This window comes from Mesoplodon bidens (assembly GCF_964165515.1).
Source record: "Mesoplodon bidens genome assembly, chromosome: 6".
Lineage (NCBI taxonomy): Eukaryota > Metazoa > Chordata > Mammalia > Artiodactyla > Ziphiidae > Mesoplodon > Mesoplodon bidens.
The window spans coordinates 3,854,997-4,091,581 of NC_138162.1; the positions used below are offsets into that span (position 1 = coordinate 3,854,997).

Here is a 236,585-nt window from a genome sequence, read left to right on the forward strand (position 1 = left end):
TGCTGTACATCTTTGCATCTCGTAGATGTGGACACCGGTTTTTAACTTACTTTTCTTTCATAAAATACTTTGTTTTCCTAAAAAAATATTTGTGTATACCTGAAACTAACACAATATTGTAAATCAACTATGCTTCAATAAAAGAGAGAGAGAGAAAGAGAGAGTAGATCTTAAAAGTTCTCATCACAGGGCTTCCCTGGTGGCGCAGTGGTTGAGAGCCCGCCTGCCGGTGCAGGGGACGCGGGTTCGTGCCTCGGTCCGGGAAGATCCCACATGCCGCGTAACGGCTGGGCCCGTGAGCCATGGCCGCTGAGCCTGCGCGTCCGGAGCCTGTGCTCCGCAACGGGAGAGGCCACAGCAGTGAGAGGCCCGTGTACCCAAAAAAAAAAAAAAAAAAAAAATCCACCGTGATGCTGACCCCCAAGGTAGCCCTGCGGACCTGGGGACCTGCCCCTCCCTCTGACGGCCATCGCCGAGGGCGGGGGCCTGGGGGCATGGCTCGGGGCGGGGGACCAGCACCACGTCTGGAGCGGCTGCCCCTGCAGAGCACAGGCTCTCTGTGCGGGAGCTCTAGACCCAGGGGGCGGGTGCAGGGTCCCAGGCCTCAGCCCCTCGCCCCTCCTCCTTCTGTTGTCCCGCTCGTGACCTCCCGGGTCCCCATCCTCCTGGTCCTCGTCTACACGCACTCTGAGACTCAGTTTCCTCATTCGTCAGGCAGGGATGACCATGACCTGCCTCCCTGAGGGGTTGGTCCCTAAGGTGAACGGAGACTGACTTTCACCCCGAGACCACAGGGGCTGCGAGAGGAAAGGCTGGAGTGGGAAAGAACGGTGGAGAGGTGCCCTCCTGTGTCCTTTGCCTTCTGGGGCATGGAACTTTCCAGAAAAGGGGACCTTTTCTTTAAGCCTTGCTGAAGAGCAGGGCAGCATCAGGCCCGTTCTGCGGCCTGGAAGGCTGTGCCCAGGGAGAAATGGAGGCTCCCAACCGCGCCTCTGTGATTCCCAGCTGCATCTGCCCGTGTGGCTGGGATGCAGGCCCGCCAGGAACCTCAGAGGCCTCTTTTCCCTGGCTCTTGTCATTTGGGCGAAGTGGTTGGAAGGCTCCCTCCCTCTTTTTCTCTCTCATTCTCTCTCTCTCTGCTTCTCCCTTTCTCCCGCTCTCTGGGCCACCAGGCCCCTGATAACACTTGTAAGGCAGTATCGGCCCGGGAGCATCCTCCTGCCGAAGCCCGCTGGCCTGCTCCGTGCTGACGGTTGGCAGGCGGCACCGTCTGATAAACTTATCAGGCCAAACCTGAGCACGGGCCGCTCAGCACAAGCCTCTGTCTCAGATTTCCCTCCTCCTGCCTTCCTGCAGCCCCCCGGCACCCCGTCATTGGAGCCCCAGGCCCTGCCCAATCCCAGCTGGACCCCAGGGAGGTGGGAGGGTACAGTCCTCCACCAAGACCAGGAGGAAGAGCTGGGTGTCCAGTGTCTGGCCCGCTGCTCCCAAGCCAGGGGCTCCACCTTAGGGGTCCCACCCCACCTGCCACGAAGGAGCCAGGGGCCCTGATGGGCTTGCACATCCTTCTCAGAATTACTGGGGACCTCCTAGGTGCTGGGTCCTAAGCTGAGTGTTAGGACTGGACGCAGTGTCTGCCGGGAGATGGCTCTTGGGTTTGGGGGTTGGGTTCAGAGAGCCAGCACTGATGAAGGAGAAAGGACACTGACCCAAGGAGCTGTGGAGGGCCAGCAGCTTGGAGGGAGGAGTGGCGAGGCAAACCTCAAAGCAGGGAAATAATATTTGAGCTGAAGGAGTCTTTTTGTAATTTGTAATGCCGGTGATAATGTTATCATGCATGCCCATGACAGAAAAATACAGCATACACGCTGAAAAGGAAGGAGAAGAAAACGCACAGCCCCCTTTGTGCAGCCCTTGTTGATATGCTTCTCTTTATCCTGCAACCTTCCTTCTGTGTGTGTAACTAACAAAATGGAATCATATGGTGTATACTGATTTTAAACCACTTTTCCACTTAAGATATCATGAACAGCTTCCTATGTTGATGCATTTATTCTGCAAAATCTATTTTCTGTTCAATTTTTTTTTAGTAAAAAATACACACACACACACAAATCCAAGTCTCTTTTATAGATAGCATTGAGGGTGAAGTCAACCCTCTTTCCCAGCCCCCAGAAGCAACTGCTATCAATGGTTTGATGGACCTTCTTTGGATTTGTTTCTCTACGCATCTACAAATGTACGTTGTGCTGTTTTTATAGAACCAGCGCGCAATCGTGAAGCAAGCGTTTCTCACTCCACACCAGCACCCTGGCCCCTTCTGGGTCAGTCCTTATAAAGCACACTGGCTCCAGGGACTTTCCTGGTGGCACAGTGGTTAAGAATCCGCCTGCCAATGCAGGGGACACGGGTTCGAGCCCCGGTCTGGGAAGATCCCACAGGCCGCGGAGCAACTAAGCCCGTGCGCCACAACTACTGAGCCCACGTGCTGTGAAGCCCGCACGCCTAGAGCCCGTGCTCTGCAACAAGAGAAGCCACCGCAGTGAGAAGCCCACGCACCTCAGCAAAGAGTAGCCCCTGCTCACTGCAACTGGAGAAAGCCTGAGCACAGCAAAGAAGACCCAATGCAGCCAAAAAAAAAAGTAAAGCACACTGGCTCCTTTCAATGGCTGCTTGGATGACCATTGTCTGGGTGCACCATCGGTCACTTAGCCAATCTCCTCTCCTGGGAGGTTAGGACGGTTGCAATTTGTTTTTTCCATTTTCAACAGGCTTCAGAAGATGATCTTGTAGCTAATCTGTGGCCCATTCGTGACTACTTTTCTTTCACACAAATTCCTAGGAGTGGAATGGAAGGTCAGGGGGTGAGCACGTGTTGAAAAATCTATGCACTTGTGGGACTTCCCTGGTGGTCCAGGGGTTAAGACTCCTTGCTGCCAATGCAGGGGGCGTGGGTTCAATCCCTGGCTGGGGAACTAAGATTGCGCATGCTTCGCGGCCAAGAAAAAAGAAAAGAAAAATCTATGCAGTCGAGGTGCCTTTCAAGGGTTCAGGGGAGGGGAGAGGGGATTTTAGAGGAGGGAAAACCGTGGGCAAAGGGTGGGAAATGGCATCGGGAATTCTCTAAAGGCTTTTGGGGGAATAACAGGAAAGACTTGGCTTCCTGTCCAGAATCCCAGGGAAGTGGGATGTGCGGCCGCGACGGTCTCCTGTGCGTCCTCCTGCCATCCTGGGGGGCTCCCCTCTCTGACCAGCCTCAGCAGGGAGCCAGGAGGAGCTCAGGGCAGCTGGTGCTGCGATCATCCCCAATATACTGACTCAGAACCTGACTTGGAACCGCCTCCAGTCCCCAGTGCTCCCGCTGGGCTCCCCAGACCACACCACGTGTCCACCATGGATTGTCTTTCTGAAGCTCAGCTCCCTTGTCTCTTGGGCTCCTCCCTTGGTCCAAAACAATCAATGGCTCAGGGGCCTTGGGAAGATTCTTCTGGGTCCTGGGAAGATTCTTCTGGGTCTTGGGTCTCTCCTGCTGCCCCTGGCCTGTGCCAGGCTCTGCCCCAAGCTGTGTGGCCCTCCCAGCTTTGGACGCTTCTGGCCGGCCCAGCTTCTGCATCATTCTCTGGTCGTGTCTCTTCTATCCCCTGTCCTCCACCCTCACCCTTTTACTTGTCCTGCTCCTTCCCTCTGGAGTAGCCTGTGCCAGCCTGAGGGGGAGCCCATCCAGGGCTGGGAAGGTTAGGTCATGGCCAGGGGCTGGACTTGATTCTGCAGGTGATGGACGGAGGCACACTTGGTGAACTTTCAGAACAGGTCCTGTTCTTCTAGATCATCCTTCCACTGCCCGCACTGCGCCAGCGCCCAGGCTCTGCCACCTCCATTCCCACATCCATCCACGCCTTCCAGGCCAGGGCAGTCAGCTCTGGGCGGTCATGCTTGGGGACAGGTTGGGGTCAGCTCAGCCACCCGTGTGAATGCGTGGGCTGACCCTGGGAAGCGCATTTCCATCCTTACCAGTGATGTCCTTGCAGGGCCGCTGGGCATCTCCCAGAATGTCCCTCAGGGGCTGACAGGGGCCTGGAGATGTTGCCTGAAGCTGACACCAGTGGTGGAACATTTCACTGGAAAATGAATTCCGGTGTTGGTTTCTGCACCTTAAGGTGACGGCTTTGTTTTAATATTAAAATTCTGGTTTTGTTACTTACCGTGGAGAATAGCGATCCTACGGGTTGAGTTTCCGGCGCCATCCTGAAGCCTCACTTGCTTCACCCACGCCCTCCCAGCCCTCGGGAGCTGGGTCGGCGCCGCAGGCCGGCAGCCCCTCACCTCCCCGTGCAGCCTCAGAGGCCGCCACCGGCTCTGCGTTCTGTGTAAGCAGAGTTGCCTGGAGTTGTGCAGTCAGCCCCACAGTTCTGGTGGAGAGGTCCCTAGGCTGGACGGTCAGGAAACCTGGATTCTGTGTGATGTCACTGCCGACGGCCCGTGTGACTGGGGCCACCGCTGCCCCCTCCCTGGGCCCGTGCCCTCGTGCAGTAAAGGGAAGCCATGGGCAGTCTTCCCGGGGCTGGACGGGGCCTCCCAGTTCACACGCTGTGACTCCGATGCTGGGAATCTCAGACAGGGCGTGGGGAGTGGAAGCGGAGCGAAGGCTGAGGACGGTGGACTGCACGCCCTCCACTCAGACAGCAGCTGGGGGCCCCGCCGCACCCACCGAAGGGGCCCCCGACCCCGGCGTGATGAGCGCAGCCCTCGCATCCCGCAGGAGACGGGACTTTGACGGGACCTCTGCTCCCGCTGGCGGGAACGTAGCCGGTGGCTTGTGGCTGGCGCCAACCTGCAGGCCTTCTCCAGGGCCGCAGCTCTGCGTGCGCAGGGCAGCCCATCCTTCCTGTGACCGCCCTGCGGTTCCCGCAGCTGGCTGAGGGGTGGGTGTGCGGAGCCTGGCTCTCCCCGTCCACGCGGTGCCGACTCTCCCCGGGGAAGCAGGTTTCGCCGCCCCCCGCCATACCTGCCCACCCACTGGCCCCCTTTCTCTGCAATATGTGTACAAATGGGGGTCCAGCTCCCCTGCTCTGAGGCTACAGGGCCCCCCCACCACTGTGGGCACTCAGTGGAGGTGTCGACACACTAAATCCCGAGCTCCTGACCTCAGCGGATGAAGAAAGACACATTGTCTGGCTGCTCTTCCTTGACCCGCCCTGCTGCAGAAGTGGCTGAAATCCTGATATTGGTGTGGTTTTGTTTAGCAAACAAGGAGCATGCAAAGTAGCTCATCCGTGCATGTGTGTGTGTGTGTGTGTGTGTCCGTCCGTCCTCTGGGAAGTTCAGGCTCACTCCGGGTTCAGAAGCCCGGGTGAGCCGGGCCCTGCTGTGTGGCTTTGGGCAAGTCCCTTCCCCTCTCTGGGCTACACGGTCCTCATGGGCAAGAGGAGGAGGGGAGAGCAGGTGTTCTCCAAGGCTCTGGTGGCTCTGGTGGGTTGGCTGCCAGAGGCTGTCTTCCTTTGACCTCAAGAGTGAGGCCTGCAGGACAGGATCTGAAAGCCTGCTGAGGAGACCAGACCACCCTCGTATGCAAATCCCGAACCTCCACCCCACCCTCTGCACACCTGACAGGTCTGTGTAGGGGAATTCTTGCTAAAGTAAACAGGAAGAGCCTTTGCAATGAACTATACCATGGGGTCCTGCCCAGCCAAACCCAGAGCCTGGGAGTCAAGGGATTTACCATTCCTTAAGGAGCCTCAGAATCCTCTAGATTCACAGTGGAAGAGAGGAAACATCTACAAGTGTTATTGGGAGGAAGGGTAGACAGAGACTCAAAGAAGAAGACTTGGATCAGATATCCTGATCCCAGCTCTGCACTTGCTTGCTGGGTGACCTTGGGCAAGATGGCCAACCTCCCTGAGCCTCAGTTGCCTGCTCTGTAAAATGGGGTAATGACAGCTCCTTTGCAGAGGGCTACGTGGGTTAAAGACGATGTATGGAAACCCTGAGCCCAGCTTGTTACCCGGAAGGGACTCATTCAGAAGTGTTCATTGTGGTGGGCCAGGGACGGGCTTAGTGCTGAAGGCTAGAGCCCAGATGGAATTCCTTCTAGCAGAGCAGAAACTTACCCACAGATAACTGCCAGTCCAGGTTCAGTGGGTCCCGAGCTGTAAGCAAAGAGCCCGGAGAGCTCAGTTTAGAAGCAGGAGAAGACCTCTGGCTGGAATGACCAAGGGAGGCTTCCTGGAGGAGGCGGCATTTGAGCAGGCCTGTAGCATGGGCAGGATTTCAAGAGGGCACATTCATGGCCTACCAACACTTAACCTGTGTTAGGCCCTCCTCACTGCCGTATACTCATGGTCTCAGGGGATCCTCCCAGCAACCCACAGGAAAGGATTGCTACATTTACCATTTTACAGAGGAGGGGGTTCAGCCTGGAGTCACCCCGCTAATGAGGGGCAGCACCGGGCTTAACTTAATCACACCTGCAAAGTCCCTTCTGCCTTATAACATTCACAGGTTCCAGGGATTAGGACGTGGATGTCATCTTTGGGGGGCCATTATTCTGCCTACCATGGTGATTCCATTAAGGACCTTGAGATGGGAAGGTTACCCTGGATGACCCAGGTGGGCCTGATGTGATCACCAGGGTCCTTGCAAGAGGGGGGCAAGAAGGTCAAAAGCAGAGGAAGGAGGTGGGCTGATGGGAGGTCCAAGTGACGCACTTTGAAGATGGAGGAAGAGGCCACAAGCTGAGGGATGCAGGTGGCCTCTAAAAGCTGGAAAAGATGAGGAAACAGAACCGCCCCTGGGGCCTCCAGAGGGAATCAGCCTTGCCGTACCTTGACTTTTAGCCCCGTGAGACTCATTTTGGATTTCTGACCTCCACAACTGTAGGAGAATACCTTTGTGTGTGTGTGTGTGTGTGTGTGTTTAATGTTCTGGCTGTGCCCCTTGGCATGTGGGATCTTAGTTCCCCGACCAGGGATCAAACCCACGCCCCTTGCGTTGGAAGCACGGAGTCTTAATAAGTGGACCACAGGGAAGTCCCCCTTTGTGTTGTTTGAAGCCACCGAGTTTGCGGTGATCTGTTAGAGCAGCCACAGGAAACTGATACAGCCCCAGCTGCATCCACCTTGCCCTCGCCTGGGGTCTTGTCACACGGGTCTCTCATGCCTCTGTTTCGGCGCTTTATCAGTTTGGCCTCCCAATGTGTCTGTGAGTGACTACGGAGCTTTCTATACTTTTCAGGCCTCCCCACCATCCCTCCCCAAAGCCTCAGGCACTAGCTTGCACCCAGTACGCATCTAAAAAATGGTGGCAAAATGTACGTAAATCTGTGTCTTTTATTTACAGCTGTTGAGAGGAACAGGCTTTTGACAGCAGTAACTGCTGGTTTCCCCATGGTCTGACCACAGAACTGGAACCCCTGTGGCCTGAGTGCCCATCAGGAGTGGGGAGCAGCCAGTACAGTTGGCTGAAGCAGAGGGGTGCTAGGTCTCCCACTGGGGCAGGAGACAGATCTGACCATCCGTGGCAGCCAGAAAGGGGCCTGCTGAAAACCAAGCTGACCAGATCCCAGTGAGCAGCAGGCAGGGGGAGGGTTTCTCTGTGGGTCCCAGCTCTGGTCTGTTCTTGGCATCGCTGTGCACCTGGGGCTACTCTGGCCTCCTGGGCTCTGCCCCGGGGGGAAGGCACCGAGCTCTTAGACCTGTAGACAACATCAGCTCAGAAAAGATCCAGCTGCCACACTTTGCAGCAGGAGAATTGTTGGTCCAGAGAGGGAAGGTGACTTGCCCGAGGTCACCCAGCAATTTCGTGAGTCTCAAAACAAGCTTGACTAGTCCCGTCCAGTGCTGCCTCCAGGAGACTGGGGATCTGGGTGTGTGAGGCTGGCCTCCCTCCAGGTGACACGATCTTGGGGCAGGCCGGTCAGGAGCTGGGAGCGGGGACAGCCTCACTTGAGGTTGTGCTGGCTTTCGCGGTGCCGCCGCAGGTCCACTTTACGCTGGAAGCCTTTGGTGCACAGCTCACAGCTGAAGGGCTTGAAGCCCGTGTGCTTCCGGCTGTGAGTGATGAGGTTGGAGCTCTGGCTGAAAGCCTTCCCACACACCTGGCACTTGTGTGGCTTCTCACCTGCAGGGCGGCAAGGACAGGGTCAGGGCCGTTTGGACCAGACCTGCCGCCCCAATGCCCTGCAGTTGTTCCCTGGAACTTTATTATGTTTTATCGCACGTTCACTTTAGAAAATAATTAGAAAAGGGAGACAAGAAAAATACAGCTCTGACCACCCAACCCCTCGGCCAATTGTACCCCGGTTTTAAGGCAGGGACTGGGTCCACCTTGTTTATCAATGAAGCCCAGCACCTGGTACAGGGCCCTGCAGAAAACAGGCACTGGCTAACAGCTGAGGAATGAATGAATGGGGAATGAATGAATGGAGGGATGAAGGAATGGATGACTGAATGAGGATGAATGAATGGCTGGAGAGATGATGAATGAGTGACCAAACGGGGGAATGGGTGAATGAGTGGGGGACGAACAGGGTGAGTAGCAGCATGAATGAATGAATGACCAAATGGGAAATGAATGAATGCGGGAATGAAGGAAGGAATGGCTGGAGGAATGAGTGAATGAAGGAATGATGAACGAAGGAGAAATTAAGCTTCTGGTCCCACTTCTACACACAGATTATCAGGGTCGACATTTTGCTATTTCCTTCCAGTACTTTTTCTACGCATTACGTAGCACAGCGTGCCCCGCCCTCCTGTTGGAGGGGGGTGGCCTCCCCTGTGTAACCTGACACCCCCATCCCTCCCCACCCGGGTCCTAAAGCCCGCACCTTTTAACAGTGAAAGGTGGGGTGCCCGCAGGCTCTGCCTGGGCCCTGGGGTGGGGGGCTTGGTGGGGGCGGGGTGGGGGGAGGAGCTCTGCGGGGTCAGAGCGCGGGCCGCGGCCTCACCGGTGTGGATGTAGGTGTGCTTCTTCATGTCCGACTTCTGGTGGAAGCGCTTGCCGCAGAACTGGCAGGGGTAGGGCCGCGTGTCCGAGTGGATGAGCAGGTGGGTGGACAGGGTGGACGAGCGCTTGAAGGCCTTGCCGCACATCCGGCACTCGAAGCTGCGCCCCTGCCGGAGGAAACGAGGCCCCGGGGGGTCAGGCGCAGGTGGGGCCTCGCGACCCGGGACTGCCAGGCTGGGCGCGGGACTGGACCCGGCCGGGATCCCCTGAGGAACAGGACACTCCATTGGGGTGGCCTCGAGGATGGGGCCTGGAGGAGCAGGGGCCAGGGACCCCCATCCCTGCCTCCCAGGAGGGGCCGAGGCCTGGGCCCTGAGTAGCCTCCTATTAGGGGATTTTCCCTTGTGGTTTGTTTAAGCGGCTGAATTATTGGGGCCCAATTCTGGCTTCTGCCTCTTACTCGCCACCGTGACCTTTGGCAAGTCATTTAACCTCCCTGGGACTCAGTTTCCTCATCTGTACATTGGATCGTTATGGGTAGTGACCTCAAAGGATCGTTGGGAGGATTGGAGGTCGGGAACTGAGCTGGCAACCGGCACGTGGTACATTCTAACCATCTTTTCCTGCGTTTCCCACCTGAGCTTTTATGTCTACCCAGGTGTTAGCAACTCAGGTCAGTGTCAGGTGCTTTCCCTGGAATGGGATTCTGAGGAAGGGATTTCGGCATCAGGTAGGGCTAAGTGGGATGAGATGAACATTTAAGCCTGACTTCAAGATTCTAAGAGTCAAGGGTCTCAGAGGTGAGAAACCTGTCCTGACCACCCAGGAGATGGGGTCATTCCTCAGCATCACAGATATCTTGCTGCCCCCGAAATCCCACCTGAGCTCCTAGCCTCTTCCAACTGTACACGAAGCCAGCTTGGTCCATCAGGGACTCAAATGTGTTAAGGGTGGGTGATGGAGACCCAGATCAGGGTGGCAGGTAATGAGGGCCCCCCGATCTGTCACCCTCAGGGGCACAGAGAGAGACCCACCAAAGCCCCCTAGGCTTCCTGGGGGGAGCATAGAGCAGGAGTGGGAAGTGAGGGTGCTGTGCTCAGCCAGCTGCCCACCTGGGAGTGGACGTGCGTGTGCTGCTCCAGGCTCACTGCATGGCCGAAGGTTTTGCCGCAGACGTTGCAGGCGAAGGGCCGGGTCCCACTGTGGGAGCGGCGGACGTGCACCTCGAGCCCATGTGGGGTGGAGAACACCTGCAGGAGGGGCAGAGCATGAGGCCCCAGGGGTGCAGAGAGGGAGAGGGGCCGGGGTCCCACCTCTGCACCCAGCTCAGCCATAGGTGGGTGTACAGGAGAAGGAACACGGGATTGCCGATTCTGCTGCCATGTGCTGTGTGTCCTGGGAAGGTCCCTTTCCCTCTCTGTGGCTGGCTTTCCTGTCTATAGAATGGAGTCTGAGAGGGGGGATCTGGAAGGCCCCTCCTGGCCCTATCTGGAGGCTGAATGGCGGTTAAAAAGTGGGAGGTGGGCAGAGCCAGGTTGGAATGCTGGTTGTGGTATCTACTTGCTGCGTGCTATTGGGCAAGTGACTCAACGTCTCTGAACCTTCGCCTTTCGTCTACCTCCCAGGGCTCATGCATGTCAAGTGCTTAGCACAGGGCTGAGCACATGGTCAGGGCTCAATGAATGGTGATGAGGAAGAACGTTGTGAGTCCTTGATCCCACCAGAGGAGCCAAGAGTCACTTCACAGGGGGCACCCAGCTCTGAACACTCGCAGCTGCCAGGGTGCTGGAGAGGGGATGCAAGCAGGACCCGAGAGCCCATCTGCACCCCGGCCACCCACCTTGCTGCACTTGATGCAGTGGTATGCGTCCAAGCCCGGGGAGTAGTGGAGGCTAAAGTCCAAGGGCGGCTCGGTGCTGGGCACCAGAGGGCTGCCATACAGGCTGACGGAGCGCTCCAGGAAGGCAGACTGCATGGTGGAGGGGGCCTGCTGGTAGCTGTGCCCATAGGATGAAGCCAGGGCATCCCAGGAGAATCTGGGCTTGTAGAACGGGGGTGAGTCGGAGGATGGTGAGCCCCCATCCTGGGGTCGGGACGTCACAGCAGGCCCCTCTGTGGAGAGTGGGACATATACCTAGTGGTGACATTAAAAGCAGGGCACCCACTCCCCACCACCCTCCACTGTGACCTCATGCTGAAGCTTTGGTGTGTAGCCCCAATTATTTACTGGGGGGTGGTCTGGGTCTTCACTGTGGCTCCTTGGCTTTTCAGTCCAGAAATGTGCCCCAGCCCCTGCAGAGTGCCCACCTCACCCACTACGTGGGCCTGTCCAGCTTCCTCTGCCCCACCACACAGAAGCTCTCATGTGGGAATGAACTCCCCGTCCTGGAGGGATTCAAGCAGAAGCCTGAGAGCCCGGACTGCCGATCCTCCCTGACTCCACAACTCCAAGGGGCCCCGCTTCCACAGGCCCATCCATCCTCCATTCCCCTTGCACCCGCTGGGGAGTGGCGGGGGTCCCCTGCTGGGTACCTGGGGCTGAGGCCATCCCGGTCATCAAGCTCTGGTCCAGCTCCAGCTCCGGCTCCCGTTTGAGGTCAGTCCAGTCCAGGCACTGGTTTGGGAACAGGGTGCTGAGGACAGGGTTGGTGCTCAGGACCTGGTCCCTGGCCACTGTGGGGAGACAACACTGTCAGACTTCAGCTCTGGGAAGTCCGGAGGGACTGGGGGAAGGAGGGGCACCAGAGAGAGACCACTGCTGCCGCCCCTGGCTATTGACGCTCAGAGGTTCTGCCCAGGATGGTGGGAGCAGTGTGGAGGCCAGGAGGAGACCCCTGCCCTCCCCTCCCTCTCCCTCTCCCCCTCCCCTCCCCTCCCCCTCTCCCCCCACCGAGGAGAGCTCTCGGACCAGTCTCTATTTTTCAGAGCACCCACCCTCAGCCCTAGATCAGCCCTCTGATTACAAGTCACACGTCAGCTGCTGAGGACAGCTCCAATCAGGATGCTCTCATCACCCCCATGGGGTGAGAAGAGATAGGTGCGTTTATTCATTCATTCAACCCACATTTACTGAACTCCTCCTGTTTCCAGACTTGGAAGAGAGGCTACTTCCGGTGGGAAGCTGCTGCATCCCCATCACATGGGCAGGGAGTCCTGGTGGGCACAGCAGAAGGCCAGCCCGGGCTATGACTCACCAGGACCAAGGGCAGGAGGCCAGAGGAGCTCATCCTCCCGGGCACGAGGCTGGTGGTAGGTGTGAGCCTTCTTGCTCTTAACCAGGAAGGAGCGTGGCATTGTCAGTGGGTGCCCCGCACCTACAGGGGGAGGAGATGAGAAAGTTTAGGAAGGACAAGAGGACGATACTCCTCTATAGTTTAGGACCTCCTCCTAAAATCAAAATCCACCGTCCTGGTTTGAATACTGTCCCCCAAAGTTCACGTCCACCCAGAGTCTGTGAATGTGACCTTATTTGAAAATAGGGTCTTTGCAGATGTAATCAAGTTAAGGTGACATCACAGTAGGTGTGGAGAAACCCTAAATCCAATGTGACAAGTGTCTTTATAAGAAGAAGGAAACTTGGACACACAGACACAGACACGCGCAGGACGAAGGGCCACGTGGAGATGGGGGCAGAGATTTGGAGGAATGCGGCTTCAAGACAAGGATTGCTGGCAAACAGGAAGCTAGGAGACGAGCCTGAAACAGACGGTCCCTCAGAAACTCCAGAGGAGCTGACTTTGCTGACACCTTGATTTTGGATTTCTAGACTCCAGAACCCTGAATGAATACATTCCTGTTGTGTTAAGCCACACAGTTTATGGTATTTTGTTACAGCAGCTACAAAGCCTAGTGTCCCTCACTCCTCTCTTGCTGGAAAACCAATACACCCACTTCTAGAAAACCCCAGGTCAGCCTGCCCCTGCTGTGTGCCCTGAGTTACACTGGGAGCAGAGACGGAAGGGCAGGGGACCTCCATTTGTGAAACACTCTGGACCCTGCACCCAGAAAACTGCACCTGCATCCCGGTGGGGTCTGCATTCAGAGGCCGTGAAAAGCTGTGGTCTGAGCACAGGTTTTGGAGTCAGATGCTCATGGGTTAGAATCCCAGCTCACCCGCTGTGCAATTTGGGGCAGACGCTTAACCTCTCTGGGCCTATTACCTTTTCTGTAAGATGGTAATCCAGGTTGATGGTGCTGGTGAGTGCCTAGTACGTGCTCAGCGCCTATCAGAGAGGAGCCTGGCAGGTGGGTTGCAACGAGGGGGTCCCCTCCATCGCAAATCCACGTTATTGTGCAAGTTGGGTGCTGATGTAGCCAGAGCGGGGCTGCACCTTGTCCACAGCTCCAGCCCAGAATCTGGCCCACAGAGAGGGAGGGGCTTTTCCTCTCTCCTCGTGGGTGGAGGGGATGGTTGATGTTCTATGTGGAGCTCGAGGCCTGAGAGGACCCCACTGGAGGCCTGAGGTCATTTTGTGCACAGGGAGGAAGAGGCCAATGTCCACTAACTCTAGGGACTGAGCACAGGGCAGCCCAGCCCAGGCCCATCACTGAACCCACGGGTCAGCGGGTCGGGGAGTGCGGAGCTGGACCAGCCTGACTACCCGGTACGCTTGGCTTCTGGTGCAGAGCCCTCTGGGGCAGAGAGCATCTCCTGCCCGCCGCCCCGCCCCCCCAAAATGTTTCACATCCCTGCGCCCAGCCGTGAGGCTCTCCTGAGGGCTCCCAGGAGACAGAGCATCTCCTGGTGGTCCTCTGTCCTCCCCACCCCCAGGCCACATCCAGGCAGAAGCTCAGAGGAAATACTCAGCCGATGCCGGTGCTGACGGCAGCTCTGCTGGGCCCATTCCCCAGGCCTCAGAGGAGGAGTCCCCCACTCCTGGGCCAGCCCAGGCACCAGGCAAGGCTGCAGGCGTGATAGGGCCAAGCGCGGGGGAAAAAGATGGCGGGAAAAAGCTGTGAACAGCAGCGAGGGCCTGGTTGATAAGGCCGTGGCCAAGGAGCCGGCTGGGAGCAGGCAGATTAGAGCGGGAGCTTGGAGCTCTGCCTTGGGAGCGGCCCAGGGAGCCACCCCTTCCCCAGGGGGATGACCCACAGCAGGCAGAAGAGGTACCCACACCCGTGCCCAGACCTGCCCACCCCTCTGGGGGCAGCAGGAGTTTGGGCCAGGCCGCTCTGCCAGGGGCCATCCCAGGCCCAGCCTTCCTGGATGGAGGCCTCAGTGTCCGGATCTGCTAAATGGCGATCTCAAACCAACCTCCTGGGACTGCTGGGGAGAGAAAGGAACTTTATTTATTACAGACAATTGTGTCAAGGGCCCAGTGTGGTGCCTGGGCTGCTGGGGGGATGCAGGTACTCAGGCCACAGAGGAGAGGCTTTGGGAGCGCAGACACTGCTTGGGTCCTGTCTGATCTGGTGGCATCCCCAGTGCCTGACCCAAAGCCGGCATGCTCTATGGGTGGGGTCAAGCCCTGACCAGGAGCCGGGACACGCTCCAGGCCCCTCCCCCTGGGCCCTGAAATGAGGGCGTGGGACCTGATGGCCTCTGGGGTCCGGTCCAGCTGTTAGATTTTGACCTCATGAGGCTCGGCCGGCCTGCTGTCCTCCCCAGGCTTGTGGGGCAGCTCTTATCTCCCAGGGACAGTCTTCTTCCCCATGCCTCCTCCCCTCCCCCCCACCCAGGGCTGCCCACACTGCCCCTTCCTGCCCCCTTCTAACTCTTGGCTTCAGGAGCCCCCTGAAGAGGCCAGAGCGTGGGCAGAGAGAGAGGAAACCCTCACGTTCTGGGGGAGGACCGGGGGGCTGGGTACCCCTCGCCGTTTGTTCTGGGGGGACCTCCGTAGCCATGATTTTTTAAAAACATAGTATTTTATTAGTCAATCAACTAGAACCAAAAGTAGGTATTAAAGCCGCTGAGCTAGAACGCCAGGAAATACTTCTTGCAGCCTGGATCTGCAGAGCCTCAGCTCTGATAATCCTGGCTTGTGAGCTGAGTGGCTATTACCCCATTTTACAGAGGAGGAACTGAGGCTCGCAATCCCAGGGCAGAGTGAGGCGGAGCTGGACTTGGTCGTCTGCCTCCCAGGCCTCCGTGCTCTTGGCCGTCAGACCACGGGGTGGGCTCTCGTTCAGGGCGGTGGCGACTGAGCTGACAAGCTAAGGAGGAACCCAGGACAGCGCGTGAAGCTCCCCAGCGTGCACTGTGCCACCGAATCCGACGCCCACCGGGGCAAGGGAAACAGTGATTGTCTTCCCGGGTCACGGGGGGAAACTGAGGCTGGGAGAGGCAAGTGGCTTGTCCAGGGCCTCACAGCAGAGCCAGACCCAGAGCCCCTGCCTGCTAGGACTTGACTCCTGGCCCCAAGCTCTGCCCACCTGCACCTGTGGTCCTTTCAACACCGGATGAAGATAGCCTGCCTGGAGCAGGGAGGAGAAGTCTCATTGGTGGGGCAAGATGGAGGACAAATCAAATTCCCCTGATCTTTGGACTCTTCCAGGATCCAGCAGGCCCCATCTAGGCTCGTGAGGAGTTTGGGGTGGAGAGGCAGGCGAGAGCACAGGCTACTTTTAGGAAGCTTCGGTGATCCCTTGGGCCCAGAACCCAAAGAGACCCTAGAGGTCAGCTGATCGGAACCTGGGATGACAACACAGGGGCTCTCTGGGGTTCAGAAGCACGTACACAGGGGAGCAAGGGGGTCCCAGGAAGGTGATTCTCAGGTCCCACTCTAGTGATCCCCTCGGGGCCCCCAATCTCTTCCCCTTCCCTCCCTAGAACATTCTCTCCGCTAAGCCTAGCAAAGTGACAGTGGCGAAGGCAACCCTACAGCCGAGCCATCAAGCTCACTGTGGAGGCCAAATGCACCGAGAGAACTTCCTTTTGACCCCTGTGAGCTGAGTTAAAAAAAAAAAAAAAGGAACCAATCACCTATACTGTAGTTAATTAACAACCACACGGTTTGATTCACACTAACCTGTCCTGAGAAAGAGCTAAGAGCAGAGATTGTGAAAGAAGCCCAAGATTTCTTCATAGAACAGAGGCCTTGATGGTATCGGGCCTCCGGAAAGAGACTCACTGTTAATATCTCTTCAAAAACCCCCAATCCCAGTAGAGGGTTCCCCGCCCCTGAGTCAGAATCTCGGCCAGTACTTCTGAAGAGGGGCAGCCCTGCACCCCGACTTCCAGATGGAGCCAGAGCAGCAGGCCTGTGATTTCCGTGCAACGAGGCGCCTCCCGTGGGGCTGAATCGGATTCTGTGACCTTGAGCCTAACCACGTCAGCCGCCAACCTGGGGCTTGGTTTTCCTATCTCTCAGAAGGGACGGTTGAACTAAGAGATTTCTAAACTTCCCTTTTGCTCTAAAATCCCATGCTGGGGTTCGTTGACTTTTAGCATGGGACCGACCTACCTTGACGAAGAAACTCATCACTCGGGTTCCCTTTTTGGGAGGGTTGAGTAAGACTCCGTTGTTTCTCAGAGTCTGCTACAGAGGACCCTTTGGACTTCCTTTACGTTTCAAGACATGACTCAAGGGGAAACACAAACAAACAAACAAACAAACAAAAAATCACCCTTTCCATGTAGGAGTCAGGGGATGTGAGCCCAGGTCCTTTTTGGGGCCCCAGCAGAGGGTAGTCATTACTTCTATTCGAAATTTGGAAGGAGTTCTCAAATGTCTCTTCCTAAGTTCAGAGGATGCAATGTCAAAAAGAGGTGAATCCACCTCTGGGTATATAAAAGTATCGAAAGCAGGGACTTGAACAGATATTTGTACACCCAGGTTCATAGCACTGTCATTCACAATAGCCAAAAGGTAGAAACAACCGATGTGTCCATTAATGGATGAGTGGGTAAACAAAATATAGTATAGACATAACAATGGAATATTATTCAGTCTTCAAAAGGAAAGTGATCCTGACACGTGCTACAACATGGATGAACAATGAGGTCATTATGCCACTTGAAGTTAAGCCAGACACCAAAGGATGAATACTGTATGATTCTACCTACATGAGTTACCTAGAGTAGTCCAATTCAGAGACAGAAAGTAGGATGGTGGGGACCAGGGGCTGGGGGGGATGGGAGGAATGGGGAGTTACTGTTTACTGGGGACAGAGTTTCAGTTTTTTGCAAGATGAGAGAAGTTCTATAAATGGACGGTGGCGACGGTAGCACAGCAATGTCAATGTGCTTAATGCCACTGAACTGGCCACTTAAAAAATGATTAAAATGGTCCATTTCATGTTATGTGTATTTTACCTCAATAAAAACAAAAAGGAGTGTAGAGCAACTATACTCCAATAAAAATTAATTTAAAAAACAAAAAGGAGTCAGCAAAACATTTCCTGAGCATCTCTGAATTAGAGGCTAAAGCAGTTCCCATTGGTTTGAATTCCTGGAAACAAAGGAACAAAAACCACCCTCTAGACTGAGGAAGGGTAAAGTTTTCTGTTGTTTCTGAAAAGGGTTGAGAGGTTGTGTCACAGTGAAGCATCACATGTGATCAGGTTAGTTTTCCCGGGTGGGGGGCGATCTGGCCCCAAAGGCTTCGGGAGCCCTTGTACTCTCCAGTGGGACACCACCCAGTCTCCTGAAAGCCTTGAGAAAATGCTCTGCACTGGTTTTGAGTGACTCCATCAATCAAACCTAACCCAAGTATAACTCCCTGGTGGTCCCCAAGAACTTTGTGCTGGGAAACTGCCATACCAACCCACAAATCTTTTTTTTTTTGGCTGAGTGGCTTGCAGGATCTTAGCTCCCCGACCAGGGATCGAACCCTTGCCCCCTGCAATGGAAGCACATAGCCCTAACCACTGGACCACCAGGGAATTCCCTCCGATCCCCAAATCTTGAGTTGGAAGAAACCTCACACATCTTCTTATCCAAAGAATCCTTTCTGCACCACCTCTGAGGACAAGAAACTTGCCCCTTCTCTAAGACTGAAGCATTCTACCTGTTGCCCACTAAGAAATGTGCAGAGGAGTGAGCCCGTGTGGGCAGGTGCAGCTCAGCTGGCTCCCACCAGATCCACGTCCAGAGACCGAAAATTACTTTGCACCTCCTACCACAGTATCTCATGAGAGCTGCGGACTTTCTTCCCAGCAAAATGTACACAGGCACATACCCACAGTGATTCAGTGGACTGCCCCCGTTAACAAGCCCTACGTTACAGCAAGCACCTCTCCCCAGACGCCCAGACTCTAACTTGGCTTTTTCTTCAAAATTAGGTAGAAGAGGCTGAGGCACCACCTCCCCATCTCTTGTTCCTGGAGGCTGGTTGGGAGGGTGCAGTGGAGATGTCAGCCCCCTGCTCCCCTTAGGAGGCTCTGAATGTGAAGCGCCTCCCTCTCAAAGTGTCCCAAGAACTTTGGGGAAGGTCGCCTGGGACTGTGGGTGCTGAAGCTAAGACTTCCTTCAGAGTCCTCAATCCCACTCTCTTATTTCACAGCCAAAGAAAGGCTCAGAGTGCCCTGGGGACAGGGCCAGTCTGTCCCCGAAGATGGACACCAACTCGGGCACCTCCACGTGTGTCCTGCCTCGCCTGCCCAGGTCCCTGGGAGAGCTGGGGTGTGGGTATGACATCATGCAGGTAGGTGATCTCCGTCAGCCTAAAATCAAAACTTCAAAGGGCGTTCATGGGACCTCCCTGGCGGTCCAGTGGTTAAGACTCCGCGCTTCCACTGCAGCGGGCACGGGTTCCATCCCTGGTCAGGGAACTAAGGTCCCGCATGCCATACGGCCAAAACACAAAAACAAAAACAACAACAACAACGGGTATACACGCACAGTTGGCGGAAGGTAATTCCTCCACGGGTACACGGGGGTGAGGGCTCGCAGCATCTCAGAGGAGACTGTCTCCTTGCCACCTCTTCTCTGGGTTCAAGGACTGAAAGCCACCTCTCATAAAAGAGATTTTTCCAGCCCCCCTTAGTCTTCCTAGGACTGCCAAAGGGACTAGGTAAACTGCTTGGAAGCGATCTGAGTCAGATATGCAAATTTCAAAAGAAGAGGCAGGGGTGTGCGACTCACTCACCTGTCCAGAGCTCCTCGTCCGTCCTCGGTGGGAAGCTCGCTGCTCCCTCTGGGGACGGTGCCACCCGGTCAATTTGTGACTCTCTGCTCAAGTAGATACTTCTCCTTTTCCCCCCCCTTCTGTGTGTGTGTGTGTGTGTGTGTGCGTGTGTGTTTCCTCTTCTGTTTCCCTACCTGATTTTCAATCTGATTATTTGTGTCAAAATCTGGCGGTGAAGGAACAGCCAATAGAGAGCGCGCCAGAGCGCTGGGCTGTATTTGCTTATCAAAGCTTTCCAGGAGCCAAGACTCGCCATTCTCTTCTCTAACCCTCCGTTCCTGGAGCAGCACTCACTCTCCGGAAATTTTTAATAACATGTGGATTTAAAAAGTAATGGCTAAATTATTAAATTTTAAAAATTGAAGTTAAAATAAAACATTTGCTTATAAACCTGATTTTTGTGTAGAGAACTCATAAGTCTCTTCCTTCCTTTCCTTCTTTTTCTTTCTTCCTTTCTTTCTTTTCTTCCTTTCTTTCTCTCTCTCTTTCCCTCTTTCCTCTCTCCCTCCCTCCTTCCTTTCTCCCTTTCCTCCTTCTCCTTCCTTCCCTCCCTCACTCCCTGAGCTCAGCACTCAGCATCCCCAGCCTGGAGCACTCGCCTACAAAGCCCTTGGCTTGTGCTGCTGCAAACTGCTTTTAGAGTGGCCCCTCTTGTCCTTGCAGAGGTCGCCGTTGAGAAAAAAGTCAAATTCACGCTTCCCCAGACTTGACCCTAGACCGAGTGAGGCGCAGCAGGTGTGATATTGAACGTGGGTGATTTCCGCGTGTGAGGGACCCTCAGCCGCTCAGGCCCACGGGCAGGCTGCTCTCGGGTCCCAAGGCCCGCGTGTGCTGCCATCTGGTGGCCGCTGTGGAGAACAGGGAGGTCCGGGTGTTGGGGGCTGCCTCCAGGTGTCCGTCACCAGCGGGAAGGCTGGGATGGCCAGTCTCGGACATTTCAGCCCACTGGGCACAGAGGGCACCTACTTCTTCCTCCTCTGCCTCTCAAGCCTCCCCCAGCTTACGGGATGGCTGATTTATTTCAGGAGGTTTTGCATATGAGAACTCACAAAATAGAGCACTGTTAGGCTGATTTGCATGCTCTGCCAGCCCAGAGCTGGAGAGATTAGGTTTCCCTCCTAAAGAAAACAAGTTTGGCGACAGGAAGCCTCGACATAACTGAAGTCCAAGGTCCGACATGGAGAGAGAGGCGGGGTTTCGGGCAGGGTCTCACTGCTGCTGGGCCAGGCCATCGAGGGAGCGCCAGCCTGGGGGTCACCCTGGTCTGTGCGGTGCTGGTGCTCTCTGGACCACAGGCCAAACACAGGAGACGACTGGTCTCTCTTCTTGGTGGAGAGAGACCAGTGGAAACTCCTGGAATATTCTTTGGATGCTGCAGTTTGCCCATAATCAACTGGAACTCTGTCATTATGCAAAGAATTCAAGAACGTTCAGAAAAATAAAGAATAATTAGAAAAATGATTACAGTAGAAATAAAAATAAAAATTAATTCAAGGACTTGTCCCTTAATTCGCTTTGGTATACACACATGTCCACATTTTGCTATTGTCAACCAGCAGGTCTTTTTTTCTTTTCACTGAATGTTATTTTGTTTCAGGACCTCCTAAATTCTCTTGTGGCTTTCATTAACATGTTTAATGATTTCACGGTTTTTCATGGCTTACCTTACCAATCACCTTCTCCATTCAGGGCATTTAGCTTGTAGGGTATTTTCTAGTGTAAAGCTGCTGTATCGGGCATGTACAGTTCAGCTGTTGTTCTAAGATGCAGTCCCACTTAGGGTCCTTCTCTTCCCCCTTGAGTAACCAGCTCAGGGACTCTTTTCCTAGACCAGGATCCCAGCCTGCAAGTAAAGGCAGGCCTTCCCTGGAGCCACCTGGGAGCCCCTCTAGGGGAGAGCACTGTCCAGGCCCCAAGAGCACATCAACTGAAGCCAGGAGGCCCCAGGCAGCCTCTCACAGGCTCTTGCAGACTGAGACCTGCCAGCCTCTGGATCCCCTCCAGGGCTGCCTGCAGAGCCAACACCACTCCTCTTGGTAGGCAGCCCTGGAAATGAAATGCCTTCATTTAGATGCTTCCAAGGGCTATAGTTCACATCAGCAGCCTTGTGCCCATTCATTCGAGTTCTGTTGGTACCTTTCAGGTGCCAGGTCCCTCCTTCTTCCCCCTTCCCTCCTCCCAGCTCGGGCTGCCAGAACAAGACACCACATACTGGGTGACTTAAACAGCATTTATTTCTCACAGAGCCTGGGAAGTCCAAGGTCAAGTTGCCAGCAGATTGAGTCTCTGGTGAGGACAAGCTTCCAGGCTTGTAGACAGCCACCATCTTGCTGAGGCCTCACATGGCAGAGAGAGGACAAGCTCCGGTCTCTCTTCCTCTTCTTAAGAGGACACTAATCCCATCATGGGGGTCCCAACCTCATGACCTCATCTAAACCTATCTCCCATCCAGAGGCCCCACCTCCAAATACCATCACATTCATTCATCAACATATGAATTTTGGGGAGACACAGACATTTGGTCCATTACATTCCCTTAGCTAATACATGTTTACTGAGTACCTACTAGGTACCAGATGCTCGGGTTTCAAACAAGAACCAGACAGGAGCCCTAGTGAGCTTCTTCTTTGTCTAGCAGGTGGGACAGAATACCCAGGCATTTACAAGTTGGGCTAATAAGCGCTGTGATGTGAACGTGGTTTGCATGTAAACAAGGAGCTTGGGGCATGGGGAAATGGACCCAGACTTGGAGAGTTGGTGAAGGAAGTGGCATCTAAGTTGACGCCAGGCTGAGTTAGTTGGGAGAAGGGAAGCAGGGAAGGATGTGCAAAGGGCCGGAGGCCAGGACCTTCAGGGAAGTGACAGGGGACAAGTTCAGTCTGAGCGGGGGGGGGGGGGTGGCAACTGACGGAAGGGGAGGGAAGGACAGGGCATTCGAGAGAGATGAGCCGAGAGAGGAAGGAAGGAGCAAGATCAGCAAGATTCCTCCCTAGCTTAAACACCTTTAATGAGTTCCCTTTGCCCACAGGACAAAATTCTCAGCTTCAGAGATTAGCGCTCAGTGTTTTCATGGGGTCAGAACTCTTTCAAATGATGGAATGTTTCAGATGCAAGCTGCAGAGACCCGATTTAAACTTGTTTAAGAACAACAAGGGACTTCCCTGGTGGTCCAGTGGTTAAGAATCCGCCTTCCGGTGCAGGGGACGATCCCTGGTCAGGGAATTAAGATCCCACATGCCACGGGGCAATTAAGCCCCCGTGCCGCAACTACGGAGCCTGCGTGCTCTGGAGCCTGTGGGCCACAACTAGAGAGAAGCCCGCGTGCCACAGTGAAGAGCCCGCACACCTCGATGAAAGATCCCGCATGCCACAACTAAGACCCAACGCAGCCAAAAAATGAATAATAAATAAATAAATATTTAAAAAGAAAATGGTTCCCTGTGGTCAGGGGCCACACAGTTGTCAAAAAAAAAAAAAAAAGAACAAACAACAAAACAATTACTTCATGTCACTGAAAAGTGTCTACTTCAGGTATGGCTGGATCCAGATGCTCACATGATATTGCCTGGATCTCATTCATTCCACCCTCAGGACATTTGCATTTGTTGTCCCCTCTGCTGGATGGCCCAACCCCAGATCTTTGCATGGCTGACCCCTTGTCATCCAGGTCTCAGCTGAAATGTCACCGCTGTAGGGAGACCTCCTTTGTCATCAACTAAAGCCTGACTTTCCCACCCCAGACACTTTCTGTTTCATCAGTCTTGCTCTTCTTAGCATTCATAATTAACTGAAAATATCTTGTGGATTTATTTCCTTTTTATTTATTTATTTTGGGGGCCTCACTGCCCACAGAGAATGTGGGCACTACAAGAGCAGGGGTCTCGTTTCCCTGGCTCACAGCTGAATCTCAGTGTATGGTGGATACTGGTGATGTAGTTACAGAATGAATGGATCCATCAATCAATGCATGAATATCTCACTTTCCATCTCTCAGCTTTGCTTTATCCTGCAGCTGAGATCCTCAGCATTACCAGTTTTGAGTCTATAAGCTTAGAAACTCCAGTGGAAAGAAAGCTGCTCTCTCAATAGTTTCAGTTAGAGGCCAGGGAGCGACTCTGATTGGCTCATCTCTGCACCATTCACTGTAGCGGGGAGAGGGATATGGGCCTCTCATTGGCCGGGCTGGCCGACCTGCTAAAACCACGGGAGAGTGGAAAAAGGGTTTGGGCAAGGACACAGGATAAAGCCAGAGAAGTGTTTGGGGTTGTAGCTGTCACCTTCTAACCATCTTCTCATTGTCACCTGAATATGCTGTGTCCTTCCTGCTGGAGACTGTCGATTAAAAGAAGAAAAGCACAACCTGAAAGCTGAGAATTATATTTTATGTGGGGCATTACTGAGGACTTGAGCCCAGGAGACAGCCTCTCAGGTAACTCTGAGGGACTCTTCTAAAGAGGTAAGGGAGGAGCCAGGATATATAGGAGTTTTTGCAAAAATAAAACAAAACAAAACAAAACAAAACAAAACAGCAGGTAGTCGAACAACAAAAGATTATTGCTAATTAAAGAAAAACCGGGGAACTTCCCTGGCGATCCAGTGGTTAAGACTCCGCGCTTCCACTGCAGAAGGCGCAGCTTTGACCCCTGGTCGCGGAAATAAGATTCCATGTGCTACACAGCTGCAGCCAAAAAACAAACAAACAAACAAAAAACCCAGGCATCTCAAGTTAATGAATTTAGGGCTTTTCTATGAATGGGAAAATGCAAGAGTCTGGGCTTAATGAAATTATTCCTTTGATATGCTTCTTAACTATCTAGGGTCAGTATCCTGTTTTTCTCCATCCTGAATCCCCTGGGGTGCACCCTTGGGGGTGGCTGCAGTGGCTGAGGGCTTGGTGGCCACAACATCCTTTGTTTACTGACATGGCAGGTGAGTTCTTTATCCACCAGACCGAATTCCAACTCCTGCCTTTGCCCTTCCTGTTCCCCCTGCCTGGAATGTCCTTTTTCTTCAGTCTACTCCTCCAGGAAGCCTTCCAGACTTCCCACAATCTCTGGGTCACCTGTAGTATAAAGGATTTGGCCCGCCACGACAACCCTTGGATTCTTGTCTCTGTCCATTGTCATGGGCAGTCAGCTGCTTCTTAATAAGACCAGCAGCTATCTGAGGGGAAGGACCCTGTGGAATCCTGTCTCAGCAGACGACAGGCACAGACTGACCCCGGTAAGGCTGGCCTGTGCTGTGCTGCGTGTGCTGCAGGGTTCAGCCTCTGGTCCCAGCATCAGCTGGCATCAGCTCTGTGACCTTGGGTACATTTATGGCCTTGGCTTAGAATGGCCACAGAATGCAGCAAGCGGGAGCTGAGCTGAGCCTACCCGTCCTGGGGACGAGAGGATGGATCAGGTGGTCTTTGCCCTGGGGGCGAGGGCTCCCACATGCTGCCCAACGGTGACCCTCCTACCACCACCACCAATCCTCCTCTGTCTCCTGGCGCCGGAAGGGCACCCATCGCGGTCCTGCTGCGACTCAGTCATTCAGGGAGACTGGGGAGCTCTGTCCAAGCCCAGGAGCTGTAGGCAGCTGAGGTGGAGGGAGCCCCGCCCTGCCTGCCCTTCGCGGACGGCACTCCGTGCGGGCCGACCCCACCTCCCAGACGTCCGGGCTCCGCGGGAGGCAGCAATTCGCCACACGGTGGCGCTCCTGCCTACTTTTCCTCTAGCAAAAACCAGCCCGAAAACTCCATCTATCTATCTATCTATCCATCCATCCATCCATCCATCCATCTATCTAATTACTGCTTAAATTACAAGAATGAAATATGATCAGAGTAGAAAGAAGAAAATAAAATATGCACCTCCATCCTGACGTGTATCCTTTTAATTTCCCTCTCTCCTCTTCCCTCCCTCTCTCCCTGCCTCTTCCCCACTCCCTTTCCTTCCTCTCCCCTTCTCTCCAGTCTCCCTCTCCCCACACATACATATGTGTGTATAACGTTTTCGATTCAAACAAATCTTTATTGGCCCTTTGGGTACCAGACAGGCATTACCTTCCTCGGTCAGTGAGCTCAACCCTCCCATCCTCCCGCCTCCATGAATCTCGAGATGGAGATGGGCAGCTTCCTGGTGGAAGACCACGGCGTGAGGTTCTGGGGTGCCTCCACGTCACAAGATGGTTGGTTTGCCTAGAGGAGCACGACAGGAAAGAGGGGCTTGGAGAAATCAGGCAGGGAAGCAGGGGGTACAAGAGAGGAGCCTTCAAGGGCCAGCGTTCCTGCTTGATGCCTCCCAGCATCCCCGGCAGGGGCATCAAACAGAGTGCTGGGACCCTGTTTCTAGGTTTAGGAAATAACCAGACGATCAAGTAGCTCATCTGATCTTTCTACCCCACAGCGATTTCATGAAACCCTCTGGCAGGAGGCTCGTGAGGACTGGAGAGGCTAACTCTTCTTGACAGCTCTTCATAATGGAGACTGGTGTTTTATTGCCTCCCATCTAGATCATTCATATGTTTTTGTTTTTTGTTTTTTTTGTTTTTTTGCGGTACGCGGGCCTCTCACTGTTGTGGCCTCTCCCGCTGCGGGGCACGGGCTCCGGATGCGCAGGCTCAGCGGCCATGGCTCACGGGCCCAGCCGCTCCGTGGCATGTGGGATCTTCCCGGACCGGGGCACGAACCCGTGTCCCCTGCATCGGCAGGCGCACTCTCAACCACTGCGCCACCAGGGAATCCCTCATACATGTTTTATAAAACATAAATCCCCGGTGGCAATTAACAGAGCGGATAATGTCGGATTCTCCAGAGTCACTTGGGGGCAATGGGTGCATCGTGCCTGTACTCAGACCTGCGCTTGCTCCTGGCCTTGACACACACCCGCTGCAGACCACAGGCAGGCATTAGCCTCCCCGAGCCTCAGACTTGCCATTTCTAAAACAGGGCTAAGATAAAGCTTCCCTTGGAGCTGTAGGTAGCAAATGAGATCATACATGCAAAACGTTTTTATGCTAAAATGCTTTAAATGTGTAAGTTATCACATCTCATCAGAAATATTCAGCTGTGGAACTCTGCCCTCTCTTTCATGGGATAGTCCAGAAGCTTTAGCTGCTGAGGGCAAACAAGCAAACAAGGTGCGTCAGCCTGATTCCTACCAGGTGGGTTGTGCTAATTTACATGGCAGGCTGGTTATGAATGAAACACACGGCATCTGGTTCCTGCTCCATAAACTCCCGGTGGCTTCCGCGCTTGTGTTCTCTGGATACTCACAGGAAGCCCTCGCGAAGCTGCAGGCACAGAGGAAGGAATGGGAGTCTCGTGAACATTCACCCACACCAGGGAGGGGGCGGGGCCTTCACAAGCCTCGCCTCTTTTAGTCCCAGGTAGCATTTTGTCACTTGGAAGTATTGACCAAATGACGGGAAACCAAGCACCAACCCCCAGGTGCAGCTGGCACCACAGCCAAGTCCACACAGTGATAAGTGGGGGCATCTGCCTGATCCACCAGGGCAAGGACCCCACCTCCTATTCCCCAGGGTTTCTCCAGCACCATGCATCCCAGGATCAGTAAGCTTGTGATGCATGGATGCAAGTTTGTATTCTTCCCAACAAGCACTATGCGTGTGTGGGTGTGTGTGTGGGGGGTCATTAGCCAGCCTGAGGAGGGTGAAAATCTCCCAGTGGGTCCTCACCTCCCCGGTCAAGCCCCATCAAGTAGCCCCAGGGAGTGGTAGCCTTGGTGCCTGCGTAGTTTCAGCCATCAGAGGAGTTTTCTGTGGCTGTTGAGCGGGGAGAGGCCCTGTCTCCCCCGACATCCTACGTGGGTCAGGGGGCTTCGGGCCTGAGGCATGGCTTCAGCCTCCAGACCGAGGAAGCAAAGCCTCAAAGGAACCCATAAAGAAGTGAGAGCCGAGGAAAGACATTCAGGATGACATACACGTCTCTGCAGAGAACTCGAAATACAAACCCATCTATCTCAGCAGTCTATCTCAAGGCTGATCAGCACTAGGAGTGACCTGCAGGGGGCGCTGCCTTCCAGCTTCTAGGATTTGCACTCAATTTACATTTATTTTGCCTGTACCTTCAGACGTTCTCAAATTACCATTTTATCATTGTCCCCTGAAGGGTGAGCATTTTTCTCTTCCAGTTGTTTCTTATTTACCCAAGAGCATGTAGGGAGGTCTCCTTCTCTGAAGAAAAGAATGTAGAAGCTGGGGAGAGGGTGAGGACATAGCAGTCTTGTGACTACAGTTGGTGCATCCTTGAAAGGTGGTCTGTCCACGCATTTCTGCAAGATGAGTGGTTTGCAGTTTAAAAGGGCACCCGTAATAAGCTCATTTGGAAAGCAGGAAAGAATCCTTTACAAATCACCCCACCCAGATCCAGCCATTCCTCTCCTGGGTAGGCACCTGAAGCATCAAAGGGGGGACTCAAAGAGATACCTGTATGCCCGTCTTCCCAGCAGCGGTATTCACGACAGCCAAGCAGGGGAGGCTACCCAGTGTCTATTGACAAATGAATAAGTAAACAAAATAGAGTGTATCTGTGCAACGGAATATTATTCAGCCTTAAAAAGGAAGCGAATTCTGACACGTGCTACAACACAGATGAACCTTGAAGACATTCTGTTAAGTACAATAAGCCAATCACAGAAAGATAATACTTCATTCCACTTACACGAGGTATCTGGAGAAGTCAAAATCACAGAGACAGAAAGTAGAATAGTGGTTGCTAGAAGCTGTGGGTGAGGGATGAGTTATTTAATAGGCATGGCGTTTCTGTTTTGCAAGATGAGAAAGTCCTGGAGGTGGATGGGGGTGATGGCTACAAAGCAATGTGAACGTGCTTAATGCCCCTGAGCTGTACACTTAAAAATGGTTAAGATAGGGGCTTCCCTGGTGGCGCAGTGGTTGAGAGTCCGCCTGCCAATGCAGGGGACACAGGTTCGTACCCCGGTCCGGGAAGATCCCACATGCCATGGAGCGGCTGGGCCTGTGAGCCATGGCCGCTGAGCCTGTGTGTCCGGAGCCTGTGCTCCGCAACGGGAGAGGCCACAACAGTGAGAGGCCCGCGAACAGCAAAAAAAAAAAAAAAAAATGGTTAAGATGGCAAATTTTGTGTGATGCGTAGTTTACCAAAGTTAAAAACAAACCATCTGCCCGATCCTTCATTTCCACAGACACAGAGAGTGAGAGTGAAGCCTGGAGAATCTCACCATCTCGTGATGAGGATCTCAGATTTCCCTTCGCTGCGCAGTCCAATTATTATTTTCTGATCTTCATGTATTTTTGCAAGTTTTTATTATGAAAAATTTCCAAAAAGAAAGCAAGTGAAACATGTCTAATGAACACCTATATATCCCTCACTGTTATTCAACAATAGTTATCATTTGCCAACTGTGCTTTATGTCTCTATATGCATATATATGTACATATAAATGTGTTTCGTTTTGATAAAACATTTTGAAGATGTATTGCAGACATCATGACACTTCACCCATAAATACTTGAGCATGTATCTCCTAAAAACAGATATTCTTACATCATGTAACTGTCATTATCACACCTAAGAAAACTGTCAATAATTTCCTAGTATCATTGCATATTCAGTTCAGACTCCCTTTTTTTTTTTTCTTTTTTTGCCATCTCCCCCCATTTTCTCGTAGAGTGGCTCTTTTAGAATCAGGATCATGCCAAGTTTCAAGCATTGCGTTTGCCTGTTTCTTTAGCCTCCTTTATGACATAAGAGTGCCCCCTCCCCCTTTCTTTTGACATTGATCCCTCCCCCCCCAACCCCCACCCCCTCAAAAGAGCTCAGGCCAGTCTGGTAGAAGGGTCTGCTTTCCGGATTTGTCTGATTGTTTCCTTGAGGTGCCGTCTAACCTGTTCCTCCATCCCATGTATACTGGACGTTAGGGCCAAGGCTTGATGCAGTTCAGCTGAAATGTCCTAGGCAAGGAGATTTCTCAGGTGATGCTGTGTGCTCCACAGCACTGGCGGTACCTAATGTCAGGGTGTCCCACCTTAGTGGTGCTAAGTTTGGTCACTGGGTTAAAGAGGTGGCAGCCAGCTCTCTCTGTCATAAAGGTGAGGTGAGAAGCAATCTGTAGAGTAGGACTTTGTTCTCAATGCACGCATCCCGTTCCCCACAGCTTCTCCTAATGGGTTCAGCCCCCACTGCTGAATCAACTGTTTCACTGATGGTTGCAAAATGGTGATCCTTCTAATTCTCTCACTCCTTCCACATTTATTAACTGGTATATTTTTTTTTTCCTGTAAAGAAGAGCTTTCCCTCATTAACTGTGGATGAGCCAGAGTTCTTCCAAATATCAGGGTGTAAATGATTCATCTTTTCTTTTTAATTGCTGATTTCCATAGTAAGGTGTGGGCATAATTGGATTTTTAAAGTTTTCTCTCTCCTTTTTCCCCCTTAATTTTGAGTATCACTATGAACTCATGGATTTGGATTTTTTCAATGATTTACATTACATTCCAAAAATTCCTTTTTATGGTCAGTGTGTTAGCTTCTGAGGGCTGCTTTAGCAAACGACTACAACTGGGTGGCTGAAGCAGCAGAAGTGTATTCTCTCTCAGTTCTGGAGGCCGGAAGTCTGAAATCAATTACATCTCTTTTTCTGTGAACTTTCTGTTCATGTCTTTTGCCCTCTTTTTCTATGAAATAAGTGAGTTAGAAAAAGACTTTAAGGAATTCTCTGTATATTAGGAGGCTTATTTGTGAAATAAGTTGCAAATATTTTGTCTCAGCTTATTTGTTTTGTCTTTGCTTGTTTTCTTTTTGCCTTACAAAAGGAGTTTTGTTTTTTACTTTGTTTTGGAGGTCATCTGATTCATCAGCCATTTCTTCTTTTGCTTCTGACTTTTCAGCCATTTTCAGAAAGGTTTTCTTCACTCTCTTTTTTTTTTAACGTTTCTATTGGAGTATAATTGCTTTACAATGGTGTGTTAGTTTCTGCTTTATAACAAAGTGAATCAGTTATACATATACATATATCCCCATAACTCTTCCCTCTTGCGTCTCCCTCCCTCCCACTCTCCCTATCCCACCCTTTCACTCTTGATTACAGAAAATTCACCTGTGTTGTTTTCTTCTAGCACTTTTATGGTTCCACTTTTGACACCTAAGAGCTCTGATCCCTTTGGAGTTTTTTTCTGATTACAGGGTGTGAAGTAGGGATCCAGATTTATCTTTTCCAAATAGTCCCTGCATATTCTTCAAGGGAGGCCTAGCTAAAATAAAACCTCTGGTTGTGAATGCTTCTGCTTTGGGGAAGGGGACGGTCTCGTGATGGCCAGGAAACTCTTAAGCATGGAGAACACTGTGTACTGTGGTCCTACACATCATACTGCAAGGGGTGTACAGAGATGTGCTCGGGGATTTGGGTGAGGAAGCGGCCTGCCGAGGAGACAGAGAGCCCAGGATTTCAAAGCTACATTGGTAAGCATGAAAGTCAAGATTGGGCCTTTGTCAATATTCAACCGACAACTTCCGCCTCTTCTCTCCTCAACTCTCAGACCTTCAGAGGATCCTCCGTGCCTCCAGATACAGCTCAGGCTTATTTCTTTCTTTATTTTACATCTTTATTGGAGTATAATTGCTTTACAATGGTGTGTTAGTTTCTGCTGTGTAACAAAGTGAATCAGCTATACGTATACATATATCCCCATATCTCCTCCCTCTCACGCCTCTCTCCCACCCTCCCTATCCCACCCCTCTAGGTGTTCACAGGGCACAAAGCTGATCTCCCTGTGCTATGCAGCTGCTTCCCACTAGCTGTCTGTTTTACCTTTGGTAGTGTATAGATGTTCATCAGTCTTCATTATATTTTTTAGCTCAGGACCCTCCATGCCTTGCCTCTCTTATCTCCTGTTTCATGTATATCTTAAATCTGACAAGTTATCAGCCAATGAGCCTTACGTGGTCTTACGTCCATGCCTTTGTTCAAGCTGGGTCTTCCTCCTGAAAAGCCCACCTGCCTCAACACCATTTATCAGAGTTCTGATTAAAGTGGAAGCCAAGTTCAAACCTCATCCCCACCAGTAAGTTGCCCTCATCGTTCCAAGGGCAACCACTTGGCAAGGTGGCTCTGGGCTGGACCTGACTCTGAGTCACACTGCGGTGGGTTCCCCTTCCATCTCATCTGCTGGACTCCATGCACCTTAAAGCAGGTGTAGGGGATTGACTCGTGTTCCCCCCACCCCCAATTCACACCCACTGAGAACCTCAGAATGTGACCTTGTTTGGAAATAGGGTCTTTGCAGATGTAATTCAGTTCAGATGAAGTCTTACTGAATTGATGTGGGCCCTAAACCCGATGACTGGCGTTTTTCTTTCTTTGCTGCGCCACGTGGCTTGCGGGATCTTAGTTCCCTGACCAGGGACTGACCCTGGGGCCGTGACAATGAAAGCGCCAAGTCCTAACCACTGAGCCACCAGGGACTTCCCCATGACTGGTGTTCTTATAAAAGGAGAGGACACACAGTGACACGTACAGAGAAGTGTGTCGCCTCTTTGCTGTCACCTTTTTAACCCAGTGACCAAATTTAGGCCATGTGAAAACACACAGGGAGAGAGACGGCCACGCGCAGAGGGAAGCGGAGAGTGGAGGAATGCAGTTGCAAGCCAAGAACATCAAAGATGGCTGGCAACCCCCAGAAGGTAGGAGAGGGCGTGGAACATTCCCCATCACAGACTCCAGAAGGGACCCGCCCGGCTGACCCTTTGATTTCAGATTTTTGGCCTCCAGAACTTAGAGAGAATACACTTCTGTTGTTTAAAGCCACTCTGTTTGTGGTACTTTGTCACAGCAGCCTGAGGACACTCATGCATCAGGGAACAGTAATGACGATATTCATGGGTGCCCACACTTTGGCACGCGCTCTGATAAGCATTTACATGAGTCTCTCACTGGACTGTCCTAGTGACCCTCTGAGTTGGGTATTTAAGGTATTGGTGGCATCCCCACGTGCAGGTATAGAAACTGAAGCTTGGTTACTCACCCAGGGCACACTGCCAAGTTGCAGAGCCAGGATCCCAACTCAGCCGTGCTCTCTCTTTCCTCCCCAGATGGCCTGGTTCGTGCACTGCACACCTGTGGCCGCCATGCCAACTGCCCTTCATGAGTAAGGGCTGGAAAAGGCATTCTTGAACAAAACCACAGAAACCCAAATTATAAGTCAAAAAAGGAGAAGGAGTTGATTACATCAAAATTAATGTCTCTTTTCCAGCAAAGTACAATATAGTTAATAGGAAGATAACAGATGGGGGAAGACGCTTGAAATATCTATAGTCAACGAAGCACACATTTCTGTGTGTTGCAATCCTGCAAAGCAACAAGGAGACAATAGTAACTCTCCTGAGAGAAAAATGGTCAAAAGGTAAGAACTGACCATTTATGGAGGATGAAAACCACAAGACTGACAAGAATATTAAAAAATGCTCCATCTCATTTACAGAGAGAGGTACGTTAAAACAAGAATGGGTGACTATAGCCCTATTATACTTTACAATTAAGAGTGTTGGCAGGGATGTGGGCATTTTTTTAGACTTCTAGTGAGGCTGTAGCCTGGGGCAGCTGTCCTGGAGAACAGTTGGGTGGTGTTTCTTAAAAGTAAGTCTGGGGCCTCCCTGGTGGCGCAGTGGTTGGGAGTCCGCCTGCCGATGCAGGGGATACGGGTTCGTGCCCCGGTCCGGGAGGATCCCATATGCCGCGGAGTGGCTGGTCCTGTGAGCCATGGCCGCTGAGCCTGCGCGTCCGGAGCCTGTGCTCCGCGGCGGGAGAGGCCACAACAGTGAGAGGCCCGCGTACCGCAGAAAAAAAAAAAAAAAAAAAAAAAAAAAAAGTAAGTCTGTGTAAAAATTTTGGAGGTGATGGATATGTTTAGTACCTTGGCTGTGGTGATGGTACCACAGGTGCGTGCCATGTCCAAAGTCATCAAGATATAACATTAATCTTTTGTGTATCAATTATACCCCTGTAAAGCTAATTTTTTTTTCTCTAAAAACAACAGAGTAAGTCCATGCATACTCTATGATCCACAGTTTTAGTCCTAGTTACGTATCCCAAAGAAATTCTCAGCTGGACGCATACGGGAACAAGTAGTGAAGTTTATCACAGTGTTGTTTCTGGTGGCACTATGGGTGTCGTTCCCTGGGAGAGTGGAGAGTAGATCAGGGTAGATCCACATCATTGAATAATCGTCAGCGGTTAGAAGCTACTGGCTGCACGTATACAGGGAAAGGTACATGAAGCTTCAAAACATAAAGTTGAGTGGGGAAGACAGTAAGAAGCAGATTGCCATTTATGACATAGTCCATTCAACTAAGTTAAAAATATATGCATATATTTATATACATATGTGTCCATTCGGACACAGTGCTAGACAGCAAGGGGACAATGACAGGACTGGAGAGGCCAGGGCTGCTGAGAGTCTCAGGGGATACTGCCAGGAGCTTGGAGTCCACCCTCCAGTAAATGTGTGACCCCTGAAAGCAGGGGGCTGCCACACAGAAAGCTGAAGCAAGAGAACCACTCAAATGGATGAACTTATGACACTGAAAAGGACATATTTTTGACTAGTGGTGTCCTTGCAAAGGCCTTCAAATCTCATTGCATCTGGAAGGTCTTTTGTTTGTGAGGGACAGAAACCCAACTGAAACTAACATCAGTGGAAATAGTTTTTGCCTCATGGAACTCGGAGGACCAGGGTGAAGCTGGCTGGCATCAGGGACTCCAGAGTTTGAGGGGGTAGCAACCTACATTTCTCTTTCCATCTCTGTCTCTCTTTGTCTCTGTTTCTCTGTGTCTTTTCCATCTTTTGGCTGGACTCCTCACAGCACTTGGTGTAGGGGAGGGAGAGGGGGAGGGTCACAGCTTTCTCATCCCAGTTTAGTGACCCCAGAGGAAAGACAACATCTCTTTCAGCATCCACGTATAAAGACTCAGGGAAGCACCCTGATTGGCCAATGGGTCACATGTCCAACTGTACCAACCCCTTTGGCTGGATGCCCAGGATCTTGGATTGGCTAGACCTGGTCCAGGTGCCTGTGGCCTGAGGGTGATGCTGTGGTTGTCCCCAGGAAGGGGAGGGGGAGATGCTGCACAGATGAATGCCTCACACACATCAAGTGGGTGCCACCTGCCTCCAAGGGCTCACCCCTTCCGTTTTCTGTCACACTCAGACAGGCTGGACATGACAGTTGGAGAAAGCCCGGTCAGGAAGCCCCTGCCGTGGGGAGGCTCCAGGGTGGTACGTGGAAGGTAGTGGTCTGATTAACGTCTATTTAGCCAATGACAAAAATCAACCCCAGAAAAGCAGAAAATAGCAAGGCAGCCCCTGGGGAGGGGACGGAGTCAGTGGCAGGGCTGCCTCTGCCTTTCCTCCCAGCTTCTTCTCACAGCCCCTGGTGGTCCATACTGAGAGAACAATTACCATTCTTCTTCCAGACACTGTATAAACAGTAACAGCGCGGTTATGGCTCCCTTGAGGTCCAGGAGCTGATGAGACTCCTGTATCATTGCTCCCTTCCATGGAGGAGAGCATTCCAGCAGGATGAGATCACGGAGCCCAGGAAGATTGTGGGTAGGGAAGGGCGGGTCCTGGGCTGGAGCTCTGGAGCAGTGCCCCTCCCCCGACTTCATCCGTTAACCCAACTCTCCCAATCACTGGTGGTCTCAGAATGTGCCTGAGTTCCTGCCATGGTGCTAATGCGAAGGCAGGAATCTGTTCCTGAACCCAGACCGCCCCGTCCCTAACTAACTACACAGAAGTCAGCAGCGGGTGGACTGACTCCAGGCGGTGACTGGATGCTGACTGTGAGCGCAGTTAACCAATTACCAAAACTAACATTTATCGAACTAGGTTCTATGCTGGTTACATCTTAACGTCTCATTGAATCCACCCCAAATCCCCATTAGGTAGGCTTTTTTTTTTTTTTTGCGGTACACGGGCCTCTCACTGTTGTGGCTTCTCCCGCTGCGGAGCACAGGCTCCGGACGCGCAGGCTCAGCGGCCATGGCTCACGGGCCCAGCCACTCCACGGCATGTGGGATCTTCCTGGACCGGGGCACGAACCCGCGTCCCCTGCATCGGCAGGCGGATTCTCAACCACTGCACCACCAGGGAAGCCCGAGGTAGGCATTATTATTAGCCGTATGTTGCAGATGAGGAAACTAAGGCTCACCCAGTCAACACGATGGCAGAAACCTGCCTTCACACTCTCGTCTGTTTGAATCACGACCTCTTGGCTTCCCTCAGCTGCCTCCATGGTGTGTTAGGCGGGTGGGATTTCCAGGTCAATGCTCACCTCCCCCATAAGCCGGTATGATTATACAGGATGTGCACGGCTCAAGGGTCCCCAGGAGGAGTGTGGGTGCAGGTAGGTGGGTAGACGCCAAAATACAGCCCGGGCTCTGCTCACGTGGGCTATGGGCCCAGAAGGAGTGCTTTTTTGTAATTCTCACAAAGGCAACCCACGGGCTGACCCCCCTGGGCCTCTTGGAATTCTGACAGCACCCCACAGCAGGCCCCTTAAGCCATATGCTGCCTTGCCTTGTGACCCAACTAGTTCCCATGACAAAACTTGTTATTTCCATAACTGCGCCAGCGCTGACTGCCTGCAGGCGCTTGCTTCTTTTAGTTCTTTTCTTCCCAACCGCCTCTCCCATTCCTATTTCATGAAACCTACCTTTCTTTTAAAACCCGGCGGGATGCTCACTCTTTCAGAAAGCCTTTCAGACACCACAGCTGAACCGCGGCCTCTCTCAGGCTGTTTGGTATCAGTCACAGCGTCTACTATACCCTGCCTCTGATAAGGACCATCATCCTTCAAGCATTCACTCGGCGCGGGTCGCTGCGCTAAACACTCTCCATACTTTTTCTCCCTGAATCCTCACTTCACTCCTGTTATTATGCCCATTTCACAGAGGAAGAAACTGAGGCTCAAGGGACTTCAAGACTTGCCCAGGTTTACACTGCTAGGAAGCAGCGGAGCAGGAACTCAACTGAGGGCTTCTGCTTTTAAAGCTGCCTGCTCTGATCAGGGTGGTTTTCCATAGACGTCGCGACCAGGTCTGAAACGCCAGCAACCTGAGGGTAGAAGCCACTGTGGGTCTCCGCAGGCCCAGAGGTGGGCTTCTGTAAACACTCCGCGAAGGAAAGAAGGCTGCCCTGGTGCAGCTTTTCTCTTTCCCCAGATGAGCTGCCACTCCTCCAAGGCTCCACAGCAGACCCTTCGCCCACAGGGGCCCTACGGGCTCTTCGGGAAACATGAACGCAGCTCTGCGGCCGGGCACACGGAGACCCTGGAAGGGGCACCCGGGTCTGCGAGCGGAGAAGGAACCTCCGGAATGCGTGAGGCACTCCAGCCACACCCAGCCGGGCCAACTTGTTTACGCCTCTTGCCCGGCCCGGCCCGGCCCGGCCCGGCCCGGCCCGACCCGCCTCCCCGCCCCTCGCTCTCATCGCGTAGCTCCTCCCGCCGCGCCGGCCCTTCTTTTTGCCTCCTTCGCAGTCACAAGATCTCTCAGCGGCTCCCTTTCGGAATCCTTCCGCCCGTCCCCGCCCCCCTACCTTACAAACTCTCCTTGGTTCTTTCTCGACTGGTTAGCATCATCAGTAATGAGCAGAACTGCCCCTTCCTTCCAAAGGTGCTGCCGACCTCGGACATCTGTCGTCGGGTTCGACGGGGTGGGAGGCGAGATCCCGCTGGGACTCTTTTTCGTGGCGGAGGCTGCAGCGGCCTCGTACATTTCACGACGGGGGGAGGTGCTGTACGTCCAAGATGGCGGCGCCCTGTAGGCTGGAGGAGCTGTGAGGTAAACAGCTGAGGGGGAGGAGACGGTGTGTGAGTATGAGGGTGTCGCCCCCTCCCTTTCATGGGGGCTTCTCAGGGAAGTCCTGGCACCATGGCCTCAGTCTGGGAGGCCCTGTGGGGCTGGGGCAAGGGGCTCTCTTGCCGGAGAAGGGACACCGGGAAGGGGGGTTCGGAGAGCTTTCCCCTCCCTCTAATTACGCGTTATCTCCGGCGGGGCCCGGCCGGGCTGGCGGGTCCCTGGGGAGGAGAGGCGGCCCCGGCCGGCACGTCGCCCCTCTTCGGCGACGGAGGGGACGGCTGCAGCCCCGCACCGCGGAGCCGAGTGCAGGGGTGAGGTGGGCCCGGTCGCCAGCCCCTCGCTGGGTGGGGTGACGGGTTCCCGCGGGGTGTGGAGAGCGGGGGCGAGACCCTCGGCTGGAGGGCGGGGCCGGGCGGTGGGGCTGGTCCCCGGGCTTGTTGAGAGGGGTCAGGGGTTGGGGGGGCGGGGGATGAATGGAGGCTGCCTGTGGGCATCAGGGACCCGCCTGGACTCGGTGTCTCCGCTGAAATTTGCATGACCGAGCGCGTCGCTCCGGGTGTGCTGGTGGGTATTGAATCGACGGTGAAAGACAGTTGCTTTCGAGTCAGCAGAGGTGATTCTTAAGAGGCAGCTATTTGCAGAGCCACTCCTAGACGCTCATTCATTCATTTGAGGAACTGGAGGGTGGAGAGCCCGCAGTCAGAGAGCCCTTTGAGAATGAAAGCTGTTTCTTTGTGTTTTCTGTTCCAGAGTTTTGCTTCGTGTGCTTTGGATTTGGGGGTGTGGGGGAGGCTTTGGAGGGGGCGCGGTCCTCCTGACAACAGCAGCTTGTTTATGGGGCACTCGCTGTGCAAGTGCCTTCAAGTCATCCTCTCCTGTAGCCTCGAGACAAAGGGGAGAGGCAGCCACTCTTAACGCCTCCATTTTGCAGATGAAGAAACTGAGGCCCCGAGAGAGGAGGGTCCCTTGCCCAAGGTCACCCCTCTGGGATTATGTGAGCCAGGACTGGAACTGGGGTCTGACTGCCTCCCAGACGGTGCTCCTGTCTCTATTTGTACACCCAAGACTCTCTCATTTATCTCTTAGTTGATCAAAGCTGGCCCGTCATTCTTTCTAAGGAGGTGATTAGAATTAATCAGTTGGCCGAGGTCTGTGCATAAGTGCCTGTGTGTGTGTGTGTGTGTGTGTGTGTGTGTGTCTTTAATTTTGGGGAGGGGCACCCTTGCTTATATACCTGAGCTTTTGTTGGGGGTGGCAGTGTTGTGCCTGTAAACATGTTAGTCTAAATTACGCCGGAAAGTATTTGATGTTTTCATAAAACTCACGCGTTTACTGCAGAAAGAAGTCGTGCTAAAATCCTTGCTGGATTTTTTTATAGAAAGCATAGAAATAGCCCTTCACTTTACATAGCGTAAGCTGTAAAAGTACTAAAATAGAATAATACTCTTCTGAGATTCATACGTTTATAATTTGGGGATCAACTTGGAGTCGTCTGAATTCACACATGCTGGCAAAGTGGAGCTGTAAATTTCGAGAAGCGTCAGAAAACCAAACCTTGTGGGAGCCCTTGATTTACAGAGCAACCACCTGTGATTCTTAAGTTGACCATTCCTGAGTAAACCTGGAGCATGCACGTGTGAAAACTGATGTAGGGTCGTGTGCGGAAATGCACCTTTAACAGTCACGTATCAGGCCAATGAGGTGCCTCAGAAACACTGACAGATTCTTTGCTATTTCTCTGGGGAGTCACAGGTTCTCCCTCTAACCACCTGGTGTAAACTTAAGGGGTATTTATAGAGGGTGTCAATGGAAACTATCCTCTTACCAAACCGCATATCTTACCCAGACGCTCTTACATCACGTGCACGGAAGGGCGAACGATGTAAGCTTTCTTTGCTTCACGCATTTCCTGGTGTCATGAAGACTTTGGGATGTTCCTAATGGCCTAGCTAGACAGATTCCTAGGCAGCTACACGCATTCTTACTTGTTTTCATTAAATTGGAGTGTCTCAAATCCTGTGACTCAGTTGTACTCTTCCTCACTGGTTTCTTAAGAGCAAAGACGTCCCATGCTGCTGCTGTCCGGGTGTGATAAGATGCCTTCTGTGCATACCTGTTTTCACGTGTGAGGCGAAACTGAACAGTCTTACTAGGACAAATCAAATACATGCCTGTCTATGGGATGTTTATAGAGTAATGAAATTACCGGAAACGAGAGATCTCTAACAGTAGCGTCCATCAGAACCTTCATGCACAGGTTATCTGGCCCCATAGTAGGCAGATTTGCATATTCGGTCTTTAAGGACACCCTGGATGTGTATTTTGGAAGAAGTCATAGGTGATTCTGATGTGCACCAGGGGTTGTGGACCAGTGGCTAAAGTAGCCACTTTGGCTATTTTGCTTTTAATTTATAATTTATTGCAGAGGCATTTCTTAAAATAGCTTCTAACCTCTGGTGTATATAGTGGTGGGTAAGTTTGGGGCTCTGAATTACAGCTGACTTGATCTTACAGATCTGTCTTCTTTCAGAGTTTGTTAAGGTACAGGTATGGTTCTTTTCCGGGTTCTAGGGCCATGGTAGACTAAAGTTAACTTTTTCTGGAATTAACTGGATATTCTTGGCTGCAGATGAGCCAAATACAGCAATACATCAACCATTTCAAGCTTTTCTAAAAGTCAAATAGCTTTCGACTTCTAACAAGCCACTAAGTTCTCTGAGCTTCAGTTTATTCATTTGTGAAATAAGAGAGTTGGATTGTAAATGAGTATTTCAAAGTCTAAATTTCTGAGATTTCAAGTCCTTCTGGGGCTTCAGTTAAAGATTCTACATTGATTGAATCAAAGTGTTAATGGCTTTATAATAACTGAGCAAATGGATGACTTTTAGTGCGACCTGTTTTTTCCTTTCCTTTATATCACACTTTTAAGAAGGTATTCCTTAAAAGTTCCTCATATTATAAATCTCTCTTTGAGAGACTAGTTTTATTTGTATTAGTTTTGTTTGTCATTTAAGTAGCTGCAAGCATGAAAGAAAAGTATACTCGATAGCATTTAAATCTCGAGCTTTTTGCTTTAAAAACACATATGTATTTATAATTAGCATATACTCAAAAACTGAATTTTCCCCCCTCAGTGTTTAGTTTGCATGAAATACTGATTTTTTCCATTGGTCTGAAAAAGGTTTTAGACCAATTAAATTGGTCTAAAATTACCATCAGCAATTTTAGATTATTCTTTTTCTGATTTACTTGTTAAGCATGTAGTTCCTAGACATTAGTAATTTAATGTCTAGTGTCTATTTTTGGGAGGGGGAGAATTTAAAAAAATATGTATATATAAAACGTATATAATCCCAGGACCTTGCTAATTTCTTCTTGTCCATTCTGTTGTGCAGTACTAACTTTTGTTCTATACAGGGAAGTAGCAAAAGGTTATAGAACACTTTTTAAGGTTGAGTGAATTCAGATTGTCATCTAATGAGTAAAGTGCCCTAAAAACCTAGCTTTGATACAGAGCAAGACATGGTAGTTACTGGCCTAGAATTCACAGGTCACTTTCTAAAGTAAAGATAATGGCAATAGAAGCCAAGAAGTATTTGAGTAACAAGGGACAACTTTACCCTTCGGTCGGTGATGGAGGACACAATGGGCCGTGTTAAGAAAAAACAGATGCGGTGACTGAAATGTCTGCAGTTGTTAAGACCTGTGCTGCTCTGAGTAGTTCCACAGAGCGCACGAGTACAGCAACAAACGTGAAATGTATCCATTTTAAGCTACAGAACGACTGTATCAATGTTTCAAGTATAAGTGATTAAATGTAGACTTCTAAGGCTTATGTACCCATTTTGTTTAGTAGTAATATTGTTATAATAAAGTTTATATTTATTGGCACAGTGCCAAACAGTGTGCTATGTTTTTTACATGCGTGATCCTGTTAGCTCTTCCCACAGCCTTAAGGGGCGGGAGAGAGAGATGAGCACGCTGAGGCTTAAGGTCACTTATTCAGTGGCTGAGCTGGGATTTGAGCCCTGTTGGTTGACTCCAGAACACACACATTTAATCTTTCACTGTGATAAATTGTCTGAACTGCTGATCTCATAAACTAACTCAAAGGTCAATGGTTCTTAAGTTTTGGGGGGGCCTCCGTTACCCTCTGAGAATTTGTGGGAAGCTGTGGACCAAATATCCTTTTCTGTCCCATCAGCACCAAGAACAAAATTCATACAGATATGAAATTTTGGATATGGCTTCAGGAACTTTACAGACCCAGCCTGAAGCCCAGCTGATCATTCTAGATAGATTACTGCTCTTAAAAATGGACTTGAGCTTTAAAAAAGAAACAAACAAACAAAACAGTAGAAAGGAAAGGCCCACGTCTTTTAAAGATGGACTATGTACTGTTTGTATTATAAGTCATTTTCTTAAACTTTTATATTGAAAGGTTCTTTAACACTTCACTGGGAGATCAACCTTAGGTGCCACATTAAAAAAAAAATTGTAAGTGGAGAACTCAGGTGTGTAACTTGCTAAATGCTTGTCAAGCTTGGCATTCAGTCTGTGTGTACCTTTAGCACCTGGCAGAATTCCATTGGGCTTTTTTCCCCAAGGTTTATGCACTATTTTTTTTCCTTTAGAACCTCAAAAGTATATATAAAATATATATTAAATATATATGTTTAATATTTCTTGCCTTCATCCTTCTTCCTAGACTAGTGGTTCTCAACCTTTTGTGGGCATCAGAATCGCCAGGAAGACCCCACTCCCAGATTCAGAGGTCTCTGACCACCAAGGCTCAAGGCCCAAGAATTTGCATTTCTAACAAATCCCCAGGTGATGCTGATGTTCCTGGTGTGAGGACCACATTTGAGAACCACGTGTGTTAGTCCTAGACTATCAAACCCTGTGCCTTTATTCCCTAGGATATTTCTGTTTTAGTCTTGTGAACTTGAAACCTAAAGAAATCTTAACAGTTTTCCTCAGATTTCTTTTAAGGGAAGCTCTGTTTTTTGAAACATACATGATATTTGGTTTATTTTCTTGATAAATAATTTTGTTCATGCTAATAGAAAGTTAACACATAAGAAACATTATTTATAGATGAGCTACACCTTACCAAAATCAAGCTCTGTCCCTGCAGGCAGGTTACTAGAGGATTTACCTCTGAAATAGGGTAGGTATACGCTTCAGCAAATTGTCCTTCCAGGTCCCTCACGGCAAAAGTTCTGAATGGAGAATCTGGAGCTCTCCTGCCCCTGTTTATACGACCTAGAGAGGGACCACAACTGCTGAGACCATGTAAATCACACGTGACTACACATTTTGGCAGGTTTTGCTACCAGCTGTTTTACTTTCACACACTGAGTGGTATTTCCTACCCCTTTCTTTCCTTCTGTGCATTGGTAGGAAGAGTGAATTGGAGCTTGTATCTTACCTTTTTTGGAATGCTTTTGTGCTGAAGGCAATTTTATTCACTAGATAGATTACTACTCTAAGAAATCACCTGAGCGTTACTGAGCCAGAGTCAAACATCATTGTGTAGTAGTACATTATTAATTTTAATAAATTTATTTATTTATTTTTGGCTGCGTTGGGTCTTCGTTGCTGTGCGCGGGCTTTCTCTAGTTGCTGCGAATGGGGGCTACTCTTCGTTGTGGTGCGTGGGCTTCTCATTGCGGTGGCTTCTCTTGTTGCAGAGCACGGACTCTAGGCGTGTAGGCGTGTGGCACGTCGGCTCAGCAGTTGTGGCGCACGGGCTTAGTTGCTCCATGGCATGTGGGATCTTCCCGGACCAGGGTTCGGACCCGTGTCCCCTGCATTGGAAGGCGGATTCTTAACCACTGTGCCACCAGGGAAGCCCAGTAGTGTGTTATTGACATATTATTATTATCTGTATTATCTGTGTAATGTTTCTGTTCTACTTATACTGTACTTGATAATGAAATAGTCTATCTATGCCTGAACCTGTATCTGAATTGTCTTTGAACTTTTTTAGATAAAAACCTCAGTACAGAAAACAAGCTACAGTAAAGAGACATCTGCTTTCGTCTATACCTGTAGTTGCGTTTTTACATCGTAGAAAAGTTGCACAAAATTATCTAGGCGATGTGATATGCAGTTACATACTTTATGTGATTTGGGGTTGTGAGGAGTCCTAGGGGATGGAAGGCCACACACACACAGCACTGATTTTCCAGAAGTCTGAATATTCAGCTGATATTTTCAGATAAAATACTTCGTGAAGGCATTTAGGTACCTGCCAATAGTATTTCATAAAGGTATATTACAGCTCTCAGGTCTCCCATGGCTCGTAATGCATCTTGCCTAGGGCAGAGATGTGTGAAAAAATGTGTACAGGTCCTGCTAATGACATCTCTACATGGCTGTTGAGCTGGAGTTTGTGTGTACCCCACATATACACACCATCTCTCTGTAAACACCTACAGAATGAAATGAAGGTGAAATGTGAAAACAAGTTGACCTATGTTCCTTCTGCTTAATCTCAAAACACTAAAGCACAGAGCTGTCATCTTCCTCAAACCTACCCTTTATTTCTATTCAAAAAGACTTGTAGAAGTGCAATTACAGTGTTGCTTTCTGGTGAGAATACAACTTTTGGGTCCAAGAGGAAGAGTCCAGATCTGAGGGCATGTTTCTTTTTTAATTTGGCTTTCGAAGATAAGAACATGGATTGGCCCTGTTATGCTCTGACAGGTGTTTCCATCCATACCCCTCAAGGGTACACATTTTTTGAGGAGGGTCTTCTCCATTCCTCACTTCTGATCAGGAAGTTCACAGGTCGCATGATTTTACCTAGTAGTACCTCCATAGGGCAGGATTTAAATATAAATGAATAAGTAAACACTTAAAAATATAAATAACGCCAGGTAGCCCCTGACTGGCCAACATTTATCACCATTACCATTTTTTAGCATAGCAATAAAGAAGGTAAGAAGTCTTAATGTCGAGCATTGGACAAAAAACATTCTGATTTCCTATGCCAGTTCCTTTATCTAGGACAGTGATCCTGGCTAGGCAGGCTATAAGATCTCATCTTGTATACATCCTAATTTTACCCTTGCCTTAGATACTCCTTTTCAGGTAAAAGATCCAACTGGGATTAATTGCAAGAGGAAGTCTACATGACTCAGTGGAGTAGCAGCTGAAGCTAAGATTCTGAAGATGAGAGGCTCCAGTGTTTTAATTCTAGCTCTTTTGGCTGAGTGACTGTGGCTGGGCAAGCACCCCCTGTGTGAATGGTTTCGTTGGCCTTTTTGGAAAGCCAGCCTGCCTTCCAGCTCTGCACGCACACTTGCAGTATGCCACTGAGGACCACAGTTAACGGCGTTAATGCCTGGAATGTGTTCTACAGGGAAATGTAATTACCGCGTCATCTGGAGCAAGAGGTTTTAATTGTTAGAGAGCTGCTCAACACACTAGTTCAACTTTGACCAGGATCGTATGTGGAACGGCTCGTTTCCCAGCTCTTCCCTGTTCAGGGTAATTAGACATATGTCGTGTATGAGGTTCAGCTTTTCATATCTGTATTCACCCCTGGAGTGGCTACCAAAGAAGCTGATGCAATCTTTGTTGACTTGAACAGGGTATATTTCCCCCTTGTGTGCCAGATGCTGCAATAGGCCCTGGGTCCCCGTCCCCATGGAGCTTACAATCTAGTGATCAGGCTGTACCTAAACCTAGTTTGAAGGGCCCACGTTTTAAAAGCAAACTGGAATGTATTTACATATACTCATATTTAACAAGGATATTTAATATGAGGTAATTTAGGTAGAAAGCAGGGCAAAAAGGGAAAGAAAATAGGGAGAAATGATAGCTGTTCTCAAATATTTTATGCTTGTCATGTAGAAGATTAGATTAAGGTTGTGTGGTTTCAAAGGCAGAATTCAACTTTGTACATTTATTTAAGAAATATTTTAACTCCTAATCATTCAGTGAACAAGTCCCAGGCACTGCGGCAGCTGCAAGAGGCACAGTACTGGAGAAGCCCCTGTCTCTCCCTGGCTGGAACTGCTGTTCTGGTGAGGGGGACATATTCAGTAACTAATTACACTTGCTTAGTTGGTTGTGGTCCATGAGACCAAGAAATACAGGCTGCTGAGAGTATGTGATGGGGCCTGACCTGGTCTGGTCCTGAGTGGAGGGAAGTGAAGGCTTCTCTGATGAAGCGCATGTTTAAGCTGAGGTTTTTCAGGGTGAAGACTGAGCTTGGGAGGGGGGCAGAGGTGGAGTCTCTCGGGCATAGGGACAACACGTACCTGGTCCTGAAGTGGGGACGTGTGTGGCTTGGCTGAGAATCTGTGCGGCTAGTGGGGCAGGGCCGTGGGGAGGGAGGAGGCGTGGTGGGTTTGAAGTGATGCGGACCCACCAAGCGCTTCGTGCCTGGCGCTGCTCTTCCTCTCGGGCTCCTCGGGTGGTTTCTCTGTGCCACGCACCGTGCCGAGGGCTATGGGTGTTCCTCTCCTGCAGGCCTCACGCAGCCTTAGGAGGTAGATGCCACCGTTCTTCTCACTGTACAGGTGACGTAATTTAAGGTTGGACATTAGAGACTTAGGATAAATCACCCAAAGTTACACAGCTACTCAGTGGCAGAGGTTGGATTTCAACTCGGAGCTCTTAATTCTGGAGCCCATCCTGCCCATGCATTTCCTGCCCATTCGTTTATAGCTCTAATAAAGACAGTTAACAAAAGGCAGAGTTTACAAGTTCAGCACAATATAAAGAATTTTCCAGCAGCCAACTGTTCAGAAATGTAGACGGGGAGAGGCATGTGCACCCGGTGATTATAAGTGTTCATTCCAGCGGAAACCAGATGGCCACCTGTCAGGGATGTGCAGTAGGAAAGAGGTGGAAGCCAGTGAATCCTGAACTTCCTCTGATTGCGTCTGGGATCTCACTTCACTGTGAGATTGATATTGACAGATGCGTGTTTCTTCTCTTCAGTGACCATGAAAGACACCAGGTTGACAGCACTGGAAACTGAAGTACCAATTGTCCCCAGAACAGGTAAGGTACAAACTCAGTCCAGTGGTTGGGGGAAGGTGGAAGAGAATCATTTATCCTGTCTGTGGCTGTACTAGGGCAAAGATGTTTCTTTGCATTCAGGATTAACGTTGATGGTTTTAGCTACTTGCCGGGAACTAGACCTTCTGTGTCGTGAAGTAATTAGTCAAATTACCGGTAATTTTTTAACGGCTTATTCCGTGCCAGGCATGGTGTTAAGTGCATTCTATGGTTATTTATTTTGTTCTTCACAGCCACACTTTTGGTGTATCTCCGTTTTACAGATGAGGAATTGGGCTCTGAAATGTTACATAATTTTCCTAAGGTTGTATAGTTAGTACCTGGTGTACCTGCTACTCAAATCAGTTCATTCTAGAAGCAGTCTAAGCGTTGGTTCTAACGCCTAGATAAAATTGAAGCCTGTGTGTCTGAGCAAGTCATTTAACTAGCACAGAGGTTCTCATCCCTGGCTGTGCCTTAACAATCCACACAGGCATATAAAACAAGCCAGATGTCCTGTCTGGACCCCACCCCTTAACCTGCTCAGGATTGTGTGGACTCTCCAGGTGATTCTGATTCTAATGTACGTCCTGGACTGAGGACCCCTGAGCTAAGGAATTAGTATTTACATTGTAACGTGGCTTTATTTATTAATTGTCTTAATTAGTTTTTTTTGGATGAGTTGCATGCTATCGTGGTTTCTAGGAATTGGAGGAGTCCTGGAATATATCCTTCCTAAATATTGAGGCTTTGGCATTTCTAATGCCAGTGGATATTAGTGGATATTAGTGGATACTAATGTAGTCTGAGTGACCTGACTGATCCCTGAGCTCTAATTTTGAGTTTACTGGCAGGAGTGTGCAGTGCAACAGCTTTCTGTGTCTGCAGGAAGGGTGTAGGGGAGATAGGGAAGTGTTTGGTCCGCTGTCTTTATACACAGATGGCTAATGGGATTCATTTAATGCCTCACTGGTTGCTATTTGCTGTATTCTGTCACTGTCTTCCTCACCTTACCTCCTAGGAATTGTGAAATAAGGTGGAGATTTTTGCCTTAAAGGTGGTGTCTGTTCACAGACAGGGACTTAATACAGATTGTAGACTGTCTAACAAGAAGGTGGAAGTATTGCTCCCTCACGAGTAGGGGAAGCTTTCTAAGTTTGACTTTTTACTTTCAAATATTTTATGTGTACTTCACCCTGTCCTTTGTCGGAAATCCACTGCATATGAATTTGAACCCAAAGTCAGATGGTCATGATCTAATCATTGAGACCCAAGCTGAACATCACACATCACAAGTCTCAGATTTTTTTTTCTCATTTATTTATTTATTTTTTGGCTGCATTAGGTCTTCGTTGCTGCACACAGGCTTTCTCTAGTTGCGGTGAGCGGGGGCTACTTCATTGTGGTGTGCAGGCTTCTCACTGCGGTGGCTTCTCTTGTTGCAGAGCATGGGCTCTAGGCGCACAGGCTTCAGTAGTTGTGGAGCACGGGCTTAGTTGCTCCACGGCATGTGGGATCGTCCCGGACCAGGGATTGAACCTGTGTCCCTTGCATTGGCAGGCGGATTCTTAACCACTGCACCACCAGGGAAGTCCCACAAATCTCAGATTTTATTAAACATTTTTCAATATTGCATTTGTATTCCGTTTTAGTAGTCAGATTGTTAAAATTTGAAATTTTAACAAATTGGTCAGCTGTGTCAGCTGCTAGATTGCTCCTGGGTTAACACGTGTGTGATACCCGAAGGACATTTGTCTTCAGCTGCCGCGTTTGGTCCCATCACTAACCTTTTTAGACAAAGCAGAATGTAATTCGGGAAAGTTTCTGGTACACTGTTTTCTGGAAGGAACGTGTACTTGGGATTCATAGCTTGGGCAAGCCTCAAGGATCCTTCATTTTCAGCTACTAAAAATTGTTGACAATCTATACCAATCATTTTGAAAAGCTTTTTGATTAAATTTTTAGCCTCCGTATGCACACAACTACAAGAAATTGTCTTCTTAAAACAGTTTTGTAAAGTCTGTTTTGAAATTTGATTAGTGAGTACAAAATGTGTTTGAGTTATTTCATTTCTTCTTAACATTGTTTTCTTTTCTTCATGCTCTATATCTTCTTTATGTTTGGCTTGAAGATGATTTATCATGGATATTGTTGACTGTGATTTTGGGTTTTTTTCATGTCATAAAATTGAGGTGACAGGTTGGCATTTTATTTTTAATTCACACTCACAAGATGTGAGATATTCCCAAATACGACTTTTTCATATTTGGTTTGGTTTTTTCAAAGGTGGTGACTAAGAACCCCCGTTGCTTTAGATTGGGTGATGGGGGAGGCCTCTCAGAGATGGTGTGACATTTTGAGCAGAGACTTGAAACAAACAGCCACACGAGGATCTGGGAGAAGAGCAACAGCAAGTGCAGAGGCCTGAGCAAGAAGCTGTTTTCCTGAGTTTTAGGAGCCTGAGACTAGAGCAGAGAGACGAGGGGGTGGAGTGCTGTGAAACGAAGGCAGAGGGAGTGGGGACTTCACAACTGGCCCAATCTGGTGGAGCCTTGCAGGCCCCTTGGGAGCTGGCGCTTATTAGCTCCGTGGGAAGCCACTGGATGATTTTAAACAGGGGAGTGAAAGATTCTGATTTCCCTATTTCAGAGTCTTTTGTGGTTGCTTGGTGGCAGATAAGTTGTAGGGCGAGGGTAGTGAGGGAGCCTGCTGCTCCCTTGTCTCCAAGGGGGGATGATGGGGGCTTGGGCTGGGGTGACAACAAAAGGGATAAGTCAGTGGGTTTGCCAGCGGATTAGATGGGAGGGTACGAGTGGTGGAAGAGCACGGATGTCACTTAGACGTTTGCTAGAGACTGATGATCATGCCTTTTACTGAGGTCCAGGAGACTATCAGAGTGACAGGTTTTGGGGTGGGGAGTGGGTGTTGAAAGTCATGGTTCCCTAATGTAAATTTGTAGGATACAGAAATGTATTAACTAAATATTGACTTTTGGCTTCTCCTGTCTCCTATTTTCTATACTTGGTTACTTCCAAGATGGAAGAGAGACTTTCATGGCTGAAGTGGATGCTTCATGTGCCTGTGGCGCTAACCTCTCAGGGACTTTCCCCTTATCTTCTCTAGGCTGTAAAGTGTGTTTAACATGTGTGCAACTCACCCATTCCCACCACATCCAGGTGGAGCTGGTCCCTTCCCTCCTTTGTGTACTCACTAAATCATGTCCATTTCCTGCTCGTGTACATATAGTTCTTCACTGCACTTGCTAAGTCTGTCTTCCCTACTTAGCATCCTGCACTCAGTCCCTCAAGAAATATTTGAATAAGTTTAAAAGGGGAGATATTCCAGTCATGGAACTAATTCTAAAAGCTTATGATTGAACTCCCGTGAGGGCTTTTTAGAATGTCAAAAATCCTTGAACTTGAGGCACTTAAATGAAGAATCCCACACAAAGCCCATGATTTATATTTTTTCTGAGGTTTAAAAAATGTGGTTAAAAGGTAGAATTTTAGAACTGGAGAGAAGAGCAACAAAAGCTTGTTGCCAAAAATAGATACTAATGTACGTTAGAATAAAACCTTATTTTTGCTTTCTGTAAAGCATTTGGAAAGAGTAGGCTCCAGAAATCAGACTTTTATACCTAAATTACATTTACAATCTGAAAAACAAGCTAGGTGACCCATGACGGTCAGCCCTGAGTATCGCCAAGGTGACTGGATGGGCGCCATCTTTGTTTAGATTTGAGCTCATGTCACTCTGCTCTGGGCTGCCTGCATTTGGAAGAACAGCTCTGACATTACTGTCTTCTGAATATACAAAAGACAAGCGCGGAGTCTCACTAGCCTGAGACTGGGTAAGTAGCAGTTTTATTGGAACAAAACAAAACTTAGGGACAAATTGCTTTTAAGCCTGAGAATCATTTGTGATTTACCTGAAGTAGAAATGAATGTGGAGGCTAGCTAGATAAATGTGCTCTTCCAGTCATCTTGAAAGTGGTGGCCCAAAGATTTTTACCAGTGTTCTTTCTGATAATATGTGAGTACTACTCAGCGAGTGTTTATCTGTGCCGGGTGCTGTGCTAACTGTGTGATACGCGTTATGTCATTTAATCCTCTTGGTGAACAGTAAACACTGACAGGTTGGTATTATCTTCACTTGTAAATTTAAATTAATCCAACTCACAATAAGGTGAAATTTTATTGTTTTCAGCTTTGAACTTTTACAATAAAATCTTACCAGTTATGGTCTCACATTTTGAGTCCTTTGAAATTGACTTCCTTTATGATTTACCTGTAGGATTTATATTTATGTAAATATGAATTTGTATTATATTCCTACATCATACTTTCTATATCAGGATTTTCTATCAAAAATGCATTTATACATTTTAATTGATTTTTCTGGCTAGTGAATTTCTGATTCACCAAGAGCAAAATCAGTGAATATCACCAGGTCGTAATTAAACCAGAGCATAGATGATAGTAAGTTACTACTCACCAGTTTCAGGGGTCATTGCTACTCTAAATTTGGCATCCTTGGAGGAGCTTAACTCTTTAGCGGAGTTTTTCCTTAGCGTGGTGTTTCTCAAATGCGGCTTATTTATCACCCATATAAGAATTATTCTGGGGTGCTTATTAAAATGCATATTCCTAAGCCCAGAATTCAGTTCTGGAATGGGCCCAGGAAGTTAGATCCGAGGTGGTTTTGATACACACTGAAGCCTGAGAACTGCTACTTTAGCTTACCCAAAGACAAGCAAATAGAAAATAAGAATATGTTTTAATGTGACTGCAAGTGACGTATACAATTTTGGCCTGGGAGCTGAGGCTATCTAAGTTCTGCTTTACTGTGTGACCTTGGCAAAATTATTTATCCTTTTTGAGTATCCATATTCTCATTTGTAAAATAAGGATAATATCTGCTTACCTCACAGTTGCTGTGAGGATCAAAACCACAAGTTAGTTTCACATTTATGGGCTTAGTGCTTTGAGTGAAGCAGATTTCGGCTCAAATTTCAGTTCTCCCTGGTTTTGCCTCCTGCTAGCTTTTTGACCGTAAGCAAATGGGGTTGATCTTTGTTCCTCTCCCTGTAAAATGGGGACAAAAGAGCCAGTCATACTGTAGTTATATAAGGAGTGTATTTGATGATGTTTGTGAAAGGTGTGCAGTGCCTGTCTAATAAATGGTAGCTGTCTTTACTTGGTTTTGAAAATATAGCTTTAGGGACCATAGTGGGGAGAAATGAATAATTGTCGACGTGTATCGTGACACTGGAGAATGAGCTGCTTTTTCTCTATGAAGATAAGGTGACTGCTCCACTGCCATACAGGACTGGGTTTTTGAAGGTGCAGGGTTCCCCCGTTCATGCCTACTTCCCTGTAACTAGCAGCATTTGAGTGTGTGGTAGATATCTGGGATGAGCAGCGTACACTAAACATAGAGGAACCATCCCTGGTTTGAATGAGGTTTATGCACTTGTGACCTAACTGGCCATACTAACTTCCAGACTCTGATGGGGTTGTCAAGAAGAAGACAGCATGCCTTCAGTTCTCTTTCTGAAAATAGTTCGCCTACTCTTTAGATCACTGATTTGAAACATAAACGTAGTCTTAGCCAAAACCCAAGGTAGAATCCGAGTAGGAATAAAACTTAGATGTAGTCCCATTATTAAGGTGCTGTGATGATTCCAACTGGTATTGTTCTTTTCTTTTAGGCTTCTCTCTGTTGCATTCCCTAGAACTCCTCTTCATAAATTTGTCAAGGACAGAATTATTTACACGCCCCAGCTTCTTTTATCAGCAAAGTTCTGGACAAACTTTTCACTGCTTCGAATATATGCTCCGTTTGTCTGGCAGGTAGTTTTTTGTGGGGAAAAATGGGGCCATTTTGTTACACCATCCCTCTTCTTTTTTTCAGTCTGGTGGTGGCACCAATGAAGAGCCTTCAAAGTCTTTAACACACATCCTGGACCCAGCACAGTGCATTTGTGTAAGATAATGGCCCAACAAGCAAATATTGGGGAGCTCCTCTCCATGTTGGATTCCCCCATGCTGAGTGTGCGTGATGATGTAACAGCTGTCTTTAAAGAGAACCTCAATTCTGGTAAGCAGAATCGTACCCTGGTTAGCTTATCTGCTAATCAGACGAGACTGACCTAGAGGTGACTAGAATCCTACTGATAAATTTTGGTTTTCATCTTCTAAAGAGCGTCTTTAAAACCACCAAGGAAAAGCATACATCGGTGGATTCATTCTACATGTGTTGCAAGCTTTTAGTTAGGGAAATACTCAAATATACACGCAAACATAGAAGTAAGAGTCACATAATGAACCCCATATACCCAGCCTTTCCTGTTGCATCTTACCTCCCTGACTTCCCCCCACCCAGGTGTTTTAAAGCACATCCCAGGTATATCGTTTCATCTGTAAATCACATGTGATTTTTCATATGAAACATGCTTAGCCGCTCTTTTTATCAGAGAACTATAAATTTACACAGTGCCCTTTCCTGCTTACCAGGTTGGCTGAAATCCAATCTTGGTCATGGAAATGGGCACTGTTGGCCGGCGAGTACATGCGTGCTCTGCCCTTCTGGAGTCTCTGTCATCCACTGAAAAGCTTGTGCCATTTGGCTGACAGACGTACAAGAACCTGTATTTCAGTATAGCCTTGAATGAAATGTAGTGGAGACTTGGGAAAACCTAAGTATCCTTCAGCAGGTGGATGGTTAAATTAATTATGTAGAGCCATGCCGTGGAGAACAAGGAGCTCAGTAAAGAGAATGAAGCAGGTCATAGATGCTGTCATGGAAAGGTGTCTACAACACCTTGCTGAGTGGAAAAAAACACACATACACAGACCATGGGTATATGGACATGGGGCCTAGATGTGTGTGACTGTACAAGTGTGAAAAGTTTTGAAAGGACATGAACCAAACCCAAGGGTGTTTGTCTCTGGAGAGTGGGCTGGGAGGCAGGTGGTGAGGAAGATGTTCACTTGCATGTTATGTACTTTCACATAACTTGAATTGTTAACAATAGACATGAATTATTTTTGTAATTAAAAAAGCAATAAAAAAAGAAGATAGGGGACTTCCCTGGTGGTCCAGTGGTTAAGAATCCACCTTCCAGTGCAGGGGACGCGGGTTCGATCCCTGGTTGGGGAACTAAGATCCCACATGCCTTGGGGCAACTAAGCCCGTGCTCCGCAACTACTGAGCCTGCGCGCCACAACTAGAGAGCCTGTGCGCCACAATGAAAGGTCCCACATGCCGCAACTAAGACCCGATGCAGCCAAATACATAAATAAATTAATATTAAAAAAAAAACAAGAAGATAGTATTTCATGTGCTCTTACGGCTATTTAGGCAAATAAACTTGGTATTATCCTATTGTTAAACCTAAGTTCATTTAAGGAAGCAGAAATACAACACTTCATATAACTTTGGGTAGCATACAAAGAAACGTTTTCTGGATTTTGTGACAGGCAACTATTTGAGGTAAGTTTAGAGTGTTAAAGGAAATTATTATAAACTGCCCTTTTCTTTCTGTAGACCGTGGTCCGATGCTTGTGAACACCTTGGTGGATTATTACCTGGAAACCAATTCTCAGCCTGTATTGCACATCCTGACTACCTTGCAAGAGCCACATGATAAGGTAACTGCTGGAACTAGTGGGAGAGGTTTGATACATTTTCTGTGAAGTGTGGTGTCACAGTGTCCGTGCAGCCCCAGGGCACAGTCTGTCCAGAGCTCACTCCTTCAACTTATGCGTGTGCCATTGATGATACTGCCCCCAGAGTATAACTACAAATGAAAGCAATTGTCAGGACCTATGTTTCCCGAAAAGTTTTCAAAATACAACATATTCAAGAGACTTTTAAGGCTCTTTCTGCTTAAAGAAATCCTGTAATCCTAAACTATAATTGTATAGTGACAGTTTGATCCATCAGGTACCCATCTTTAAACCCATGCTCTGAGTAGGATTTTCAGACTTTTAATCAATATGGCACAATCTGTTAAGTGTGGGCAACTAATGGGACTAATTGATTAGTGCTGTTTCACAGCACCAGGCACTTGGAAGACTCCTTCATGTTTTGCTTTTGCTTTTATTTTTGTTGATGGTAAATAGCTAACATAGCATTGCAATTGCAGATTTTGGTACATCTTGAGTTTGTATGTGCTAGTGATTTACTTGACTGGGATTTGAAGGCCTTGCCATTGTCTGCCTTTTGCAGTACATCTTGGGTTTTTTTTTTTTACTCTGGGCTGAATTTTTTTTTTTTTTTTTTTTTTTTTTGCGGTAAGCGGGCCTCCCACTGCTGTGGCCTCTCCTGTTGTGGAGCACAGGCTCTGGACGCACAGGCTCAGCGGCCATGGCTCACGGGCCCAGCCGCTCCGCGGCATGTGGGATCCTTCTGAACCGGGGCATGAACCTGCGTCCCCTGCATCGGCAGGCGGACTCTCAACCACTGCGCCACCTGGGAAGCCCTGGGCTGAATTTTAACTTCTGCTACTACCTGATTTATATCTGGGGCCAAATCCATGTAGGCTGGGCTATGGGAGCAATAAGTAACTGCTTCCAGCAGGATCCCATGAAGCTTCAACAACCTACCACAGGCTTATTATAACATTGGTTATTATAAGAAGTGGCCTATATGTATTACAGAAAGAGGGCCTATGAAGGAGTCTCTCCCCGGCTTATAGACCTGTATTGTGGCATCTTCTTTCAGAAGGTGCAAACTGGCTTCCCTCTCTCAGGCCAAAGGCAACAGTGTGTTGTTTGCTAGCATGGTTTTAAAAAATCTTGAATTTGATCTCTACCTGCATGAGCCTTTCTTTACATCAAAGGGAAGACTTGAGAGACTGGGCTATATCTCTGCTGCCTCTCCTTGTGTGAACTTCATACATTCATGTGTGCATTTCCCTTGGTTCCCTTGGTTTTTCCCAGCTTTATTGAGATATATTTCTCTTGTTCTTGTGCATTTTCAGCACCTCTTGGACAAAATGAATGAATACGTGGGCAAAGCCGCCTCTCGGTTATCCACCCTCTCGTTACTGGGCCACGTTGTGAGACTGCAGCCGTCTTGGAAGCATAAGCTCTCTCAAGCACCTCTTTTGCCTTCTTTACTAAAATGTCTCAAGGTACGGTGTTTGTAAGGATTTGAATGAAATAGCTTTGTGAATATAATTTCTGAAATCCTGAGTACGTTAAAGCAAGCAAGCTAGATTTTAACTTTGAGAGTTTGAAAACTTCTGGGCATTTGGTTTTTCTCGAATGTAACTTGGTCCAGAATAGGTACATAGTAAGCTCTCAGTGCATCACTGCGACTATCGCAATATGTTTGGTCCAAGCAAATGTGGTAACATTTCGGTCAGGTTGGTTGACATTATGCTGTTCCAGCCCTCTTTGATTTCATCGTTGTCTAGCCTTTCCTCCGTTGAAAACATACTGGTTTGTCTTGGGGGAACCCCCATTTCTAAGTTCTCTTTTGGCTAATAGAAAAATGGCTGAAAGGCTCTTTCAACTATTTAGGAGCATGTTCTGGTTGCAGCTGAGTTGCAGTCTACGTTTTTGCACTAACCGTAGTGCGTTTTTCTACAGAGGGAGTCAAAACCAAAGTAGAACTTTTAGTTTCTAAAAGTTCTAAAAAGTTTCTAAAAGTAGTGCTTTTAGTTTTGACCGTGGCTTGCTGAAATACTCAGCGTTATTTGCTTAGTCTGTTTTAGTTCCTGGACTGGTTTCCTATCTATAAAATAAGGAAATGTGGTTAATCTGAACTACCTGTACCTCACAGAGATATGACATGAAAATATCCAGTAGTGTTTGTTCCAGAATGGCAGTGCCTTTGGAGTCATCCGACACAGCACCATGCAAATTGAGTTTTGTCTCTGCCAACAAGGGTAACTGTTTTAATCTCCCTAGAGGTGGATCTCAAGGAGTCATATTGGTAGGGTATCATAAAAATGTGCATTTAATGTTAAGGAAAAGCAGGAACAATTTTAACGATTTTTTTAAGTGAATGGATTGATGAGAATATAATCCGATTTTGAGGCACACTGTTTAGTTCAGATTGCAAAATACTTATCTTTTCCAAAAAGATAAGCCTTGAAAATTACTTACGGACTGTTATTCAAACCTTCAGTAAGAATGTTTTGTTAACCAAAATTAAGGTTAGTCCTTTTTACCCAAACTCATTATAGATTCTTGATTCTCCTACCAGTATTGTATGTTCTTCCTACTAAATATCCGCCATAACAAATGGCTTGGTGCTTGATGTAAAAGCTAAATATATTTAAAACTTTATTTCCAGACTCGTAGATTCCTTTTTTAGTAGGAATAATGAATGTCTTAGCCTGCATGGTAGTCTTTTGATTAATATCTTGTTTCTTCAATCTGAATTCCAGTTACTTGGCAAACATTCATAATTTAATTATGGATCATGTGAGCTGCTGTAGCTAGTCTGAGTTGATTCATTATTCATTGGTTATTAAGTGTCTTCAATTAGTCTAAATTTATATGACTTGATATTTAAACTGTAGACATCGTCAGAGGTCACCATATCTTCTTTTATTTGCTGGTCTCTAAATATTGCTGTGAAGGTGAGCCATTAAGTAGACTTGTTAGTGCTATACTAATTTCTTATTAAATTATACTTCTGTTGTAATCCTTTGAAAATAGTGAATGACTTGTCAATGTATAAGGTTCTTTTTAATTGACTTTTAAAAAGTAAGTATTTTATGATTTGGTTGAATGAACAAGAATAGCAGCATTCTTTTGTTCTGTTAAAAAGCAGCTTCTTGTGCTTCCCTCCAAGGGCTATAAATAGCACATCCTAAGTCTCTGGGTTTGGGTGTCCCCAAGCCCCGTTCAAGCCCCTACCCCAGATGAGTTTGGTGCATCAGCGTGGTCCCTGCAGACTCAGCATGGTCGGGCTGGCCCCCAGTGGCTTTTGGTTGCATCTGTTTCAGTGTTGTGCCCCCACCCTTAGGGGTAGTAGGATAAGTCTGTGCTGGGCGTCTAACCTGTGACCCCTTGGTGTTAGAACCTCCAAGTGTGTGGATTCTAATGCTGCACCTGACAGGTGTTTCTTCTTTCTTGACCATCCCTCCTGCAGATGGACACCGATGTCATTGTCCTCACAACAGGGGTCTTAGTGTTGATAACCATGCTACCAATGATTCCACAGTCGGGGAAACAGCACCTTCATGATTTCTTTGATATTTTTGGCCGTCTTTCGTCATGGTGCCTGAAGAAACCAGGTAAAGATCTCCTTCTATACCTGTCATGCCCCACCAAGTGAGTGCTTTCATGATTGATTGACAGGTCATGTGCTGGAAGGGAAGGACATGTAGAATTCTAAAGCTGAAATGGCTGGTTGTCACCAGCCAGATGAGGAAATACCTCAGGTACGTCCACCAGAGGCACAAATAAGAAGCATGACTGTTGGGACTTCACTGGTGGTCCAGTGGTTAAGACTCCATGCTTCCAGTGCAAGGGGTGCAGGTTCGATCCCTGGTCAGGGAACAAAGATCCCACATGCCGTGTGGCACGGCCAACAGATTTAAAAAAAAAAGAAGCAGCACAACTGTTGAGATACCTCCCTTATTTTGTTGGCTTAAAAGGATTAGTTGTCCGAGAAACTGAGTGGTAGGTACAACGTGCTGATTTTCAATAAACTGAAAAACAACTTCAATCTGTGTCCTAGCAGTACAGGACTAAGCTTGTGGTACATCTTTGTCTTCCTCTGCTGGTCTATAGTGACAGAACACAAGCTTCTGGTTCAGAGAACTTGTCCATCGTAAATGTGGAAGGAGCAGAGAGAGTGCAGCATGTCCTAATCAGTGTTCTAGTTTCCGATACAGTGGGGTTTTGTTTCCATATCGACAGGTAGTACAGCTCTATCAAAATGATTCAGAAGCTATATAAACACGCGAAATTTGGAATCCTTTGGTCATCCCAGCATGAGATATTCGTGTTGAAAGAATGAAATGTGTCAGCCCTGGGAAATGGAATACTCTGGCTTCCTGTGCAGAATTAAGTGACAAGCCTGAGGCGCATATGATGCCGGCTTGTCTCGTAGGCTTTTCCTGGGGAGAAAGAAATGGCCTGTCCATTAATTTAGAGGAGCTTTATGTATACTGTGGACTTGGGGTTTTCCATAGGGTCTAGGTAATGCTAGATGAATTAAATTTTCTATTTCTCCCACTCTTAGCTCTTTAAGCTTATTTCTGGGTGGTAGTTTTTCACTCTGTAGTTACAGATCTGCATAGCTAAGACTACAAACTGATTTTAAAACATTCTCACACATTCGTTCCACAAATCTATGAACGCCTCTTACGCATCAAGCCCAGTGCGAGGCACTAAGGGTACAGAGGTGAGTGAGTCGGTGCTGTTCTCAAGAGACGTGTACTGAGTAGGGCCGTGGAGAAGTATGACTGCAGATTTCAGGGAGTACTGTTGTAAAGGTGGTTCAGTGTTATGAGAATGTCTGGGGTTCTATTTTGGGGGTGACTGGAGAGGAGGGCAGAGATTAGATCAGTGTGAGCCTTTATGGGTCACTCTAAGTAGATGGGAGTTTATCCAGAGGCCATGGGGAGCCACTGATGGATTTCAAACAGGGGTGTCCGGTGTGTTCAGATTTGGATTTTAGAAAACCGCTCTTACTTACTTACTGTCTTTGGAGCAAGGTGGGAGCACACGTACGCAGGGAGTCATGCTGGCAGCCCTGTGCTCGTGTCTGTTTCACACACATCAGTCTTGTGTTCAGCTCGGTGACTCCTTTCAATGGTTTTCTTTTTTAGGCCACGTAACGGAAATCTATCTCGTCCACCTCCACGCCAGCGTTTACGCTCTCTTCCATCGCCTGTATGGGATGTACCCTTGCAACTTTGTCTCCTTCCTACGTTCTCATTACAGTATGAAGGAGAACCTGGAGACTTTTGAAGAGGTGGTCAAGGTAAGTAACAAAAACTCATTGATTTGCTACATAGCATACTGTGTAAGTAGGCTGCATTTATAACTTTTGTATTAAATGATAGACAAGGAAATTTTGAAAAGAAATTCAGCCTTCTCCCTGTGCTGCCCACTGCCCCCAGCCCTGGTAACCACTGATCTATTTTTTGCCTTTATAGGACTTGCCTGTCCTGAACATTTCATTTATATGGAATCATATAATATGTGGTCTTTTGTTAATGGCTTCTTTCACTTAACATAATGTTTTGGGATTCATCCACGTTGTGGCATGTATCAGTACTTCATTCCTTTTTATTGTCAAATAATATTTCATTGTGTAGAAATACCACAGAAGTTAAGCCTTTTATAACTTGTCAACCCAAACTCTTCTAGCCAATGATGGAGCATGTGCGAATTCACCCAGAATTAGTGACTGGATCCAAGGACCATGAACTGGACCCTCGAAGGTATAGAAACTGAACTAGTGACACAGAATTTTATAGGCTCACTTAAGAAATTGAAAATGTGACCTCGGAGGTGTCCCTTTTGAGGTGTTGTTGGGGAAGCATGTTCTTCTATTTATGGAATCATTCCATTTTAAAGGACTTTTACAGTAAAAAAAACTTGGTATGCGCGAGTCTAAAGCATATTCCTCACAGACAGGATGGAGGAGGTGGCAGTGCAGGCACCCGCACCGCGGAACCCCAGAAAGGCCCGCAGCTCAGTGTGATTGTGCAAGGCGGGCGCTGAGGTGTGTGGTTGGAACCAAGTGCACTGTGGAGAGTCCGGACGTCGAGTGGCCGGGCTCCCCAGGTCCCTTTCTCTGTCCTGCTTAGCTAGGCGACTGCCATCCTCCACGGGGCTTTGCAGAAGTGGCCAGGTTCCTCTCTGGGGAAGTGGAGCCTTCAAGGCTCCTGATTTGAGGACGCCAAGTATGACGGGGGGTGGAGCTGAGTCATGACTGGAAAGGGGGGACCAGGGTGAAATCCTACACACTGAGCTGTGAGAGGCTCAGCCCCTCCCCGCCGCTTCTCTCTGGCTGGCTGCCAGCCTCATGCTCCCCAGGCTGGGGATTGAAGCCTTCTGGGGGACAAGGGGTCCGCGGCTATTGACATTGGAGGATCTCCCACTGGGAAGGGTGGCTCACTGCCTGATCCCCCTTCAGCAAATTTCACTTCTCTACGAGCCCTCCTTCTGCCACACGAACCTCAGGTTAAAGCAACTTGCTGTGAGATACATGTAGAGAAACATAGCAAATGTGTAAGAAAAGTTTAGTAATAACACGTGGATACTTGTGTAGCTACCACTTGGCTGAAAAAAATGGGACATTAACCTCGTCAATTGCAGCCATCTTTCTCCCTGTTCCATGTCTCACCTCAGAGGCACCTACTATTCTTGCTTTTATTTTAATCATTCTTTTTCTTTTCTTTATAGTTTGACCGTATGTATTGTTTCATTTTGAAAAGCTAATTAGGAAGCAAAGTCTGGCCTTGGAAAAGGCGGTCTTGTCATCATGAGGTGAAGGTTCCCAGGAGGCGAGAGGAGGAACTGAGTGTCTGAGTCTTGGTTGGGTGTCCCCTTCCTTGAGAGTTTACAGGAGTCCCTTCTGGGGAAGTCGGTGGGCAAGGTCATGAACAAGTCCTGGGAAATGTAAGGCTTCCCCTAGTCAGGGCATCTGGCGAGGCCAGATAGTGAGGGCCCAGGGCTGGATGTGCTGCCGAAATATGGCAGAGGGAGGGGACTGCTCTGTTTGTGCTCCTGAACTCACTGTGGCTGCTTCCAGGAATAGGTCAGAGCAGAATCATTCTGTGGGATGAAATGAATGTCCTTAGCTGATCCTGGCAGAGAAGGGAGAGTAGGAACTTCATTAGTGCATAACAAGACAAGCTCAGTACCAACAAGTTATCGTCACCTAGACACTCTGTCCCTCAGTTAGAAAGAGGGTATGGTGGCAGCAGAAACCTTAGAGATGGCCTGCAACATGCTTGTCTCTTGGCACGTCTGTTCTGATCTGACCAGGTTGTCTTCTGTGCCTCGTACACAGCTATCATCTTGTTGTCCTGGGGCTTCTCTGTGCCTCTCTCCTGTGCAGGTTCTCCCATTTCCTGTATCTCATGCCTTCTTTTCTGGGTCACTCTTATTTTCATGGAATATATCTTCTAGTAGCTTTTGGAGAAAGGATGTCATTTTCTGTGTGGGTATAGATTTCTAGATTGGGAGTCATTCTCATTCAGCAATTTGAAGGCATTATTCCATCGCTGCCTTGCCTCCAATGCTGCTATTGAAATCAAAAGACATTTTGATTTTTTTTTTTTTTTGCGGTACGCGGGCCTCTCACTGCTGTGGCCTCTCCCGTTGTGGAGCACAGGCTCCGGACGCGCAGGCTCGGCGGCCAAGGCTCACGGGCCCAGCCGCTCTGCGGCATGTGGGATCTTCCCGGACCGGGGCACGAACCCGTGTCCCCTGCATCGGCAGGCGGACTCTCAACAATTGCGCCACCAGGGAAGCCCTGAAGCCTGCACGCCTAGAGCCCATGCTCCGCAACAAGAGAAGCCACCACAACGAGCAGCCCTCGCACCGCAACGAAGAGTAACCCCAGCTCGCCGCAACTAGAGAAAGCCTGTGCGCAGCAAGGAAGACCCAACACAGCCAAAAAATAAATAAATTAATTAATTAAAAAGAATAGTTGATGTCTAAAAATTCAGACATCAGGAAATTTGAAGCATAGAAATATGGAGGTAGGGTAACAATTCAGCTGAAGCAGCTAAAATTGGAAGCTGCCCAGAAAGTTCCTTCATGCCCTCTGAGAGGCGTTCAGTCTCCTCTCTCACTCCTGGCAACCATTGATCTGCTGAAAGCATGCTTTGTCATGGTGGTGTAATAATTTTTCTTCTGTAGAATCTACCTCTTTGGTTGGACCTTTCTTCTTTCTATTACAAGCTGTGCTGAGTGGTGGTGTCCATCTTGATGTATGTGTATTTCCACAGGCTAAATTCTTAGAAGTGGAACTCTGGATCACATAACAGGACTCTTTAGACAATTCTTCCAATATCCTCATGGGCTTTCTCTCAGTTTGAGACTTGCTGTGCTGTATTTCTGGTCTAGGGATGGATTAGAATCCTGAGGCTTTGATAGGAGACCTTAAGTCAGCCTCAGCTACCTGGCAGTTTCCAGGTCTCCCTCTTGTTTGATTACCTTTGTGCCGAAGGAGAGTTTCCCCTGGTGACTGCTCTGCATAGTTTGTGTTCTGTTCTGAGGCTATGCCTGGTCTTTTGTTGGTGGAATTTTTGTTTCGGATTAGTTTCTGATAACTTGATATAACCATTTTAAATAGGGAGGGTATAGGTTTGTAAAATGAATGGCTAATTCTTTATATCATAGTGCTGATTACTACTTGGGCTGGCGTGGTTCTGCCTGTTCTTTGCTAGTCATAGTTCAGTGGCTGGAATTGAGTTAGCACTCTTCAGTATTTGATGGTTTGAGTAAATGGATTATAACGTGCACTTCTTGACTTTCGTTGCCTTTTACAGGTGGAAGAGATTAGAAACACATGATGTTGTCATAGAATGTGCCAAAATCTCTCTGGACCCTACAGAAGCCTCATATGAAGATGGCTATTCTGTGTCTCACCAAATCTCAGCCCGTTTTCCTCATCGTTCAGCCGATGTCACCGCCAGCTCTTATGTTGACACACAGAATAGCTATGGTAAAAAGTGACTTTGGTACTTATCTGCTTTACAACTTTGTCTCTAGAAAGCATTGTTTATTTTTGTTGACTTTTTCCCCCTTTCCTAGAACAAGACTTAGGTCAGCTCCTAGGAACTGTTTCCCAAATATTTAACATTTGAATTTGCCGCCATTTTCCCCTAAGTTTAACTTACAGTCCCATGTCCTTGACCTCCTTCTTGATAGTATGTCAGCAGACTTGGGATGTGTCTGGATGAAAGGATTTGGCTTCTAGGCTCCAGCTCATAAAGGAATCTTAGAGTTTTTCAGACACTTTTAGTGAGGCCCTCTGGGCTGTCACATTGACACAGTTTTGAATGAACCTGGACAATTCAGAATTGGATTCATGTAAAAGTCTAGGCTTGTCTATAGGTAGCACCCAGCGAAGTTGTCATACAGGTTGTGCTTTTTCAAGTTATCCTAAAGGTTAACTAGACATCAAACCTTACTAAACTTTATTTCCAAAGGGTATTTAAAGAGGCTTTTAAATTATCAAATGGTCTCGAGGACCGTAATTCTTTATCAGAATAATCTGAAGCCACACACTGACCCCCCCCCCCCCCGTGTTCTTTCCCTTCCGTTGTAGGGAGTGCTACTTCTACCCCTCTCTCCACTTCTCGGCTGATGTTGTTACACACGCCAGGGCAGCTACCTCAGACTCTGAGTTCCCTGTCGACACGGCTGTTAACTGAGCCGCCACAAGTATGGTGTCAAATAGTGTGCCTGCTTTCTTCTCTGCTTGCTGGTGAAGCTGACCATTTGGGTCAGGATTTAGCCTATGGTTGGGAAAATCTCTCACTGCTCATTTCAGGAGTTAGTTTTTAAGGATGCATGACATTTGCAAGAAAAGTCACTGTTGCCACTTGGGTTTCTCTTGGAGTCTAGACTTACAAAATGCAATGTGTCTCTTGATAAGGCTTTAATAAGATGCCTTTTTCCAGTTGAAAGGCTAAATTTAAGATCACTGGTCATGGACTTAAAGCTCGGGAGGCGTAGGTATCCGTTCCTCATCGCTGACCTGCCTTATTAACTTCTAGGCTACTCTTTGGAGCCCATCTGTGGTTTGTGGGATGACCACTCCTCCAACTTCTCCTGGAAATGTCCCACCTGATTTGTCACACCCTTACAGTAAAGTCTTTGGTACAGCGGGTATGTATGTCTTAGGTTAGATTTGACTGGTTGGTTCGGGCCGGCCTTTTATGGTAAGGAAATATCTCTTAGATCTAATAGTGAGTTTGAGAGCCATTTGCAGTAGTAAGCCTATTTTTGACAATACAAACCCCTGGAGCTTTCAGAACACATAAAGTGAACCTAAAAAAAAAGAAAGACTGATCTAGATCCCCAGAAAGTTAACTCTAGCAGCTTTCTTTGCAGTAATAGTTAAGCTGAAAAAAATCTGGCAGTTTCCTAATTGTTTTACTTCCTCAGAGTGTGTATATTCTGCTCTTGTCTCTGAGCAGGTAGAAAAGGAACTCCTCTGGGAACCCCTGCAACCTCTCCTCCTCCAGCCCCACCCTGCCATTCGGACGACTACGTGCACATTTCACTCCCGCAGGCCATGGCCACAGCCCTCAAGAAGGTTTGCCTGGGCTCCTCTGCTGCCCTCCCCACCCCCCCGCCCAGGCACAGTGACATGCTTCCAGCCTCACTTTGTGAAGCCTGTTATGCCAGATAGAAGTTTGACCTAAAATATAATGGGTTTGATTCAGATCAATTCAAAATAGACTAACCAGCAGCTCTCAGAGTGTGATCTGCTGACTGCAGGGGTCTCAAAACGCTTTAAGGGCACCTGCCAGGTCAGAACTACTTTCATAGTAGTACTAAGTGGTTATTCGCCCTTTTTACCGCATTGGCACTTATACTCATGGCACAGAAACGATGGTGGGTAAAAGGGCTGGCCCCTTAGTGTAAATCGTACTCTCCTAGTAGGCATTGCATTCTTCTTCCTCGATGTGTTCTTTCAGTTTAACAGAAGAAAAGAAACAACAACAAAACAAACCTTGAGTGTTCCATAGAAAGAACGCCTATGTTTAATATTGTTTGTGCTGAAGTAGGAAATAGACATAAAGCACCTTGAGTGCATACCAGTGTGTCGCGGTCACCACAAGCACTTGTGCCATTGTCTGCATTAAGAGCTGAGCTAGTTGCTTTTTTTTCATGGAGCAGCAGTTTTATTTGAAAGAACAGCTGGTGACAAACTGTGATCACTCATACTTGAGTGTCTGGCAGGCAGTTAGCTTCTTAGATGACAAACTGGGTCTGTCACTTGAAGATAAACAACTGACGGTATTTGTTGCCAGTGATAAAAGGTGAAATTAGAATATTAAACAACTGCTATCTGGCACCAAGAGCTTAATAGTTTCCCCAGGTCTTTTATGATGAGATTGAAAAGGCTCGGGAAGCTTGGTCAGTAATTTGAGTTTTTGATACCGTGTCATGAAATGGTGCCACACTTAGAAGATCTGCATGGCTTGGTGACCCAGTATTCTGCATGCCCAGCGTACATGTTATAGAATCACACGTAGGTAAAAGACGCATTTGGGGGACAAGGCAGACCAGTGGATCTTGACACAGTGTGAAGAGTGAATTGCCATGGTTTCAGATTCTGCACTGTAACTAACCTTGAAGAAACACCCCTTGTCAGGTTTGAGTGTAGTATCAAAGATGGTTATCCATAGGTGTCTAAACAGTCTGTTTACTTTTTATAACTACTTGCCTGTGGGCCCTAGAGTTTTCTTCACACACTTGAGCCAGAATAGCCTAGCAGCAGAGCAGAGGCAGACCTAAGAACCCAGCTTTCTTCCCCTAAGCCAGATACGAAAGGGATTGCAAAAATGTGAAACAGCCTGGTGCTTCTCACTAAACTTATTTATCATAAAAATGTTATTTATGTTTACATGTATTGGGTCGGTTTTTTTTTCGGCCGCGCCGCACATCTTGTGGGATCTTAGTTCCCTGACCAGGGATTGAACCCGCGCCCTCAGCAGTGAAAGCCGGAGTCCTAACCACTGGACCTCCAGGGAATTCCTGGGTTTGTTATTTTTAAGTGAATTAATAATTTTAAAATTCTGTTTTAGTTTGTAACATGGTAACTATCAATAGGTATAACCACATAAACAAAGTCCTTGAGATTCTCAATAATTATTAAGAATAGGAAGGCGTCCTGGGCCTCCCTGGTGGCGCAGTGGTTGAGAGTCCGCCTGCCGATGCAGGGGATACGGGTTCGTGCCCCGGTCTGGGAGGATCCCATATGCCGCGGAGCGGCTGGGCCCGTGAGCCATGGCCGCTGGGCCTGCGCATCCGGAGCCTGTGCTCCGCAACGGGAGAGGCCACAACAGTGAGAGGCCCGCATACCGCAAAAAAAAAGAAAGAAAAAAAAAAAAAAAAGAATAGGAAGGCGTCCTGAGACCAAGCAGTTTGAGAACCACGGGGCTAAACTTTAAACTCCTTTATAATATGCTAAATTTTTAGGTGTTTAGGATATTTCTCTAATATTAGAGAACATGTACACAAATTTCTGCCTTGTGATATAAATGGTACCTGTCTTTTCAGGAAGAGAGAACAACAGATTCTGCAAGGCCCTGTCTACATAGACAACACCATCTTCCGAATGACAGAGGATTAGGTAAAATCTCTGGGTAACAGTAGACCTTGCTTCATTCTTGATGGGTTATATGTGGAAACAGGGAAATTCTGGAACACCACAAATCACTGAAGCCCAGAGATAATGAAACATATAATTAATTCGGAAAGCCAGCCTCATGACAACAGCCCCCAAAGCTGGTTGAACTGTGGCTTTATCTGTTCTCTGAGATGTTAAGAACAGAGAGTTATATTTTCTGTGGGATTAGTTTTTGGTACCTTTAGTTAGATTATTGTAATATTTTGGCTTTCTGTGGTAGCTTTCTGTCTTCAGCAGAAGGAATCATAGTAGACCTTTTCTGTTACAGTGGACGCAGTTTTCACAGTGACGGGGATGACCAGTGTGTTTCTTTGTCTTTGTTTCTCTTCAGAAGAGCCACCTGGGAGCAAAAGGTCTGTCACTCTCAGTGATCTTCCAGGGTTTTTAGGTGACCTGGCTTCTGAAGAAGATAGTATTGAAAAAGATAAAGAAGAAGGTAACACGTGCGGGATTCTGGGCTCGTGTGGGATCGCTGCGAGTTGATAAAGCCCTTCTGCCCTAGTACCAGGATGTAGCGTCAACACACACAGGCTTGCTTGGTTTTTCTTCTCTTGGGGGAGGAGATGGGAGTTGTATTCTGAGTCCTGTGCCCGGTAAAGGGAGGCCACTGTTGACCTGTCCCTCCGGGGGGCCCAGGGCAGCGTGCAGCCCCACACTGCCTGTTGACTGTGCTTCTTCTCTCCCTCCCTGCTCGCAGCGGCAATATCTAAAGAACTCTCTGAGATCACAACAGCCGACGCCGAGCCCCTAGCTCCTCGCGGAGGCTTTGACTCTCCCTTCTACCGGGACAGTCTCCCGGGCTGCCCGCGGAAGACCCACTCAGCCGTCTCCAGTGCCCAGGGCACCGGTGCGAACCCTGAGCCTCTGAACTCCGCCCTGGACAGGCTGGGGCCTGACACCCCAAAGCAAGCCTTTACCCCCATAGACCTGCCCTGCGGAGGCGCCGAGGAGAGCCCTGCCGGGGACAGAGAGCGCCAGGCCTCTCTGGAGAGCAGCATCCTCACTCCCAGCCCTTTTAAAATTCCACCTCAGAGGGGAGTGGGGTTTGGCAGTGGGCAGCCTCCCCCGTACGATCATCTTTTTGAGGTGGCACTGCCAAAGACTGCCCGTCATTTTGTCAGCAAGAAGACGGAGGGACTGCTAAAGAAAGCAAAAGGGAACACAGAGGAGGACTGCACGCCCTCTGCCTCCCCCATGGAAGTGCTGGACAGACTGATACAGCAAGGGGCAGACGCGCACAGCAGGGAGCTCAGCAGGTAAAGGCGCGGCGGCTCTTTTCCTTTACGCGTTCCGTTTGTTATCAACTACAAGAAGCTGGTGGTTGGAAACGGGAATTATTCTTGTGCTCACCAGAGGCAGTTGGTTCGCTGTTTTGTCAGGCATCCTTCTAGCCTGTTGCCTTTCATGTACACGAATGTGTGTATCCTCCACACAGGCGCGTTAAACTCAGGTAGTTCCTTAGGTTACAGGCCATTTAAAAATGGGTCTTTTATATTTGAGCTGTTCTGTGCCACTGTGCTGTGAGGAAGCTCAAATGCTTTCATCTTCGCTCTCTGAAAATTTGAGGAGGAGGTTATGGTGTTCAAATAATATAGAAATAGTGGTCACAGGGTCTCCTTCTCCAGCTGAAGACGTGTTGTTGTTCTGTTTTGGTGACATAGTCCATTAGATGGAAGATAAAAACCGTCAGCATTTCAATGCAAGTTCCTGGTGGGCTGCCCCTGCTCACATGGGTTAAGAACCTGTCAGCACCGTTTTCACCCCTTCCTTATTACACTTTTAAAGGTGATCTAGAGCAAGACTAACGGAATCGCTAGCCCACAGTGATGCCATTTCTGAGCAGGCGCTTAGGGAATGCGCTAGTTTTAATGTTTCTTCTGCAGGATGACCTGAGGTGGAATTTGACAGATGACTGTAACGTGTAAGATCTCTTTTTGAATGAAGTTGAGTGTAAGAGACTCAGGGAAATTGCCTGCTTTCTCCTTGACCTTGGGTGGCAGTAGCTGCTCAGCAGAGCGGGTTGAGAACGGCTCTCAGTGTCGTGGTCACTCAGTTGCCTCGGAGAGCTGACCAAACTTCAGAGGCTGCAGTGTGAGCTCCGAGTTAGGGCCTTTCCACTCCAGAAACTGGGTCGTGCTTAATGGGGACCGCTTCCACCTGCTATAGGGCCCCTCCTCTTACCCCGGGTGGGCTTTGTGTTTGAAACTTTCTCATGCCTGTGCACTTGTGACCACAAGGAAGTGATTTAATGTTGCTGCAATTAAAAGTCCAGTTAAGTTTTTCTAGGTAAGATCCGTAACTTTGTCACTCAAACACTTTTTTCCTAGGTTGTCTTTACCCAGCAAGTCTGTCGACTGGACCCACTTCGGAGGTAAAGTTGTTACTTTAGCTCCAAATCTAGCCCATAGAGATCCTGCTTGCTTGTTGCCTTTTCTGTCCTTGAAGGAGGTGCCCCGTAGGAAACATCTCCCCTTCCCGACTGCTCCAGCCGGGTTATCTGCTTGGGTACAGAGTCTCTCACGTGTTGCAAAGTCAGCGTTTCCTATTTTTGGAAAGTGGCAAGTACCACGTGCTTGAGAGCAGAAGTGCAAAGAGGCGGGCCTCATGCCAGCCTTCCCTAGAAAAGATCCAAGTGCGGTGAGTGGTGCTGGGACAGTTCTTGAGCGAGAACCTACCAAGAAGCAAGAAAGGGAGTCATAGATAGATAGATACATACATACATAGATAGATAGATAGATAGATAGCAGATTTGTGGGGAAGAACACTTGGAGCTCTCAAAGAGCCACCCTACGTTGTACCCCTGTGCGTTCCTTTAAAAGGAAGATGGGTAGTAGGTACTGCCCCTCCCGCTTCCCCAGTGAGTGACTGTGGCTGGAAACCAGGTGGTCATTTGCAAAGGGAGTGACTTTGTTTCTTCAGGGATCGTGTTTCTTAAGCTAACAGACCGCGGCTGGGGCTTGACTGGACGCTGTGTAAAAGGCATCTCTGCCACCCTCCCTCTGCTTTACAATCAGGCTCCGCTCCCTCAGATGAGACCCGCTCCCTCCGTAACCAGTTGCTTTTACTGCACAACCAGTTACTCTATGAGCGTTTCCAGCGGCAGCAGCATGCGCTTCGGAACAGGCGGCTCCTGCGCAAGGTGATCCGGGCGGCCGCGCTGGAGGAGCACAACGCCGCCATGGTGAGCACCTCGGGGCCGGCGGGGGTCGAGGCCAGAGCTCTCCGTCCTGGCTCTGCCCGCTGGTGCAGCTCGGGGCAGGTCACTTCGTCTCTGAGGTTAATACGTGAACGGCCACGCCCCGGAATTCCCTTGCAGCTCTTCGAACCCACGGGGACAAGTGATTTTTTGTGTGTCTGTTGGTCTGTAATTGGCTATGATGATAACAGAGGCGAAAGATGATTTTGTTTCTCCAAATGTAAAACCAGCTCTCCTGAAGCAGTTTTATGGCAGCAACGTGGAGGGCAGTTAAGCCAGTCAGGCCTGGAGAGTGACCTTGGCTCTAACACTCATTACCTTAGGAAAGTCATTTAGCCTCTGGAGGCCTCTGTTACCCATTCTGTAAAGTGAGAAGAATAATAGCAGCATCTACTTTCTAACTGTGGTGGTTAAAAAAAAGCGTGTCAGGAAGCATTTGCGCATCGCTGGTGCAGGGTAAGCTTTCAGTCAGTGCTCGTCACTTTAGTGACCTTGGCCAGTACCAGCGCTTACTTCAGTGCTGGTGCTTAGGACTTTGGAAAGTATCAGGAGCAAGTTGATCGCTGAGAAAAGTCCTTTAAGCAACTCTTGATCCATTTGCTAATGTGGAATTTGGAAACCCTTGACCAAAAGCCAAGTTAGACAGCAGTGAGCTGTCAGACTCTGGGCCTGTGGTTAGCTCGTGCCTGTTCAGGTGAAGCGTCTGCAGCGTGCATGGAACTTGAGGGTCACTGCCCATGCTGGAAGGCAGCTAAAATGATGGCCTCTTTGGTCTCTGCTAGAAAGACCAGTTGAAGTTACAAGAGAAGGACATCCAGACATGGAAGGTTAGTCTGCAGAAAGAACAAGCCAGGTACAGTCAGCTTCAGGAGCAGCGAGACACGGTGGTCACCCAGCTCCACAGCCAGATCAGACAGCTTCAGCACGACCGGGAGGAGTTCTACAACCAGAGCCAGGAGTTACAGGTACGCGCTGCGGCGCCCGGCAGAGGCCGCCAGGAAAGGGCGGGAAGGCACCTGGTTCATTTCTGAAATCGTGGCACGTAGATTTCACGTCAGGTACATTTTATTTAGGGCAGAGGGTCCCCAGCTTTCTGGGTTCACGGTTCTGTCAGCATTTCATTGATTTTTTCCTGGTACTCCACAGCCAAAAGAAACATCTAACGGTTCTCCCTAGTAAGTAGATCCAGACAACTTAGGATTTAGGTCCTAGTGACTTAGTAGCTGTTAGAAAATAATACACATACTTTTTTTTCAATTTTCAGTCTCATTTTTGAGTGACCATGGTCACTTAACAAATGCGGTGTGTGTACCTGTTGGGCACTGCCGAGTCTCAGACCTTGGAATCAGATGAGACACTGACGCCCTCAATTCCTATTTCACATTGGTTTTCTCGTGGTGATGTTTATCACAGCAACCACCTACAAGCCCAGCTTGGCAAAGATAATACCTGTTCCACAGGCGCTTAGAACACCTGATACTGAAACGCTGAGCTCCCTCTAGCTAGTAGTTCACATCATGACCAGTAGATGTCGCTGTGTTTCCCTCGAAATTTAAAACTAGCCCCACAGCGCCTCTGTGAGCCTGCTCTGTAGCCCTAGGGCTCTTTGGTGCACAGTTTGGGAACTGCAGATTTAAGCTTTTTTTTTTGTTTTTTGTTTTTCCTTTTGATAATCAGTCAGAAACTCAGAAATTAACTATAACTTACTTTTTAAAACTAAGAAGTTAGTTTTAAGCCTGATGGCCCAAGAATAGTAGAGCAACAGAGGCACGAGGCTTTCCCAGTTCTCTGTGGGCCGATGGCCAGGTGTGCCCGTGGCCTGGCCTGCTGGCACTCTGTAACTTCCTGGCACGTCTCCTTGGGCAGACGAAGCTGGAGGACTGCAGGAACATGATCTCGGAGCTGCGCATAGAACTGAAGAAGGCCAACAGCAAGGTGTGCCACACCGAGCTGCTGCTCAGCCAGGTGTCTCAGAAGGTAAGAGGCGCGCAAGCTGGGCCGTGCTCACACCACTGCTGATGTTCTTCCTCCAGACAGAACACGTGTATTACTTGTGTGTCTGTGTCAGGGGTTCCCAACAGGGAGTGATTCTGCTCCCCTCCCCCCAGGGGACACTGGGCAATGTCTGGAGACATTTTTGGTTGATGGCTTTTGTTTTGTTTTGTTTTTTATTTATTTTTGGCTGCATTAGGTCTTCATTGCTGTGCGTGGGCCCCCTTTAGCTGCAGCGAGCTGGGGCCACTCTTCGCTGTGGTGCGCGGGCTTCTCATTGCGGTGGCTTCTCTTGTGGCAGAGCATGGGCTCTAGACATGCGGGCTTCAGTAGTTGTGGCACGTGGGCTCAGTAGTTGTGGCTCACAGGCTCTAGAGCGCAGGCTCAGTGGTTGTGGCGCATGGGCTTAGTTGCTCTGCGGCATGTGGGATCTTCCTGGACCAGGGCTCAAACCCATGTCCCCTTCATTGGCCGGCAGATTCTTAACCACTGCACCGCCACTGGTTGATGTTTTTGATGCTACTGACATCGAGTGGGCAGGGGCCGAGGTGCTCCTAAACATCAGACAGTGCATGGACGGCCCTGCAGCAGGGAACTACCTAGCCTGAGCCCTGGTCTGTGTGTATCCCGGGAACTTGTTCTTAATACTTCGTTTACATAAACGTGAAGAGTTCGTTCAGGCTTTTGAGCTATGATCTTTCCCTCTTTGGAAGTCATTGCACTCGTATGTAAATCACTTACTCAAGAACCTGTGGGTTTACCCCAGGGCTTTATCCCCCTGGACCTAACGTCCCTGCTGTGGTGGTTGTGTACATACCCATCTCCTCAAGGTGCCCTGTGGGTGGCCAGTTTTGATGTGGAGCATTTGCGCCTCTTCCCCTTTGCATAGGGACAATTTTGAAGTACGTTTCTGTCCATTTTTGTTGCCCTGTATGCCTTCCTCCCCACCAGCTGTTTTGGTGTGGCCTCTGAAACCACGGGGGTTGTTTACACTGACTCAGCCCTGAAACAGTGTGCTCCTAGCTGGTTCCCTGTTTAAGGTGCATTTGCTAGCTTTGTGTCTCAGATCTTTCACTTTGCTTGTTTCTGTGTTTTTGTTAGCTCTCAAATAGTGAGTCGGTCCAACAGCAGATGGAGTTCTTGAACAGGCAGCTGTTGGTTCTTGGGGAAGTCAACGAGCTGTATTTGGAACAACTGCAGAACAAGCATTCAGACACCACAAAGGTATGTGGGCTTGGGGAGCCAGACCCTACCTGGGACGCTGTTAGGACCCAGGCAATATGTCTATGGCACAGCACAGAGAATGGCTTATGAATTGTTTCCTGAAAGATGGCGTGGCAGACCTAGTGTCATTTCCACCTCTCCCTGGTCTGGCAACACAGGCACTTTTCAGCTATCACACAAACTTGTTTCCCTTAGTTGGGTTGCTTTGAAATTAAATCAGTTATATGTGAAAGCACATAATGGTAATTGGTACAGACTAGGTGATAAAAGTGTTTTTCTTCTTTTTTTTTCTTTTTTTTTTGGTGGGGGGGCCACACCGCACGGCACGCGGGATCTTAGTTCCCTGTCCCGGAATCAGACCTGCGCCCCGTGCAGTGGAAGCGTGGAGTCTTAACCACTGGACCACCAGGGAAGTCCCAAAAGTGTTTTCCTTCTCTTACCCATGCCCCCTTCTTTAAAGAGAGAGAGAGACAGGCTAACAGATAAAGAAAAAGGATGGGGAGCCAGTTCTGTTTAGCATATAACTCTCAGGGCTGTGGGTTTATACTGCTATAAATATTTTTTTTCTTCATAATGTTGAATTTAATTTCAGCAGATGGTGGTTCAGTCCTGGCAACAAGGCCAGCGTCGGGATGACCTTACATTAATTAGTGCCTTAGCAGTGGTGTCGAGGCAGAAGTCTTATGTCGCTTTATAAATAGCCTCGGGTAATGTTGGTGAATGAGTTGGGAATGGAATTTTAAGAATAAATGCTTAGATGCTTCCTGTTACTAACTTCTTCATCACACACAGGCTTTCTTTTTAGGATTCCTTGGGCTTGTGCTTTGTAAAGCTTTGTTTTCTTTTTCCTCGGCCAAATGTAGGGAGTAGTCTTAGAATCAGAGAGATGGAATTTTCATAATAGTTATTCGTATTTCTCAGCTCCTCTCAACTCTCAGATTCAGACTCCTTTAGAAGGATGTTAAATGTGGAACTTTCACTAGAAACCAGCTCTCACTAATTTTGGAAGTATAATGGCCTCAGAAAAAGAAAGAAGGGAAAAGAGACCCGAGGGACTAGAGAACCTCTGAAAAAGCTTACTTAAACACACTCCTAACTCTCCCAAGAGAAATGTGGATGGGTGCCGCGGTGCTGTCTTTTGGTTGGAACACTTACGCCCTTGGGACCTCAAGCAAGCCACCTGACCTCTTTGGGCCTGGCTTCACAGTTCATACAATGCGCATGGTGATACTGACTTGCAACCTTCAGCTGTAAGCAGCAACAAAAAAAGACTTCACTGGCTTAACCATAAAGAGTTTCATTGTATCTCTTGACAAGAAGTCCCGAGGCAAGTGAGTTCCAGGTTGGTCAAGTCAGAAGCTGAGGGACAGCAGCAAGGAGCCTGGTTCTTTCCCCTCGTCTGCACCACCTGATCTATCCTCTCAGCCTTGTCTTTGGGCCGTCTGTGCTCCTGGTTGCAAAGTGTGTGCCACAGTTAACACTGTCACAGGTCGATGTCATGATGTCCCCTGGAGGAGGAGAGCATCGCCTCCTGCACGTCTCTCTCATCAAGGAAACCTTTCCCAGGAACTCTCCACCAGACTTCCCACCCTTGTTATTGGCCACAATTATGTCATGTGTCCATCCCTAGCCAGCCATGGCTTTGAACCTGTTTTTGGACCTGGAGCTGGGCTTCCTCTTGTTCAGTCAGGTAGGGGACGAGAAATGGGTATCTGAGCATCAGGTGGGGAATGGCTGGTAGGTACTGGGTGTAGCCCCTCTTACGTGGCCGTGAGAGTTAGTGATAGTGCATAGATGTTCCTAGTTCAGTACTTTGTTTGATTCTCTGTAAACACTTGCTGTCGTTTCCGACAAGAGTTCAGTTTGTGCACCTAACCTATGCCGAAGTCTGGAGCCATTAGGCATAGCTGGAACGGCCACATTATCTGGTCCCAGTCCTGAGCTTAACTCGATCCCATTCTGACCGAGGAAGCATTGGGCTTGCTGGTCATCTTCGAGGTGGGGTGCCTTCAGGGAAGCTCATCTCCTTGCTCCGTATGGTTTATTATCTTTTTTAAAAAAACAAACGTATGGTAACTTTATGTATATTTTACCACAATAAAAAAGCCACACAACACAAACATAGCATATACTCGTCAGAAAAGCATCCTTTCCACCTCTCTTCTGAGGATAGTGCACGCTGGCTGTTTCCATCGGTCAGCAGGCAGGTTGTCTTCCTGGCATGATTGACAAACCTTGTCAGGGTACCTGGTCTGCAGATGGTCATTCCTGTTGCGTCTCTAGCTTTATCTTAGTTGGTATTAGGGGAGGGAGAAGAGTAGAAAAGAAAAGAAACGACCCATACCGCTACTGCGCCGGCCTACACTGCCACCGCGCCGGCCCAGGCCTCCACCGCGCCGGCCCACGCCTCCACCACGCCGCCCAGGCCTCCACCGCGCCGGCCCACGCCTCCACCATGTTGAAATCATAACTGAATATTGGCGTGTCTTCAGAATGTGTGTGTTAACGTAGTTGATCACACTATTCACGTGGCTTTATAATCTGCTTTTTTATCTTTTACTGATACACATAATTTTTAAAAACTTACTAAATAGAAGATGTACTTTAATTTACTTATTTTCTTGACGTTAGACTTCATAGTTTCTAGTTTTTTGCTCTTCTGAATATGCCGTGCTGATTATTTTTGTGCCCAAATGTCTATTCATGTTTCAGATGATTTCCTAAGGGATGGATTTCAGGGAAGGATTACTGCCAGCCTACCTTCCAGAAAGTTGTACCAGTTTCTATTTCCACTAGCAATATACTAATAAAGTACCGTCTCAATGTTTGTTACGTTGATTTTTCAAAGTGGATATGGCATGTTCATTTTCTAAAAGTACTACAGTTCCTTTTCTTTGTTTGTTTGTTTTGTTTTCAGGAAGTAGAAATGATGAAAACTGCATATCGGAAAGAACTAGAAAAAAACAGAAGCCATGTTCTCCAGCAGAATCAGAGGCTGGATACTGCTCAAAAACGGATTTTGGAACTGGAATCTCATCTAGCCAAGAAAGACCACCTTCTTTTGGAACAGAAAAAATACTTAGAGGATGTCAAACTCCAGGCAAGGTAACTTTCAGGGGGAAAGTTGCTGTGATGTATTTAAGTAGAACTTCCCACATTCTGGGGTGGTCTGTATCTTTCAGAGGACAGCTGCAGGCCGCAGAGAGCAGGTATGAAGCTCAGAAGAGGGTCACCCAAGTGTTTGAACTGGAGATCTTAGACTTATACGGCAGGTTGGAGAAGGATGGCCTCCTGAAAAAACTTGAAGAAGAAAAAACAGAAGCAGCCGAAGCAGCGGAAGAAAGGTAGGAGCAAAGAGTCGGCAGCCAAGGCCTTGTCGTGAGGCTGCCGCTGACAGAGCAGGGAGGCATCGCGTGGTGTTAGTGGCGGTCCCAGCCTGACAGGCGAGCCTGCAGCTCTCAGCTGCATCCCTCAGAGCGCCCAGCCATCCTTCTGAGTTCCTTGTCCTGGGGCCCGAAGCTCTTGATAATGGTCCTGGGAAGCGTTCCTATTTAAGATCGCCACCTGATGTCCCTGGTTGTGGCTTAGGTTTCTCGTCATGAGCTCTCAGCACGGGAGTCCCCTCTTCTAGAACGTAGAGCGGGCCGGCAGAGTCCAGCGTCGGTGCGAGCGCGCGTCCGGGTAATTCCATGCTTCCCAAACACGGGCACTGCGACCCCCAGCTCCCTTTCTCGTCCTCGGATTTCTTACAGGCTCGACTGTTGTCGTGATGGCTGCTCGGATTCTGTGACAGGGCACAGCAATGCAGAGGCATCCGGCCCTAACGGGGAGACCAAGCCCCCCAGGCCCGGCGGCGCCCGGGGCGGTAGCGGCAGTAGAGGAGGCGGCGGCGGCAGCGGCAGCGGCAGCGGCAGTGAGCTTTCTAGCCCGGAGAAACCCCCAAACCCGAGGGTGGGCCCATTCAGCAGTCGGTGCGAGACTGCCGTGGGAGAGCCCACCACGGGCATCCCTGTGACCGTCGGCTCACTTCCTAGTTCAAAGAGCTTCCTGGGCATGAAGGCTCGAGAGCTATTTCGTAATAAGAGTGAGAGCCAGTGCGATGAGGACAGCCTGACCAGCAGTAGCCTTTCTGAGACCCTAAAGACAGAGCTGGGCAAAGACTCGGCTGTGGAAGCCAAGCCACCCCTGAACCTAGACGGCCCGCAGCCACCTCCCCCGAAGCCAGACAGCGTGGGGCAGCTCCGTATCATGGACTACAACGAGGCGCAGCACGAGCACAGCTAGGGACCGTGTCAGTCAGTGTTAACTTGCGTATCGCCGGCCCCGGACGGGAGGTGTGAGTGCCCGTTTCAGAGCTCTCCTGTTTCCGGGGTTTGAGGGGCTAGCTCCCGCAGAGGAAATGGGATGGGGGTCCTTTGACAGTTGACTGAATGCAGAACGGTTTTTGGATCTGGCATTGAAATGCCTCTTCAGTTTCCCTTCGGCCACCCTCTCTTTCATTTACCTGGCAGCGTGTACTAACCTGAGGGCCAGGGTGCGTTCCTCACTAGCTTTATTTTCTTCCTTTTCCCCCCAAATGGTTGTGTCCTTTGAACCTGTGCAATATGAGGCCAAATTTAATCCTGGAGTCTTAACACACCACCCGCTCCTTTCCTGAAGCTCAGGTAGCTGGGCGGGCTCTCCGTGAGCCCAGGTCATTGTTGGCATCACAGGTAAGTCTGGTTTTGTCCCTTTCCAGGAGGACGTGACATGCAAAGCTGACCATCTTCACATGAGAGCTTTTACATGAGATGTTGTCACTGCTTTTGGTTCTAACATCCATCATCTAAAGCCGCAGATCTAGAGAAACAATGTTTTATTCTCTCTTAAGTTCTTTCGGCAGTTCTGATAAGCTTCCTGGCAAGTTCCATGTGAACAAAGGTCTGTTGTTGGAAAAGTCTGGGAGCTGGCACTGTGGAGACCATGCTCCCCTTTGGGGACGCTCTGTCCCCCTGCCCCACTACCTCTTGCTTATGTGGCGTTTGCTCGAAAGCTGGTACTGTTCTGATTACAGGCTGGGGTGTGGGTGGTCGGCAGTGCTCTCTGCAGGAGGGAGGATGGTGGCTGGAGCAGCTCCCTGGAAAGGAAAGTGCTGGGGATGAGGACCTGCCCCTGCAGGCGGGGCGGTGCCAGCTGTTTGCCTCTCTTTCCCCGTCCCGTGTGCCTCCTGTTTACGTCAGCTGCTCTGGGATGCTGCAGCAGAAAGGCTCTGAAGGTCCAAAGAGTTTCTTCAAAGTTTTGTGACCATCGTGTCTCAGGCTGTGAGAGTTGCCTCGCTATAGTAGATTCTAGACCACCAAAAAGGTAACAGCTTTTTCACACCAATGCTGACCTTCAGGGGCCGACCCTGCAGGGGGCTTGATGCTGCTCCCCTTGCACATGTTGGTCGTGGCAGAGCATTAAAGCAGAGTCCTGGAGAGGGTTGACAGAGCTGACTGCCTGGACCCAGCGGGCTGCCTGCACGAGCTTGGGAGAGGTGACACAAGTCAGAACGTGGGTCGTGGCGGAGAATCTGAACTCAGCTGGTGCTCCTGAAATGAATGCTAGAAGCCTAAGAATTGTTGCCTAGTGATCCAGCCAAGGCTGAGGCAGGGGGAGACTGGTAGGAAAGAGCCAGTGAACTTGGCTTTTTTCTTTCTCATCTTTCAGTTAAAAGTGTAGAAGGGTTCATCCATGAAGAGGGAAACGGCAAACTGAAATGGTACGAAACTTTAGTGCGTATGGAAGCTTCCAGCACGTGAGGGTTAAAGTCTGTTTTTTAAAGTGTGGCAATAAATATTCTAGCCTCCTAAATAACCAAAGGGAGCTAGAGAATGAGACTCCATGTCACCATGGCTGTACTGGCAGACCACCTCCTTGGGACAGGATTTCTGGGTGTGACTGATGGATCCCAGCTTGGGGTGGGGGGTGGGGGGGTGCCCGACTGCTCCAGCCCAGCGCGGGGCCAGCAATTGCCGCTGGATGCCTGATGTGGAGTATTAATGACACCATGGATGTTTAGTTCAGCTTTTTCCAAAGGAAGGCTTAAAATCCAATACGTTCTGGTTTCCTATTACAGTTTTATTTAGAAAAGGAAAACATGAACAAATCCAGGAAAAGAAAAGTTACAAGGTAACTATTAAAACTGTTTTCTAAATGCTTATCCCCTCCTCAAGCCCAGGAGATCTGTGCCACAGAACAAAGATACCAGGCACTTAAATCAAAGCCTTTACCCTAACTGCAAAAGCAAGGAGGCCAATGTAAAGAAAGAAAAAAAATGGTTTAATGGACAGATTGTAAAAATACAGGGAAGAAGGAGGCAGCGTGGTAAAGTGGACTGGGGCCCGGGCTGGAGGCCCTTGGCATACTCCTCCAGCCGGGGCATCCGTTTGCTCAGCTTTATAACCATGGCTGACCCAGCAGCTGCACTCAGCTTCCTTTGGGCTCCAGGAGGCCATGGATTTTATTCAGCCGAGGCTGGGGGATGGAGGCCTGGAGTCATGCTGAAGTTACCCAGCCTGAAAATTTAGGCTTTTATATTGCAAAGGACTTGAGTCAATAATAAAGTTTGGTTTGGTTTTGAAAATGACAGGCTTGCCAAGAGTCAGCAGGTCGCTCAATTATGCTGCAGTGAGTATTTTTAAGGATGGAAAAGGTGTTAGTGGAGCTAAGGTGTTAGAGGAGCTCCCGAGAGAGAATTCAGGCCTGGGAACAGGCAGGGCAAAGGCAGTAGAACTGTCACATTCAAGGCAGAGCCTGTATTCACAGACGTTAGGGTTAACCTCCACTGGAGTCGCTTGGAGCAGGCTTGCCTGCTTCAGAGCTGTTTGGCCAGTGTCCATAACCTGTTCCGCTCACCACCTGACACTAACCAGGGTCAGCATAGACCCTGAGAGAAGATTGGAGTCTGCTTCTTGCGAGCCTTGGGAGCGTGAAACCTTGTTTTAAAAGGGAGCACTACAGTGTCATTGCGGGGGGTGGGGGTGGGGGCGGGAGGGGAGATGGTAGCGTGGTCTCCATAGAGAAACTGAGTTCCTGAATCTACTGCAGGTAGATAAGTACATGGGTCTCTATCAGACGGAACTTTCATGGATTTTCAAAAAGCTTTTGACAAGGTTCTGTCACAAGTCTATGAAATGTGTTACTGTGGAATTGGAAGGAATATCTGGTCATGAATAAGAAAACTAACTGAAATCCAAAGGTAGGAGATGAAGACCATTTCTTGGGTCGGAGGTTTCCTTGGAGATGAGTGCTGGGACCAACCACATAAGGTGGGTGGGTAGATGTGACCTCCCTAGGTTTGTCAGCAGGGTTTTTCAGGAGGGAAAACTGCCCAACCTTTGGGAGTAAGCTGCTGAAGGTTCTTATTGGGCTCTGTGAGTGGAGAGAGAAATGATAGATAAGCTGCTTTGTGAGCCAGAATATACGCAATGTGTTTAGGTGGAAATAGTCCAAACTCTTCTTAAAAGGTGGACTGTTACAATCCAGGAAAATGTCCTGGAAGCCACTGACAGTTGGAAAGATTAGTCCACCGTGCCAGCATGGCCACAGAGGCCGGCTTCCCACTGGGCAAAACCAGGACAGTGGGAAACAAAACTCCAGACCTGGGCCGTCCCCATTTGCAACAGCACATGTAGTTCCCAGTGTTTTTGTTGAAAAAGATAAAACTCTAGTAGTTTTGTAAAAACGATAAATAAGATGATCATGATGATGAGGGAGGGTCCGTGGAGACCACAGAGGTTCAGACTCACAGTCAAGAGTAAAAAAATTGGGTGTTTCTGTGTAGAGAATATAACAAAAGTGCTATGACCAGTCAATGTGAATTTTCACCAAATACTAGAACATACCACTTGAAGCCAGAAAGAAATAACTGAAGAACAAGTGAAAGACAGTACTACATGGAGATGCGGTTTTTCTAAGCAAAAGCAGTAAGAGGCGTTAGAAAGTGTGGACGGGTCTCAGGAGGGTTCAGGCAGACTGAAGGCTCAGTGCAGAGCTGCTCTCGAGGTGGAGTGCCACCCACCTTGTGCGGATGCTCTGAGAAGCTGCCGTCTCCTCAGAGTGGCTCCGGGAGCAGCCCGAGCCCACCCAGAAGCATGTGTCTCGCGTGGGGAAGAAAGCTGCCTTTCGTGGAATGACCCCAAATCGGCACGTCGCACTCTGGGCATTTTCACTGTTCGAGGTACGTGCGTTAAAATTGACCAGCCACGAGTATGCGGAGATGTTTGCGTATCTGTTTCCATCCAGAGTTCTCTGACATGTGCCCTTGCCCTCCCCCAGACCACGACAGAGGAATTGAGTGCACTTGATTAAGCTTTTCTTCATAGATGAAAGAGCACATTGAGGTTGGGGCCTGGGCCCCGGGCTGCTGCTGTGACCCTTATCCCCACGTGGCTCGTTGCCCCGTCCGTGACTCTGATGTGCCCGGGGGAGCGGTGTTTCCGTCTTCTCCACTCCGTCCTGCAGTCTGTATGTGCCGCCCTGAGAGGAGATGGCTGTAGCTACAAGGGGAACCTGCCTGCGACAGTCGAGCACCTGGGCCCACGACGGCTTCTGGCCTTGAAACGAGTTAACGGTGGCAGAGGAGCTTTCTCTCCCACTTCCCGTCCCGGTGCCACAAAATTGTCCATCCTCGGGGATACGTAGACTAGGTGAACCATTGGAGTAGACCTTCTAGAGGAGACCCTTCCCCCCCAGGCCAACCCCTCCTCCCTTTCCCCACCTGATACAGTGTTTGGACAGGAGGGTACGGCGCTGCTCTTGGCAGCAGATACTTTGGCTTATTGAAGAGGCAGCCAGGCATTTTGCACTAGGAAGAATCAGTGATCACTTTTCAGAAGACGTCTATGGACCATAAGTATATCGTGGAGGCACAGATTTTGCTAAGACATAATCTAGTTTTGTAACTCAATCATGGATCAACCGTATGTGGCTAACTTGCAGTTTAAAGGGGTCCCATCACTGAAAAACAGGGTTTTTTTTGGCTGACTGCTTTTAGCTCAATTTAAGAAAGTCATCTCTTGTCAAAAGGTTTACACCTTCCCGTCTTGATCTTAAAAGCATGTCAAACAATCCACGTCAGATGCCATAAATGCGAACTGCAAGAGGAAATGGTACAATCTTAGTGAATGGGAATTGGAATCAAAAGGGTTTGCTGTCCTTCTTAGAATGTTCTAAAATGTCAAGGCAGTTGCTTGTGTTTAACTGTGAACAAATAAAAATTTATTGTTTTGCACTACTTTGCTGTATTGACATGAAGTGACTCATGTTGGCCTCTGAGGGGCGTATAGGCAAAGTAGGAACTTGTCCAGAGATGGAAAGCCTCAGGGTCTGGATTGGTTGGTTACCTTGGGTGGCTGGAGGGGGTGCTGACACGTGGAATCTGGCTTTAGTCCCTGTAAGATCCTTTTGTTCTGGCAAAGAGCCACAAATCCTACCTTTATCTGCCTCAAGTTCACGCTCTTCCCACAAAGTGTCATGGTGGTGTGGGGGGAGGTGACTGGAGCCATCTCTATCAGAAAGCTCTCAAAAGCAGGTGGCGGGCCGGGTCTGCACAGCCATCCAGCCTTGCTTTTGGTGTGTGCTTGCCTTCCTAGGGGTTGGCCGGCACATCGGGTTTAATACAGCCCTTTTGGAGGAGCGCAGGCGGCACCGAAGTGGTCAAACGCTTACAGACCCTGAGCCTCGCCGATTGTGTCTTACGAGCGTGCTGAGGAGGGAGTGCAGCTCGCGTCCACCACCTTCCCTACGCCGTCAGGTGTTTGGAGGAAGGAAGGAAACTGCCTTTAAACGATTGCAAGATCCACCCTGGCCTTACTGGGAAAGGACCAGTGGGGAAGGGCTACGTCTGCAGTGTGGTTTTCCACTGCTCGCTTCTGCCCAGCTGCCCTGGAAGTTGGTTGGCTCTGCCCATTTAACAGCGGGAGCAGCTCCTTTGGGACAGGACGTCGAGGTGGCAGTTGTAAGTTTTGTCTGGAAAATTCAGATGTTCTTGTCTGAGTAGGTCTCTGACTATACAAGGAGTTACCGGGCTGGCCTTCTGTGGGCCTTTGGCAGGAACCTCTTCACAGCGGACCCTGTGTGGAGCGGGGTGTGTTCCCCTCCACAGAGGTAGCGCTTTGCTAGTGGTTTTGCTTGTGAGGCTACTGCCCAGCATCTTCTGGGGTCTTAGGGTGAATGTCGTTTTCTTTAAGGGATAAGTCCCAGGAAACCAGGCCAGGCAAGGAGGTGGCAGAACACTTTTTATTCTTGACTGTCGCCCCCGAGGAAGCAAGAATACAGAAGCTAAGTCGCCCCCTGTGAAGGCGAAAACCAACACTCAGACAGCACTTCTGGCAAAAGCTCGGAAGCCGGTGACACGTTTTACAACGTCTGGGCCTCAACTGTGTTGTGAAAACCAGGTAACTGTCCTCGGACGGGAACCACGAAATCAGTTCTTCTGGCTTCTCTCAGTCTCTCTCCCAAGTAAAGGAGAGGCAAGGCGGGTTCGTTCCCCTTTGGGCTTTGGTCCAGAGACCAGATCACACTGAGCAGTTCAGCGTGCTGCCCTCAGCATCCCGGGAGGCGGGAGCAGCCCTGTCTTGCTGAGAGTGGCGTCTCGCCTGTGGCTGCCGCTGCGGCGGGAAGGGAGCTGAGTGGCCTCCTCCAGCTGCACGGCTCAGCTGGGAAGGCTGGGCCTGGGCGGGACAGTCGGTGCCCTGGCCCTTTCCCGGCCTCCCCGGGACACCCTCTACAAGCAACACTAAGTGAGGGTCCTCTTCATCCATATGGAGCCTGACGCTCGGAGGCGAGGAAAAGTTAGAAGTTCCAGCACGAGAGGGAAAGAGGTTCTCAGTCATACATGGGGTGGTCCCCTTGGGGGTTAGTAAGTGGCAAAGACTGTGGGCACCAGTGAAAATGGATCAACTAGTGGAAACCAAGCTTAGTAGCAAAGTGCCCCACGGGACGGGATGGGACAGGATGGGACTGGGATCAAGCAGGTCACCGGCTGAGTTACAGTTTCCCACCAGCTGGTCTCCAGGGCAGTTCTGAACACTCTGTTTTGCCCCTATAGGTTTGAGGCTGTCCTGTGTCAGTTGCCCACACTTGTCTTTTCTTAGCCGAGGCTGGGTTCCTGTGGCCTGGGGAGCACGAGCGGCTGCCCTGGTGGCTGCCTGGGGCTCACTCACGTGCTACAGAGCTTTGCGGGGCAGCTTCTCCGAGTGGGCGACCCATTCTTTCATCACGTCTAGGACGATGGGGATGAGGCTGACCACGCCTCCACAGTGGTTCTTGGCCTTGTGGCAGCTGAGGTAGTTCGCCATGTCGGGGGGGCACCTGCAGGGAGGCAAGAGGGGCCAGCTGAGCCCTGCCCCAGGGACTCCCGTGCCGCGGCCCAGACCTCGGGCAGGGGTTTCTAAAGCTGCCCCCGCTGCAGAACCCCAGTGGGAGGTTTTAGAGCTGTGCGCCCACCAGGCCAGGCTCTCGGTGCCAGACATGGTGGTTGAGCGGGTTTAGGGCCCAGGAGCCCCCAGGAGATCCCGGTGTGAAAGGCGTGGGTCATGAGCTGTGGAAGCCTGCCCTGATCACTCCCAAGTACACCGTTTAGCCCCTCTGACTCGTCTCACTGTAGTATCTAAACAGCTTCCTCCAGAATTTGGTACTCTGTGCTGCGGATTCCCCAGGGCTCAGAATTAGGGAACCACGCTGGTGGTGCTGACATCCATGGGACTGGACTCCAGACATCCCACTTCTTCCTGGGCTTCTGGGAACAACTGGTCTGTGACCCCCTTCTCCTGGCCTGGTGCAGGCTCCAGCAAAAGGATTTGTGTCCTACTAAATCTGGGCCTCAGAATCCCTCATTTTCAATAAAATGATTTGTTGGGTCAGAGTCAGTCCACTAAATCAAGGGGCCTAGGACTTCCCAGCCAAGGACGTCTGGACAGTCACCTGTGATTCACCAGCTTAGACGCACCTGCCCTCTCAGCAAAAGCCCACCCTTCCTCCAGGACCCCTCCTCTCCCGTCCCCGACCCCTCCCCCCTCCTCCCACACGCAGGCGCTGAGGCCTCGGGAACCGGATCAGAAGGGTCTTACTTGGCTCGCAGGCTGCTTGAGTCTTTGCTTTGGCTAACGAGGGTCTTGCATTTCTCGAGGAGGTGGTTGGTGACGGGGCTGCCTGAGTGCAGTGCCTCAAAGTGCTGGCACAGCTTGCCGAGCTCTGTGCAGATGTCCAGGAACACGAGCGGGATGCGCCGGTCTGTGGAGTTGCTGCAGTAGCGCTCCATGTAGCTCTGCACCTGCGCTGGCCCGCGTGGAGTGAGCCGGGAGGACCCGGGATCACCTGCCTTGGCCCTCCCAGAGTCATGAGGCAGAGGCCAGTAACGTGTAAGCATTCGGGTCTATAGACAGCGAACATCTTGAAGTGTCCCGGGCACCATGCAGAAGGCTTTGCAGGCCTGAGCTCACTCAGTCCTCACCTAAATGCCATACACTGGGTACCTTTTTAAGTGCTCATTTTACAGATGAATACCGAGGCCCAGAGAGGTGAAGTGCCCTGCTTATTCACCCCAGCTCGAGGGCTCTCAGCCCCATACCTCTCACCAGTCCCGGGCACCTAAGCCAACACCTGCAGCAAAGAGGGCTCGTCCCTGACACTTTATGCCATGGTCCCACCTAGAGGATCCACTTTGAGAACCACTGGTTTGGGCCACCCAGACTGAGGAGCAAACTAGAATCCTTTGTAGTTTTGTTATCCTGTGCTTCCAAGGCTAGAGAAAGGAGGGACAAGTCAGTAAGTAGAGCTGGGAAAACAATGATCTATGTGAGGGAAAAAAATGTAGGCTCCACATCACGCCACAGACAAAAATCAACTCTAAGAGAATGGAGAGCTTAAATACTAAAAGCAAAATGAAACCTCCCATGTGAACATGTCTTAGTGGGAGGGAAACCTTTCTTAAGCCATAAAAGGTGCTAAGAATAGTGATAAAATTGATCTAATTTCAACTCCTTTCCTTGGGGAGCAGTGGGGATCCTCCCCGGCTCAGGACTCTCTCCACACCCGGAACCCCCAGTCACTCTGGATCTGGGATTGGGCAAGGGCTGGGGAGGAGTTGGCTGCAGTCCAGGCAGGACTAACTGACCCATCTCACATGGTCCTGCTCTCCACGGTCGGGTGGCAGGGGGCATCGCCTACCTCCTCCAGCACCCAGAAAGTTCTAAGACAACCAGGGTTTTCCTGCTGCCACTGGTGGACGTTTTGTCACTAGGGATGTCTCCCCAAGTGACCTCAAGTAGCTTCTTCCCAAGTACAATAGCTTTGTAGGGGGGTAGAGGTTTTTGATACCCACCTTGTAGGCCCAAACACCCACACACACCTGCCCTGGGGTCCGGGGCGGGGCAGGGTGTAAGGAGGAACCTGCACTGTGGTGTAACTACAACAGAGCAGCGTCACTGGGCTACAGGTGTCAACAGAGCACCTGTCACAGTGTCACAGGTGTGTGTGCAGGTAACCTTTGGATACCTCAGTCTAGGAAGGGCAGGGTGAGGGTTGAGAGTCAACACCCATGGGGCCGTTATCTACCAAAAGCCTTCTTGAACCTAAGGCAAGGAGGAGTGGGTCGGGGTCACTCAGCCCTGATGTAGATTCTGAGCAGAGGTGGGGGGGCATCTCAGGTGCCCCTTCCTGATACTGAAAACCTGTTCCATGCCCCTGGAAGTCTGAACCTTTGGGGGCTGGGCTGAAAAGGATGCAGCCAATTTACTTTTAAATAGTTCAGAGGAAAGAGGGTACATACAAACAAGGGTGCACCCTAAATATTACAAACTGATGTATCTAGGTGAAAGTTATATGGGTGTTCGTTTTCTGTGGGTTTTTAAAATTTCAAGTTAAAAAACTGGGAGAAATTTTTACAAAAATTAAAAAAAATTTTTGAAGGATGCTGCCAGGCAAGGGTTGCACACGTCTGCAAATGTGACTAGCAATGTGCGTGGCAGGTTGCAGTTTCTAAACCGCAGTGGAACCCAGTGGCTGGGACCGTGTGCATCTGTTCGCCATACCTCCCTGTCCTGAGCCCAGGCCGACACCACCAGGTGCCGACAGAGTGGGTTCTGCTGATGATCTCATTAAATCCGCACAACAGCCCTAGGAGGTGTGTGCTGCTCTTTGTACATTTCCCAGATGAAATGTGTGAAGAGAGGTGGATCACTGGCCCGAAGTCACAGAGGTGGCATGTGGTAGAGCCGGGACTCAAACCCTGGCCGGCTGAGTCTTGAGCCCACACTTTTCAACCGCTTTGCCGTTCACTCACATATTTGGTGAGGGAATGAGTGAACGGCTCATCCACCAGTTAGGATCTGAGTCCTGATTCTGGCACACATGCACTGGCCCTCTCTGGGCCTTGGGTTTTTATTCAGCGTTCAAGTGAGGGGACGAGGCCGGGCCCCGCCCGCGAGCCCAGGAGCCTCCACCTGCCCAATGCTGGAGATGGGCCGGATCTTGTCGTGGGCATTCTCCCTGCAGTGCTCTGGGGCAGCGATGAAGGTGAACTGCTGCTGCTGGAGGAGCTGGTACTTCTGCTCCACACTTCGAAGGGATTCTTTCACCTCATTCATCATCCTGTCTGCTCATTCACAGGCAAGGAGGCGTCTGTGCAAGGAAGGGGAGAGTCTTGAGCTCCCAGGGCCAGACCCGCGGATCCAGCTCGGGGGTTGCGAGATGCCCACGGCCCCTCTCAGCGGCGCACGGGGCTGAGCAGCTCCCCACAACGCTGGGGAGCAGGGACTGTTTTCATCCCCATTTTGCAGAGAAGGAAGTGAGGCCCTAGGAGGCTGTGCACTTGCTCGAGAACCCGGCAGGCTGTCCGCAACGGAGCCAAGCCCGACCCAAGCCCATTTACCCTCCAGAGGCACGTTCTTTGCCGTGAAACAAGACTTCCTTCCCTCAGCTGTAGACGTGAGTTTCTCCGGGCCTCAGTTTCTCCAGATTGTGGGTGTCTCTCTCTCTCTCACACACATACACACACACACACACGGCCTCCAGCACCTCCCTGTGGTGTCGGCAAAGGCCGGGATGGAGAAATGTGTCACAGCATGTAAAATCTATGATTTTATCAGTTGGGACCAAATTGTTGTAAAACATCTGCCACTCTGCCGCTGGTGGGAAAGTCTAAGGATCCTTTCCAGGCTAAGCAGGGGAAGGGTCGGCACTGAGACCCTTCTAGTCGAGTCTGAGGAGATGCCGTTTCCCAACTCTGTGCTCGGGGCAGGAGCCCTGAGTTGAGGTCTGCCCATCCCCAGGGTGGGGTTGGCCGCTGGTGCCCCCTCCCTGCCTCCTGTGGAGTTTGCAGGGATGACCCTGATTGGAAACACTGACGCTGCGGGGAGTACTGTCTTTTGGTGCCTCACAAACTGTCCCAGTGTCATCCAGGAGGTCCACGACGTGTCCAGAATCTCCTCTGAGCAGAGAAAGGCAGTGGGTTCTGCCCTCCATGTCATCACAGTTTTGCTGAGCACGCGCAGCATCCTTGAAGGTGCCACAGCCGGCTGTCCCTGCACCACGAGGCCCTGGCACACATGGAGCCCAGGCTTGGACGTGCCCCCTGTCAGTCAGAGGAGGCTGCGCTGAGGTAGGGCCCCAGTGGGATGCTGCAAGTGGAAGGGGCCAGAACACTGGGGTGGGGGTGTGTGTGTGTGGAGAACACATCCAGGCTTCCTGCCAGGTCCCAGGTGGAGAGGAGGCTTGCTTTCTGCTGGGTCTCCCTCAGCATCCTCACACAGCAGGACCGGAATGAGGGAGTCTCTGTGGTAGGAGGAGACGGCATCAGGGGGATGAAAGGAGAACAGACCACCAGGTGGCCTCCACGACACGATGGGAGGGGTGAATCAGAGAACTTCGGAGGGCTGGGGAGCTGGAGCTGGGAGCCGCAGTCCTGGGCTGGGAGCTAAACGCAGCCCTGCTGCCATAAAGGAGCCGCACCAGGGAATTCCCTGGTGGTCTGAGCTTTCACCACTGAGGGCGCGTGTTCAATCCCTGGTCGGGGAGCTAAGGTCCCGCAGGCTGTGAGGCACGGCCGAGAAAAAAAAAAGGAGCCATGCCAGGAGGGGGCCCGACAATCATGCCCCACCAGCCCAGGTGGGTCTACTGCAAACTGAATGGAGCAGCTTCAGCGGCAGCGTCCTGAGGCCACCCCTGGGAGCCGTAGCCTGTGTTTGCCAACAGAGCAGCGCAGCTGCACTGGGGACAGGCCTGGTACAGGGCCACGTGGGGCAGTGGCCTCCTTCTACTCAACCTCCTGCCCATTTAGCACAAGCTGGGAGGGGAGCCGGGCTGTGGGGACGCCGTGGGACCCGCTGTTTGTTGAACACATGCCACAGCCAGCCAAGGCCCCCTGGCCCCATCCTGGAGGCAGAAGTGAGTCGACCCGGGGTGCAGCGGTTTTCTGTCACCTCGCATGGAGGCAGGCTTACCAGGACCTGGCCTAGGGCGAGGAGAGCGAGGCCCACACCTCGCTGCCAAAGGTAAGGGGGTGCCAGAAACGCAGCCATCAAGATAGGTAAGAGCAGGCGTGATATGCACCCTGAAAGAAGCCAGGGCTGCTGAGGGCTCGACCTCCTGGGGGAGGGAAGGTTTGAAAAGAAGGCCGGGGGCTTCCCTGGTGGCGCAGTGGTTAAGAATCCGCCTGCCAAGGCAGAGGACACAGGTTCGAGCCCTGGTCCGGGAAGATCCCACATGCCGCGGAGCAACTGAGCCCGTGCGCCACAACTACTGAGCCTAAGCTCTAGAGCCCGTGAGCCACAATGACTGCGCCCACACGCTGCAACTACTGAGCCCGCGCGCCTACAGCCCGTGCTCCACAAGAGAAGCCACCGCGATGAGAAGCCCGCGCACCGCAATGCACAGTAGCCCCCGCTCGCCGCAACTAGAGAAAGCCCATGTGCAGCAACGAAGACCCAACGCAGACAAAAATAAATAAATACATAAATAAATTTATAGAAAAGAAAAGAAGGCCGGCTTTGGAGAGGAGGAGGGCAGGTGAGCGGAGGGGTGGGACCCTGGGCAGAGGGTGGGAAGAGGGAATGTCGTGAGCAGGCGCAGGGGCGGTGGGCAGGGCGAGGCTGAGGGCCCACTGTCAGGCAGAGCTGTGAGAGCGAACCCGGAAGCTTCCAGCCAAGGAGGTGCAGAGCCCTCCAGGCGTTCACTCATTCGTTCATTCATTTATGCTGCAGTGCCTACCAGGTGCCGGACACCTGCAGGGTGCTGGGCCGGATACACAGCATTGAACAAAATAGACAAGACTCCCTACCCTGGAGGGACTTGAGGAATGGGAGGCGGACAATGAGGAGAAGTGAAGTGAACGGTAGTTTAGAGAAGGAGAAAAGCAAGCAGGGAAGCCAGATGGGAATGGCCAGAAGGGCTACACAGTCTGCAAGAGGGGCATTTGCAGGAGGTGGGTGGGTGCAGGGCAGGGTGAACTGGAGCCAAGATGCAGCCTTCAACGAGATCCCAGATGGCTTGGGCCAGTCCTCCTAATAACAGCCAGTTCGATGAGGCCCTAGATAAACCCTGGACAGGCATCACCTCAGATCCTTGGTACAGCCCTTTCAGCGGGGTACCACGATCACCCCCACATGACAGATGACAAAGCCGAGGTCAGGCAGCTAGGATGGGAGCAAACCGGCTTCCCCACTCAGTTTTGCCCGACTTTATTTAGCCTGGGATCTTAACTTGGATACCTCCCTTCCTTCCCCCGCCCCCCAGCCCCCAGTGATGGTCCATTAAGAGAAACACGCCAGATACCAGATTGACTGTGGCTGGGGTGGGGGTGGAGAGTGGACACCAAGGGCCTGCACTACCTAGACCCTTGGGCCTCGCTTCCGCTCGAGTCAGACTGTTCCCTGTTCCCCATCCCAGAGCAACGAGGACTAGCATTCAGGGGGCTGCCCCGTGTGCCCAGCTCCCTGCCACCCTCCTGGAACTGCCAAGTTCTCTAGGGATACAGCAGCCCTACCTTGACTGGTGGCCCCAAGAGCCCCTGAGAGCAAAACCGACTTGGTTCTTGATCCTATCGACGTGTGACATGCACACCAGGAGTATCGTGAGAGGAGCTGTAATAAGCTATCCAAAGTGATCGTCCCTTGAACAAGAGTCACTGCAGCCAGATTAGTCTGGATGAAAGGCACAGGGTGCAGGCACTTCTTGCTCTGGGGGAGGAGGAAGGAAAAAAATGATTACCCGATAGGTTTTAGGCTTTAATTGATTTGTATTTTTTCAGGCTGCTAAAGAAGATTAAATCGTGGTATGAAAAGCGCCTAGGGCTTAAAATAAATGAGGAGGAAGGCAAGTCATTTCAGAAATGTCCAGGAAGCAAACTGAACCTCTCCAGTGCAAACTGCAGGCCTGGTGGTTTGTGTTCTTTGTTCAGAGTGAGGCAGCTTCCTTTTCTTCCCCAGCTGTCTTTGCAGTTGAATTTGACAAGCCTACCAAAGTGTGTACGTGCTCTGAGAAGGCAGTTCTGAGGGGGAGCGAGCCTCTTCCCCTTGGAGGGCATGTCTCCGGGCTGGTAGCTGCTGGAAAAGGCTTTGGCTAGGAGTCAGGACGGCTAGTTCCAGCCTGGCTCTACCTTTAACAAGTGACCTTGGCCTAGAATTTCCCCCTTTCCAGGCCTCAGTTTATCCATCTGTAAAATGAGGGAGTTTGGATTAGAGGCTTTTCAAGGGCTCTTCTGATTCTAATGCTCCATGATTAACAGCTGATGGGGAAAGAGGTCCAGAAAATGGAAATGGCTCAGCTAACCAATTTTTACCGTTCTGAGCCTCCAATTTCTCACCCGTAAAATGGGAATGAAGGTACCTATTTCTCAGGGTTGGTGCAAAGATTAAATGAGATATATTACTAATAGTAACCCCTATGCATTGTGCACTTACTACACACCAGTTACTGTCTAATACTTCTGACATATTAGTTCATGGAAACCTTCCATAATCCCCACTTAATAGGGGAGGAAAGTGAGGCACAGAGCAGGCTTGCACAGCTAGTAAGGGTGGAGCCAGGATTTGAACTCTGGGCAATCTGTATTGACTATGCCATACTCCTTCTCCATAATGTTCACATTATGGTAGCTCCTCCTAAGAACAGCAACGGACAAGAGCTAGAGCTCCCAATTCAGTGCCGCGTCAGATACCAGGCTGCCCACCGGGGATTAACACGATTCGCAGACCTCCTTCCCCCCTCCGCGTCCCACCCCAACTCTCTCAGGGCAGCGGCAGCAGCGGCGGCCCCCTCCATTCTCCACCCCCCTCACCCTCCGGTTTCCAAATCCAGGGCTTGGGTGGGCCCTCCCCGGGCCTGCTTTAATCTTGCTTGTCCTAGAGCGGCCTTCACTCACAGAGCGCCCTGAAGCTGGAGTGTCTCCGTGCGTGTCTGGGACCCCGAAGGGGCGGGGAGGCCCTTCCCAGGGCTTGGGAGGAGGGGTGGGTGGGGTGGGGAGATCGGAGGTGAGAAGGGGCGGGGCCGCGGGCCAGACTGTTACCGCCCGTGCCATAGCAATCGGGTCACGGGGCAGCCCCGCCCCGCCCCGGGAGCAAGTGGCGGGGTCTCGGGGGCTCAGAAGGTGCAAGCTGGGCTGAGGGTTTCCGACCGGACCCTCGACCCTCCCGCCCCTTCTTTTTCAAGCACCCTGCCCCACATCTACTCAGTGTCTTCATTTTAAAGATGGGGAAACTGAGGCCCTGAGAGCAGAGCCGGGGTGGCTCAAGGAGCTCCTAACGCCTGGGCCAGGGCGCGTTGACGGAACCAGAAGCAGGATCCGCCTCCCGCCCTCTCGGGGGCCGACGTGCCCTCGGGGTGTAGTGGGGTCTCTCAGCACAGGGGGGGCCCTATCAGGGGACACCTCTGACCCCAGAAGGCCACAGCTGGAGGAGACTTGAGGTGCCCCGCTGGGGGCGCGCAGAGGGGGCGCGGACGAGGCCAGGGCAGGGAAGCACTTGCCCCAGGCGGCTGAGCGCGCCGGAGGAGCAGCGGGTGCCAACGTCAGGAGCCAGCCTCTCCGGTGGGCGGGGGCGACGCGTGCTGATGACGCAACGGCGCGGCACCCCCTGGTGACGGCGGTCACAAGGGAGCGGCGCGCGCTGATGACGCAGGCCCTAGCGACGGCGGTCACCAGGGAGCGGACGCGTTGCACGGCGATATGGACGCGACCACCGCCCCGCACCGCATACCCCCGGAAATGCCCCAGTATGGGGAGGCGAACCACGTCTTCGAGTTGATGCAGGTGACCCGGGCAGCCCTGCCCTGTCGCGACACCAGGCGGTGGCCGGGGAACCTCTTGCTGCGGTCCGGCCGCGCGCCGGCGACGCCGCATCAGGGAGGGGTCACGTTTGTTACCCAAGAGGACGCCCAAATTGGGTTGTTCGACTCCTGGGCCATCGTATCCCAAGGGAGTGCTCGACCAAGAGATGCTCCCTGACCCTCCCTGGAGGGAGGAAAGGGGGCAGGCCATGCTGGCCATGATTTGGTCCTGGCCCCGCCCCAGTCAAGTCCATGATCTGGAAGAGGTCCCTTCCTTTTCTCAGTTCCCCCATCTGTGAGACGCCAGGTTGCAAGAGGTGGTTTCCAAGGGGCTCATCTGGTGCTGACAATTTCCAGGGCGTCTGCAGTGTTGGTTTCTGAGCTGGGGAGTGTCTGCGTTGAAGGTGGCCCTCTCCGTCCTCTGAGAGGGCCACCTTCTGGGACAGCAGCCCTGTGGTTTGGACAGCAGCATTTCGTCCCTGGCCCTTCCTCCTCAGGGCCAAGAGTTCAAGGCACCTCCCAAGCCCTCATCCTGAGTTCCTGACCTGACCGACCTACTCCCTGTGTGACCTTAGGCAAAGCCGTGCCCCTGCATGTGCTCCAGGTTTCCCTTCTGCATCTCGTGGAAGTAAAGGCTTTCAGAAGCCGGACTGGAGGAACTGTCAGTCACTCCGAGGTTCTGAGGGCCAAAGGGAAGCTGGATCATTTGTCTGCTCCTCCGGGTATACCCCATCCCCAGAGGCACCTCCTTAGTGATGCCAGTGGCCATTTGAGCCTCTGACAGCTCTGAGAGAAGAACTCAGACTAAGAAACTGAGTCTCCATCCCTCCAGCAAACATAGGCTTCCTTTGGAAAGTGTTAACTGATAGAGGGCACACGAGAGATTTCTAAAACTGAGTGGCCAATCTAAGTAAAGAAGATGGCTAGCTGAGTCCTAAGTCACCGGGTGGTGGGCAGGATGGGGCAACTCCTGGGAGCACTGTGCTCCGCTCTAGAGAATCTGGTGTATCTCATAGCAGTTGTTAGAAGGAGCAGCCTGAGGAAGCTTTTGGTCCAGTATTTCCAGTCCTTAGTCATTTGTGTGCTCCCTCCATGGTTTTTACCATTTCCATTTTCTGACCTTTTTTTTTTTTTGCTGTGCAGCGAGGCTATGGGATCTTAGTTCCCTGACCAGGGATTGAACCTGGGCCCCAGCAGTGAAAGCACTGAGTCCTAACCACTGGACTGCCGGGGAATTCCCAATGTTTTTATCTTAAAATAATTTTAGACCCACAGGAAGTTACAAAAATAGTACAGAGTTCTGGTGTACCCTTGATCCAGCTTCCCCTAGTAGTAACATCTAAGGTAGCTGTAGTACATTGTCAAAATCAGGAAATTGACATTGGTACAATACAATTAACTAGACTACAGACCTTATTTGGATTTCATCCATTTTTACCAGCACTCAGTTTTTGGGTATGAGTCTATGAAATATTATCACAGGTATAGATTCATATAACCAATACCGTATTTCCATTTTAACTTAATCATTTCTTTTTTTTTTTTTTTTTTTTTGCGGTACGCGGGCTTCTCACTGTTGTGGCCTCTCCCGTTGCGGAGCACAGGCTCCGGACGCGCAAGCTCAGCGGCCATGGCTCACGGGCCCAGCCGCTCCGCGGCATGTGGGATCTTCCTGGACCAGGGCACGAACCCGTGTCCCCTGCATCGGCAGGCGGACTCTCAACCACTGCGCCACCAGGGAAGCCCTTAATCATTTCTTTAAATCAACCCACTTAAAAAAACTAACTTATTTCACCTCATCCTAAGCAATATCCTCGAAATCGTCGGTTTGACATACTGATTTTTCTAATACACATTAGATATGCAACTGTGTGCGAGTGAAATTTAAAATATTCATCTGAGAACCATCTAAAGTCATCTCACACCATCTCACCAGTGATATATGACTAGGGATCTCGTCCAACTGTGCCTTTTAATGGGCAGGGAACCTGAGGCCCAGAGAAGGGAAGGGTGTTGATGGTGAGAAGCGGAGTGGGGCTAGGACTTCTCATGGTTCATGCTGTTTTTACTGCCCTGCTCTCCCTCTGCCCCCAAAGGGCTACAGCCCCTCCCTGCCTGTCCCTAGGGCATAAGGCTGCTCCTTAGTGCACCAGCCCACCTGCTGTCACCCACCTGGTTAATTTCTGAGCCTTTGTTCTGGAACCGTGGAAGCTGCTTTCCCTTAGAATTAAATAGCCAGACAATCCCAGGACTGTTTTAGATATCTGTTCCACTCTGGAGGGACACAGGTAGCAGCGATGGCCACGTCCCCCAGCAGTCATCCACATGGGGCACCTACTGGGATTGTGCCGGGCACTGGGACAAGGGGGAGGCGATAAAGGGGATGCACGGGGGCTGCAGGAACATATGACAGGGTTGACCTAGTGAGGATCCTCGGGAAGCTATGTTTCCATTGAGGCCTGAGGAAAAGTGTTCCAAGCTGAAGGAACAGCATTTGCTAGGGCTCTGAGGGCTGAACGGGTGCAGCGCAGGAGAGAAACCGAGAGACGGCTGGTCTGGGAGTCACCAAGGAAGTGAGGGGCGAGGGCCCTGAAACTGCCTGCTCTGAGTCAGGGGCGCCATCCCTCCAGCTCCGCCTCCGTCCGGGTGCCTCCCCCGCAGAGCCCACACGGCCCCTCCCTCACGCCTCTGCTCACAGGGACCCAAACAGATGCCAGCTAGGGCGGGGGGCAGGGAGGAGATCAGGCCCCGTAACTGGTATCCACTGTGATACCAGGGTGCTGGGCCACCTGAGCCTGGGGCCTTGGGTGCTCATGCAGGTGCTAACCACCTGGGTGTCTGCCCTGTGCCCACAGAACATGCTGGAGCAGCTCCTGATCCAGCAGCCCAAGGACCCCATCCCATTCATGATTGAGCATCTACAACGAAACAATGATTACGGTGAGCACTGGAGTGGGCCTCCCCCACCCTCCCCAGCTGTCTCCCTCCCCTCCCCCTCCTGGGAACCTCTGGGAACCACACTGTCCTCTCCGAGTCTAAAGGGAGGTCAGAACAGGGTGGGGAAAGGTTTTGCCAACTTGGGGAGGTGGTTAATTGAAAAATGCCTTAATTTCTTTTGGAGCACAACTCATACAAATTCTCCTGCCAAGTGATTAAAATGAAAACCTCAGAATGGCCCGCGGAATTAATTATTAATGCCTTGGCACGCCCCAGCTGATGTCGCCTGTTGGGTTTAAGCTCTGTGATCACTCCACTTGTCAGGTGAAAATGTGGTTTCTGGTCTACCCAGACAGGCAACACTCGGGTTTTCCTGATGGTCTCATTGTCGGCGCCCGTTAATGAGTTCCAGAGCTCCCTAAACCTCGCCCAAGCGAGTGCAGGCCGACCAGACGCAAGGCCGGCGCCCCGGACAGGGAGGAGGGAGAGGAGGCGCTCCGTCCCACGTGGAGGATCGTTGCCGTCCTGTGTGAGCTGTCAGGGAGGCCAGTGTCTCAGAGCTTTGATATTTCTTTCACTGGAGCATTAGCCGCTTTGAAGGAGCTACGAGCGCACCAGTGAAGTGAGGGCTTGGTGCAGCTGAGAGGGATGGAGGCCTGAGATGCCCCGTGGTGGGGTTCAGAGGCCTAAGATGAGAGAGGATGCTAAGTAGTTTAAAAAAGAAATGGGGGGCCTCCCTGGTGGCGCAGTGGTTGAGAGTCCGCCTGCCGATGCAGGGGATACGGGTTCGTGCCCCGGTCCGGGAGGATCCCATATGCCGCGGAGCGGCTGGGCCCGTGAGCCGTGGCCGCTGAGCCTGCGCGTCCGGAGCCTGTGCTCCGCAGCGGGAGAGGCCACAGCAGTGAGAGGCCCGCATACCGCAAAAAAAAAAAAAAAAAAAGAAATGGGGAGAGAGGAGACTCCAAGCCTGCAGTTTGCCAGGGACACCTGGCCTCTTCCGCGTGGCCTGGGCAGGGTCAGGGCATCGGAGTGAGGGGCCGTTTCAGAGACCTAAGCAGGGTGGTTCAGTGTGGTGTGGAGAGCCCCAGGAGTGCCATTTTCTGAGCCTCCAGGGAGGCGTATTCGAGAACGGGTGCTGAGTGTGAGCACGTGTGCCCCAGGTGGAGACCGAGCGGGGGGTGACGGAGGTGGGGGATCCAGTCTGCCCCGCGGAGAGTCTTCTAAGGTGCCTCCGTTCCTTGGTGCTCTGGTCGGGGCGGGAGGGAGGCTCACCTGCTCTGTGGGGTGAGAAGCCCCCTTGCTTCCTGGTGGTCCTGCCCCGGACCCCAGCTTGCTGCCCGGGCCTCACCAAGTGGCCTCCATTGGCCGGAGGAAGACGTTTCTGCAGCCCCCTGCCCCCCGGCTGTTCGCGGGGCCCGGTGTTGCTAAGTTCTGTTACATGAGGGCTGCTGGGAGCACTTCTGCCCGTGTTCCCCTCTCGTACGGCCCCCGCCCAATCAATACAGCAAAGCAAAGTCAAAAGCAGTAAAAGTTGAAGGCCCGATAAAGGCAAAGTAACAGTGAAGTAAACTCAAAGTGAAGAGCGAAGCAAAAGGCAGGGAAGTGCAGGGAAGTGCAGTTCGGGGAGGTGTCCCTTCCCGCCATCCCCCCCAGCAGGGAGCCTCCAGCACATCGGTGTTCACATCTCCTAGTTAAGTGCGAAGAAACGGCGAGAGATCATTGCTCTCTCTCGGCCTCAGTTTCCTCCTCTGTAAAATGGGCATGTCTGGTAACAGAGAGGGAGGCGGCAAAGCTCCGGCCTCATCCATGGCGACTGGTCAGTGACACCGTGGGAAGGCATGACAAGGCCCCGATGCTCCCACCGGGCTTCAGGTGGTGCCATGCAAGTGTCCACTTGTGAAAAGCTTAACGAGGTTTTTCTAAATGAAAACCATACTTGATGATAATATAACCATTTGAACCCTAAGTTGGGTTGTGGTGGCACTTGCTACTTATGGTTTGAAAAATTCTGTTTAGGGGCGTGTGTGCCACGCTGTGTGTTCTACCACAGACCTCAAGGCTTCGTTAGTCTCCCTGCTAGAACTTCAAGAGCCTGAAATTTGAGGCACAGTCCATCTTTGTGCTTTAATCTTGCTCCTCTGTGTGCAGAACTGATTTCCAGTGTCAAACTATCCACTTGACCAGAATTTTTAAGTTCAAATGTCATCGGATGCAGTGCAGTCGGCATCGGCGGGACAGTCCTCTTGGGCGCTGGCCTTACAGCCACCTGCTCCTCTCCCCTTTCCCACCTCCTTCCACCCTCCTCAGCACCCATTTCCATTCGTTCCCAGGCCTCCTTTCCGAGGCTGCCCTCCACGGAGCCCCGCCTCCTTTCTCCACGTTACACCTGCTCTGTTGCTGTCCAGTAGGGGTGGAGAATCCAGACCCCCCTGTTCAGCTGGAGCTGGGGGCCGGCCTCCTGGCTGTCCTCACCTGTGGCTAGAGTCCAGGCTTTTGGTCCAGATGCTTCTCTCAGGGGGTCGAGTCATTGGATCCCAGTAACCACTGTTCTGAGGGGTTGATTCGTTCCCAGAGCCCTCCATCCCCACTCCCAGGACTTGGGCCGGCAGCTCTGAGGGACGCTGGCACACCTTTGCCCTTTGGCTCCAGTCCCAACCACTTAAATGAAGAGAGGGGCATCTCTGGGTTTCCCTCCCGTGCCCAGGCCTCCACCCAGAAGTGAAGAAAAACGTGGGAGAAGGAGGGGGGGCGGAGGAGGAGGGGAGAAGACCATGCTTCCGGAAGTTCTCTAGGAGAGGGGGAAGGTGAAAAGAGTTTCACCCAACCCTCGTGGTTCTAGAAGAGGACAGGCGGCCTGGAGAGGTCCCCTGATGTCCAGCGAGCACTTCTGCAGCCCCGGGTTAGTGGGTCAGTCGGTCCTGCCTCCTGCCGGCCATGCAGTGGCCCGTGTTAACGGCAGCCGGGCGCTCAACCCTCTGCCTCCTGGATGTGGGTGTTGGGTGGGTAGGGGTTCGCTGTGACGCACGGTGGCATGGCCAGTGGCTAGTGTAGAGGGACAGAAGTCTCTGGACTCTTGGCGGTGAGCGTGCACGTGAGGGAGTGAGGGGAGCCGCCGGCTGGCAGCCCCTTCGCTGCGAGAAAACCAGATTTAGTACAAAGTGAGCATTTACAGTAGCCCTGGGCAATATGAAAGCAGGCGATGGTGTATATAATGGTATGTTTCGTTTTTTATCAAACGTTTGTCCAAGAAAGCTGCGTATTAGAGCTCCAATACCTAAGGGTTTTCTTGTGAATTTTAAATCATGCTCCTAGTTAAACCTCAAAAGCCTCTGTGGATGGAAAGGTTTTTTGATTTCCTTTGAAGTGGGTTGAGGAAGTTGATTACTCTTGGCAGTCAAGCAGCCTTTTATGACACTGTTTATAAATAATTACTCATGAGCAGGCCTGGAGTTTCAAGGTGTTAGATTTTAAGAAACTGAAATTAATCACATAAATGTGTGCAAGAAATTAGGTGGGGAGAAAGGCCGTGGATGTTCCCCTTTTAAAGTATTTTCATAGATGTGTACAATTTGGGTGCCACTTACAGAGCCAGGAAGGGGAGGGCTTCCCCAGCAGCCGTGGAGCCTCATAACTTTGTCAACATGAACGTGCAACCTGGGAGTCAGCTCGTTCCCAAAATGCTCTTGTCAAGGTGCAGCCAGCCCCTTCCGCCCGGTCCCTCAGGCCCCGAGCCTTGTGGCGTCTGGCCCAAGTTCTAGGGAGCTTCAGCGGAGGCCTGGGGTTGGAGGCCTGCAGAGGCAGCAAGGCGTCGGGCGCCTGAGCCAGACCCCCGTCCTCCCCCCGCCGCCCCGCCGCCCCGCCGCCCTTGCCTCCTCTGGCTTCGGCAAGCAGGCGTTCTCCCCACGGTCCGCGCACCAGGCCCCTCGCCCTCGACCTCCCTCCCTGCTGCCCTGATGCTGCCCCTCCCCGCAAGCCTTCCGTGGCATCCCAGCTCCGAGCTCCCCTGACCAAGTGTCCCCAGAGCCACCTGGTTTCCAGGCTCATCCCATAAGCAGTGTTTTCCACCTGCTGTGGCTTCTCCCCTCAGGTTGCAGGGCCCCGGCAGGCCTTGCCCCAGTTTACAACGCCAGAGCAGAGAACGGGCTGTGAAGCCCCGCCCTGGCTCCCACCCCCGCAGCCGAAAGTGCCTTGCCTGCCCTGGGCCTGTGCCCTGAGCTTCTCCGCTCAGCGGAGCCCCGGCTCTGGACATGGTCTGGGAGGTGCTCTCCCTGGCGGCCCTGCAGAGCCCGGCTCCCGGTGGCCGTGGCCGTGCGTGAGCGGCATTCTGGACACAGGCTGCAGTGTCAGGTGCCCAGTGCAGCAGTGCTGCTCCGCCCACACCCCTTGGTGGCCTCACGTGGGGCACTGTTCCTGGTAGGTGGCCCCGGGCCTGCCTTCTGCCTGGGCAGGATTCTCTGAGCCACGCTGGCCTTTGAATAAACCCCCCTGTACCCGACTCAGCCTCATCTGGTTCCTGCAGCTTGCAACCAGCTGGCAGAAGGTGCCTTTGTAAGGAGGTAGTGATGGTGGAGACAAAGGTAACCAAACACTCAGTGGCCACAGAGAGGGGGGCAGCCGAGGAGGAGGCCACCAAAGGTCCTGCTGCGTGTGTGACACCTCGCAGCTCTGGCCACAGGAAAGGAGGATGAGACTTGGTTGCTGGCCCCTGGGGACCCGCTCAGCTGCTCAGCAGGGGGACAGAACGCACCAGGGCTGCAGCAGCCCCTTAATCAGGAGGGGGTGAGAGTCTCAGAAGAGGAAGCCAGTGGGGCTGGGGGGGTTGGGGTGAGGAGGACATTCCTGATGGGGAGGTGACGGGTGACAAGGTAGGGACATGGGAAGAACATCTTCAGGAAGAACGAGGAAGCCCAAGGTCAAGGGAGAGGATTGCTCAGGGCTCCTGGGCGACCTTCTGGATCCCCAGCTAGGCGAGGCTGTTAGGATGCCCAGGACACATCCCAGCCTCCTGGTGAGGTCAGGCCCCTCAACAAGGGTCCAAGGGGACCTAAAGGAACACAGAGCCCCTTGGCCAGCAGGACACTGGCAGCTGAGTCCACCCTGCTGAGGAGGCCCGGAGGCTCCCTTGCCGAGCGTGACTTGGAGAGAAAGGGTATGTGCAGGGGTTTGCTGAGCTGGAGCCTGGACGCGCCTCCTGGCAGCAGGCCAGGTGCTGCCCTGACCTGGGCCTTCCTGTCCCACATCCCTGATTCACATCACCAGCCCCAGGAAAGGCTTTGGGCTTCCAAGAAGGAAGTTGCTTACATTTCACAACAGTGGGACCAGTGGACCAGATTTAGAAACATGGACAGCGACAGTGTTTGCTCTAAGACCATCAGCTGGAGGCACACAGACATTGAGCAGCAGCAGAAAACTGTGACGTGTGTCTGGCATCATTCGTGGGCTCGAGGAGAGGCAGTTCCCTCGCGGAGACGGGGCAGAGGCCTGCCCTCCCTCTCAGGTCTGGTCTAACGCGATTACCTCTCTGACCCGGTGCCGGCCTCAGGCCACCTTGCTTTTCTTGGCAGCATTCAGCCCAGTGCGAGCTTGGATGAGGTGCTCGATGAGTATTTGTGGAGTGAATCAGTGAATTATCCTGAACTTGCCCTTTGCATTTCCCCTGAAAATGAGAAGGTGCTGTGAATTGGGGCACAAGTCTGTTTAAACCCAAGCAGCCTGGCTGGGTGTAGGTCTGCTGATGATTATGAACTCGGGGGCCAGAGCCTCTAGTTCCTTCTCTGTGTCCACTCCCAAACTAGGAGGTCCTCCACCTGGATGAGGCTCCCTCTCGGAGGCCTGGCAGGAACGGGCCCCGTGAGTTGCTGTGCACACCCGTTCGTCCTTCCCCGTGGGCTGGGGCCAGGCTGACAGGCAGAGGCAGAGGCCTGGTTCCCCAACCTGGGTGCTGCGCCCCTCGCTTCCCACAGCTGGGGGGGGGGTGACATAATCAAGGTGGCACTCAGGGAGGAACCAGCGTGGGTTCACCTGTCCAGACACCACATTCCGTTTCCTTCGTTTTGACCCAAGCACACACCTTCCAGCACTTTTCTTAAGATGCTGGTTTTTTGTTTTTTGTTTTTTTCTTTTCCAATGGCCAGTACCTACTCGCTAGTCTGGTAGTGTCTTCGGGAATTCTGCAGGGTCGGGAGCCTTCCAGAGCCAGGAGTATCACACCGAAGCCAGTGGTTTCCATCTTCATAGAAATGCCCGTATTTGAAAACAAAGCCTTTTCTATCTGGGCTTTTATAAACCTGGCCCATACACTCCAGGCTTTTCCCCATTATTTCCCTCTGTAAAATGATGGGGAATACAATTTACTAAATAAAAAGGCATAGATATTAAAACAAACAAACAAACCCACCTTTGAAGGTCAATTTACATAAAATACAGCTTTATTTGAGAGCGTGTCCCTGAGACAAAGTCCCTGTTTAAAATGCTTTATGGTGTTTGAAATCCCAATTGTTCTTGATATTTATTAGTTTGGCAAACAAGTTACCGTGTCCACATCCCCTTGGAGACAGAAAAATAAACCATCTCAGTGATCACTTACCTCTCTAAACACAGAGAGTGAGTTCTGTGGTGGAAGCATCTCGGAGCCACTGGGTTACAAACGACTCCGTCACTCCCAGAAAATGAAATCTGGGGAGGAAAGAAATACATACGCCCAGAGCTCCGCAGACGCGGGAGGTTGCTTTGTCATATTGAATGGTGACGCTCAAATCTCTTTATTCCACAGTGCCGAAGATTGTAATATTAGGTCCACCCGCCTCGGGGAAAACAACTATAGTAAGTGTATCATATTAAGTGTTGTAATACGGGCGTATCTCGTTTGTCCTGCAGAGACGGAATGAGACTGCGCCTCTGCGAATTTTCAACATAACTGAGCTTTTCTTCATCTTTTCTCTCTCCTGCTTCTTCAATTATTTTCTCATGACAAGAGGCAGTATGTGTTTGTAGTAGAAAACCTAGAAAATACAAAAAACAAAAGGAGAGCTCCCCAACCATCCAGAGATAAGCATATTCTTTGAAGGTGTGGGATATTCCTTCCAGGGTTTTCTCATGGCTACACGGCCACCATCATGACAAACCCTTCGTTCCATCCTTAGGACACATTTCTAGAAGGGGAAGAAATGCTGGGTCAGATGGCACACACATTGCAAAGGCTTTTGGTGTGGAATCTTCAGATTCACTCGTAAAAGTTTAATTATGAAATGTTTTAACCGGTCAGAAAAGCAGAGAAACGACACCAGAGATACTCGTGTATCCCACTCCCGGATTTTACAGGAACTTATCATTTTGTCATATTTGCTTTGATGACTTTCTCTCCATTTCAAAGATAGTAGAACTTTAAAGATACGGCAAATACCTCACCCCACTTCCCTCACTCCTTTTTGTCTCTCCCTCCTTGGAGGCAACCCCCGTCCTGAAGCTGAAGCTTCATTCCATGTATGGTTTTAATGTTTCAGCTCCTTTTTTAAGTGCCAAAAGCGTCTTCAAATTAGAATCATCTGAGATGGAACTCTGTTTTTTCAAAAGCCTCGTTAGTGAGCATCAGGTAACATAAGTTAATGATAAACAAGAAGGTCCTACTGTAGAGCACAGGGAACTATATTCAATATCTTGTAACAACCTGTAATGGAAAAGAATCTGAAAAAGTATATCTATCTATCTATCTATCTATCTATCTATCTATCTATCTGAGTCACTCTGCTATACACCAGAACCTAATACAACATTGTAAATCAACTATATACTTTACTTAAAAAAATAAACATTAGCTGGGCTTCCCTGGTGGCGCAGTGGCTGAGAGTCCGCCTGCTGATGCAGGGGACGCGGGTTCGTGCCCCGGTCCGGGAAGATCCCACATGCCGCGGAGCGGCTGGGCCCGTGAGCCATGGCCGCTGAGCCTGCGCGTCCGGAGCCTGTGCTCCGCAACGGGAGAGGCCACAGCAGTGAGAGGCCCGCGTACCGCAAAAAGATAATAATAATAAAAAATAAACATTAGCGAACTCTTCCTTGGTCACTGTACAATTGCTGTCAGGTCTCCTCCTGGGCCCAGATGATGCGGCAGGTGGCTGGTTTCCCCCGACTAGCTGGCGCCTGGCTTTATTCTGAAAAGGAATTGAGATGTCTGGTCCTTACATAAAACCACGTGCATCTGCCCTGCTTTTGGAGTTAGGATAGCCAGCTCTTCTATTTGTCTGTCACCTATCTGTCTGTCCATCCGTTCATCCATCCATCCATCTGTCTATCTCTCTGTAGTTTTTCTGCTTCGTTCCTCAGGGTCAGGCTGTCAGCTTTCACTCCTCTCCGCAGTCCACCCTCCCGATCGCCATTTCACTGTTAGAAACCAGGGGCTCCTGGACCTGGGGACCTGGCAGTCGCTGGCACTAACTGGTGTTTCAGCTACAGGCCTTTGGGCAAATTCACTGTTCCCACCCCTGTCTGCTGTGTAGGGACACACAAACCTCATTTTACAATAAGATGATACATAGTGAAAGCCTAACGGGCTATTTCCTGATCTTGTCGCTGGCATTTCCCAGTACGGGGAACAGAAAGATGAGGGTTCATACCTGCCCTGGGGGACCTCTAGGGCCTTCTTTTTCTTTTTGGCCATGCCGTGCGGCTTGTGGGATCTTAGTCCCCTGACCAGGGATTGAACCCCGGCCCCGGCAGTGAAAGCGCCGAGTCCTAACCACTGGACTGCCAGGGAAGTCCCCCTCCGGGGCCTTTTGAATCATCCCGCTGCTGAAATGGTCATCAGTATAATCTTGGCGTTAAGAACATTTTGTTGCACGATTATACCTTAAAATGTGTTCTTCCCTGGTAGAGTATATATAGTGGCCATTGATGAACTAAACATTCACTTGGCGAGAATATGCCATCCCCCATTCTTTAAGAAAAAATGAACATTGAGTATGGGTCGTGACCCCTGTTAGGGCCTGTCCCCGTGTTTCCTATTCTAAACCTTTCTTGAGTTAAGAACTCATGGTCCACAGAGCTTGAAGAGGCAGGCCCAGGGCAGTAAAGGGTAGGTTTCCCAGGTCCATTTAGAGTCAATGGCTGGTTGAAGAAGAAATGGCAGGCAAGCAGAATTCCACGGCTGGGAGGGACTTTGTGGGTTTGTCTCCCTTGGTGGCCTCCTTCCAGCCAGAAATAATTATGCTTCCCTGTGACAGCCTTTTCTAGTAGCATATGGAAGGACGGGGCATTGTAATGGTGGCCTCTTAATTATTCCTTTCACAAAAATTTTCTTTTCTTCTTTCCTTTCTTCAGGCAATGTGGCTTCGCAAACATCTGAATAGCAACCTCCTCAGTGTGGAGAGCTTGTTAGCAAAAGAATGTTCCTCTCTGGCTGCAGATGCCAGGACGCATTATCAGAAGTTCCAGGTAGGGTGTGTCCTGGGGAGCAGGACGGGGTGAGAGCTCCCAAGGCTTCCCCACCCCCTACCCGACTCGTTCCATTTCCTGGTGGATTAAGTGAGAGAAAATACTGGGGTAAAATGAAATATAGGCAGGATGTGCAGGTCCCGGTAGGTACTGAGGTGAGGGGTTTGTGGTGGGCAAGGATCAGTAACAGTGAGGACGCTGCTCTGTACCGATGCAGTGACCCAGCCCTGCTCTTCTCAGGGTCACAGCCAGCTCAGGTGGGTGGGGGCAGGGCAGGGGTCTCCATCATGACCAGGTGATGCGCCTGCTGGCCTGAGCTGGCGGGGAGTTTAAAGGGCAGTGGTCCAGCTCTCCCCAGAGTGGAAAGACCCTGAGTGCTGCAGCTCAGGGGCACTTCCTTCCGCCCCTCGGGGTGGGCACCCTGTGGCATCCCAGGAGGATCAGGGGTCTGTTTCTAAAATCCCACCAGCACTATATTTGAAAGACTTTTTTTTTTTTTTTTGGGGGGGGCTGCGTTGGGTCTTCGTTGCTGCGTGCGGGCTTTCTCTAGTTGCGGCGAGCAGGGAGGGGCTACTCTTTGTTGTGGTGCGTGGGCCTCTCATTGCCGTGGCTTCTCTTGTTGCGGAGCACGGGCTCTAGGTGCGCGGGCTTCAGTAGTTGCAGCATGCGGGCTCAGTAGTTGTGGCTCGTGGGCTCTAGAGCGCAGGCTCAGTAGTTGTGGCGCACGGGCTTAGTTGCTCCGCGGCATGTGGGATCTTCCCAGACCAGGGCTCGAACCCGTGTCCCCTGCATTGGCAGGCGGATTCTTAACCACTGCGCCACCAGGGAAGCCCAAAAGACATTTTTAACAGGGAAATATAGGGCTTGATCATGTTGGTTCTCTTAAATGCAAATAGCAATTTCCAACTATCTTTTCAAAATCCCCTGTGGAGCATAAGCAGATGCTTCAGTCCATTCAGGCTGCTGGCACAGAGACTGGGTGGCTTGGAAACAGAGTGAACCTCACAGTTCTGGAGGCTGGGAAGTCCGAGGTCATGGCGCCCACAGACTCAGTGTTGGCTGACAGCCGTCTTCTCACAGTAGCCTCACATGGCAAGAGGACAGGGAGCTCTCTGGAGCCTCTTCTTTTGGGCACCCAAAGGCCCCACCTCCCAATACCATCACCTTGAGGATTTCAGCACATGAACTTGCGGGGACACAGGCGTTCAGCCCAGAGCAGCGGGGCTGCTGCTTCAGGTGTTCTTCGCCGACACGCAGGCTTTCTCCTGTTTGTGAGGGGAGACAGCTGAGAAGGGTAGGGACCCTGGTGTCTGCTGAGTGCTAAGTGCGCGCAGGCCTCCCCTCCTCACCTCACGATTTTCCTGCAAGGTGTGCTGATACCTGGTGAGGTTGAGTAAGTGCCCAGGGCCAGGGCAGGATTCAGGCCCCACCCGGGGCTGCCCAGGGCTCGGGCTGCCAGTCGGAGTGAGAACCCTGGGTCTCCTGCCCATCTCTGCAGAGGCCGCAGCCGAGAGCTGGTCGCCGCCCCTCTTGTGTTCATCTTCATTCATCGGGCTGGGTCTTGACCATGTGGCCGTGTGGTCACTGTTCCTCCAAGAACTCGGAAGGAGGCTTCCTGACCTCGTGGGCTGCCCATGAATGATGGCTGGTGGGACAAGTAGCAGAGACGGCCAGCCCGTGGCTGCAAGTAGCAGAGATCGCCCGGGCTGCCCAGGGCAGAAAAGGGGATTGGAAGCGGGATGCAGTGACTCCTGGGCCCCAGATGGAGGAAGCACCCACCTCCCTGGCTCTGTGGCCGGGAACTGGGCAGCACCCTGGCCTCCTCTGCCCCGTGCAGCTGCTTGTCTCTGTCTCCATTCTCCCTGTGATTCTCCCTTCCGTTCGTCTTCTGCCTTCCACGGCCACTCATGACCACCACCCTCGTCCAGGTTCCCGTGTCTTTGGTTCACACCACCCACAGAGGCAGCTCCAAGGCCAAATTTCCAGAAAAGGGATTTGTGTAGGCCAGCTGGTCAGGTGGCCCCAGGGCCGGGCCAGCTCTGGTGAGGGGTGTGCACAGCAGGCACATCAAGGCCATGGAGCACGGCCACGGCCAGGAGGGCCCGGCAGGGTGCGGGCAGTTCCTGGAGGTGAGGGTGTCACGTAGGCAAACTCCCAACCTCAAATTTGCCAATAATAACAGTTTGAGGGAAGTGAAGGAAAACCTCCTTCAGCAAGGTCAGCGCCCACCCCCTGCCCCGCTACCCAAATGGTGAACCGGTTCTAACACCGCTTAATCCAGAGCACTTCCGGACCCCGCCTCACCTGGCCGGGACTCTCAGGGCAAGCAAGTGACGCCCCTGCACGGCCCTGCCGTCTTGCAGGAGTCAGAGTGTGTGGTCAGAGTTTGGGGGATACCAGCTTTTGGGGTGGGAATACAGTTTTTAGAAAGAAAGTGCTTCTCTCATTTCCTGCAGAAGATAAGCTTTTCAGGGTGGGAGAGGCAGGCTCATTTCTAGGATAAAGATGCTTTTATTAGGGTTAGAAAATTCAACGGCGAGGAGGGCGTTTAAGGAAATTCCTCCTGGGTTTCATTACTCTAATTATCAGCATATTTCAGACCACATCGAAGTGCTTTCAAGGGTGTCTTGTTGGGGCTCTTTGGTTCCGAAGCGCGGGCGGAGGGAAGATGAAAGGCCGAGGCGTCAGGACTGATCAAGGAGGGAAGTGCTCTGAGGAGTGGGGGCGGGTGTGTGGCCTTGCCGCAGACGCTGCCGCCTGCCCGGCGAGGCCACTCATTAAGTGTTGTCTTTAAAGCATCTGCTGACCTGGAGCCTTTATAGCTCTTTCTGCAAGCAGCAGTAATACCTTCAAATACATAATCTTCTCCTGCTAATCTTGGTTCTGCCCTCCTATACAGAATCCTCTTATGTAGCGGGTGTTAACCAAGACGCTTCCATCTTCGGCATTTCCAAATGGTCTCTGCAACACTTCCTCATCCCCTCCTGTATGCCAAGCACCGTCCTGTGTGCCGTGCCGTGGGAGACCTAGAGATGAGTTCCTTCTCCTCTCGTCCCTGGGAACTTCTAGCCAGTGGGGGAGACCGAGGGTACCCAACCGAGAACGCAGGGCCAGAAAGCCCTCATGCAGTCAGTTGGTGGCTCGCTTGACTAATTCATTTACTGAGTGTCCGCTGAGCATCTCTTAAGCCCTAGACGTGGCTCTGGGCGGGAAAGAGCGTACAGGTTCCATGGGGAAAGGACATTTCTTTGCAGCAGGAGCTGGATGGAGCTGATTGCTCTAGAGTATATTAGATTTTTACTGAAAAAAAAAAAAAGAAAGAAAAGGAAAGCTTTATTATTGAAATCCCTGCAGGAAGCATATGTATTTGCAAATTTTAAACTGCAGAGTCCAGAGGCGCTCCACCTGAGCAGCACATTAGACTCACCTGGGCCCCACCAGACTCTTTTAGTCTGAATCCCTGGAAGTGGGGGACCAGGCATCTGGATTTAAACGTGCTCCCTAGGGAGTTCTCGTCTGGTCATCTGGGAGCCCAGCCCAGACACCATTCCCCTCTTCTCATGGCAGTTATTACTTTTACAGCACAGTTATTGCTAAATCAAGGTTTCTTTGGAACGCAGCTGTTGCGTTAGAGCAGAACTGCCTGTGTTTGTTGAGTGAATAAATGAGCCACACTCTAAAGGCTGCTCAGACCAGAAGGAGCCAAAGCTGGATTCTTCCCAACTTCAGTCCCGTTTAATTCCCAACTTCAGTCCCGTTTAAAAATTAAGAACCGGGTGTAACATGACGTACCCAAGTGCCCAGTTGTCAGTCACCATTCTTTTTTTTTTTTTTTTTTTTTGCGGTACACGGGCCTCTCACTGTTGGGGCCTCTCCCGCTGCGGAGCACAGGCTCCAGACGCGCAGGCTCAGCGGCCATGGCTTACGGGCCCAGCCACTCCGCAGCATGTGGGATCCTCCCGGACCGGGGCACGAACCCGCGTCCCCTGCATCGGCAGGCAGACTCTCAACCACTGAGCCACCAGGGGAGCCCTCAGTCACCATTCTTTAACGTCCAAATAATAGCACTTGTGCCCTTCTCCTGCCTCTGTCTACACAGAGGTGTAGTCCCCTGCAAGTATTTCTGAGGATTTCCGGGATTGCCCGGCAGTCCTGGCTTCCAGGTCCTCTGGGTTGTCTCCTTCCCCTCTGGCCATTCCATCTCCCACCTGGCTGTTCTCTGTCTTGGAGGCTGTGTTCAGACACAGCCAGCAGGAGCCCGCACACGCTGTCCTTCCCTGTCCGCCACCCAAGGCAGTGGTGCGGAACGGTCCTTTTTGGAAGGTTTGGGGCAGGGGGAGGATGGGGGCAGCCCAGGATGGGTACAGAGAAACCCAAAGACCAGTCTCCGTAGCTCCTTTAAAGTTCGCTGGCCTTTGCCGCTACCGGGTTTCCCTTCCCGGCCACCTCCCTCTGCGGGCCTGTCGGTGCCCCGTGGTGGGGTCTCTGCTCTCCCTTCAAAGCCTCATCTCCTGTCCTCGCCCTCCTCTCACCTGCTGTCCCCGTTCCAGACTCTGCCTGGGCCCTGCCTCTCAGAACCAGGAGAGTCCCTGCCATGTAAACCTGCCCTGACAGCCCCGAGAAGCAGCAGAAACTTTGAAAGGAGAGTTGTCTTTAAAGGGTTCTCGGATCAGTTCTTACGTGAGCGCAAGTCCAAGCACGGGCCTTGCCTCCCCCACCAGCAGCCCCTCGAGGGAGGCCCCTCCCCTCCGGGCAGACCAGGAGTCTCAACTCTTTCCCTTCCTGCTTTGCTCCAGATGGAAGTTCATACAGTTGATCGACAACATGCCCACAACTCCTGAGCAAGCGTTACCCAAAGGTGACACAGTGCCGGCAGGGGCCCTGAGGCTGGGGCCTGGAGATGGGACCATGTGGGCTGCTACCATCCTGTGGAGGAAGCCCAGGCTGGAGAAGCTCGGTGAGGCGCCCCGGGGGCCAGAGCCACGGCTTGAGCCTCCAGGGGCTGCGTCTTCGGGGCAGGGGCGGCACCTCCGAGGTTCGCAGGCCAGCGGTTCTGCCCCGGGTTCGGGCACTGGGAGCTGGGAGGAGAAGAAAGGTCCAAACTGTGGCCAACGCAGCCGATTCTGCCCTTTACGGCAAGGAGGCAGGCTGGCGGTCGCGTTGCCACCGAGTGGGATGCCGAGGGGCCAGGGGCCTGCACCTGGGCTGGGCTTTCTAGGTGACCAGCAGGGGCTGCACTGGGCTCCATCCGTTTGTTTGTCCCTGATTCTCCCCCAAAAGCCAGGCTCTGGGGGCTGGGGTGGGAGAGCACAGCAGAGCTCCGGAAGGAGGGAGCCTGATTCCTGCAAAGAGTTTGGCAGGGCTCCTCCGAGCAGCGGCCCCTGGGAAGCCCCCGCTGCTGACGTGACACATCAAAGCTGGCACCGAGACAGCACAGAGGCAGTGAGCGGCGGGGGGAGCACTCGCGAGGGGCCGCGCTCAAAGTCGCCGGCCTGTCCCCCGCCGTGGGGGGCGCCGCGCTCCACCCAGACCTGTCGCCTTTCAACCCGTGTTATTTATTTATTTATTTATTTTGCGGTACGCGGGCCTCTCACTGTTGTGGCCTCTCCCGTTGCGGAGCACAGGCTCCGGACGCGCAGGCTCAGCGGCCATGGCTCACGGGCCCAGCCGCTCCGCGGCACGTGGGATCTTCCCGGATCGGGCATGAGCCCGTGTCCCCTGCATTGGCAGGCGGACTCTCAACCACTGCGCCACCAGGGAAGCCCTCAACCCGTGTTCTTTGATTGGCTTGCACCCATCTCGTCTCCCGCATCCCAGAACCTGTTTGAATGCTGCTTCCCAAATGGGTGATGGCAGGGAAGGGAGAGAAATCTCGGGATGGAAACCGGCTGCACCTGGGGTCGGCGGGGCACACCAGGGGACAGGAAAGGATAGAAGCCATATGGAGGGGAGGGGCAGGGCTGCACCCTGTTCCCCTTGGCAGCCTTGGGGGTGGGGCGGTTCCTGGGATCATGGGGGCATATGGGCACCAGCAGGACACTCTCCCTCTCCAGCAACTTCTTCCACGTGGGGTAGGGTCTTGGGTGCTGGAACTTGCTTAAGTCAGTGATGCTCCAGGTGTGGTCCCCCAACCAGCATCCTCAGCATCACCCGAAAACCTACTCGAAATGCAGATTCCCAGCCTAACCCGGACTTGCCGAGTCAGAAACCCTGGGGCGAGGCCAGCGATCTGTGAGTTGACAAGCTCTTCCGGGATGCACTTTCAAGTTGAGAACTACTGGCTTAAGCAGGAAATTGGCAGAGGGCAGATGTAAGGACACAGAGGTGTCTTAGGAGATGCTGAAACCAGGGACCAGATGCCGCTGGCCTCCCTCCTGTCTCTGGCTTACTCATTCATTCATCCTCTCTCTCCCGCTCACTCTTGCTCTTGACTTTTGCTGTGCACTTCTAGAAGCCGTAGTGGCCCCATAACTTTCAAGGGGAGACATTACAAGTTCCCATCAGAGGCGCCCCCTCCCTTATCCTCTTGCTGTCTGCTGTTCCTCTTCCAATTCCACGTCCTGGAAAAGCCCTTCTGGGGCTGAGAGACCTGGTTTCTCTCTCTCCTTTTGTACTGGTTTTATTCGCTTATACTCCCCCTGTGCCTGCAAAGTGGCTGCTGCAGCTCCAGCTGTTACATTCTCTCAGCTTCAGATCCAGTGGAATGCAAGGTTCCTGCCCCTGATGATTGCACTCATGTCCTGGGCCTGACTCTCACTCGCTGGGACTGGGCCTTGGGCAGCCTCTGAAACAATCACCGTGGCCAGGAGTGGGATATGCTGATCAGCTTGGACCAATCAGGGCCCTCCTCTGGATCCGATGGTGGGCTTGACCCCACAGAAACTGTAAAGGCTGAAGGGCAAGACAGTGTGGCCTCAAAGGAACTTTAGGGGACTGTATATTACTGGAGGTGGGGTGTATGGATGCTGGGCAGAAAATAAAAGCAAACACTGAAGTATTGTTACTAATTTCTACTGGTGTAGTGTGTGAGGCCTGAAGAGGGCAAGACCCAAGGTTACCCAGCTGGCTGGAGCTGCAGCAGCCATTATGTAGGCAAGAGGTGGGAGTTTGAACCATGAATGGAGCCAGCCTTGGGCAGGGGTTGGGGGGATGAGCCCTAATGCTGAGGGTGAGTCTCTGCTCTACATAAAAACGTCTGTTCCAGGAATCCCCCACCCCCCAGCAGTGGGCCTTCGCATTTGGAATTTATTTTGACTCCCCACATCTTTTATCAGAGGTGTGAGTGGGAGTTGGGAGAGATTTGGGCCCCTGGTTGTGCACTACAGTGGTAGGTGACACAGACCAGGCATCAGTGGCCCACTGGGCAGAGCTGCTTCCTCATCCAGATCCTCGCTGAGGAAGGAGGTGCAGGGTTTATCAAGGGGGCCTGAAGGTAACAATTGCCATAGCACCGAGCCCTTGCTGGGGGCCACGCACGTCCCAGGCGTCACATGTATTACCTCATTTAATCCTCATGGCAACTCTTTGAAGCACTTGGTCTTCGTCTCGTTTACAGACGCGGAAAGTGAGGCTCAGAGCACTGAAGGCACTGTCCAGGGTCACTCAGTGGGTGACCAAGGTCCATATCATGAGTGTCTGAGTCCCCAGCCAATCCAGTGGTCCCCCAAGGTTCTCCCTGGGAACATTCTTTCCCCACTCGGGCCATCCTTCTCCTGAAGCTGAAGAGAACCTCCTGGATCACGGCTCACAGACCGTCCACCTCCTCCCCCTCTAGCCCCTGGCCCTCCCCTGTGAGCCGGTTCCCGGGACACCCTTCACTGCCACCTCCACATGCCCAAGCCCAGCCTGCTCTTGTCGGGGAACCCATTCCAACGGCTCAAAGAGAAGACAGGTCAGGGTGCTGCCTGTAGAATCCAGGAGAACGCGAGCCCCCGTGGGGATTGGCCGCCTACCTCCCAGCCCTTCTCTGCACACCTGGTGCCCCACTCCCTCTCTCGGACTCGCTCTGTGTGTGAACTGACCGAAGCCGGCTCGCTGCGCGCAGGTAGACACGGGGGGGGCCGAGTGCTGTCTATTGCCCTGGCTCTCGCTCCCAGGACGTAAGGAGAGGGAGGCGTGCACGGGTTCTGCCGCGTGCATGGACGCTTATTAAAATGCCATTTCCAAGTCAGCAGCCCCGAGCGTTCCCACAGCCTGTCCCAGAGGCTCCGTGACGTCCCAGCTCTCTGTCCCTTTAGGTGCTCCTTCATCACTCCAGGCAGACACGGCAGCATTCCCGAGGCAGGATCTGGTCACTCTGGACGCTGGCTCTGAAACGAGAGGTCCGGACTTTTCTCCAGCATCACTGACATGTTGCCAGGCCCACCGTTTGCCCTAAGGATACTTCAGGAAATTAGGGAAAGGTGCTCATTCCCCTGGGCCTACGTGTTCCCCCTTCAGGGTCCCCAGCTTGGCAAAAGGAGTGTAAGGTAGATTTCCCCTGCCCCTCGCCGCACAGCTGGGTGCCTCTGGGCTCCCCTGCTGGGCCGTGGCCCTGAGGGCCCTCACCCGCACGTGGCAGAAGCCCTGCCCCCTCCTGGAGGCTGGTCAGCCCGGACATAGCTTGGGATGTCTGGCCCGGGGCTGGCCCAGGAGTCTCCCTTGGCCGAGTGTTGGGGAGTTTGGGGAGAAGCACCCGCTTTTAGTGACCAGGGGTCAAGGGGACACCTGAGAGCGGGTTTTCCAGGGGCATGGGCTCTGGGGCGTTTGAGGTTTTGTTAGAGCAGACCTGGTTGTGAAAAATGGGATGTCACTTCTGGTCCGAGAGAGACAGCTGAGAAGAGAGGAAGCAGAAGGAAGGCCACTCTAGGTGTCACTCCGCGTACCCCGCGACCGTTGCTTGTTTGTCCTTCCCGAGCCTGGCCTGCCCGGGTTCAGGTCCTGCCTCTGCTCCTCCCTGGCTGTGTAGCCCAGGGAGGTGACGTAACCTCTCTGGTGCCCAGCTTCCCCATCCGTATAAAGGGGATGAAAATAGTACAGACTGCACAGAGCTGTAAACCTTGACTACTGTAGCCTGGCACAGTGCCTGGCACCCAGCGCACGCTCAGCAGAAACCACCAGCACTTTCAGTACTTACCGAGCGAATTAGGGAGCATGAAGTTTCGTTAAGTCATCTGTCAGCAAGGGCTTCCTCCATCCCCGATGCTGTTTTAGCGCAGGGGCAGAGGTGTGCTGGTCGGTATTTCACAACCAGCTCTCTGAGGGAAAAAGCCCTCCTTTGTAGCATCTGCCCATTTCCGTGGTACAAATGCCACAGGATACCAGGGCCTGCTTCAGGCTACCACCGTGAGGTCACGGAACGTGGGTTTGGGAAGAGACGTGCACCACCGGCTCCCTCTCATACACCGTTGTCTGGGGTACAAAGCGAGTAAGACTCAGTCCCTTTCCTCCAGGAACTGTGAAACTCTCTGGGGAGACGGACATGTGAGCAGGCCCCTGGAAGGGCGTCTGGTTAGTGCAGTAACAGAGTTTGCCATCGAGGATTATGGCAGCCGCCAACCCAGCCCGGGAAGGGTCAGGGAGGGCTGCCTGCAGGCAGTGGCACTTGGGGCTGAGGCCCAGCGGGAACCTGGAGTCACCCAGGTGGCGGGTGAGGGAGAGCGTCGGGGCAGGGGCTCAGGAGAAGCCAGAGCATGGAGGTGGGCACGCATGCATGTTGGGGGGGTCATCAAAGAGGAGCCCAGGCTGGACCAGGGCAGGGCCGCAAGCTGGGCCTGGCCTTCATAGAGGCCACAGGGCCCTGGCCCGAGACCTGGAGAAGCTTCGTGTCTACAGGGCCGGGTCCTTGGTTCTTAGTGAGCCCACTGGCCTGCCAGTCTGTGTCCCTTTGAGCCCCACACGGAAGGTCGGACTCTCATCCCGTGTCATCTTTCCTGTAGACGTTGCCCGACACGCTGCTCGTCCGACTGGTTCAGGAACGCCTGAGGGAAGAGGACTGCGCCAGGCGGGTAAGAAGCCCTGCGTGGGGCCAGCGGGGGCTCCGGGGAGAGGGGGCCTCCTTTAACCGATGAAGGAGGCTGAGGGCCCGGTGTTTATGTCCTAGAGCAGAGATGACCTGCAGAGAAGGGTAAGAACCGAAACTCGGTGAAGGTCAGGCTGTGCACGTGGATTTCACCTTGGATGGAGGAAAAATAACAAGGTGGAACCTGGGGAGCCCATCGGGGTTCCTGTAGGAAAGAGCTGGCCCGCCCCACGGGGTCACAGGAGAGCCTTTAATGGAAGGACAGCTGCAGAAGTGGGGAGGGAGGCGCCCCGGACCTGGAGGGGCAGAGGGAGGATTGGGGGACCCCTGAACTCTCCTTCCATCCTCTGACCTCTCGTCAGCACTCTCTCCCGCCAGACCCCGTGAAGCCAGAGGGCAGGGGTCCAGGTGAGGCCGTCCGTGGAGGTCAGCCTCCTGGGGCGTGGACGGGGGTTGTGATATTGTGCTTCATAAGAAGAAATGTGTATTTGGTCTTCATCCAATTTATCAGTTGTTTGGGATTTTTTTAGTACTCCATGTTAATTTTTCGCTAGTGTGTTTTACTGTTATCTCTTTGTAGGTTTTTCTGTTTTTCTTTTTTTTAGTGGATGACCTAGCAATTACAATATACAAACTTAGATCTCCACAGTCTACTTAGAGTCGGTATTTTACCATTTCAGGCAGAATGTGCAATATTGGTCTCTTTCCTGTCTAATCTTTATGTTGTAGTTGTCTTATGTTTTCATCTGTATGCATCAAAAATCTCATCGGGCAAATGTTATAATTTTCGGTCTCAATCATCAAACATATTTTAAAAACTCAAGAGGAGAATAGTTGGTTATATTTATTCAGGTATTTACTATTTCTCTTGTTCCCCTTTCATTCCTGATGTTCCAAGTGTCCCTTTCTGCCTGAAAAACTTTTTAGCAATTCTTCTAGGGTAGGTATGCCGGCAATTAATTCTCTTGCTTTTCCTTCATCTGAGAATGTCTTTATTTTGCCTTCATTCCTGAAGGATATTTTCCTCTGGATTCAGAATTCTAGACTGACAGTTTTTTTCTTTCAGCACTTGGCAAAATGTTTTACTTTTAACACTGTGGTTTCTGCTGAAAATCCATAGTCAATCAAACTCATAAATAATGTGTCCTTTCTCTCTTGCCCCTTTCAAGATTGTTTTCTTTGTTTGTAATTTTCAGAAGTTTATGATATGTCTGGGCATGACTTTTTTGGGATTTATTCTTTGTGGGGCTGCTTGAATTTATACGTTTATGTTTTTCTCCAAACTTGGGAAGTTTTCAGCCGTTGTTTCTTCAAATAAATTCCCACACCACTCTCTTTCTTCTCCCCTGCGAGACTCCACTGGCATAAAGGTCAGGCCATTCAGTGTTCTCTCATGGGTCGCTGAAGCTCTGTTGTTTTGTTTTGTTTTATTTTTTTCTATCTTTTTTTTCTCTCTGTTGATAAGATTGAACTAGCTTCAGGCTCATTAAACCTTTTCTCTCTCATCTCCAGGCTACTCTTGAGCCTGTCCAGGGAGTTTTTAATTTTGATTATTGTATTTTTCAGTTCTAAAAATGCAATTTGGTTCTTCTTTCTGTCTTCTGTTTCTTTGCCGAGGATTTCTATGTGTGCATTCGTTTACTGGGAGCTTTGTCGTTGTCGGGGTTTTTGTTTGTTTGTTTGTTTGTTTGTTTTTGCGGTATGCGGGCCTCTCACTGTTGTGGCCTCTGCCGTTGCGGAGCACAGGCTCCGGACGCACAGGCTCAGCAGCCATGGCTCATGGGCCCAGCCGCTCTGCGGCATGTGGGATCTTCCCGGACCAGGGCACGAACCTGTGTCCCCTGCATCGGCAGGCGGACTCTCAACCACTGTGCCACCAGGGAAGCCCTGTCGTTGTTTTAGTAATAGCTGCTTCACTGTCTCGTCTGACGGTTCCAACCCTTGAGTCATGTTGGGAGTGGTGTCTAAGGTCCCATCCCATGTGAGCTGAAATTTTCCTGGTTCTCCCTGTGTTAAGTAACTTTGTACGCTGAACATGCAAAATATTGCTCTGAGACTCTGGGTCTTGTTTGAATCCTATGGCGAATGTTGATATTTTCGTCTTAGCAGACAATTGCTTCAGTTGGGCTCGGGTCGCAAGTTCTAACCACCTTCTCTGGGCTGTGGTTTACACCTCAGTTGTGTTCGTAAGCCTTTGCAGTGCTGTGTGGTTCTCTACGGCTCTGTGCTGTGTGGGTGCCACTCAGGGGGGCCTGGGCAGCGGCTGTGCTGTAGGGCATTTCTCAGGAAGGCTGGAAGGCTGTTCGGGGTCAGCCCCATGCGTGCACAGCTCGGGGGTGAGCCGGGAGTCCATAAACGACGTCATTTGGTTGCTTTCCTGCGCTCCCCTCTTTGCCACTTTCTTGGTGACCTCCAGTTCCCTGGTGTCCCTCTATTTGATCTTTTGGCCAGAAAGCTGGGCCTTTATCTACCTGGCTCTGTCACAGGCTTCCTGAGACAATGCTTGTGACCAGGGCCAAGTTGTGGGAGGACAGTGAGAGGAAAAATTCATGGGGCTTTGCTGCATTTTCTAGGGACTGGAGAGGAAGGGTCCCCTGCGCTGTAAGAGCTTCAGGCCCCCGCAGGCCCCCTTTGTCATGCAGGATGGCCTCAAGGCAGGAGTGCAGAAAAACAGAAAAGAAAAAAATACACAGGGAGATTTCCCCTCCTCTCTCTGTGTGTTGGGAGTCCCATTTCTTTTTTAATTTTATTTATTTATTTATTTATTTTTGGCTGTGTTGGGTCTTCGTTTCTGTGCATGGGCTTTCTCTAGCTGCGGCGAGCGGGGGCCACTCTTCATCGCAGTGCGCGGGCCTCTCACTGTCATGGCCTCTCTTGCTGCGGAGCACAGGCTCCAGATCCACAGGCTCAGTAGTTGTGACTCACGGGCCTAGTTGCTCTGCGGCACGTGGGATCTTCCCAGACCAGGGCTCGAACCCGTATCCCCTGCATTGGCAGGCAGATTCTCAACCACTGTGCCACCAGGGAAGCCCGGGAGTCCCCTTTCTTACTTCTCAAGCCAGAAATAGGGGCTCCTGGCCCTGTCTCTGTCCCTCCCTATTGCCCATCTCAGGCTTCAGGCTGCCTGGAGAGACCAGCTCGGGGATACTGGGTTGGTGGGATCTTGAATTTTGATCTTCTTCCCCAGTTCACCTACGACTGTATACCTTCTGAGTCCTCAAATAGCTGCCCTTTGCATCCTGTCCGTGCATGGTAGCTGCTTTCAGTGGGGGTGACAGGTTACAGTGGGCTTACTCTGTCTTGCCCAGAACCAGAACTCGTGTGCGCACACACACAGACGCATACATACACTCTCTTGCTTAAAAATTGATTGAGAGGCCCACATCTGGAAAGATGCCTGGGCACCTTCCCAGGGCACTGGTGAAGGAGGAGCAGTTCTCACAGGCTCGCTCTGCGTGGTCCTCAGCCACGTGGGTCTAAATCATGAGAGAGCCTCAGGTAAGCTGCAGTCTGAGTTTCAAAGTCTGGTCTGAACAGCCTGTTTTCCTCTGACTTCAAATTGTTCCCAGCGAGCTGATTGTCTCCTACTGCCCAGGCCTAGGCAAGCGCCCGGAGCTCAGAGGCCAGTCTACATCGGGGGTAGACACATTTTTTTTCTGTCCAGGCTAGATAGTAAATATTTTAGGCTTTGCAGACCATTCTGATGTAATGTGAAAGCAGCCGTGCATGATATATAAATGAAAGGGCATGGTTTGTTCCAGTAAAACTTTATTTATAAAAACTGGCAGCAGGCTGTACTTTGCTAACCCTTGTCCTAAATGATACTTTCACACAATGATAAAAACACTTCTCCCCTTTCTCTTCAGTTCTAAATAAAAAACAGACCTCCACCTTCCAGCAATGTTAGGAGAAAGGCCACTTAACCACAGACTTTTGTTGTAACCAAGCTCCCTCCTTGTGACCCGGCTCCCAAGCCCCCGGCTCAATTCCACCCACTCCAGTCAAGTGCCCACTGTAGGCACTGCACTGTCCATCCTGCTGGGACCCTGCCCCCTGCCCCCTGCCCCCACTCATCCTCCTCAGTTCCCCATGAGCAGGGTGGCACCCTGGGCCCCAGGCTCACCACCTGCAGTTGGAGACAGAGCCTCATGTGCCCAAAGCAAAGCCGACTGGGAAGGCTTGTGATGGGGCCACAAACACAGTGTGAAGGGAAACCAGGCCCAGGGGAGTCCAGTTGTCACCGAAGCCTCTCGAGATGGGGGCAGGGCAGTCTGCGGAGGGGCCGTCTTGGGCAGAGGGGACGGCAGGCAGACAAGGCAGGACTGGGAATATAGCTCCCCCGACCCCTACCACCGCCTTAGTTCAACCAACCTCAGACCAACTCTTCCTAAACCTGACCCACCCAGCAGTCACCCTCTTATCTGGGAAATGGTGGAAGAGTCGTTTGTCAGGAGTGAAGGGGAAGGCAGAACACCCTAAGTGACTGGAAACAGGACGGGACCTTCTCGTACAAAACACTCTATGCCTTAATCCGTAATTGGTTATGAGTTGCCGAGTCTAATTCAACTCTGGCCTTGCGGATCCCCAGGCAGGAAGCGTTTGGGTCTGCCTTTCGTCTCTTTGCTCTTCAGAGCTGAGCTGTTTCTCCTCTTCACCAGCACTGCTTGTCACATGGCGGGTGTCACTCCTTTGGTATGAGTGCACCCAAGTCACCCAGACCGGAACCCCTCAGCGGGATGGGGGCTGTATTTTTTTTAAATCAATTAATTTATTTATTTTTGGCTGCACTGGGTCTTCGTTGCTGCACGCAGGCTTTCTTTAGTTGGGTTGAGCGGGGGCTACTCTTCATTGCGGTGCGCGGGCTTCTCACTGCGGTGGCTTCTCTTGTGTGGAGCACGGGCTCTAGGCATGCGGGTTTCACTAGTTGTGGCACACGGGCTCAGTAGTTGTGGCTCGCGGGCTCTACAGCGCAGGCTCAGTAGTTGTGGCGCATGGGCTTAGTTGCTCCGCAGCATGTGGGATCTTCCCAGGCCAGGGATTGAACCCACATCCCCTGCATTGGCAGGCGGATTCTTAACCACTGCGCCACCAGGGAAGCCCTGTATTTTTAAAACTTCAAGTATAGTAGATGTACAATATTATATGTTACAGGTGTACAGTATAGTGATTCACAATCTTTTAAAGTTATACTCCATGTATAGTTACTATAAAATACTTGTGATATTCCCCATGTTGTACAATATATCCTTGTAGCTTATTTTATACATAATTGTTTGTACCTCTTAATCTCCTACCCCTACCTTGTCCCTACCCCCTTCCCTGTCCCCACTGGTTACCACTAGTTTGTTCTCTAAATCTATGGATCTGTTTCTTCTTTGTTATATTCACTAGTTTGTTGTATTTTTTAGATTCCACATATAAGTGATATCATACAGTATTTGTCTTTCTCTGTCTGACTTATTTCACTTAGCATAATGACCTCCAGGTCCATCCATGTCGTTGCAAATGGCGAAATTTCATTCTTTTCTATGGCTGAGTAGTATTTCATTGTATATACACCACATCTTCTTTATCCATTTGTCTGTTGATGGACACTCAGGTTGTTTCCCTATCCTGGCAACTGTAAATAATGCTGCTATGAACATTAGGGTGCATGCATCTTTTTGAGTTAGTGTTTTTGTTTTTTTCAGTTATACCCAGGAGTGGAATTGCTGGGTTACATGGTACTTCTATTTTTAGTTTTTTGAGATGCTTCCATACTGTTTTCCACAGTGGCGGCACCAATTTACATTCATGGGGACTGTATTTAAAAGCACAGTTGGGGGCTTCCCTGGTGGTTAAGAATCCGTCTGCCAGTGCAGGGGACACGGGTTCAATCCCTGGTCTGGGAAGATCCCACATGCCGCGGAGCAGCTAAGCCCATGTGCCACAACTACTGAGCCTGCGCTCTAGAGCACGCGAGCCACAGCTTAAAAAAATAAATAAATAAAAGCACAGCTGGACACAGCCTTGCCCATCAGCAAATTCAGTGTGCCAAGAGCTCCTGGTAGCAGGATATCACGTGACTGGCTGTGGCTGTGAACAGTGGGCGGGGTACACATCCGTCTTCAGTTCCTGTCCCAGGGATTGCACTTGCCCTGAGGAACATGCTCCGGAGCTATGGTCACACCCCTGCCCAACAGAAGTCCCAGTGGAGACGGCTCCGTGATCTGGCTCAGGCTCAGCAAAGGCAGCAGGGCCTCCCAGCAGGGCCTCCCATGCCTAGTCCAGATTTCCTTTCAAGACGCTTAAACCTCAAACCACCCTGTGATCCAGGAGCTGGAGCGGGAACTGCCGGCTCCCAGCTGTTCTGCTCCCAGGCCCTCCTACACCCTCAAGAGTGTTCGCTTTCACTGGCTGCCTTGGTGCAGCAGAGGCCCGGGGCCCAAGCCCCACAGTAATGATGCAAGAGGCCCTGTGTTTCGGGCAGGCAGGAGCACAGACCCAGCTTCTCTGCTCAGACCTCCCACCAGGCCCTGAGAAAAGCTGGGGGCCCTGGACCAGGCGGCACGCTCAGCACTTCCCCCATCCTCACAGAACCCTGTGAGGTCCCTGTTATTATTATTATTATCGATCCCATTTTGTAGATGCAGGACCTGAGAGCCCCCAAAGCCACAGCGTGGAGTGGCAGCGCTGGCCAGCGTGGACCTGGGCCTGTGGAGCACAGGGTGGGCGCTCCGACTCCTGGCCCCAGGCTGTGGGCTGAGGGCTCCGAGGCTGAACACAGGCCGAGTGTGCTGTGCCCGGGCCCAGGTTTGACGGCGCCTCCTTCACTGTCAAATCCAAAGGCATCGCCAGGCTTTGCCGACCCGCCTGCCAGAGTTTCCGTTTGTTTATCTGTTTATTGTCTTGTGCAATAAATGCCAAGTCAGTGAGCAAAAGAGGTAAACGCCTGCTCTCAAGGAGCACAGATTCTAGCTGTGGGGAGACAGACGATAAAGCAAAGAAACAAGTGGGGTGTGCAGTCAGGATGTTAGCTAGAGATGGGCACCTGGGAGGATATGCTTCCAGAATCTAGAGGGCCTGGCAGGGGATTTCCCTGGTGGCACAGTGGATAGGACTCCCCGCTCCCAATGCAGGGGGCCCGGGTTCAATCCCTGGTCAGGGAACTAGATCCCACGTGCATGACAAAACTGAGAGTTTGCATGCTGCCACTAAGGAGCCCACGTGCCACAACTAAGGAGCCAGCGAGCCACAACTAAGGAGCCCGTCTGCCGCAACTAAGACCTGGCACCACCTAAATAAATAAATACTTAAAAAAAAAAAAAAAAAAAGCGGGCCTGGCAGACACTCCCAGCAGAGAGATGTATGTAGGAGGAGGGAGGGATGCCTCTGTGGGACCCTCCCCAACCCACACCTGCGAGCTGTGTGGAGGGCTAAGGGCCTGTTGGAGGCGGGCAGGGAGGAAAGAAAGGAAGGGAGGAACCGCTGTCATATTATTTATTGGTGACCCTGAACCGACTGGCATGGAAGCCGGGCGTCTGGACCACTGGGTGACCCCAGAGACGCCGTCCTTCCTAATCTTGAAACATTCGGAACAATCTCATTTTGTGAAAGTTATTTTTATAATTGACTTGCATCCCAAGTCAAAGGTTTCTGGAGTGTAAGCATTCAGCCTAGAATTCAGAGGTGTGGAATCATGAGGTTGGGTGCATCCCATCAGTGAGATAAACCCCCTGGGACTCATGCTGCAAAGATCCAGCCACTGGATACAGACACAGGAGCCAGCTGGCCTGGGCTGATTTGTTCATATGATTGTCTATTTAAAAAAAATTTTAATCTCTGTATGTCACTGAGTCATGGTTTCTGGGGAAAATATGATGACTTTCTCTGTGATTTCAACTGGACATCCCAGATTTGCCCTCAGTAATCTAGAATAGTCTCTCAAACACACATTTAACTTCTATGAGCCTTTCTTGAGCTCATCTGAAAGCCCAGGCTTCACAGCTCACCTGCAGCACGGACAAAGCGTGAGCCCAGGCATCCCAAGTCCTTGCCGACAGCTACCACCATCCTCAAAATGGTCATAACGTTTATGAGCATTAATTAATTATATCATAAGTGATATTACTGTTCTATTGTACTATATGACTGTATTGTGCATTGTACTTAACACTGCTGGCTGAATTAATACTATTTGTATTAATATTTATCATATTAATTATCATTATCATTCCTATTTTGATGATGGTGACAGATGTTGTCTGGACTCCAAACAAAGGCTTGGGAGCCCTGGTCTGGCACTGCATCCCCTACACCACATTGAGAGTACACTATGCAGAGAGGCTGTCATTATTATACTGTTGATGGTGACCACTGATTGGGGGTTTAGGGCTGAGTGCCACGTCAGCGATCTCATTTAATTTGTACAGCAACGCAATAGAGCCTCGCGGCTGTCATCACCCCTGTTTTAGGGATGTAGCATCTTAAGAGTCGCAGAGTCTTGCACAAAGCCCCACAGTCAGTCCCAGAGCCAAGATACAAACATGGAGTCATGCTCTCGGCCACTCTGTTCTTGTCTAACCATCCCTGTGCGTCTCCAGCGAGTACTTCACTTCCCAGGGCCTCTGTTTCTCTATCTGTAAAACACTGGACTCGGGCTTGAGCACTGGAGCTCCTTCTGGCCTGACATTCTGATTCTGATCGTGTCCAAGCCATTGTTACCTGCAGAGTAAAGAAATATCTTCTTTAATTTGTTTTAAAATTTCTCTGAGCTTCCAGGGACATCCAGTACCTTTTTCATCTTTTCCCAGTGGAGACAGGATTTCAAGAGTAAGAGATGAGGCTCCTAATTATGTGCTCTGGTTTGTTCAGAAACAAAACAAACCCTCATCCAAAATAAACAGGCTTTCTTGCTTTTAGGGAGAAAAATGACACATATGCATATTCATTTATATGGTAATTATTATTATTTAACTTCGCAGGGACTAGAATTGGTAATTTAGAGCACAAGAAGGAGGCAGGGAATAGTGTTCAGGGAAAAAGAATGCAATCATAACCCATCAGGATTCTGTAGTTAATGTTGCCTTTTTTCCTTTTCTTTCTTTTTTTTTGGTCTAATGCAATCTCTTTGAAGAATATCTTTGAAGTGACCATCAAATACATTAGAGAAAGAGAAATTAGCACTTTGTATTGGAATTATCGAAAGCAGGTGGGCACTACGTTCAGGGACCAATTGGCTTTTCTTTAGGGGCAGCTGAGTTCTTGGAGTCCGGGAGGGCCCTGTTCTTGAGACCACATCTGTAGGGCAAAGGGAGGCTAAGAAGTAAGGCAGGGAGTTCAGGAAATGTGAGGGGAAAGGCTCAGTACCAAAGAGAATCTAAATCTCACCTTCACCATAGTCACCGTTTGCTTCCATTTTTTTTGGATTACCAAGAATCCCTTTCCCTTCTGTGACACCTAATCCATCTCCCTGCAGCTACCGTGGTCTCTTTCTTCCTAATCCTGTCTTCATATCGCTGCCAGAGAGGTTGCTTTAAAAAAATGAACAAAGTTATTTCTTGAGTGCAGAACATTCATATGGTTCAAAATTCAAAAGGTACCCAGGTCCCCCTCAAACTCTTGTCCCCCAGCCACTTGGTTCCCTTCCCTGGAACCAAGCTGACCTGGAGTCAGCTGCTGTTAACACTCCTTGAAAGAACATCCTTCTGAAGGGTATTTGTTACACAGAGAAGCATCTGTCTTTTGAAAACATATGTCGTGTGTCCCTCCACCGCTGAGCACCTTCCCTGCTTCCCATCCCTCGTGGGGTACATACTCGAAGCCCTGAGTGAGGGGCCTGGGCCTGGGTGCAGCCCAGCGTCCTCCCTCTGCCTCTCTCATCCGTGCCCTCTGCCTCTCAGACCTCCTCCAGCTTCACCTGCACTTGCCCCGTGCAGGGCCTGTGCAGAACCTGGAGGACAGAGCCTGAGGGGACTCCCAAGAGTGTCCCTCCTGGTGTCCACACCTTGGAAAATCCTCTCGCCTTGCATGGGGGAAGGACCAACAGAATGGGGCAAAGGTGATGAGGATCCACTCTGGTGATTACATTGCATTATCTAGGACTTCATCTTAGCCGACCAGAGAGATTCTCCTTGCTGGCTGCCATGTTGGAGAAGCCTGTGTGGGCTGCCTGGAGGACCCCACAGCCTCCAGCCTCCAGCCAGCAAGGAACGAGAGCCCGCAGTCATAGAGCACGTGGAAGGCAATTCTTCAACCACCTGAGTGAGCATGAAAGCAGTTCTTCCTCAGTTGAGCCTCCAGATGAGAGCGCAGCCCAGCTGACACCTTGATTGCTGCCCTGTGAGACCCCAGCAGAGAACCCAGCTCAGCAGTGCTTGGACTCCTGACCCATGGAAACCATGAGATAAATGTGTGGCTTTAAAGCCACTACGGTTGTGATCATTTGTTATGAAGCAATAGAAAACTAATACACACATGCTCTTTTCACTGAGATACCCTACCCCTCCTGTCCCATAGCCCTTAGTCTCAGGTTTAAGTCACTTCTTCAGGGAGGCCCCCTGGCCTCGCCCAGCCCCGGGGAGGATGGGTTTCCTGTTACACGAGTTCATAGCATCCTGCTGTCCTCTGTGAGTTCTGGGAGGGCAGGGGCCCCATCTGTCCCATTCACTGCAGAATCCCCCAGCATCTCACATGGTACCTGGCATGGACTCCAAGCTCAGGAAATATTTATGAAGTGAATGAATGAATGAATGCCGTTCAGATAATTCCCCAGTCTGTGCCACCATGGCCATGAAATCCTTTCCCAACCTGCTATTGGCCCAAGGAGGGGTAGGTGTTTAAAATCCATCATGACTGCTCGGTGGAATCTGAACACCCTAACGACGGTTTCAACCATAGGAACAGATTTGTCCTGAGGCTTCTCTGGGGAGAATTTTTGGTGGTGTTGCCCTGGCTTTTTCTGAATTGTGGAGATCCACTTAGTGACTTTCCCCATCACATCTGAAGATTATTTTCCATTATCAGTGTTTTCAATGTTCTCATTTGGCCTTGGTCTCCTATAGCTTGATCAAGTTCAACCACTGCACCCAGGGGTGGCCATGCACACCAGACCCGGGGTTCCAGTGTTTGGGAACCTGTCTTCCAACTGGATCTTGTTGCCCTGTGTCAAGACTACCTGTATCCTTCTCCTTCATTCCTTTAATTGACTGTAGCAAGAATCAACCACCAGGACACTTGATTTTAAAATATTAAATAACACCATTTCATAGAAGTCACTGTGCCTTGTGGATGAATTCCAATTTGTCTCATCAACTTTTTTTTAAACATTGTCTTGAGAACTATTCCTACCTGAAACCTTTTATGAAAGGGGAAACTGAGGTCCAAATGGAGGAAGGGACTTAGCCTAGGTCAGGGGGCCAGCGGGCCAGGACAGGTGTGGACTGCCACCACACCTGGCTGCCAGGCCCCGCTTCAGCCCGGGACCCCATGATCCTGTGCCATCCCTTTGACAAAGGTATCTCTGCATCACCAGGACCAGGCCGATTGGAATGTCACAGACAGGGACTCTCAGGCTAAAAGAGACAGAAGAAATGTTTCCGTGTGTGGTCGGCCACCTCGCCCAGCTGTGGGGAGGAAGCAGCTGTGCCCAATGATGATGGCTTGTCAGGCGCTGGGAGTTCCATCACCCGTGAAAGGTCAGAGGCCTCCACGGATGGCTCGTGTCCGCCTCTGCCGACCTGTGCCATCCCTCGCACATCTGGGCTGGTGGGCGGCAGCAGGACCTGGGAGGGGAGCTGGGCGGGCCTCGGTGCGGCTCAGTGTGGGCCCCCCGGGGACTGCAGGCAGGCCTCAAGGGCTCTGGGGTGCACAGCACGTCGTACAAGCACCGTGCCTGGCCCTGAGGCCCACTGGGCAGGGTGACCCCGCTTTCCCATGCGAAGTGAGCCGAGTGAGAGCAAACCAGGATCACTAACGGGTGGGGGACGCCTGCTGCCCCCACGGGCCTCCCTGTGTGTTAGGCAGCGGTCCTGTACCCTCCGGGGTTGGCTGCTGACCCGCCAGCAAGCCCACAGCATGCTTTTGGAATAATTGCTCCAGTGAGTTCTGGAACATCCCGTACCTGCATGGATGAGAGTTGGCAGTCTTCTTTTTTTTTTTTTTTTTAATATTTATTTTATTTATCTATTTGGCTGTGCCGGTCTTAGTTGCAGCATGTGGGATCTTTAGTTGCAGCATGCGGGCTCTTAGTTGCGGCATGTGGGATCTTAGTTCCCTGATCAGGGATCGCACCCAGGCCCTCTGCATTGGGAGCGCGGAGTCTTAACCACTGCGCCACCAGGGAAGTCCCAGCAGTCTTTTAATTGTAGTGCCTGGAGGGAAAAACAATGAAATTTCAAAACTACCTGGAGCCTCCCCGGCCCTGGCTTCTGTCCATTGGCCTTGGCTTTTCTTTCCTTCTGTGAATGTCCACTTGGGCTGGAGTTCACTGCTCCTGAGGTTAGGGCTGGTTCTCGCCAGGTGTGAGGCAAGAAGCCCCTGCAGGCTGAGCCGGGCCATCGGCAGCGACCTTTAGTGTGACCGAGGCAGGGACTGGCATGCTCGGCGCTCACATGGTAGTCGGCACCCTCCTCGGTCGTGCTCTGTGTTGCAGCACCTCTCCTTTCTGTTTCCCAAACCAGGGTGCTCGGAGTCCCACCCACCCGAGCGGATAACACACCCTGATAACACAGATTCACCTGCTGCGTCCGTGTCCCCCAGGGCAGCCCGGCAGAGGCCTACGGAGGGACGCTGCCCCAGCCTGCGCTCAGGGTGCTGAGTTCTAATCACCTCCTCATCCCCAGCCGCTGGTCAGGAAGTCTTCCCAACGCCTCCACAAAAGAGCAAAGGCGTGAAAAATGGAACGTTTCCCCGGGGACCTGTGGTTACTTAAATGGGATGCAAGCAGGCCCCTCCTTCAGCGAGTTCGGAAAATATCAACCCACCCCATGACTCGTCAGGCCTGAGACTGTGGTGAAGATCAGAAGAATAAAAATCATATGATATCATTTACATGCAGAATCTAATCAAAAGTGATACAGAGGAACTTATTTATAAAACAGAACCCGACTCACAGACTTCGAAATCAAACTTATGGTTACCGCAGGGGAAACGTGGGTGGGGGGGGATAAGTTAGGAGATTGGGAGTGACATATACACACTACTATATATCAAATACATAACTAGTAAGGATCTAGTGTACAGCACAGGGAACTCCACTCAATGTTCTGTAATAACCTTTATGGGAAAAGAATCTGAAAAGGAATGGGTATATGTGTATGTATAACTGAATCACCTTGCTTACACGTGAGGCTCACACAGCATTGTAAGTCAACTCTACTGCAATAAAAATTTAAAAAACAAAACAGCGAAGGCCAGCGCGAAGCCCAGCCCAGGTGCTGGGCAGCCATGCGGGTCCATTGAGGTAAAGGTACCAATAGTCATTAACCAGCCTTGACTAGCACATGGTACAAGTCACTGCCACGCTCGGAGGCACTTTCTGGTGAGATGTGCACAGCTGTCCTGCGAGGTTTTCAACAACCAAGACTTAAAGGCACCTGCTGTGTGACAGGGACCATTCTAGGTTGTGTGAGGGACAAAACAGAGCGAAGGAAACAGAGTGCCCGCTTTCACGGGCCCGTGGCTAGTGGTGCAGGTAGGCGTTTAGCACCGTGATGCTCCCACTTTACAGAAAAGGAGGCTGCAGTGCCGGAGCCCCGCTGCTGACCCAAAGGAAGGATACGTGTGTTGCCTGAAAAAAGAACTGCCCTTCCAGAAATCCAGCAAGTTCCAGTGTCTGGCACCACGTCCTCTCCCTCCTTGAGCTGCAGACCGACATCACCAAAGGCAAAACTTTGACCACGTCCCCAGCTTGCTGAGCCAGGGAGAAGGTCTCTGAGGCACCCTGGAAGGGGGTCGCTTCCCCCGCCACCCCGTCCCGTGATCAGTGCAGGTTGGAGGCGTTTCCTTTACAGAAAATGCAAAGTGAGGCTTTGCGTCCACAGGTTCACTTCTTTTTGATCTCATTTCATATCGTGGAGATGCTCCGTTACTTCACGATAAAGGAGGTGTCGCTGGAGCACACTTCTGACTGTGGAACCGAGAGTCTAACATTTACTTGGCAGATTTCTAGACTCTTGTTTACTTTTTCCTGTCTGGTCACAGATTGACGCGTCCCTGCCTGTGACGGGAGTGAGTGTTTTATAGTGGAAACGCTAACGGAACGCAGGAGCCCGATTCTGGTCTACAGACCCCCCCGCTGTTTGTTTTACCTCTCCTGGCGGCGTCACTGGGCTGGCACGAATTACCAGCTCTCATCCTCTGACGGCGGGAACGCGGGATCTTCTTGCCGTTGTTCTGACACTCGCGGGTTTGTAGATGTCACTCGCGTCCTCTGAGGAGTGCGGGTTTATTGATCAACAGCTCTGCCGAGGCCCGGGGCTGTGTGTTCCTCTAACACAAATGCAGTCAGGATGGCTGGGCCTCTGGAGGGGAGGTCTGAACTCCACTCGGAAAACTGAACGGCATGCGTCACGGCAAGGCAGGGCTCTGCGGGCCGGGCTGGACGCCATGAGTACCCCCCCTTGTGGGTCCCTCGTTTGTGGGTGTTTCTGGACCCTGCGGTGTGGTCTCGGGCTTGTTCATGGCGTGTGTGGCCCACCTATCTGCTGGCTAAGCAGCAGGCACCCCGGGTGCTCTGTGGGCAGCAGATGCCTGGGATGCCCTTAGGATCCTTCTCACTGCCGTCGGGGAGGGAAAAGAGATGGCTGGAATGCAGGATAGAGCCCGATGCTCGAGCCACCGTAAGTGGGCTTCGGAGCAGCAGAGAGTGTTGGAGAGGCCCAGTGATGTTGGAGACCGCATTGGACTCAGAACCACCGACCACGTCACCCTGGCAGGTTGAGGTCGAATCCAGGGGCCGGATCAGAGACCTGCCCCCCGAGAGCTGGAAACGCCCACCAGGAGGACGGAAAAGAGGGACATCCTCAATCCCCCATTCTCAGGCTCTTGGTGTGGCTTAGTTTTGCAGCTAGCTGTCAACTGTGAAAACATGGCGTGTGCCAGAGGTTGCAGCTGCTGTTCTCCAGCACCTGCAATTGGCCAGACCTCGAGCTGGCCCTGTACACTCATCACTGCCCCTAACCTTGAACAGCAGGAAGTGTGGGCCCGTCAGCATTATCCCTACTTTGCAGATAAGGAGATTGTTAAACAGTTGGTATGTGGGGGTCTGGGGGTCCCCTTGTAGCTTAATACCGTCAGTCAGTGTGATTTGGAAGAACTGTGGAAACTAAAGTGGATGATTTTTAGCTATAATCTGTAACATATTAACTACCCCCAATTTTAATTATAAACATACTACCTATAATATTAATTCTAAATGAGAGTATTGGTTAGAATACCAGAGCAAACGTATATATATTTTTTGGCGTGCCTTTTATTTGTTGAGACTGTGTGGAATTCACTGGTCTTTAGACTGATGAGTTCTCATTCTCTGAACATGTAATCGATCCTCTCACCTTGCGCTTTCCACAGCTGGTCAGGTTGGGTTTTTCCTGGAGCAGCACTGTGGTGTCTAGTCTCTGGCAGCAGGAGACCACAGACCTGAGTTGAGATGAGCTTAGGAAGATGTGGAAAGTGGTCCAGGCCTCCAGATGGGTTGAGAGTGAGTGTCCCCAGGGTACTGAGCCCACAGGAGAAGGCTGTTTTGACTGGGAGAGATGGGACGTGTTTCTGAAGGAAATAACCCAGATATGCCGGGGGCAGCCAGACAGAGGGAAAGTGACCAGTGGTGGCCAGCACCCACCGAGGGAGGGGATGGAGGGACAGCTGTTCCTGGTGAAGGTGAGGCCCAGAATGTCCCCCAGACTACCGCCCACCTTTTGGGGCCTGAAACGGCAGCCTTGTAAAGTCAGCCACTTGGAGATTCAGCCTCTTTCAGTCCTGTGGTAATGCAAATGCCCTTGCACTGCAGACAGTTCTTAGGACAGAGAAAGGCTCCCCTGCCTGTGAGGCGCCTGCTTTGGGTCAGGAGCTTTGTCATCACACTTGTCATCAATAATCTTATGCAATCATTGCAGAGATTTTCTCTTAGGTGGGTCTGACTGCCCCCATTTTACAGGCTAAGACTCAAGGCTTAGGTAACTGACGATCACAAGGCTCCAGGGTTAGAGCCCAGTTGTGGACCCGGCCACAACTCTGCCCATGGCCAGTGCTGTCCCTGCACCAGGGCCCAGATGGACAGGTGTGACGGTCCCAGGATAACGGGGGAGAGAGCACCAGCTTGAGGAGGAGGCGTGAATCAGCAGGCTGGCTGCTTGGCTTTGAGCCGTGCCAGGATCAGCGGATTTGGAACCGAGAGAGAGGAATGAGGTCTGAGAAACCATCAGGTCAGTGAACTCGGGTGACTGCAACCTCTGAGAATGAGGCCAGGAGCTCTGGGCTGACGTGTGTACCCAGCTCAGACCCAGCACTTGACCTTCAGTGTGTACTTCGGAATTCCGTGGGAGAAGAGTCATTACAGGTGTTGATCAGACCCAGGTAGCTTGTCAGCGGCCCCCAAGGTCTGCCCCCACTGCCTACGGGGGTTCCCCCTTCTTTTCATGATTTCAGGAGCTGGCAGAATTTCACAGGAGAATCAGGCTGCATGACTGCAAGTAAATTATCATGTTTTAATGTGCAAAGACCCTTAGAGGCAGGGCAGTCCCTCGTCCTGGTTGATGCCTATTTTCCCTGCATAATTATGAATAGCTGTTCACTCTTAAAATATCTTTGTTAGACCATAAATGTCTTTGCTAGAAGTTGCCTGGTCCAATCCTCTCATTTTACAGATGAAGTTCAGTGCCTTGCACAAGTCAAATGGTCAATTAGGAAAGAGTTCTAAGTAACAGACTTGGGTCAGCCAGACTTGGGGGGGGGGCTCGTTAGTTACATGAACCAGTGACTGACCACCCCCAGGTGCTATCTATTGGACAAGCCCCCAGACCCAGGGCTTCTGAACTTTTCAATATGAAAGAACAGTGTACCACACACAGTGGTGGATAAATGCGGCAATGAATTGATGAATGGATGGGTGAAGGTATGAATGAATGCGCCCCAGGTCTTCCTGTGGAAATGCCCACCCCACTGTAAAAGCATGATTGTTGTTTCCCATCTGCTGGACCCAGGCTGGCAGCCCAGGTGGCTCCTGGCAGTGGTTTCAGAGGAGCAAACTCCCTGGCAGGCTCCTGGGCAGGCACTGGGAAACGGATGAGCACACTGCAGTGGGTGTGCACTCACCCACGACTCGCTAGACTCCCTCACTTTTACCGAAATGTGTTTTTCCCAAGTCCTCGTTGATTAGAAAGCTCTCCTCAGTTCACGTCTGGGATGCCAGTTACTGCTCTTTCCAAGAGATTGCCTTTTTTTAAAAAAAAATCTTTTGGCCGTACCGTGCAGCATGTTGGATCTTAGTTCCCCGTCCAGGGATCGAACCCGTGTCCCCTGCATCGGCAGTGCAGAGTCTTAACCACTGGACCACCAGGGAAGTCCTGAGATTGCCTTTTGAAATGAATTCTTTATATTAAGTTCTACAGTCTTTTTTTTTGGGGGGGGATTTGAACCTTTTTTTTTTTTTTTGCGGTACGCGGGCCTCTCACTGTTGTGGCCTCTCCCATTGAGGAGCACAAGCTCCGGATGCGCAGGCTCAGCGGCTGTGGCTCACGGGCCTAGTAGCTCCGCGGCATGTGGGATCTTCCCGGACCGGGACACGAACCCGCGTCCCCTGAATCGGCAGGCGGACTCCCAACCACTGCGCCACAAGAGAGCCCCCAAACTTGATCTTTTAATATGCATTTCTTTTCTGGCTGATAAAAATCTCCCGTTTTTTCCTCTTTTATATGTTGGGAAACCGTATAACGTTTCATCAGAAAAAAACGAGGGAGGTGGCAGCCCATGATGCATCTTGTGATGTGTCTCCTGGTTCACACTCTGAGCTGAGTGAATCTGATCGAATCCAAGCCTTCAGCCTCAGTCTGCCTCCTTGGGATGGTGAGGAATCAGCATTCGGCTCCAGGGAACGCCTGGGATGGAGGCTCCAGAGGCTGCAGTTGGAGCCGGGAGCTGGATCAGGGCGTCCTAGGGAGAACCCAGGGGAGCACCCCGCTCTGGTCTTTGGAGGAGAGGGGCGGAGACAAGGGCACCGCATCAAACAGGCAGGGGGCCCAGAGGGCAAGGGTCCTGCAGTGTGCAGTCGCTAACTGCGCTTTAATCACAGTCAGGAGGGCAGAAGAGGCCAGTGTTCACACAGAACGGGCCGCCCACTCGGCATCCGGCAGCGCCCTGCTGGGCCTCGCCACGTTCCCTAGGCTGGCTGGCTGCTTTTCTTTCCCTTTTTTTCATCTGTGACATCTGCTCGGTGCTTGTCCCTCCTGTGATACCGTACCCCTCGCAGCTGTGCAGACCTCCAGCTCTGTGCCGGTGCAGGGAGTGCCCTGAGCATACGGCCTTTTTGATGTGTGATAAAACAGAACCGAGCCACAGGGGTACAGCGAGGGAAGGCATCAGAATATCAATTAACCTGCTCTGAACAAAGCTGCAGCTCCAGAGTGGAACATACATCTCACTGAAGTGTCAGGAAGATGGATGATGTATTCTAATTAGGGACTGACTGCTCTCTCCGCATCCAGCCGTTCCTGGACGTCAGAACCACGACCCTCGCGATGCACCTCACCAGCGTCCCGTCCCAGCAGTGCTCGGATGCTGCTGACTGATCGGTGACTCCTTGCTTTGCCAGAATTTGCAGCCATGAGCTTGCTCTCAACCAGCAGTGCTGTTCCCCCTTGAAAGTGTGGTCCATTTTGCCACTGGGCAGTTGCGTATAACCTCTATAAAGTCGAGAGCTCTGGGAAGGAAGACCTCTTGCAGGCGCTAAGCCTGGGGCTCCCATCTTGAGGACGCTCCAGGACCCACACTCCCTGACGCGGAGGCCGTGGTCCCTGTGCCCCTCCTTCCCAAGCGGACGGATGCGGGGATGAAGGGTCTCCACAGCTGCACCAGTGGGGTGTGGGTGCTGCCCTAAGAGGTCCTCCAGGGACCTCGTTTCTTTGCACCTGGGTGATGGCACCGTCTCCCTGAGTCTGAAAGAGTAACCCAGAGAGCAGGTGGCCTGGGATTTGCTTCAAACGCCCCCCACCCACCTTCTCCTTCCTTAATTTCACATCCGAACCAGAATGATGCACCAATGAGGCCAGTTAATTAGGGAGATGTTCCTCATTTTGCTGCACTTTTCCTGTGTAATTGGAAGGCCCGCTTTCTCCAGTCGGCAAGAGCTGTTCCCCTGAATACTTCTAAAAGCTTTGGACCACATACTGATATCAGCTGCAAATTTATGGGCAAGATTATAATGATTGCTCAGTAATGCAATATTAAAAGCGGAGGTCTTTCTCAGTGCCGAGTGAAGGCGGGATTCCAACCTTCTTTCAGCTTCAAAAAGGGATTCGAAACAGAATTACCAGCCCTTGTCCTAGAAGAAGCAGTCAGGGGGCTCCGACTCCCTCCCCTCCAAATAAGGAAAAAATAAAGGGGTCTGAATGTAGCCAAAGTTCAGAACATTTGGGTTCGGTTTCCAGAACTGTAAGTGGGGGCCTCTCAGACCCTGTGCTTCCTGATTCCTGGAGGGGTGCGCACGTCTGTAGGTGTCTGCTCCTTTTAAGATCCGCAGCCAGCGCTTGGCTGCCTATAACAAGGACTTAAGGGAGCAAAAGGCTGTTAAAAGATTTTTTTTGCACTTTTGCTTCATTAGTTCTAGAATCCAGGGGCTCCATGGCTGCGCGTTCTCCTGCATAATTTAAGGAATTAATGAAAGCATGCCTGATTTTTCCAATACTCTTTACTCTGTAAATTTGTTTAGCTTCTTTTTTTAACTGTCAGTTGAGGCTGTTGGAACCTAAATATTTTAATATTGAAGAAATGTGCTCCCCCCCTCTTTTTTTTAAAAAGAAAGACATTCCTTGCCCTCAGCCACACGGTGTTCTGTACATCAGGTGTTATGAGTTATGGGTGACCTTGGGTCTGAGTTCACCCTATCAGTCCATCCTCTGACCTTACGGCAGGCAAGTTCTTATAATGTCTGAGGGCGGGGGGCCCCTTCTGGGAGCCCGCATCAGAAACCTGGACTTCCACTTGGGGCTGTCTGACCCCGCCTCACCGCAGAATGGAGACCTGAGGGGGACGTAGTTTTTCGAGGCAGGAGCCCGCTGTGTCCCCCTTTGCCTGGCAAAGTAATAAAGCTATCCTTTTCTACTGCAGCCAAAAAACAAACAAAAAAAAGAATGGAGACCTGAGACAATTTGCGGCTTTATTTCACTCTTCCAAAGCTCACTTTATCTACTTTATCTGACCATCAAGTTGAAGGCATTAGTGTATATGTGTATAACTCTAGGCTCATAGGATTTGAAAGGAGTTTAGAAATTGTTGAATGTGAATATTGCTGAGGTACATTAAAAAGAAAACAGCGTAAGCAAGTGGGAAGATCATGGTTTTTGGTTTTTTTGTGGTCTTCTTTGGCCGCACAGCTTGTGGGATCTTAGTTCCGAGACCAGGGATCAAACCCGGGGCCCCGGCAGGGAGAGTGCCAAGCCCTAACCACTGGACTGCCAGGAGATTCCCAGGAAGATAATGTTTTGACTTGATATTGTAAAAATGTCCATTCTCCATAAATTAATCTATACATTTAATGTCATTCCCAACCTTGTAGAATTTATATTTTGGAACTTGACAAAATAGTTTTCTGCCTACTTGAAGGAACAAATTTTTGAAAAAAAGAAAAAGAAGGACGAGCATCTCCTATTAGATAGAACAATAAACTACAAAACAGTGATAATTCAAATGGTGTGAGGATGGCACAAGCGTCTACAGGCAGAAAGATGCCAGAGCCAACATCATATCAGCATGTAGCTGTGACTAAAAAAAAGATGACATTCAGAGGGGAGAGGACGGGCTATTTCATAGATGACCGTGGGACAGTTGGAGATCCACAAAGAAACAGATTAGATCAAGGCTCGCATCATTTTCCAAATAAAATGTGGCTCTTTTAAATATTTCAGTGTAAAGAGTAAACCGTTAAGAGAACTCAGTTTAAATGCAAGTGAACACTTACCAGCTTTTGCAGTGACAAGGGCTTTTTTATACACCCACACAACAGCAGAATCCAAAGAGGAAAGCACTGATTGATTTGGCCAAAAACTTGTGTGTCAGAAACAACACCATACACAAAAGACAAACAGTGGAAAATGTTGGCAACATCATTTTTCTCAGAGTCTGTGGTAGCAGTTGCCAAAATGCGTTAATATTCTTTTTTTTTTTTTTTTTAGAATAATCTATGTAAAGACTTAGTGTGGTGCCTGGGGTACTGTCAAAATTAGCTCCCATTACTTCATCTATAGTGTTTTCACTAAGTGCTACTGCCATAATTTTACACCCATAAACTGCCTTTACTAATCTTCCTTCTTTTACGCCTGAATGGGATATCCAAAAGAAATCCACAAGTTCAAATCAAAAGCAATAGTAAATATATATATATATATATATATTTTTTTTTTAACAGTGAGGACTTCGGACTTGACCAACAAATCTATCAATGCTTCCTAATTCCTATTCCCTTCCCTCTGCTTTAGTTTCTCCACAGCACTGTTTATTGGCTGCATTCTCCAATTGAATGTAAGCTTCAGGGAGCAGGGATTTTGCTTCGCTCGTTGTTGTAACCTTATCGTTCTGAATAGTGCTTGGCATGTAGTAAAACCTTAGCATGTGTTTCAGGAAAATGAATCAATTAAGTGAGCCCCATCCCAGCCCTAAAAACCGCCTTCTATTTGCCTCTGATGAAGGGAACCAAGAGGGCCTAGGGGCGTGAGAGCATCTTCTGTCCCCCAGATCCTTTCCCCGTACGCACCAGAAGGGTCATTGAATCGTTTCAGGGGCGCCTTAGAAAAGGACATGCTGACGACCAGATGCACAAAACCGAAGGTTTCTAGGGTGCTCCTCGGCAACTTCCCGCGGCTTGCTAGGCCCTATTCGCTTCAAATTCAAAACTCCAATATTCTTAATATGTAAAGAGCTCCTGTAAACAAATGAGGACAAAACCCCAGGGGCAGAGTGAATAGACAGCATGAGTGGACATTTTGGAAAAGAAAACATTCAAATAGCCAATACACATATGGAAAAAAACTGAACCTCGTTAGTGATCAGAGAGATGTAAGGTAAAGCAGCTTCCGTGTACTGCATGTTGCTGGACAGACTTTCCCCCAGGATAAAGCCTGACATTGACAAAGATGCAGGGAAGCAGGTGATCTGCCATCGGATTCAGAAACTGGTGGGCAATTTTGTAGCGTGATGTGGCAAAATGTGTCAAAAGTTATAAAAGAAGGTATCAACTTTTAGAACTTTATCATGAGGATATTTCTGTGTACCTCAAGATGTACATATAGCACTTTTTAAACGATAGTTTTTGTCTGTTTTTCGGCCGCAGGCTGTGCAGCATGTAGGATCTTAGTTCTCCCACCAGGGATGGATCCCGCGCCCCCTGCAGTGCAAGAACGGAGTCTTCACCCCTGGACCACCAGAGAAGTCCCTAGATAATAGTTTTGTTTTTTTAATATAATGGAATGAAACTAAATGAGCAGCAGTATGTGATTCATTAGCATTTGGCAGGTCAATTCATGCAATGCCTGGCAGCTACGAAAACTCCCAGGAGGGGAGCATTCTGTGACATGGGAAATATGCATGAAATGTTCTCACTATATGAACAGAACAGACTACAAAATAGTATGTGCAGTGTGATTTTTCTCCACCCCCCCGCCCCCCCCCCACCCCGCCGGCCAGGAGAAAAGATATCTATCTGTATGTGAAGCCTGGAAGGAGATACACCTAAGTGTTAACAGTGGCTAGTTGGGGTCGGTGGTGTCACCAGTGACCAGCAGGATTATTTCAGCTCTTTAGTATTCCCACAGAGTGTACAACAATCATAAAAGACTCTCACAATTGGACTTAAAGGGTTAATGAAAATAAATCTTCTAAACCAGCTCCCCAGCCGATCCAAGAAGATGCCTGAGGGATTTCAGCCCCATAACAAGTTCACTTGGGAACAGAAACTTGAACTCGGGCCTCTTAATGCCCTGTTCGGGACTTGTTCTTAAGAAAAGTGGGTTTTTGTTTTGCCCTTGGTGGTTCCTTTTCTCTCATATCTGAGAAGCTCCCTTTAGGAAATAATCCGAAACTTGGAAGGAGCTGTAGCACAGAGATGTTCTTACGGTGTTATTGGTAATGGTGCGAACGCCCAGCAGGTGAAGCGTTTGGTTGTGGGGCAGGGCTCAGCAAGGGAGGCAGCTCACTCGGTGGAATGTTACATGGCCAGCGAGGAGGGGGGCCGACAGGAAACATACAGTGGTGGTTATAACACGGGATGGAAAAAATCAGGACAGAAAATACGTATGGTGTGATTATCATTATAAACGTAAGTTCAGAAGGGGATGTGATATGATGAGAGGAGCTGTTAAGTGAGGCGAGGCGGCTGTCAGAAACGTTTATTTTCTCTGACCTTAAAAGTTCCAGTCTTTGTATAAAGGTATGATGTTCCTTTTATAGTAGTTCCAAAAAAATCTGAAAAAGGAAACATAGGTGAGCATCTTTCCGCATTCTCTGCCTAGGGCTGGATTCTGGATGGCATCCCTGAAACTCGGGAGCAGGCTCTGATGATCCAGACCCTCGGGGTCTCCCCGAGACATGTCAGTGAGTAGCCCCACCCATGCCTGGAGAGCCCTCCCCCCAGACCTGCAGCCCCCGCGAGTGAGCGCTCCGCTCTGTGTCAGCGGCTCCCCGGTGCCCAGGCACCATCCACAAAGGGGGTTTGATGGGCCTGTGACCCAGCAGGAAAAAGGAGGACAGCACAGTCGAATTTTCCATGGAGCTAAATGCATTCGGGGCTTGTTCTGAGAAACGTGAGGTTTTGCTCTGACCCTGGTGATTCCTTGTTTCAGGAATCTCACATCTGAGAAACTCTCTTTAGGAAATAATCCCCAAATGTGGCAAAAGCGTCCTGCCCAAAGATGTCACGGAGTTATTGATGACACTGAAGCCTGTCCTTGGGTGAAGTGTTCAAGCGTGGGCTTCCTCTGTCCTGAGATTACGTGTTTGTGTTCTGACCTCTCTTTTAAGGCATTGCTGGGGATGGGAGATGGTGGTTGCTCTAATGTCTTTATACAGCAGCAGGTCGGTTGCCCACCGCGCCTGGTTTTGCTTCTTTCCTCCTCTACCCAGTCGTGCTGAGCGCTCCAGACACGGTCCTGATTGAGAGAAATTTGGGGAAGAGAATCGACCCTCAGACAGGAGGTACAGCTGTCTCCACCTTCCCCCAACCACCCCATGGGGTCTCACAGGGAATCCTAGTAACAGCCCTGCCCACCCCTCACTGAGCACTTACTCTCAGGCTTGGGCAGCAGACAGACCCGGTTTTGTGGCCCCTGCCCCTTTCTAGCTGTGTGACATGGGACAAGTTGCCCAGTGTCTCTGAGACTCAGTTTTCCCACCTGGACTTGAGGATGAAAACGCCGGGCCCTGCCTTGTGATCTGATCACTGTGAGGGTGAAATGAAAGCCTGAGGATGGGAGCCTGGCACGGAAGAAGCACTCGGAAAGTCACGGCCACCCTTCCCCTCGCGCTGAGCATCATTGCCACTTTGTTGTTGTTAATAGCTACGGGGGAGCAGGCCCGGAGCCAAAGCCGAGTGCGGTGCTGCTGGCATGGGCGGACGAGCACCCCTGGGACCCGCAGGCTCTGCCCCCAGGTTGGGCGGGCAACTCTAAACGCGTCCCTCTTTCTTGCAGAGATTTATCACACCACCTTCAACTGGCCCTCCAAGTCCGAAATCCAGAACCGACTGATAGTGCCAGCGGGCATCTCGGAAGGGGAGACGGCGCGGAGGCTGCTGGAGTATCACAGGAACATCGTCAGGATCCTCCCCTCGTACCCCCAAATCGTGAAAGTCATCACTGCCGACCAGCCGTGCGTGGACGTCTTCTACCAGGGTAAACCCAGGTGGACCCTCGACCCTTCTCATGCAGGTGTCACTTCTTCTGGCAGTGATGCCAGTGTCCAGTATCCAGGGTGTGCCTGGGAGCCCGGGAGTCAAGTCACGGGAGGCCCAAGGTCCCTGCCCAGAAACGAGTCTGGGGTCCCTGGGAGCGTCGTCCTCTGAGACCCTGGGCTAATATTCTACAGCCCGCATGGTCAGCGGACTTGACAGTGACGGGGTGGGGCGAGGAGAGGTGAGGGCTGGGGTGGGAGGGACATGCAGCAAGAAGTCTTGCCCTGAGGAGGAAGGAGGAGGAAGAGAAAATTTATAAATATTCAAACAAACGTACAAACCCACCAGCGCCACAAAACCCAAAAAACCTCAACACAACTCAGGTGTCCTGAGCCCACTTTGAGGGCAGGGATAAGCAGTCGCATGCCGGGCACGGCCCTGCCGTTGGGAACAGTAACAGATGTTCACAACAGCTTCCCAGAAATGGGCTGAAAGAGGCCTGTTTGGGGGTCAAGGGTGTGACCATTGAGTCCCGAGACTTTGGAGCCAGGTAACCTCAGCCCCACCGCACATCAGCTGTGCAGTCTGCGGCAACTCTCTTAACCCCTGTGAGCCTCAGTTTTGTCATCCCCAAAATGGGAACAAAAATCCTTCCTTCCTCACGGACTTAGGAGAGGGCTCCATGAGATCCTGCAACGCAGGTATCCACAGCCCTGAGCCCAGGAGCTGGTGCAGAGAATGGCTCAGTAAACATCGGACGTTGCTATCATCGGGATTCAACATGTGGTCCCGAAAGACAAGGAAAGTTAGAAGAGTTCTCCCCCAAAGCAGCTGCATTGATCATTTTTAAGTTTTTTAAATTTATTATTTTCTTTTATTTATTTCATTTTGTTTTTATTTTTGGCCACGCTGTGCGGCTTCTGGGGTCTTTTTTTTTTTTTTCGGTACGCGGGCCTCTCACTGTTGTGGCCTCTCCCGTTTCGGAGCACAGGCTCCGGACGTGCAGGCTCAGCGGCCATGGCTCACGGGCCCAGCCGCTCCGCGGCATGTGGGATCTTCCCGGACCGGGGCACGAACCCGTGTCCCCTGCATCGGCAGGCAGACTCTCAACCACTGCACCACCAGGGAAGCCCGCTTCTGGGGTCTTACTTCCCCGACCAGGGATCGAACCCGGGCCCTTGGCACTGAAAGCGTGGAGTCCTAACCACTGGACCGCCAGGGAGCTCCCTCATTTTTTAAAAGTCTTGCTGAGCTTCATTTGTCTCCACACGCAGTTATCCCCTTCTGTGCGATGCCGGTGCCTGACACAATGAAAATACCTCCGCAGGGATTTTAAGACACTTGACGGTTTACGATGCCCTTTTTTGGTATATTCTCTCAAATCTCTTCAAGAGAAGTTTACTTTTGGTGGAGGTTGTTCTGAGCTCCCCCGACCGGCCCTCCCACCGGTCCCCACCTGCTGGTGGCCTTGTTGTCTGAGCGGCTTTGCTTTACGGAGAGGGAGAGCCTGAGCCGGCACAGCCTCGCTCTCCGAAGGGGGTCGGTATACGAGGGGGCATGTCTGGAGAGTGATGCTACTTTGAAAAAATGCCAGGCTTATGGATGCCTTATAAATTTCCAGTGATTTCGCATCTCGGAAGAGTCTTTAGTAGCAAACACTGCAGTCTGAAGATGAACAACCACAACATTTATCTTATGCCATGATTCTGAATTTACACATTAATTACTTCCAAACTACTTAATTAAATTTAAAAGTTCATATGATCGTTCATAAAGAATTCATGCCTGAAATTGTAAATAAAAATGTGAGTGTCTGAATATTAATTATTATTAATTAATAATGCAGAGAGATAAATTGAAAATTGGAATGCAAAATTCTCTCTGTGTTGTTTTTTTAATATCTCTGCAGTGCATCCAGCAACCACATATTTTTAAAAAGAATAATTAGATGTTGAGACCGTCTGGGGGATCATTACTTCTAATTAACTTGGTTATTTACTGTAAATTAAGCATCATTTGTAAGCAGGCTGCTTTGCCGGTAGTATTTGTGCTCTTCAGATGGGCTGGATCCTGGAAGGTCTGGGAATAAAGACAGCCTTGCTGTCTTTATCTTTATCTCTTCCTCCGGTTCATCTCGCTGATGGAAAGTGTTACCCAAGGCAGTGGGCTTGGGAGGGTTGCCCCAGCCCTGCCAACTCTCTGTAAAATCGGGACAAGAAAAGCACATCCCTCGGGGGACTGTGCACGGATCAGATAAGATAAGGCTGGTAGAGTTTAGCTTAGCAGCAAATGCATCCCTGCCCTGAGGATGCTGGTTATCATCTTGACCTTGAAGACAGGTAACTTACCTGTGCCTTTAGCTCTAAAACACAGGGGAATCGTAGTATCTCTAATGACCCTTCCGATCAAAAAATCCTACAAAGATTTGAGAGTTCAAAATTTGCCCAGTGAACATATCCCAGTGGTTCTCAATTTTGCCCTCTTGCCACACCGGGACATGTGACAATGTCTGGAGACATTTGTGGCTGTCACAGTTAGGGAGCGTGACAGCACCTGGTGGGCAGAGGCCGGGGAGGTGCCCCAGCGTCAAGCACAAGGTTGGAAGACCCTGCGCACCTGTCGCGGGTTTCGGGGTGGTGCCTGGGGACACCTTCCTGTCTTCAGATGGATTCCATCCTGGGCGAGGGGCCAACATGCTGACTTCAGGCACCCCGGCACCTGCGCAGGATGGTCCAGGGACCCGGGCAGGAGGCGGGGCCGGGGAGGGAGACCCCCTTGGGATGCAAGGGGGACTGAGGAGGAGGTACCCCCGCCCTCGGCCTCAGCGGGCGGGCCGCTCCCCTCGCCCAGGTGCCGAGTGGCTGACTTTCAACGGCCTCCTCAGCCCGCTCGTGCCCCCTCCTCTACCCTCCGCTCTCGAGGGAGGTGACCTGGTTTGATGTGCAGTAGCTTTGGGCATCCAGTGCCCCCCACGGTGCATGCGCCTCAGCCCTGTCTCCCTACTTCTTTGTTCCTCAGATGCCAGGGCCACCCCGGGCCAGGGCTACACCTGCCCACTTCCGGGACCCATTTGATCACTGCCTCTCTGGAGACTTGCGATAAAGTTGGTGTCACTGGAGCGTGGCTGCAAATTATTCCCCACCAGTTCCGAAGGCCCTTAGAAGTCCCCGAGTACGAGGCCCCTGCGTGGCCTGTCATGTTAATCAAAGCCCGTGTCTGACTCTAGGAGGTCGGCTTGGTCCTGGGGCTTCAGGGTGAGGCTCAGCCCGGATTCAATTTGGAAACACCCTAACCCGGTATTCAGTGTGTGTTCCGTGTCCCGGGACCAGCCCCCAACCACACAGCCAGCCGTCCTCGGACCAGGAGGGCAGCGCGGCCCCTGTGCTGTGTCAGAGGGACCCAGGGCAGTGCTGTGCTCGGAGGGTGGCTTCTGTGCCTCTCCTTGTCCCCTCCCGCCTTGGCGCCCAGGCCTGAAGGGTAATTCCTTCCCCACAGCTTCACCCTGTGGTTACCCAGCAGATTCACAGGGGGTTTCCATGGAGCTGTAAAAGACAGAAATATTTACTGCCGTTAAAAGAGCCCAGGTAGAGGTGTCGTAAGCTGGTTCCCTTTCTTTAGGACCCTGGTTTATGATCCTCACGTCCTCTCGTTCCAGCTCTGACCTATGTCCAAACCATCCATCGATCTAACGCCCCGTTCACCCCGAGGGTGCTGCTTTGCGGGCCCGTGGGCAGCGGGAAAAGTCTGCAGGCCGCCCTCCTGGCCCAGAAATATGGCCTCGTCAACGGTGAGTGCCCCCGCGGCCGCCCGGCTTCTAGAGCCTCCCCTGCTTCCTGCCCTCCCAGACCTTCCCGTGTTTCGGGAGCGGCGAGGAGATCGGCGTCACTTCTCTTTCTTGCTCTCTGCTGCGAGCAATTTTCATTTAATCCATCTCTGCAGGGATAAGGTTTTTGCCTCCCAAAGAATATGGCCCTAAAAACATTAACCAGTAAAAACACGCCCGCGGCCCAAAGAGCTGGAACGTTTTCCGGTCATCATTTTTTACGTCCTTTGGCTCAGCGGTTTTTCTGTGCTCTGCCCTAGAGGCACCGCCGTCCTGCCCCGCAGTCTCCCCAGAAGCCGGATTTCTTGCATAATGTAGACCTGCTGTTTATTTATTTTCTCCGGTCTTGTTTGGTTCCCCCAACCCAGGTCAGTGTGTTTACAGGCAAACAGTTTCTGAACCGGAGGAAGACTTCTAGCTCAGCACAGTTTCAATAAATATTTTACCAGGAAGAGAGAAAATATTGAAATTAGTCCTCCAGGTCTTTCCTGGGGTGGTCCCGGATGGTCTTGGATGCCAGCCTGGTTTCAGGGAATAAAGGGCTGGAAGGGAGGCTGTAGCAGACACACAGCACTGGAGGGAGTTAAAGGCACTGAACCCCTCCCACTTCAGTGCTCCAGAAGCCTCAATAACCTCTACTTTATTTAGGCAGCAGACACGAGACCTGTGCCCCCAAATATAGGAATATGCATGTATACGCCCGCAAATGATACATATACACCATACAGATATACATGTATACTGACATGCACAAATATATACATACCACCCCAGAAAGATCAAGTTTTTAATAAAAATGCTTTTCAATTAGGTCTCCTCCGGCTTAAAATTCCAAAGCCACTGAGATTCCCAGCCAGGAATCAATGACAAATATCATACCCGTAGATCGAAGGTGGAGAACTGAGCAATTATTCTGACTAGAATGGAAAAAACCCACTAATAGTTGTATTAGTATTTTAGTAAAAATACTAAATAGTAGTATTCTGATTTAATTAGTATGGAAAAATCACCTGGATACTTTATGATAAAAAATGCTTTGCTTGTATCAACAGGTTTTTTTTAATGGAATTATTCAAATAATTCCTTCTCCTTCCGAGTTTACCTCTTAAGAGTATTATAAGAATAAAATTCCAGCTTTGGTTAGGGATGACTTTGTAAAGAATGAGGCACAGTCTGCTTGTGGCCACACCCACATTTATTTAAGTGCCTGCACTTATTGTTATGTGAAGACATATGAAGAGTTACAGTGAGAAGAGCCTTAATGGCAGAGGGAGGGTCTGAAAAACACAACAGTGATACCTTAATATAGCGCACAGCTTAATTTACATAATTGTCACTGTGCCGAAGTTTGTTTATGCAGACACTCCCATTCAAGAAAAGTATTTTTAAATTTAAATTGTTTTCAGCACACCAATCATAAAGAAATGAAATTACCTGCCTAGATTTTTCCAAAAATGAAAATAGAGAAGCTCACCATGGTTTTTGCTTTTGTAGCAGAAGAGCCATTTTGGGCCTCTTTTCAATAACTGAACATTTGGAGACTAGCTCAGAAAGTTGACATTTCTCAAAGGTGTTCTTGAGAAATACAAGACATCATGAGATTTCCGTAAACCTGTTTAGGGGACCTGTGGTCTGCAGAGGCAAGCATTGAGCTGTCCTTTGGGGTCTCTCTGCAGGGGCCTGTCTGCACCCAAAGCTCCAGGAGCTGCCCACCCAGCCCCCTACAGCCCGGCCCCCCTGGCCATCCCCTGCCTTGGGTCTTATCTCCACACTTATGAACCTCTCGGTGGTGGGAATACATCTCCAAACAAATAACCAGCATTCACTCCAACAAGGTTTATTGAAAGGCTCCTGTCTATAATTGGCGAGTATATAAACAGGCACAACCTTTTGAAAGATAAAGGCTGCTACTGATTACCAGGCTAACTGTGCAAATCCTTTGGTCCAGTGATTTCACGCCCAGGACTTTATTCTGCTGAAACACTCCCCACAGTATTCAACAAGAGATGTGAAGGATGCATAATGAAAAATAAAGGCAACCCCAAACTCTGTTCGCGAGGGGATTAGTTAAAGTAAGCTCTGGGCGGCTATTAAAAAGAAACCTGTAAAGTGACTCGATGTCCGTGAGGTATTGTTACGTCAGGGTGGGGTGGAAAGCAAGTCACTCGACAGTGTTCAGGGAATGGTCTCTTTTTTTTTTTTTTAACTTATTTTTGGCTGTGTTGGGACTTCGTTGCTGCATGCAGGCTTTCTCTAGTTGCGGCGAGCAGGGGCTACTCTTCATTGCAGTGAGCGGGCTTCTCATTGCGGTGGCTTCTCTTGCTGCGGAGCACGGGCTGTAGGCGCGCGGGCTTCAGTTGTTGTGGCTCGCGGGCTCAGAAGCTGTGGCTCGCGGGCTCTAGAGCGCAGGCTCAGTAGTTGTGGCGCACGGGCTTAGTTGCTGCGCGGCATGTGGGATCTTCCTGGACCAGGGATCAAACCCGTGTCCCCTGCATTGGCAGGCAGATTCTAATCCACTGTGCCACCAGGGAAGCCCGAATGGTCTCATTTTTGTTCAGAAAAGTGTGTTAGTCTATGTTCAAGAAAACAGCTGAAGGAACATAAATATACCAACCTGGTTATCTCTGTAGAATCATGTGTTACACAATTCTGACTTTTTTTTTCCCCTGCACCGAGCATGAATTTTCTAACGAGAAACAACCATGAAGCATTTTATTAAAATACTATTAATTTTACTCACTGAGTGCTTGCTATATGCAGTGCATGTTATTTGGTACACAGACAGGGAACATGTAGAAAGAATAAGAGAGGCGCTTCAGGATGGAGGTGGGCCCTGCTGGGGGGAGGAATGAAGTGGGACGGGGCTCCTCCCAACACTGTCCCAGGTCATGTGTGTCTAAAGCCTTAGTACTTGGAACCTCTGGGAAGAGCAGGCTGTTAACGGTACTGTCTTCATAGAGTCTTGCAGAATGCGGTGGCTATAGACGGGAGTTCTAAACCATTCTTCCCTAATACAAACATTAATGTTACCCACTTTTCTCCAAACACTTCTTTAGCTGCATCTCACAACATTTTAATGTGTTGTGTTTTATCATTCAGGTCAGAATATTTTCTAATCTCCTTTGTGGTTTCTTTTTTGACCCATGTATTATTTAGAAGTGTATTGCTTACTTCCCAAATATTTGGGAATTTTCCAGATGTTTTTTTTCTTGGTTTCTTTAATTCTATTTTGGTCAAAGAACATACCCAGGCTTCCCTGGTGGCGCAGTGGTTGGGAGTCCGCCTGCTGATGCCTGCGTGTCTGGAGCCTGTGCTCCGCAACAGGAGAGGCCACAGCAGTGAGAGGCCCGCGTACCGCAAAAAAAAAAAAAAAAAAAAGAACATACCCTATATGATTTCAATCCTTTGAAATGTATTGAAACTTTTTATGGACCAGCCTATGCTCTCTATTGGTGAATTCCATGTGCACTTGAAAGGAATATGTATTCTGGTTTTGTTGAATACTGTGCTCTAAGAATGTCAATGAGGTATAAGACGTTTGATAGTGTTGTTCATTTCTTCTGCGTTCTTAATGATTTCTCTCTACTTGTTATTTCAGTAACTGAGAGGTGTGTTAAAATCTCCAACTCTTAACTGTGGATTTCTCTATGTCTCTGCCAGTCTTTGCTTCGTGTGATTTGAAGCTCTGTTAAGTGGGTATACACTAAGGATCGTTATCTCTTCCTGATTAAATCATCCTTTTATCATAAGGAAATGCTCCTCTATCTCTCCAGTAAATTCTCAAAGTCTACTTTGTCTGATAAGTATATGCTCTATTCTTTTTTGTTTAACTGTGTGTCTATATTCTAAATATGTGTCTTGAATACAACATATAATTGGTTTAAAAAAAATTCAGCCTGACGTTTTCTGCCTTTTAATTGTTTAGTCCATTTCCATTTAAAATATTTTTTTTTTATGGTTGTTTTCAAGTCTACCATTCTGGGTTTTTTGTCTTCTACTTGTGTTATCTGTTCTTTGTTCCTCCTTTCCTGCCAACTTTTGGATTGATCAACTACTTTTTCAGTAATCCACTTTATTTCCTCTGTTGCCTTTTTTGGCTGTATCGTTTTGCTTTATTTTCTTTGTGGTTGCTCTAGGGCTTAACTATTATCCATTACTTGTCACAGTCTACCTTGAATTAATATTATCCCTCTTCATGTGTAACACAAGAACTTGACAGCAGTGTGTGTCCCTGCACCTTGCTCTCGTTCTTTGTGTAATTGTAGTCATACATTTCATTTCTACATACGTTATAAACCCCACAGTGTATTGTAAATATTTTTGCTTTAAACAGTCATTTTTTTAAGTCAAGATGTGGGGGGAAAGAGCTTTTATATATACTCAGTATCAACACTTTTCACTCCTTTGTTTAGATCCAAGATCCATCTGATATCATTTTCTTTTAACCTAAAGAACTTCCTTTAACGTTTCTTGTAGTGCAAGTCTGCTGGTGAAATTCAGCTTTCATCTGTCTGAAGATGTCTTTATTTCACCTTCGTTATTGAAGGATGTTTTTGCTGCTTATAGAAATCTATGTTGACAGGGTCCCCCCCCACCTTAACACTTTCAAGATGTCATTTTGTTGTTGCATTGATGCATTCCGTTGCATTGCTTCTGATGAGAACTCAGAGATTATTTTTATCTTTGTTCTCCTATATATAAAGCATCTTACTCCCCGCCATAGCTGCTTCTAATATTTTCCGTTTAGTTTTCAGAAATTTAACGATGATGTACCAAAGTGTGGTTTACTTTATTTTGCTTGGGTATCAGAATCTTGGATCTGTGGGTTGATATTTTTATCAAATTTTGAAATTCTCTTTCCATAATTTTCTCAGATATTCTCTCTCTCTCTCTCTCTCTCTCTCTCCCCCTCCCTCCCCCGCCCCCCCTCCCCTTTCTGGAACTCCAGTCACATGTATGTTAAGCTGTTTGCTATTATCCTCCAACCCCCTGAGGTTTTATTCCTTTTCTTTTTTTCCGGTCCTCTCCCCACCTTCTCTTTGCTTCAGTTTGAATACTTTCTAGTGCTTGTCTTCATGTCTTCAGATTCACTGATGGCAGCCCATCCAGTGATTTTTTTTTTTTTTTTTTTTTTTTTTTTTTTTTTTGCTGTACGTGAGCCTCTCACTGTTGTGGCCTCTCCCGTTGCGGAGCACAGGCTCCGGACGCGCAGGCTCAACGGCCATGGCTCATGGGCCCAACCGCTCCGCGGCATGTGGGATCTTCCCAGACCGGGGCACGAACCCGTGTCCCCTGCATCGGCAGGCGGACTCTCAACCACTGCGCCACCAGGGAAGCCCTCCAGTGATGTTTTGCATTTAAGATATTGTACTTTCCAGTTCTGGAAATTCCATCTGGTTCTTTTTTATAGTTTCCATTTCTCTGCTGAGATTCCCCATCTTTTCATTCATTTTAATTATCTTTTAAGGTTTAAACATTTTCATAATAGACATTTTATAGTTCTTATGTCCGAATTCTGATATCTGTGTGATCTCTTGATCTGATTCTATGGCCTGTTTTCTCTCCTTGCAGGGGTCGCATTTTCCTGGTGGTGTTTTTGTTTGTTTGCCTCTCAAGTAGTTTTTTATTATATGTTGGACATTATGGTTCTCACAGTCTTGAGAGTCTGGATTGTGTGATCCTGCTTTGAGAATATTGCATGAAAAAGAATGGAGTTCTAACAGGCAGTTAAATAACTGGAGGACCAACTTGACCCCACTGAGGCTTATTTTTAGTCTTTGTTACTATGGGATTAGGGTAGGATTCCCCTAGGGCTCGTGTATCCCTACACCTGAAGCGTGGCCTTCCTGGAGTCTCAGCTGCGTGTCTGGGGTGTTGAGCGAGATCTCTCACTCTGGCTGTCAGATGCCACTCAGTTCCCAGCTTCCCCGTAGCTTTGGTCTCCCAGGCCCTGTGGAGCCTCCCCTGCACACGTGCAGTTTTGCATTGACCAGTGACTCAAGTAAACCCTCATGCAGATTCCCGAACCCCTCCTGACCCCCTCCCCCCTCCATTATTCTGTCCAACATGGTCCAGCTGCCGCAGGGCCCCAAACTCCAATCCTTGTTTCCTGCTGCTGTGTTTGGGTCCCACTTCTCCTGAGCCATGGTTTGGAAAGTGCCCATAGGTCGAAATCCAGGACGAGTGAGGGTCTCACTTGGTGTGTATCCCTTCTCTCAAGGATCACAGCCCGTGCCTGTCTTGTCCAGTGCCTGAAAAGAGTTGCCTCTTATATTTTGCTAAGTTTTATGGCTTTTTATGACAGAAGGTGAATACGATACCTGCACCTCCCTCCTGTCCTGAACTGGAAGCTAAGCCTAGGTTTGATGTCACACGGACCTGGGTGTGAATCCCAGCTCCACCACTTACTGGCTCCGTGACCTCGGACAGTATACACAGCCTCTTCAGTTCTCAGTTTCCTTATCTAAAAAGCAACAGTTTGTTGTGAGGACTGGATAATACAAAGCATGCCTAGCATGGTGCTTGGTGTAGCTAAAGGTCTCAGTAGCTGACAGCCTTTATTAATCCTTACATTTCCCTTAGTGAGCGAAGCTGCCAGCCGCTCTGGATACGATCACTGCCGTCACACAGTGAATTAACATGTCATTACAGAAGAATACGTCTTTGGTGGTGGTCATTGTCTTAAACATTCACTTTATGCAGTTAATTTTAGGATTGGTTTTGGTTTCTTTAAGTCAGGAAGTAAAGGCCTTAGCTTTAAAGTTAAAAGTTAAAGTTAAAGAAAAGTAAGACTGTGCAATTACCAACTCATGAAAACATGGCTGGACCCTTCTGGCTTTGGCTGTTAAGGTTTTCATAGCCAAGGAGAGGGCAGCTGTGTTAATTCCTTCCACACTAGTTCACTGACACGCCCTGTGTGTTGGCCCCGGCTGGGGTCTAGAGACACAGTGGTGCTTGTGACAGGAAGGCACCTGTGTGTCCCTTTGTGGTAGAAACTGATGATGTCTGTGGAGCCGTCATCCCAAGGGGGACTATGGAAACAAGAAGCGTCCCCACCCTCCCCTGCATGATAACAGTGTGAACATGGACGTCACGCAGGTCCACGCGGTTCTCCGCCAGAATGTTCACTCTCAACACCCTCCGGTGCTGGGCCAGCAATCCTGGGTGTCGCCGAGGCCCTGCGGGGCCTTCTCTGGTGGTGACATTCCCTGTTATGTCTTCTCCACACCGTCCATTTTTAATATGTTCTTTGCCAAATGCATTCTTTTTCATTCCGCATCTTCCTCCTCGGCTTCTTTTTTATTTCTTTTTGATACTTACTTTCACTTGGACACACACCCACACTCAGAAAAACCCTTTTATATTTTTTTTCAGTGACCTTTTTTTTTTTCTCCCGCAGCAGGCAGCACTGGGGGGGTTCTTTTTTCTTCTTTTTTTCTCATTCTTCTATTTAAAATTTAACGGGCGTCTTTCTGTTCCTCTCTCCTCTAGTCTGCTGTGGGCAACTGCTCAAAGAGGCCATGGCAGACAAGTCCAAGTACGGCGAGATGATCCGGCCCTTTTTCGAAAAGGAGACCGCAGGTAGGCCACACTTGCCGTGACTGCCACGACCTTCCAGGCTCTGAAGAGAGATTCCCCTGTGTGAGGCTTGCTGGGCACGCGGGGGCCCAAACTGGGGAAAAGAACCAGGGAATGGAAATTGGGCTTTCCAGCAGGCAAAGGCTCTGGTTTTGTTCCCTGGTTGGTCCCCTTGGCTTCCAAGTGAGGGGGAGGGGTCTGTGGACATGATGCATTTCACTGGTGGTGTGGAATGTTCCTGGTTCTCAAGAATGCTTGCTCTCCATAACTGATAACGCTTAAAACTGGGAGCCGGGGGGAGTTCCCTGGTGGCGCAGTGGTTAAGAATCCGCCTGCCAATGCAGGAGACACGGGTTCGAGCCCTGGTCCGGGAAGATCCCGCATACCGCGGAGCAACTAAGCCCGTGCGCCACAACTACTGAGCCTGCGCGCCACAACTACTGAAGCCCGCGCGCCTAGAGCCCATGCTCCGCAACAAGAGAAGCCACCGCAATGAGAAGCCTGCTCACTGCAATGAAGAGTAGTCCCCGCTCGCCGCAACTAGAGAAAGCCCACATGCTGCAACGCAGACCCAACGCAGCCAAAAATAAATAAATAAATACAATAAATTTATAAAACAAGACAAAACCAAAAAAACCCTGGGAGCCAGGAGAGGCCATAGTGCAGCCCACCTCCTTCATTAGTTGGTGTACAGAAAAATACCGTCGGACAAGATTCCAATTTAATCATCAGTCAGAAGGTAGAAGGTTCAGACAGCTTTGCAGATAGGGAGGACTGACCAGCCATTGGTCCTCAGGGGAGGCTGGACCAGATCATCTTTCCAGACCCCTCTGTGACCTACGCTCTGAAAGCATCCCCCAGATCTGACCCCCAGGAAGGGCACCACTGAGACCACCCTCTCCAGCCTCCTGAGTCCACAAAGGAGCCACGGAGAAGGGACCGAGGTCCTGAGGACCCCGTCCCCGGGGCAGTGCGTTTCCCACACCCTCCTCTTCCACTCTGACGTAAAGGGCTGTAGCTCCTCTGTGCAATCAGTCCAGGCTCGTTATCAAGTCTGACACGGACAGGTACTTGCTGTGAAGAAAACCGACCCAGAGAGGAGGGGCCGTTGTGATGGGCAGTGCGTGGGTTGTGAGGACGCCCTCCCCTTCTCCTACCGTTTTCCGGATGGAGTCAGCTGACTAGGAGGCGTGGGACAGGCCGCTTGCTCCTGACCTCAGCCCGAAGAGCCCCCCAGGAAGGAGGTCCCGCCTGGCCTTCCCAAGGCCCTCCTTGAGGTGTTCTAGTCTCCAGGGTGAAGTTCAGGTGAGGCAGCATGGGATCCCTCAGGCACAGTGATCTGCGTGGTGAGACACGATGATCTCGGCGGGCGCGTCTGTTCATTCCTGCGTCACCGGGGTGGTGAATAGGATGATGTGTGAACAGGAGCCCTGGGCGCCAGTGAAAACCAGTGCCAGCTTTGGTGCTTCCCTGTCCGGTTCAGATCCCGCTGCCCTCCACCCCGGCCACGTGGCCCAGGCCTCCCAGTGGCGAGATGGAGACAGAAACCCCGGGTTGCAGGGTTGCCGTGAGGACGGGCTGGGGTGTGCGCGCCCAGGGGTGGGAGCAGCAAGCAGGCGCCCCCTCAAGCACACTTGCCCTCCAGCGAGGCCAGCTTCCCCTTTATTGGGGCAGGAGGGTGGGGAGGGGTGATGAGCACCCCAAAGAACATTTGTTGCATAAATGAGGGAATAGGATAACGAGTTAATAGGTTTATGTCATTGTAAACGTTGCTGTGCAGTATTCCATTGCACAGACTGGAGGGTAAGCTGTTTAATTCTCCACGAGAAAGCATTTTGTGCTTTCTCGTGGAGAAAGAGAGACGATGACCAAGCAGACGAGGCACTGTTGACAGTGGGTAAATCTCTGACAAGGGGACGCAGAAATTCCTTGGCTCTTCTTGCAACTTTCCTGTACTTTTGAATTTTTTTTCAACATAAAAAGTTACGGAAAGTAAATATTCAGGTGGTTTCCATATTTGCACTCCTTCAACAATCCTATGATGCATCCTCTTGTACTGGCACAGGTTTGCAGACACCCCTAATTATCGTAGGATAAATTGATGCCTGGGACCCATGAGCGGGTATGACTTGTGACACTGAAGTAAGGTATCCCCCTCCCAGCTGTGTACGGAACGCTCGAGTCCTCCACGGCTTTGCCATCTCTGGGTATTGCCAAGTTATTTGTTTTCTATCGTGGCTGAAACAAACTTAGTGGTTTAAAACAACACAGATTTGTTATCTTACAGTCCTGGAAGTCAGGAGTCCTAAAATCACGTGTTGGCAGGACTGCATTCCTCCCTGAGGAATCCCTTGGGGAGAATCTGTTTCCTTGCCTTTTCCAGCTTCTAGAGGCCCCTTTCTCCATCTTCAAAGTCAGTAGTACAGCATCTTCCAATCTCTCTCTCTCTCTGACCCCTGAAAATAAACCCAAGGAGCCTTTTCAGTGGTGGGCAAGAGGCAGAGTTGTTTAGGGTTTTTGTTTTGTTTTTTTCTTTTTTTTTGGTGTACACCTAGGGGACGGTGCAAAATTCCCAATTTCCTATAAAGTGAGCGAGACCCTGGTAGCTTCGATCTTCAACGCTTCGTGCTAAATTTTTCCCTCTGCGACCTTCTCTTTAATTAGACAATGTAGCTCTATACTTTTGCACTTCCTACAGAATTAAAGACACAACAACCACCAATATCATATCTTCCTAACAGAAGCAATAAATTCTGTCATTTCACTAAACCTGATCTCACCGGGATAACAAAGAATGCATTTACATTCATCACCACTAACAGGGGCTCATTAGTGGGCTGTGGAGACGCTGCCGAGAGAACCAAAGTGCTCGGCTGGCAGGACGAGCTTGGGAACCACCCGAGTCTGGCCGCCCGCATCACCACCAGCAGAAACAGGACCAAAATTTAAATGATTCTCCACTGAAGTCGGGTTTGAAAACGAGGTCAGACTGAACCCGGAAGCTCTGCGTGGCCACCTCGCATGACAGCGGCTGGCAGCTTCTGGAAGCCAGCATTGCTGGCATCTGGCATCGGGGTCTCAGGTGCAGGTGCAGATCTGGGGGTGGGAATCAACCACATCACACCTGAGTTCTGAACCCAGTAGGAGACAGACACAGGGTCTGCTGGGAGCATCGGATGGAGAACGTGGCAGGGATCCGAGGGCATGACCCCCGCCCCCCAAGTCCAGGCCTGGGGACAAGCCAGTTGGGATGCAGAGGTGACACCTTACAATAAACGGCCACACCCCGACGGTGAGGATGGGGAGAACAGCCCAGGCCCTCCCCAGGAAGAGCCCTGAGTAGGGGCTTAAATGGGAAGGGAATCCCTCTACACCAGGGGCGAGGGCCCGCCAGCTGGAGGGTGGGAGCTGGAGGGACAAGGCCCGTCGGATGAGTGATTCTCCTTTCCGGACAAGAGTGAGGCGGGGTGGAGGCAATACATCCTCCCAGCACTGCCCTGGATCAGAAGGTTCTTCCCGAATCCTCATGAGCAGCGAGGCATGGCCCTGAACGCTTTCAGCCCGTTGACAGAATTTTCTGGGAGAAGGAGACACGGCTGCCTCTCCGCCTTGTGGGACCATCAAGGCAACGCAGATTTCCCTTCTCAGAACCCTGGGCGTGTTTCGGACATCTCTGCTGGGTGTCAGCAGCATTCCTGGGAAGCCCCTGCCAGTGGTTTGCGCGTGAAATCCAGAAGGTTCCAGAAATCCTATAAGGTTCAGGGAGCTCATCTAAAGGGGCAGAGATTCTTCTAAGGACATAGCGGCCTCATCCCCGGGGGCAGAGCCCCAGCACCTCAGAGTTGGCGGATGTCACTGCCCTGCAGCCAACCTAGTGTAGAAACCGCCCCCTCATCACCCCCTCTGAAGGCAGGCAGTGCCCTTCCGGGGGCTGGACCTCCTCCACTGGGGACTCTGCCCCGTGCTCCTGGCCGCTGGCTGACTCGGCCTCACTCGCTGCCCGTCTCTCTCTGGGATCCCTGCCCTCTCTCCACGTGCCTCGGAGCTGCAAGCCCCAGCGACGGGCAGCATGGTTATCACAGTGCATCCCGGCCACCCTTACAGTCCCTGCCGCCACCAGCGGCTCAGAGAAGAGATCCAGATGCCATCTTCCCCCCAGGGAGCCACTTCCTCTTATTTCCCCGCTGCGGGGCCTCATGATGTGATGTCCCAGCCGTGACCTCTGCAGGCTCCGTTACGTTCTTTTTTGTCCTCACAGGTGCTGCCAACACCTCCTCCTTTCAAATCAGCAGCAAAATTAATAACTGTTGCTTTCCCATCTTTCCACATTTACTGGGCAAAGGACTCCAGGGCCCCATCTTAGCTCATCCTAAATCTCTTGATCCTGGGCTTTTGGCGGCCACTCTGGATGCTGTGGGGAGATGCCTATTCCGAGCTCCGGATTTTGAGATACATAGGTCTGACCTCCTAAACTCGTTCCGACTTGAGCTGCGCTGAGCAAATTTATTCCCTGGGCTCTGTGCGGTGCTCCCAGCGTGGCCACCTCCCCGGCAGCCACGGAGCGGGGTCCGCCGACGACCCACAGCGCCAGGCCGCACGTCATGCAGGCTTGACGGCCCGGGAGCTCCCGTCGCTTTTACGTGGGTGCAGAACACGTACAAACTCTTCTGGGCCTTTGGAAAAATAACTTCTCAGCTGCTCGTATGCCATGTAAAGTCCCACGGTCCGTGCTGGTGAGCGCTATGGCCAGTGGGCACTAGGGCCATGCGTGCAGTTCTTGTTTTCTCCCCTAAATCAGGCAAAGGAGCAGCTAGAGCTCAATTCTGTGCTTCAGTCACCGGTGAGTCACAGTGGCCACCACCTCCAAATGATGTGCCCTGAGCCTTCTCTGGGCTTCATTCCTACCAAAGGGCCTTCTGGAAGGTGAGATTCCTTAACCCTCAGGCTGCGGAGCTTCCCGAGGAAGGCAGCCCCCTGTCTTTGCCCATTGGAATGTCTCATTTCCCAAGTTTCACTTAGTACAAAAACCAACCCTTCTCATGGGCCTCAACTCACCCCATCAGAAAGAAGTCTGCATTGCTTTATTTTTAGTCCTTCTCCTGGGAATTTCGGCCATAACTTAACGGTCCCATGGCTGTTGGCAGTAGGTATAACCTCATTCCAGATTGCTGGGTCTAATTAGTGGTACACCACCGTCTCTTTGCTTCAGAAGGGTTGCCTTCTACCCGGCTCTGGCCATTGTTTTCATTCTCGAATGTTGCTTGCGCTTTCTCTGGAGCCCGGTGACCCAGGGGAGATATTAAAACAGCCAAAGGCATATTTTGTCCTTGTTCGTTTAAGTCTTTGCTCTAAGTGTGTGAGAGGCTTGTCTAGATCCGTCCCCACTGTGCTCCGAACGTGCTGGGATTGTCAGGTTGGGGGACCACTGGCGAGGGCATGTCCCCGGGGTGGGGTTTTCAGGTTAGACCCTAGCTTTTCCCATCTCCTGTCTCTCTAGGAGCGGAAGGGAGAATGTGCACCCCAGCACCTGCCAACCTGGCTCACTGGCCAAGTTACAGGGAGCTCCTAAGTCATTTCACCTCTGTAACCAGCCCCTGCCAGCACTCCAACAGCTAGAGTGATTCAATTAAAAAAGGCCCAAATTCCTTGGTGCACACGCCACACATATACTGACTTTCAGCTGAGAAAACAGCTATTTAATTGGCGTAATAACTTTCCCCTGAAAGCGCAAGTCCTGGTGTGTAGAAAAGGTAATGCGGAAGACAGATCATTACCAAGCGTTACCTGTGCCCCCTCCCGTATACCCCATGTCTCTGAAATATTTCTATCTGGAGAAGGTCCCTCATGGCCTAATAGAACCTGAGAAGAGGTGGGAGATTTGAGGGAGATTCCAGACTCTAATTTGCACCCTTTCTGGTAATGAGACCTCACCACAGCCAAGGCAGCCATCGGAGCACAAACAAGCCAAACCAGCCCCAAATTGGCATGATTATGAGCGTTTTCGAGAGCCTTCCACGAGTCCATATCCCAAGAGGCATGGATCAGAGCTCAGCTGAAGTGCTGCCTTTTTTTTTTAAGGGGGAATTAATATTCTCATCACTAAATGCACGCCAAAGATTCGACAATACACCAGCTTTTCTCCTTTGTTAAAACCTTGCAAAGAGTTGCTGAGTTGAAAGACAAAGTAAATCTTCCCATCCGAGGAGGTAAGCGGAATGCTATTTCTTGTTTTTTAACAGTGCGGCCTTGGTGAGCTGCAAGCTGTCTTACTGCAGAGGGGAGACCCCGAGGGACCCCAGCCCGTTTCCAGCAAGTCTTTGCATGTGGTGTGTTTGTACCAGCTGAAGACAGCGCATGACTCTCTAAATAATTTACCAGTTGATTAATAGACTCACAGGGGTATAATTAGAAGAGGGAGAGACAGTGGGTACAGTAACCGGTACAGTGCTTGGGGGAACAGGAGCCTTTATTTTTTTAAAGAAACTTTCTAGGGTGCTGGGCGTTTGAAGATAACTTGGGAAGAGCTCAGTGCCTCTTCTCTTTTGAAGTGGAAATAGGACAGTTTGAATCCATCGAGTTTAATTTTTCACAAGCTTTAGGGGCCCCGCAGTGCAACTCCCTTTTTATTATTGAAAAAACTCTACATTTTTCTTTCATTTTTCCGCACACACGCGTGCGCACGCGCATGCACTCCAAGCAGTGAGTAATAAACACATTAATTTACTCTTTTATCCAGCGTGTATTTTACGCACTGCACCTCCCCCGGATGTGTCCCCACACGTCCCCTTGGTGCCCCCATCCAGAGCCCCACTGTCGGGCTGCCTATCGGTTGATGAATGGACACCCCTGTAATTTATGCATTTTGAAGGCACCCTCACCTCGCGGTCTGACAATGCTTTTGAAGTAGCTCCTTTTTTCCAGTCAAACTTTTGACTTTTCCGCTGGGACTACTACAAAGGTTTCCTTCTGGAAACTAGGTAGGAGTCTTCCTGCTGAGACGGCCCAGCAGAAGCAGTGGGTCTCAAAGTCGGGGTGCGTTGTGAGGGCCAGAGGCCTGTAATGAGGACAGCTGTAGAAAGCTTTATCAACAGGTTTGCGCCCCTAGAGGGTCCAGCTCTCAGTCTGTAAAACCTAGACTTTGATTGCAAAAGCATCATTATTAAAACGATGCTTTGCTGGGGCATCAGCCAAAGGTCTGTGGCCAAAAGGTTGCAAAGCTATCTGTTCAGTGGCCAGAGCAGTGGGGAAACTGAGGCAGCGAGGGGCTGTCAGTCACTCGTGCATCTGGTCAATGAAGCGTCTCTCTCCCCGCAAGAGTGGGGCCTGTCTACTGTTGCCGTGTCGCCAAAGAGGGGCAGCTCAGCTGTTCTTCTTGGGCTGAATGTTCATCAGGGGCTTGCTGTGTGTCAGGCGTGCAGATCACGAAACAGAAGGGGAGCCCAGAGGTGCAGGGTGTCCTTCTCCGACCAAAGCTTCTGGAAGCATTTCCCCTCCACGGGCAGCCCTGGTGGTTTCCAACCCACTCAGCTGTGAAATCGTCTTCGACAGGCCAGGCCCCAAGGCCCAGCCTTCTCCTCCAGCTAGGAGGTCTCCCTGCGCAGCCGTCTGGCCGGCCCCTCACGACCCCCTCCAGGCAGGTGTAGCTTGAAGCCCCTTCCCCTCTCAGAACGCCCCGGAGGGAGAGCTGACACCGGCTTTCTCCTCGGGCTGGGAGTGAGGCCTGAGGTGTGGAGGGGAGGCTGCCCTCGGTGACCTTCTGCGGCCCCTACACCTCGGACGGTCGCCACGTCCCTGGAGACCTGCCGGGGTTTGTCAGCTAGAAGGCAGCGCTGCAGCTTCCCCATGGGGAATGTGGCACAGCTGTAATCGCTGGGGAGGGGAGTGCGGGGCCCATGCCCTCCAGCTTTGCCCTGAGCGAGAAGGGGGCTCGGGGTAGAGCGAGGGGGGGGGTGCGATGGGGCAGAGAGACGCAGGAGGCAGAGGTGAGGGAGAGAGAGTACAGAGCGCAAAGGAAGTGCCCGTGCCCTCCCCTCCCACCCGTCCTCCCCGGGGCCTGCTCTGGGACCCAGGGGAGGGGGCGGGGAGAGACACCTCCCTCTTCCTCACCTCTCACCTGGCCTCCATTTACCCCAGCTGTGACCTTGGCTGCTAGAACTCTGATCTCACCACCCTCTCTCCACTCGGTCGGTCACGGTTAGGTTACCGGGGGGTAAGAAGGACCTCATCTGGAACCCCTCCCAGCACCTCCCGCCGCGGGCTTCTGCTTCTGCTCTGTCTGCCCCCCAGTCCCCATGGCCAGCGTGGCTCATACCAGGAGCTCAGCTAGTGTTCGTGGGTGAACGAGCGATTTCACAGCTGAGCGCCCAGCACGTGCCCTGGGACAGTGTGGGGCGGCAAGAGCAGGTAGGCACGCCCTGTGGCGTCAGGGGCCCAGAAGCTCCCCTCTGCTGCCTGCATTCCTGTGTAGGTGAGACCCCGTTTGTCTCGAAGGAACAAAGGGAGAACAGGCCATAGAATGCAGGAGGCAGCCTGACGGGTTTCTAGACAGGTGGCCAGCAACGGTCACTCCTTGACAGTCAAGGGGGCGGCTGCAGGTTTGGGCTGTGCGATCACCCCTTGATTCCAGTTCAGTTTCTGCCACTGCCCAGCTGCGTGACCTTGGGCAAGTCACCCGACCACTCAGAACTACGGTTTCCTCATCTACAAGGGTGAGCTTTTCACAGTATCAAAGTCATGGCTTGTCAGGTACCTAAATGAAAATGTGTCTGTAAAATGTTTAACACTGTGCATGGCACATGATAGGCTGCTTATTGGATACTTACCAGTATTATTATTAATAGTTATAGTATTTTCATTGGCGTAATTGTAGGAGAAGTCACGGTAGTAGTAGCAGGATTGTTGGGTAGACGGATGTTTCATATGCGGATTTTTTTTGGTATCATATTCTCTTCCTGTGACTAATGTCAGCTTTGGGTGCCTGGTCCCTATGGTCACCAGGAACTGGCAGAAGCCCAGTCTGCTCCACGTCTGGGGCTCAGTTATCTATTGCAGCCACCCTGCAGTGTGACACCATAAAAGGACATCTGTTTCATTATGCTCCTGATTTCGTGCACTGGCATTTCAGGCAGGGTGTGGCAGGGACGGCTCCACCCCACACGGCCTTGGGCCTTACTTGGCATGGCTTGAACAGCTAGAGGCAACTGGGCCGGCTCCTCTGGGGCCTTACATGTTGTTCTCGGTTCTGGTGTCAACCTGGTTCCTTGGTTCTTCCCACTATTGCATCTGCTGGGGCAGGATTCTTCATCCTCATGCCTGGGGCCTGGAGTGAGATGCGTGGACCGTCTGGGGCTGGTCAGACCTCTCTCTGTGCAGCCTCTCCACATGGCTAGCTTGGGCTTCCTCCCAGCCTGGCGGCCTCGGGTTGGTCAGCGCCCCTTATGTGGTCCTAGCTTCCCCCAGAACAAGCATCCCAAGGAGGCCCAGGGTGGCAGTGGTGGATGGGGTGGAGGATGGGGTAAGCTATGTCTTCTGCTGAGCCAGCCTCAGAAGTCCCAGAATGAACTTCCATCAAGCTAGTCAATAAGACTAGCCCAGATTCAAGGCGGGGGTGGGGGGGCTAGAGTCCCCTCTCAGCGGTAGGAGTGGCCACCTCTAATCTGCCACCCTAGGGAAAGCTTGCATTGAACGTTCTGGTTTGGTTCAGGATTGGCTGCATCCCGTGACTCGGTGAGGCTGAACCCAGATGGCCTCATGGGTCCTCGGAGCTGGGGGTGGCCTGACTTCACACGTGCCACGTAGGGGCTTTCAGGGAGCTCAGAGAACTGAGAGTCCAGTTCTCTTTTAAAGAGGAAGAAACCCCAGCTGGGAGGTAAAGTCACTCACCCAAGGGCACGCTGTGAACGAAATGCAGAATGGAGGGCAGAATTCATGCTGTTTCTTCCCTTGAAAGGCAGGCAGAGAACAGAGGTGGAGCAGGTGGCCCCAGAGCCTGATGGCCTGGGTTTAATTCTGGGCTCCACGACCTATTAGTGTGTGGCCTTGGGCAAGTTACTTCCTCTCTCCGTGCCTCAGTTTCCTAATCCGCAAAATGGGGTTGTTTTGAAGATTACATGAATCAATACTTGTATTAGAGAAAATACATGCTCAGAACAGAGCTGAGCTCACAGTAAGCACTATGGCACACATGCTTGTTAAGTAAATAGGCCATCACGTCTTTTTGACACCAGAATACAGGGCTTATGGTTGTTTCCTGGTTTCCCAGTAGTTGCTGATTTTCTCCTCACAGATCACGTGGGCAACGGCATTCTCGCTGCCCTTGAGATGTGGGCGGAAGTAACTGGTTCTGAGCCCCGACTTCATTAAAATGGAAGGAAAACCGTGCCCCTTAAACTCTTTGATCCGCAGTGTACTGTTAATGTTAATACTCTGCACTTTACAACAGTCTGGTCCACATCTGGACTGCTGGCCTCTTCTCATTTTCCACTGAAAGATGTAAAACTGCGTTTTAAGATTAACTAATTACCAAATCGTTATACACAGTGTGTCTAAGTGAGCATTTTTATTAAAAGTCTTATTAATTTACTAAGGGAAGCCCCATTTATTTACAGAAGAATGGTTTTGTTTTTGAATTTTATTTTATTTTTTATACAGCAGGTTCTTATTAGTTCTCTATTTTATACATATTAGTGTATATATGTCAATTCCAATCTCCCAGTTCATCCCACCACCACCACCCCACCCCAGAAGAATGTTTTTAAATGTTTTTTTTTTTTTCTCATCTAAAACCTCATTAGCAAGAGAAGCCCAAGGGCCCACTACTGGAGAGCCACCTCTCAGCTGTGAATGGGCCAACAGTCTTGGCACCTCAATCTTATCTTTGCTTTTGGCCCCAGTAGACGTGGCAGAGAGGGGAGTGATAGAAAGTGGGTAGCTGCTCACTGCGGGATGACCAGCCTCCTGGTTCGTAAGAGTCCCAGGCCTAATGTACTCTTCTAGACTTGAAAAGAAAGCCAATATTAAAAAATTGTCGGCAACTATAAGAAGAAAACTTCCTGTTGAAACCCATTTGCTAATTGTGGCGGGAAATAAAACTTTTATTTTATTTATTTATTTTTAAAAAATATCTGTTTATTTATTTGGCTGCACCAGGCCTTAGTTGCAGCACTTGGGATCTAGCTCCCTGACCAGGGATCAAACCTAGGCCCCTTGCATTGGGAGTGTGGAGTCTTAACCACTGGACCACCAGGGAAGTCCCAAAAACTTTTAAATTATTTTTTAAAAATTGTTATTTCCTCGCACCATTGTCTGCCAAGAAGATTTAAATGTTGTTGTTAAGTAATAGAGATGTTAGGATACAGACTTTTGGAAACTAAAGAAGTCTTAAAAGACATCCGTTCCATCTTGTGCCTGGGAAGCACTGGCTGGCCAAGGCAGGCACTTGGCCGGGGGAAGTGACTTGAGTTTACGAAGGAGGCAAGCTCTCCCAGGGGCTTGCTCCCCCACCCCCGAAGAATTGTGGAGTACAACCAATTCGAACAAGCTGGTTTCTCCTTGTCATCTGCTGTATGGGTTTTAGAAATGTTCTGTTTATCGTTTTAAGCGCTCACTTGGGGCGCAGGATCCATGGTTAACCAGCAGGTGGCAGTAAATAATAAACAAAGAGCGTCGCTAATGGAAAGCCTGGCCCGAGGTCCTGGCACTGTGGCGCTGCAGGTCCTTGTAAGACACTCCTGATTCCTGGTTACAGCAGAGAGGGGGGCTTGCAGGCCTCAGCTGCCAGGAATCAGTGTCATCCGAAGGGTAACGGTCTCCCAGAAATGGTGGAGTTTAGCTTTCACTGAATTACAGTGATAGTAAGTCGGGGCGTCGGGGCCTGGAAGAGCCCAACCCATATCCTGGGTCAAGCCCCCAGCCATGTGGGGAAGAGACAGATGTGGGGGGGGGAATGGGAGCCCCATTTCTTTGGAGCATCAGTATGCATGAGATGGAAATGAAAAACAGAAACGAGAGCAACCCCTCTTTCTCCTCCACAGCTGGGTTCCTTTCCAAGACTCTCCCACTGGGCCTGATCAGGAGGGGGCGGGGGCCGGGGCTGCGCTGGGATGTTGTGGGGGGGGAGAAGAAAGTGCTGAGTCTCCCACGACCCCCGGCAGATGCCAAGTGTCCCCTTTACTTGCTTTCAAATGGGGCCTTGAAGAGGGAAAGACGTTGCAGGGGCAGTTACAGGCTGCGTGTGTGTGCATGTGTGTATGTGTGTGTGCGTGTATGTGTGTGTGCATGTGCATGTGTGTGCGTGCGTGTGCGTGTGTGTCCACATGTGTGTGTGCGTGTGTAGGGGAGGGGGTAAGCGCGTGCACTGTATTGTGTGTAGAAGGGTGTGGGGTGTAGAGCGTGTGTGTTGCACATGGGGGGATAGCGTGTGTAGGGTGCAGGTAGGCATGTAGCAGGTGTGTAACGTGCGTGTCCTGTAGGGGTGTTATAGGTGAGTGCCTGGGTGTGTGTAGTGTGTCAGTGGGTTTCTGAGTGTGTAGGGTGTGTGGTGAGGTCCTCAGCTTTTTCTCATCTGCCCCGGGGGTGGTGGGAAGGTTAAATGGCTTGTCCTGGGTGCGTCAATCAACCTTGGGGCTTTTTACCTCGAAGCACCGGCTGAGGGAGCTCTTTCCTTTTCTCCACTTTCCGTCCTAGCCGTTCAGGGCCAGCGCCAGCAACCTCGGTGCCCCTCGGGCCCCTCCCCCAGCAGCCGAGCCCCGGGTCAGGGATGCAGAGGCTTGGACCACAGGCGGCAGGACAGGGTCGGGGGAAGGGCTCCGAGAGAGTCCCTTCTGCCCTGGGCTCGGGTTTCCACTGGACAAATCATGAGCTGGCTCAGTTATTCTCTCGGGGCCCTCCCTAACGAATGCCACTGGCATTCTGAGCTGGACTTGACTGAGGATGTCAGACCTGCAGCCTGGGAAGAAGAGTCCTGTCCAGTCGCCTCATGGTGGCCTGACTCAGGGGGGTACTTTCTTCTGTCTGAGCCGTAGGATTGATATGCAGGCGGGGGCTTGACCTTCATCCCAGGCCTTTGAACAGGAACGCCTCCCCTTCAAGACCAAGGGTGGGCCGGGTGGCCTGGGTGGGGTTGGTGGGGGACCTGGGAACCTCTCGCCTGTGACCGAGGCTCCCCGTCCACCCCTCGAGCACAGCCGGCCGGCAGGGAATACGTGGATTGAGATTTTAATAACCTCAAGGTCAGCGTGAGGACTGCCATCTTTTATGGAAGATTTTCAGAAAAAAAAAACCCAAAACACCTGAAACCATGTGATGTGGCCTTTATGAAATAATGGGATATTCATATCTTGCACTTTGCTAAATTTAGGGTTGACAGGACATTCCGGAGAGGTAGCCCTTGGCAGTAGCTTATACTCAGGGTAAGATGTTAACTGTCAAGCCCAGAAATCAAGCCTGAGGCACCTGACTCAGTGGAGAAAGACTTGAGACGGCACTGAAGATCTCTCCGAGAGGAGGATGAAGGGCGATGGACAGCATTATCAAGGGGACTTTCAACTTCCAGTGAACACAGCGGCCGAGATCTGCTCTGAAAAGGCTGCATTTTTGCTGAACTGGCTGGTCAGACCATGTGGGGTTGGAAAAGTGAGTGGATGGCCTACAGGGGGAAAAAAGGCGGCAGCCAAACAAAGGCACCGAGCGGAAAACCTGATACAGGAGTTGCAGGGGTAGGGCCGGGAAATGCAGTTAAGGCAGGGTCTTCCCGCCTCACCCTTCACCCCTGGGCCTGCACGCCGTGTCTGTGTCCGGGAGGGCCCCAGAGGCAGTATCCAGAGGGGTCTGTCATTTGTTTTTGCCGCCAGCAGTGTCTCCCAGCCTCCAATGGGGGAGCACAGCCCGTCCCTGCGAGGGGACCCCTGGTGTTGCCCAGAGCCGTCTGTGCTGGAGGGGGAGGGGACCAGCGAACCTCCATGGCCCGGCAGCCTCTGTCTCCCAGGCCCCAGGAGCCCCAGTTACCAACGTTCAACCTTGATTGAGACACAGAGAGGGTAACGGCCTGGTGTGTGGGTCTGAGCAGCTTCCCGAGGATTGCCCAGGAAGGCAGATCCGTGCCGATGCCAGGCTCCTGGGCAGTGCTTCCAGGGTCCAGAGCGGACTGACAGCAGGGCTAGGGCTCCATCCAGCCCTCAGGTCCCCCCAAAGTGGAGCCGCTTCTGGGGAGCAAGGACAGACCTCCAGGGAGATTTCATCCTTTGTCCTTTTGCAGTGGTCTCTCACAGTGGTCATTTCAACCTCCTTTAGGCCTTTAAATTGTTTCCTTTAAACAAAAAACCCACTTTGTTAATGGAGGCCTTTAAATGTATGTAAAAAGCAGAGAGAATAGAATAAGGAACCTGAAGGGACCCATAACCAGTATAAGGAACCCACGTGAGCTCATGGTCACCCTCGGTGCATCTGGAATCCGCCAGGAAGACCCCCCCCCCTCCATCAGGAGTATTTTGAAACAAATCCCAGACGTCAACACGTCTTCTCTTGACTGCATATTTAATTCATGGGTGGGCTGTGGCGTGGATGAAGGGAACCCTGGGGGAAGGGCCGTTTCCCATTGCCACAGGACTTGACTCAGAGCTCGGGAGAACAGTCCAGGTCTGGGGGAATTGGTACTATGCATTCATTCATTCATTCATTCATTCATTCAAAGTGTGTTTATTACGTGCCTGCCATGTGCGGGACACAATGCCAAATGCGCGGGTGTAGCAACGAGCCACCTTGACAGGGGTCCCTGCTTTCTCCAGCGGGGGGTGAGGGTGGGAATGTAGGCATTAAACAAATACTGCACCAATAATGATTGATTCACAATTGTGGTACGGCCCTCTGAGGAGAAGTGCTAATTTGAGAGCCTGAAGAGAGGGGCTTGTTTTGGTTTTGGCTCGAAGCTGGAGTCCGTATGATTATCCATCTTCCCCAGTCCTCCGGAAATGTGACCTTGCTCTCCTCCGAAGTGCTCAGCACTGCCACGCCTCCCATGTCCTTAGGCCTTTCCAGCCAGGATGTGTCGACTTGTGTTTCTTGTTTTTTTTTTGCGGTACGCAGGCCTCTCACTGTTGTGGCCTCTCCCGTTGCGGAGCACAGGCTCCAGACGCGCAGGCTCAGCGGCCATGGCTCACGGGCCCAGCTGCTCCACGGCATGTGGGATCTTCCCGGACCGGGGCACGAACCCGTGTCCCCTGCATCGGCAGGCGGACTCTCAACCACTGCGTCACCAGGGAAGCCCTGACTTGTGTTATTGTCTCTCTCAACTCCAGGACCCTGAGCCCCCGAGGGACCGTCTGTCACTCGTGGGGCATCAGTGGGGCCCTTCTCTCTCCCCCGTACATGTGTGGTGTGTGTATATGTGCATGTGTGTATATGTACGTCAATATACATTTAAATTAGACCGTATTATAGAAACCATTTACTTGCTTTTTTCCCATTTGATATTCTGTCTGAGGCCTCTTTCCGAGTCAACATAAATATAAATGATTTTTTAAAGTTTACCTAATATCACATTGCATAGATGTGCATCCTTTATTTAAGCTGTCCTCTACTGACGGACATTTAAAATCGTTTCCGATTGTCACTATGATAAACAGCACTGAAACGGACATCTTTATGTGCACATCTTTGGTCGTATGGGCTGTTGTATCTTAGGTGTAAATTCTTAGGAACGTGATTGCTGGGCCAAAAGGCATGTACATTTTAACTTTTGATGCCAGTTGGGAAGTTCCCTCTAGAAATCTTTGCCAACTTAATAGGGAAAAAAAAACCCACCCCAAACCAGAAAGTCTCTTTGTGTTTCTATCTGGTCAGATTTCTTGACCTTGAGTCAGATTTCTTCCAGGCTGAGAAACTGGCTTGGGTGCGTCACTTAAGGCACAGTCTTTTTGGGACTTGGTTTCTCAACTTTGAAATGAGGGGGGTGGTCAAAGGGATGACCTACCAGGTCTTTCCCTCTCTGAATCGCCAAGGCTCCGAGCTGCACAAGCAGCCCGCTGTTGCCCCTAGAAGCTCAGTGGCTCAGACATCCCTCCTGGAGTGCAGCTTGGTTTCCAAACAGCACTGACTATTGAAAAAAACAAATTATTGGCCCAATGCCATTCTCACCACCAAACAACTGAGGCCTTAATGGGCCTGGGGTATCACTGGTCAGCAAACTAGTTACCCAGTGACCCCCTCTCCCAAGGGCAAGCCCGTTTCTCCTAAAGCCAGATTCAAGCTCAGATGTTGGACTTCATGTTTGTAATTTAAGGGTCCCATTTTCTTGCCAGTGGCTTCATCGTAGCCATCTGATGGGAATCTGGGTAAACTTTTAGGAGGAATTAAAACTATACGCACACAGGGACTTCCTGGTGGCGCAGTGGTTAAGATTCTGCCTGCTAATGCAGGGAACACGGGTTCGAGCCCTCGTCCAGGAAGATCCCACATGCCACAAAGCACCTAAGCCGGTGCGCCACAACTACTGAGCCTGCGTGCGGCAACTACTGAAGCCCACGCACCTAGAGCCCGTGCTCTGCAACAAGAGAAGCCACCGCAATGAGAAGCCCATGCACCACAACGAAGAGTAGCCCCCGCTCGCCGCAACTAAAGAAAGCCCACGGGCAGCAACGAAGACCCATCCCTTCAAAAGAGCTCTGATCTGGCAGCTGCCACGAGTTGTCTCCAGGCCCCATAACAGCCAGCGAGGCAGGTGTCCCAGAGGAGGACTCTGAGGGTCAGGGAGGTCCCACGGCCGGACTCCTGGGCTCTCCGCTCACACTTGCTCGATGAAAGGAACCCAGGGGAGCTAAGAGCTGACTTTTTCTGGGTTTTTTTCTAAGGAACTCTCATAGAAGGAGCAGTGTTTACAAATCTTCCTGCAGCCCCCAACTTAGAGCTCAGCCCACCCACCATCCCCGTCTACTGATGGAGAGACTGGGACTGGGAGTGGGGTGCAGAGAGCTCTTTCTGCCACAGCCGGCCTCTCTCTAATGGGGTGTTGCTGGAAGCTTGTGGCGTCCCTCAGCTGCTCAGGGTGCCCAAGGACTTGAGGGCACGGTGCTTGTGGGGTCAGCAAAAGATGGTTTCTTTCCTTTTATTTATTATTATTATTATTATTATTATTTTTGGCTGTGCCGCGCGGCTTGCAAGATCTTAGTTCCCCAACCAGATATTGAACCTGGGCCACTGCAGTGGAAGCGCCGAGTCCTAACCACTGGACCACCAGGGAATTTTTTTTTTTTTTTTTTGGTTTCCTTTTAGAAATTTAGAAAGCTGGAGCTGTTCACAGCTAGTTTGCACTCAGGGGTCCTCAGCCCAAGCTCTTTGCAGACTTTACAGGAGGTAAAGTATTCTTCACTAGCCACATCCATGGGACCTGGGGATGCCAGCTGGGGACTCCACTGTGATCCCACAAAATAAGCAGTCCTTGTGCAAACATGGCAAAGCGCATGTGCCAGGACGTACTAGCTCAGGATCCTGAGATCAACCCCCATGTGTGTTCATTCAATAAATATGCACCAAGGGCCAGCGCATGGTCATTCCCAGGATGGCCTGGGGGTGGCCAGATCCCCTTCCTTCCTGAAGACCCGGCAGGGCCTCCCCACCCCCACTTCCCAGAGATCACTCTGCTCCAGCCACACTGGCCCTTTCTCCATCCCGTCCACGTGCCAAGGTCATTCCAGCCTCAGGGCCTTTGCCAGTGCCACCCCGAACATCCTCCCCAGATCTTCACGAGACTGGACTCACCGTCCAGATCTTGGCTGGTTGTGACCTCAGAGACCATCCTGGACCCAGTCAAACCAGCAGCATCCCATCATTTGGTTTGCTTTCTTCATAGTATTTATGACTCTCTGAAACGGGTATTTATCTACGTATTGTCTGTCTCGCTGGCTAGAACGTAAAATTCAGGAGGGCAGGGCCCTTGGCTTCTTGTTTGCTGTATGTGTGGCAATGTCAATCCCTTGTCCCTGGACACAGCACAGGTGCCCCATAACGCTCCATTGGATAGATCCCTGGGATAGGCTTGCTTTTGTATTAGTTACTATTTCACTGAGAATATCTGTACATATGTAGGGGTAGACCTGGATTGGAAAGCTCTATGGCAGATTCTTAATACACATTATCTTTAATCTGTATTTCTCTGGACAGGAAACATGAGGTTTCTGGATCAGAGAAAAGACCCATTATTTTTTCACACAGTAGCCTTAGTGCTGGCTCCCCGCACCCTGGCTCCTCACAGGGGCCGCTGGGCGCGCCCTGCGTGCGCGGGGAGGGGGGCGCGGGGTGGATGAGCCGAACCTGTGACAGCTGCCCCTCTGCCCTCCCCGCCGCTGCCCTGAATATAAACAGCCGCTGGGGAGTGGAGGCAGGGAGATCAGTAGGTTTGCGACTCCAGGAATATGAACAGAGGACTCAGGACAGAGGTCCCTAAGTCTCTCCATCTTTTCTTTTTTTTTTTTTTTTGCGGTATGTGGGCCTCTCACTGTTGTGGCCTCTCCCGTTGCGGAGCACAGGCTCCGGACGCGCAGGCTCAGCGGCCATGACTCACGGGCCCAGCCGCTCCGCGGCATGTGGGATCTTCCCGGACCGGGGCACGAACCCGCGTCCCCTGCACCGGCAGGCGGACTCTCAACCACTGTGCCACCAGGGAAGCCCTACGTCTCTCCATCTTTAACTGCCCAGGCTTGTTTGAAGTCAACCATCCTTTACCCCAGGAGCCAACTCAGCACACCGTGACCTTGACCTTGGGGAAAACATGAGCATATTCATGAAACATTGTTTCCTGACATACATCTCCCAAACTGAAAAGCACCAGCCCCCATCTCTGAGTGCCATCCCCCACATGCCTGGAGCTGTGCGTCGTGTTGATCCTGTGGTGAGAGGTCCCAGCATCCTCTTTCGGCGGTTGAGGAAACTGAGACTGGGAGAGCCTGCCTGACCGAGTGAAGGTCGGTTGGCACCTAAGGGCAGGGCTGAGATCAGCCCCCGCATTCGTGTGTGCCTCCAGCCCAGCTCCTTCCCCTCCTCTCTTCTTCTGAGCTCCCCAAAGCCTGGTCGAGTTGGTTTTAACATCTTTGTTTAGTTGCAGTGAAGCTTTGAAAAGGGAGGGCTCCTGTCTATTTATTCCATCCCTCCTATCTGCCAGGCACTGTGTTAATCATGGAAAACGAGGTGGGCATGGTCCTTTGTCCTCCTGAGAGGCAGCATTACACAAAGAATGAGCCAGAGAGTTACTAACAGGGGTGGCAAGTGAAGGTGAAGAAGCACAGGTGCTAACCCAGCGACGGGCCGTCCAGGGAGCGGACACTCCTCTGGGGCCTGGCCCCGGGCAAGGCTCGAGGGAAGGATGCTCTGGGTGGAGGGACCGGCACATTCAAGGGGAGGCGAAGAGCTGGGGGAGATTCACAGGGAGGGGAGGCAGGACTTGGGTCCTGCAGGGCCCTGGTGACCATGGGGAAGGCTACTGCTCTTATCCTCAGAGCACTGGGGAGCCATGGCAGGTTTAAGCAGGGAAGGGGTGGGATTAGCTGTATCAACTTCTCACTGATCTGTTTTAGCCAGATCTTCTCATTAGAGCAAAATCCCTTTCCTGCCCTTTCCTAGGGACTGGGGAAGAAAGGCTGAAAGATGTGAGAAAGAACAAAATCAGGGAAATGCAAATGACTTAGATGAGGTTTATGGTTCTTTGGCAACAGGGCAGTCACCCGGCATGTCACAGCCGTGGAGGAAAGCAGTAATTTTTCTGACTCTCTCACCGCCACGTTCACCTGGCTGTCAGCCTGGGGGCCTTTGGGGAAGTTTCAGTCATGTGCGTTAGGGCCACTTGGCCGACTCACGGAGGGAACCGGGCATCTCCAGAAAAGATGCTGAGCCGCCCTGTCACTGCAGCTCCAGGAAACCCGCTCGTTGGGGGGGCCCACATTCATAGCAAACAATGGTAATATTTACCAAGTATCTCTGGAAAAATGAATGCAAAGTGCAGGAAATGCAGTGCAAATTGCTAGAACGCAGTACATTAGCAACATAGGCCTTTTAATGAATCTGAGAAGAGAGGTATAAATTTCAGGAGAATGTCAATTTCAGTAATGTAAACAAGAGGCTTCTCAACATCTTCTCCGTGAGACTTGATTTCAGTCTCTGGTTATAACTAAAGCTGTGATTCTTGAGAGAGACTTGATTCTGAACATCAAGGAGGTGAGAACTGGGGGAAGGGAGTTGCTTGTGTATCCTGAATTAGCAGAGAGCCTCAGGGGCACCATTGCCATCCCACTGGAGGAAAACTAAACCTTCCACCGGGGATTGGTATGCTTCCGTGAAAAGTCTTTTTGCTGCAAAAACTGGATGCTTGCCGTTGCAGGGGGATCGGGGAGGGATGCCCACATATCACTGGAGGGCTGGGAGCTACCCTGGCTGCTGATGGGCATATATCCTGTCAAAGTCAGGGAAAGCTCAAGCTCAAACTCAAGGTCACCCAATGCTTTTCCCTTCTTGGGTGGCCATGTTCCTCCCATTGCTAGGACCTCGGAGGGTCCTGGGAAACGGGCGCCCACAGCCCTGTCCACCTAAAACGGCTTCTTCACCTCTTCACATCAGGGTCAAATAAAGTTAGGAAGGCCGTGAGCCATGGTCGCAGAGGCTCCGTCACCTTCCTGTTGGGTCAGGAGAGGCGGCCAGGGCGGCAGAGTGACCAGCTGTCTTCCTTTCTCTGCAGTCCCCGACTACATCATCATGAAGGTGCTGAGGCAGCGCCTGGACCGGCAGGACTGCGTTGAGAGAGGGTGGGTGCTGCACGGCTTCCCGCGAGACAGGAACCAGGCATGCTTGATGGACAGCATGGGCTACAAGCCCAACAGGTGAGCCGTCCGCTTCCGGCGGGGCCTCGGCCCTGGCCACGCCGCCTCCCAGGAAGGTCCCCACCACCAGGCACTGTCTGTCCGGAGCTGGCTGACTGCTGGCAGTTTGCTGGAGCCTTACCACGCTCCGGAAGGGGAGTGTCTCTGAGTCATTCCCATTCCCACCCACTCGTCCCATTTACCCTGGGAAGTAGGAGTCAAGCTTGGGTTCAGATCCTGGCTCTGCCGCTCGCCTTGCCGGACCTCAGCGTCTCATCTGTGGATGATAATACACATCAGCCAGTCTTGCTTTCCTTACGGGATTGTGGTGCAAAGCAATCCATGTTTTCTTCTACTGTTTTCACAGCTTGCTTTTTTACATTTGGTTCTTTGATGCGTCTGATATTTATTTTGATGTGGGTATGCAGTACAAATCTCTTTTTTCTTTTCCCTTCCAATGTTGAATATTGTTGAATACTCTGTCCTTCTTCCACTAACTTGAACTTGAGGGCACCCCCCCCCCCACAGGAGATATTGTGGAAATACACAAAGACCTCCTACATGAAAAAAGCAAAGGCTGTTTAGTCAGAGCTTGCTATATATATAGCAAGGGAGTTGGCCCAATCTCAAAGGCAGGCAGAGGGGAGGGAGAGCCTTCTAGTGGGAAAGGGGAGGCTTCAGGGCTTCCCTGAGGGAGGCTGTGGGCCTGGGGAAGCTGGGGGCGGCCAGCTGGAAGCAGAGTGTCCTATGTGCTTGGTTAGGGGAACATATTCAGCTTTCTCTAATTTGGTTCTAAATTGGAAATGGTGGCAAAATTAGGGAAGCTGTTAGTTACTGATCAGGTCCTGGCTGTTTGGGGCTGATTGCTGCAGAGATGGTGATTGGGTCCTGGGCTGGTGGCTGCAGGGGATAGGTGTTTATATACGCTGTCTGCTCGTAAATACAGTCTCTCAGTACGCTTGGTTATACTTCTAAACTTTTTATTGTTTCCCACAAGTCGATTTCTGCAGTACTACCACACTGTTTAACTACTTTAGTTTTATCATGTATTTCAAGTCAGTGCAGGACAAAGCCCTTTCATTACTCTTCTTTATTGTCTATTTTATATGTTTGTTATTCCAAATGAGCACTATGATAATTTGATGGTGAACTGCCATTGACTTTTTAAAAATATTTTTTTTATTTATTTTAGCTGCGCCCGGTCTTAGTTGAGGCATATGGGATCTTCGTTTCGGCATGCAAACTCTTAGTTGCGGCATGCACACGGGATCTAGCTCCCTGGGCAGGGATCGCACCTGGGCCCCCTGCATTGGGAGCAAGAAGTCTTGCCCACTGGACCACCAGGGAAGTCCTTGCCATTGACATTTTAACTAGAATTGCATTAGGTTTATCAGTTGGTCTGTTTCAGTCTGTGGCCCTGTCCTCTCTTTGCCCCTTCGTGAAACCACCGACACTTTACTGGGCCCATGCTTTTCATTTTAAGTGCATTTCTAGGTATTATATTACCTGTTGTTCTTCTTGTTGGTGTTGGGATAAGAGGGTATTTTCACCCATTTTATTTTCTAACTGGATTTCTCAGGAGTATAAGAAAGATACTGATTTTTCTTATTTGCTTTATACTCCAGCTTCCTTACTAGAACTTTCTTACTGCTTCTGATAGTTTTTCAGTTGATTCCCTTGGGCTTTTCAGGGTGATGATCATTTCATCTACAAATATATATCCTTTTGCCTCTTCCTTTCCAATATTTATATTTTTCATTTTACTCTTTGGTCTAATTACATTGGGCAATACTTCCAGAACTGAGTCATGATGGACATGCGGTTTTTTTTTTCCTGACCTGAAGGACTGTCCTGCATTCTACCACTAAGGCACTACTGTCATTTGAGGTATATACAGTTTTTTATCAAGTTAAAGAAGTATAGTTCTTAGAATTTAAAATATCTGGAGTTGATGCTGAATATTATTCAAAGGCCTTTTTAGCATTTTCTAAGACAAATGTGTTTTTTTTCCCCTTTTTGATGTATGAATATAATGAATTATGTTAGCAGGTTTTCTAATAATAAGTCAGCCTTTCATTCCTAGAATGACTGTCACTTGGTCTTGGTGTGTTTTTCTTTCGATATATTGCTTGTGGCAGGTGCAGTTTTGATTCCCCATCAAAACTAAGCAGTCCCCCTCCCTGCCATGTCAGGCCAGTGAATGTTATATTACATGGCAAAAGGAACTTTGCAGGTGTAATTAAGGTAACTGATCAGTTGGCTTTAAAGTAGGGAGGTCATCCTGGGCGACCTTGATCTTAGTGCAGTTAGGCCTGTACCAGACTTCTGACCTACAGAACTGTAGTATAATAAGTTTGAACTTTTTAAATCAACTAAATTTGTGGTAATTTGTTATAGTAGCAATGGGAAACTAATATACTGTTGGATGGTATTGGCTACATTTTTATTTAGATTTTTTGCATTAATATGCATATGTAATATGGGTCTGAATTTTTCCTTTTTTTTTTTTTTTGTCCTTTGTCAGGCTTATAGTATCAAGGATGTGATCATTTCATAGGATTTCATTCTTCCTCTGTATCTGGAATAGTTTTTAAAACTTCAACATTAACTCTTCCTTGGAGCTGGCCCTTTGGGGGAGAGGTAGCTTATTAATGATTTGATTTTGTGTTTCCTGTAGTTTTTGCTTTATATGTTTTGGTGCCATGTTATTTAGTTCATAAAGGTTTTTGTCAGCTGTGTGTTCATTGTGCAGTGGCATCTTGATGAAAGCGACCGTCTGTGACAGGACCGTTACTTGTCTCCTCCAACATGAATCTTCCCTTTCCTCCTCAGTAACAAAACATCAGTTTTCATTAGAGCACGTTGGTGTCTGAAATGAAAGAGCCCATTTTCCAGCCTCCTTTACAGCTCTGTAGAACCACAGGACTAAGTTCTGGCCAATGAGATATAAGCACAAAGTTGTGAGTGTAATTTCCAGAAAACCTGCTTTCGGAGAGCTAACTCAGCTGGAAGGTCTTTTATGTCCTTTTTGTCGGTTTTGCCTTTCTCTTCTCATTTTGTTTTTCCTGATGTTAATAATCACCTTGTCTCTTTGCTTGCCTAGTTTTCTTTGTATCTATTTGCTACTTATTTCTGCAGCTTATAATAGCTCCTCAGAACAATAGTCCACAAAGTCCATCATATTATGTAAACTGTGAGTCCCAGGTTTTTCTTATTTACTCCTGTTCCTTTCTTGTTTGGATTGCTTTTTCTGTAGGCTTACTGCAGGGCTGTTCCAGGACTTTTCTGCACTGTGATTAGAGGGATTCCCTTGGCCTGTCTTCTGAGTTGGAGTCCCTGTTTCCTGAATCACACATCTTCCTCTTTCTCACATGCTCTCTTGTTTTAGTGTAGCATACCTTCCAGTTGCTTCTCAAGTTAAAAAGATGGTTTGACGACAGTAGGCTGTTACACCCTCATCACATGTGCTCCAGACTGAAGAAGTTCACACTGAAATTTCATTTATTTCTTTGGTCTGGGTCTCATTTACTCCATCGGGCCAAAAATTAATGTGAAAACCTATGTCCTTCAGTTCTGGGAAATTCTCTTGAATTATTTTGTTGATTTTTCTCTCTCTTTTCTTTTTCCTGTTCTCCCTGGAACCCGCTATTTGGGTGTTAGATCTCCTGGACTGGCCTTGTAAATTAAAAAAAAAAAAACTTTTCTCTCTTGTGTCCTATATCTTTTGTTGTTTTTGTGTTTGTGTATGTGTGTGGTTTGCCTTTGTTTTGTTTTGCTCTACTTTCTAGGAGGTTTCCTCAACTTTCTCTTTCAACCCTTTTACTGAATTTCTAACTTCTGCTGCAGTTTTTACTTTTATAACATTCAAGAGGTCTTTTTTCTGTCATCTGAATATTACTTTTATAGTTTATTGATCTTATTTCATGGATTTTTAAAAATCTCTTGAAGATGTTAATGGAAGCTTGTTTTTGCAGGAGGGTAATGAGGAGAGGTTTTTTTCCCCTCCTGCATAGTCTGTTCCTACTAAATTTTGTTTGTCTTGGTCTCATTCTTTCTCAGTAGAAAGATGTTGCATTACCCTTGGTTGTTTGCTCACATGTAAGAACGGGAAACTAAAAAACTATTTGGGAGCTCTGAGGGCATAGATGGAGCTCATAGAATTTGTCTTCAGTGTAGGATGAACTATTTGGGCCTTTTGTGCACCTCCCACCAACTCAACATCTTTAAGTCTTTTCCTCTGGAAATGTCAGATTCCTCAGAGAGGACTCACCCAATCTCCTGCTGGAGGGTGAAGGTCTGGGGTCCAAGGGAGAAGCAGGACAGTGGGGACTGGGAGAAGGTGGGCAGAGGTCTCACACACTGCACACCATAGGCATATATATTTTTAACCTAAAATTCCCCTAATTTTGGTACAGACTCAGACTCTCAACTGTGCTCAGCATTCTTCAAGTCCAAGGAGCCTGTATTATATCCTCTCTAGAGAATAAACCTCCCATTTCTACCGAAGTGGAGGAGGAGGATTCACTCCGCTGGGTGGAGTGAGGAGGCGATCTGGGGCTTAATTTCTTAAGCAAGTTTAACCAATCGTCCTTATTTTAGCCATCCAGTTTCCGAGTGGACTGTTACCGGTGCTGCTCGCTGCTCAAAAGCCAATAAAGAGGCAAATTTGGTGGAAAGGAAAGTTTGCTTTATTTCCAATGCTGGCAACCCAGGGGGGAGGTGGGGGGACTCCTGTCCAAAGGCTGACTCCCCTCTACTGACAGTCAGGGGACAAGAGCTTTTATAGATGGAGGGAGGGCGCTACATGTAGAAACAGCACAGTCAGCTCTGACACTCACCTTGAAATTGGTCCTGCGGTGGTCTGATCAGCATCATCTTGATTGCTTTAGGTACAGTTAGTCTTCAGTTCCAGGGTTGGTTTGTTCCCATTTCCTTGAGGCCAGTTCTCAGAATTGCGGCAGCTTATGTCATGGCTACAGCCTGGTCATCATGTAGTTAACTTCTTCCGCCTGGGGGGTTTCAGTATCTACAAGACAGTTCACAGGATACGGCTCAGAATATTATCCATAGCCCTTGAGGAGGAACTAAATGTCCTTAACTTTGCTTAATGACTAAACTATGATTATTTATTTGACTGTTTTCTTTGCCTCTGCATTTTCTCACTTCTCTGATTAAACTTATTCGTTGGCTAAAGTTTCTCCACAGACAAAAGGCAGGTGGAGGACATGGGAGGAAAGGACCATAGGGCCCTGCTCCGTTTCAGTACCTCTGCCTGCCTGAGCCTCTTGAGGATTTGCTGGTGAGGACTGGTTTGTTCTCAGCTTTTCCTGCTGCTGACTCGGGATTTGGCTTGCTGATGTCTCTGCTGCTTGTTGTCAGAGGTCCAGCTGCCTTCCAGCCTCAAAAACACGTGTTTAGTTGCCTTCCCTTCCACTGTTCTCCCTGTCGTTGCTGTAGGTTTTCAGAATCCCTTTCCTGTCAATCTTCTGTCGGGTTTGGGGAGGAAACAGAATGTGATGCGTGTTTCAACGCGCCATTTTTACCCGGAACTCAACCCTCCATTGCTTTGTTGCATTTGCATGTCTCTTACCTTCAATTACTTTGCTTCCTTTATTTTAAGTTGTCACGTAGGGCAGAATGAAATTGGGTTTAACATTTATTCAACCTGCTTGTCTTTTCCTTTGAACAGTTGAATTTATCCCACTTCTTTTTTATTTTCATCACTTTATTTTATGCTTCATCATGGTTTCCTTTGTTTTCCATCTTTTTTTAATGGTCTGTGTTTTCTTTTTTTTTTTATTTTATAAATTTATTTATTTATTTTTGTTTTTGGCTGCGTTGGGTCTTCGTTGCTGAGCGCAGGCTTTCTCTAGTTGTGGTGAGCGGGGGCTACTCTTCGTTGTGGTGCGCGGGCTTCTCATTGCGGTGGCTTCTCTTGCTGCAGAGCACGGGCTCCAGGCATGCGGGCTTCACTCATTGTGGCTCGCGGGCTCAGTCGTTGTGGCGCATGGGCTTAGTCACTCCGCGGCATGTGGGATCTTCCCGGACCAGGGCTTGAACCCATGTCCCATGCATTGGCAGGCGGATTCTTAACCACCGCGCCACCAGGGAAGCCCCTTCTTTTTGTTTTATTATTGCTATTGTTGGCTTCTCTCCTCTCCCCCCAAGTTGGTTTCGAAGATAATCTGTTTCTAGTTCTACTACTCTTGTCAAGATGGTTTGATTAAACTTGTATTTCTCAATTTGTCAGTTCTGAAATGAAACAGAATATTTTGACTCTGTCAATGAAAGATGAAAGAAAGAATGCTCCCATAGGTACCACCTCCTCATTCCCCTCCCCGATCCACTCTCCATTTCTGGCAGGCTGGGGCTGGGGGTGGGGAGGGACAGACACATTCTGAAATTTTTTGGCCTCAGTCTATTATACACAGATTATTATTTTTAAGATCACTAAGCTTTTCTTTCTAGAAATATAACAATTACATTCTGTTTTTAGCTGTATTACTGTACTTGTGAAGTTTTCATTCTCTCTTCAACTGGATTCAGATTTCAACACCAGCTGTTTGCATGATTCAGCCTCTCCATTTATCAGTTTTGATTCATTGTTCATTTGAATGGATTATGTCTTTGAGTCATTTTTAGCAAGGGTACAGACATGCTAAACTTCCTAAATTCTTGCACATTTGAGAATGTCTTTCTGTTAGCTTTATCTGTAAACAGCATCTAGCAAGGTAAAAAATTCTCCCATCACATTTCTTACCCCTCAGCATCCTGTACCATTTCTATACTGTGCTCTGACACCTGTAGGGTTGCAGTAATGTCTGAGGCCAGTGAGATTTTTTTCCATTATAGGTAATGTACTTCTTATGTCTGGATGCTCTCTCTCTCAGTTCATCTACATTCACTAGGCCATGCCTCAGTCTTGGTTCTCTTTATTACTTTTCTCTGGAATATTATGAATCCTTTCCATTTCCATTATTTCAGGAGAATTTGCTTCTAGTACATATATTAATATTTTTCTGGTTCATTCACTTGGTGTTCTTATTCAGGAAGACCAGTTACGTGCATGCTGGATATTTATTATCTGTTTCCATAATTACAGTTTCTTTCTAGTAGCTTTTATCTTTTCCTTTTCTTTTCTGTATTATTTTTCACATCTGTCCTTCATGATAGCTTTATTTTTTATCATATTTATTTCTTGTTGCTTCTAATTTATTTTTCATTTCTATAATGCTTTTACGTTTCCCTTAGTTTTTTCCCTTAACATTGTCAGTTTTCTTTCATCTCCTTTTAAATTTTATCTCATCCTCTTTTCTTTGATTTCTTGTATTACAGTGTCTGTTCTCTCTAAATTATTTTGAGCACATTGATAAGGTTTTATCTAAAATGTTCTGCTGTTTCCTAGAGTACTTCTTCTTCCAAAGGGTATTCATTGTCTATGTCTCTCTCTCTCTCTCTCTTTTAACTTTTAGGACCCTTATTTGGCAATGTCTAGACCTGAGTCCTAAGGTGGGTATATTTTGCAAATCATTTGTCTTTGAATAGCTCTGTGGTTTCTCTAAGAATAGCATGAGTTGGTTTTAGAAAATAGACAGAAAATTAGTTTTCTCTGTTGTAATAAATTACCACAAACTGAGTGGCTTAAACAGTACACATTTATTGTCTTACAATTCTGTAAGGCTAACATCAATATGTCAGACGGGCTGCGTTCCTTTCTGGAGGCTCTAGGAAGAGTACATTTCCTCACCTTTTCAGCTTCTAGAGATTGCCCCCAGTCCTTGGATCATTGCCCCCTTCCTCTGTGTTCAAAGACAGCAATGTTGCAACACTTGGTCTTCTTCTGTGGCCACATCTCCCTCTGACCAGAGCTGGGAGCAGTTCTCAGATTTTAAGGACTCGTGTGATTGGATTGGGTCCACCCAGATGATCTTACCTATCAACGTCCTTAATGTAATCTCATGTGCAGATCCCGTTTTCCATGTAAAGTAACATATTCACAGATTCTGGGGGTTAGGAGGTGGACCTCTTGGTGGGGGGCATTCTTCTGTTCCTCACGGTTGGATTCTCCTCAATTCTCTCTTAATTATATCCTTGGAGTTGGGTCTGGAGAGCTTCCTCCTAGAAGACTGAAAGGTCTGTTTAGTTCTAGGGCAGCAGGGACCCAGCAGGCAGCCTGAGCATCCTGTCTTTCCACCTATGTTGACCGGGAATTTCCAGGGGACCACAGTGCTATGAGGCGAAGTTTCCACCCTCCGTTTGCTGAGGATGGAACAGACTTTGGTGTCAATAATTAGCTTCTGAGTAAACTCATCTACCTGAAGATGAAAGGCATCAGGGAAAATGTAAAAACAGTCACTTAAAAGAAGGCTGGGGGCGGGTCATTGACAAGACATAGGGAGAGAATCTAGTGCTCGTTTTTTCTGAACCCCGAGGGGAAGAATGCCTGTTTTATTTACCGACCCTGTGCACCATGCCAGGACTGCATGACCAACAGGGGGAGGGCACGGTGTTTATTAAAGCATCGCGGGGAAGATTATTCAAGAACCTCTTTGATTTAGGGCAGGCTTGCAAGGAAATACTTCTCCATTCACCACGAAGTAAAAAGCAGTTTCTAAAGACTTAGTAAATAATGCCAGTTTAATTTATTTGACCCTAAGGCAGAGGACAAGCAGAGAAATAAAAAAGATATTTGTTTACAACGTAGATTTAATCATATGCCACTGTTTAATCATCCTTCTGTATTTTTCTCCCATCACTGAGGGTGTATTTTCCCTCCTCTTTCTCATCTCTGACTAATCTGTTTCCTCCACCTTAGCTTGAAATTAAGCATTTTTTATGATTAATTCAGAAAGTAATTTTAGCCATGAACCTTCAAGTCCAGATATAGGCTAAGGAAGAGAGAAACATTCTAAAATGAACCCACCTAGCTCTGGGATGAGTATCAGGGCTGTAATTCTGGTTCGGTTGTGATGCCAATTATAAAGCACTCTAGCTGTGGTGCTGCTGTTTTTGACACCAGGAGGAAATCTTGACAGAATTATAGCCTAGAAATCAATCTGGGAATACGATACAGAAATCTATAATTCAGATATGAAAACAGTCTACAAAGGCTCTTTTTGTTTTTAGGAGGATTCAATGAAATTAGATTAAAATAAATTTACATATCTATCAATTTTACTATTAAAATATATTCATACTAGTAAATAGAGTTATTGGGGAAGGGTAAACTACTCTGTGTATTGGACACAGAAATAGACCCCTCTGGCTTATCAGGGAACAAAGTTATTGTCTCCTTGTCAAATATGAGTCTCTTCTTAGAGCTAATAAATGGATAGTGTTCAAATTCCATGTTTTGTTTCACTTCTATCTCATAAACCTATGGCACATAATACTAAATTATATTCTGCAGAGCAATATCAAACTCCTGGTTCCAACATCCCACAGTGGGGGAAACAAACCAAGTAATTGATGTGTCACAAAGAAGGAGAAAAAGTTCTTTGAGAACAAATAAAATGGGCTATAAAGTTTGTTAAAATGTAATAATAATAGTAAAAAGAAAAAAATAGAAGAAGAAAGAAGAAAGAAACAAAGAGAGAAGTATCCAAGGCTCCATCCAGAAATCTGCCCTCCGCTTGGCTGTAAAATAATTCATTTCATGCTGCAAGTTTGTAGCATGGTATTTCCTTTTAAAATTAATGTTTACTATGGAGAGGGAGTATAGGATTCTGATTGATGTTGGGAAGTTTGCAGTGTATCAGACAGACTGGTTTTTTGTTTTGTTTTGTTTTTTTTTCCTTTGCCTCCTCCCTCACCTTGATGCTGTGAGGAGGGGGTGGGGCAGGCTATGCCTTGAACCTCTTCCCCCGACCCGGGCTGTACCGCTGCAGGCCCAGCAGGCAAGGTCCGGGTCACGTCCAATTGCAAGGTCGCAGGTCAGAGCTGCTGCTGCGTCTCTCAGAAATCCCTGCAAAGAGGGTAAAAGAGGGGACCCTCGCTGAGTCCGTGGCAATAGAATTCAGCAGAATGGTAGCAGAGATTTTACTATTGATGTTTTCTTTTAGTATTTCTCTCTTTCTGTACTCCATTGGACTAAATTTGGGGACTATGAAGAAATCACCCAAGGAAGGTATTTTCGATTAGCTTGTTGTGTCCCAGGTTGTTTTGTGCAAACTGGCAACTGCTGTATAGGTTCCTTTTCGAGTGTGGTGGGTTTCAATTTTTTATTTATTATTCTTTCTTTTTATTTTTTTAACGGTACGCAGGCCTCTCACTGTTGTGGCCTCTCCCGTTGCGGAGCACAGGCTCCGGTCACGCAGGCTCAGCGGCCATGGCCCACGGGCCCAGCCGCTCCGCGGCATGTGGGATCCTCCCGGACCGGGGCACGAACCCGTGTCCCCTGCATCGGCAGGCGGACTCTCAACCACTGCGCCACCAGGGAAGCCCCTATTTATTATTATTTCTTAAACTAGACAGTTGTGTGTCCCACATAACTGTGGGAGCCCAGAGGGGTTCGGTTGTCCCTGGGAAAGCAGTGACAGGTCTCCTCTCATTGCACCTGGATCCCAGTTGGTGCTGGGTGTCTTGTTGGCTTTTGCTAAAAGCATAGCCCTTTCCCCCAGGGAACCGGAGAGCAGAGCTGCCCAAGGGACCCAGGCTGGCTGCCATGAACTCCCAGCCTGGAGGAGCTGGGACTCCCACCCCCAAGCGGAGCCTGCCCGGTGCACGCCTGGCCCCTCAGACGCGTGGGTCTGAAAGCTTTCGTATTTCCTGCCTTGTTCGTCCCTGAGGACACTTCTCCCCCTCCCGGTCCTGCCCCCTCACCTTGGACCCTCATCATCACCCTGACAGCAAGAATGATGATAGTGATATCTGGTGTCTACTGAGTGCCAGTTGTGTGCCTGCTTTGCATCTCCTTTAATCCATTCAATAGCCCCATAAAGTAGGTTGGTTCAGTAAAAGGCATGTGGGCTCAGAGGAGCCGTGCCCCTTGCCCCAGGCCACGTGGAGGAGACCAACCGGGACCCCAGCTCTTTGCTCTGAGCGGCTCCATCGTGCCCTTTCTGCAATGCGATGAGCGTCTATCCCTGCCCCCTGGCTTGCTGGCTTGAAAATAACTACAATTAACCTCAGTTTTCCTGTCTGTCAAATGGAGCAATAACCTCTACCCTTTTAACCTGAGAGCACCAGTGCTCTGGAGAGTGAGTGGAACATGTGTGCGTGTGATTTATAATTGGCAAGTGCCGTGGATGCAGGGGGCTCTATGAGCTGGCTCTAAATATCCCTCCCACAGCTCTTTCTGGGAGGACAGACTCTCATTCAAAGTGTAGGATATAGTTTTCTCTCCTGTTCTCACAAAATAAATTACACACTCCATGCCCTAAATAGGTGAGCTACTGATTTGCCTACACTTTAAGAAGCATGGAAACATTTGTTATGATCGTTATCCATGTGCTTTTGAATTCCTATTACACAAAAAGAGGCTAAAATGGGGCTTCCCTGGTGGCGCAGCGGTTGAGAGTCCGCCTGTCGATGCAGGGGACACGGGTTCGTGCCCCGGTCCGGAAAAATCCCACATGCCGCGGAGTGGCTGGGCCCGTGAGCCATGGCCGCTGAGCCTGTGCATCCAGAAAAAGAGGCTAAAATGGCAAATACTGTTATACTCTGAAGGACGACCGTCAGAGGGTAATTGCTGTATCTACTCACTGTGGGCTGGTACAAATAACTCATTTCTACTCAAAATATTTTCCCTCTAGTCACAGTCTGCTTGCTTTTCTTACCTACAGAAGACACTTTAAAGACTCCCGTTGGTTGGAATTGGGGAAGGTAGCTCCTTATTCTCCAGATGGCATGTGGGATGAGAGAGTGGCCCTGAAATAGACAAAGACAAAAATCACCCTTTTGTCTGGAAGGGGCCCGTGGATCCAGGCAAACTGGAAAATTGTGATCAGAGCATTTAACAATGTTGATAAATTATTCTGCTGAATGCTGGTCTGATTTCTTGGGTTCAGCTATGTTAAATTTAAACAATGGAAAATCATGGTGTGTTATGAAAGTAAAAACTGAACTGGCATATAGGTAATATGCCAGAGCGCTCTCATTTAATTTAAAAGCTTGTTATTTTGTAGTTGCATATGACACTGTGTTTTGGAGGACAACACGGCGAAACCCTCAGAGAATGGCTTCACCGTTTCTGATGTGTTCCAAAGTGAAAAGGATGTTATCGTCTCTTAAGAGAACAGCAGTTGGACCAAAGAACAATTAAAATGCGCGAGAGGATTTCTCGCCTCTCCTCTCTCTCTTTCTCTCTCTCTCTTTTTTATTATCACTTGGTCCTTCCAGGAAGCTCTCATATTTCTGCAGCTGATCCTTCCGTGGATTAGGGATAATAAACAGCCCATTAATGGAGGCCTGAACTAGGAAATGGAGCTGGAATCAGCAGCAAAATTCAGTGGCTGACTGAGGTTAATAACTCCATTACTCCAGCCCCGTGCCGAGCGGCCCGATGAGTGGGATGTTAGCCTTATCTTACTCCTTGTTAATTGAGCTAATAGAACCGGCTGACCCTGCCTTGCTGCCACCATCTGAGAGTTTACCAGACATGGGCTGGAATACATATCATGGACTGTGTGCTCCACGGTGCCTTTTGTTTTTGGAAGAAAGATCTTTCCTAAACATCGGTGAGCCGGGAGGCCCCTCCTAACAGCAGAGTCGCTGTGCACCTATCCACAGCAGGGTCCCCAGCCACTCGGATTCTGTCGCACAAGCGATGGTGTCCATTGGCCCCTCTAGGCAGATGTCCACTTGGGTTCGAGGGCTTTGGAGGAAGTAGCCATTGTCTCAACAAAACGTCTGGGGCCAAGGGTAAAAAAGAAAGTGTGCATGTGATGGAGGAGGGAGTGGGGGCAGCTCCAGGTCTTGTCTCTTCTGGTTCTTTCTTTCTTTCAACGTTCAGCAGCTGTCTGAATTTTTCATCCGTCTTTCCCCTTCCTGATAGTTTGACACACGTTTCTGACAATCTTGCTTTGCGGCTCGCTGGTCAGCGGTCCGGGGGCTCTGCGTAACCTTTCTAAGCCTCAGTGTCCTTATCCGTCAAATGGGGTGATAACCCAGCCCTTCTCACCTCACCTTTGCTGGATTCATGTACGTATTTGCTGGGAAAATGCATATGGGTGGGACTTAGGAATTAGAAAATGCTCCGTACAGCCAAGATGATGTTGTCAACAGATAAATATCTAAACCTGAATTTCCTGCAGCCAGTTATTATCCTCTCTGCGCTCCAGTTTCCTCAACTGAGGACCAGGGACCATGGCATTGAGGACATCAGGTCGGGGGTAGGAGGCGGTGATGCGGAAGCACTCTGCACAGAGCCTGGCGTATGTACGAGGGCCTCCGGGTGTGAGAGCCGCATTTATTCCTGATACATTGGGAGCTCTGGGCCTGTGCGTGGAGACCAGAGCTTCTGCAAAGCAAGGTCAGACCAGTTCCTCACCAAGGAACTGTGGCCCTGGCTGGCCCCTCGGCCGCTCGGAGCACACTGCTCCCCTCTGGGTGGAGGAAGGTACTTCCTTGTTCACCTGTGATTTGCGGGGCAGAAGATGATCCTGCAGATACACAAAGACAAAACTGCACTTTTGTCAGAGAAGCCAAAGAGCCAGACAAACAGGGAAATCTGAATGCTAGAACAGTCTCGCAGATCGTGTGGCGGCCGTGAAAAAGCGTGGATCACCTGTCCCCTGTTGTTTTGTAAGACTTAAAGATTCCTTTCTTCCTTTTTCTTTTTCTTTTTTTTTCTTTTTTTTTTGGCCATGCCACATGGCTTGTAGGATCTTAGTTCCCCGACCAGGGATCAAACTCGAGCCCCGGCAGTGAAAGCGCCGAGTCCTAACCACTGGATCGCCAGGGAATTCCCTAAAGATTCTTTTGATGGCAGGACACAACCAAATGACGCTCAGAGAGATGAAAGGCAGAACTCTGTTACTTACAGTTCCAAACGAGAGGTGGCTGCCACATGGAGCTGGTGCGGGGGCTTCACCCTAGGGACAGGGTGACTGCAGCTGAGCCGTGGAAGGCATCTTCTGTCTGGCAGGAGGTCAGTTAGCTAGGTTTTGCAGGCTTTTGCTGGATTGGCTAATTTAAATAATTTCAGGGGCTCCGGAGCCTGGGGGCTGTGCCCGCCTGGAGTGTAGGAGTCCCGGAAGGGGAGCGCTTGGAGTGGGGCTTGGCGAACTGCCCAAGCAGGGGACTTGAGGGTTGTGAGCCGTGACTTGAAAACTGGGTCGATACAGCACTTGTGAAATGCCGTATCACACCTGTCCTGCTTGGGATGGGCTCTGCCCGCCTGTCCTCATTCTGTATTCTTCACCTTTCCACCGTCGAGGCTTACTTTTGGAGACAGACTTGAAGAGATTAAAACTCACCCCAAAGGTCTTCCATCCCGGCAACACTTGCATCTCTCCAGCGTCTCTGAAATCTCTGCCGTCACCTGCTCCGGCGTCCCGTTCAGGTCAACTGCCTTGTTCTCGCTTTTGCATCCACTCTCCCCAAGACGTGGGCCATCTTCCCAGGCCACCAGCTCAGTTTCCACTACACTTGTTACACAGCTGCTTAGCACATTGCGACAGCACGCACCGACTGTCCTGGCTCTGAGAGTGAGTGTTGTGCGTCCTTGTAGCAAAAATAAATACTAGCTGGTGATGGGAACTTGGCAGCCACCTGGGAGGTCGGAGGGGATGCAGGCGGTGGTTCTCAGAGCCGGTGGCTGGGTCACCGGGCCTGGAGTTAGGAAAGGAGGTGCACCCTGGGCCTCCAGCTCAAGACTGTGGCCGGTGGTGGAGTCGGGGCCCCCGGGGCTGGAGTATTTTAATCCTTCGGTAAATAAGGACTGAAGTAGAAAAAGGGAAGTGCTCCCATTATTTTCCCGCCTAGGGACTGTTGACATTTTACCACTTATTTCCAATGTTTGTGTAAGAAAAAGTCTGGTGAGGATGATTCTGAGCAAATGTGGAAGGTCGGCACCGCTTTTTTTCGAGGGTTAAAACTTAGTTTATGACAGTCTGTTACTAAGGTTTGTCGTCTGTCTTGAAGAGCCTAAGAGCAATTACTTTTGAAGCGGGGACATCGAAAATGTACAGCACCTTTGAACCCTTTGCCTGCAGTCTCCAGGATCCTGCAGAGTATAAAACAGAAAAGTACAGTGAATTCTCAGAAAGAGAGCGAGCCCCGACGACCACAGGCTTAGCTCTGCTGTCCCCAGCGGGCAGCGGGGACCAGAAGGCACACTGCGTGGTGTGCTGGTGGCAGGAAACTTCAGGGCAGCTGGCAATCCGGGAGCGTAAGAGACAGCCTGTGCTGGGTGATGGAGGGCCTGGGAGTTTAGTCTTTAGGAGGAAACAGGGCACACATGTAACAAGGGATTTGCGTGGTATTTTCTTGGTTAGTAACTTTGTTAAAGACTGACACTAACCGTCTTGCCGTAGTATATTGAAACTCAGTGTATTTATTTATTTATTTGGGTTGTGTTGGGTCTTTGTCGCTGCGCGGGGGCCACTCCTCGCTGTGGTGCACAGGCCTCTGCAGTGGCCTCTCCTGCTGCGGAGCACAGGCTCTAGGTGCGTGGGCTTCGGTAGTTGTGGCGCACGGGCTTAGTTGCTCCGCGGCATGTGGGATCTTCCCGGCCAGGGCTCGAACCTGTGTCCCCTGCATTGGCAGGCGGATTCTTAACCACTGCGCCACCAAGGAAGCCCCTAACTCAGTGTATTTATTAACCATTAAAATTTTTTTTTCCTAAGAACTTTCTGAGAGCACCCAGTTCTGCCTGGCTGGCTCTCCTGCTGTCTTTAAGAGGTCTAGGAAGGGGTCCAGAGTGAGTTTGCCACACTCTACTTGAGCACACTTCCTCCCCAAATGACACCGTGTAAATGTGTCCTTTGGGGAAGAAGTGACAACTTTGCTCAGTTTCCTAGTTTAGTGTCTGGTTACCTTCACAGTCAGAGAATCTCTCTCACGACCAGCTCTCGCTTTTCCCCCCATCAAGGTTGACTATTCTTCATTGACAAAGCACATCTCAATTTCCGTTTCCCCTGTGGATTCTAAGCTCTTATTAGGGGTGCAACGGGTTTTATCCAACCAGTAACAGTTGGGCCTAAGTCGGTGGTGACTGAGACATCAGGGGAGATAAACACGCCTTCCCTGCTATCAGACATCCAAAGCAATCTCCAGGCCTCGGTGGAGAGTGACAGGTGACCTTTAGCAGAATGGAGCCCCGGGTAGTTGGCATTTGAGTCCAGCTCTGATGAAGATGCCCCCATTTTTGGCAGGCGCAACTCTAGACCGTTGACTTAAATTCATTTCCCAGAGAAAGGCAAGAGGACGGAGGCCGAGATGACCTGGAGAAATCATATTTGTTTTCTTTACCCATAGGAGACTTTGGGAGGCATCAGAGTGGACTTCAATTTTCCATCTTCCTTGGAGGCATAAATAAAGTGCTGAACTGTTGAACCCCGCTTGTGCTTTAAAAGCTTGGGCCTCTGCCAGATTCATGTGGCAGATGTCTAAAAGCTTGAAGCTCTCCTCCCTAAATATCACAGAAATTATTTAATAAAAATAAAAAAAAAAACTTTTAAGAAGGTCTCCCACAAACTGAAGTTCAGCCTTACTTCTTCTGAGATTATAGAACCCTGGGCCTTGCCTCCTTGTTGGCTTTGAGGTGTCTGCAGAGTCCAGACCCCACCCAACACCCGCCCCCGCCCCCAGGGGCAAGTGGATCAGAACCCCCATGTGGCTCTTGGGGCCCTTCCTTTCTCTCTGGGCCTCTGTCTCATGAAGCGTAGGTTCTAGATCCTAGGAAAGGACTCCATGCACCGGGCAGAAACCCACCAGGCCTGGAACTCCCACTCGCAGAGTAGGAGGTGGGGTGGGGATCGGGAGAGGAGGGCTTCCCTCCTTCCCACCCATCCCTCCTCTTCCTGCCCCCGCACCTGAGCACACCTGCCTACTTCCTGCTTGCTAAACACCGAGTGTTTGCTCCTGATGTGTCTTCCTTCAGAACACCTTGGGCTTTTGTCCAAATCTTATCTTTCCTACAAGGCTTAGCTCAAACTCTACCACCTCCAGGAAGCCTTCCCTGACGCTTCTCCTTGCCCTGCACCTTCACGGCACTTTACACGTTGTCCTGCGGGTGGGAAGCAGCTTAACAGGACAGTGGTGAAGCAAGAGGCCCCAGAAGCCTGGCTTTGCCTCATACAGGCTGAGTGAGGCTGGGCAGGGTTTTTCTTTTAATCATCTCTGAACTTCAGTCTCCTCCTATCAAAGATGGGGATGATTTTGTTCAGATAAGCACCAAATATTTACAGAGCATCTGTTACGTGCAGGTACTGCTCGACTTCTGGGAACACAGAAGGAAACAAAACCGAAAATACTTGCTGTCCCATGGCTTACAGTCCTGCTGGCGTGAGAAAGGCTATATACAACCAACAGATGCACATACTCTGTTGGGTCCCATGGAGAGCAGTGAAACAGAGTCAAGGGGAGAAGGGAAGGCGGGCAGGAAGGTGGGGAGGGATGGGTGGGGTAGCACATTGCTTGGAAGGTGGTCAGGGATGGCCTTTCTCTTAAGAGCACATTTGAGCAGAGGTTTAAACAAATCCTGGGATGATCTGTGGTAGAGCAGTTCAGGCCAGGGGAACAGCAAGTGCAAAGGCCCTGGGGTGAGAATGTGCTTGGCAAGTTCAGGGGGCATCATGGAGGCTGTTGTCAATGGAGCGGTGACGGGGAGGGAGGTGGTGAGTCAGAGGTAGACGGGCTTCCTGGAGGACACGGGCTTTTCCTCTGAGTCAGGTGGGAGCCACTGGGGGTGGGGAATGATGAGCAGTTGAGTGATGATACTTATGTTTTAAAAGGATTACTCAGGGTCCTGGGTGGAGAATGGACTGTAGGCAGGCATGAAGACAAGGGCAGAAGCAAGGAGGCCAGGAAGGGGGCAGTTGGCATCATCCAGGTGAGAGATTCTGGTAGCCTGGCCCAGGGTAGGAGCCACGCAAGTGGCAAGATGTACTTGGGCTCCGACTACGTTTTGAAGGCAGAACAGACACGGTCGATATGGACAACTCCAGTTTTTGCTGGAGCAAAAGGGAAGAATGGTCTGGCCATCTCCTGACCAGGGATGTGGAAGGAGCAGGTTTGGGGGAAGGGACCACCAGTTCCATTTTGGACATGGTAAGAGTGAGATACCTATTAGGAATCTGAACGGGTTTCCCAGGGCTGCTATACTGCAGACTTTGTGGCTTAAAAAATGGCAATTCATTTCCTCACAGTTCTGGAGGCTGGAAGTCCAAGATCAAGGTGCTGGCAAGACTGGTTTCCGCTGAGGCGTCTCTCCTTGGCTTGCAGACAGCCACCCTCTTGCTGCCTCTTCATGTCGTCTTTTCTCTGTGTACAAGTGTCTCTTTGTGTGTCCAAATTTCCCCCTCTTCTAGGACACCATTCAGATTGGGTTAGGGCCCACCCTGACAACTTCATTTAACTTAATCACCTCTTTATTTTTATTTATTTATTTATATTTATTTTTGGCTGCCTTGGGTCTTCGCTGCTGCGCGCGGGCTTTCCGCTAGAGCGGGGGCTACTCTTTGTTGCGGTGCGAGGGTTTCTCACTGCGCTGTCTTCTCAGCGCAGAGCACGGGCTCTAGGCACGCGGGCTTCAGTAGTTATGGCACGCGGGCTCAGTAGTTGTGGCTCGTGGGCTCTAGTGCGCAGGCTCAGTAGTTGTGGCTCATGGGCTTAGTTGCTCCGCGGCATGTGGGATCTTCCCGGACCAGAGCTGGAACCCGTGTCCCCTGCACTGGCAGGCAGATTCTTAACCACTGTGCCACCAGGGAAGCCTGCGCTCTCTTGTTCTGCTTTTAAGGGCCGTATGTATTCTTCTTCTCCACCCGGCACACCTGCTGTCCTTCCCGGTGTCCCCCTTCCCTTCCCTCGCCTGACCCCCAGCGGATTAGGATGCTGGGTTGGGACGGCCTGGAATGTGGCGGCCCTTGTACCTGGTGGAGGTTCCACCCGTGTTTGCTTTAAGCAGAGGCCCCTCTTCGTGTGGAGCTCTGGGAGCATCCCCCGTTCTCCTCTCAACAATAATTAGCCTTGTAAGACTAATGGACGAAATCGTGTCTAATTACCCTGTTGAAGGCCCAATTACGGCGATTAACATTCGAGGGCTATAAGCTAATGATGAGAAGAGCCTCTCATTTGCATAGCATTAAGTTAATTGAGCTGCAAGCCGAGGGGTGGACGGGGTAGTGATAGCAGGATCCTCTTTCTGGAAGGACACTAATGACCAGAGAGGATGATTCACCTGACAGCTTTATTAATTAACAACGATCTGATTACCTAGCAGGGGGGGCAAGGGTCAGTGGGCAGAAAGCCTCGGCCTTGTGAGAAATGAGAGGTGGGAGCCCTGTCTGCTGATTTTTCTTCCCAGCACTTGGCTGTGTTAGAGGCAAGCTCACCACCACCTTGAAGAACCATTTTAGAAAAATGTCCCTTTAAAATCGTGCTTGTGGGCTTCCCTGGTGGCGCAGTGGTTGAGAGTCCGCCTGCCGATGCAGGGGACACAGGTTCGTGCCCCGGTCCGGGAAGATCCCACATGCTGCGGAGCGGCTGGGCCCGTGAGCCATGGCCGCTGAGCCTGTGCATCCGGAACCTGTGCTCCTCAACAGGAGAGGCCACAACAGTGAGAGGCCCGCGTACCACCAAAAAAAAAAAAAAAAAAAAAGAGTCGTGGCCTGAATGATTATATGTTACATAACTTATTTTTATGTATCAAAATATGTCATAATAAGAAATGGGGAAAATATCATTTTCTTCTCATCCTTCCCCATAAGCAACAACTCTTCATAGTTTCTAGGGTCTTCTTCCAGAAAATGTCTCTGCATCAATAAGGAGATTATAAATGTATGCATTTACTTTCTGTAGATGGAGACACACTGCGCACACTGCTTCCTTTCTCTTTTCTCTTGGCCGCGTATCTGGACATACTTCCATGTAGCACATAGCTCCGCCTCATCCTTTTTAATAGCCACATAGTCTTCCAGCCTTAGACTAGGCAGTAAGTAATGTGACCACGTCCCTACTGAAGAGCATTTAGACTGTGTGCCTTCTTTCATTTTGCAAACACTGCTACAGCTGATGTCCTGTAGTATGGTTCTGTATATCCATGGGACTACAGATTAAAATCCTAAGAAGTGGAGTTGCTGGATTGTAATTTTTATTTTCAGTGGGTGCTACCAAAGTGCCCGAGAGCTCCTGACTCTACTGGTGGAGATAAAGCACTGTGTGACCAAAGGAGGTGTGTGTGTGGAAACCGCTAGACCATTCAAGGAACAAAGGCTTCGTGTAGGTTTGGGGGTACCACGCTGCAGGACTCCAGAGGGCACCTAGGCAGCAAAGTGGGTCCCTGGAACCACCCAGGTTTGTGACACAGTTCGGCTGAATCACCACGCAAATGCTCAAGCCATGGAAATGTTTGACCACAGGAAACTTAAGTTTTAGGGAGCATATTTTTTTCTTAGGCTCGATGATGGGTTTAAAAGATGCCTAAATGTTTTCTTTCAAGAATGGTTGTATTGCCCACGGCAGTTCCTCTTTGATTTACTTAGAGTATTTAAGTAATGACAATTATTCCAATTTTTAATGCTTTGAGCCTCTAGCCACAGCTAAAACATGACAGGCTTATGAACGTAAAGGCCAGTCGTGAAAGAAAGTGGTTCCCGTGAAAGCCGTGCTGCCTCTCCAAGAAACCTCAATGCCTCTGCCAGATGCAGAGCATGGGCGCCAACTCGCCATTGGGGTGGGACCCAGGCATCCAGCCTTCAGGAAGACAAGGCCCTGGAAACTCTGCTCTTCGTTCAGGCTCCCTGTCTTGGTGCCGGTGGCAGAAACATGCCACGCTCGTCCATCCTTTGTGAGAACAGTTGTGCACCTCGGAAGAGCATGGACATAGAGCTCCACCTGGAAGCAGGCCCGCTCGGCTCCCCTGGGGACGGACCTCTGGCTGGTGTTGCCGTGACATCTTCTAGAAGCCATAGGTTTAGTGTTAAAGACATGAGCTTTGGACTCAAAGACCCGAGGGGTTTTTTTTTGTTTGTTTTTAAATTTTATTTATTTATTTTTGGCTGTGTTGGGTCTTCGTTTCTATGCGAGGGCTTTCTCTAGTTGTGGTGAGCGGGGGCCGCTCTTCATCGCGGTGCGCGGGCCTCTCACTGTCGCGGCCTCTCTTGTGGAGCACAAGCTCCAGACGCGCAGGCTCAGTAGTAGTTGTGGTTCATGGGCCTAGTTGCTCCGTGGCCTGTGGGATCTTCCCAGACCAGGGCTCGAACCCGTGTCCCCTGCATTGGCAGGCAGATTCTCAACCACTGCAGGGAAGCCCTGTTTTTTTTTAGTTGAAGTATAGTTGATTTACAAAGTTGTGTTAATTTCTGCTGTACAGCATAGTGACTCAGTTATACATATATATATATATATATATATATATATATTCTTTTTTATATTCCTTTCCACTATGGTTTATTCCAGGATATTGAATATAGTTCCCTGTGTTATACAGTATGACCTTGTTGTTTATCCATGCTACATGTACTAGTTTGCATCTATTAACCCCAAACTCTCAGTCCATCCCTCCCCTGTGCCCCCGTCCTTGGCAACCACAAGTCTGTTCTCTATGTCTGTGAGTCTGTTTCGTAAATAGGTTCATTTGGGCCATATTTTAGATTCCACATATGTTATATCATATGGTATTTGTCTTTCTCTTTATGACTTACTTCACTTAGTATGATAATCTCTAGTTCCATCCATGTTGCTGCAAATGGCACGATTTCATTCTTTTTTATGTCTGAGTAGTATTCCATTGTGTATGTATACCACATCTTTATCCATTCATCTGTCGATGGACATTTAGACTGTTTTCATGTCTTGGCTATTGTGAATAGTGCTGCTATAAACATTGGGTTGCATGCATCTTTTCAAATTAGAGTTTTGTCCAGATGTATGCCCAGGAGTAGGATTGCTGGATCATATGGTAATTTTATTTTTAGTTTTCTGAGGAACCTCCATACTGTTTCCCATAGTGGCTGCACCAATTTACATTCCCACCAACAGTGTAGATGGGTTCCCTTTTCTCCACACCCTCTCCAGCATTTGTTGTTTGTAGACTTTTTAATGATGGCCATTCTGACCAGTGTCAGGTGGTACCTCACTGTAGTTTTGATTTGCATTTCTCTAATAATTAGTGACGTTGAGCATCTTTTCATGTGCCTCTTGGCCATCTGTATGTCTTCTTTGGAGAAATGTCTATTTAGATCCTCTGACCATTTTTCAGTTGGGTTGTTTGTTTTTTTGTCATTGAGTTGTATGAGCTGTTTGTACATTTTGGAAATTAAGCCCTTGTTGGTCTCATCGTTTGCAAATATTTTCTCCCATTCCGTAGGCTGAAAGACTTGAGTTTGAATTGGTGTTAGTGGACAAACAAGTAGTGAGCACGTGCTGTGTGCTGGGACAGTGAACAGATCAGATGGACCAGCTTACCCTCTAGGTGGGAGTGGAATTTTCAAAGTGGAATTAATAGCCTGTATGGTGTAAAGTCGCTGTTAGGTTCACCGAGGTGGCTTCTACTAAATGTGGATAATAAACTGCAGCTGTTAGCACTTCTGTGCCCGCTTGGGGAACTGTTGTTCCTTCCATGTTTCAAAAAGAGGATTGGATTAACCAGCAGGCCCCCGGGCAGGTGGGTGATGCTCATCAGAGGAAGGTACAGCCTTTCTTTCTGTCTCATCTGTCTTTTTCATTTGCTGTGAGATGCTGGCCCTCCTGTCCCAGAGATGAGTGGGTTGGGGGCGGCCTGGTTGGTGGAACGAGGGTGGGAGAGTGTCCTCCGGAGATTTGCCTTTTGCTCCCAAATCCACCACGTGCCACTGAGCCGTGGAAACTTCTCTGCCGCTGCTGGTGGTAGGCACCAAGTCCCCCAGCTGCTTCCGGATTGAAACATCAGTCACTTGGGCTGCCCCTGGACAGATGCCTTCAGTTGTCATCTGCTGGGCGCCCGTGACGACCGCTGCAGCGTAATAGAGACAAATGTAGCGCCAAACTGGAATTTGATGGATTCGAAATTATGTCTTTAATTCACAGTTGGTATAGAGTGCTCATAAAATCCTGATCATGATAGAGAGGCTAATAAACATTTGAGAACATAAATATTTGGGGAGGAAATGGCTTTGTGAAACATTTAGTTGTGGAGTACTTAGAAGAACAGAGAAAATCAGCCGGCAGAACTCTCCAGATACCAATCCGGTGAGCTGTATATGTAGGGTTGGTAACGATCTTGAGTGCGCCGTTTTATGGGTGTGCAGACATTAATTTGACGAGCACAGCCACAAGGGCAGCACTGCCTCACACCAAGCCTCGAGCTGTATGCCCTTCAGCTACCTGAATCGAGGGGCAGAGGTACAGCTGGCTGGGGGTACCAGCCGGGACACAGCGCTGCGTTAGCCAGAAGGTCAGCCAGACGTGCACCTGTGCAGGGGAAGACCTGCCTTGAAGCCCTGACCTGCTGTGGTCCCTGAGGCTGGGTAGAGCAGCCGTGTGGCAGTCAGGTCCACACTGCCCAGGTTCAAATCCTGCTTTGCCATTTACTGGCCATGGACCTCGGGCAGGTCACTCCCCTCCTCTATAAAGTGAGCGTGGTATAATGGCACCTGCCCCCAGGGGCTGGTGAGAAATCAATTAGGTGATGCATGTCCATTGCATAGGAAAGCACATTTTCAGCTCCAAGGAGTGAGATAATTGGGAATTCCCTGGCGGTCCAGTGGTTAGGGCTCCAAGCTCTCACTGCCAAGGACCCAGGATGGATCCCTGGTCGGGGAACTAAGATCCCACAAGCCGTGAGGCGCGGCAGAGAGAAAAAAAAAAAAAAGAGAGTGAGATAATCCAGTGAACTCTGACTTGGCTGGAAAGATGCCGGCAGGGGTGCCAGCGATTCTCGTGAGAGGGTGGTTCAAGTTTGATTTGTGTTTTGGAGCGTGGCCCCTGGAGTGCTGATCCCCACCCACCCCTGCCCTCCCCTTGCCAGGGCACCCTTGCCCTGTGGGGCGAGACGTGGGTCTGTGGTTGGTGGGCAGGTGGGTCAGAAGGAATTTGTTACCAAGAACAGTTAAAGTTTAAAAATACGTGAATGATTTACTTAATGTTCTTATAGGTTTCAGGCCCCGCCCCCCACGCCCCGCCCTGCTTCCCCTCCGCGCCCAGCATCCCTGTGCCCGAGCGAGCGTCGTCCTTCCTCTGGACGCTGCAGAAGGCAAGAGGGTTTGAACTGAAGCTTTTTTTCTGTAGAACCTGGGGCTCCTTTGGGGAGGGTAATTCTCTCTACCTATAAAGAGTGAGCTGCTGCTTTGGGATTTCCTATGAGAGGAAAACAAAGGGAAACAGAATTGAAATGGACAAGAGTCTGGACAAAAAGAACTCCTGTTGTGTCTGTAAAGGTGACGATAAGAGAAAAAAACTAAAGCAGGCTGAGGGATAAATCTGTTCCCTTGGAAATCTTTGAGAATTAGCGATGGTCACTGGTCCGAGGCAATTCTGCCTGCAGAACTGGAGGACTTCTGGGGTTCTCTTTGATTCTGGGGTGCTATACTGCACCGCTACTGGGGTTGCGCTTCTGGAGCTCATGGGCATGGATCTCAGCAAATAGGAAGGTCATCTATTCATTCTGCAAAGTTAGGATTAGCCCTGTGATGAGTGTTACGTGCACACAGTGCAGGCTCTGGGGATGCAAAATGGGTGAGACGCGGTCCCCTCCCCCCGGAAGTCTGCCTTTCAGAAGGGGATTCGAGGGTGCGCAACCCATAGCAGTCTCTCCTGGGGGAGTTTCCTGGAGTGTAGGGTAGGGCACTCGACCCTGGGAAGACACTCTCAACAGGAAAACAATTGAGGGGTGCCAAGGACGCGTGACCTTCCAGGTCCCCGACACACGGAAAATACGAAACCCTGTTACGTATTTCAGACGAGCAAGTTATAATCCAAATATCCCAGCCCGACAGTGAGTGCTCCCTGCTGTCAGCTGGAAGAAGGGAAGATGCTGATAAAAATATCAGCAAAGCGTGGCTAATCGGGTCAGCGGCAATGTTTTGGCCGCAAGGCCTTTTTCTGTAAGTGGTTGGGGAAAAGTGGAATCAGAAGGGAAAACGTCAGCCGGCTTTGCGAGGCAGGCACAGCTGGGCAGGAAGAGTCCGGGCAGCTGCCTTTGGCTGAGGGGTCCCTTCGTGGGACGGCCGGCCGCACGACGAGCCAGCAGCCACAGAGAGCGCGGTGGCGGGGGTGATGGGAGCCCCAAGCACCACCTGGCCGGATGGAGACGTGCTGTTAAAAGGCGGAGGGGAGGGCTTCCCTGGTGGCGCAGTGGTTGGGAGTCCGCCTGCCGATGCAGGGGACACGGGTTCGTGCCCCGGTCCGGGAGGATCCCACATTCCGCGGAGCGGCTGGGCCCGTGAGCCATGGTCGCTGAGCCTGCGCGTCCGGAGCCTGTGCTCCGTCCGCAACGGGAGAGGCCACAGCAGTGAGAGGCCCGCGTACTGCAAAAAAAAAGAAAAAAAAGGCGGAGAGGCTCCTGACACCCCGCACGTCCACTCAGGTAGGCCCGGGAGCTTGGGGCTGTTCCCTCACTTGCGTGCTTAGACATCTTGTAGGAAAACGTAATCATCCAGAGTCATCGGTGACGCAGTGACAGTGTTACAGGCTGGGGTCACCTTGGGCTCCCCCTGCCCCCTGCCCAACAGTAAGCCGCTTTGCTCCGTCATCACCCCGTTTGTATCTGCAGTCCTGCTCAAAGATAATGAAACGCAAAGAGCCATTTCTGTCCTGAACCAGGATGCACCTGTGTGCCTGCCTGTGGCCGAGGCAGTCCAGAAACATCAGAGACTGATCTGCTCGGCGTCTCCCCTCCCCTGACCTCGCACGTCCCCGTCTCCTGGGAGCCTTCGCGCAGAGATTCTGGGCATCGGCATCCTTGTCTCTCCCTTCCCCGAGTTTGTGCTGCGCTGAGTGGATTCTCAGGGTCTGCCTGCAGCTGGTCCTCGAGGGCGAAGCCCTGTGGAGTGACAGCGAAGGGCCGGCCCCTTCTGAGCTGCACCAACTGAGGCCACTTATTTCTCCTCCAGGCCGCTTTTCTGCGTCGAAGCATGGAGGAGATGGTAGTTCTCCCTTCAGAGCTGGCAGGACACCTTCGTGCTGGCCCCCTGCCGACCCACTGTCCCCGTGGTGCCACCCCAGGAGGCTGCAGGGGTGGGCCGCGAGAGCATTTATCTCCTGTGGTCGCCAGGGCCCCACCACGTGAAGGTGCCTGTTCCATCCCCGCAGGCGGGGGGAGGGGGGCCACCTCAGGGGGGATGACCTCCAGTCCTCTGCAAGGGAACTAGTATGTCCTGGAGCTACAGCGGGCCCTTCCCTACCAAGGATGGGGAAGGACCCTCACCTGGGGGAGAGTCCAGGACGGCTTCAGCCCCCTCCCCCCATGAGCTCCCACCCATCGTCTAAGCAGCATGCGACTCTGCAGACGCATCCCACGCATCACTCTAACCAGGCCACTGCCCCAAGCCCTTCCCCGATAGATATTCCAGGGCCCCGCCCTTGGGGCCAGGCTCACACCGTCCGGTGGGCGTCTTGGCAATGGAGGGGCAAGATGAAGAGGCCCAGGACCCGCAGGGCAAGGACATGAACGCTCGTCGAAGGGTGACTTTGGCGGTGACTTCGCCTCTCTGAGCATTTGACTCGTCGTCACTGGAAGAGGCCGAGAGCAAGACTGGCTCCTCTCTCGAGGGAATGCCGTGTGCTTCCCTGGGCAGAGCACTCCACGCAGAGCCCGGTCGGGCAGCTGCTGTTTCTACTAACAAGGAAAGCGCTCACGCATCTATCTGTGCATTCCATGTGTGTGTATTATGGGCTGCTCTGTGCCAGGCCCTGTCCCAGACCCTGGGGCTACAGCAGTGAACAAAACATTCCCACGGGCAGAGACACACACCACACAAACAAGCAAAGGGGAAATATGTGCCAGGACCGAGTGCCCCATGGGGAGGTAAACGGCCGTGTGTGGCGGAGAAGGGCGAAGTGGCAGGTTCTAAGGGGAAGGCGCCTCTGAGAAGGGGTTGTTTAAGCCAAGACTTGAATGGAAAGGAGCCAGCGGTGGGGAGAGGGAAGGAAGAGCCATCCAGGCGGGTTCCGGGGCAGCTCATCTCGGGGCGGGGGTAGGGGGTAGCGGGGGGGGGGGCTGTAAAACCTAAGGATGAGCCTGAGACCCAGCCCTTCATAAGCCAGGGCAAGGCCAGGGGAGGCCCCTGGGAGCTGTTCCAAGACCCGGAGTGCAGGGGGGGGGGCCTGGGGGTATTGTCTGTATATTTCAAACATTTTATTACACAGGGAATCCATTTGTTTGTAGAACAGCTAGAAAATGTAGCTAAGTAAGAATATTTCCAATACCCAGAGACAATCATTGTTAACATTTTGATATAGTATGCATATTCTGACATTTTCAGAGATACGCTACAAAAACAGGGTTTTAACTACACACATTGTATCCCATCCTTTTCTTGCAGTTAATGTGTCGTGAATCCCTGTTCACAAACACCCTCCCGGCCCCTGTGTTAGTGGCCGCACAGCTCTCCTTTGAGAACGGCTGTGCCCCAGCACAGACACAGGATTATTGCAGGGAGATGCCCTTGGGGTAGATTACTCCAGAGCCGGTAGGCTTCTGGGCTCGAATAATAGATACAATTCCTAGGCAACTATCGAAACCCAGAAGTTTTAAGTTGCAGACCTGTGTCCGCAGCCAAGGATGTGGAAAAGCTTTAACTGGAGACTCAGGTTTCACCTCATAGGTAGGTTCACTTAAGAAGTTTAACCCAGGAGTGTAACCAGATAAACAGTTTAACCCTGGGTTTCTCCTCAGTAGGCGATCAGGGGCGTCTTCTCCTGGCACTGCCACTGCCAAGCCTCGGGGCTGTGCTTTGAGCGAGGCCTCCCAGGGCAGGCGTCCTTCATGCCCCAAATCGAAGTTTCCTCCGGTTTTGATCAATGAAGTTCAGGGTTCAGCTTCTACCCAACTTCCATTAGTCACTGTCTGTGGATGCACCCTGAAGTTGGGTGCAGATTCAGGAGGGGACGGGGCCCAAGGGAGCCCCTCTCGGAGGCTGCCCACGGGGGTAGGTCTGAGTTGTGCCCAGATTCTCCAGGTGGAGTCTCTTAGGCTTTGTAGAATCTGAGCCTATGTCTTTCTAGTCCACAAGTATGAGCTTCCTATCATATTTTAGACATTTGAGAAGAAAGAGAAAGTACCTTTCCTGGAATGGAAGCTCCGAGGGGATCTCCCAGAGTTGGAACATTCTGGAAAGTCCTTTGAATTGTGCCAGGAATGCCGTGGAGGTGTGTCTCCCATAGGGTCTCTGCGGCCTCTGCTCTGGAAAAATGCGTGGACGAAGTGAAGCTGGTGGAGGCCCGACAGAGGAGAGGCTAGTTCAGGGGGACACGGGGGGTGGGTGAGGCCCGGCCCACCCCCAGAGGCTTGTGCACGGCGGAAACTCAGTAAAGGTGAGCTGAGTGTGAATCCAGCATGCAGAGGAAGACAGGGGAAGTAGATGGTGGAGGAAATAAGGGGAGACACATGCAGGCGCCGAGCCCCGTCCACCCTGCGTGGTGGCCTTTGTAGCCGTGTCCCTATGGCTTGTGGCTGTGGCCACCCGCCCCCCGATTCTTCCAGCTGCCCTCAGCTCCAGCCCATCCTTCAAGGGACAAGATTCTATTTTTTTAAAAAAATAAATGTATTTATTTATTTATTTTTGGCGGCCTTGGGTCTTCATTGCTGCACGTGGGCTTTCTCTAGTTGCGGTGAGCGGGGGCTACTCTTCGTTGCAGTGCAAAGGCTTCTCATCACGGGGGCTTCTCTTATTGCAGAGCATAGGCTCTAGGCTCACGGGCTTCAGTAGTTGTGCTGTGCACAAGAGCATCCAGAGGGGCGCTGTGGCCCAATGGTTACAGCTCAGCCTGGGGTGTCCAACTAACCTGAACTCAAAAAGTCTGCTGTTGGGACTTCCCTGGTGGCGCAGTGGTTAAGAATCCGCCTGCCAATGCAGGGGATGCGGGTTCGAGCCCTGGTCCAGGAAGATCCCACATGCCGCGGAGCAACTAAGCCCGTGCGCCACAACTACTAAGCCTGCGCTCTAGAGCCCACAAGCCACAGCTACTGAGCCCGTGTGCCACAACTACTGAGCCCGCGTGCCTAGAGCCTGTGCTCTGCAGCGAGAGAAGCCACTGCAGTGAGAAGCCCACACATGACAACGAAGAGTAGCCCCTGCTCACTGCAACTAGAGAAAGCCCGCGTGCAGCAACGAAGACCCATTGCAGCCAAAAATAAATAAATAAAATAAATAAATTTATTTTTAAAAAGTCTGCTGTTAATGAGGATGTGACCTTGGGAGTTTCACTCACTGCTTGGAGCCCCAGTTCCCACACCCATCAAATGGGGCATAATAGTTGTACCTCCCTGGTACAGGGAGAGATTCCATGACATAACATTATACAGTCAGTCCCCTACATATGAACCTTCAAGTTGCAAACTTTCAAAGATGCGAACGTGCGTTCCATCAACGTCAGGCGTGAGTGAAACTGCAGCTTGCCCTCCGTCTCCTGTTGCTGTTGATTCTTCAGCTCTACCATCTCTCACCTCCTCTCCCTCCTCTGGTCAGTAACTCTCTTTGCCTGTTCACTCGATGCCACCCCTGTATCCCAGCTGTTGTACTGTACTACTGTAGTTTTCAAGGTACTGTACTGTAAGATTAAAAATGTCTTATTTTTTGTGTTTGCTTTTTATGTATTATTTGTGTGACAAGTATTAGAAACCTATTACAGTACAGTACTATCTAGCCGATTGTGTTAGTTGGGTGCCTAGGCTAACTTTGTTGGACTTACAAACAAATTGGACTTAAGGAACACGCTCTCGGAATGGAACTCGTTCATGTGTAGGGGACTTGCTGTATCTGTAGCATGCTTAGCCCGTAACAAACACTGTCAATATTAACTGATTAACAACAGCCATTTCATTGGAAAATTATTCACTTAAGACATTAGGGTGTGCTTCACCCGCCTTGCCTGAACCATATTTGCCAAATACCTTATGCATCTCATCTCTTTGTTTGTTGCCAACTGGTCTTTTCATACTATGTATTTTAATCTTTCAATAGCAGGACCAAACGCAAGTGCCAGCAACAGGAAATCTTTGTTCGTATGTATATGAGAACACCTTGGAAGCTTTGTGAGGACAGGACTGTGTCTGGCTCATTCACCGCTAGGTCTGTGGTACCTGGGACAGTGGGTGACTAGCACACAGGAGGGACTGGGTCAATATTTGTTTAATGAATGAACATAAGTTCATTCTCCTAAAGCAGAGGTATTGGCTTGCACTGAGCTATTTTCTCACCTGGCCCCTCTTACACCTGGGCACGTGGGAGACTAGCTGAGCAGTGTGGTCTACACACAGATTCATCTCACTGTTTGTGGCTCTTGGTGGCCACCATCTGTGGTGTCCTGTCTCCAGTCTGCTCGCTCTTGTGAAATGAAGTGCTGACTCCATGATGATGTCAGGGTGTCAGGCTGGTGCCTGGACCCATTAAACTATAACTCTGTACATTGTGTGCACAAGAAAACCTGGTCCACTCATATGCGTTCGCACCATCATGCTGGTCCTTAGCTTAAAATCGATAATTTCCCTTTTTAAAAATTAGCTTTTTCTTGGGCTTCCCTGGTGGCGCAGTGGTTGAGAGTCCGCCTGCCGATGCAGGGGACACGGGTTCGTGCCCCGCTGGGAGGATCCCACGTGCCGCGGAGCGGCTGGGCCCGTGAGCCATGGCTGCTGAGCCTGGGCGTCCGGAGCCTGTGCTTCACAACAGGAGAGGCCACACAGTGAGAGGCCCGCGTACCGCAAAAAAAAAAAAAATTAGCTTTTTCTTGTTATTGTATAATTAGCGTTTCTCCTAATTGTAGAAATAATACATTCTCACTGTAAAAAAAAATAGCAGATATGTATAAAGTAAAAAGTCCCCTTTTTGCCCCACTCCCTCCCCCCAAAATAAACATTATGGCAGCTTGGTGTACATCCTTCTAGATTTACTTCTCTCGTTAAACAGGCTCATATAATATATGTTATTCTATGACTTTTTGTTTTAAATTTAAGAGCGTGTCTTGGCCTCTTCACCAATGTCAGCACAAGTATTTGCTTGGAAGAAATTCCTGAACCAAGATGGTTGGTTGCCCTGTGCCTCAGCTTCCCCGTTTGTGCACTGAGAATACTACTGTTTACCTTGCAAGATGATATAAGGTCATGTTTGTAAAATATGTAGGACAGTTGGTTGCCCATGGTAAGCACTTGATGAATGATACTTTGGTTTTCTTTTTTTTTTTTTTTTTTTTTTTTTTTTTCGGTACGCAGGCCTCTCACTGTTGTGGCCTCTCCCGTTGCGGAGCACAGGCTCCGGATGCACAGGATCAGCGGCCATGGACCACGGGCCCAGCCGCTCTGCGGCATGTGGGATCCTCCCGGACCGGGGCACGAACCAGTGTCCCCTGCATCGGCAGGCGGACTCTCAACCACTGCGCCACCAGGGAAGCCCTGGTTTTCTTTTAAACCGGAATGCATTAAATCCACCTGGACTACCCATTGTGTGTGTGTGTGTGGGGGGGGGTACGTGGGCCTCTCACCGCTGCGGCCTCTCCCACTGCGGAGCACAGGCTCCGGACACACAGGCTCAGCGGCCATGGCTCACGGGCCCAGCCGCTCCGCGGCATGTGGGATCCTCCCGGACCGGGGCACGAACCCACGTCTCCTGCATCGGCAGGTGGACCCCCAACCACTGCGCCACCAGGGAACCCCCCTGTTGCTCTTTAAGTGTAGGTTGCAAGGAGATAACTTAGGCCGAGGTAACTTACTTTCTGTTAGCTTGCCATTGGCCCTTCCTCCATCCTTGAAGTGGCAGCCGTTTGGGTGCTCTTCTTACCCGTGGTCCCTCGGCTCCTGCAGCCTTTCCACCTGGATCTAGTCAAAGAGACACCCCGTGCTTGTAAGACGAGGGTCTGCTGACTCCTTGGGCCTTCTGATAGACCAGCAGTCACTTCATTGGACAGCAGAGCATTCATGGGCAACTGGGGGGTGGAGACCGACCCTGACCACGATGTGCATTGCGGAGGAGAAAAGTGGTGAGATTGGCCTCCCTACTTGCATAAGTTAGAATCTCTAATATCACACGATAATAATATTGGCTGAAATAACATGGGCTGTTATTACTTGCAGGACCCACCCCTAAGCATGTGGCCGAGTCTCTTCATCCCCATCCCCATCCGCATCATGGAGCCAGAGAGCCTGAGGCTTGCCCAGGGTCACAAAGCTCTTGAGTGTGGATGTGGAGAAAGCGTGTGAGCATTGATCTGAGAATGCAGCTTCTGGCCGCTGGCCAGTCTCTCCTCCCAGCTCTGGGTGCCAAAAGTGGAAGCAAAAGAAATTCTTTCTCAGGCATCCACCGGGGGGTTGAAGATATGAACCCCAGGGTTTTAAAATCATTTATTTTAGGGGTGTGTGTGTGTCATGTGCGCACGTGTGTTTAGCTCCTGTGAAATCCAGACTCAGAAGCCAGGGGAGAGAGTGGAGCCATTTCAGAGGCCGGCCAGTTGGCCAGGCTACTGAGAGCAGCAGACCCTTGAAGCAGGGCTCTGATGGTCTGGGGTGCATTGGGGGGCGCTCGCCCAGGCCTCGAAGAGTGAACCGGGATGGTTGGCATGAAGGTGGCGTCTCTCAGAACCAGGCACCCCGCTGGGCCGCGTTCTCCCTACCCTCCAGGCCCAGAACCGTGGACTCGAGTTCTCTCTTCCGGAGCATCAGGATAGTCTTGCTCTTCTCTGAGATTTCCTTCCAAGCACACGGCAGTGTGCTGATGGTAGAGCTTCACGATGGGTCCAAGTTTGCCCCTAACTGCGAATAATGAAACCCTGAGCAGCTACCTTGTGCCGACGGACAAAGTCGGGCCTGGAGGAAACCCTTAGCTCAGGATGCGTCCCTGGTGAACTGCCCTGGGGGACGATGGGCCCTCTGGGTGACCCAAGGGACCCCTGAACTCTAGATGTGGGCGTGCTGGGAACAATACAGCGGCTGTGGACTTCCCCTCCCCCCCTCCCCCACAGAAAAGGGGGTCAGGGCCCCGGTGTGGCCACTGTCCTGAAGCCAGCATCGGAATTGTCAGTAAAACCAAAGGCGATCCTACGCTGAGCCCTTTTAATCACCTAATGGCGGGAGACACCCGATGCCCCAGCTCGGGTTTCCAGCCTCGGCCGCAGCCCGGCCGCTGTAACTACAGCCAAGTTTGGCCGGGCTTCTCCATATTACAGCCGCGACACGGACGCACACAATTGAAGTATTTGAGAACAATGAAATATGCATGGCTATCAGTGACAGCCCCATAAAGTGCGGCAATTAGCCGTGTAATCCGAGAGAGAGGGAGCCGGCCCTCGCAGCCCGTGGCTCCCCATTAGTTAAATGCATTTTGTACGTCCTCATCCCATCAAATCAACTAACACTTCCTTTAATTGGTTCATGAATTATACAGCCGCCCCGCATTATAATTTAATCGCCTGTAAACATTCATAGGGCCCCACTGTAAAGCGGGTCGCGCTCATTAATTCGTTAATTTCAGCAGATGGAAGGGGAGCTCGGATGCACGGTGGCAGAACAGAGCGCCTTGGGCAATGGAAGAAGGAAAAAAAGGTGGGGGGCCGTTTAGGTTTTTTAAGGGCTGTCAGAAACTCAATCTGTGAGCCGTCAGCAGCCGGGACCCATCCCCACCCCCTCCACTCCACCGGCTGCTGCGGGAAGTGACTGGCGGATTCATCCGGAGGCTTGTCAGCCGTCTTTAAACATCAAGCCAGCGGGTAAACCGAGCCCAATGTAAATTAATTCTTGTCTTACGGCCCCCCCCTTTCTCTGTCCCCATGAATATTTCATGGCGGGCAACATAAATATTAATTCTAATAGCTCTGCACAGTGGTTATTATTTCTGTTTTATGACAAATATTCATAAAATATTCAGGACCCTTTTTTAGAACATTTACACACTTGATTGTGAATTTCCCCAGTTTCCTGGGGACACTGTAAACATATTGGGGTTCTCTTGATGGACTTTTCCCCCTTAATTAATACCACTGGTTATGAATATTTCATCAGATTTAGGCTTTTCGAGAAGTAAAACCTATTAGGTGGGAGGGCCGAAGGGCATTTTCCCCCTTCTGTCTGTGAAATGGGAGAGTCTGTTTCTCTTTGACACCTGGGTGATCTGACAAAGGATGACCTCCCTGCCTTTTTATCTTGAAAACAATATCTTTTCTGCATGCGTCTGTTCTCCTCTTACTTTTTAACCGAAGCTCTGGCAGCAGCCCAACTTGCTGTAATGAAATTCTTCGGAAGATGCCACTGCAATATTTATGCAAGGTTTTAACATAATTTTGGAGTAATTAAAGTGTGGGTTTAACAAACACAGTGGTGGAATCCTTAGGCAAGACAGCTGCGACTGGGGATGAAGGATCTTTTGGAATCCACATTATTTATCTTTAACCCTGAGCGGCAGCTGTGCACGGCGTCCCCAGCGAGACAAACTGAGGAGGGAGTCCCAGCGTCTGGGGAGCCGTCCGTCCGGTGATGGAGGACCCAGATGAGGTGGTGACTTTGGCCTGAAGGAGCCTGAGGTGGGGTTCAGTGAACCTTGAGGTCGGGGTGCATGGAGAGTGTGGATCTCACCCCACTTACTCCCCTCCTAAATTGCTTCAGGGTCGGTCCCTTTCCCATTTTCTGATTCTCACCAGAGACTTCAGGGATGTTTTAACAGCTGCAGGGAACAAGTGATGTTATTTTACACGGAGGAAGGTAGTGAAAGAGCGACCTAGAGTCAGCTGGACCTGGAGCCCAGCCTGGAGGCACCACTTAACCTCTTGGGAGCCTGAGTTTTTTCACCCTTGAGATGGGCAGGATCACAGGACCTTACTTGGATTACATGGGACAACACACATGTGTAATATGCTTATTAGTGCAGGTGCCTGGCACGTAGTGAGTATAGAAAGGTTTGCAATGACGGTGATGATGGTGATGGTGGAGATTAATAAGCGGCAAAGGGTTAAAAATTGAAGCCAAGAAGTAAAATGCTTATCGTTCGAGAGGTTCATGGAGGAAATCTCCAGCTGTGGAAAGGGTTAAAGCAAAAGCTTCTCTGCAGCACCTTATTAAAAAAAATAGAGAGTGGAAAAGTCAAGAGTGGAGATTCTGATGGTGGCCGGGACACGCTTATGTAACTCTTCACCAGGGCAGGCCTTCATGTGCCATTTGTCACTGAGGGAGACTGGCTCTGGGAAAGGAAACCTCGAAATTAATTCACCTCCCCCCCCGCCCCGGCTTCCCTTTTCCGGGGACCGGCAACAAGGTGAGTGCACTTGTTTCCCAGGCGGTCCAAGGGTCCAGGTCTTGCTCACCCTGCTCTCTGGTCCCTGAAGCAAATTCCTGCTCCTGGAGCAGTGCCTGGGACGTGCGCCCGGTAGCAGGGCAGCTGAGAGGAAGGCACATGGTGGAGGCCCCCTTGGCAGAGCATCTGCCCATCTCCTGCCCCACAGCCCTTCCAGCTGATCTGCTTAAAGTAGAGGAAGGTGGCTCTGACTCCAGCTGACTCTGCAGCTCAGCCCAGAGAGCTAAAGCTTAGCCACACGTTTGGGATTTGAGGTTCGGGGTTTGCGCTGAGCAGTGGACGCCAAGACCTCCCTCCGTCTCCCCTTCCTTCCTCCCTCCCCCCTCCCTCCCTCCTTCTTTCCTTCCTTCATCTTTCAGCAGATTCATGATGGTGTGCTGTGCTCAGCTGCACGGACACTGGAGCCGGCTGCCTGCGTTTGCATCCTGGCTCCACCACTGTGTTAGGCAAAGTTCTCCAGAGAAATAGAATCAATGGATGTGTATTATATATAGAGAGAAAGATTCATCGTAAGGAATTGGCTCATGTGATTATGGAAACTGACAAGCTGCAAGATCTGTGGGGTGAGTCCGAAAGCAGGAGCCCCAGGAAGAGCCAAAAGGCAGGAAGGCTGAAGTGGGGTCCAGTGAGCCTTGAGGATGGCGTACATGAGTTTTTCGATCCCACCTCCACCCCACTAGATCTGAAGGTAGGAGAAAGCCAATGTCCCAATTCAAAAGCATGCAGACAGGAGGAATTCTCTCTTACTGGGGAGAGAGTCAGCCTTTTTGTTCTATTTAGACCTTCAACTGATTGGATGAGGCCCACCCACATTAGGGAGGGCAATCTGCTTCATTCATTCCACTAATTAATTTTTAAAATTTATTTTATTGAAGTATAGTTGATTTAAAATATTGTATTAATTTCTTCTGTATTCCACTAATTTAAATGTTAATGTCATCCAAAAATACTCTCACAGATACACCCAGAATAATATTTGTCCAAATATCTGGGTACCATATGGCCCATTCAAGTTGACATACAAAATTAACCATCATGGCCACTTTCTAGCTGGGGCACTTTGGCAGGTTGAACCTCTCTGTCCCTCAGTTTTCTCACATGCTGTAATGGACATAATAATAATCCCCTTGTAAGGTCACGATGAGGAGTTATGACCTAAGGTAGGTCAAGTCTTAGAAGACTGCCTGCCATGTAGGCCCCATAGATATTCTGTCTTATCATCACACACTAAGCAATTTGTATGGATTATCATATTTAATCCTTAAAATAACTTTGCAAGGTACTTTTTTTTTTTTAATCCTCGCATATGGAGACTTGGAGGGTAAAATGGCTGGTGCCACAGTGGGCCGGACGGTGGTGCTGGAATTTGAACCCAGGTCTTTCTGACCTCAGAACCCATGTCCAAGCCAGTCCCCTCTTCTCCACTGCCACACGAATGCACTGGTCCCTGCCTCGCAGCTGATAGCCTGGTGGAGGATGGGCATGCAAACAGGAAGTTGTGTTCACATAAATGGGACCGAATACTTTAAGGCTCCTGGTGCCTTTCAGGGCCCATGTCACAGGTTGGGTTCTCCTAGAAGCAGAGGCTGAGGCAGTCATGGGGTAGAAAAGGCTTTATGAGCAGGTAAGAGCTGAGCCAGGAAAAGGGATGAAGCAGGTTGGGGTAGGGGGAGCCGTGGGATCAGGAGGCAGGCTGACCCAGACTCCACCAGCCCAGCAGGGACCTCTTGAGGGAGGGCTGTGTGGGGCAGACGTGGCCAGGCCCTGGTACCCGTCCGTGCTCATTCACTGGCCAAGGGCCCCCCCAGAAGAATGTGACCTTGCTCAAAAGCTTGGGTTAAAAGGTCCATCAGTTGGTGCATGAATAAACAAAATCTGGTCTATCCATACCCTGGGACACCATTTGGCCATAAAAGGGAATGAAATTCTGATACATGCTACAATGGGGATGAACCTTCAAACATTAGGCTAAAGGAACGATGCCCGGCACATAGGGCCTCATGGATATTCTAGGTTGTTATTATGCATTAAGCATTTTATATGCATTATTAGGTTTAACTTTTAAAATGACCTTGTGAGGTCCTCTTTTTTTTTTCTTAATTTTCCTAAACGGAGACTTGGAGGGCCATGCATTGTATGATTCCATTTGTATGAAGTGTTCAGATGAAGCAAATCCACAGAGACAGAAAGCAGACTAGCAGTTGCCAGGGGCTGGGAGCTGGGGGGTGGGGAGAGCCTTCTCATGGGTACAGTGTTTCCTTTGTGGGTGATGAGAATCTCCCAAACTTATATGGCGTTGACGGTTGCACACGCTGTAAATACACTAGAAAGAACTGCATTGTATACTTTTAGGGGGGTGAATTCTATCTCAGTAACTATGTTTAAAAAAAAAAAAAGAACATAGGGTTCAAATCCCTGGAAGATATTTACAGCTGGAGGCTGTCAGCTGACCCTGCCCCTTACAGATGAGACACAAATTCTTTCTTAAAGGGGGGGATCCGATGGAGCATCCACGTGTTGGCCAGACCACGGGGCACTGACACAATGTTCACCAGCCCAGTCGTCCTTTCGGGACTGAACTGGTGTCCACACCGGCAGGCTTCACGGTTGACCAGCATTGATCAGTGTTCCCACTGTCAGGGGGGACCCCAAGGCAGGCAGGTGCTGGTGTGGCTGCAGGTGCTCTGAGCGCAAGAGAGAAGGCGCAGTGTGGCTTCTGGCCGGTCCACAGGGAAGACACGTTTCCAGGAACACACAGGAACTTCTCACACAGAAGAAGAAGACCAGCTGGGTGGTGAGCCAGGCCCCCTCAAACACAGACACGGAGCTGAAGGACGACCAAGGGAAAGGCAGTGATGAGTGTAGGTGCCCAGTGGCCCCTGAGAGCTGTTTTGGCCCCGCCCAGGTGATTGCCCTGCACTGAGGGCTGACTTGCTGATCTTGTGTGGGCACGAGAAATGCGGGGAGAGGGCAGTGTTGCCAAAGTTTGGACACCGGGCCTGCCTGGACCTGGGGAAAGCCAGAATTTTTAGAGTCCTCCTGTGTCCACACACGTCCAGTCTGAGAGCCACTGGTATAGCTGGTGCCCCGAGTTGGCAGAGACTGGCTAGTCCTGGAGTGTAGCTCTGGCTTGCTTTCCACGTGTCCACTGTCATTTTTTTGCCTTAAGCTCATCTGCCTTTCTCTTTGGGAAAAGTTTGCAGAACTTTCTGACTTCCAGTGATGTGCATTTCATGATCATCTAGGAAGTGTCTGGGTGGCCATGTGCAGAGGAATTATTCTCTTTCTTCCCAGTGGTGATGGAGGCAGAAATTTTTCAAGGACTCTCAGATAGAGACCGATTATGCAGGAATTTGAACCTGCGGTCATTTTCCTTACACCGGACTGCTGCACTTTGCACAGCGCGTGCTGCACCGCCAGGCGTGCTCGTTAATTTCCCAGTTAATGACAGTCGTGGAGACTGTGCTTCCTGCCCGTGGAGAGATTTTAGACATGGGCAGTGTAGACTTGCCACTATCAATTATGCACAGTTTTAAACAAGAAATGGGCAGCGGGAGCCTTGTTTTCTTAAGGAGTGGGGAGCGGTCGGGGAGGGAACTCTGCAGCGGCTACCTGAGGGCAGGAGGCATGCTGCGCAGGGGTTTAAAATGAGGTTGAGACGTTTGGCCTTTTGTTTTCAAGTTGTACTCGTCAGAGTAAAAAAGATACATAGTAAAAAATTTAAAACTCTGGCCAGGGCCTTTTCCGGTGTCCAGCATCGCATTCTGTGACCGGAATCAGCCTGCACCTGTGGCTGGGTGGACCCGGGGGCCGATCCCAGAGAGCTGACGGGGCGCCCCTGTGAGATGGAATAGGGCCTTCCACGGCATCACAGCTGGTTCCCTCACGTGCTAATGCACTCATTCGCTGCACGTTTATTCAGCCCTCACCACATCCCTGCACGAAGGTTGCAGCACAGACAAGGCAGCCCAGCCCTTGTCCTCAGACAGCCCCTCCCGCAGTGTACTCAGAGGTGTGGATTCTTCTGCAGCTGACCCAGTTCTTATTTTTGTTTTTTTTTTTTGATAGTCTGTGTATAATTCACTTGTTCCCTCTAACCACGCTCTCCCAAGTCCTGCCATCCTCAGCTCCGCTCATCTTTCATTCCCATTAGAGTCCTCTAGCAGCTTGCCCATCCCTCACTGCCGTCCCCAAATGCAGTCACCTCTAGACACGACGCGGCCTCTCCCTGCCCTTGGACTAGGCGGAGGCCTTGTCCTGATGCGTCTATTACAGTGGTTACTCCTGCTTTGTGCTGTCCAATGGCCCCACTTGTTGTAGTCATATGAGGACTATTTTGCAACAGCTTTGATGTTGCCTTACCTCTCTGATGTGTCAGGGGCACACGTTTTAAAGGTGAGCAGACCATTCTACTGTACAGTGTCACTTTGCCTTTTGTCTTGGTGGCTCTCCTTTCTCTTTGTTTCCTTGCTTCAGTGGCAGTCATTGCAAAGTTCCCCTTGGGAGAAGACCCCTTGATTATATCAAAGCTTGAGGGCCACTGCTGCCTACGCTCCAGCCCCGAAAAAGGGCTCCGCGTGGCAGAGGCTGAGTCTTGGTTTAAAGCGTGGATAGTGCCGCTGCCTTCCTTCCGGGCTTTGAAGGAACTGGGGAAGGAGGAGTCGTTTGAGCCTTTTTCAGGAAACTGTTTTCCTGGACCAGACTTTCCCAATTTGAATATCAAATTTGGAAACACAAGGTACTAAGGGATCTATTTGTGCGTTCTCCTTCATGTCATTAGTTGTGCGTGTAATTCACATTTGTACGTAGTCTGGATGCAAATCCTTTATCAGATATAGATTTCATAGATATTTTCTCCCAGTCTATGGCATCTCTTTCATTTTCTTAAGGGCTTCTGAAGAGCAGAAGTTTTTAATGTTTAGATTTCTAATGAAATCTAATTTATCAATTTAAAAATCTATGTGTCATGATTTTGGTGTCATATGTAGGAACTCTTTAACCCAAAGTCACAGAGATTTTCTTCCAGAAGTTTAACTGTTTCAGGTTTATATTTAGGTCCACGATCCATTTTGATTTAAAGTTTGTGTATGGTGTGAGGTATGGGCCAAGATTATTATTATTATTATCATTATTTGCATATGGACGTCTAATTATTCTAGCAACACTGGGTGAAAAAACCATCTTTCTCCATTGAATTGTGTTGGTACCTTTGTTGAAACGTAATTGGTCATATTTGTATGAGTCAACTTCCAGACTCTTTAATCCATTGTGTCTAGCCTTTCACTAACACTCATACTGTCTTGACTACTGTGGCTTTGTAGTAAGCCTCGAAATCAGTTTGTTCTGCTTTTTCAACGTGTTTTAGTGATTCTAATTCTTTTCCAGAAAAACGCTCCATATAAATTTGAGAATTAACTTGTGTGGAATCTTCAAAACACCTTCTTGTAATTTTGATTAGAATTGCATTGAATCTGCAGATCTAGTAGGATTGACATTTCAACACTATTGAGTCTCTGAGTCCATGAACAGGGTATAGCTCCCCATAGGTATTTAAGTCTTTGATTTCTTTCACCAGTGTTTTGTAATTTTCATCAGACAGATCTTATACATATTTTGTTAGCTTTATATCTAAGTATTTCATTTTTATATTATAGTAAATGGTACTTAAAAATTTCCATTTCCAGTTGTTTATTGCTAGTGTCTTGAAAAGTTGGTTTATATTTTGTTTATTGATTTTGTAGTCTGTGAATTCACTAAACCTATTTATTAGTCATAGTGACCTTTTTGATGATTCTTTGTGGCTTTGAATTAGATGATCATGTCATCTGCAAATAACACAATTTTATTTCTTCCCTTTCCATTTGTATGCTTGCTATTTCCTTTTCTTGATATATTGCACTATCCAGGACTTCCAGTAAGATGTTGAATAGGAGTTGTGAAAATGGACGTCCTTGCTGTGTTCCCAGTCTTAAGGGGAAAGCATTCAGTCTTGATGTTAGCTGTAGTTTTTTGGTAAATACCTTTTATTAGACTGAGGAGGAAGTTACCTTCTATTTCTAGTTTGCTTAGAATATTTATCAGGAATTGATATAAAATTGTGTTAAATGCTTTCCTACATCTATTGAGATGATTATATCGTTTTCTTCTTTAGTCTAATATGGTTATATTGATTGATTTTCAAATATCGAACCAGATTTTCATTACTAGGCTAAACCCCATTTATTGTAATGTTTTATTCTTTTTATGTATTGCTGGGTTCAATTTGCTAATATTTTATTGAGTATTTTTGCATCTGTATTCATGAGGGATATTGGTCTATAGTTTTCTTGTAGTGTCTTTGTCTGGTTTTTGGTATGAGGGAAAGGCAGCCTAATAAATTAAGTTCTATTCTTTCCTTTTCTATTTTCTTAGTAGGTATAGCATTGGCCTTATAATTAGTGTAGAATTAGTACTATTACATGGTTCATATTTTTTGGTCCATCCATTTATTTGTATACATATGTATATTAAGAACCTCATTAAATTGTAAATTTATTCAAGGCTAGAAATCCACCCCTCCTCCTCCCTTCATCATAATGTCTATTAACCACACCGTTGTGCTTATTTTTTATTGTGGTAAAATATTCATAACATAAAATTTAATATTTTAACCTTTTTTTTTTTTTTTGGCCATGCCATATGGCATGTGAACTCTTAGTTCCCCGACCAGGAATCGAACCCATGCCCCACTGCAGTGGAAGCCTGGAGTCTTAACCACTGAACCATCAGGGGAGTCCCCTATTTTAACTGTCTTTTTTTTTTTTTTTTTTTTTTTTGTGGTATGTGGGCCTCTCACTGTTGTGGCCTCTCCCATTGTGGAGCACAGGCTCCGGACGCGCAGGCTCAGCAGCCATGGCTCACGGGCCTAGCCGCTCCATGGCATGTGGGATCTTCCCAGACCGGGGCACGAACCCGTGTCCCCTGCATCAGCAGGCGGACTCTCAACCACTGCGCCACCAGGGAAGCCCTTAACTATCTTTAAGTGTACAGTTCAGTGGTACTATGTACATTCTCCTTGTGCAACCATCACCACCATCCACCTCCAGCACTTTTCCATCTTCCCAAACTGAAACTCCATCTCCACTAAACAACAACTCCAAATTTCCCCTTCCCCCCAGCCCCTGGCTCCCATCATTCTTTTTTTTTTTTTTTTTTTGGCCAAGCTGCTTGGCTTTGCGGGATCTTAGTTTCCTCACCAGGGATCATACCCGGGTCCTCTGCAGTGAAAGCACTGAGTCCTAACCACTGGACCATCAGGAAATTCCCCCACCATTCTACTTTCTGTCTTTATGAATTTGACTAATCTAGATACCTCATATAAGTGCCATCATACAATATTTGTCCTTTTGTGTCTGATTATTTCACTTACTATAATGTCTTCAAGGTTCATCCATGTTGTAGCAGGTGTCAGGATTTCATCCCTTTTTAAGGCTGAATGATATTCCATTGTGAGTATATGTCACATTTTGTTTATCCAGTCATCTATTGATGGACATTTGGGTTATTTCTGCCTTTTGGCTGTCGTGAATAATGCTGCCGTGAACTTGGGTGTGCAAATATCTGTTCCAATTTCTGCTTTCCCTTATTTTGGGTATATATCAGAGGTGGAATAGCTGGATCACTTGTTGCACCATTTTACATTCCCACTAGCAATGCACAAGTGTTCCACTTTTTCCACAATCTCACCAGCCAACACTTGTTATTTGCTGTTTTTAAAAATATTTATTTATTTATTTATTTGGCTGGGCCGGGTCTTAGTTTGCGGCACACGGGACCTTCATTGCCACGTGCAGGATCTAGTTCCCTGACCAGGGATCGAACCCAGGCCCCCTGCCTCGGGAGCACGGTGTCTTAACCACTGGACCACCCAGGGAAGTCCCTTTGCTGTTTTTTTTTTTTTTTTTTTTGTGGTACGCGGGCCTCTCACTGTTGTGGCCTCTCCCGCTGCGGAGCACAGGCTCCGGATGCGCAGGCTCAGCGGCCATGGCTCACGGGCCCAGCCGCTCCACGGCATGTGGGATCTTCCCGGACCGGGGCACGAACCCGTGTCCCCTGCAACGGCAGGCGGACTCTCAACCACTGCGCCACCAGGGAAGCCCTCTTTGCTGTTTTTTTGATAATAACCATCCTGATGTGTGTGAAGTGGTATCTCACTGTAGTTACATCATGGTGCTTTGTATGGAGTTTTGCACAGAGTAGAGACTTATTGGTTGAGATCAAGAGGCTAATAAGGGCAGACCCCTGCCTCTGGACAGCACTGGACATCATATTTATTTAAAGCCAGTTCTTATATGTCATATCTCTCAATTGATCAAATCTATCCATGGGTCCAGAGAAAATTCTATCCCTCTGTCCCCAGTGAGTTTAGCTCTGGAGCAGGGGGTAGGCTTCAAGGCCTTTGAGGAGGAAGGCTTCCTTTGCTCCCCAGACAGAGCCCCAGGCAGTATGATCAGAGGGGTCATAATGGGGGTGGGTCGGGAGATCCCAGCTGTCATTCACTCTCTGTCGTCAGTGCCCTGGGTGACAGAGTGTGAGCCCTCTCCTCTCTGGGACTCAGTTTCCCCATCTTGTACACTGAGCGATTGAATCAGAGCAGTGGTTCTCAAAGTTGGCTGCCTACAACAATCACTTGGGGAGCGTTTAAAAATCTCCACTTCCAGGCCTCACCTTGGGCCAATTATAGCAGAATCCCTAGGGGTGGGGCCCAGGCCTCAGTATTCTCCAAGCTCCCCTTCTGGTTCCAAGGTTTGGCCAAGGTGAGACCTGGGATAACAGCCATGCTTCCCATACCTGCCTGAGCATGAGAATCACCTGAGCTGCTGACTTACAAATACAGGTCTCCCAGCCCCTCCCCTGGAGGTTTTGGCTTGGTAGCTCCGGGAGGGCTGCCTGGAATGTTTTGTTTTGTTTTTTAATAATTATTTTTTGAAGAACAGGTCATTTACAATACTGTGTTAGTTGCAGGTTGGAATCTGTGTTTTAGATAAACCCTCCAGATAATCCTCAACATCAGACAAATCTGGGAAACACAGGATCAGAGTGGCCCTCCTCCAACCTCGATGTACATATGCATCACTCTAGGTCTTCTTAAAACGCAGACTCTGATTCAGTGGGTGGGTGGTGGGGCTTAAGTCCCTAGCTGGTACTGATGCTGCTGGTCCAGGGACCCCACTTTGAGTAGCGAGGGATTAGAGGTACCTTCCAGCTCCCTCCTGAGGCAGCCACCAGCCTGAAATTCTGCAAACCCCAAGGCAGGGGTAGCTGCCTGCCCTGGTGACCCCAAGCACATATACCAGGGGTGTCTCTGCCCGGTGCGCCCTGCTTTGAGTATTCTTTGCTTTCACATTCTGTCTTTCCTGGCTGTTATTGTACATGAGTAGCATGATACCCAAAACCGGCAGGTGGGGCACGCACAGGGCAGCAGAGCTGAGTGGGCTCCCCGCTCTCGCCGCCACCTGGCTGTGGCACCAGGTCGCCGTGAGCCTGGCTAATCAGAAGCTTCCAGCATGGAAGCACAGCTCCTCCCCAGTGAGGCTTTTCCCAGCGACGTGTTTCAAGTACCAATTTGGTGTCCTTGCGCGTCTGATCTCGCCAGCCTTTCACAAGCCATTCCCTTGAATGACGACAAGCGATCTTGATATGCTGGGTTAAAAATCTTTCAGTGGGGGCTCCTTTGTTTATGAAGCAGCATCCATTATCATGGATTTCCAAACTGGCTCCCTTTCTACTGGCGTCGGCATCCGGAGCGGCACCGTCAGCCGCCAGCTGCGGTGACAGCCACGTTTTGGTGTTGCTGTTGGGCCTCTCAAGTTCTGGGGGTGCGAGGGGGGGCAGGCATGTTTGGAGCGTAAGGGATGAAAGCACATTGAAATATCGGGGCTCCCCGTGTTCAGACGCTCCTGATCTCGCATGTTTTATTTGGTGGCTGTTATTGTGAGGCACGTGGGGAATGGAGATCATTGTCGAGAATGCGTGCTGGGGAAGAGGTGGATTTTCATGGCTCCCGCCCACACCCCAGGCTGTGCTCACTTCGTGGAGGGGAGGCTGCAGCTTTCATCAGCTACCAGCGAGGGGCTTCTTGGCAACTGGGCAGAAGTGAACCTCAGCAAACAGTGTGGGCAAAAAGAGAGAACAAGAAGAAAGTCAGTGGGAGACGGTCGTCTTTTTAAAAAGTTTTGGCTGCGTTGGGTCTTCATTGCTCCGCACCGGCTTTTTCTAGTTGCGGCCAGCGAGGGCTTCTCATTGCCGTGGCCTCTCTTGTTGCGGAGCACGGGCTGTAGGCGTGCGGGCTTCAGTAGTTGGGGCTCACAGGCTCTAGAGCGCAGGCTCAGTAGTTGTGGCTCACGGGCTTAGTTGCTCCACGGCATGTGGGATCTTCCCGGGCCAGGGCTTGAACCCATGTCCCCTGCATTGGCAGGTGGATTCTTAACCACTGCGCCACCAGGGAAGCCCAGGAGACGCTGGTCTTGAAGGAGAGCATTTGGCTCACGTTTCACTTTTTTTTTTTAATTTACACATTTTCCAGAAGCAGGTGTGGAGAGACTAGATGTAGTAGATGGCCTTTGGAGAACAATTGCAGGAAACCCAGCTCAAACTGGTTTATGCAAAAGAGATTTATGTATTCATGTCAGGGAAACATTGAGGGGTGTTGGCTTCAGGTACAGCTTGATCCAGGGCTCCAAACAGTGTCTCTCACCATCTCTCTGCTCTCTCGGGGTGGGCTTTATTCTCAGGTAGGCTGTCTCTGGGTGCAGGCCCCAGACAACCCCAGGCTCCCGTGCCAACAGCTTAGCAGCCCCAGAAAAAGTGAAGCTCCTTTCTCTCTGGCAAGCCTTGGGGCCAGCCTCTCATTGGCCTGGCTTGGATCAGTTTGCACCTTGACCCAACTTCTGTGGCCAGGAGGAGCTGGCACTCAAATTGGCCACACCTGGGCCTCCCTCATGCCCAGCCTCACAGCCCGGGGATGAGATAACTCCAAACAAGTCACAGTGATAAGTGGGCATCGGGGTGGCTCCCCAGAGGGGCTCAGGAAAATCGCCGGGAAGCAGTGAGTGTGAGGACACAGTGTGGCATCTGGGGCAGCCCAGCTCTGCCACCTCGTCACGTCGGCCGTGGCCACATCCTTCATTGCCCTGTGAAACTCAGACCAGTGACCCCTGACCCTTTTTAAGAACCAGGACCCTTTTGAGACTCTGTCGTGAAACATGGATCTATCCCCTCCCCCAAATCACATGTACTCCATAGTTTGTGTGTAATTTCCAGGGGTCACAGGACCTTCAAGAGTGCCTGGCCCAGGTGTTCTCCAAGGCAGCGGGTTCCAGGCACTGGGTGGTGGGGAGGGGGGAATACTGGGCGCCCTCCAATGTCTGCTGCATCAGCATTTCTGGGCCAGGGTGTTGGCATCCAGCAGAGTCACAGTCTCTCAAGGGGATTCTGATGCACCTGGTCCCTGGGAATTAGGGAAACGCTGATCCCTTCCAACCCTGGAATTTAGCATCATTCTCAGCTCTACCAGTTGGTTGAGTTTTTTGGCTGGGATGGAGGAAAGTCAGTCAGGAGGCGGAGAGAGTATATAAATAGAGCACTAGAGTGGTGTACCACCTGTTCACGTATTCCTTCCTTTCCTGAGTGCTTCCCGGGTGTCAGGACACTGGCTGGGAGCTGGTCATTGCTCTGGCCCTAGGGGTGGCACCTGGGCCCAAGAGGCTGGTCCAGGGCCCATGGGGACCAATGTGCCACTGGACCCACTAAAGCTTGGCCTCTTGGCGACCTGATCAACACATCTGGTGAATTCCTGGGATGCCGGTGAAGGCTTCTTGTTCACTAACTTAGGAGGAGAAAGACTCCCACCCAATTGTGAAGGCGGGAAATCGCTGAGTACGTTTTTCTCACACTTAGAGGTGCTTTTCGCCTGAATTTACTTACTCGGAAGTGACATGAGCAAGGTGTTGGGTGCACAGTGAGGCTGTCACCGCTATTGCTGTCACAGATGTTGTCCCCAGTGGAAGTGGCATCAGTCATGGGACGCTGATGTCTGAGATGACAACTCTGTTAAATGTCCTGTCTCAGTCCCATACGATGGGCTGGTAAACACAGGGCCTCACTGCAGAGCCTGGCACACAGCAGGCACTCAGTAAACATAGGCATGAATTAATTAAAGGAATGAATAAACAGTAAGTGAGCCATAGAATATTCCAGAACTTATTTTTTTAAAAACAAACTGAGATGGCTTGACGCCAGGAGACAGGCCCTGGATTAGATCTGTGGGAAAGAGCCAGAACACTTGGTCCTTCACCCCAACCCACTTCCCCTAGCCGGACCCCAGCCAGAGCAGTGGCACTTCCCACCGGTTCCATCTGCCTCCCGACTGACACGGGGCCCGTGATGCTTTGTGGTGGCGCGTGTCCTACACAGACTGAGATGTGAGCAGTACCCCTGGCCTCCACCGACTAGAGGCCAGTAGCACTCCCCCCGCCCCCAGTCGTGACAGCCACAAACATGGCCAACTAGCTTCTCAGGGCAAAATCAGCCCTGATTGAGAACCTCTCTCCTCAGGTTTTATATAAAGAAAGGCTTCCCAAGGACAGATATCATATTGTATCTCTTGTACGTGGAGTCTAAAAAAAAATGGTACAAATGAACTTATTTATAAAACAGAAATACAGTTACAGATGTAGGAAACAAACTTATGGTTACCAGCAGGAAAAGGAGGGGAGGCACAAACTGGGAGATTGGGATTGACATACACACACTACTCTATATAAAATAAATAATCAACAAGGACCTAACGTCTAGCACAGGGAACTCTTCTCAGTACTCTGTAATGAGCTATATGGGAAAAGAATCTAAAAAAGAATAGATATATGTATAACTGATTGACTTTGCTGTACAGCAGAAAGTAACACAACACTGTAAATCAACTAGACTCCAATAAAAATTAAAAAGGAGAAAGAAAGAAAGAAAGACTTCCACCGCCAAAGAGGGAGGGCATTAAACCATTTGAACTAGGGGTTCAGGAGATGGATTCTCAGGCAGGCCCAGTGGGAGTCCTGAGTTATCAGAAGTGAGGGCTGTGTCTTTTCTGCTGGGACTATTGATTTTGAGGGTCCTGCTCCCTTGGGTCCAGGACTCCTCTGTGAAAGAGAAAGTGAGGAAGCTGAGGACCAGCAGCCCTGCCTCTCTAAGGGGGGCGCAGGCAGCCAGGGAGCCTGGACCCTCGGAAAGGGACTCCAGTAAGAAACGTGATTCAGTCACTACACTGGCTGCTGTGTCTGAGCGCCCAGGACGCATAAGCCCTGCACTAAGCTTGTCACCTGCTTCTTTTCCTTACATCTTCAACACCAGCAACTATCACTGGACCCATTTTGCTGGTGAGGAAACTGAGTCTGAGAGAGGTTGTGTTCGTGGCCCAAGGTCACCCAGCAGGTCCATGGTGGAGGTGAGATTCTAACCCAAGTCTGTGTGACTCCAGAGAACACGCTGTCCTGCCACAAGGATGGGGCGTCTGCTCCCCGAAGCTCACCTGAGTGGAGAGTCCCCCCAGGGTCCCCCCAACCCCCGGGAGTGAGGGGCGCTGGGCGCCGTCCCTGAATCAGGGTGCAGAGAGCTTCCACGGCAGGGAGGCCACGCCGGCATCTTTCCCTGGTGACCGTCCAGAGCCTGATACCCCGAGCCCTGAGTGATGGCCACTGAGGCTCCACCCACTCTTGGGGGCTGATGCCCACCCTGGTCTCGGACGAGTCCAGGCTGCGGTTCCCTCCAGCTGACCATGGTCCTTGTTCTTCCTCGTAGGGTGTTTTTCCTGAATGTGCCATTCGATTCCATCATTGAGCGGCTGACCCTGAGAAGAACCGACCCTGTCACAGGAGAAAGGTTTGTGCCAGCCTCCCAGTGGGCAGCCCTCTGAGGGCTCCAGGGGCCACGCCCCACCAGGGACCCCCTCTCCCCATGTAGCTGACCGATGCCAGGGCGGGGCTGCTCCAGGGATGACGCCAGTGACGACTGACAGAAGACTCTAGAAAGGGGGTTCTCCCAGCTAGCGCCTCCGCGCTTTCTGTCGACCCTCTTTTCCTGGAAGAGCAGCAAGAAACTCAATGTCCGGGGCTCTACAGCAGTTGTTGAAATGTCTGCGGGCTCTGTCCTGGGCTCGGCTCTGACCCCAGCGTGTGAAGTGACGCTCCAGGCCCCTGCTGTCACCACGGTACGTCCCAGATGTGGTGGCTGTACAGACGCGTCCCCTCGGGAACCAGTTCACCTTCGAGCCCTCCCACAGCTATGGGGGTAAATCCTGAGTTTTATTCCGCATCGGACCAAGTACAATCACTGCGTTGGTGTTGAAATACAATGTATAGTCTCTGCGATTGCAAAGAGGTAGAAGCTTCCATCTTCCCAGTAATCAAGGCCCTGTTTCTTGGTCACCAGACCACGTTTCTCAGTAGGGAGTGAGGAGGGGCACGACGGAAATACCAGGATTGTCCTAAACTATAGGTCTGATCTGTCGCCTTGCTGCTGGGGGACATCTTTTCACTGACCTGTGTCAAGTACAATGACCTTCACGCTGCCATGCCCCTGGGGTCTCTCCAGCAGTGACGGTGGCCCTTCCTGGCATCTCTGCTCACACTTGGTGTTATAATGTCCCATCCCCCATTGGACTGTGAGCTCCATAAGGCCAGAGGCAACTGCCTTGCCTGCCACTGCATTGTCAATAGCAAATGTGTGCCAGGCATACACAGCGGCTGATAAATATTGTTTGGAATGAAGAAGAGAAGAAAGAAGAAAGGAAGGGAATGAAAGAAAGAAAGGGATCTGGCCCTCGGTATATTACTCTATTCTGTCCTATTATCGATCTGCATTCTTCTCTCCTGGGCAGGGCCTGTGCTTTGGGTCTCTCTGCGGCTCCCGGGCCCGGCTGAGGGTGTGCAGAGTGAATGTTTGGTGGCGGTGGTGATGTGACCCGCTTGCTCGGCAGTAGGACAGAGGGCCCCTTTCTGCCCTGTCCTCTGAGCTGGACCAGGGGTCACCTGCTTCCCCTCCTCTCGCAGGTCCCACCTCATCTACAAGCCACCTGCGACCATGGAAATCCAGGCCCGTCTCCTGCAGAGCCCAAAGGATTCTGAAGAGCAGGTCAGGCTCAGAATGGAGCTGTTCTACAGGAATTCCGCTGAGCTGCACGAGTTCTACGGGCAGGCCATCACCGTCAACGGGGACCAGGACCCGTACACGGTCTTTGAATACATAGAGAGTGGGATCGTTAATCCCCTGCCCAAGAAAGTTCCCTGATGGGTTAAGAGCAGAGAAGCATCCCCCAGGGAAACAAAGTTAATCCTTCTCCCCCGACCTTCTGGAAACTCAGCCAAGCCAATAAAGAGTGCTGAGTGCAGTCTCCTGTGTCCTGAAGGTGAGGTGGCCGGAAGGTTGCCTCGTCTGGGGGTCTGGGGGCACAGGACAGGCAAAGTCCAGGAAAGCAGTCAAGTAGAGCGCTGCGGACCAGGTCAGACCTGGGATGCGGTGTGGCTCCAGCATCAGTGTGCTGTGCACCCTGGGATTGTCACCCGATCCTCGGAGCCCCTCGTTTCTCACAACTAAATAGGGTAATAACAGTCCCTGCCTCACGGGGTTGCTTTGGGACTAAACGGGATGATGCTGGTAAAGCGCTCAGCACAGAGCCTGGCACATGCTATGCTCTCAGTAAATGCAGTTTTACCAAAGCCGCTGTCTCTACAGCAGCCTGTCCGGTAGAACTCTCTGGAATGAGGGGCATGCTCTCTGACCGTCCAACACGGCACGAGCTGCAGGTGGCTGCCGAGCCCAGGGAACATGGCCACTGCAACTGAGAAGACGTTTTTAAAATTGTCAAAAAAAAATTGTCCTTAATTTTCACTGATTTCAATGTAAACGGGGACTTCCCTGGTGGTCCAGTGGTTAAGACTCCGCGCTTCCAATCCAGGGGGCCTGGGTTCGAGCCCTGCCTGGGGAACTAAGTTCCCACATGCCAAGCGGTGCGGCCAAAAAAAAAAAATTAAATATTTCCTTGGTAATTGAAATTGATCTGTGGGAAAAATAAATTTGCTTAAAAAAAAAATAAATGTAGGGACTTCCCTGGTGGCTCAGTGATTAAGAATCCGCCTGCCAATGCAGGGGACATGGGTTCGAGCCCGCCAATGCAGGGGACACGGGTTCGAGCCCTGGTCTGGGAAGATTCCCACGTGCCACAGAGCTACTAAGCCCTCGCACCACAACTACTGAGCCTGTGCTCTACAGCCTACGAGCCACAACTACTGAGCCCGCACGCCTAGAGCCCGTGCTCCTCAACAAGAGAAGCCACTGCAGTGAGAAGCCCGCTCACTGCAACGAAGACCCTACGCAGCCAAAAATAAATAAATAAAATAAATAAGTTTATATAAAAGAAAAAAATGTAAATGGCCACATGTGGTGAGTGGTTGCCATGTCAGGGCAGCTCTAGACATACTTAGCTGCTTCTTGAGACTTGCTGGAGCCCCTCGGAAGGCCTGCCTTCACCTCCCACCGTAATAGCCCCTCTGGGTCCCCCAGAGCCCACAGCACCAGGAGGAGACCCTGGAGGGACAGGACAGTGACATCTTAGGCTGACAGAGCTCTTGATCCTCTTTCATGAGCCCCCTCCCCCCACCCAGTTATTTTTTTTTACCTCATTAGAGAGATACTTGGGTGATTCCCTCCATCGACAGGACACTAAAGCCGCAGAGGGTAAGTGACTTGCCTGAGGTCACCGGGATCCATGGCACACCTGAACCCAGTGTTCTGGTGCTCTCTGCCTGCGGGCCTCAGCAGGCCAGGCCAGCCTGGGCCCAAGACTCCAGCCTCTGGGATCTGGGCAGCTCAGGGACTCCAGGCCTAATGGCTAAAGCCCCTTCCAGCCTGGAGCAGCCCAGAGTTCCTCCAGCAAAGGTCTGACCCTGGCGCTGGCCACAGTAGCCAGTGACGTGCCAGCTGGCAGCTGGGGTCCTTGGAGCCAGGCCTCCGGGCCTGCCCTCCTGCCTCTGCCCCGTCACCTCAGACTGGGCCCTGGGCCTGCCCTAGCACCCCCGGGGCTGGGCCCTCTCTCCAGAGGCAGCATCCTGGCCTCTGCACCTCCCCCTGCCTCGTGGCTCAGCCGCCCGACTCTCTCTCTCCTCACCCTACGCAGGAAACTCCATCAGGGCCTCCCCTGCCCAGGCCCCACTTCCCCCCAACCCCTCCAGGGAAAACAGCAACTACCCTGAAAGTCCCCTGACAATGGGCTCCTGCCCATTAAGCCTCCTCAGGCCCTGGGAGGCCCCGGAGAAGTCCCAGGTACAGACCTCAGGGCCAGGTTGCTGTGATGAAACTCTGCCCACTTGTACCCGGCACCCCCTGATTGCAGGAGACAAAAGCAGGGAGGTGGCCAACACAGGCCTGCCTACCCCTCTGCGTGTCATTCCGGGTACCAGAGAATGTGGTCTCACTTTACTCAGCGAAATAACATTTGGATGTAGATCTTTAGCCAAGGACATCATCCAACGCTCATTTACTGAGTTCACACAGCAAGGCTTACTTTGTGGGTGACCTCCTCTCTGGACTGCCCACACCTTTACCCCTCCTCTCCCTCCACCTGCCCCACGCCGTTAGAGCAGCTGTGCCAGTTCTGTGCCCCCTCTGTGAGGCAAGTGATGTCCCCGCCAAGCGTGTAGGTCCCCATGCTGCTGTGTGACCTTGGGCAAGTTGCTTCACCCCTCTGGATCCTTGTAAAATGAGAACAAGTAGTCACTGCCTCCTGGGCAATACTAAGCTCGTATTGTGGGATGAAGTGATGAATACATACACCAAGGCTGAAAATAGGGCACATAGTACATGCTCAATAAATGCAGCCCTTCTCAATCACATTCTCACAGCTCCCCTTGAGGTCAGTGCTGTTTTTATCCCTAGATGAGGAAACGGGGGCTCAGAGGAGTCAAATAACTTGTGAAAGGCTGTGCGTGGTAAGTGGTAACAGCGGTCGGGACCTGAGTCACTTGCTGGTCCCAGAACTCCACATGATGACCGGCGCAGCACCTGCTTCTCCCTCTGTCGCCGTCGGGGTTGCCAAGGGCCCTGCCTTTACCCCGGAGGAGCTCGTCCCCGCTGCGTCCCAGCGTCCCGAAGCCCCTGGCATCCTGGATGCCCCGCGGCGGGGCCTCGGTTGGGCTCCGCGCCGCCCAGGACGCGGGGACGGCGCGGACCTCATTGAGATGTGCTCCGGCGCGCGGTCCCGGGCGCACCCTTCGGGAGTGCGGTGGCCCTGCAGCGCCGCCGGGTTGGCCCAACACGCTCCCGCTCTGTAGATAGCTCCCCCGGAAACGACGAGCAAATGGTATTCATCGCACCCCCGCGACGCACAGCCCCTCCCGCTGCTTTGCATAGCAAAGCTGCCCCGCTCCGGGCTCGCAGGCGGCCGGGACAAATTAGGCTCTTCTAATTGGAGCCCTCAGCTCCAGGTCGCGGCCTCATTGGGAGGCCTGGCTGGAGTGTATTAGCATCCGGTTCCAGCTGCAGTGATGCGGGCTGGGGGCTTCCTGGCCCAGGAGAGGTAGAGTCCGTGGCTGGAGGGCAAATGTGTTAATTTCCAGACCAGCTGCCGTGCTTGAAGTTAACCACTGAGGTCTGATTAAGGTAACTTGTAGAACAATCGTTGATGCTGTTATCATGAAAGCAGCTCCCTCGTTCATTTCCAGCCTCTTTTCATCATGTTGTCACCACAGACGCTTTTCCCACCCGACACCCTGGCTCACGTCTGTGTTTGTTCGGCCCCGTCCCTTCCCTGCTCCCCACCAGTGGGAAATCCAGATGGTACAGAGGCTCCTCTGGGGTGTCTGCCTGTCCCCACCCCGCAGCCTCCACAGGTGTTTCTCCTGCGGGACCTACACCTGACTGCTGCTGCTGAGACCAGGGTTACACCTGTACTCTGAGCTGGCCAATCAGCTCCTCTCTCCCAGGAACTTGAAAAGAGAACTGAGGGCAGCTGGTCACTCTCCTTGCGGCTTGGAGGAAGGAGAGGATGTCGGGGTCTGTCTGGCCTGTGTGTAGGAGAGCCGTGCACGTTTGTGTGGAGGAACCCAGAGAGAAGCAGACACGTGTGCGCCCCGTTCATTCAACAGGTATTTACTGACTGCCTACTGTGCCGGGCACTGGGGATGGAACAGAGGAAAAAAGGGACAAAATCTATGCCCTTATGAGGCTCACGTTTTACACAGAAGATGACAGAAACGAGAGAGAAAGAGACCACCTAATTTCTGAGGGTTCCTGAGACCCACCTCTGACCCTGGGGCCCATGAAACAGCCCTGCACCCTCCCAGCCAGCTCCGCTGTTTTGTCTAGAGGGTCAGGCAATGTTCCTGGGCACAGGGGCATGGTTAGGACTCGTCTGGAGGTGTGCCCAGGGCTAGGGGAGCAGGTGACAGGGAATTTAAATGTGGCCAGGACTCACGGGAGACCCCCTAGGGCAGGTGAAGGTGGCCTGGGGTCTGACTTCTGAGCCACAGGAGAGTTCAGAGGCATGAGAAAAAGTGACCTATTGGGCTTCCCTGGTGGCGCAGTGGTTGAGAGTCCGCCTGCCGATGCGGGGGGTATGGGTTCGTGCCCCGGTCCGGGAAGATCCCACATGCCGCGGAGCTGCTGGGCCCGTGAGCCATGGCTGCTGAGCCTGCGCGTCCGGAGCCTGTGCTCCGCAGCAGGAGAGGCCACAACAGTGAGAGACCCGCGAACCGAAAAAAAAAAAATTTATAATTATATTTCAATTTTTTAATGGAAGCATATTCCATGATCAACTAATAGGTCACTTTTTTTTTTTTTTTTTTTGCGGTACGCGGGCCTCTCACTGTTGTGGCCTCTCCCGTTGCGGAGCACAGGCTCCGGACGCGCAGGCTCAGCGGACATGGCTCACGGGCCCAGCCGCTCCGCGGCATGTGGGATCTTCCCGGACCGGGGCACGACCCGTGTCCCCTGCATCGGCAGGCGGACTCTCAACCACTACGCCACCAGGGAAGCCCTATAAATATTTTTTATTATTAAAATGTTACTTATAAAAGCCTCAATACCTCTGAAGCCCATCGCTTAGGAAGTGAAACTCCCATCCTTGCCACGATAAAACCCTCCCTTATTTGTCATTCACTAGAGATAACCAAATTTAAAAGTTTGAAGGGATGAATGGATGGATGCATGGACAGATGGATGGACGGATGGGTGGATAGATAGGTGGGTGTGAGTACACCAATGGGATTGTATTGTATATACTGGCCTGTTACCTACTTTTGTAAAGAATTGTGGTAAGAACACCTAACACGAGGTCTACCCTCTTACATGTTTCAGTGTACCGTATAGTGTTAATTGCAGGCTCACTGCTGTAAGCAGCTCTACGGGATTTATTCATGTCACATAACTAAAGCTCTATACCTAGGGAACAGCAGCCCTGCAGTCACCCCACCTCCACCAGCCCCTGGCAACCACCAGGCTTCTCTCTGCTTCTATGAGCTTTGACTATTTCACTTTTTTTTTTTTGGCCACGCTGAGCAGCTTGCAGGATCTCAGTTCCCCGACCAGGGATTGAACCCAGGCCACAGCAATGAAGGCCCAGAATCCTAACCCCCGGACCACCATGGAACACCTGAGTTTGACTATTTCAGTTCCTGCATATAAGTGAAATCATGCAGTGTTTGTCCTCCGTAACTGGTTGATTTCACTGAGCATAATGTCCTCGAAGTACACCCATGTTGTCACATAAGGCACCTTTCCTTAGCAAAACAGTTTCCTGATTTTTTTTTTTTCACCAGCAATCCAGGGCCATCAAATAAGCTACTGACCTACCAATCTGGTCATTCCTTCCCCAAGGCAAGAGGGCTGAGCTCTGCTCACAGCCGTCACTTCTGGTCAACTGTAGGCTGGTTTTTAGTGATACCCATGTGGTGAAGTCCAGTTTTTCCTGTTAAGCTCTTGTTGCCTTTGCAAATCTTTTCCACCTGATCCCTGGTGGAGGTTGGAATGACAACCCTGACATGTAATTTACATGTAAATAGCCAGTGGATCACTAACTGAGCTGCTTTCAGAACCAGCGGGCCCTCCACTGATCTCCAGGCAGAGAGGAAGAACAAACAGCGACCTGCTCACAGGCCCAGGTATGAGGTGCTGTGCGTTGAACCTGCTGCCTGGGATTTATGGGGAGGTTGAAACGCACATGTGCCAGCATTAGGGTGTCATTCACAGCGATAACTTTATGTGCTCTTTACAAAACCACGAGACCTTGGAGGTCATCGTGTGTGATGGAGGAAGATGCATGAATATAAACTTCCTAGCCATATCAACTTTATTGAGATATAATTCCCATATTGTAGAATTCATCCATTTAAAGTATATAACTTAACTGTTTTTTAGTGTATTCACACAGTCGCGCAACCATTCTTACTAATTTTAGAACACTTTGTTACCCCCTAAAGACCCCCGTACCCATTACCATCACTCCCCATCCCCCGCGACGTCTAGCTGTTAGCAACCAGTAATCTACTGCCTGTCTCTCCGGGTTTGCCTACTCTGGTCATTGCATATAATTGGAATCTTATGATATGTGGCCTTCTGTGACTGTCTTCTTGCACTTAGCATAAGATTTTCAGGTCCATCCATGTTGTAGGATATCAGTACTTCTTTCCTTTTTACTGAGGAATAATAATATTCCATTGGAGGGATGTCCCATGTTTTATTTATCCATTCATCAGCTGATGGGCATTTGTGAGTTGTTTTTACTCTTCAGCTGTTATGGAAAACACTGCTGTGAACATTAGTGAACAAGTTTTTGTGTGGACACTGTAAGGTCGGATCTTAACAAACAGCATCGCGAAACAGAGGAAAGCTTTAAGTGAGCTTTATTAGGGGGCGCTCCCGGGCGAGGTTCGCTGGTCTGAGAGAAAGGGGCCAGAGAAGTCGCACCCGGGCGATGGCTGGGCAAGATTTTATAGGGGAAGAAGGGAGAGGGGTGGGCGAATCTGGGAGGGCGCAGGGTATTCCTTATCTGGTGGTCTCTTCGGGTGTCGCGGCACTATCTGGTGCCGGTTACACCAGTCTTGGGACCCCTAGTCCCGCCCCTCGAAAGGCGGGAAGGCTGGGCCGGGTGAAAGGTCCCCAGGTCAGTTCCTGTAACTGGGTGGTCCGGAATGTCTCCAGGTCAGTTTCTGGAACTGGGTGGTCTGGAGAGTTTCGGTCTGATGCAACCTGTGAATCTGATTGCGTTCCCCTGCCTCCGGCCAGTTGGCCTTACAGACACGTGTTTTAATTTCTTTAGGTGGATACCCAGGAGTGGAATTGCTGGGTCATATGGTAACTCTGTGTTTAACCTTTTGAAGAACTGCTGGATTGGTTTCTGCACCTTTTTACATCTCCATCAGCAGTGTCTGAAGGCTCCAATTTCTCTCTCTTTTATTGCCAGCACTTGTTATTATCTGTCTTTATAGCCATCCCAGTGTGTGTGAAGTGGTATCTCATGGTGGTTTTAATTTGCATTTCCCTGACGGCTGATGAAGTTGAGCATCTTTTCATGTGCTTCTTGGCCATTTGTATGTCTCCATTTGAGAAGTGTCTATTCAGGCCTTCTGCCCATTTGAAAATTGAGTTTTTCATCTTTTTATTATTGAGCTATGAGTTCTTATATAACCTAGATACAGATCCCTTATCAGGCATATGATTTACAAATATTGTCTCCCATTCTGTGGGTTGTCTTTTCACTTTCTTGACGGTATTGTTTGTAGTGCAAAAGTTTTAAATTTTGATGGAGTCCAATTTATCTATTTTTTTCTTTTGTCACTTGTGGTTTTGGTGTCACACCTAAGAAGACTTTGCCTAATCCAAAGTACATACATTTACTCCTATATTTTCTCCTCTAAGAGTTTCTTAGTTTTAGCTCTTAACGTTTAAGCGTATAGTCCATTGTGAGTTCATTTCTCTATATGGTGTGAGGATGGGGTCCAACTTCATTCTTCTACATGTAGATATTTTAGCCACTTTGAAGAATGTAATTTTGTATTCAAGCAGCCTTCTGGGAGAGGCACTCTCTCAGTATGTGAAAAGCATCTGGAACACTTGCTAAAATGAAAATCCTGGGCTCCATCCCTGGAGATTCTGATTCAGCAAGTTCAGGGTGGGGCCTGGGGGGCTGTTTTTCTAGCAAACATCCTATTATTGATCTGTGTCTGTGGACCTGAACTCTGGGGATCACTGCATGGTTTTTGTGGAGGATCCTTGTGGTCAGAACATGGAAATTCAAAAGTAACTGGAGACATCCATCCCTGGCAACGTGGCAGATTAGATATCCTGGTGACCCTTCTTAAAACAAACCCCTACAGGTTCTGAATGAAGTACGAGAAAAACCTCTAAAATTATAACTGAGCTGGCAATAAAAAATAAAAAATATACAGAGACCAAAAATGATAAGAACGTACAAATCCAGAGACAGGGAAGAGCTGACCCCAGAGCAGCCCGGGAAGTATCTGCTGACCCCTAGTGGCCCAGGGCTTCAGCTGAAATGGTCTCTGCATGGAGACTGGGGGAAAAACGCAGAGTCCCTACAGGTAGAAATAGAGCGGGGGAAGAAACATCAGCAATACGTTTAATTAAACAGGATTGCTGTCCAGAATATGCAAAGAACGCCTCAATATTACCAAAATACAAGCAACCAACTAGAAAAGTGAAAACAGACATGACCAGATATTTCACAGAAGGAAACATGAATGATCCGTTAACTACCGTAGATGGAAAATGCTTAACCTCCTTAGTAATCAGAGAAATGCAGATTAGGGTCACGGTGAGAACTGCCTGCACGCCCACCACCAGCGTTTGACAAGACATCACCAAGTGTTGGAGAGAAGCTGGAGAGACTGGAATTCTCCTGCAGTGCTGGTGGGAGGGAGCATTGGGTTTTAACCATTTGGAAAACCGTGAAGCAGTCATCTACTAATGCTACACGTGTCTGCCTCTCGACCTGGCCATTCCTCTCCTAGTATTGCCAAGAGAAATGCGTGCATATGTACACAAACGTGTGAATAGCAGTTGTGTTTGTATTAGCCCTAAACTGGAAACAACGTGTTCAGGAATCGTGGCACATTCATATAATTAAATGTTCCATGACAATGAAACAGACTCCTGATAAATACCCCAATATGGGTGAGTCTCACAGCCAGACCCAGAAGACTCTATGTATGATTCGATTTAGATGAAGTTCAAGAACAGATGAAACGAATCACTGTTAATAGAAATCAGAAATAATTGTCACCTCTGAGCAGACCATTGCATGAGGAGGGACACAAGGAACCTTTTGGGGGCCGTCAACGTTCTCTATCAGTCTGGGTAGTAGTTACGCTCAAATCTTAAGCCATACACTTAATCGGGTATGTTATAAGTTCATTTAAAAGCTGAATGCATTTGAGAGAGGCTTAAATAGCAGCACACACACGTGACTGAAGAGAAAACTACGAAGCAGGCATTTTACAGAAGGAAACATGAATAGCCAACTACATACATGAAAAAAGCTCAAACTTTTTAGTAACCGGGGATATGCATACTGTACTGGGATAGTGTTACCTGCCCCCAGACGGGCAGTAATTTAACTGGCAGCTCCTAATGTTGAAAGAATGTGAAGCAGTGGGAGCCCATACAGACTGCCGGCGGGGGTGGGAAGGTTACCGGCTTTGGAAAGATCAGGGTCACCCGGTGAAGCAAAGCTGCGGTGCGTGTGGACCGGCAGCAATGCGAGGCTGCAGGTGAGTTAACGAGTGCATTAGCATCACCTGAGGACCTCTTGCAGCCTGGAGGTTCTAAGAGCCTCCCCCCTGCTGCCCGACAGATGCTTGCCTTCTTGGGTACAGCCAGGCGTGGGCACACTCTGAAAACAGTCTCGCATTATCAGGCACACGTATCTTGCTACCAGCCTGAGTATGAAGCTGAAATGCAAAGAAGGGCAGAGCTGAGAGAATCAGAGAATTGGGGACTCAGACCTGGGGCTGGGTGGCGTCACCCCTGACACCTGGCCTCCCCTGGGTGTCCCGGGAGACTCTTGGAGGCACCTGTCTTGAAAGATCACCCCACTCTTCCTACACTGGTACGTGTCCCCCGTGAGAATCCTGAGCAGGGGCCCCGGGGGGCAGATGGTGTGGTCTCTTGTCAAACAGTCAGCTGGAGGACAGTTCCCCGTGACATTGTCAAAGCTTCTGTGATCTCGCCCTAACTTCCTTTGCTTGTTTTAAGGAGAAAGTAGGGACAGGGAGAGAAAGAACCTGAACATGGAAGTACAGCCAAGTATGGCCTTAGCCGTGGTGGTGGTCTGGCCGCTGTCCTGGCAAGGACAGGCTCCTTCCCATTAACTGCAGAGAGAGGACCTAGGACTCCTGTGCTTCTCCCTGCCTTTCAAAGGCTTTTTAATCATGTCTGGGGAGCATGGTTTATAGGGTGAATCACTGTCCCAGTTTCCACGGGAGTGAAGGAACTGCGGGACTTTCAGTTTTAAAACCGGGCCAGTCTTGGGCAAACTGGGACGAGTTGGTTGCCCGATCAGGCTGCTCAAAGCTGGGACCCACAGGCCAGCTGCCCTCAGGGTTGGAGACACTTAGCAAAGCCTGGGGCAGAACACCTATGGCCACATCCTCTACAGCTGTGATCACAGCTGCAGAGTAAGAGGAGGAGGAGGACAAGAAAGGAGGGAAGGAGGGACAAGTCCACCAGGCCCGGGAAACCCTTTCCTTCTGCACAGTCCCTCCAGGGCCCTCTATTGACAAAGCTTAACATCGTGCAAAGGAGAAATGCTGAAGGGGTCCTGCCCATTATAGCAGAGCAGGCACTAAAGGGTGAGTTTGGAGCCGAGCATTAAAAATTCAGTAAGTGGCACATGTGTATCATTGATTTGTTCCTTTTTATTGCTGAGTAACATCGCTTTGTGTGGATAATCTAAATTTTGCTTATATATTTACCTATTGATGGGCATTTGAGTTGTTTCCTGGCTTTGGAGTATTACGAACAAAGCTGCCACACATATTTCTGTAGTTTCTTTTTGAGGATTCGCTCTGACTCCAGAAACCTTGCTAATTTCACTTAATTCTGATAACTTATCAATGGATTCTTTTATACTTTTTTCATACCTAATCATATTGATTGAGAATATGATTTCTACTTTTTTCCAGTCTTTATACCTTTCTCTTTCTTGCCTTGTTGCGGTGGTCTGAGACCTTTAGTACAATGTTGAATAGAAGTGCTAACAGCAAGTTGCTTTTTTATCATTCCTGATCTCCGTAGAGAAGTTTTCAACATTTTACCATGAGGTATAAGATTTGTTATCAGGTTTCTTAAAGATATACTGTATTAAGTTAGGAAGTTAATGGCTCCTATTCCAAGATTGCTAAACGTCGGTCATCTTAAAAAATCATTATTGTTGAATTTTTAAAAACTTCTTATTTTGTATTGGAGTGTAGTTGATTAACAATGTTGTCATAGTTTCAGGTGTACAGCAAAGTGATTCAGTTATACAAATATGTGTATCTCTTCTCTCCACAAGGCCCAAACTGGTATGTATTATTGCCCACCTGTACTATGCATTATGTCAGAAACCCCAGTTTCCTCTGAGATCAGGGTCAATTAGCCCCACTAGCATAATAGTTTACTCCTTTGCCTGCTGGTCTACGAGTGTGAGGGGCCCCAAATTACCAGGCAGTGATTACAGTTTCAGTTCAGTGGGACACTTACTGTGTCCCTTGGCGGAAGCATTCCACATCCTGGGGATGCAGAACCTCTAATTCCACCAAGCTTGACCTTGTGGTGATGGGAAGCGAAAACTCTTCAAATGGATCACAGGGAATGATGGTGGGGGGACAAATCCTCCCACTGCTTGGGGCCCCAACTCATCAATTCTAGCCCTTGGGCACACGGTACCATATGATGGCTGTTGTTGACAATGGCTGTCTTGTCCTGGATCTGATGGTACCCCGCGTGTGATGCATGGCTCTGGTCATGTGGTCACTGGATGTCCCACAGGTCAGGCACTCGGTCTTCCCCAGAGCCCCGCAGACTGTGGTGGAGGCACGGCCCTGCTCAGGACCCTGGCGTCTGTGCTGCAGCTCGTCAGGGCTTTTTGGAAACTCCACGTGGCTCCATAATCTACACAGGTTATGTCTAGTTTGACTGGCTCTTCCAGGTCACCTGGCCAAGTGACAGGGCAGCTTGCACCGCAGCCTGGACCTGCCGTGGACCCCGCTCTGCAGCCTCCTGAATTTCTCAGTAAATGAGCCAGAGCCCTCTGCCAGTCCTAGGAGGCCCAGCAGGCCACCTTTGTCTCTCGGTGGGAGGAGGTGAAGGTGCAGCGACTTCCTCTTTACCTCAAAGGGAATGTCACGCCCCAGCCCACTGGACCCGCACAACTTCCCTCATGTGGCAGGACCCGCAGGCAGGATGCTCAACTCCCTCCAGGCACACAGATGCCCACATACCAAGAGTTGCCACTTCTTGTTTGCCACGTCGTTAGGATGCTGCCATCTGTGTCACAGACTAGTGTTAAGTCAAATGGCTTCGGACTATACTGTAAAGAGCGGATGAGTGTCAGCGGATTAAGACGCAAGGGAAGACACCAATTTATTTTATTTATTTTTTAAAATTGTTATTTATTTTATTTATTTATTTTTGGCTGCACTGGGTCTTCATTGTGGTGCGCGGGCTTCTCACTGCAGAAGACACCAGTTTATAAACACATAACTAGCTGATTTAGTTGTTGAACATCAAAATGCCCTAATGCATGTAGGTAACCAGCAAGTGGGTACTAAGTTGTAGTGTTTAACTCTATTTATGGGACTAGAGCTACAGTAGTTGCACATCATCCTCGTTTCAGTAAACAGCAGGCGTTTGTGTCAGTGGTTTCACTGAGCTTTGACGTACTGTTTTTCGTAATTTTTGATCAGGCTCATGCTGGCACTCTGTTCTTTGCTAATCCTTGGTTAGACTTGCTCTGACATTTTGTTGTTCATAATTTTTTATCAGTACCTCCTACGGCTGCCCCCTACCGAGTATCTAGTATTGATTAGTCGCACCTTTTAGCTTTCCTCTGTGACGTGACATTAAGTTCTCCCAGATATGAACTCCAGCTTTGGGGAAATGACCACAGCTTGGATTTTCAAGCCCATTTTTGGTTAAAATCCAACAACACCCTTACTGTCCGCCCGTCTCTCACCCATAGGAACCGCCTGGTACAGGGTCCTGCACACCAAGGCTCTGGTGGCCGCTCTAGCCGGCCCGTGGTGGTCATTCCAGTTCCTGTTCTTTACCAGCCCACGGCAACCACTAGGGGCCGGGATCCCAGCATCGTTGACCCCTGGGAAGGCCGATTCCTGCGCAGCAGC

At 50.3% G+C, this 236,585-nt stretch overlaps 4 protein-coding genes and 1 long non-coding RNA gene across 10 annotated transcripts; 2 read left to right on the forward strand and 3 right to left on the reverse strand.

Moving 5' to 3' along the window:
• Nucleotides 1–7,343: 7,343 nt before the first annotated feature.
• On the reverse strand, nt 7,344–19,067 carry GFI1B (growth factor independent 1B transcriptional repressor). 2 transcript variants are annotated; one of them, XM_081237578.1, is made up of 7 exons: nt 18,969–19,067; nt 12,135–12,254; nt 11,473–11,613; nt 10,781–11,052; nt 10,053–10,190; nt 8,942–9,107; nt 7,344–8,115 (listed from the first exon to the last, which is right to left on the reverse strand). In XM_081237578.1, the coding sequence occupies exons 2-7, from the start codon at nt 12,232–12,234 to the stop codon at nt 7,937–7,939; spliced, it is 996 nt and encodes a 331-aa protein (XP_081093704.1). In that variant the 5' UTR covers nt 12,235–12,254; nt 18,969–19,067; the 3' UTR covers nt 7,344–7,936. The 2 variants fall into 2 exon arrangements, with proteins under 2 accessions (XP_081093704.1, XP_081093705.1); XM_081237579.1 differs by having other exon boundaries at nt 8,942–9,206.
• An 8,154-nt stretch (nt 19,068–27,221) lies between these two features.
• On the reverse strand, nt 27,222–36,380 carry LOC308618619. 2 transcript variants are annotated; one of them, XR_014016040.1, is made up of 3 exons: nt 35,701–36,380; nt 32,013–32,156; nt 27,222–27,283 (listed from the first exon to the last, which is right to left on the reverse strand). It is a non-coding gene; the product is annotated as an uncharacterized lncRNA (long non-coding RNA). The 2 variants fall into 2 exon arrangements; XR_014016041.1 differs by lacking the exon at nt 27,222–27,283 and adding an exon at nt 27,438–27,500.
• Nucleotides 36,381–36,604: 224 nt separating this feature from the next.
• Nucleotides 36,605–81,891, forward strand: TSC1 (TSC complex subunit 1). The gene is made up of 23 exons (XM_081236733.1): nt 36,605–36,829; nt 45,806–45,868; nt 51,779–51,964; nt 53,414–53,517; nt 54,852–55,004; nt 56,978–57,122; nt 58,665–58,819; nt 59,209–59,282; nt 62,346–62,521; nt 63,128–63,243; nt 63,579–63,690; nt 64,002–64,120; nt 66,094–66,166; nt 66,555–66,659; nt 66,921–67,479; nt 68,551–68,594; nt 69,238–69,404; nt 70,202–70,384; nt 71,286–71,396; nt 72,513–72,635; nt 75,553–75,740; nt 75,818–75,979; nt 76,388–81,891. Exons 3-23 carry the CDS (start codon nt 51,859–51,861, stop codon nt 76,917–76,919), a joined length of 3,507 nt encoding a protein of 1,168 aa, XP_081092859.1. The 5' UTR covers nt 36,605–36,829; nt 45,806–45,868; nt 51,779–51,858; the 3' UTR covers nt 76,920–81,891.
• A 997-nt stretch (nt 81,892–82,888) lies between these two features.
• Nucleotides 82,889–92,079, reverse strand: SPACA9 (sperm acrosome associated 9). Its single transcript, XM_081237109.1, is given in 7 exon segments — nt 82,889–83,704; nt 83,707–83,824; nt 83,828–83,969; nt 84,728–84,930; nt 87,101–88,430; nt 90,640–90,832; nt 92,017–92,079. Coding segments are annotated over 5 exon segments (669 nt in total). The 5' UTR covers nt 87,248–88,430; nt 90,640–90,832; nt 92,017–92,079; the 3' UTR covers nt 82,889–83,645.
• Nucleotides 92,080–92,760: 681 nt separating this feature from the next.
• Nucleotides 92,761–223,545, forward strand: AK8 (adenylate kinase 8). 4 transcript variants are annotated; one of them, XM_081236348.1, is made up of 13 exons: nt 92,761–92,901; nt 95,774–95,858; nt 102,628–102,677; nt 105,168–105,281; nt 115,199–115,267; nt 138,978–139,059; nt 139,588–139,659; nt 140,154–140,354; nt 144,009–144,140; nt 151,668–151,757; nt 172,471–172,612; nt 221,992–222,072; nt 223,242–223,545. In XM_081236348.1, the coding sequence occupies exons 1-13, from the start codon at nt 92,818–92,820 to the stop codon at nt 223,477–223,479; spliced, it is 1,440 nt and encodes a 479-aa protein (XP_081092474.1). In that variant the 5' UTR covers nt 92,761–92,817; the 3' UTR covers nt 223,480–223,545. The 4 variants fall into 4 exon arrangements, with proteins under 4 accessions (XP_081092474.1, XP_081092476.1, XP_081092475.1 ...); XM_081236350.1 differs by lacking the exon at nt 95,774–95,858 and having other exon boundaries at nt 92,885–92,901; XM_081236349.1 differs by lacking the exons at nt 92,761–92,901; nt 95,774–95,858; nt 102,628–102,677; nt 105,168–105,281 and adding an exon at nt 110,153–110,316.
• The last annotated feature ends 13,040 nt before the right edge of the window (nt 223,546–236,585 follow it).

What these genes read in the sequence shown, in the direction of transcription:
- AK8 (XM_081236348.1), top strand. Translation starts at nt 92,818, where the DNA reads ATGGACGCGACCACCGCCCCGCACCGCATACCCCCGGAAATGCCCCAG. An exon ending in ACAACGAAACAATGATTACG is followed by an intron (nt 95,859 to 102,627) that starts GTGAGCACTGGA and finishes TTTATTCCACAG; the next exon opens with TGCCGAAGATTGTAATATTA. An exon ending in GGTCTCCCCGAGACATGTCA is followed by an intron (nt 139,060 to 139,587) that starts GTGAGTAGCCCC and finishes TCCTCTACCCAG; the next exon opens with TCGTGCTGAGCGCTCCAGAC.
- GFI1B (XM_081237579.1), bottom strand. Translation starts at nt 12,234, where the DNA reads ATGCCACGCTCCTTCCTGGTTAAGAGCAAGAAGGCTCACACCTACCAC. An exon ending in ACTGCATCAAGTGCAGCAAG is followed by an intron (nt 10,191 to 10,780) that starts GTGGGTGGCCGG and finishes CCCCTCCTGCAG; the next exon opens with GTGTTCTCCACCCCACATGG. An exon ending in ACACGCACGTCCACTCCCAG is followed by an intron (nt 9,207 to 10,052) that starts GTGGGCAGCTGG and finishes CCTGTTCCTCAG; the next exon opens with GGGATCCCGGCCGGGTCCAG.
- TSC1 (XM_081236733.1), top strand. Translation starts at nt 51,859, where the DNA reads ATGGCCCAACAAGCAAATATTGGGGAGCTCCTCTCCATGTTGGATTCC. An exon ending in TCCGAATGACAGAGGATTAG is followed by an intron (nt 66,167 to 66,554) that starts GTAAAATCTCTG and finishes GTTTCTCTTCAG; the next exon opens with AAGAGCCACCTGGGAGCAAA. An exon ending in GCCGAAGCAGCGGAAGAAAG is followed by an intron (nt 75,980 to 76,387) that starts GTAGGAGCAAAG and finishes GATTTCTTACAG; the next exon opens with GCTCGACTGTTGTCGTGATG.